Genomic DNA, 249,103 nt, shown 5'->3' on the forward strand with positions numbered 1-249,103 from the left:
CACTACGCCCACAGCCACTGCAGCGCTTCCCAGAAGCAGAGCCCACGTGATCTTCCAGCAGGGACCTGCCAGCCAGGTCAAGCACACTCTGCAGCTGACTCCCACCAGTCCCCTGGTGCTTCCAGCCCATGCAAACCTCCCTGCTCCTCTTGGCCTTTTTTTAAGATTTACAACACACGGTTTTAGCAGGGCAAAGAAAGGCGACAGGAGAGCTGCGACCGAGCATGGAGCCGACGAGCGATTGAGACGGGCATTCGAGGCTGGGGAAATAGTGGGAAAAGGAAACTCTGTGGCTAGCAAACGAAACAGTGAGCGAGTCCCGACCTTACCTAGAGCAGAGCCGTCACTCTGCTATCACGCAATGCTACCCCCTAAAGCTGCTATGCACGACAATCCCGCTGGCCCCCCCCCGGGCCACTCAGTGCCGTGCTCCTACCAACGGCCACCCCAAAATGCAGCACAGCTGACCAAAGACCCTGAGAACTGCCGCCCTGCTGATCCGAGATGCCCTGGCTGTGGGTGGATTACAGACGGCTGCCCAGCATGGCAGAGCATGGTGGGTGAGGGCTTTCTTTATTGATTATTTGGTAAGAATGTTCCCAGAAAGCGAAAGCTCATGAATCCCTGTGCAGCGCTCACATAAGGTTTGTGAGTCAGGTGACAAAGCCCCCAGCACTGGCTACAAATAGTCAGCGATGGCGTTGAAATGTTTGCCACCAATCCGTAGGCTGGACAGTGTTTGCACGTGGAGGGAGGATGGTCCAGTGGTTGGTTAAGGCACTGGCACTGGTGAATTTCCTGCTCTGCCATGGATTTCCTGTGTGCCCATGGGCAAGTCCCTTAGTCTCGCTCTCTGCCTCAGTTTCCCCATTTGTACAATGGGGATGATAGCACTGCCCTGCCTCCCAGGCGTGTGCAGAGATCAAGACATTTAAAACAGGTTGTAAAGTGCTTTAAGGTTGTCAGATGAAAAGCACTGTATGAGAAACAGACATGGGCTTTATTTTATTATTTATTTACTATTCCATTCCCCCTCCCCACATGCAATTGCTCCACTATCTATCTCTCCATCATGTTGTCAGGGAGGAGCAGTACCCTTCGCCCAGCCCATGTTCAATAATGCACAAGTGGGTAGGTGCATCGTGGAGGATTTTGCCTTCCTTGGAAGTATCAGCTATTGGCTGCTGCTAGAAGCAGGAGGCTATGGGTCAATGGTCTGACCCAGAGTAGCAGCCCCATGCTCCCAAGGATACCTGCATTCTATCCCACCCCGGCTGCACTGGGGGTATGCAGCGATCTGGTGACAAGCGCTTAACACATGGGACTGGGGCAGAGGGGGGGTCAGTGCAAGGCTGTAGCGTCCCTGTGAGTGTCTGTGTGACAATGTTTGATTGGTTTTTAACTTTGCATACTTTGATATGAGCCTTCCAGGATGGCAATCCATGTTCATTCTTCAATTCTTCATTCTTCTTGTGCATTTCCTCTCTCACCAACTCATTTCTACAGGGCTTTCATCACCTCCTGGAAGATGCTACATCACGTCTTGACAAGATAACAGGCCAGAAAACATAGGCGTAATCTCCAGATGGAGGCCTCCCTCCGGCTCGGGGTCAGTGATACAATCACAGAGGAGAAACCTGGGAGTGGATGTGAAATCTCCCTGTCCTTAATGACCCCACAGCTGTCCTAGAGCCACAGGTCATCCAAGCACTGCCCAGGTAACGGGATCCCGGATGGTGACCACAATCCTGCAGGTAAATTGAATCTCTAAGATCACCCCTGAACTTGATCCATCAAATCCACACACCCTTCTTGGCTATGGTGGGGGTGTTTTTTTGTTTTTTTGTTTTTTTAAGTTCTATGTTGCAGTCCTAAGTAATGGAGCATAATCAGTGTGTGCACAAAACAGGTCATTTCCTAATCACAGGCACATTCTGGAATCCGTCCGAAAGTCTGGTCAATGCCTTGTGAACTTGCCAGAGCCTGAATTCTTAGCAAATTCCCCCGGCAGTCACTGGAATGCAAACCCCATTCCTCTCTAGTCCTCTCTCCCATCTCACTTGCAGCAGTGTCCTTTGCTCTGGGCCTCCAATAATGTAATCTTGCTTCCCTTGTAGCCAGTCAGAAGGCTGCTGCAAAGACCATTTTCCTAGCCCATCACTTTGGCCACATCACCCCTCTGAGTCCTACCACTGGCTCCCCCTTCTCTGTCACATCCAAGGTAAGCTGCCCGTCTTCACATTCAAGGGCCTCCACATTCTATCCCCAGCTGACCTCCCATCTCTCATTCGCTATCAAGATGTCCACTCCTGCCTCCCATCGGCCCTTGGCTGCAGCCTCCATCGCCCACTTGTTACATTTGCAAACAAGCCCCTTCATGGTTTCTCCCCTGCTCCCCACAAACATCCACAAAACCACCTCGTTATCCTACTCCAAATCCCTCCTTAAAGCCCTGCTTTGCCGTGAGGTCTCCAAACCCCTTCGTCACAGCTGATGTGCTGGTGTGAAGAGACCACCGCCCGTCATGTTGACCGATATTATTCCATATTTTCCCTGTGCTCCCCCATTGGTCTGTATCTATTTGTTGTCTCTTGTCTTATGCTGAAATTTCAAGCTCTCTGGGACAGGGACCGTCTCTTGTTCTGCCCAGCACTATGGGGTCCCGGTCCAGGACTCGGACTGCTCGGCGCTATGGGAATACAAATAATAATAGTCAACCAGCAGTAATCTCCACTGGAAACAATGGGATTCTGTTCTTATTGGTTCCCCCTGGGAGTCAGTCCGAGGCAGTCTTCAGCAAAGACGTGGTTCTTGTCAATTTCAACCACGGACCTTAGGCAGGGGCAAAGATGCCAGCGAGGAGACGTGCCCGTGCTGGCACTGAACCAAGTACAGAAGCGTAGCCATGGCACTGCAAGGAGCAGAAGGGGCTAGCCCCCAAGGCCATCCAAGCCCCTAGCGCATGCTCAGGGTGGCCAGCCCCTCCCGCCACTCGCACTGCCATGGCTGCATGCTATTCTTAGCACGCTAGCTCGCTCGGAGCAAGCCTGGGGTAGGTCTCCTCGAGCTGGAATTCACACCTCCGGCGGGATGGGTCATTAGGAACTGTTGCTGGCTGGTCCTCGGAAGGCCTGGCGGGAAACCTGGGTTTCCGGCACAAGTTCACAAGGTTAGACAGCTGAAAGGCATCAGAGTGGAGCAGGTGGTGGTGTGCTAATGAAGCCCACAGACCACAGCCTTCTTCTCTAATCAGGTCAGGACTAAATGTCCCTTGTCAAGAGATTCCAGCCAGGTCATTCAGGAGCCAACCCCGCCCAGGAGCGGAGCATCCTCAGCTCCGTTCCCATTGACTTCTAGCATCAAGAGGTGCTCAGCACCTTCCTGGATTGGGCCCTTGGTGATCCAATCAGACCACCATGTAAAATGCCACCAAAGTTCCTGACTTTGCTCTGCTACTATCTCCTAAGGTGGGCATTATCTTGGACCAGCCCTGTCTCTAGATCCTCACATCCAGGCTATGGCTAAATCTTCCCGATTAGTTCCTGCCTACCACCTCTAAGATCCAGCCTTTCCTCTCCATCCACATGGCTAAAACGGTCATCCACATGTAACCCTTCTGCCAGGCCAAGTTGATAGCAGCAAGGGCTGGGTTCAGTGCACAGGGGCTCCCTCTCATCAAAGCAAATGCAAAACTGGCTCGAGCCCCCACCCAGTGACCTGGGAAAATCTTACACACCCCCTGGGAGCCTCAAAGAAGCAATACTTCCCCTCTGGCAAGCACAGAGTCTTGGTGTAGTAGAGAATCTTTAATAACATGAGGTAAACGACATCAGCATTAAATTGGGGAAACACCACAACTAGTGTTCATTAACCAAACCATGAGCAAAGACCCACCCCAGAAAATTGGGCCACATCCTTTCCCTCGGGTTCTTGAGTCCCAGAACCCAAACGTCTCTTGAGTCCAGCAATCCACAAATCACCCAAAGTCCAAAAACGTCCAGCCCCAGAGTTCAAAAGTTCATCTGCAGAGTGTTACTCCCCAGTCTGGCTAAAATGTGCCTGGGTGTGGGGGGAAAGAGGCAAGGGGGCACCTTACGTGTCCTGAAGCTGACTGCCCCACAGGGCTCTGCTCTGCTACGCTGTCTCACGAACGGCTCTGCTCCACCACGACCGGCTCCGCTCACCTAACCATCTCACGAACAGCTCTGCTCACCTCGCCGTCTCACGAACACTCCGCCAGCCTATCCACGAACAGCACCGCTGCGCTCTAGATCTTCCGGCTCCCCACTACTCGACACAGTGCTCAGTGATTCCAGCTCATAGTAGTGGGAGCCTTAGTGCTGGTGCACCATAAGGCCAAAGTGAATGCAGCACAGTACCTGTAGCAAGACTCTTAATAGACCCAAAATTAGCTCTGACATTCCACAATGGAGAGAGAAAGAGGTGCAATTGGTGCTTCAGGCCCTCACAGAGGGGCCCACACCACCAGGTACTAATACCTGTCTCAAGTCACAGAGTTTTGGAACCCATGTCCCTTGCCTAGCGAGTGCTACTCAGTTGATGGTGAGTCCCTCCATCATAACAAAAGGCCAAGTATAGTTCCAAGCACAGTTCCCATAATCAGGGTAATAACAATTTATTCTTCCTGACCCAATAACAGAGACACTGGGGATCCCACAACAGCCAAAGTGACCACTTGGGCAGTTATGGCCTCATTCTAGGCGGGGTGGGTGTGCCTATGCAAATGAGATCAGCCCCTGAAGTTCTTTTCCACAACTTGCCACACCTCACCACCAGATGTCAGGGTGGAGCCCATCCTGACTCTGCTTACACACACCCTCATCATCTTGTGTCTGGAATATCTGCTCCAGAGACCCAATCTCACCACCACCACAAGAATCGGGGAACTTATGCTCACCAATGTCTATAAGCCGCCATGTTGCAACCGGCCCATGCTGGCTCTACCAAGTCACAGCAACCCTTCCATATGGGCTGGAGACGTCTATAGCCATCAGACATCCTGGGGTTATGACAACAACGATACCACGGGCGAACAGCTCCTTGAATGGGCCTCGAATTAAGACAGCTCCCTGCTCTTGGATCCTATGCAGCCAGGCACTTTCCATTCCACAAGAGTGTCCCCGGACTTGTGTTCTGGGAACACGACATGAAGCACATGGCCTCTGGTGGTGAAATAAACTCACGGTGATGCTTTTCCACATAGCAACCCCGGCCTGTCGTCACAGAGCGTGGTCTCCAAGCCTACCTAATTACATCGCTCCCAAAGCCACGCTAGAGCTTTCGGAGGGCCGATTGGAATGGCTGCCTGGAAACAGCGGTTTGCTGAACATCTACAGACGTAACCAACTACAACGGGGCATCAGCCTCCTCAAAGTGGCCATGAAAAGGAGCATCCCCCGCGACTGCAGGAAAGCCCCAGCGCCCCCTGCTGGTTGGCATACAGGGCAATGCTGCTACTGGACTCCCATGAATAAAAGCTGTGCAGGGCCTAGATTTCTCCCACTCGAGCCGGAAGGCCTGGAGGCTTCTCCACAATCTGGGCGATGCTAACCCTTCCCAAAGCTGTATCGCTCCCTGTCCGACCTCCAGCAACATCGAACCTATCGAAGCTGTTCACTAGAGAAGGCTCAGACAAGGCCAAAGGGTGCACCAACCTTGGCCAGGCTACAGGTGCAGCTGGCATCTTCCCAAAATTTCTGGAAAACCTAGGTCAGTTTATTGGCTGACCTGCTTCCTTACCAGTGTGCATGCCTTTGTCCAAATGGCCAAGATATGAGGCAACAGTCAAAAAACATCACTGTCCTGAAACCAGGGAAAGCAGCCAAGAATCAGAAAGACTCCCGGCTGATATCATTACTATGTGTAACGTATGCCTCTTGGAAAGGATGCTGCTCCAGAGACTTACATCCACCTCTGAGGACTACATCCCGAAAGAACAAGTTGGGTTTGAACTGGGGCAATGCACCTGTGATTAGGTAATCAGACCGATGATCTACATCAAATCCGGCTACTAACCCAGGCTCAAAACAGCCACTGCTTTTGTGGACCTGTCCTCGGAATAAGACACGGTTTGGCAAGATGGCCCGCTTCTGAAAATGTCAAAAATCGCACGTTGCAGAACATTGCACAGACTGACCGTTTTGCTCACCAGCTGTAAGTGTTGCAGATGTATAACAGAAGAGACCAACAGACCTCATCTACTGAGCAATAGACTTCCACAGGGATCGGCCTTGGTACCATCACTCTTCAATACTTGTATCAGCGACACGTGATCAACCCAGTCATGGAAAATTGTCTACGCAGGCGATCTTGCACTTGCCATCCAGTGAGCTCTTCCCCCCAAGCGGAACGCATCCTCCTAGAAAATCTGAAACCCCTGGAGAAATACTACTGGCTCTGACGACGCCAACCAAAGCCTCAAAAAACAGCTCTCTCCGCATTCCACCATGAGGCAAAGACTTGCCCGACTGCATACTCAGGCACAAGATTTTCCAAAATATCTTGGAATGGTTCTGGGTTGGAGCCCTACATACCACCAATGTTTGGTGAAGACTGTTGCCCAGATAAAGGCTAGGAACAATATAATCCACAAACTAGCCAGGACCGGTTGGAGAGTAGATGCTCACACTTCGCAGACAGCTACCTTGGCCATCATCATCTTAGTAGCCGAATATTGCAGGCCAGTATGGGTAGGTAGCATGTATAGAACACTTGTCAACGTGCAACTGAACTCTGCTGTCAGAAATGTCACGGGAGAGCTGGAGTCAGCACCTACCGCCCAGCTTCCCATTCTCGTGCATATCTTACCACTATGCCGCCCAAGAGAAGCAGAGATAATGCAAGAGTATGACTTCACGATAATGAACCCAAACTCACCCCTCTATGAAGATCTCCAAGGCCCCCCAAAATCCCACCTTAAGTCCAGGAAGCCCTTCTGGTTAGCAGCCAAAGCTCTCAAAACCTGTGGACTATCACCAAAAGAGAAGTGGTGGAGGCTGTGGGGAAATAGTGGGGCCGAGAATCAATACTTGATTACAGTTCCCACAAAGCAACCACCTGGCTTCACCATGCCACGTAAGATGTGGATCACAACAAACTGCATCAGAACCTCACACAGGCATTGCAATTCCCTACTACACAAATGGACAGTGAAGGACAGCCCAATATGTGAATGTGGAGAAGACCTCCAAATCATGGAACATCTAGTGAACTGCTGCCCTCTAAGATCCTTCTTTGGAGGGACAGCTTTGATTAATTCCATGTCACTGGAAGCCGTAGAGTGGATGGCAGCCATGGACATCACCCTTTAATGTTGCTTTTCAAGATGCCATATGAAAGAAGAAGATTAGATTCATAGATACATAGACCAAAGGGACCATTCTGATCATCTAGTCTGACCTCCTGAATTACACAAGCCCTGGAACTTCCCTAAATTATTTGTGTTGGAAAGAGAGCATAGATTTTAGAAAACCGTGCAATCTTGGTTTAAAATCGTCAGTGATGGAGAATATACCACAACCCTCGGTAACTTGTTCCAATGGTTACTTACCCTCACTTGTCCAAAATTTGGGCCTTATTTTTAATCTGAATTTCTCTAGTGTCAACTTCCCATCCTTTGGATCTTGTTCTGCCATTGTCTGCTAGATTACGCACCCTGTAGTATCAAATATCTGTTCCCCATGTCGGGATGTCTGGACTGTATTCAAGTTACCCTGAACCTTCTCTGTTACCCTCAACAGATTGTCCTTGAGCCTCTCACTATCGGGCAAGTTTTCTAATGCTGTAATCATTCTAGTGGCTCTTCTCTGACTCCTCTCCAATTTATCAGCATCCTTGAATTGTGGGCACGAGAACCGGACACCTTGTTCAAATAGTAGTCGCACCAGTGCCACACACAGACGAGGAGCAGAGAGGTTATTTTACCTCTAGGAGTCCCCTTTTTATACATCCCCGGGTTGCATGAAACCTTTTTGGCCACAGCATCGTACTGGGAGGTCAGGTTCAGCTGAGTCTCCACCATATCCCCAAATCTTTTTCAGCGTCACTGCTTCCCAGGATAGAATCCCCCTCCTGTAGGTCTGGCCTGCATGCTTTGTCCCTAATACATTTAACCGTATTAAAATATGTATTGCTTGCTTATGACCAGTTTACCATCCAGATTGCTCTGAGTCAGTGACATGTTGTCGTCGTTATTTATCATTCCCCTGATTTTTGTGTCCTCTGCAAACTTTACCAGGGATGATGAGTCTATGTTTTGTATTCGGGAGTACCGTTTTTATAGCTTCCTAGATTCCAAGGCCAGAAGGAACCACTGTAATCATCTAATCTGACCTCCTGTACCACACAGGCCAGAGAACTGCCCCACAAAAATTCCTAGAGCAGATCTTTTAGAAAAACATCCAAACTTGATTTTAAAATTGGCAGTGATGGAGAATCTACCACGATCCTTGGCAAGTTGTTCCAATGGTTATTCACTCTCACTGTTAAAAAATGCACGCCTTATTTCCGGTCTGAATTTGTCTAGCTGCAACTTCCAGCCATTGGCTCATATTAGACCTTTCTCTGCTAGATTGAAGAGCCCATTGTTAAATATTTGTTCCCCGTGTAGATACTTGTAGACTGTGATCAAGCCACCGCATAACCTTCTCTGTTTAAACCAAACAGATTGAGCTCCTTGAGTCTCTCGCTATAAGGCAGGTTTGCTAATCCTTTAATTGTTATCGTGGCTCTTCTTTGACCCCTCTCTAATTTATCAACATCCTTCTTGAACTGTGGACACCAGAACTGGACCCACTATTCCAACAACGGTCACACCAGTGCCAAATACAGAGGTAAAATCACCTCTCCACTCCTACTCGAGAGTCCCTTGTTTATGCAGCCCAGGATCACATTAGCTCTTTTGGCCACCGCATCACACTGAGACCTCATGTTCAGCTGAGTATGCTCCCATGGGCAGAGTGTGAACCCCCCCTTTGGAGGGGCTAGACCCCAGCCCCATCCCTTTAGCCTGAGGTCCTGCCCCCCTCCCTGCTGGAGCCCCAAGCCCCCCACCATGGCCAAAGAAGTCCCACTCCAGCCAGCCTGAATCCCAGCCAACCCACTGGCCCGGCCAGCCTGCCCCAGCTGGCCCACCCCAGCCCCGGAGCACTGGGCAGCCCAAGCCCCAGAGCGCCAGGTGGCCCCAGCCCCAGCCAGTTGGCTTGAGCACCAGCCCCAGCTACCCCAAGTCCCAGCCCGCAGGCCAGCCTGCCCCAGCCCCAGCCCCTACCCGCTTCTAGAGGCTGAACAAGGGCGGGAAAAGGAACAGCCTGAGCTGGGGCCATGGGAGAAGAGCGGGAAGCAAGAGGGGCCTCGGGGCAGAGCGTGGGCAGGGCCTCGCCTAGCTGTTTGGGGAGGCTTCGCCTCCCCTGCCCTGCGATACCTGCTGCCCATGTATACTCCACAACCCGCAAGTCCTCTTCAGAATCCCTAATTCCCAGGAGAGAGTCCACCATCCTGTAAGTGTGGCCCACACCATTTGTTCCTAGGTGGGTGACTTTCCATCTGGCTGCGTTGACCTGCAGATTGTTTGCTTGCTCCCGGTTTACCGAGCGACCCGGATCGCTCTGGATCAGTGACCCGTCCCCTTCATTATTTCCCACTCCCCCAGTTTTTGGGTCATCTGCAAACTTTATCAGTGATGATTTTGTGTTTTCTTCCAGGTCATGGATAAGTGTTAACTAGCACGGGGCCAAGAATCAATCTCGGCGGGACCCCACCAAAAACACACTCACTGAGTGCTGATTCCCCATTGACGATGACATTTTGAGACCGATGCTAGCTAGTTTTTCATCCATTTCATGTGTGCCATGTTGACTTTCGTATCACTCTATTTTCCTACTCAAAATGTCATGGGCTACCAAGTTAAACACCTGACAGAAATCTAGGTCGGTTGCATCCACACCATCACCTGTACCAACCAAACTTGTCATCGAATTTCTTTAAAAAGGTATCGATTTGACTACTCAGCGCCCTTTCCCCTGGCCCTGACCAATGCAGTCTTGCCCCACACATTTCCATTGAAAACGATGCAGCAAAGATCATTTTCCTGGCACGTCGCTTGGTCCATGTCACCCCTCTCTTTGCATCCCTCCACTGGTTCCCCCTTTTCCATCCCATCTAACTACTTGCCTTCGCTTTCAAGGCCCTTCATGGCCTATCACCTCTCAGACGCTGTGTTGACTCCCGTCTTTGCTTTGCCTGCAATGCCAGTCTGCATCACCCCCTCGGGTTCCATTTTCAGGCTAGCACCTTTGTGCTTGTTGTTCCATGTTTGTGCAGCGCCCGGCACAGTGCGGCCCTGGGGCCTGAGAGCGACCTCTAGATGCTATTGCCGTACGAGAACAAATCCTATCTCGGCCCAGGCGTGACAGTGCGGTGTAAATGGAGCCTGGTTTATTGCTCCTGTTGTGTTAAGGACACACTGGGATTCTTTCTAGGCTCTTAGCCTGGTCTTGAATCCAGTATGTGATGATTAGCGGTAAATAGGCCCAATGGCCTGTGATGGGACACTAGATAGGGGGGGATCTGAGTTATGACAGAGAATTCTTCCTGGGTGTCTGGCTGGTGAGTCTTGCCCACATGCTCAGGGTTCAGCTGATCATCATATTTGGGGTCAGGAAGGAATTTTTCTCCAGGGCAGATTGGAAGAGGCCCTGGAGGTTTTTTTGCCTTCCTCTGCAGCGTGGGGCACGAGTCACTTGCTGGACGATTCTCTGCACCTTGAAGTCTTTAAACCACGAGCTGAGGACTTCAGTAGCTCAGACATAGGTTAAGGGTTTGTTGCAGGAGCGGGTGGGTGGGTGAGATTCTGCAGCCTGCATTGTGCAGGAGGTCAGACTAGATGATCATAATGGTCCCTTTTGACCTTAAAGTCTATGAGTCTATGATTACCCTCCCCCCCACACACACCCCAGCCCCCAGCCAAGAATCTCCACACACTTTGCCAGCACTGATGAATTCCATCTCATGACCTCCCTGGGAGGGCGGTATCATAATCCCCATTGTACAGGGGGGCGGGCGGGACACGGAGCTTAATTGACATGCTGAAGGCCACTGAACGAGTTAGCAGGAGAGCTGGAAACAGGACCCAGAAATCCTGATTCCCAGTCCAATGCCTTAACCGCAAGGTCACCCTCCCCCTGGGAAAATGCTGAGCAGGTATGGGCAGGCCTGGAGTCTGGCTGTATGAGAGGGCAGAGTGCAAATCTTTACCCTCACCCCACCACACAGCATGCAGGGGGCAGAGCAGGTGGTTGTGTTAGACAGGGCAAGCCACTGCCACAGTGAGGGCCACAGGATGGATGGATGGAGAGATGGATAGAGGTGCGTTGGGATGAAGGGATAGAGAGATGGATGGATGGAGGTACATGGGGATGGATGGATAGAGAGGCGGATGGATGGATAGAAGTGATCTGTGGATAGGTGCATGGGGATGAAGGGATAGAGAGATGGATGGATAGAGGTACGTGGGGATGAAGGGACAGAGAGAAGGATGAATGGAGGTACATGGGGATGGATGCATAGAGGTGGATGGATGGATAGAGGTGATCTAAGGATAGAAGTGCATGGGGATGGATGGACAGATGGATAGAGGTACATGGGGATGGATGGATGGAGGGATGGATAGAGGTGCAGGGGATGGAGGGATGGATAGAGGGATAGAGGGATGGATAGAGAGATGGACAGATGGAGGTACATGGGGATGGATGGATAGAGGTGGACAGATGGATAGAAGTGCTCTATGGATAGAGGTGCATGGGGATGGATGGACAGAGGGATGGATGGATAGAAGTGCATGAGGATGAAGGGATGGATGGATGGATAGAGGTGCATGGGGATGGACGGATACTTTGGACCCTCAGCCTCTTTATCCCTCCCTCAATTTCTAGCATACCCATCTCCATGCTGCCCAGGCCCCACTGGATGTGTTGGGAGCCTCTTATCACTGGCCGATCTCTTCCCCCCCCCCTCCACAGTCTTAGCAGGGCACAGCGCCCAGCGGATCCTTCAACAGGGAAGGAAAAGGGCTGTAAAGGGATCTGTGAGCCCTCTCCGCCCGCCGCTGGCCTCCTGCAAACAGGGGCTGCAGGGAGGCCCTGGCGCGAGCCAAACTGGGAGTTTAGGTTTCAGTCCCTGTGGACGGCTAGCCCTGCCTCCTCCCCTCTCACATCTGCAGCTGGGATTGCAATTTGAAACACTGCCTGGGCTGGGCCAGGGCTAGGGGGTGGGAGGAAAGTACTTTGGGAAGCAAGAGGAAACCATAAAGAAAGGCAGAAGTGCAGCCGGGGTGGGCTGTCGGAGGAGAAGCACCAAGGCCAGGATTAGCCCTTCTTGGCATGACCGTCTGCTGGGAGAAAGGGGGGATCAGGAGACCGAGAGGAAAATCCTTGGGTGGGGGCTGAAGGCAGCTCGGAGGGTCTGTGGGCTGACAGGGAACAAGCTGAGCATGGAGGAGCTGCCCAGCTGGATCTAACGGCATCATCGGCTCAGACAGGCGGGATCAAAGCTTCTCTGTGCCGCACCTCAGAGGTGAGCATTTGCTGGGCCCTTTGGGAGACCCTGGGCTGGGGCTGACGCTGCTGGGGCGACCTGGGACAAGGCAGCTGGCAGTCACCCGGGCTGGAGCTGGGAAGGAACTCCTTGCCCGCCAGCGTGAAATGTGCATTGAGGCGCAGAGGGCATTAGACACAGGGGAGCGCTGGAGAGGGGGCAGAGGGTGGTCTGTAATGTGGGGAGGGGAGCATGCTCGGATGGGCTGTAACTCAGGATTCCTGGCTTCTACTGCTAGCTCTGGGAGGGAGAGTGGCCTGCAAACAAGGAGTCTGCATTTCTGGGGTTCAGCCCTGGCTCTGCTGACCTGGGCCTTAGTGATATGGGAACGGTGCCGATTACCTGCCCCCACAAAGAGTATTGAGTTCTGCTGATGCCAAGCACCGTATGCAGCCAGCCCTAAGTATTGTGAATTGTTCGTGTCGGGAGACCCACAATCTATTCCCACTCCACCTCGGCGTGGACTGCCGTCCTGCTCGCTTGCCTCTGCTGGATAAAGTCATTGCCAGCAGGAAAGCGACATGTTTTCAAACAAGTGGCCGATGAAAACCTGATTCCCTGGTTAATTTCACACTGGGGATTTGAGGCTTTTCTGTCCCAGCAGGGCAAAGACATTCTTGCTGACTGGGACAGGAGATCAAACACTTTAGACGGGCAAACTCTACAGCTGGATCTGAACTTCCGTAGGCCTCAAGGAGCTTCTCCACAATGAATACTTGGTAATTCCATAGTATTGGATCTGAGAGCAACGATCACGCACTGATTAATTGTGCCTTACGATGCCTCTCCTGCCAGTGCGATGGCTTTCGTTAGTGCATGAGGTGGCTCCTAATTCCCTGATTTATTCGGGAGCTCAGCCCAGCTGCCTCACCCTTCTGCCCCACCCAGCTCTGACTTCCTTTTCCCTCTCTGGTTTCCATGGAAGCAGAAATACTATAAAGCTCTAAGAAACGTTGCTTCTTAACTATTTGCAACCTGATCCAAAGCAGCAAGTGCTGGGAGGGGTGGGGATGCTCTTCTGAGGAGCCCCTCTTTCTGAGATTTCCAGAGCCGAAGGGCTGGGCTCATTCAGGGAAGGGGATGTCTTCCCTGCAGAGTTATCACATCCCAGGTTAACGGCACGGCAAAGCCCAACCCGAGTGACCATGCTCTCCCAGATTCTGCGCACCCCCATGTCCCCCGGTGCTTCGTGCTGGGCGGAGCCGAGCCGCTGAGTGAGGCCTGTGGGCACATGTCTGTGTGCGCTGGGCCGGGCAGGTGCGTAGAGGAGCTGGCGTGACTTGGGGGGGGGCAGGTGGGTGCAGCTGCAGGCTGCGTGGAAGTGATGGTGGGTGGGGGTGCAGATAGATGGTGGGTGCGCGGTGAGGACTGTGCGAGGAGGTGTCTGTGTGTAGCTGATTGTGCGGAGGGGGCAGTGTGCTTGTGCACAGGTGCGGTGGGAAGTTTTGTGTGTGTATTCACAGATGCACGTTGTATGGCATACAAGGGAACCCTCCCCAGTAAGGAGCTCGGTAGAGGACGGAGAGAAAACCCTCATTTACCCTCTAGACAGACCTTGAAAGAACACCTCACTCTTCCCCCCTGTGAGGCTCCTGCCACGGACCCCCCTCCCCGTTGCTGGGCGCACGGGGAATGACTGTACTTAGGGGCAGGGCTAGTCCTAGTTATCTCGGCCCCGGAACGAGCCATGCTTGCATCCAAAGCTGCTGGCAAGTGGGAGCGACTCTTCGTTAGTTGCAGTCTCTCCCTCCCCCTCTGGTCCCCGATCCCACAGCCTCCGCAAGTCTCTGCTCCAATAAGCAAGTCAGCGTCTGCCAGAGACATAAAACCAACCCGGGGGGAGAGAGGGCAGCAGATCAAGGAGGGACCCTGCAGAGTCCAAAGACACCACATAGTTCCCAGCCTAGGGACAGGACTCGGTGCTCCACCCTCCTGCGGGTATTGATGGCACGGTAACAACCACAGTGGGTTACAGGCAGCAACCTCTACCTTGCAAGACTGGGGGTCCCAGTTTGCTTTTGCTCCCAGGGAACCTGAGTTTTCGGGTCTCATCCGAGTCTGTCAATAGCGAGAAGCTTGGCCACCGGGTGCTCTCTGCCCGAGAGGAATTCGATGGTGGGCGAGAGGGGAGGGCCACGGGACCCAGGGAGATGTGTGGGAGCCCAGGACTGGAGTTGCCGCTGCACGGTCAATGCCGAGGTGCATTCGCTGAACTGTAGCAAAGGAGAGCAGGGTTGGGGTAGCAGGGGGTGCGGGAGGTCTGGATTGAGGTACCCCAGCAGAGCAGGGAGGGGCAGTCCATGAGATGGTTCTGGACCTTGGTTTCAGATCTCATCTCCCAGGGCCTTGCGTCTGCTACTGCCTCAGAGGAAAGCACCTGCCCTGATGAGAACTCAGTGTTGCATCTTGCAGCACCCTCGCGGCCCAGTGCGAACTAGCCCTGACCCTGCGGGTGTATTTCATGAGATCCAAGAGGATCACAGCCCATGTGGTGTGTCTGTGGTTTAGGGCCCTTCCTTCGGATGGCCAGCCTGGCACGACCGCTGTCTAGCAGCACCAGCTCTCAGTTACGGAGCTCCTGGAGCGAGAACGGAAGGGGAAAGGGAAAAGGGGACTTTAAATCCCCTTAGAGTAGCCCTGTGGCAGGGGACACAATCTTAAGCAGGTGAATCCTTATGGCCTAGGAAGCAGAAAATATGCAGCGTGCAGAGAACTATGACATGCCGTCGCTCGGGGGCTGGGAGCAGGGCCATTATGCCAGTTCTGCACTGGCCGGGGAGCTCTTCCCAGGGGGCCGCTTTCTCTCCCTTTGAGGCTCCTGCCGGAGCCGTGTGAAGAGGCCTCGGGATACCTGACAGTCAGGCCCGCTGGAGCTAACTTATCACTTCCCTGCTTATGCTGGGCCTCTGCCCCAGCAGCGTGGGAGAGCTCCCCGCCTTGCTAGCCCGTCCTGTCACGCTACAGTGCACAGGAGTAAATACAAAGTGTTTCCCTATCATCCGAATGAAAAGCTTCACTTTCAGGGAGGGGAAGCACCAGGAGAAAAAAATCAGCAGGAGTTGGGAACCTTGTGGAAATAGCACCCTTAGCTCCCGGACTTGCACCTGGAGCGATCCCTGCTGGCCAACCCAGAAGCAGCCGCAGTGAGCTCCGGAAAGAACTGCTTCACGCTCGGCCAATGGGAGAATGTTAGTGGCCAGCAGTGGTGTGGGGAGGGTGGGCTCAGAGGACTTCTCCATGAACCCGCGAAGCTGTATCGCTGTCCTGATCTTCTCTTTGCTTGTCCCTTCTGCATGGGGGGAGAGTGAGTGTGGCTAAAGCCACGAGGAGCTATCGTTTTGACACCTCCCAGCACGGTACGTATTAGACTAGCTCGCTCCAGTCCGTCGCCGTGCACGCTCTCCGTGGACGTGTGACGCAGGGGTTGCCAGAACAAACATCCATCAATAATTCGTGATAAGCTGCAGCAAGAGTATTGCTATTTGCCAAGTCTGGACGAGCCGTATCTTCCCAGAGGAACCTCACGCTGAGCTTTCAGGATGCGATTCACAGGCAGGCCTGTTGGAAAGGAGCTACTCAACTCCTGAGAAACAATCTTTTCACCAGAGTGTCCTGCAGTTTGCAGACCAGCTTTCTCTAAGCAGCTTACTGTAAGCTTTCAACAGGCAGCCCCTCTTTTACTGCTCATGGTTTATTCCCGGTGGCAGATTTAGATCCCTGGGCCGCATGGGGCTCATTACTTCCCCTCCTGCTTCATCAACCGTTTTATTTACAAGGCAACAGGGGCTGCCAGAGTGGAAATGCAGCTGCTTAGGGAACGGCTTGGTACCTGCCATTTTTAGCACAAGGCTTTTCCTCATGGGGCTGCTGGGACTTGGAAACTGGCTGCCTGAGTATCAGAGTGTGGGTGGGTTTGGCTTCGGACAAGGCCTCTTCCTAGAATAGCTAATCCCGGTTCTCGTGCCGAGGGTCAGGGCTTCAGGAGCGGGCACACATGCCAATCTGCAGGCCCAGTAGCCCCTGAGCCATCCAGCATGATTTGTTCTAATCTTCTGCAGAGCCTCAAGCCTGGATGTTATCCAGGAAAACGAAAGAGTTCAGCTGATCAATATTTTTCATGCAAAATATTCTTTGCATGAAAAATAGCTTTTACCAAAACCTGAAAACCAACAGTTTTTGGCTGACAAATGTTTGATTTTTTTTCCCCGACAAAAACGTGAAAACTTTTAAAGAGAAAACATGCAAGTTTGTGCCAAAAACCTGACAATCAAAAACTTTTCAGCCCAAACACTTTTCCGTTTCCCTCTCCAGCTCCACTCAGGAGTCCAGTGTGCCTTGACCAGGGAGACTGGCCCCTTTAAGGGGTAATGGGTCCAGCCCCACCTGTGATTCCTTCAGCTTCCTTCCCCAGGTATCACAATCACATGATAGGCAGGTCATATGGCCAGATCAGGCCTGAAGTGTACATAAGAGGGATGCCTCTAAAGAGGCCAGGAGGGGAGAGAGCAGACTGCTTGGGGCCCCTGACCCAAGAGGCTCCGTGACCCAGGACTGGAACTGGCTATTGGGGGAAGCCGGCCTAAGTCCAGCTCTGGTGCTCCAGGACAGCCCCCCTGCTATGTTCCTCGTCCTCATTCGTTCCTCCCGTGAATATCTCTTCTTTGTCCACGGCTGGCACTTTCAAACTGCTGAAGAGAGGTGGCCCGCAAGGAATCCAGCCCAGGCATCACAGGAGACCTAGTGCAGTTTGCTGGGACGGGATGGTCTCGAAGCAAAATAGCTCGGGGCTGTCAGAAATCCTGACCCGGCTCCCCCAGAGCGAACGTTCACAGACATCCCCTGTGTGAGGGGGTGACAAACAGCAGCTGGAGGGAGGTGGTGGGAATAGCACAACTGCAGAGAGGGGTCCTGAGCAGCCGTGGGGCAGAGCTCTGAGCGGGGAATGGAGGGTGGAGGGCGAGTGGTTAGCAAGGCAGGAGAAGTGCCAGGCCAGGAGCCTAGGAAAGATCCACAGGGCTGCAGCAGGGCTGCCTGGCCAGGAGAGGCAATGCAGCAGAGCCAACTCATGCCACGCACCCCACCACAGCCAATCAGTCGAGCAAAAATGTTAATAATACTTTTTAAAGTGCCGCCAATCAGAGCGGGGACAGGGGGGACACAGTGATACGGCGCCCCCTGGTGGTTGGCACCCAGGGTGATTGCTCTCCTCATCAGCCCCTAGGCCATGGGTGGGGTGGGGAGCGGGGTCAGGGTCTGCAGAGCAGGTGGTAGCCGGGCAAGGGCACGGCATGCCTTTCTGGCTGAGAGTAGCTATTGCCTTCTCTCGACCAAAGAGACCTAGTCAGACCTGTGCGAAGCCCCACCGCGGGCGCCCGTAAAGCAGCGTCGCCCTTAGATCACTCTCCCTAGTGCTCATCACGGTCTAGTCAAACCACTGCAACTTTTCTAGTATAGACGAGTCCTAAGTGTCTTTGCTTCAGAAACACATGCCCCAGCACGCCCCTAGCCTGGTCCAGATGCCGGGTCAAACCCAGAAGGTCCTGAGATTTCCCATCTGATCACTAGAGGTTCTCTGCCCCTGTGGTGACTGGTCCATCAGTAGTCAGTGCAATTGTAACAACCCGCATCCTCAGGTAGGACTTGAACGCAGGACTTTCAGCACCAAACCACATCCAGCTGAGCTAAAGGAGGAACTCCATTAGGTAGCAGTGGTAGTCGTCTGTTGTCCTCTTTGTGGAACAGCCACTAGTGGGGGATGCAGTGAACACTTCTCAAGGGCATCTCAGGAGCATGATGCACACAGGACACAATGCTTACCCTTGCATTCTTCTGAATTTGCAGCCAGGAAGGTATGTGAAGATGTCGACCTTCCTAGATCCTGGGATGCACACTCTCCAGATAGGTAAGACTTATTCGTGGGTTGGATACTATGGTACTCAGATGGGCTGGCGGTCAGGGTCATGTAACTATCTAGGCTGGGTACCATCTGTCTTGGAAGGTTTAGACACAACAAATCCTGCATCTTGGCAGGGAATTAGTCTAGATGACCCTGACGTTTAACATTTTGATTGTAGGTTTCTCGGTAGTTAGATATGGTAGACACAAGCATTAGTGGATGATACCTGGCATGCTGTTAGTTAAAGGAATTATTGGATGTGGAAAGAAACCTGGGAGCAAAGGGACAAAATTAAGAAAAGGAAAATTTAGTCTTAACCTCAGGGAAACCCCCCTGACAGCGAGATGTTCTGCTGGGCTGTGGAATCGTCGCCCACAGGAAGGGGTGGAGGCTTCAGAGCTCAGGGCTCTTCCCACAAGCCCGGTCAGAGCACCAAAATGTGCTGTGATCTAGTAGTTCTTTTCCAGCGCCTCGTAGATTATACCACCAGCTGGGACCAATGTGATCATCTAGCGTGACCTACTCTGTGACACACTTCATAGAACTGCCCTCGGATAATTCATGTCTGAATTAGGGAAACACCCACTCTTGATTTGAAAATAACCATGATGGCGAATCCACCACAACTTGTTCCAGTGGTTAATTACCTTCACTGTTAAATCTTTGTATCTTATTTCCAGTCTGAGTTTGTCTAGCTTCAACTCCCAGCCATTGGATCTTGTGGTACCAATGTCTGCTAGCCTGAAATGCCCTCAGTTATCAAATTTCTGGTCCCCATGTAGTATTTACACTGTGTGATCAAGTCCACCCCAGAACCTTCTCTTGGTTAAACTAAACAGATTGAGTTTACGTCTAAGATTCTTTGACATCACTGATGCAAGGATGGAGATGGGAGCTACACATTCACTTTATTACAGTGCCTCCCACACACAGCCTTCTTCTGTTACAAAGCCATTGCTCTCTGAACGGGGTGTGGTTCGAAAGAGAAAGCCAGAGATTGAGAACTCTAAAGATGGGGCTGAGCCAAACCAACCCAATATCCTGCAATAGGGTTTTATACACACTCACATTTTGTAGTTAGCCTCAATTTCTAGACCTGGCCAAACCCAAGCCTTGGCTGCTGACAACTCTACATTTCAGTGGGGTTCAAACTTTTCTGCCAAGTTTCGCAGTCCTGGCTTAGTCTCTAGTTAATAAACAGCCTGAAGACAAGCCGGAAGAGCCTGTAGCCACCATAAGAAATGTTACCATAGGAAATATTTTATAGCTGCACTTGGCTTGTGGATCACCATGCCCCGCAGAGTCCTGCCTGCATGGAATATTTTGAGAACCTGGCAGGGAGTATGTGAGTAGGGAGAGAGGGGGGAAGATATGCAGAGAAAATGGCCCAGGAGAGGGATCTGCAGAGTGAAAGAGCTTGACAGCTACTTGCCTTCTGTAATGTAGCACATACTTGGGATGGCATCACTACCGTCTTATGGGCCAGCGAATGATAGAAGATTAGGGTCGGAAGAGACCTCAGGAGGTCATCTAGTCGAACCCCCTGCTCAAAGCAGGACCAACACCAACTAAATCATCCCAGCCAGGGCTTTGTCAAGCTGGGCCTTAAAAACCTCTAAGGATGGAGATTCCACCACCTGCTTAGGTAACCCATTCCAGTGTTTCACCACCCTCCTAGTGAAATAGTTTTTCCTAATATCCAACCTAGACCTCCCCCATGGCAACTTGAGACCATTGTTCCTTGTCCTGTCATCTGGTACCACTGAGAATAGCCGAGCTCCATCCTCTTTTGAACCCCCCTTCAGGTAGTTGAAGGCTGCTATCAAATCCCCCCTCACTCTTCTCTTCTGCAGACTAAACAATCCCAGTTCCCCCAGCCTCTTCTCGTAAGACATGTTCCCCAGCCCCCTAATCATTTTTGTTGCCCTCCGCTGGACTCTCTCCAATTTGTCCACATGCTTTCTGTAGTGGGGGGCCCAAAACTGGATGCAATACTCCAGATGTGGCCTCACCAGTGCCGAATAGAGGGGAATAATCACTTCCCTCGGTCTGCTGGTAATGCTCCTACTAATGCAGCCCAATATGCCGTTAGCCTTCTTGGCAACAAGGGCACACTGTTGACTCATATCCAACTTCTCATCCACTGTAATCCCCACCTCCTTCTCTGCAGAACTGCTGCTTAGCTAGTCAATCCCCAGCCTATAGCAGTGCATGGGATTCTTCTGTCCTAAGTCCAGGACTCTGCACTTGTCCTTGCTGAACCTCATCAGATTTCGTTTGGCCCAATCCTCTAATTTGTCTAGGTCACTCTGGACCCTATCCCTACCCTCCAGTGTATCTACCTCTCCCCCCAGTTTAGTGTCATCTGCAAACTTGCTGAGGGTGCAATCCACACCATCCTCCAGATCATTAATGAAGAAGTTGAACAAAATCGGCCCCAGGACCGACCCTTGGGACACTCCGATTGATACCGGCTGCCAACTAGACATCGAGCTGTTGATCACTACCCGTTGAGCCTGACAATCTAGCCAGCTTTTTATCCACCTTATAGTCCATTCATCCAAGCCATACTTCTTTAACTTGCTGGCAAGAATACTGTGGGAGCCCATATCAAGTTCTGCTAAAGTCAAGGTATATCATGTCCACCACTTTCCCCATATCCACAGAGCCAGTTATATCATCATATAAGGCAATTAGAGTAGTCAGGCATGACTTGCCCTTGGTGAATCCATGCTGACTGTTCCTGATCACTTTCCTCTCCTCCAAGTACTTCAGAATGGTTTCCTAGAGGATCTGCTCCATGATTTTTCTAGGGACTGAGGTGAGGCTGACTGATCTGTCCATTTTCCTTTTCCCCGGATTCTCCTTCCTCCCTTTTTTAAAGATGGGCACTACATTAGCCTTTTTCCAGTCGGCCGGGACCTCCCCCCTATCGCCACGAGTTTTCGAAGATAATGGCCAATGGCTCTGCAATCACATCCGCCAACTCCCTCAGCACTCTCGGATGCAGCACATCCGGCCCCATGGACTTGTGAACGTCCAGCTTTTTGAAATAGTCCGTAACCTGTTCTTTCACCACTGAGGGCTGCTCACCTCCTCCCCATGCTGTGCTGCCCAGTGCAGCAGTCTGGGAGCTGACCTTGTCTGTGAAGACAGAGGCAAAAAAAGCATTGAGTATTTCAGCTTTTTCCACATCATCTGTCACTAGGTTGCCTCCCCCATTCAGTAAGGGGCCCGCGCTTTCCCTGACCTTCTTGTTGCTAACATACCTGTAGAAACCCTTCTTGTTACCCCTTCACATCCCTTGCTAGCTGCAACTCCAATTATGCTTTGGCCTTCCTGATTACACCCCTGCATACTCAAGCAATATTTTTATACTCCTTCCTAGTCATCTGTCCAAGTTTCCACTTCTTGTAAGCTTCCTTTTTGTGTTTAAGCTCACCGAAGATTTCTGTGTTAAGCCAAGCTGGTCGCCTGCCATATTTACTATTCTTTCTACGCATTGGGATGGTTTGTCCCTGTAACCTCAATAAGGCTTCTTTAAAATACAGCCAGTTCTCCTGGACTCCTTTCCGACTCATAATAGCCTCCCAGGGGATCCTGCCCATCAGTTCCCTGAGGGAGTCAAAGTCTGCTTTTCTGAAATCCAGGGTCTGTATTCTGCTGCTCTCCTTTCTTCCTTTTGTCAGGATCCTGAACTCGACCATCTCATGGTCACTGCTGCCCAGGTTGACACCCACTTCTACTTCCCTGTTTGTGAGCAGCAGATCAAGAGGAGCACGGCCCCTAGTTGGTTCCTCCAGCATTTGCACCAGGAAGTTGTCCCCAACACTCTCCAAAAACTTCCTGGATTGTCTGTGCATTTCTGTATTGCTCTCCCAGCAGATATCGTGGTGATTGAAGTCCTCCATGAGAACCAGGGCCTGTGATCTGGACACTTCTGTTGGTTGTCTGAAGAAAGCCTCATCTACCTCCTCCTCCAGGTCTGGTGGTCTATAGCAGACACCCACCCTAACATCACCCTTGTTGCTCTTGCCTCTAAACTTAACCCAAAGACTCTCAACAGGCTTTTCTGCAGTCTCATACTTGAGCTCTGAGCAGTCATACTGCTCCCTTACATACAGTGCAACTTCCCCACCTTTTCTGCCCTTCCTGTCCTTCTGGAACAGTTTATACCCATGACGGTACTCCAGTCATGTGAGTTATCCCACCAGGTCTCTGTTATTCCAATCACATCATAATTCCTTGACTGTGCCAGGACTTCCAATTCTTCCTGCTTGTTTCCCAGGCTTCTTGTGTTCGTGTACAGGCTCCTAAGATAACTAGCCGATCACCCTACTTTCTCAGTATGAATCAGGAGATCTCCCCTGTTGCACCCTCCTCCCTGTTGTTCCTCCCGGTATTCCACTTCCCCATTTGCCTCTGGGAGTAGGTCTCCATCCCCCAGTGAACCTAGTTTAAAGCCCTCCTCTCTAGGTTAGCAAGCCTACCTGCGAAGATGCTCTTCTCTCTCTTCGTTAGGTAGATCCCAACTCTTCCTAGCAATCCTTCTTCCTGGAACAACATCCCATGATCAAAGACTCCAAAGCCCTCTCTCCACCACCACCTGCGTAACCACGCTTTTACCTCCACAATTCGATGGTCCCTACCTGGGCCTTTCCCAGTGAAGGGTTTTTTCATTCAGTACCACATGCTTCCCCCCCACCACCATGTTACTTGGAGCTGGTCATGGGACCCTTGTCTTGTTATTCTGGGCTGTCTTTCCAAACGCGCGGGGTCCCCCGTCCAGGAGGACATCTGTGTTCCAGCCAGAAGGTTGAGAAATGAACCATCTCTGCCATTCAGAGACCCTTGCACTGCTCGTTGAGAATCTGCCCATCGTCCGGGGGACCTACTTGTGTCCTGCTTGACATCAACCGGTCTCCCTCTGAACAGACGGAGGATCAACCTTGGGGGGGAAGTGTCGGGGTCGGGTCGGTTCTGAAAATGACTCGACATTCGGATCAGGTTCAGGTTGACTGTGCTTGGCTGAGATCTGGGTCAGTCTGTAGCATCAGGCTAGTTCCTCTCCCACTAGCCTGGGCCAAGAGCAGGGTTTGAAGCTGCGGCTGCTAGTTTTAAAAGCCACTGGAGCCAGCAGAGCAGCTCCTTGAGCTGGCTTCTTCACTAGACTCCGATCTTCTCGTGTCTTATGGCAGCTGATGCGCCACTAGGAATTTAAAAAACATTTGCTACCATGGCCAAAACCCCAGCGAACAGGAATGACGAGAGCATGAGAGAGCAGATCTCATGCAATATTTAACCTTGTCCCTGCCAGCCCCCCAGGAGCCATGTTCCTTGCCCATTGCCCACTGTCGTGTCTTCCTCCAGCCTACCATGGTGTTGGATTGTTGGCGTGTTGGGCTCTGAGCCCCACAGCCTGCCACATCCACCAGAGCTTGTGGGAGCTGCAGGTACTTGGCTCTGTCCAGCCAGCAATAAAAGGAAAGGGAGTTTTGTGGTCGAAGCGCTAGTGTAGGACTCTGGAGAGTTGGGTTACAATCCTGGCTCGGGCATAGATGCCCTGTGTAACCTTGGCCTTCCTCTTCCTGTGCCTTCCTCTCCACTTGTAAAATGGGGGAGATCTTTTCTTTGCCTCTTTAGATTGCAAGCTGCTTGGGGAAGAGACTGTCTCCCACACTGGGCCTGTGCAGAGCCCAGCATGGTGGGGCCCTGATCTCAGTTGTGCCCTCTCTGTGCTACTGTGCTCCAAACAGTCAGACATTCTCCAGTGTCCAGCCCACCTCCTCCCATGCACAGAGAAGCAGAGCTCCAGACTCCTGTCCTTACCACCTTAGCGGGCTGCCTCTTCCTTTCAGAATCCAACAGGAAGCTGCCCACCTTTCCGAAAACCCACCTGCTCCATCCTGCTCCACCATCCTCTTTGTCCTCCCTTCCCTGCTCTCTCGGCCAGAACCAACCTCTTCTCCGTCCCCATCACACAATCTCACCCCCTCTTGGAGCAAGAATCTTCTTCTCTGCAGCTCCCCCAACCTCTGGACCCTTTACTGAGTCCCATCTCACTGCAGACACTCCACTCTCTCCCTTGACATGTCTCTCCACCCACCGGGATGACGTCTTATTTAGCTCTGCAATTGGGTTATTTACAATAACCCCGCACAGCGCTTTGGCACGCGGTTTGTTTGGAGAGACACCGCACCAGACAAAATTGTTTCATGGTGTCTCTAGCTCTCAAAGCAATGGTTCATCCCTGACCCCCTGCACAGTTCCCACCGGGCTGGTCTGTTTCCATTAAGTTAAAAAGTCCTGACTGACTTTCCTTTTTGTTTAAAATCAAATATTAATGCCCCGGACACTGGCAACAGTGAAACCCACTTAGAGAACAGGCACAAATGGAATGAAGCGGTGTCTGGTCAGGCAGTGATTCGAGGCCCAGCCGGTAGCAAGTGTCTGTAACGAATCCCAGAAGGAGTCGAGAGCAATGTTCAGAAAAGTACAAAATCTGCTTCTGCAGCTGCTCTGCTGATTAACCTGGGCGAGGCACGACACCTGTCAGCTCGCGGTACGGATACATGCAGTGAGCTCAGCTCTCAGCCCGCAGCCTTTACGGAGACTGAACCTTTACGGTCCAGCCAGCAGGGCACTACCGTAAAACTTGGCAAAGCTTGATTCAGTTCCGTGCTCTTCGGCGAGGCATTTATGCTCCCTGGGCCACAATTCCCCATGGATGAAAGAAGGGTACCAGCACTGCCCTGCCTTATAGAGGTGTTCTACGTCACAGATTGTTCAAGCACTCATTCTATGGCAATGTGTGGCCACAGAAGTACAGTAGATTCAACGCTCCCCCAAAATGCGACCGCTGTTTGTGTCTGACTGCGCCAGGCAGTTCCCAAAGGCTTGCCGTTTTCCTTGGCACTTTTATTTGTTGTTCGCTTATTTCTGCCCGGGGACACTTGAGTCAGATCTGGTTTCAGGTGCAGGGAAAGGGGTGTCACCGTCTTCCCCAGGGACACGAGGCTCATGGGCAGTCTCTGACAACACTTAAAGAACTTTCCCAAACTTGAATGTGTTGAGCCTCACCACAGAGGTTGTATTACAGGTGGGGAAACTGAGACACAGAGCAGGGGCGTGACTTGCACAAACTGAATCAGTGTCACAGAGCTAGGATGACCGCGCAGGAGACCGCAGCCTGCAGTTCTACCCACTACGACGAATTGCCTCTCTATGGCCGGTGGAAGGAGGTGGAGCTAAGCTCATGTGATTCAGTGAGCAAAAAATAAATCTTTTCCTTCCTCGGAACCAAAACTTCTGCTGATCCCAAGCCGGCGTCGCTGGTTGGATGGGTTCTAAGCTCCTGGAACTTGACGTTTTTGCCGTCCTGACTCCCAGATAAGCTTCCTACAGTCTGATCCGCAGCCAGGCCTAGCGGTGCTGAGATGGGCATAGCCCGAGCTGTTCCCTTCCCCCAGCAGGGTGAGAGCAGTCAGAGACACATCCTAGGCTTGCCAGTTTTGGTTGGATGTATTCCTAGAGGTTTCCTGGAGGTTTCATCACATGACATAATCTTTAATTAAAGATTAGTCTTTAATTCCCGGAGAGTCCAGTACAATCCTGGAGGGTTGGCAACCTAACACATCCAGACGTTGGTTTTGTTTTGTATACATCATGGTCTACAGATCTCTGAGGATCCCCCCATCGCTAGGTGGAGCTCGGGTTGCCAGGTGTCCGGTTTGCAACCAGAATGTCCCGTTGAAAAGGGACCCTGGCAGCTCTGGTTGGCACCACTGACCGGGCCGTTAGAAGTCCGGTCGGCGGCACAGTGGGGGTCTGGGGCTAAGGCAGGCTCCCTGCCTGCCCTAGCTCCGCACAGCTCCTGGAAGCAGCCGCCAGGTCCCTGCGGCCCTTAGGCACTGGGTAGGCCAGGGACTGGGAGGCTCTGCATGCTGTCCCAGCCCCAGTACCGGCTCTGCAGCTCCCATTGGCTGGGAACTGTGACCAATGGGAGCTGTGGGGGGGGGCAGTGCCTGCAGGTGTGAAGTCACCACGCACTGTGCAGAGCCGCCTGGAAACCCATGCATCTAGAGGCTGCAGGGACCTGGCAGCCACTTTCTCGGAGGCATGGTAAGCGCCACCGGGACCCCACACCCCAACCCCCTGGCCCAGCCTGGAGTCCCCTCCCTCACCCCAAACCCCTCATCCCCAGTCCAACCCCCAGCTGGAACCCTCACCCTCCCACATACCCTAGTCCAGCCTGGAATCCCCTCTTGCACCCCAAACCCCTCATCCCAGGCCCCACCCCAGAGCCCATCCCCCAGCCAGAGCCCTCACCCCCCTGCACTCCAATCCCCTGCCCCAGCCCACAGCCCCCGTCTCACCTCGAACCCCTCATCCCCACCCCCACCCCAGAGCTTGCAACCCCAGCCCAGAGCCCTCATCCCCTCCCGCACCTCAACCCTCTGCCCCAGCCCAGTGAAAGTGAGTGAGGGTGGGGAAGAGTGAGCGGTGGAAGGAGGGGGATGGAGCAAGCAGGAGGCGGGGCCTCCGAGAAGGGACGGGGCATGGGCGGGGCCTCCGAGAAGGGGCGGGGCAGCGATGTTCGGTTTTGCGTGATTGGAAAGTTGGCAACCCTAGATGGAGCCAGGCAGCAATGGGACAGAACCCGAGATGCAAACACTCTCAGCCTAGTTGGATCAGGAGAGCCATAGGACAGGATACTCTTCACCTTGCAGGGTGGGAATCAGACCGAGGCGCATCTTCTGGCTCCGATTTGCCATCACGCTTCAGGGTTGTAGATACCCAGGGTGCCAACCGCCCCGTTTTATAGCCATTCGGCTCCAAACTCTGTGGCTGCCTTTCCCCAGCCCAGCCGCTGCTGAGTCCGGATCCAGCTGTGTACTCTGCCGCCCGGGCCAGTGGCCAGTCAAAGCCTGGGGCTGTTACGGCTCTTGGCTGAGTGCAGCCCCGGACCCCGTTGGCAGGGGCGGCTGCCAAGTGGCAAAGTGAAAGCCAGCCCCGCCCCCTCCCCTGGTCTCCCCGGGCTGACAGCTGGAGAATGTCAGTCAGCAAGTACTCTCCCAGGCAGGATGATTAACTCCCACTCCTAATTGGAACCATGCGCCGGGAGCAATGTAGAGGGGCAGGCAGGGGCAGGGCGTGGCTGGTCACTCTGCAGGGGCGAGGGCCAGCTTCCAGAATACAGAGCTTACGGGGGCTCCCACCATCCCTGGATCTCACTGTGTTGGAGGTTAGCCGTATCCTATGGGCAAAAGCAGCACATCACCTACCTCCGCACAAGGGACGGGCTGGGGGGGTCAGGGGTCAGAAATAGCAGCAAACCCCCTAAGGCTGGCATAGCCCATCTGCACGAACTCCGTGCTGAGACGGGTGGCTTGGAGTTGATGGCGGACAAACAAACCGGCCAGTTCTGCAGGGACCAGTCATTATTCTTTCTTTAACCATCAACTCCTGTGTTGTGGGAGACAAATATTAGCTACTAACGAGTAGCTGGTGAGCTAGATACCGGAGATGGAGGAATGGATAGAGCAGCCTGTACTTGCAAAGATGGGCATGTTTCCAGGCTTTTCCTTCCACCTTAGAGCATGAAAACGGGGTCATAATAACCAGAGATGGCCTCAAGCTGCCAAATCTCCATCGGGCTCCAAATACTTCCAAGTTTTGGGTATGTGTGTGGGGGGTTGCATGGATTTCAATTACAACAGAGCTCCTATTTTGCAAACCCGTTGCGGCTTGAGGAATTCACAACATCGGCAGCTCATAAAGCTGAACATCTCCGATCACGGTGGGCCGAGCGTATACCCTGCACACAGCATCGCTCTCTTCTTGATCCTCAACCCGCGGCCAAGCCAGATCAAGGCACCGATGGCATCGGGATGCGAAGGGATGTCAGCTTGTCCTGCATCGACGTCACTTTCGTTGCGTGGCTTTTTCTTTTCCGTCTGGAAACGTGACCGTCGAACTGGTCATCCGTAGGACGGGGGCTCCTAAAATTGCAGTTTTACTGTCACAGATTTTAAGACCAGAAGTCGCCATTCGATCATCTAATCTGACCGTCAGTATCGCACAGGCCAGAGAGGTTCCTCCAGGTACCCTGCATTGAGACTAAAAACTAAAGCTTCTTCCAGAAAGACATTCAGTCTGGATCTGAAGACTCCAAAAGATGGAGAACCCCCCACGTCCCTTAGTAGTTTGTTCCTAGGGGCAGCGGGGATTGTAGGCTGGGGCAGCTAAGCCTCTCCAAACAGGCAGGCGTGGCCTTGCCAATGCTCTGCCTCGAGGCCCCGCTTCTGTGGCCCACTCTTCCCCCGGGACCCTGCCCACGCTGCTCCTCTTCCCGCCCTCACTCAGTCTCTCCCACAAAGCCCGTGGGGACTGGGGCTGGGGCTAGGGCCAGTGGGTTGGCAGCCTGGGGCTCGGGCTGGCCAGAGCAGCTGGGGCAGGCCCGCCGGGGCAGGCTGGGGCAGCTGGCAGGCCGGGACTTGGGGCAGCTGGGGCGGGGGTCCTCCATCCACCATGGGGAGCTCAGGGCTCCGGTGGGGGAAGGGGCAGGGTAGGGGTGTGGCTCAGTCAGAAGAGGCGGGGGCTCGCCTCCCCGAATGGGGGTTTCATGTGCCACCCATGTTTGTTCCAATGGTTAATCACCCGCACTGTTAAAAAACGATGCCTTATTTCTGATCTGAATCCGTCTGGCTTTACCGTCCAGCCATTGGTTCTTGTTCTGCTTTCCTCCGCGAGAGTCAAGAGCCCTTTAATACCTGGTCATTTCCCCCAAAGAAGGTCCTTATAGACTAGAATCAAGTCACCCCTCAGTCTTCTTTTTTATAAACTAAGCAGGTTGATCAATTGAAATCACCCACTCTAAGGCATTTTCTCCAGCCTTTGCATCGTTTCTCTGGCTCTTTTCTGCACCCTCTGCAACTTTCAACCCCCCTTTCCCAATGTGGACACCAGAACTGGAGGCAGTATTCCACTATCAGTCTCCACAATGACATGTGCGGAGGTAAAATCACCTCCCTGCTCCTACTGCCCACTCCCTCATGTATCCATCCAAGGATTGCATTAGCCCTTTGGGATTCAATATTCCCCTGGAAGCTCCCATTGATTTGTTTGTCCACTCTGACCCGGACTCCCTCTCAGAGTCACTGTGGTGCAGAATACAGTCCCCCATGCTGGAGGGGTAGCCTGCATCCTTTATTTCTAGATCTATGACCTTGCATTTGGCTATATTAAAACATATTTTGTTTGCACGAGTTTAGGTTACCAAATGATCCACGTGTACGTCTGCCCTGTCCTCATCGTTAATTACCACTCCTCTGATCTTTGCGTCACCTGCAAATTTTATCAGCAGTGACTTTCTACTTACTTCCAGGTCATTGATAAAAATGTTGAACAACATTGGGCCTAGCACCAATCTCTGTGGAACCCTACAAGAAACACCCCCATTTGATGATGCTTCCTCATTGGACAATTACTTTTTGACATCTGTCAGTTAGCCGGATGTTAATCTATTTACACTTGTGCTTGCTGATGGTGTATAGTGCTCATTTTTTAATTAGAATGTTGTGTGGTGCTAAGTGAAATACCTTACAAAAGCCTCGGTATATTACATCTGAACAAAAAGAACAGGAGGACTTGTGGCACCTTGGAGACTAACAAATGTATTAGAGCATAAGCTTTCGTGAGCGACAGCCCACTTCATCGGATACAGACTAACACGGCTGCTACTCTGAAACCTCTCAAAATACATCTGCGCAGTTATCTTTATCAACAAAACTTATCTTACCAAAAATGAGATCGCGTTTGTTTGACAGGACCTATGTTCCCGAAAGCCATTTTGACTGGCATTCATTGTATTGCCATCCTTTAATTTTTATTGATTGAATCCAGTATCAACTGTTCATTATTTTGTCTGGGATTGATGTCAGGCTAACTGGCCTATAATTGCCTGAGTCATCCCACTCAGCCTTTTTGAATATTCGCACCACATTCGCACTTTTCCGGGTGTGCGGAATTGCCCCAGTATTCCAAGATTTATTTAAAATGAACAGAAATGGGTCAGAGATCGCCTCCTCCCACCCTTATAGGACTCTTGGGTGCAAGTTAGCTGGGCCTGCTGATTTTTAAACATTCATCCATAGTAGATGCTCTTTAACATCCTCCTTAGTTACTAATGGACTGGAAAGTACTTCATCCTAATATAATAGGAGTACACCATCCTGCTTCTTGCTAAATCGAGAATGGAAATATTTATTGAACACATCTGCCTCTTCTGTGTCAGTATTAACAATTTTACCATTCCCATCTAGCAATGGGGTTGTACCATTGCTAGAATTCATTTTTTGCCTGATATGCTTTAAAAAAAACTTTCTTATTGTCCTTAGCCCTGCCTCCCATGGATTTTTTCCTGTTGTCTTTAGCTTCCCTTATCAATTTTATACACTTTGTATCCTTTAATTTATATAATAATTACTATCTACTTCCCCTTTTTTCCATTTGTTATTATTTCTAATTGCTGTCTTAACTTCCCCTCTTAATCAAGTTTGGCTTTTACCCAAAGTTATGGAATCATGGCTTTTTGGCAATCTAGTAAACTCTTCTTAAATGACTCCTGGATTTCATCTATCTGAATTTTTCCTCCCAATCAATTTCACTGGTCCCATTGGCATTAGAACCCAGGCCCTGCTTTAATTCAGTCTGGAACCTGCCCGCTTTGCAGCACAAATGCAGGCAAAAATCACTGGAGTGCCGATAGTCCTCAATTGCCTTCCCACAGTTCCCCCCAAAGGAGAGACAAGTTCTTCTGGGAAAGAATCTTCGAGCGTCTGAGCACAAAGAATTGTGGGATATGCCCCCAAACACACACAGGCAAGCGCAGAAATGGTAAGGGCACAGTAACGTGGGTAGGATTTCGTAGCGTGCATGCGCATGCCCAGGTGAGGTGCCCAGACCCGGTGCCAATCACCTGGGCTCACTGTGCCGTGAAGACTGACCCGGAATGCGGTCGGGGCACTGACAGGGGATGGAGAGCCACGGTGAGCAAGCACATTCCCAGGGCCATTGTTCTCCCCAGGGCGGGTGGGGAGGCGGGGAGACAGAGCAGTAAACGATGTCACGTCAGAGTCACTGGCAGCGCCTGATGCCTTCGCCACGGTGCCGGCGGTTCACAGGACTGGATCCAGTGCTGTTCTAATCGTTATTCTGTTCGTTTGCCAGGTACAAACGGCGAGAGCTCTCAGACGCCATCCCCACCCCGTTCCCCAGGGATGCCCAACGAGAGCTGCAGCATCGCGCCACTCACGCCCTCCCAGTCCCCGGTAAGCCACAGAACCCACCCCCGCCGGGTCATCTGGGGTGCAGCTCCCTGAGAGCGGCCATCGAATTGTTCTTTGCTCCACCCCTTCTCTGGCCCTGTTCTGCCACCATCCACGGCCTCCTTGAATTGGTCCAGCTACCAAACTACTGGCTGTAGGGCATGGTCTGGTCAGCCCCACTGCACACTGCAGGCCAGTTCTGCGATGAAGTGGCCAGACAAGAAGTGGCGTATGCGGGCCCAGTGTCAGAGGATGGGCGGGAGGTCGTGACATCTCCTGAGCCTGGCAAAGATCCTGGAGGTGTGGGGCAGGGAGAGGGGTGCACAGAAAGGCCCTTTCAGTATCTCCCCATAGGTGCCTACCAGCAAACACCGACTGCTTTGACAGAGGAGATGAGACACCTGATACAAGGGCTACCAATCCTCATCCTCAGGGCATAACGTGGCCATTAGCTGGCGTCAGGAAGGACCTGTGCCTGCCCTGGGCAGTCTGGCACAGTCACCTGCATTGGGGGTCTCTCATACCTTCCTCTGAAGGCCTGGCAATGGCTCTTGTTGGAGACAGAATACTGTACAAGATGGTCTTTTTGTCGGGGTGCAGCAGTCAGGCAAATGCTAAATTGTTTATGAAGCTTCAATGGCAACATAAAGACATCAACAATATCTTCCGTTATTCAATGGGAGAAAGGCTCAGTTGCGGTAGGGTGTCCCGCAGGGGAGAGACGTCTTTATGTATCTGAGGTCACTGAAGATGAGTTTGACCAACAAAGTTCACATCTGGGTCCAAACTCTTCCAAAGTTTGGGAGGGTTCAGTTTTAGGGGGTTTGGTTCAGGCTCTCCTCTGATAATAAACACGACAGACCCTCTAGTCAGCTCCAACTGGAGGTACAGAGAGTTAGGGAGTGTAGACGGTTCCTCTTTCTCCAGCCCTATCCACAATCCCCTGTTTACCTTTCAAAGTTAGCATGTGGCCACAAGATCCTAGTGAAACCCAGATCTCAGTTACTTTTTTTTTTTAAAAGGGGAGGGAGGTTGGACATTTGTATGGCTAATGAGAACATCCAGAGTTATATTTGTGAAGAGTGACAACCCCAAGGGTTTTGACAGAATATAAACCCCCATAGTTCAGGGCATAAACCAACCTGCAACTTTTGGGACTCAGTAGGAAACTTTCCCCATGAGCAGGTTACCCCGTAACTACGTACTGTGGGATTTCTTGCACTTTCCTCTGAAGCAGCTGGCACTGGCCAGTGCTCACAAGGTCCAGGATTAGATGGACCCTGTGCTGATCCAGTCTGGCTGCTCCTAATGATCCTTGTGGTGTTTCAGAGGAACGAAGCCCGGGCACAGCGACCCACTTCCTTCTCCGTGGTAGTGGCCATTGACTTTGGCACGACCTCCAGCGGCTATGCCTTCAGCTTCTCCAACGACCCCGAGGCCATTCACATGATGAGGTAACTTGTCCCTCTGCGGGATGATGGCTTGGGGGCTACAGTGGGCGGACATCCGGCCTTTCTCTGCATCCACTGTCTTTTAACAGGGGCACCAAAGCAGCTAGGGAACAGGACATGCTCTTAGTCTGTCCACCCTGTTAACCCTGTCCTGTTGGATGGTTTCCCCTTCTCCCTATCACTGAATTATCCCTCCCGCAGACCCAGTGCTGAGCATCCTCCCCCAGCATCCCGAGGACCGGAGAGAAGCTGGGACCAGGATGGGGATAACTGGGAATAATGGGACAATATTAAGCAAAGGAAAATACCTACTAGATGAGGTGTGTGTAAGGCTGGGATCAGTACCAGGGTGTGAGTCAGCGCCCTGCAGAATAAACTTTAGGGATCAATCCTGCACTGGCCACGGAGGATGGTCCCTTGTGTGCCTTTTTCGTCTCGATGGGTGGAATCGTCTCTTGCTTTCTGCATATTTTATTGAGGAGCCAAGCACCATGGTTAGCTTGTCCTAGGCTGCAAGCGTCCTGCCAGGACAGATTCACGATCAGGGCTCTAACGTGGTGGTGCTTTCAGTCCCATCTTCATTCTATGTTAGACCCTTATCTGGCCCTCACCGCAGTATCTGGGCACCTCCAGCCCCACTGTGAGGCAGGGTAGTGCTGTCATCCCTGGCGTACGGCTGGAGTCTCAGAGACTTGTCCCAGGTCTCATAAGAAACCTATTGCAAAGCAGAGAGGTCTCCTGATCCCAGGTTAGGGCCCCAACCACCAGGCAAACCTTCCTCTGTCTGCTTCCAACCCCCTGCCAATATTAGAGACCGAAAGCCACTAGCTCTGAACTTCGCTGGAGTCCCAGAGGCTCTGGAAGCTGGACCCTAATTTAATAATGAGCCCTAATGGGCTAAACCCAACAACCCCTGACTCTGGGGTGTCCGACACCCAGATCCAAGGCCCCACGTTATGGCTGGGGCCTCTCTCTAGCCAATACGCCATTTCCTCCTCTCTCTGCTGGGTTTTGCCATCTTCTGAGCTCCAGGAGGGTGGAGGCCGAGGTCAGGAAGGTGCACGTTGGGCCTGAAGAGTTGGGGATGCTGTAAAATGAGAGTTCGAGGCTGCAGTATTGAGGGTGGGGGGATGCAGTCACTGCACGAGAACTCAGTACTTCTGTTTGTGAACTGAACCAGAGCAGGTTAGCCCCAGTGTAGCTAGTCACCAGGCCCTGCTATGATGGGCTCCCCCGCACAGAGTAATTTATTTACTCAGGACAACTCAATTAAGACCCGGCGTCTGGTTCACAATCAGGCTTCTTGTACTCCCCCACCCAGCCATCCCTGGATGTCCTCTGCCCATGTATTTATCAATACCTTCTTCAGCTAGTTGCCAAAAGCAATCAACAGGCCTTTGGCCAAGACAATGCTGCTACACAGAGACACCACTTTATCTATCCACTTGCATGGCCCTCACCGCTGTAGGGTTGACTAGATGGGGAAACCGAGGCACAGAGACATTAAGTGACTTGTCTAAGTTCACGAAGAGGGTCTGTGACAGAACTGGGACCCAGATCTCTAAAGTCATGGTACAGTGCTTCAACCACAAGGCCATCCTTCCTTTGGGAGCTAGATCCTAGCTCGGGTTTCTAAGCAATTAGGACCTCTTGCTTTGAACGATCCAAGAAGTCCTGACAGCAGCAGCAGAAGCCCTTGACCCCCAGAGAGGCAGATGGTGTGTGAGGTCCCTTCAGTTGTGGAGTAGCGAGAGGGGTGGACAAATAGGGGACTTTTCTGCGTCTCACCAGAGGTGCCTATCCCCAAACAGTGACTGCTTTGACAGAGCCGGTCAGGCCTCTGGTCTGAGGGCAGCCAACCTGCAGATATGCACAAGGGACATACTTTGACAATGAGCCAGGCCTGGAGGTTGGTCAGATAGATTCACCTGGGACCATGGGGCCACCCGTGGCAGAGAACAGGACCACTGGAAGCCAGAAGCGTCGGCTCCTTGTTTAGGAGGAGTTTTACAAGGCCTATTATCATTGTTAATTGAAGCCAGAGAGCAGATGAGCTTGGCTGGGGAGGGCGGCCCTGAGGGACGCCCCCGGAGAGCGGGAGTTGCTGAGGGAGCCGTCTTGGAGGCAGGACAGGAGCCGCTCCACCACAAAACCCTGAGGGGAGGGAGTCCCGGAGACCGGCATGGTGGAGGGAACTGAAGGCAATAGCCAGACAGAGACGAGGCCCTCGGGCTGGGCCATTAGTGAGGACAAGCTGGGTGGCGTGCGTGGAAGCCAGAGGATTTAGAGGCGAGGAAGCAGAGGCAGGAGGCTCTGGGGGCACGGAGGAGGGGAAGAGGGGTACGGTGGATGCAGACCCAGGGCAGGGAGACAGTTGGGTGCTGGAAGGCTGAGGGAAAGGAGCTGGAGGGGACGTCTACATTGTGACCCAGGCTCCAAGACTCGGTGCTGCGGGTTTTTTATTGTGGCGTAGACATACCCAGAGAGATTGTAAGGGGAGCGGCAGGAGATGGCACGCGAACATGTGGGCAGGGCGGAAGAGGCTAACGGAGGGGCAGTCAGCCTGGCAGAGGCTGGAGGAGGGGGCTGGGGTGGGAGAAGGCTCCCTCCAGCACTCTGCATGGGTGGGAAGACAGCCACTTGGCCGGAGCGCCGGGCTGGTGCCCCAGGGACTAGCAAGTGATAAATAAACTGACTGGTGCATTTGAAGACTCGTACCCCTGCCCCTAACCCTTCCTGTCCAAGGCTCGCGGCCCCGTTAGCTCCAGACAGGGAGGGGTCCGGGCTGCTATGGCTGCAGAGATTCCATTCATTGAGGGCTGACCTCGGAGCGTGGGGTTACTGCTCATTCCCTCCCTCCAGCCGGCTGGTAGTTCACCCAGCAGCTCCCCTCGTCAGGGACCATGAGCAACCCAGCCATCTCCCACCCTGCCACCTTCTTCCCTCTGGCCACAAGCTGGACCCCGCTGGCTCTCTCGCTGGGTAATTACTAAGGAACTTTTTCAAATCAGTAGGGTTCTGACTGGGCTTGGTGGCACCCCAAATATGACAGAGAACTTTGCTCACAATTATTGAGCCGAGCAGTTGAAAAGTGCTAACGGGGGTCATTTAAGTAGGGCCTAGTAATTTGAGCAAAGGTGCCTGGCTTCTAATCCTGGTCCCGGCTGGTTGAAGACCCCGACTTGGCCAGACGGTGGCTTTTGTGTATCCATAGATAATACAGAATACTGTTGGTGAAGGAGGCCATGTTGATAGTCTCTATGTCCTCTTTCGATCCCCAGGACAGGCCATGATAAGGCAAGATTCCCCCATGCTGCCCTGTCCTAACACATCCAGTTCATTCCATCTTTGGCCTGTTCTGCTGAGACTACCAGCCAGGTGCCCAATTAGTGCCAGATTTGTGATGGGGGCATCTGTCCTGACCAAAACCCAAGGAGGAGTCTCTGACTGATTTGGGACATGGGCCACTGAACAGCTGTCAGGCAGCCCTGGCTTTTGGCCTTCTTCCAACCTGGGCCAGAATTGAACCATTCCCTGTTCCCAATTGTAACAAACATATGCTCCTTGTCATCACTGTCAGGGCCCTTTTTGACCTATCCCCACCCACCCGTCATCTCTCCTTCGCTTTCGAGCTGTCGAGGCTTGCCTCCGACCGGCCCATGGTGCCAGCCTCCATCACCTACTTGTTAAATTCTTAAACATGCCCCTTTCTGTGTTCTCCCTGGCTGCCCCTCATGCTTGGGAGGAACTCCCCATCAACTTCCACAAAGCTACCTCAAATCCCCCTTCCAAACTCTCCTTTGCCGTGAGGCCCACAAAACAGTTAAGCTGGCCAATATTGTCCCATAGTTTCCTCACACTCCCCTGTTGTCTCTTGTCATATATATAGATTGTAAGTTCTTTGGGGCAGGGACTAGAGGTCAAGTGTGGAGGTGACATGCAGGGTCACGTGCCCCCCCCCCATTTCTGCCAGGGTTTGCCAGCTGGGCTGTGCAGCAGCTCCTGGATCTGGCGAGGTGCAAGCCGCAGCCATGGGAAGAGGCAGCAGCAAACAGCTGGGAGCTGCAGGAAAGGGCCACTGAGGGCAAGGGGGGGGGCCTGTTTGGGGGGGCATGACTCAAGCTGTTCAGGGGAGGTGAATCTTTAAATTGTGCTTCCCCCTTCCCCCCTGCCCTCCCACTATCAGCAGGTAGCAGTTGTGTTTGGCAGGGATTGTCTTTTGTTCCGTATTTGTACAGTACCTAGCACAGTGGGATCCTGGTCCAAGCCTAGTAATACCGTGGTAATATGAATAACTAATCATAATAGAGAACCTCTGTACCCTATTACCAACCAATCCCACCTTGAGCCTCTGGCTGGGTTTTCTAGCCACTCCCACCAGGCGTTCAGAGGAAGTCTTCGCTATTATAAATGGTGCCTGTCACCTTTAAGAGGTGGGACATTAAATCTGATCTGGTTCCTCATTGCAGGAAATGGGAGGGAGGTGATCCTGGAGTGGCCAATCAGAAAACCCCCACCAGCCTCTTGCTGACCCCAGAGGGCGCCTTTCACAGTTTCGGATACACAGCAAGGGATTATTACCACGATCTCGATCCGGAGGAAGCCCGGGATTGGCTCTACTTTGAGAAGTTTAAGATGAAGATTCACAGCACGAGTGTAAGTTAACCCTTTCTGTCCAGTCACCCTGAACACAGGGGAGGGGCTGGGGGCCAATGAGATGGGGTGGGGTGGGCTAACTCACTTTCACTTTAAAAAATATTCCCGTATTAAAGAAAAAATGTATGTATTGCAGTAATATTGTCAATATTTTTCCTTTTTTCCCAGTGTGAAATTTCACAGATTTGTTTCAAATTAAATTTCACAAATTTGCTGTCCTTCTGGGGGGCTGTGAATTTGCAGAGTTGTTTAGCAAATTCTGTAACCAATTTATTATGCAAAGGGCAGGGAAGGGTGATTTAAATAACCCCCTAAGGCTAAGGTTGGTTGAAAAACAAGGGGGCGAGGAGAGGGAGTGTTTTCAAACTTCTCAGTTGGCTGTAATTTTTTTCATTAAAATTCAAAATGTCAAAATTCAGTAACAAATTCACCCAGCTCTCTAGATTGTATAATAATAATAATAATAATTAATAAAAAATTATGGGGAAGTGGAGAATTCAACAAAATGTCATGATTTTTTGGTCCAACTTTCATAATTGAACAAATGTTGACTGATTCCAGTGGGGGCTGTTGACAGGAGTATGTGCCCCACTTCCCTCTACTGGGTGGGAGCAGAACTGATCAAGTCTATGTCATAGACCCTCTGTAGCTCTCGGATCCCCCTTTAGCTAAAGTACTAGGGACCTGTGGGTTTTGGAGCAGGAGGAGCTAGGTTCTAGCCCCCACAACTGTCGATTTATCACTCTGCAGGGGAGGGCAGATCTCAACCTGCTATTTCCCATGATGCCGAATTCGAACACTTCTGAGTGCAGTGATGTGGCATCACGGAACTTTTTTGCACCAACTCCCGTAGCACGTCCAATGGGTGGAGCTCCCTCCCTCCTCATTCCTGCCTGCACTCCCCAGCCTTTCCCCCCACCCTCACCTCCACATCGGGAGGTAATTCCATGTAGCTCTTCCCCCTCATCCTTGCAGAGGAAGGACCAGTGGGTTGGGCACCTCGGCACCTTCCAGGTAATGGCTGTTTGGTTTCCTCTCTGCTGATTGGGTGGGTTCGCCATTCCACCTGCTCCAGCTCCGAGCGGACGAAGAAGGTAGCCGCATGGCCGAACACTGCGCTCGATCCTGCTCTTGCTGAGGTCAATTGGGAGGCCTAAGTGACTGCCCCCGCAGAGGATGAGAACTTCTAGCAACAGCTCATGGGCTCACAGCACCCAGCTCCTTGTCAGCACTCCAGGTGCTGGATTTGGCACAGTCCCTCTGTCACCGTTCAGGGCAACTGCACCTGCATTTCTCCTCTGTTGCCTCAATAAGGCGTCGGGCCCCCCAGCCATCACCTCTCTTGGGCGGAGACCCGCATCTCTCTCCCTCCTGCCTGGGGTATTTCCAGGCTGCACAGTTCCCTGCCTCCACTGTGCTGTTCTCACACGCCTAACCAGGCCAGCATCTGCACTTCGCTATCTCTCCACAGGCTACAGACCGTGACATTGCCCACAGCTAGATGTTACCACCCAGCTCTTTCTGAGCAAGCACATTGATTCTGACGGTAAAAGCGTCACGGAGAAACCATACGAAACACAATAAAAGCCCTGATGCACATGCGAATAAGCTTCCTACAGCAAGCACTGTTGCAGGAATCAGCCCTTCAGGCCCCACCAAGGGGTTTTTCTGTGGGTACAAGTTCATAACAGCCTCCATCCACAACAAGCAGCCCCATGCATAGGTTAGTCTTTCCTTTATCCAGCCTGGGCCATTGTTCTTCAGAGTCAGGGAACAGATAATCCATAAACATTAGTCCCTTCCTCAGCTTCAAAAGGCTGGGGTTTGCATAACAGGGGCAGGGAGGAATTTGCATTCACACCGTGCCCCCCGATGTTTTCCAGGAAATGCGCTTCACGTACATTGTCCCAGAAGACCATTCATGTCTGCTCAATGGTTCAGTACAGCCCTTTGATCGCCCAGGCCCACAGTAACACAGATCCTTCACATTTAATGCAATGGCCTCCGAGGATACTTCACTTCATTCAATAATGTTTTTCAAGGACATTGCTGGAAATTTCCACATCTGTCACACCCTCCACTGGAGAAACCAGTGCACTCCTCCCTGCTCTGTGCCGGGCATGCTCCGAGGGGCAGGCCAGGGCTCAGGCCGTGACCATCTCGGGCTGTTTGTCTTGCTTTGCTAGGACCTCACCATGAAAACCGAATTAGAAGCCGTGAACGGGAAGAAGGTCCAGGCGCTGGAGGTGTTTGCACACGCCCTTCGCTTCTTCAAGCAGCACGCCGTGCAGGTAGTCCAGCTCCCCGGGGTGGGGCGGGGGAAGGCCTGGGAGTCAGCTGCAAATACTGGGGAATTTCCCAGTGGAATCCCTGCCAGTTGGGGATAAACCCCAGCAGAGCTGGCATGGGCCAGGGAAACCACCCTCCTGTGGATTTGGCTGCAAGCACTGAGGGGGTGGCAGGACTTTGTCCTGGGACTAGCTAGCTCAGAAGGGGGTCTGGTTTTCCCTCTGTTGTGTGAACTTAGTGTGGGTGAAAGGCGCCAGCTCACAGAGGAGATACAACAGAGGCAATGTCAGGGCAAGCATCCTGTACCCAACACAGCCTTTACCCTGAGCTCCAGAACTCAGCAGGGAGTTCTTTCCATGACCCATTCATTCCATTAGCCTCCCTGTCTGACTAGGAATGCTGCTGTCCGGGGCCAATAACTCACCTGTCTCTCAATAATGCATCCATCCAGTGGCACAATGGCATCCGGGGGGTATTCCTTCCTGACCCGCCCATAGGCCATTATTGTATGCCCTGAAGCATGGGGTTTGGCTATCAGTTTCTGCTTCTTTTACAACAGGAGCTCAAGGACCAGTGTCCATCTTTGCAAGAGAAAGAGGCCATCCGCTGGGTGATTACAGTGCCTGCCATCTGGAAACAGCCAGCCAAGCAGTTCATGAGGGAAGCAGCATACAAGGTCAGGTGTCTCGTGTTGGTTCCCTTCTTGGCTTTGTGGGGTTTTCCAAGGATTTGTAGGATCATTGTAGCCAGAGATTTATTAGGTCCCATCTTTCCCGTCCCCCACTCCTGGGCCAGGGCAGGTGTTACTTTGCAATGTCCAATCTCCTCTAACCTGTCTGGGTATTTTTAAAGTTTATGTTCTCCAGAGTGCTGTTCGCGTTGGTTTTGAATGACCCAAGTGGCAGGGGACTAAAGCCATAAGTAGTGTACAGTCCATTCTCCAAGCCTTTGTCCAACCCAGCTCAAATTAATGGAGTTACTCCTTTACTTGAAGAAGGAGCGGCTGGTGCTTGTAGTGCTGAAGATTCGGGGGTCAAACCCTCCTGATGGCCCACGAGGGGGCAGGTTGCAAAAGTAGCACCTGGAGTGGAACTTGAATGCCTGCTCTCAGATGCTTGGGACGAGCTGCGTCTCATGCTAGCAGAGTAGAGTCTTTGATGCCTCTAGCATCTAGGGGATAACAGTCTACTATAGCTGCCAGCTAGGGGAGTTACTGCTTTACCTCAAGCAGTGGTGTTCATGCTTTTAGTGGTGTAGCCCCCGAGTTCAACAGTCGCTGTCGAGCCAGGCAGGATTGTTACCCTTGCCCTGTCCACACGCTTGTAGGCTATTACCATATTCCCCCCATTAGTCATCACTCAGCCCAGCGAGACAGTTACCATCTGTCCTTCTCCGCCAATCCTTGGTAGCGTTTGTCACTTCTTTCTGAACCCCCGTGTCTCTAGAGCTGCCCAGGACTGATGGCCGTAACCCAGCTGTGACTACATGCCCTCATACCGGCTGGGGGATGGACTGCATGCCCTAATTCAGTCTGTGTTCTCCATACCCCTGGAGTGCTGATCCTGAGCCAGCTGTAGGGACAGGCGGACAGGGTGGTTGCCTTGGGCGCCACTTGTCAGAGGTGCCACATTGCTCAGCTGGGTTGTTGGTTTTATTCTCATCTGCTTGGGGGCACCAAAAACATTTTCTCCCGTGGGCAGCAAAACACCTAGGGCTGGCCCTGGACTGATCCAGGAGTGCTTTTCAGGGACCCCGCCTGCTGGTGAACACATGGGCGTTTCTGCTGGAACTGGGCGAAAACACCATGCCCTGGGCGTCCCTAACCTCTGCTTGCCAGAAGCTGGGAGTGGACGACAGGAGATGGATCACTCGATAATTGCGCTGTTCTGTTCATTCCCTCTTACGCTCTTGCCACTGACCATTGTCGGAAGACAGGATACTGGGCTAGATGGACCTTTGGTCTGACCCAGTGTAGCCGTTCTTATGTTATGTAAAACTAGAACAGGCATCCCATTAACCCAGTGGCTCTCAAACTTTGGTGCTGGTGACTCCTTTCACATAGCAAGCCTCTGAGTGCGACCCCCCTTATAAATTTAAAAACATATTTTAATATATTTAACACCATTATAAATGCTGGAGGCAAAGGTGGGTTTGGGGTGGAGGCTGACAGCTGGCGACCCCCCATGTAATAACCTTGCAACCCGCTGAGGGGTCCCGACCCCCAGTTTGAGAACCCTTGCATTAACCGCTCCCCTCCCAGCAATTGATCCCTCATTGAGAACCCGTCATTGAGTAAATCAGATCCGATAGTTTGGTTCTGCTGGCTCTTTGGTCACCTCACAGGCTGATCTATAGGCTCTCCTCAGGGCTCATGCAGCCACTTCTGGGGTGGAACGTAGCAACGCACTGCAGTGCTGCACGACAGTTTAGTCCAGTGGATGAAGGACGCTGGTCGAAACTGTCGGAGTAATCTAGGGAGGCAGAATGGGCTAGGGCCAGGGACTAACAACCCTGTTTTGTTGGTCTCTTTAAGGACCTCCAGTGACCAAGACTTTGATTCCCCGGCTCTTCCAAAAGAGAGCCCAGGGTCCTCTAGCATGGTGCTGGAACATTCGTTTGGTACTGACCCGCAAAGCCAGGGCTAGCACTTCCCAGGGCCATTCCAGCACATCCTTGTGCGTTTCCTTCCCCCGCAGGAGATAATGTCCTTTCAGGGGCTTGTGGAGGATTTGATTCTGGGGCCCACCGAGCTGCTTGTGGTGTGCTCCAAGCTGCTGCTTCAGCTGACCACGTCTTGGCTCCCGGCGAGCAGATGAGAACATGGGTCTGTGTGGGGGCCAGAACAGTCCCCTCCCCGGCAGATCGGTTCTGCCCCCCCCCGCCCCGCTGTATTGTTTCACAGCCACATCAACAGAGGACGTGAAGGGTGGAGGGGAGATATGCTCGCAGAGAGAGCAAGGGGGGAAGGGGAGGGGAAAGGAGGGGGAGCTGCGGGAAGGAGAGGGCGACAGACCGCAGGTGATTAGGGGTTGGGCGTCTCTCGGGTTTATTAGCTGGCTCCAGCAGGGTATAATTGAGGCTGGATAAAGCAGCGTTGGACTCCGCCAGGCTGGCATCCAGGATGCAGCGGGGTCAGGAGGAACGACGCCTGCTCTCAGAGAGGAGCCGGGGCCACGGCAGTGGTTTGCCTGGCTTGGCAGCTCTGGGCTCCTCTTTGTCCCACACGGGGAAGGGCAGGAACACAGACCTGACTGCTGGGTACAGTGTCTGACAGGAGTCAGACCCCAGGATCAGCCCCACGGCACTGCCCCTGCTGCTCGTCATGGGATCCTCCCCACGACAATCCCTAGCAGCCCATCCCTGGGGCCTGCCCCACGGCTCTCCCCCCACCGCTCATCATGGCCCACAGCACCTCCCCAGCAACCCATCCGTGGGGCCAGCCCCACAGCACTCCTCCAGCGGCTGGTCATGGGACCTGCTCCATGGCACTGCCCCTACTGCTCGTCATGGGACCTGCCCCATGGCAAAATCCTAGCAGCCCATCCCTGACCCACGGCTCTCGTCATGGGACCTGGCCCACAGCACCTCCCTAGCAGCCCATCCCTGGGACTTGCCCCATGGCACTCCTCCAGCGGCTGGTCACGGGGCCTGCCCCACGGCAATCCCTAGCAGCCCATCAAAGGGGCCTGCCCCATGACACTCCCCCAGTGGCCGGTCATGGGACCTGTCCCACAGCCATCCCCACAGCACTCCCCTACCAGCCCATCCTTGGGGCCTGTCCCACAGCACTCCCCCAGCAGCTGGTCATGGGACCTGCCCCACAGCAATCCCCCAGCAGTCCATCCAAGGGGCCTGCCCCACGGCAATCCCCCAGCAGTCCATCCAAGGGGCGTGCCTAACAGCACTTCCCAGCAGCTGGTCACAGGCCCACCCCGCTCTTCCCCCAGCAGCCTGTCCACAGGGCCGGTCGCGTGGCAACCCCCCCCAGCCATTCCTGTAGCCCAGAATCCTGTCTCCTCAAGCAGCCAGTGGCTGGGGCTTCAAAAGAAGGTGCAAAACCCCACAGTGCAATGAGTGCTGTAGCCCCTGTACCCCGGGCCAGCCTGGGATGAGCCTGGGACCTTCAGCACTGAAGGGCTAGATAGGGCTAGAAGGGGTATAAAGCTTCCGGCTTCAGGGCTTCAGCCTGTGTCTAGGTATTAGGAGTTAGAATGAGACCCTCCTGGGGGCAGATTTCCCCACATCTCCCTGCTGTGGGGTTCTTGCCCCTTCCTCCGAAGCAGCTAGTGCTGCCCATAGGAGACAGGGAACTGGGCTAGATGGATCCTGGACTGATCTAGTCGAGTGATTTCCATGTTCTTTACAGCATGGGCCTCTACTGTTTGAGGTAAAGGGGTAACTCCATTAGCTGGTAGCAGCAGTGGGCTCTTATCCTCTTTGGCAGACCAGCTACTAGAGGGGAACATTTAACACACACGCTTAAACGGTGGGCTACACAATACTGTCCCGTGGGGAAGGTAACTCGTGGCTGTAGCTGCATCCATGAGGATTGGTAGGCCTTGGCTTGTTGTATTCTGAATAGCACCATTCTAGATGCAGATCTTATTCCTGTCAGTGGCTAATCCTTGTTTTTAGAAAATGTACCACCTTATTTGCTTTGCCCTCGAGCCTGTCCTGCAGCAGTGAGTTCCGCAGGTCAGTGATAGGATCTGAAACCCACAGTGAGATGGGAGACATTAGCTGCCCTGGGGCCCACAGGGGCAGGGAGGGAAAGGGGCACAACCCTGGGAAAGCAGGAGGGTTCTTTGATTCACAGCCTGAGTCCAGAAGCCTTCAGATCAGCTCAGTGATTCACCACCTGAGAGCACATGCTGATGCCGCAAGGCGGGGCCCTGCGGGGAGCATACACCCATGGATCCCCAGTGGGTCAGATAACCAAGCCAATCATCTCTGCCATCACACTGAGCTGGCAGCGTGACCTCCTTATGCAGCCTCTTTCCCTTTGCCTATCCTTGTAACCGCCTTTGTCCCTTGCCTTCCTACGCTCCACAGGCCGGCTTGGTTCCCCCTGCAAACCCAGAGCAGCTGTTGATCGCGCTGGAGCCGGAAGCAGCCTCCATCTATTGCAGGAAACTCCGCCTCAATCAGCTGATTGACTTGAGCTGCAAACCTCTAGCCAATGGCCTCGCACCAGAGCTCTCCATCGACTCCAGCTTCAGGCAGGGTAAGCGACTGCTGTACTATGGACACCTTGTCTGGGGATCTGGGGACAGCTGAGCCGTGGGGTGGGCCACAAGCGGAATTAGCTCGCTGGCCCCAGCCCGATCCCGACAGACTGTGTGTCTGCGTTGTACAATTCAGCACAACTGGCCATCTCTGCTCAAGAAAGTCCCCCGGGGGGAGACTAGCAGGGTGCTGCAGGTCCCGGCAGAGGGTGATGGCCAAATTGTGGGGGCTGCTCAGCATTGGCAGGGGCTGGTTCGGGACTCCTGGGCAGAACCAGTCTCTCTTTCTCAGAAAACATCCCTAGGCTTTCCCAGCCTGCAACTCTCCACTTAATATAGCCCCCTCAGCATCACCAGCCGTGCCGCTCTGTTCATCTCTTCTCTCAGTCCCGGCTCCCTGCTGCTTCTACGCTAGGACCAGTTGCAGATTGCCAAAACAAAACCCTTTCCCCATTCAAATCCTTGCTGAAGATTTCCTTCTACCACCAGGGAAGCCCTGGGTTCCCGCCACCCTGGGCTTTCCCAAGGCACTCCTCTTCTCTGTGCTCATCTGTTAGACTGCCAGCTCTTTCCACTGTCTCATTCTGTGGCTTGTGCAATGCCAGATACATCATAAATGATCTGGGGAAAGGGGTAAACAGTGAGGTGGCAAAATTTGCGGATGATACAAAACTACTCAAGATAGTTACATCCCAGGCAGACTGCGAAGAGCTACAAAAGGATCTCTCAAAACTGGGTGACTGGGCAACAAAATGGCAGATGAAATTCAATGTTGATAAATGCAAAGTAATGCACATTGGAAAGCATAATCCCTACTGTACCTATAAAAAAATGGGGTCTAAATTAGCTGTTACTACTCAAGAAAGAAATCTTGGAGTCATTGACTTCAGTTCTCTGAAAAAATCCACTCAATGTGCAGCGGCAGTCAAGAAATAGAACACAATGTTGGGAATCATTAAGAAAGGGATAGATAATAGGACAGAAAATATCATCTTGCCTCTATATAAATCCATGGTACACCCACACCTTGAATACTGCATGCAGATCTGGTCGTCCCATCTCAAAAAAGATATATTGGAATTGGAAAACGTTCAGAAATCGACAACAAAAATTATTAGGGATATGGAACGGCTTCTGTATGAGGAGAGATTAATAAGACTGGGACTTTTCACCTTGGAAAAGAGACAACTAAGGGGAGATATGACTAAGGTCTATAAAGTCATGAATGGTGTGGAGAAAGTAAATAAGGAAGTGTTATTTACTTCTTCTCATAACACAAGAACTAGGGATCACCAAATGAAATTAATAGGCATCAGGTTTAAAACAAACAAAAGGAAGTGTTTCTTCACACAACACACAGTCAACCTGTGGAACTCTTTGCCAGAGGATGTTGTGAAGGCCAAGTCTATAACAGGGTTAAAAAGAACTAGATAAGTTCATGGAGGATAGGTCCATCAACGGCTATTAACCAGGATGGGCAGGGATAGTGTCCCTCGCCTCTTGTTTGCCAGAAGCTGGGAATGAGCGACATGGAAAGGATCACTTGATGATTACCTGTTATGTTCATTCCCTCTGAGGCACCTGGCATTGGCCACTGTTGGAAGACAGGAGACTAGGCTAGATGGATGTTTGGTCTGACCCAGTCTGGCTGTTCTCATCATACCACATGATGATGATGAAATTCTTTCCATTCTAACAGTAACCCAGGAAGAGTTTGAACAGCGGCTACTAAAGTTAGATATTTTTAAATCAGCTGGTCCAAATAACTTGCAACCAAGAATTTTAAAAGAATTGGCCAAGGAGTTTGCTGGTCAGTTAATGCTGATTTTCAACAAGTCTTGAAACACTGGGGAATTTCCAAGGAACTGTAAGAAAGCTAATGTTGTGCCAGTATTTAAAAAGGGTGAACAGGACAACGCAGATATTTATAGGCCTGTCAGCCCGACATCAATTCCAGCCAAAAGGACAGAAGGGGTCATAAGGGACTTGATTAATAAAGAGTTAAAGGAGGGTAATGTAATTAATGTCAGTCAATATGGGTTTATGGAAAATAGATCCTGTCAGACTAACTTGATGTCTTTTTGACGAGATTACCAGTTTGGTTGATACAGGTAACAGTGTTGGTGTAATAGACTTAGACCTTGTAAGATGTTTGACTTGGTACCACAGGACATTTTGATTAAGAGACTAGAATGATACAAAATCAACCTGCCATACATTATTTGGCTTAAAAACTGCCTAATTGATAGGTCTCAATGTGTAACTGTAAATAGGGAATCGTCATCGATTGGGTGTGTTTCTAGTGGGGTTGGTTCTTGTCCCTGCACTATTTAACAGTTTTATCAATGACCTGGAAGAAAACATAAAATCATCGCTGATAAAGTTTGCAGATGATATAATGTTGGGGATGTGGTAACTAATGAATAGGTCAGGTCAGTGATACAGAGAGATCTGGTTTAGGTTTGCAAATTGGGAGCAAGGAAACAGTATGCGTTTTAATATGGCCATGTGTAAAGTCATAGATGTAGGGAAACGAGAAGGAAGGCCATACTTACAGGATTGGGGGATGTATCCTAGGAAGCTGTGACTCTGAAAAAAATGGGGGGGGTCATGCTGAATAATCAGCTGAACATGAGCTCCCAGCATGATGCTCTGGCTGAAAGGGCTCCTGCAATCATTTGATGCATAAAGAGAGAATAGTGAGTAGGAGCAGAGAAGTTATTTGACCTCTGTATTTGCCACTGGTGTGACTGCGGCTGGAATCCTGGGTCCAGGTCTGGTGCCCACAATTCAGGAAGGCTGTTGATAACTTGGAAAGGGCTCAAAGAAGAGCCACGAGAGTGATTGACAGATTGGAAAACCTGCCTTACAGTGAGAAACAAACCGGTTACGTTTAGCAGAAAGAAGGTTAAGGGGTGATTTGATCACAGTCTATAGGTACCTATAGGGAAACAGAAATTTGATGTGGAGGGCTCTTCAAAATAGCAGAGAAAGGTCTAACAAGACCCAATGGCTAGAAGTTGGAGCTAGACCAATTCAGACTGGAAATAAGGTACATATTTTTAACAGTGCGGGTAATTAACCATTGGAACAGCTCACCGGGGGTTGTGACAGATTCTCCATCACTGACAATTTTAAAATCAACATTGGATGATTTTCTGAAAGATCTGTTGCAGTTCAAACAGGCATTAATTCAGGGCCTGTGTTAGACAGGAGAGCAGACGAGATGATCACAATGGACCCGTCTGGTTTTGTTCTCTATAATCTATGAACTGCCAGCTCCAGACAAATCAGAAGTGATGCTAATTCTGGATGTTACACCCGACAGTGCATGGGACCTGCTGGAGATAGAATCCCCACCCCCTCGACTGACTCTGAGCTCTGGTAATGGGAGATGTGTCATTATTTTCACTGGTTTTAGCACCCAGAGACTCCAACCGAGATCAAGACCCAGGTGTGCTAGGTGCTGTACAGACACAGAGGTAGGCTCACTCCCGACCCTGAAAAGTCAAAGGCCAGACACAGCAACAGAGTGTAACCAACACATGGGGGAAGGGGGATCATGGAGGTCCTGATAAGAAGGTTATGTGGAGCTCAACAGGCCAGACCTGGCCTCAGTTCAGTCAGATATTTTAGCACATGTGTAGCTATAAACATGTGTAGTCCCTGTGAAATCAAAGGGGCCGCTCGTGCTGAAGTACCATTCGGAATCGGGACCTGGGTAGGCAATGTGGTGGCCAGGAATCATTTGTGTGTGTGTGAGAGAGAGAGAGAGTGTGTGTGATATAAGAACATAAGAGCGGCCGTATTGGCTCAGACCAAAGGTCCATCCAGCCCAGTATCCTGTGTTCCAACAGTGGCCACTGCCAGGTGCCCCAGGGGGAGCGAACAGAGCAGAGCAATGATTGAGTGATCCATTCCCTGTCGCCCATTCCCAGCGTCTGTCTACGTCTATACGGCTGGGGTATTCGTGTGTGTGCGTGTATGTAACACGTCCGAGTTGTACGTGGCCAGGTGTAGATATGGGGGCGGTGAGTGTATGCGTTATATTGGGTCCCCGCAACGTTCATGTCTGAACCCTCTCTCGCCGGTGGCCCCCCAGCCTCGCCCCCCCGCCTGCCTGAGTCCTTACTGTGTCCCAGCAGATGGGGGCCGGAGGCGTTAGGTCACAGGGTCTGGGGAGGAGCAGGTGCTGGAGGTGGCCTATTGACAGGGCAGGGACGATAAGAGCGGGTACGCCGGGCAGGGCAGAGCCATGAAGGGCCCTGAGGGGGCAGATGCGAAGCTCCAAAGGTGGGGGTGGGGCAAGAAGAGGTTAGGAGCTCTGCAGAACCCCTATTCCCATGGCATGATGGGCCTGATCCTGAATGGCGCTGAGCGCCCACACTGGCTGCGGCTGCTGAGGATCAGACCCGTGGTTCACAAACCACGTCCCCGTGTCTGTTTCCCGTCAAGCTCCATGTTGCTCTTAAGGCTTCTGCCCTTTCTCGTCTCCGTCCTGCTAGCCCCAGAGACCCTCCCTCCATCATCAGGCCTCATCGCCCTGGCACCAGCGGGACAGTCACTGGCGAAACAATGAGGCCCGTGCGTGTGTGTGCGTCTGTGTGGGCGTGTGCGCATGTGTGTGTGCACACGCATGCGTGCACGTGTGTGTGAGTGCGTGCACGTGTGTGCACATGCGGGTGTGGGTGTGCATGGGTGGGTGTGAGTGCATGCTGGTGCGCGCGCGCGTGTTTGTGTGTGTGTGTGTGAATGCACATGTGTGTGTGGGTGGGTGTGAATGCACATGTGTGTGTGTGTGAATGCACGTGTGTGTGTGGGTGTGGGTGTGTGAATGCACATGTGTGTGTGTGTGGGTGTGTGAATGCACGTGTGTGTGTGGGGGGTGGGTGTGAATGCACATGTGTGTGTGTGTAGGTGTGGGTGTGTTTGAAAGGCAAAAGCTTTCAGAGCCCCCTGTGGCTGCAAGGAAAGTGTCTCTCCAAAGCAGCAAGTGGCCCCTCTGGGAAATTAGCCACGGAACCAGCCCTGTTTCCTGAGCTCACTGAGGCCAGGTCAGAGGGTTCCCGTATCAAAACAAAAAATAATCCGAATAATGTCAGTGTGAGAGGGGGAAGGCAGCCCCATCTGGTCTGCATTATGGGTACTTGGCTGGCGCTCGGCTGCTCTGCTTACAGAAATCCCACAGCTCAGTTCCTTTCTGACTGTCTGGGCTGATTTCAGGGCTCTTATTTGGGAATGACCCCCTCCCACCCCTTCACTTGGGACTTCATTTAGGTTACGCTGTCTGGTTCGGATTCCTGGACGTCCTTTGCTGTTTCCTGGATGTTCAAAGTCAGATCCACGATCCTGAACTCCAAGCAAGCTGGAGTGCGCCTGGCCTTTCAGGTCCAGCTGGCCAGATCCAATCAGTGTAAATCCCCAGTCGCTCCATCACGTCGCTATCCCAGAGATGAGCCTGGGTCAGGTTTAGCATTAGAGAGACGCACACTGAAGTCAGCAGGGTGAGTCTGGATTTACACTAGAGTTACGGAGATCAGAATCTGGCTCCAACCCCGTGGCAGTCAGTGCGTGATTCTGGATTTACCCCAAGATAACTGGAAACCGAATCCAGCCCTGGTTCCTCTGCAGTTCTGTGTAGCTGAGAACAGAATCTAGTCTGTCCTGTACCCAGCAGCTCTGCCAGGCTCCTTCTCATCTGTAGCAGGAGTTCGTAGTAATGTCCCTCTCTCGCAGGTGAGCTCAGAGCACGTTAGAATATTGCTCTGCTTGTCTGCCCAGCCTCACTGGGGCGGGATGGTCACGTGGTGGAGGTACTGGCCTGCGACTTGGGAGACCTTGAGACTTGGGAGAGTTGAGTCTTGGCTCTGCCCCAAACTCCCTGTATGACCTTGGGCAAGTCACTTAATCTCTCTGGGCCTCAGGTTCCTTGTCTGTAAAATGGGGATCATGGTACCGCCCTCCTTTGAGATCTACCGATGAATAGCGCTAGATAAGAGCCGGGCTGTGGTGTTAGCTGTAAAATGGGAACAATAATTCTTACCTACTGTTGTAATGCCTGTGAGATGCTATAGTCATGGTGGCCAGCTAAACAGCTAGAATTGTCCTCCTTCTACCAATGGGGAAACAGAGGCACAGAACAGTGGTGCGACCTGCCCAAGGCCACACAGCTGGCCGGTTTTGTGTCTTAACCACAAGATTTCCCCTCTTGTTGTACAATCTCCAGCTCATCTATTCGTCCAACTTCTGCCTTCCTTCTGTTTGGTTCATTTCCTCCGAAGAGCCTCTGACTGGCTGTTTGACAAACTGCATTACAGAAGCAAATATCCTGCCTTGCTTTAATATCTCCAGACACCTGGTCGGCTTTGGGCAGACAATAGATGTTTTCCTAGTCAAGATCTGAGTAATTAAAGTCTCCCATGGTCATAACCCTCTTTTCTTACAGGTCTCTCATCTGTAAAAACATCTCTTGCTCTCCTTCCAATCTGCCCCGGGTGTCCCCAAATCCCCCCCTTACTTTCCTGGCCTTAAATTTCCAGTTTAAACTGTCTCTGTCTCAGCTAAGCCTTTGGTTTCCCTGTGCTTGCTTGTGTTTGTCCCTCTCCCTCTTGTCCCTTGGCTTTCATTTTGCCCGTCCTCTTGTTAAACTTAGAGCCGCTGAGCTTTCAACCTGTTTTTCAGGCGCAGTCACACCACAAGACATTAGAGCAAATCCTGAACTGTCTAGGAGTGTCAGAGTAGACACCATGGCCACTGAGAACTTCCTCACAATACCAGGGGCAGAACCCAGGTTCCTTGCTTTAAAAGCCCTGGTTAAAGCTACTTGAGCTAAAGGAGAATCTCCACTAAGTATAGAAGATCTGACACACAGCTAAGCAGCTCTGGTTCTCTCCAGCAGAGGGCGGTGCTGCTTAAACACAGCTCATTGCCCTAGTTTCCACTGCAGGCTCTGTAATATTTACCTCCTGAGAAAGTACCCTAGCTTAGGGTGACCAGGTAGCGAGTGTGAAAAACCAGAACACTTTTTTTTTTCCCCGGGGCGGAGGGGGGCGTATAGTTGCATATATAAGACAACGCCCCTAATATCAGGATGTCTGGTATCCCTACCCTAGCTGTACCCCAGCGGTAGAATCATTGCCCAGGACATTGTGGACAAAGCAGGCGCAAATGGTGAATACAAGGCGAGAGCTTTAACAGGTGTAGATCCGTCTTGCACCACTGAAGCTGATTTACACTAGCTGAGCATCTGGCCTCTAGACTGTACGATCTTGGAGGCAGGGACCTGTCTGTGCTCAGTGTACGGTGCTCAGCATGCTGCTGGGAGGCAATGGCGTTCATACCGGAATAATAATAATTAATGAATAGCAGTAAATGTACCGCAGAGAGCTGTGGGCTCAGTCCGACCCCATAGGCCTGTTTCTTCCCCATGATCCATGTCTGCGTTTTACAGAGCGAGAGGTTTTGTGGGACGGGAGCGTTTAGCGACGTGCCTGTTGTTTGTTGTTACATCCTTGGGCAAAAGCTGATGAGCTAACAGGGAAAAGCACATCCCAGTGGGCCGAAAATAGACCCCTGGACAGGCAGCCCCACCCTCTCCACACATCTCCCCGCCCTTCCTGGCTTCGCTGACCAAACACATCTTGGCCAGCCCTGCTTTTTATCTGGCATCTTTGTGTTTCCTCCCTGCCCCAGCGTAATGAGAGCTTCGGGGGCAGGGGGGCGAAACTCCACCCCAAAGTTACAATCAACCCAGGAACAACATGGGAGCCACAGCGCCATCCTGTCCACTCCTCTCCCGGGGGGTGGGGAAGGAGGTGAGGTCAGTGCAGACCAGACGGGAGTTACAAGCCAGCAGTGGCTCAGCTGCTGGTCTTGTCAGATCTACAGCTGAGCAGCACGAAGCTATTTATTGCTTGGCTGGGAGGAAATGCGGGGGGCTGGTAACTAGGGGGGCCATATCCCTCTGTCAGTTTTGAGCAAGTCAGTACCTCACCAAGAGGCTAGGGGGTGCTCCGCTCTCTGAGTGGGTATTGAAGCAAGGCCCCAGTGTGGCGCGTGGGGCTCTGTGCTGCTCAGTCATTCAGAAGAGAAGCTCTGGTTGCCCTGTGATCATCGATGGGGCAGTAACTCCCGTGTCCTGGCCAAACTCCAGCTCAGGGAGTTGCACTGTGAATCCCATCCCGCCCTGCCAGTATTCTCCTTCCTCGTATTGTTGCTGTGCGCTGCGGAACAGCAGCCGAGCCCCACCCCAGAGGTGACTGCATTGTGGGGGTGAAGTGATCCCTGGGCACCCTTTGGGTGCAATGGCTGCTAAGTGCTTTGGAACAATGGGGGCGGACGTATCACACACACACTGTTACAAACAAAGATGCTGCCCTGCGTCTCCCAGCGGCTCGGCCCATGGTTCACTAGCAGAGACATCCACACCAAGGCCAGCTGCTGCCAACCCACTGCGGGGTGGAGCCCTGCCCCGCCCAGCTGCGCTGCTCCTGGAGGGTTCTGCGGTGGGCTGGCTGAGCTGGCCGAGAGCCGTCTCCCACTCGTCTCCCACTCCAGCTTGACAGGCCAGGAACTCGGGCCCCTGATGCGTGGGCAGCAGCCTTGTCACCGTGGCCTGACAGATCACGCTGTAGCGTCTCCGAGTTCTGGGTGACGCCTGCACAGGGCAGCTTTGATTTCGCTCTCCCAAGAAAACACAATGGGTAATTTGGTGCAGGTTTTTATCTGGCAATTTCGGGGTGATTTTAAGGCCATAAAAATGAAAGATGATTAGCATCGATTGAGGCAGACACGATGCAGGCAAGATATAGGGAAACCTCCCCCGCACAGCTCTGCTGATGCCCCTCAATCCCAGCCCTCCAGCCCCCCGTTATTCCAGTCCTGGGCTTCCCACATACAGCAGAGCTGAGGCCCCCCTTTCTCAGCCCAGGCCCCCCATTATTCTAGTCTTAGGGTCCCCACACACAGCACCATCAATGCTCCTCAATCCCAACCCACCGCTCCCCCATCAGTCCACTCCTGAGGTTCCCCCCTCAATCTCGACTCAGCCGTTCTGCTAGCTAAGCCCTGGGTTCGCCCCCAGTTCGGCCGTGCCCTGCAGCACTGCTTGCTCTTCTGGTCTGACTCCCCGAACTCCACTGAGAGGTGGTTTGAATGACCATCAAGGTCAGACCTCCACACAGCCTGTCCGGCTCACAGCCACCCCCCGTGGCCCTCTCACACCCGATCCCTTTGCTTTCTCCTTGCAGCCAGAGAGCAGCTCCGGCGTTCCCGGCACAGCAGGACCTTCCTGGTGGAGTCGGGGGTAGGCGAGCTGTGGTCCGAAATGCAGGCAGGTAGGAGGGGCCGTTTGTTCATGAACGGGAAGTGGGTGGGGCCCATCGTAATGAGGCGAAAGCAGAGCCCACCATCTCGGGGGATGGGATCCGCTTCCAGGACCCCCGTGAGCGCAGCCTCCACACCCTGGCCACAGGACCAAACACAGCCACAAATAAGCCCCCTTAGGATTGAATGCCGCTGTTAACTGACTGCAACTCTCTGGCTAAAGCGTCCATTGCTCGCGTCATCGTAGTATCTGGGCGCATCCCAATCTTTACTGGACTTACCCTCACACGCCTCTGTGAGGCAGGGCCATGTGATTATCTCCACTGCACAGGTGGGGAAACTGAGGCATAGAGCCACTAAGTGACTGGCTCCAGGTCACACAGGGAGTCTGTGGTAGAGGAGGGAATTGAACTCAAATCTCCCAAGTCCCAGGCCAGCCCCCTAGCAAACAGATCCACCCGCCCCCCCTCCCCCCCACACATAGGAAGGTGTCAGCCTTGCGCCAAGGAAAGACCTTGAGAGGTGAGACAGACATACGGAGTGGCCCGGCCTCTTCCCAAGTGTCTCTGAAGCCAGTGGCCTGACACCGGCGGGGCTCGTCTACACAGGACGTCAGAGCACAGCAAGCCGGGGTGTGACTCCCCAGCGCCCCCGCTGGCAGCGCAGGAACGTCTGCAGGGTGCTTTGCCGTACCCCGGGTGAGGGCGCTGCAGCTGGGGGGGTCTAGGTGCTGTACAGACATCCCCTGTAGGAGGCGGTGATGGGACGACCTGCCCTGAGGGGAAGCTTCCCTGTTTCTCTAGACACAGCTGCTCTCCAGCTCCCCCATTGCCAGGGTGCAGAGGGACAAAGAAAGGCGCGTGGGAGCCACTTTCCCTTCCCAGGAGGGAGAGCCCTGCCAACGCCCACGAGACCTCTGGAGAGGGAAAATCCCTGGGCACTAATCAGCAACCTCCCCCGCTGGCCCTGGCTCTCTCCAGTCGCCCGCACAAAGCTGATCTTAAGCTGCAGCTAAATAAATCCAGCTGGTGCCTGCCCCAGGCCGGGAGCCAGCTTTGTGCTATACTTAGCAAGGGGAATATCCCTCTGCAGTTGGTCCAGAGGCCCTGGCCCCAACTCTGCTGCCACGTGGGTCCAGCCCACTGCAGAATCTGTGGCACGGGTGGCAATCAACTGGGGGGCAGGGGAGCGGGCTGGGGTGATTTCATCTCATTGGCGCAGTCCGGCAGCCCCCAGACCCAGGCAGATGTGAAAGAGCCGGTACACGGCCCAACGTACCGGCTTCCCCAGGCCGGCAATTTAGAGGGCCTGGGGCTCCTCTGCGCTAGAGGTGGCTGGGAGCCCCGGGCCCTTTAAATCATGGTTGGAGCTCCTGGGCTCCCGGACACCTCCGCAGCTGGTAGCTCCAGCGGTGATTTAAAGGGCCTGGGGCTCCCAGCCGCCGCTTCCGCAGCCAGAGCCCCGGGCCCTTTAAATCTGATTTAAAGGGCCCGGGGCTTTAAAGGCCCCGCCTCTTCCGGTTGAGGCCACGCCTCCTGCTTAGGACTCCAGCGTCCGGGTAAGTCCTTTATGTTACTTTCACCCCCAGGCCCAGGACACTGCACCGTCGCCTGGCACGGCCTGTAATGCAGTCAGCAGTGCCTTCCTGGACTACAGAGCCCAGGTCAGGGCTTAGGGGATACCCTGTGTGATGACACTAGGCTGGAGGAGAGAGAGCCACCAGGCCGGCAGCCTGAAGACAGAATCCCCTTGATATTAGCCCACTCCTGTCTCTTCTCTGCTGCAAACCAATGCTGCAGTTCACCAGAGCTCTTTCTACGCAGCCACGAGCTAGCGTCTGCGAGGGCGGCGGTGTTCTCCCCATTTTACAGCTGGGGAAACTGAGGCACGGAGTAGGGACGTGACTGGCCCAGGGTCACCCCATGGGCTCAGGGCGAGAGCCCTTTCCTAGGCCTGTGTTCTACCCACTGGGAACAGCTAGCCCAGAAGATGAGATGGACCGGAGCTGCTGGCAGCCACACGAAGCGACCCGAGCCGCAGCGCCTTCATCCCTAGCGGCTCAACCGTGCTCAGTAATTAACGATTCCTAACACTCCTCAGCCAGGGACCGTGGCGCGCTCGGCAGCGGAAGGCGCATGAGCTCCCGCCCGACGGCTGCGGAAGCGGGAGCAGGGCGGCGAGAAGCGTTGATACAGCAAACACTGCAGATGCGAACGCCCCCTGAATCCAGATTTAGGGGCCTAACTAAATGGCTTGATTTTCTGCTGCGAGCCCATCAGCTGCCATGAGAGTCATTAGGACTGATGCGCTCAGCACCTGCCAGCCAGGTCCCTGCCTCCCAAAGGAACGGGCAGACGCTGGGACCCCCGTGCCAAGCAGAGCCGATGGGACGCCCTCGTCGCCGGGCTAGCTGGACTTTCCCCAGCAGCTGGGATACAGCTAGATCCAGGGCAGTGAGCCTGGGCAGCACAGGGCAGGTGCTGGCAGGGGCTCAACCGTTCCTCCCAGCGTCACCCGTGTCTTAGCAGAGCGAGGGCGCAGCCAGCCAGCTCAGCCGCGCCTCGGTCTCTGAGCAGGGGATGATACGCACCTGCTGCTGGAACCTGGGGCCGCCTCGCTGAAACTCCCAGCCACCCCATATGCACAGCCAGCAGGAGGCTGGCCAGAGCACAGCCTCAGGGAACCCCCTGGGTGGGGGAGTCCTTGGGGCAGAGGGGCAGTGGCATGGGGAAGCAAGGAGCCAAGCCACTTGGGAGAGGCACCATCTCCCTCTGCTGGGGGTGCCGGCAGGCCAGCGATGCCTCATGCTCAGCAGCAGCTGGCAGAGAACCATCTTCACACACCACCCGGCAGCAACGGTCAGGGCCCAGGGCGCTCTGCGTACCGTGGACAGGCCGGCTGGGGGGAGAGGGGGCAGGAAGACCCCCGCTGTTGCCTGAGCTGCTCCACCAGAATCTGACCCTCTTACAGGGACAGCTGGAGAGAGGGTGACAAGGGGCGAGATCTTTAGTCTGGAGCAGGAGAGAGGCACTTGCCCAGGAACCTAACGGAAGCCAGCATGTTCCTGTCCCGCTGGGCAGCGACAGCATGGACCGAACTTCCAAGGGTAGCCCCGTTTCTCAACTAGCACCCGGCACTGGCTGAAAACCAAGCAGAGGATTCTGGCCCCAAACCGTTGTGGGGTGGAATCATAGAGTCATAGAATCATAGAATATCAGGGTTGGAAGGGACCCCAGAAGGTCATCTAGTCCAACCCCCTGCTCAAAGCAGGACCAATCCCCAATTAAATCATCCCAGCCAGGGCTTTGTCAAGCCTGATCTTAAAAACTTCTAAGGAAGGAGATTCTACCACCTCCCTAGGTAACGCATTCCAGTGTTTCACCACCCTCCTAGTGAAAAAGTTTTTCCTAATATCCAACCTAAACCTCGCCCACTGCAACCTGAGACCATTACTCCTTGTCCTGTCCTCTTCCACCACTGAGAATAGTCTAGAACCATCCTCTCTGGAACCACCTCTCAGGTAGTTGAAAGCAGCTATCAAATCCCCCCTCATTCTTCTCTTCTGCAGGCTAAACAATCCCAGCTCCCTCAGCCTCTCCTCATAAGTCATGTGTTCCAGACCCCTAATCATTTTTGTTGCCCTTCGCTGGACTCTCTCCAATTTATCCACATCCTTCTTGTAGTGTGGGGCCCAAAACTGGACACAGTACTCCAGATGAGGCCTCACCAATGTCGAATAGAGGGGGACGATCACGTCCCTCGATCTGCTCGCTATGCCCCTACTTATACATCCCAAAATGCCATTGGCCTTCTTGGCAACAAGGGCACACTGCTGACTCATATCCAACTTCTCGTCCACTGTCACCCCTAGGTCCTTTTCTGCAGAACTGCTGCCTAGCCATTCGGTCCCTAGTCTGTAGCTGTGCATTGGGTTCTTCCGTCCTAAGTGCAGGACCCTGCACTTATCCTTATTGAACCTCATCAGATTTCTTTTGGCCCAATCCTCCAATTTGTCTAGGTCCCTCTGTATCCTATCCCTGCCCTCCAGCGTATCTACCACTCCTCCCAGTTTAGTATCATCTGCAAATTTGCTGAGGGTGCAATCCACACCATCCTCCAGATCATTTATGAAGATATTGAACAAAACCGGCCCCAGGACCGACCCTTGGGGTACTCCACTTGATACTGGCTGCCAACTAGATATGGAGCCATTGATCACTACCCGTTGAGCCCGACAATCTAGCCAACTTTCTACCCACCTTATAGTGCATTCATCCAGCCCATACTTCTTTAACTTGCTGACAAGAATACTGTGGGAGACCGTGTCAAAAGCTTTGCTAAAGTCAAGAAACAATACATCCACTGCTTTCCCTTCATCCACAGAACCAGTAATCTCATCATAGAAGGCAATTAGATTAGTCAGGCATGACCTTCCCTTGGTGAATCCATGCTGACTGTTCCTGATCACTTTCCTCTCATGTAAGTGCTTCAGGATTGATTCTTTGAGGACCTGCTCCATGATTTTTCTGGGGACTGAGGTGAGGCTGACTGGCCTGTAGTTCCCAGGATCCTCCTTCTTCCCTTTTTTAAAGATGGGCACTACATTAGCCTTTTTCCAGTCATCCGGGACTTCCCCCGTTCGCCACGAGTTTTCAAAGATAATGGCCAATGGCTCTGCAATCACAGCCGCCAATTCCTTCAGCACTCTCGGATGCAACTCGTCCGGCCCCATGGACTTGTGCACGTCCAGCTTTTCTAAATAGTCCCTAACCACCTCTATCTCCACAGAGGGCTGGCCATCTCTTCCCCATTTTGTGATGCCCAGCGCAGCAGTCTGGGAGCTGACCTTGTTAGTGAAAACAGAGGCAAAAAAAGCATTGAGTACATTAGCTTTTTCCACATCCTCTGTCACTAGGTTGCCTCCCTCATTCAGTAAGGGGCCCACACTTTCCTTGGCTTTCTTCTTGTTGCCAACATACCTGAAGAAACCCTTCTTGTTACTCTTGACATCTCTGGCTAGCTGCAGCTCCAGGTGCGATTTGGCCCTCCTGATATCATTCCTACATGCCCGAGCAATATTGTTATACTCTTCCCTGGTCATATGTCCAACCTTCCACTTCTTGTAAGCTTCTTTTTTATGTTTTAGATCCGCTAGGATTTCACCGTTAAGCCAAGCTGGTCGCCTGCCATATTTACTATTCTTTCGACACATCGGGATGGTTTGTCCCTGTAACCTCAACAGGGATTCCTTGAAATACAGCCAGCTGTCCTGGACTCCTTTCCCCTTCATGTTAGTCCCCCAGGGGATCCTGGCCATCCGTTCTCTGAGGGAGTCGAAGTCTGCTTTCCTGAAGTCCAGGGTCCGTATCCTGCTGCTTACCTTTCTTCCCTGAGTCAGGATCCTGAACTCAACCAACTCATGGTTACTGCCTCCCAGATTCCCATCCACTTTTGCTTCCCCCACTAATTCTACCCGGTTTGTGAGCAGCAGGTCAAGAAAAGCGCCCCCCTAGTTGGCTCCTCCAGCACTTGCACCAGGAAATTGTCCCCTGCGCTTTCCAAGGAGTTGGGAGCCTCCTTTGCTCCAGGCATACAGGAAACCGCAGGAAGATCTGAGACCCCACCAGGTGTCATGCTTGCAATTGCACCGCTCTGCTCTTCTGCAGCGCACTTTCCAAACCCCAGATTGCAACTGGGGAAACCGAGGCACAATGCAGGGTGGCAGCTTGCCCAGGGTCACAGAGAGAGGCAGAGCTGGGAACCCACACCTGCTAATATCCTATGCTCTGATGTAGCCACCAGGCTCCTCGTCTCTCTCAGGGCGGGGAAGTCCCTGGACATGTGGCCTTGCGACTCACGGGCTTCTGAAAGGCTCTTACCGGCAGCGCTGCCTGTTGGCTCCATTGTGAAGCTCCCTGCTTGAGCGGTGCCCACCAAGCCCATATTAGGCCTGTTCTGTGAGAAGCCTGGCACCTTCAGTGGACTTTCGAGAGTCGGGACGGGAGTGTGGTCTAGTGGTCAGAACACGCGGCCGGTAATCAGACTAGCACTGCAGATGACTCAGTGTGTGTCCTCTGTGAATCATTTCACTGCTCTTGGCCTCAGTTTCCCCATCTGTACAGTGCGGATAACAGCCCTGCCTTGCCTCCCATGGGGGTCGGGAGCTAAATCCATCAAAGGCTGTGAGGTGTTCAGCTATTACCGTACTGGGTGCCGTATAAAGACCTTGGATAGATTTGCCCTTGATCCCACAGTGGGTCCGCAGCAGAGCTGGGGTCAGAACCCAGTGTCCAGACTCGCATTCCAGTGCCCCGTCTGCATGCTTCTTTCCCTTCCGTGCCCCTAGGAAAGCGGTGTGGGGGGGGGCATATTCAGCATTCAGCTCGCGCTGGGCTGTCCCCAGCTTCCCGGGGCAATTGGTGGCAGCTGTGTGGTTGGCTTCAGTGAGAGCGGGACCGGGGCCGTCATGTTCTGTGTTGGAAGGTTTTAACCTGCGGCAGCTGCCACCGGTAGCATGGGGGGCTCCCAGGCATTGCACTCGACACCTGCTGTCCGCTACATCGCTGCGAGACCTACCACTGAGTCAGCGCCCCACCCCACCCTGAGCACCCAGGCAGGCCCAAGGAATGAGGACACGGCCCCAGGTGACCCCTTGGTGCCAGTTACCAACAGGAATGGACCAGATCCTCCCCGAAGCCTGCTCTCTTCAACAGCCTTCCTGCCTGGCAGATTGCAGGGGCTGCACCCTGGAGTGGACAAGCTGCTGTTCAGGGGCGTAGCGATTTCCCTTGCTCCGGAGGAATTCGGAAGGAAGGGCTGAGGTCAGCTCCCTGCTGGCAGGAAATCGCTCCTTACTGTGCATCTGGCTGGCTCGCAGAACGCTGACATCGCTCAGGAGGGAGTGCTGGATTCAGTGAGGATTGACCATGGAGGGCCAGGGGGGAGCAGTCACTGGATGGTGGGAAAAGTGCTCTGTGCTTCCACGGCCCCTTCCACCCTCCCTGCAAACACCAGTCCAGCCCCGCCTGGCCTGTGCGCAGGGAAGGGCCGCAGGGTCAGGCTGAGAAGCGGCCCATGGAGGGAGCATGGGGGGAAGCCCCTGGCTTGGACGGAGCTGTCTCCAGAGGTGTCCATCCCGTCTGGGGCTCTGCAGCATAAGCTACAAGCAGCAGCCCGGTGGACGTAACTGACGAGCTCGGAGCCTCGTGCAGCCGGCGGGAAAGTCCTGTAGGCATGAGTCCTGTCCCCCTGTGACCTGCCCCATCAGCTGCATTGGAGTCTCACTACTGTCAGGGAGAATTGGGCCCATTGGCTGGGCAAGGTCCCCAGGATCAGGCTCTAATGCAGCAAACGGCTCAACCTGGAGGGAGCAAAGCAACTCTGGCAGTTGCTTAGACCACCCGGGGCAGGCGCTTTGCTCCGGGTCACAGGGTGGCTCTGAGCAGTAATTAGCAGGGCCGACAGTGGCCCCTACAGGCTCTGATCAAGGCCCCCTTGTTAGGGTCCTACCAAATTCACGGCCCATTTTGGTAAATTTCACAGTCAGAGGATTTTTAAAATCTTATATTTCATGGTTTCAGATATTTAAATCCCAAATGTCCCGGTGTTGTCCCCGTGGGGGTCCCGGCCTCCAGGGAGGAGGGGCTGCAAGGCGGTTGTGGAGGGGGGTGGGGGGGTCACGGTATTGCCACCCTTACCTCGCACGGCTGCTGGCGGCGACGCTGCCTTCAGAGCTGGGTGGCAGGGGAGTGGCGGCTGCTGGCCGGGAGCCCCGCTCCGAAGGCAGCGCAGAAGTAAGGGGGGAAGCCAGATTTCATGGCCCATGAGGCATTTTTCATGCTCATGAAGTTGGTAGGGCCCCACCCATTGTGCTAGGTGCTGCATAAACCGCAGAGACATGCCCTGCTCCCAAAAGCTTAGGGTTTAAGGGCCTGATCCAGAGCCTATGGATATCAGTGGGAATCTAATCTTCCCACTAACCTCAGCTGGCTCATCGGCTGGGGTCAGTCAGTGGCTTGGACTCTGCAGGGCTGGAAAGGGAGGTCAAGCCAGGCTCCAGGATGCCAGGGTTCTCGTCCGGCTCTGACACTTACTGGGGGGCAGATTGTGCTCCCCTGCTTGTGAGGGGAGGATCTGAGAAGCCCCCTCCTGCAGTTGGCACCTCTCAGGTGTAGATGGGTATGGTGGCAATCTGGGGTGCAAGGTGCCCCAAAGGGGATGGGACCATGGTGCACCAGTGCCAGGAAGAATAAGCTGGAGGGGTGTAGTAGTGGGTGGGCTCCCCTGGCATGCCTGGCAGCTCTCTGATGTGAGGCTGTGCTTGAACAGCATGAATGATAGAGCCCTGCTGGTCCTATGCAAGTGCCCGCCCTGCTCAATGCCTCAATTTCCCCTCCTGTAAAACGGGGTTCCTGGTAATGAGCCACCTTGGTAAAAATGCTTTGAGATCCTTGAACAAGTGGTGCTGTGGTGCCTCAAACTGGGTTTCAAGGGCCTGATTTGACATCCGTGGCAAAGCTCCCATTTGCTTCACTGGCCCAGAATTGGGCCCACCGGGGTGTATTGAGCCACGACGAGGGGCAGAGCTGTGGGTGGGCCACGCCCTTCCTTCTGGGACCAACAGGGGAGCCCGAGCCAGCTGCAACATTCCCAGACCCTCTCAAACGCCTCTTGTACCACCCGGCAAAGCCACCACCCAACCCAGGGTGTCCTGTGTCTCAGGTCTCATAGACTTTCCCTCCCTCCTGCACTCCTGAGAATGGCGAGCTCGCCGCTCCAGGCAGCGGTTCCCCGGGCTCCCCTCTCGGCCCAGCGGCGGTGGCCCACCCTGCTTAATGAAACGCCAAAGGATTATTGACTCAGCCAGCCGGCCGGGCCGCAGCCCGACTCCCCTCGTGCAGCGTTAAACACCTCTGGTGCAAAGGATGTGAAAGACCCCAGGCTCCAGGGTTAGAGCCTGTCAGCCAGTCAAGGAGCCAACGCCGCTTCACTGCAAATAGAAAAGCACCGAGTGTCTGCTCAGGCTGTTTGCTCCTCAGAAGCCCACTAGATGCTGGTGAAAAGATCTGTGCCTCCCCCAGACGTCCCACCTTTCAGTGTCACGACCTCCAGGCCCCAGCTCACCAAGAGGGATTGAACCGGGGTCGCAGCGCAGACTTGAGCTGAGAGTGCAGCACTAGGAGGTTGTTATTCTGTTTGCGAACTAGTTTTTAGCTGGAGACCCACCAAACCCTTTACACTTTACAAAAGTGATCCTCCCTCCCCCCCCCCCCCCCCCGCATTTTGGCCAAAATTGGTTAGGTTTCTGTAGCAAACGGTTTGGATTGGGTTGGTTTTCAATGAACCACCCAAAAGGTGAAGCTGAAATTGGCATTTTTGGAAATGTTGCCATGCTGGTGGAAAAGGCCATTCCATTGGGGAAAACGGCTTTGTGAGAAATTTCGGGCCAGCTCCATCCTTTGGCGGAAAGGCCGGTCTTTGCTTTCAGTCATCCAATAAGGAGGGAAGAGAACGACATGTGACTTAGCTGAACAAGGCTCTTCCCGCTTCTGGCCAGGAGCTCCACCCTCCCTTCCTTCCCCTTTCTGCTCCCCCATCACTGGGGGACGCAGGTGTCTTAGGGCATCTCTGATGCGGAGTCTCCATGGTTAAGCAGTAACTGACCCCCCACCCCAGAGGAAGTTTAAGGAGACAGGGAGTAATTGTCCCAGCTGGCCATAGGGATAAGAGCATCTGTTTGAGATCCCACGTGGCCAGGACCTCAGTTTAATGCCTGATCCCAAAGAAGGGTTCCTCTGGCAGCACAGCGCCCCCTACCATCGTGCTGGGGGGATAGACTCATTCCTGACACACAGCGAAGAGCGCCTGCCTCTAGTGACCCCCTGCGTTACGCTGGGTTCTCCTCCCGGCCGCATCCTGCCCTGCTCTGGCCCTCAGGCCCGAGCTTTGCAACGCGCGTTTCCAGCTATGGAGGGGCAGAGAGTGAGGGGCGTGGGCGAGGGACGGGGGACGAGCACTTGGCTGCATCAGGGCTGCCCCCCCCCCATGTCACATGGCAGAAAGGAGGAGGCAGGGTCTCAGGACTCAGTGTCTGTACGACCACAGTTCTCCTGCCTCACTGGTCTGCGACTCAGGGCACCTGAGTTCTGTGCCTGGCTCTCCTGCTGGGCTACTTGGTGACCTTGGGCGGGTCTCTTCCCCACTCTGTGCCTCAGTTTCCCCACCGGCAAAAAGCGGGGGCCATGAGACCAGCCGGTGTTGAGAGCCATGGATGATGAGAGCTAGGGGAGGTTGTTGTTATTTTCTTCCAGGTGACCGTTACATCGTGGCTGACTGCGGCGGCGGGACAGTGGATCTGACCGTCCACCAGATCGAGCAGCCGCAAGGGACGCTCAAAGAGCTCTACAAAGCCTCAGGTGGGATGGCGACCCCCGGGAGCCATGTGCCAAGGGCCCGATCCAGTGCCTGTTGGAGCCGGTGGAAAGACTCCCATGGCCTTTGGATCAGACCCCCAAATGCTCCCCCCCTCCCTCCCCAGCTAGCGGCTGACCCTCTGTATTGGGTGGAAGGATTGGAGCATCCATCTGTCACTGCTCCTGAGGGAAAAGCCTGTGGAGCAAAGTGCCCCGGGGCTGCCTCTCATCGGCCAGCATGGTGCCATGGGCCTTGAGGCACGGGTGTGTCTGGAGAGGGCTCGGAGGAGGGGATGGTGATGGCTGTACGGATCGGGTCAGGGAGGGTGGCCCATGCGGGGTGGAAGGTGGTGATGGCTGAGGCCTGGAGGGCCTAGCTTAGGAGAGGTGCCTGGAAGAGCTTGGCTAGCAAACAGGCCGAGTGGGCATCTGACTGCGCTCTGTAAATACATTGGGGGTGTGGGGTGGGGGACACCGGAGAGGGTGAAGAGCTTTTAAGCTAAAGGACAATATGGTCACAAGAGCTAATGGGGATAAACTGGCCACGAGCAAATTCAGGCTATGGCTGAGAAGGTGTCTCACCATCGGAAGGGCGAGGTGCTGGGTCAGTCCCCCCCCCCCACACACACACACTCACACGCTGGGGGTTGTGAGGCAAAGAACGGGGTTAATTCGAAGAGCGAGCTGGACAAAGGCGAGTGTGATTGTACGCGGGTTGCTCGTGATGGTGGCATGCAGGGCTCAGCAGCCCTGGGGCTCACGTCCGGCTGATGTTCTATGTTCCCAAAACTCATGCTTCAGCACTTCAGCTGGCCACAGGCTGGGGTCAGGAAGGGATTTCTCTCCCCACCACCAAGTATATTCCGGGAGGGTTTTTTTTTTTTAATCTCCTTCCTCTGGAACATCAGGGATGGCCACGGCAGGAGATGGGACATGGGCTAGGCTGGGCCAAGGTGCCCAGTTGGCACCGAACATCTTGCTCGCTCAGCTGCTTGGCTGGCTGGTTCATACTCAAGTGCTCGGGGTCTTACTGATCACCACGTGTAGGGCTGGGAAGGAATTTCCCCCCAGGTCAGAGGGGGCAATGGTTCGGGGGGAGGGGGTCACCTTCCTCTGCTGCAGCTGGGTGCGAGTCACTTGCCAGGCTCAGCTGGGCCTCTCTTGCCTAATCAGTTCGCTGCCATAGCGGGGCCCTCGGCCACTGGTGCCGCTTGGTGCGTGGGCTCCTGCAGGCTGTCACACCTGGGGTAACGCCGGTTGCTGGGTCAGTGCGCGGGGGCTGGGTGGGGTCGGTGGCCCGGGCTATATAGCAGGGCAGACGGGATGCTCCGGTGGTCCCTTCTGGCCTTGCCCCCTCTGACGCTGTGGGTGATGGAGGCCGGTGTTGTGGGTAAAGGCGGCGGGGACGGGGGGGGGCAGTGACCCGATGGGGTGTGATTAGCAGGGACGAGCTGGAGCAGCAGTGGCCGTAGCTGGGGGGGGGCTCGGGCGCAGCCTTGGACTGAGGTAGTGTGACACGTCCAAGGAGCCATCCCACTCCCGCCCCCTAGTAGCCAGTGCAGGATTGTTCCCGTGGCTGTGTCCTGCCCGCTGGGCGTCCCCACTGACGGGAGCGTTCCCGAGCCGCAGAAGGAAAGGCGATTGTCCAGAATGAGTCTATGTCTACACGGCAAAGATAAGTCGACCATGTTAGGTCGACTTACAGCCACCGCATACCGCATTAACTACCGTGGTGGCTGATGTCCAGATTACCCTCCTTCTGGTGGTGCACGTCCTCACCAGGAGCACGTCCACCGACTGACGAGGGGCCGTGTGGGGCGCTGAGAGCCAGGGCTCGCTGCTCCATGCAGATCCCCCCGGGAGCCCCTCTGCCCCTGCTCCCCTGGTCTTCTCTCCTCCCCACTCCCAGCCAGGAGCAGTGGGGCAGCTGCCCAGGGCTTCTCACCTCTGCACTCCCAGCCAGGAGCAGAGGGAGCCACCTGGGGCTTCTCGCCTCCTGTGGGAGATCCGCACCAGGAGTCCGGTCGGCTGCCATGCTCCCAGGGGGGAGCAGGGAGCTGGACCCCTGGACCCCAGGAGGCAGCAGGGCTCCCTGTGGGGAGCCCGGGCGGCAACCCGGCTTGGAGTAGAGACCCAGCTCCAGAGTGGGAGCTGGCTTTCTTGTCAAGTTCAGGGCTCCAGAGGAGCCATGAAATAGACAAGAATGAGAGCCAACAGCTGATGTAAGGAAAACGGTGTCTACACAGACATGGCGTTGCCCTAACTCCAGTGACATAAGCCCTACACTGCTCGGGGGGGGGATGACGGGGGTGGGTGTTATGATGTCAGAGTAAAACTGTGTAGTGTAGACAAGGCCTAAAACCCTGCGTCCTGCTGTCAGGAGCTACCGGTTCAGCTAGGGAGACAGCTTCTCCCAGGGACAGTTCCCCAGTGCCCCCCAGCATGCAGCTCCAGTCCCGCTCCCAGGCCCAGCGGCTCAGTGAAGTGAGGGGTTGTGGCACCATCTGGTGTCCAGAGGGAAACTAGCTATAGACTTCCGACTGGAGGATTGCTGGGGGCCTGCAGAGGTCCCCACCATGGGCAGCGATGCTGAGGAAGTGCAATGGCCTGGAGTCACGTTAAGCCACTTAAGAGAAGGGTGAGAGACAGCGCTGGGTTTCTATGGTAAAGTTTCCCAGTCACATGGCAGAAGGGTTCTGTGCAGTGAGGTTATTGAGAGGGGAGGGTCCGGGAGCATAGAAAAGACCCCCCCCTCTCCTCCCGCCAGAATACAGGCAAAGCCTAGGGTGTCACACACCCGATCATGCTGAGGGGAAGGAGGTCGTCAGTAGCAGCTTTGCGTTCTGAGGGTTTTTCAAGCCCCTGCAAAAGCAGCGACCGAGTGATGCCAGAAAGCGCCAGACAAGCCCCAGGTGACCAGGGTTTATTGGGCCTACCGCGGCCCGACACGATGCAACCTAGGTTTGCATCCGATGAAGTGAGCTGTAGTTCACGAAAGCTCATGCTCAAATAAATTGGTTAGTCTCTAAGGTGCCACAAGTCCTCCTTTTCTTTTTGCAAATACAGACTAACACGGCTGTTACTCTGCAACCTAGGTTTGAGCACCATCTGCTGGCGCTTTGGCTAGTGGCTATTTCCAGCCTTGGCCATGAGGCCGGGCTGCTCCCTGCTGTCTAGTCCCAGGTCTAGCTCATTGCCATCGCCTCGAGCGAGAAGGCTGCGGCAAGGGCAGGGCCCCAGCACTGTTTTCACTGCAAATGAAGCCCTGGCTACCGCACCTCCCGAGAGGCAGGGTCCAGCAGGCTGCACATGTGGACTGTGAGCTGGGGAGTGCCTGGATCTAGCCCCAGCCCTGTTTTCTGTCTGCAGTGGGTAGGTGCCACTGTGTGCCTCAGTTTCCCCCTGTGTGTGATGGGGAGTGATCATACTGACCTGTCTCCGTGAGCGTGGGGGGCAGATGATCATGAACTGGCATTGGCAGAGGGCTGGGGAGAAGGGGCTCAGCTCCCACCGTGCTGGGGGCAGCATACGACTGCCAGAGGGATGGACACGCAGAGCATTGGTCGGCCAGGTTCACCAGGTAGCAGGTCCCCTGTCCTGCTGCAGGGGCAGAAGGGGAATGCGGTGGGGCGACCAGCCATTGCTTGAGCTGTTGTTATTGGACTCCAGCTGGGCTCTAGGTCCTAGGGGCTCTTGGAGGGGAGGCCTGGGGCGCAGGTGAGGTGGGCTCGCTCCCCTGGGGAGGGGATATCGTAGCCACGACTTGTCCAGCCTGGGGAGAGGCGGTTCCCGGAGATGGCCGTCGCTGTGGGAGACGCTCTCTGCCAGGGGCGGGTTACAGGGCTCCATGCAGGAACGGCTGGCTGTGATGCCCTGCGCGGCTGTGCACATCGGCCGAGGCCATCAGCATGGGCGGCTTCCTGGCCCTATTGAGACCAGTGGGCACGTGGCCATAAACTTGGGTGGGGCCCGGACGAGTGTGGGAAAGCCCCAGCAAAGAGGGGGCTGTGTGGGCTGTCTCCAAGGCTGGGGGGCAGCTACACTGCAGACTAAGCGGGCTGCCACTCAGCTGTGAGCCCGCGCCCCTGCTCCATCCACACCCAAATCAGTCCGACTCGGGTTAGCAAGCGCTCAGGCCCAGGGGCCAAGAACCCTGCAGGGCAGGGGCGGCCCAGGGCCCGAGTCCTGCCGTGACACAGGCCCAAGCCCATTGGTCTGCAGTGTGGCCTCGTTATCACGGCTGGGAGACCTGGGACCCCCCCACACTTGTAAACCCAGGGGTACAACACAGAGTAGCCGCTCGAGCGCAGGCTTGGAAACCCCACGACCCAAAGAGCCAGGCTTCGTGTGCAGCGGAGCCAGCCCCGTATTGTGGGGCAGGGTGTGTATGGCGTCCCCCCGGGGCCAGGGCCGGGGCAGTTGGACGAAAAGGGAACATTCGCTGAGCTGTGATGTGCAGCGTAGCTGACTCCCGTGCCTGTTGGGAGGGGAGCTGGGACCGACCCCCTCCCCAAGGGCTGTGCGCAGTGGACTGGGGTCGGGGGGGGGGCACCCTGAGGCAAACAGCAGCTGCCTACCCTGCAGCATGGGGGTTTCCTGCAGTGGGTCCCCACCAGCCGCTTTGGCCCGCTGGGTTTCCTTCCTCCCCAATCTCCTGCCCACCCACGTGCCCCCGACTCAGCGGGGAGCTGGGCACAGGGAGCCATTTCCCTCCACTGAGCCCTGACCACTGCCCCTTCCCATGGAAACCAGCCCTGGATGCTGCGCCATGGGGGGACGGCTCCTTGCGGAGAGTTCCCCCTTCAGCCTTCCCCAGGATGCGGGCTGAGCCCTACCCACAAGCCCGTGGAGCCCCAAGAGCTGGGTGAATGTGGGGGGCACCAGAGGTCCTGTGCATCTGGAGTGGACCCACGTACCACTTCTGGCTCCTTAGCCACATGGCTCCAATGGGTGCCCCGGGCTGGGCTAGCAGGGCAGCTCTGTGGGTTGGCTCTGAGGGGTTCCAGCAGAGCTGGGGCTGGGGTACCCTAGGACTGCGATAGCAGGGGGGCTGTGAGTCAGGACCGAGGGGCACCGGCAGAGCTGTGGGGGGCCAGAGCTGGGAGCAGGCTGGAGGACCAGGGCAGGCTGTATATCAGAACTAGCAGAGCTTGGCCAGCCCCTGCCCCTGCTATAAGCTGGCTCCCCCCAGTGCTATTAACACCTCAGACCCATAAGCAGAAAATGCCTTCACCCAGACAAGCTCAGCCTCCAGCTGCCGCTTTGGGGAGGCCCGCCCTGCCCCCGTCCCAGCAGGGTGTCCATCACTCCTGGGGGCCTGTCCCTGCCCTGGCTCTGCCCGCACCCCATAACTCCGCAGTGGCTGTGCATTGCAGGCGGCCCCTATGGGGCGGTGGGGGTGGACCTGGCCTTCGAGAGGCTGCTGGGCCAGATCTTCGGGGAGGATTTCATCGCCACCTTCAAGGCCAAGCGCCCGGCAGCCTGGGTGGACCTGACCATCGCCTTCGAGGCCCGCAAGAGGGCCGCAGCGCCCTTCCGCTCCAACCCCCTCAACGTCTCGCTGCCCTTCTCCTTCATCGACTTCTACCGCCGGCACCGGGGCCAGAACGTGGAGACGGCGCTCAAGCGGAGCAGGTGAGGCAGGGGGCTGGGCGGGGCTGAGGTGTGCTTGGAACGGCCCCCCAGTTGTGCCGGGAGGGGGGCCAGGAGCTTCGGATGAGATCTTGTGTCACATCCCCCTCTAGTGGCTAGTTCACATGGAAGACAACAGCCTACTACTGGTACCTGCTGATGGGGTCATGCCCTTCCCGCTAATGACAGAGGGCCATGCCCCTGGGCCCGGCCTGGGGGCTCAGCAACTAGGAAGTTACTCAGGCTGGTGGGGCATTTGGAAGGGGTGTGGACACCTTTCTTGGCCTCCCCCACCTGGCTGTTTGTGGGCACAAGGGCAGGAGATGGTGAGGGGTCGGACATGGCCCGGGGTCGGACATGGCCCAGGGGCAGGAGGCAGAGGGTGCGGAGGCTGGCCCATCAGAGCCAGTGCCGGGGGGAGGCCAGGGTGGAGGCAGAGGTGCACCAAGGCAGGGCCAAGTAGCACTGAGGTGGTGGGCCACGTGGGGGACTGATTCTGGGCTTTTAGGGGCAGGACACCCACAGCCCCCATGGGTGCAATGGGGAGAGGGGGCAAGAGGACACAGCCCCCTCCCCGTTGCTCTCTGCAGCAGGCATGAGAGCGGGCAGCCCTGGCCAGCAGCCTCTGGGGGGCCGGGCACCACTTGGCCCTGCCTATGGGAGCCCAGGAGAGTCACTCCCCTCTGCTCTTTTGGCCCAGTGTGAACTTTGTGAAGTGGTCCTCGCAGGGGATGCTGCGAATGTCGTCGGAGGCCATGAACGACCTCTTCCAGCCAACCGTCAGCCAGATCATCCAGCACATCGGTAGGGCTGAGCGAAGGGACCCTGGCTGCTACTTCCCTAACCGCGGGGCCTGATCCAGCCTGGGGAGAGAGGAGCTCCCCCCCTCTCCCACCCCGGCTGCCCAAGGCCCTACTGAGCGAGGGGCAGAGCTGGGAACCTCGGCTCCCTTGTTCCAGCCTTTCCCAGCTAGCTGTGCTCCAGCCCGAGTCCACACGCCAGCGTCATCTCCTGGGCTCCGACCAGGGCTATTCCCCTCACTGAAGGCGGTGAGCCCCGAGGAGGGTCAGGGCTAGGGGAGGGGGGAAGTACCTAGGCAGGTCCTTGACTCCAGTTCCCTGGGTCCATCCCGTGCCCGGTGCAGAGCCGCTCTCTGCGACGTGGGCCAGTGGGTTGAGACGCTCGCCGCTGGCTCGGGTGATTACTTGGAGACTGTTCCAGAGCCTGACCAGGGCTCAGTTCCCAACTCTGCCACAGACTTCCTGGGTGACCTTTGGCTGCTCAGCTCTCTGTGCCTCAGTTTCCCAATCTATAAAACAGGGGGTGGTGATATACCTACCTCACCGGGGTGAGGCGAAATTTGCTAACATTTGTGAGATGCTCAGACACTGCAGCATGGAGGGGAGGGGGCCATAGGGGTACCTAGAGAGACTGTGTCCCGCTATATACCTGGTACCACTCCTGGTTGCCTGGTCTGTTCCCCACCTGCACCAGTTCCAGAGATCTAACTCCTAGATGGATCCCTCCTAGGCCCTGAGCATTTCAGCTGCTCATCTCTGACCGGCCCCCCCTGCGTCAATATCTGACAATGTTGCTGCAGGACTGTGGGAAAGGGACTTTCCTCTCCCTGTCACCAGTTTCAGGGTTGACAAGTGTGAAGTAATGTGCCCTAGAACCCATAATCCCAACTAGTCATTCCCTGAAACATCTGGCATTGGCCACTGTCGGCAGACAGGACACTGGGCTAGATGGACCTTTGGTCTGACCCAGGTTGGCTGTTTCTTATGCTTCTCCAGCCCAGAATTGCACTAGCCTTTGTGCCTCCCAGGGACCTGATCTAACGTGCACAGGAGTCTCCGCTTCACAGATTTCAGCTCATTGCAAACTCCCACCTAAATTTGCTGCCCACCCTCCCTGCTGCGTCTTTGCCTCGCTGCTTATCCAACCTCCATCAGGGTCTGAGAGCTTCACCGTCTAATGGATTTGGCTGTAGGGCAGAGCTCTTATCCCCCCTGAACAGAGGACAAACTGAGGCACAGAGAGACACTGACCAACCCAAGGTCTTGCCCGCAGGACAATTTCCCCAGGGTTGTGGTTGAGATTCTTCACTGGGGCAATTTTTAACTCCAGCCAGGGTGATTTTCTGCCCGAGGTGCTCCGGTTCCAACAGGTATTAATTCAGGGCAGGTCTCTGGCCGGGGTTACGGGGGAGGTCAAACTCTAAGTGCACCATGGTCCCTTCTGGCCTATGAGTGAGACCAGGGAATTGAACCCTGAAGTCCTAGTCCTAGACTAGGGCCCAGTCCATCCTTCCCTTCAACCCCTGCAGTGCTCGAATAGCTTTGTTTTGGGTCATGATCCCCACCCCCACTCCATGGATTCACTGGGACTTTCCCCACCTAAATCCTATTGGATCAGCTCCTTTTGAGTCACTCTCCCCCCTCCCCAACTCCTCTATCATGGTCCCTCACGGGCCACTCCCCTGCTCTTCCCAGGGGTTAATGAAGATGTTATGGCAGCCGGCCACCCACCCAAACCCAGTCAGGAGCAGGGCCAGGTTCACTGTTTAACCCTCTTTTCCAGATGACCTCCTGAAGAAGCCAGATGTCAAAGGCATCAAGTTCCTCTTCCTGGTAGGGGGCTTTGCCGAGTCAGCGATGCTCCAGCATGCCGTCCAATCGGCCTTCGGCAGCCTGTGTCGCGTCATCATCCCCCAGGACGTCGGGCTGACTATCCTCAAAGGGGCGGTGCTCTTCGGCCTCGACCCCACCATCGTCAGGGTCAGGCGCTCGCCCCTGACCTACGGCGTGGGGGTACTCAACAAATTTGTGGACGGGAAGCACCCCAAGGAGAAGCTGCTGGTGAAGGAGGGGAAGAACTGGTGCACAGACATCTTTGAGAAGTTTGTCTCTGTGGACCAGTCGGTGGCTCTGGGCGAGGTGGTGCAGAGAAGCTACTGCCCGGCCAGGGTAGGGCAGCGGAAGATCATCATCAACATCTACTGCTGCGCCTCGGATGACGTGATCTACATCACCGACCCAGGGGTGAGGAAGTGCGGCACCATCAGCCTGGAGCTGGACGAGCTGGACGAGCCGAGCTGCCTCAAGAGCCGCCGGCGGGAGATCCGGGCCAGCATGCAGTTCGGGGACACGGAGCTCAAGGTGGCAGCTATGGATGTCAGGACCTCCAAGACAGTCAGGGCTGCCATCGATTTCCTGTCCAATTGAGCCCCAAAGGAAGGGACAGCTCAGAGGCTGCGGGGGCGCGGGGCGTGTCTTCCACAACCATCTGCCCCTCTCCCCTGACAGCACATGCCTCGGTGCTCACATCCATGCGCGGTTCACACCACGAGATGCAGTCGCTTTGTATCCTCAGCAACAGCGATACCGGACTTGGAGGAGCTTTACGTTGCTAGGGAACAATGGTTCATTGACTCACAAACCTAATCAAGCCACGGGGAACCCATGGTCCTCGCTGGGACCCTGCCAGAGGTTGCGGTCAAGGTCCCTGCGCCAGACACACTCCATCAGAGGAGTCCTGAATTCACCTCAGGGCCGACGTGGCGTTGCTGTGTCACAAGGCTACCCTCCGCCACAGCAGGGTGATGAAGAAAATCTATCCTACGGGGACACGCCAAGGCAGCAGTGACCCTAAGAACATAAGAGCAGCCATGCTGGGTCAGACCACTGGTCCATCTAGCCCAGTATCCTGCCTTCCAATGCCAAGTGCTTCAGAAGGAATGAACAGAACAGGTAATCATCAAGTGATCCACCTCCTAACTGAGTTTCCATGAGCTCTAAGCCAGTAGCTACTTCACTTGAACTGGACAATGTTGCCGGCAGCCTCTTTGAAGAGGGAGAAGGACCCTCTGTGTTCACAGAATCACAAGCCCTCTGCTCCTGTAGGACGAACGCTACAAGAGAAGGCCTCCTCCAGCTGCAAACCCTTCTTCCTCTTACTCAGAAACCGGATTTGGTTTTGGCTTGTTTTATCTTGGGGAAGTTCCCCCTGGAGTGCGAGGCTCAAGCCAGTCAGACTCACAGTTCGGGTCTCAAAGGCCTCTCAAGAGTGCTCCTTAGCAGGATCTTCAGCAGGATGTCAGCCCAGCACCCAGGCACACGTGCATGTCTTGGCCAAGTAAACACAAAGCCAAGCTGGCAGCAAACGCAGCCTGGTGGCCAGCAGGAGGTGACGTGATAAAGTGGCTCCGTCTCCATGATGTCGGCATCAGTGCCTGGACGGTTTACTGGCATGAAGTTCAGAGAGCTCCCCGGCGGATGTTCTCCCAGTGACCTCTGCATGCAATGCAGCAAGCGGCACTCGCTCCTCCAGGGACTGAACCCAGTGGGAGCGCTCTGCCCTGGCATTCTGTGGGGTCACGCTCAGTCCAGGAGTACATCCAGCTCACCTGCGCTCGCCTCGCTGCTCCTGCACTGCAGTTCTGTACCCCGCTGGAGCTTGCCACCGGGCACAGAGCCGCAGGATTGGAGCTCTGGCCCCAGCTTTGGAACAGCCTCCAGGAGGAATCCTTCTGTGCCAGACCCCCTAAGGATCTCATTCTTCCTCCAGGGTGAGCCATGCTTCACCGCCTCCGTAGGCTGGACCTCCAGGACCCCTCCTTCACCCCGTGAGCTCCACTCTGCGAGTCCCACTGAGACAGGCCCCCAGGGAGACTTGTACGATCCTAGGGAGCGACGCAGGGACACTCACAGAGCATGGGGATGCAGTGGGGTTTATTAGGTGACTGGAGAAGACATCCTGGGTTAGCATAAGGAAAAGAAAGTTGTAGCCCACTCCATCCTAGTCAGCTCAGAGCCTGGAGCCCTGACCCTCTGACCTCGCGTTGTCCCAGCTCAGGGGGGCCCCATCTCCTGCAGCAGCCAACATTCAACTACCCCCCTGCACTCCTCCCATCCTTTGTTCCCCAGTTGGGCAAACACTGTGTGGCTTCCTGCCGAGGGATGGGCCCTACATGGTCCTTGGTTGCCATTGTCTTCTCAGATGCTCCACTGATATGGGCCCTAAGGCCCCAGACAACTAGGAGCCATCCACATCCATAACCTCTGCAAAGAGCAAGCAGACCTGTTCCCCCCACAGGTAACAATGCAGCATACAGGGGAAACTGAGGCACGCTGCGGCTTTCTAAAAATATTACAAAAATTCCCACTTCGCCACACCACCGGCCCCAGCTGACTAGCTTTGCTGGCTCATTTGGCACCCGGGAGCTGCCTTAGTTGGCTAATGAATATTCTGCTGGCCAGCTAGTCCCTACCCAGGAGTTAAAGGTCAGGAACCTTTTTCCTGGCCCTGCTCAGCCGAAGCGACCACAGACAGATCCCGTCAGGGCAGAAGAAGGGGGAGTTGCCGTGGTTGATACCAGTTGATCTGTAGATTACTGGCAGGCTGTGTGGCTGGGGACAAAGCAATGGTGACCAGTGACAAAGGCTCCTTTCGATAAATATATGTATTTTTTTGTAAACCCAAATTTTTATTTTTACATATCACATGTAAACCCCCCCCCAGGTGCAAGAGGCAAGCACTATGGCTGGATCTGTGGCACTAGTGAGGCAAGCGTGCGGCCTTTATCCGGTGTTTAAGAGAAGTATGCTATGTGATGGAAATCAAAATAAACGATTATACTCTTCTGCAGCCAAGGGAGGGGGAAAATGCTTTTGAGGGGGGGAACGGCGTTAAAGCAGTGGCGAGAGCAGGTCTGCTTTCGCCCTTGTGCCATGTTAGAAGAACTAAGTTGCCGTCTTCAAGCTAGAGCAGGTGTTCTTAACATGGGGGCTCACCAGTGGGTGTGAAGGAATCACACCCACACCACTCTTCCCATGCTGCAGAAGGGAAGGTGGGGCCCAGCTGAAGAAGAGAAGGATCATGTGGGAGAGAGTGGAGGCTCATTGTTTTAAGTTGGAATAAATGGGCCCAAAGGATCTCGGCACTAAAGTTTTAAACAAGGTTCGGGGTGGGGTGAAGAGAGACTTCAGCCCCTTGTCTGACAGGCTCCTAGGTGGGACCAAAGATGATGCTACCCCTCCGCTTGGGGAACAGAGAGGACATTAGCTGAGATGGGCTGGAGCAGTCACTGTTGTGGTTGTTGTTAAAGACCGAGCCGATTTGCTAAAAGACAAATACGTCCCCAGAGAGAAAAGAGCAGCCGAGAGAAAAACACGGCGTCTGCCTCCAGTGCTGCCTTTCACTGGCGAGCTCACTGCTTGCGCAACCCAGGCCCAGCCCATGGTCTCATCAGCCACTGCGAGCCCTGGCAAACTCGTAGCAGCATCAGGCTAGCTAGGGACCTGCTTTTACTGCCTTTCTGGTCACAGGCTCACAGCTACGTTGCAAAATATAATCTTGGCCAGCTAAACCAAGCTCTGATTAGACAGAAGGAAACAGGAGGGGGATAGGAAATAAGGTAGGGAAAGAAAAAACACACCCGGGAGATGAGAGGAAGGGGGTTTGACAAAGTCTGACATCCCAGGTGGTGTTTGGGATTCAGACGGAGCCAGGGGAGGTGGTGGGGCCCTCTGGGTCCCGCACTTGGTCTGGTCAGGACGACGACACACAATGGTGAACCAGCGGGTCCTGGCTGTGCCACCATGATAGTAAAGCTCACGCCTTCCCATTCACCCATCTCCTGGCCAGCAGTTATCAGACAGCTGCTGCTTGATTTTTCTCCCACAAATGTGTTCCTTTCAGGTTCCCACACGGCCCTGATGGCAGGAGAGCCCATCCTTTCATTATTTTGTCCAGCAATGAGTCCTAATTTCCCACACACCAATTTTGCTCCACTGATTTCCGGTCCCCAGTGTCTCTTGCATATGAGCCATAACGTTAACACAGTCCTTGAGTTACATCAGTGGGCCTTTTTAATTCACTTCTCCTGGCTCCCTTTTGTACCTTTTCCATTGGCATTTATTGGTCTAGGTCAGTGGTTCTCAACCCGCGGTCCAATCAGCACACAGCTGCGGCCCATGTGACCTCAGGGCCATACAGGGACTATAGACACCGTGCGGCTGCAGCCCACAGAACACACAGAGAGCTGCAGATGCGGCCTGCAATGGGAAATGGGTTGAGAAGCAGGATCTGGGACATTTTATGACCTTTCACTTGGTTCTTGCAGTGGAGCTCACCCGTAGGGTATATTTGGAGAACCAGTTAACACAATAGGTCCTAGCAAGGCAACACGTTGAGAACCACTGGCCATGGGGAAGCGGGTTTGAACTCAACTCACGGCATGTGGGGTTGAAGCTTTGGTCAAAGGCGAAGCTTTCGTTAGTCTGACAAGCCATCATGAGTTGAACCCAGGACCCCTCCAGTGACTCAAAGGCACCTACAATGCCTGAGGAAGATGCACTGATGAGAACTCGGGGCAGCGGGTGAATCCAGCCCAGGCCAGCAGTACCTGGCAAGTGATGGCTGGTTCTTCTCTATAGCCTATGCTCACAACACATCTGTGAAATATGAAGGACTCTGCTGGGGGAACACAGGGTGTGGCTACACGGCACACTAAGCCCAGATGTGGCCTCAGGTTTGAGTCCAAGCCCCCTTCCGTCCACACACAAGTTACTGACAGCTCAGCAACACACTTAGGACCCAGGTCCTATGCTGCTACTAGGAGGGTGAGTCAGAGCCAGAGTCCTGTTGTGATTCGGGCCCAAGCCCAGCCAGTTTCCAGTGTGGATGCAGCTCAAGCCGCAGCCCGAGTCAGAAGATCGGCGTAGCACAATATGGATGCGTTAGCACAACTGTGAGACTGGGGCCCAGCACTCGTAAGGTTTACAAGTTTACAATGCAGTGTGGACGCTCAAGCGTAGGCTTGGAAACACTGAGTCCCCAAGCATTGGTCCCACAGACCTGGGTTTACAGCACAGTGTGGCCACACCTAAAGCGGTTAAAGGACTTCCACAAGGTCACACCAGGAGTCCAGAGCAGAGCAGACGTTGAGCTGAGAGTCTTCTCAACCCAGCTGCGGTGCCTTAATCCCAAGAGCACGCTCTCTGCTCCCCTTGTTTGAAATCTGTCAAGTCAAACAAACAGCAGCGCTGCGGTAATTGGCTTGACAGACCAGCATGAGCTGTTCAAGGGCCGATGCTCTCTGCTGCTAAGCCATTACCCTGGTGTCTCTAATTTAACTCCCCGGCTCCGCAGTGTGGACAGCCAGGGCTGCTGTAACATGGCACCGTGCAGTGAGGGTCTTTGGGGAGTTAGCCAAAGTGGGCGCTGTGTTTTCCCCTCTTTAGGTTTCGTTCCAAGCTGATTTAATCACTGCGCAAGTTCCCTTAGGGAAAGGAAAACCCTGCTGCCTCCAGTGATGCCTGCAATCTATAGACACAGTGAGTAGCAGCAGAAAGCAATTATCCAGTTAATGTCTGGAAGGCTTCCAAGAGGGCAGGGGAAGGGATTGATAGTGATTTCTGTGCCGGTGCATATTCCACGCTCCACCATCTATCTTCCTCTTTCCAGGTGGCGCATGGGCGTAGGACACCAGGTCTAAGTTATCGGCTGGCTGGATGAGCCAAATGGCAGCTGGAAAGGTTTCCAGAGCCATGAGGCTCTGGTCGCTGACGGCGTCTCATTGGGTATTTAATACGTAATTCAACTTCAACCCGAAACGTGTGATTTATTTGCAGAACAGTAGCCCCTTGGGGCCCCAACTGAGACAGGGGCTCCTCTGTGCTATTGTAAGAGACAGTCCCGGTCTCCAAGAACTTACAGACAAAATTGACAAGATACACACCGAGTGGTGGGTGGAAAGCTCCAGGAATACAGCCAGGTCCCCCAAGTCTAGGCTTGTCCCCTACCCACTAGCACACACTGCCACTCGGTAGGACTTGTGCTGCCTGGATTTCAAGGCCAGAGGGGACAAGTACGCTCATCGTGTCATTTCAATTCTATTCCTTTTTCAGCTAGAAAATTGGTTAGTTTCCTTCGACCGCACTCAGTAGTCACGTGTTTTCTGACCGTTTTCCAACTCAAGGCTGCTCACTGAACGTTCCCGCCCGCTAGTGGTGGTTGGCTCACCTCTGGCACATGGTAATGTTTCTATTCCATGATTGGATGAGATGCGTTTTTGGCACAGGAACGTAACAAACAGCACATGTATCCATGACACTTCGGGGGTGTCCAGCTCCGAGTCTGGTCGCAGGAACTAGATCATGCCTCATCCCAACCAAGGATCCCCTCGCCATGCCAGCTTTGCTCCTGGCCAGGGACAGTGGTTCACGGGCATGTCCTTGCTAAGCAGCTGTCTCAAATCCCCCTGCCAGGAAGGCAAGCAGGCCGGATAACGTTAAATGGAAAAGCTTTATGGCATGTTGCACACAAGCCCAGGCAGACTGTGTAAAACAGACACCCCACAAGCATATCTTGATCCTTGGCATGTGTCCAGACCAGCACTGGAGATGTGTTCATTCGGCAGCCATGGCAGTTGGCCATAAAGTGGAGGAAGGAGACAAGCATTTCTGCAGCCCAGAGACAGGATCAGGTGGGACGTGACACATCTGAAGCCCTGCCCCCTTTCATTAAACTACCCAATCCCACTGTGGCCGTGACTAAGCTGAAGGATGCTCCTTCTGCGCTGCGCCATACTTCTGAGCTCAGGTTTCCTACGCAAACTGTCACTGTGGCAGTGTTAGAAGCCCATTGCGAGCACATTTCATGTTCTAACAACCGACCCACCTTATATAAGAATAAGCTGTTAACCTGGCCCACGAGATTCTTCCCCACGGTTGTGGCGGAATCCCTGCTCTTCACATTCTCCAGGCCCGTGTTCCCACCAGGTGAGGTCCTACTCCACAAGGTCAGCATGAAAGGGTCCGGTCCTTGTGCTTTTGCTTGGAGAAGACAAAGAATCTTAAAAGTCCTCACCCACGAAACACTGCTCATCTGAGTTTCGGATCACTGAGGTTGTTTGGGCCGGGGTGGGGCTGGTCGGAGAGGGCCCCGTGCAGAAGGGTTTGCTGTGACAAGGATGTAGCCATGAGGTTCTGTTCACTCCTCTCCAACACTATGTGTTGAATTGCATCCTCATAGCAAGCCCATCCCTGTGGTATCTGACTCTGAGCAGCTGGCCACTATCCCTCAAGCAACTCACTCTCTGAATGAATCTGAAGTGAATGGCATCTCTGAAAAGGGAAACACGAGTGTCCCCACCCCATCAAATCCCTCTTTAACTCTCATTTGCTGTGATGCCAACAATAACCTTAACACACGACATAGCTGGTGTGTTGCACAACAACTGTCTGGCCTGCCGGCCTTGTGCTCACATTCTGTCTGGCTCTACCAGCTCTCTCTTGTCTTATACTTAGACCATGGGTGGGCAAACTTTTTGGCCCAAGGGCCACATCTGTGTGGGGAAATTGCATGCAGGGCCATGAATGTAGGCGCAGGTGGTTGGGGTGTGGGAGGGAGTGTGGGGTGTAGGAAGGGGCTCAGGGCAAAGGGTTGGGGTGCAGAAGGGGTGCGGAGTACAGAAGGGGGCTCAGGGCAGGAATTCGGGGTGCGGGCTCCAGCCCGGCGTTGCTTACCTTGAGCGGCTCCAGGGTGGCAGCGACGTGCAGCAGGGCTAAGGCAGGCTCCCTGCCTGCCCTGGCCCAGTGCCACTCCCAGAAGCAGCCGGCACCACGTCCCTGCGGCCCCTGGGGAAGCGGGTGGGGGGGCAGAGGGCTCTGTGAGCTGCCCTTGCCTGTAGGTATCTTCCCCGAAGCTCCCATTGGCTGCAGTTCTCCGTTTCCAGCCAATGGGAGTTGCAGGGGGGCAGTGCCTGCAGGCGAGAGCAGGGTGCGGAGCCCTCTGCTCCCCCTCTCCTCCCCCTCTCCTCCAGGGGCCGCAGGGACGTGGTGCCGGCTGCTTCTGGGAGCAGCGTGGGGCTGGCAATCAAGCGGGCTGGATCCAAAGCGTTGATGGGCCAGATCTGGCCCGCGGGCCGTAGTTTGCCCACCCCTGACTTAGACTGTGAGTTCTTTAGGGCAGGGACTGCCTTTTTGTTCTGTGTTTGTCCAGCGTCTGGCACAGTGAGATCCGGGTCCATGGCTGCGGCTCCAAGGCGCCATGGTTAGCCAAGTATTAACTAATAATCCGTACCTCCAGGAAGTTGAAGGGAAGCTCCGGAGGCTGCTCTGCAGAAGCGCCTGCTGCAGCTTTCCCAAGGAAGTCGAACTTTGAACAGAAAGATTTTCAAGACATTACAAAAAATTATTTTAAAATTGGCTTTCCCCAGTATACAACAGAGAGAAAAATCTACAGCCTGTTAGCGAAAGCAGGCCCAGCACTGTGCAAACACAAATTAGCACCAAGACAAACAAACAAACAAAAAATGGAGAGTTTTACTCTAAACAAACCAAGTTCTGTTTTGTTTCAACTGAAGTTTATTATTTTCCTTTATAGATTTTTTTTGTACTTAAAAAACCCACACGTACACGTATATAGAGAGAGGCACATAAATCCTTCTGTTGCTTTCAAAACGGAACCACTGTTTCTGGTCCTTGTGCCGTGTGTCTTAAAAAACAAAAACCACCAGACAACATTTAAGAAATGAAAATTCAGATTGGGATTTTCAAAGGTGTCTATGAGGGTGAAGCACCCAACCCCCAATGGGACTGATCCCCAACTCTCCTGAATGCCTTCAAATGACCCAACCTAAAGGGGAAATTCAGCCTTCAGATACATGCCCACAAACCCTATGGCTTTTAGAGCGAGTTCAATCTGCACAGCTGAAGGCAGAATGCACCCTTATGAGACAGATTCTGCTCTCAGTCAGCAATGGTGTAAACTTGGAGTTAGCTCCCCAAAAGTCAACGGAATCAATCTGGAGCCACCCACTGGGGGAAAGTGGAGTTAATTCCAGATTTGCAACTGGGCTCAGAATCCAGCCCGAAGCGTTTAAACATGCATCATGGAAGATCATGAAAAATAAAGTACAATTGCAGCAGCAGAAAGAGAAAAAGACACCGTGTGGCTTGCGACAAGAGATGGCTCCTGAATCTCAGGAAGGCAACAAATGCCTGGTTTTTGGACCTACTCCGGAGACTAAACACAAACTAAACAGCCAAAGCACATGACGCTACAGCACCCCACCCGGTGTCTTTACCGACCCCAGCACTGGGGGCTGCAGAAAACAGCAGCTGTTCCGTTTTTAAAAGGCAGCTGTAGAAACTTTGGACACCACCACATGCGATGATGAGATCACTAGAGAGAAGGAAAAAATAACCAACATTTAAGGATAAGAAATAATATTCTGATAGGCGAGATGCCCAGTAGGTAACACTTGCTCAGGAGGTCGGGCATGCACTTGTATGCCAGCATGTACAGCCCCGTGCACGCACACACACAGAGTTTAGTTTTAAGGCTGAAAAGAGGACGAGAACCCTGGCCCAATCCGTGACGGCCCTGGCTTTGCTCTCAGCTCGGAGCTGGAGTCATTAAATCACCACCTGCTCTTTACACTAGTGGCCTACGGTTTGATTTGATATTAGGGGAAGGGGGGAAGCGCAGCACCCAGACCTCACAAGACAAACTCCATTGGTGACCACAAAACTAGAGCGTTCAGAATCCTGCAGCCAGTGAACTATTTGTTTTTCTTACATTTCAAGCTTAAATTTAAAACCTAAAAGGAGACAGCAGTCCGCAGCGGCTAGTCGAACCCCTGCCACTCGCTCTGCTCCGAATCGTACTCCAGCTCCGCCGCGACGCACCGGACCCCCTCCAGCAGCATGGGTGTGCCGTGGTGGCGATCTGCAAGACAGAATGGCCTCTGCTCACACAGCAATACAGGGACGGAGATCACCGGCTGCTCACTGATACCCGGCTACGCTAGCTTAGGCATGGATCGTGGAAATACCCTCTCTTCCCAGGAGGGAGGGATATCGATCCTTCCAGTGAGACCGCAGCTGGTATCGTTCACAAGCACCTTTCTGTCGCTTTCTGGACAAGGAGTTTCTTATTATTTGTACATCAATAGGGCCTAGAAGTTGGGCCCCGGGGTGCTGTGCACTTTACCTAGCAAGAGACAGTCCATGCCCCCAAATGCTTACAGTTTAAAGAGACAAAATGTGGGAGGGGAAGGAGCGGCTCGCCCATAGTCACACAGGAGGGAACAGAACCCAGGTGTCCTGCCTTCTAAGTCCAGCGTCCTCCATGCCGGTGTAACTCCGGCCTGCTGGGTGTGGCGCTCTGTCGCCCTCTAGTGGCCGCTAGATCAGCTAGAGCAGGGGTCGGCAACCTGTCTGAATGCATCCGATGAAGTGAGCTGTAGCTCACCAAAGCTCATGCTCAAATAAATTGGTTAGTCTCTAAGGTGCCACAGGTCCTCCTGTTCTTTCAGAAGCGGGGTGCCGAGTCCTCGTTTATTCACTCTAATTTAAGGTTTTGCATGCCAGTGATACATTTTAATGTTTTTCGAAGGTCTCTTTCTATAAGTCTTTAATATAGAACTGAACGATTGTTGTATGTAAAGTAAATAAAGTTTTTAAAATGTTTAAGAAGCTTCATTTAAAATTAAATTAAAATGCAGAGCCCCCCAGACCAGTGGCCAGGACCCAGACAGCGTGAGTGCTCGTATGCGGCCGTTGGCACGCGGGCCATAGGTTGCCTACCCTCTGCTACAGCAGTGCCTAAGAGCCACCTGTCTTTTAGCTCATGCAGTAGAGGTTCACACACAAAGCTTTAGATCTCCCAGGTTTGATCCCACCCGCCGCCGCCGGGTTTGTTGGCGTTACACTGGCACCTGCGAAACTGAGCAAGTGAAACCTGATTCATGGGGAGAGTGTGGTTTTTATTGAGACTGTTTCAAACCGTTTTTATTAACGCCTGTTTAATGCAATCCGGCCCTGACTCAGGATGGCCCTTCAGGATGGGTTATAACTTTAAGCCCATGCGTAGTTCCACTGAAGTCAATGAGGCTTACTCACATGCTTAGAGGTAGGCACATGCCTACGTCCCTGCCTGAATCAGGGCATAGGTGGGTGGCAAGATCTCCGGTGGAGATTGTGGCATACAGCCTTTCATTTAGCAGCTCCTACTTCACATCTGAATCATCCCAAGATTTCTCCATCCATAAGGATGGTTAGAAATACCAGGAATGTCAAACCTTACAAACAAAACAATCACAATACACGTTCCCAGACGTTCCTTGTACAAAAGGGTACAAATACCATATTCTGCAATGCCACAAGTTCAGTGACAGGGAGTATTTTAGGAGATTCTCATCTTTCACACAGATTTTTCCCTATTAAAATTTCCAGTTAACAAAACTGACAAAGATCACATCCTCTCACTTCCCTCATTGCAAATTAATATTAAATTGCAAGCTTTCTGTCGCTTTCCAGGTCAAGAAAAAAAATGGAAAGATACCACAACTGCAGAGTCTGCATGGCTTTCTGATCAATTAATTATACTGAATGTAATTTCACTGTCAAAGAACACCAGTGATGAGTGAGGGTGAAATGAGTAATAATGTATATAGAAGCAGAGGTGAATAAAGAGTTGTGTGTGAAATAGGGGAGAGATCATCTTTGATCATTAAATCTGATCGATTCTTCTGAATTCTGAGACATAGACAGGAACTTAACAGCAGAGAAATTACTGTTGATCCACAGGATATTATCCATTTCTACTCCGCGCTGATTGGGCCTCAACTGGAGTATTGTGTCCCGTTCTGGGCACCGCATTTCAGGAAAGATGTGGACAAACTGGAGAAAGTCCAGAGAAGAGCAAAACATGATCTATGAAGGAATGTAGTGGGGCGGCTGCCCCACTCCTGCAGAACAGGGGTTAAAAGCACCCAAGCTAGGCTGATGGAGCTGGCCACAGCTGGGCTGCTTCCCCAATCAGGGCCCGGCTGGCCCTGATAAGAGGGCTGGGGGCCAGGAGCTGAAGGAGTCTCACTCTAGCCCTGGAGTGGGAAGGGCCTGGCTGCCTGGGAGCAAGGTATCGGAAGCAGAGCAGAGCAGTGCTGGGGAAGGGTGAAGGGAGCTGGGGAGCTCCAGCCTGGTAAAACCCCAGGCTGAAGCCTTGTTGAAGGCCTCCAGAGGTACTGGGGCTGCAGAGGAGCAGCCTGGGAATAGGCAAAGGCAGCAGGTCCTAACCCCTTGCCAATGATGAGTGGCCATTACAGACTGCAGTTTGCCCCAGTGAGAGGGGCTAGATGATGACTGGCAGTAGCCACTGAGGCAAGGTGGGTTTAGAGGGCTGGGGGTTCCCCTTGGAGGGGAAACTCAGAGTGTGGGGGGTACTGCTGGGGCAGAACCCCGAGGTAAAGGGGCACCGGGGTCCAGGAGGGACATGGGGCCTGAGGCAGATGAGGCACTGGCCAGCAGAGGGCGCTCCGGAGCTGAAGTTGAGCTAATTCTCAAGACGACCAGCAGGAGGCACCGTGCTGGTGAGTCATCATCTCACTACAGGAAAGATTGAAAAAAATGGATTTGTTTAGTCTGGAGAGGAGAAGACTGAGAGGGGAGATGAGAACAGTTTTCAAGTACATAAAAGGTTGTTACAAGGAGGAGGAAGAAAAATTGTTCTCCTTAACCTCTGAGGCTAGGACAAGAGGCAATGGGATTAAATTGCAGCAAGGGAGGTTTAGGTTGGACATTAGGAAAAACTTCCTGTCAGGGTGGTGAAGCACTGGAATAAATTGCCCAGGAGGTTGTGGAATCTCCATCGTTGGAAGTTTTAAAGAGCAGGATGGACAAAAACTTAACAGGGATGGTCCAGTTATTACGTAGTCCTGTCTTGAGTGCAGGGGACCGGACAAGATGACCTTGTGAGGTCCCTTCCAGTCCTACACATCTATGATTCAAAGAAGCCAATTAAAAAGCTAATTACATTACCGGAAGGAGATATATAGAGAGAGGTAACAAAGTACTGTTAAATCCCTATTCTAATAAATATTTCCAATTAGCCAACAAAAAAATAATTATACAGAATCCCACATTTGCTCATAACTTACTATGCTCTGTGAGAGAGGATGGATCAAGGTTCACTCAGCTCACAACTATTTAGGATTTTGCTTAAAGGATCTATTATGTGGAAAATGGGGCGGGCAGCAAGATGGCAAAAATCACCAATGACACAATATTATTTAGACTCACAGATTCCAAAGCAGAGGGGACCATTGTGATCATTTAGACAGACCTGCCCCAAAATTATTCCTAGAGCAGAGTTTTTAGAAAAGAATTCCAACCTGATTTAAAAATTGCAAGTGATGGAGAATCCACCATGACCCTTGGGAAATTGTTCTGGTGGTTAATGACTTGCACCATTGAAACTTCATGCCTTATTTAAGGCAACAGTGCAGAGAGAACTAAGGACCGAACCAGGCCAGGCGAAATGCAATGGACGATCAAATGCAAAGCTGATAAATGCAAGGCAACGTGCACTGGAAGGAATAATCTGAATGCACTGAAATCAGCTGCATTAACTCAGCGAAAGGACCTTGGTGTCAATGTGGACAGCTGAATGATTACAGCTGTGCAAACAATGACTACAGTGAACCTCCGAGTTACGAACTGACCATCAACCACACCCCTCATTTGGAACCTGACGTACACAATCAGGCAGCAGCAGAGACAAAAACTCCAATACTGTGCAGCACAGTACTGTGTTAAACAAACTTCTACAAAAATAGAGGGAAAGTTAAAAAAAAAAGATTTGACAAGATAAGGCAACTGTTTCTGTGCTTGTTTCATTTAAATTAAGATGGTTAAAAGCAGCATTTTGCTTCTGCGTAGTAAAGTTTCAAAGCTGTCTTAAGTCAATGTTCAGTTGTAAACTTTTGAAAGAACAACCATAACTAGGGCCCTACCAAATTCATGGCTGTGAAAAACACATCATGGACTGTGAAATCTGGTCTTTTGTGTGTGCTTTTAACCTATCCTACACAGATTTCACGGGGGAGACCAGGGTTTCTCAAATTGGGGGTCTTGACCCAAAAGAAGGTCGTGGGGGGGTGCCGCAATCTTATTGTAGTGGGGTCGCAGTATTGCCACCCTGACTTCTGCGCTGCCTTCAGAGCTGGGTGGCCGGAGAGCGGCAACTGCAAGCCAGGCACCCAGCTCGGAAGGCAGCACCCCGCCAGCAGCAGAGCAGAAATCAGGGTGGCAATACCGTACCGTGCCTCCCTTACTTCTGCACTGCTGCCTTCAGCGTTGGGCCAGGACCCTTACCGTTACAACGCTGTGACATTTCAGACTGAAATATCTGAAATCAGGACATTTACAATTTTTAAAATTCTATGACTGTGCAATTGACCAAAATGGACTGTGAATTTGGTAGGGTCCTACTCATAACGTTTTGTTCAGAGTTACGAACAAGCTCCGTTCTCGAGGCTGTTTCAATTCACTGGTAAATTTTTAAAAGTCCAAAAAATGAGTTTCAGATGGAACAAATTGTTTCATTTCAATTTCAACCAATTTAACATTTTCAATGTTTATAACAAGAAAAAGTCATTTAAACACACACACACCCCTCCACCAAATGAATTTGGCAAAACCGAAGTGAATTCACAAAACATTTCAGTGTCACCAAATCTGCATTTTTTTCACTGGAAAAAAGTTTTGTCCTAAAAGTTTTGCCCAGCTCTGCTGATGGAGGTGCAGCAATGGTCAGAATGGCGTTCCAGCTCCACTCCGTCCCCTGTGCCCCTCTCACCGCAGTGTGGAGGTGGGGTTAGAGGGCCAGGCTCGCAGGGAGACACTGCATTTTAGGACTGCACCTCTGGTTACACAAGTCAGTGGGTTACTGCATGCATTTGTCATCGCCCTCTCTCAAAGGGCAGAAGAGGATTCAGAGACAGGCAAAAAAGCAATTAGCGACCTGGAGAGATTTCCTTACGACGAGAGATTACAGTGCGACTGTGTAGCTTAGAGGGAAGATGGCTAAGAGGGGACATGATAGAGAAGGACACAGAGTAACGGATGGCCCAAAGGAAGTAACCATCCCGCGTTACATTAATGAGGATGTAAATTCTCCTGCTTTGGGCATAAGCCAAACGCTGTCCAATGGGCCACGTCTTCTCTTGGGGGTGTTGTTACCGCAAGTTAGCTAGAACAAAACCTTTTTTTCCTATTGAACACACAGACAGCCATGGGGGTTAGGAAGAAATTTCTTCCTTAACTGCTCACCAGGAGGTGTTCAGCACCTTCCTCTGCACAGGTGTGACCTGCCACCTTTGGAGAGAGAATACGGGTGGAGAACTGGTCTGAACTGGGGTAATTCCAACACCCCCTGCATTGCTCAGGCAGCCAGGCATCTCCCCCTGTTAAATGTACAATAAAAATGGACACACCTGTAACCCCAGTCTATAGGACCCTCTCCTTATCTGCTTTGCTATCTAGGGCCTGGTCCACATGGCAGAACTAGGTCAACATAAGGCAGCTTACGTGGACCTAACTATGTAAGTGCCTCCATTACAATGTCGGTCCCACCGATGTACCTCGCCCACTAAACCGCGAGCAGCCCCACCTCCGCGAGAGGCAGAGACAGCGCGTTGGTCGATGGAGACACTGTGTTACCTACACTGCCTGTTGGCCGTCAGACCTGCATGGGGCTCACAGCCTGGAGCCCCACTGCCAGACACAGCCCACAGCCCCGCTGCCACCTCCTGGTGAGGGACTGGGGTGAGGGAAGGAGACCCTGAGCCCAGCTACTGCCCAGGCTCAGGGTCTCCTCCCACACCCTCAATCCCTCACTGGGAGGTGGCTGGGCTCTTCTTCCCTCCCTGCCCCCAGTCCCTCACTGGGAGGTGGCAGCAGGGCTCAAGCTGACAGCCCGGTGTGGGGCTCTCAGTGGGAGCTCCCCCACCACTCCTAGGGGCAGACAGCCCAAGCTGTGATGCCATCACTGGGCTGAGTTTCACAGCAGGGAGCCCATCAGCAGTGGAAATGACATTCTTGTCAGTTTCATGGCTGCTATTATGGTCTCCAGCTGTCAGCCCAGGAGCTCCAGCTGTGAGCCCCACCTGGGCTGACAGCCAGAGCCAGAGACAAAATATGAAACAAGGGCAGCCATGAAACTGACAAGAATGTCAATTTCACTGCTGGTCAGCTTCCTGTTGTGGAACTGAGCCCACCACCTGGCTCTCAGCTGGGACTGTCAGCCCCAGGGTGTGGGAAAGAGGTTCCAGCTACGAGCCCTGCGTGGCTGCCAGTGCCCCATAATGCCCCACTTCAGTCAGTGCAAGTGCTCCTGGTGAGGATGTGCACCACCACCAGAAGTAGTGCAGTGTGACACCAACAGCCAATTTAATTACTGCATTCGTTGTAGGTCAACTGAAGTCACCCTAATTCTGTAGTGTAGACAAGCCCTAGGACTCACAGGCTTATGGCTTAAAATGGGAGGTGGTCAAACTGTGACCCCCAAGAGCCAGGCAGGCAGAGGCCATGGTGATGGGTGCGGCATAAGAACCTTCATAGAACAGATCTTGGCAGGAACAGGCGAGTTGTACATCCTTCACATGCCAAGGTGCCTAAAATCATCATGTTTAAACAGAGAATGAAAACAGCTGGTTGGTTTGGATTGCTGGCAGACCAGTGGGGAAGCACCAGCCTGAGACTGGCAAGGATCCTGTTCTGTTCGTGGCATATGCATAGAGAAGTTAGATAAAACACGGAAAATACTCTTGCTGGAAGCTTGCAATGTAACACTGCTTTATTTCTTAAAATCCAGCACCTTAACACATGCAATAACCAACATCAGAGACACACAAGTCAGGCTGCTCCCTAAAATAGAGACATATGACTAACCCCCTTGCTTTGGGCTGGCTCTTTGCAGATTGAATCTTGAAAACCCAGAATGCAGGCTTCCCCACAGAAACACCTAGTCTGCAAGCAGGACCAGGAAACCCCTTATTCAGAAAGTAATAGCTGGTAATCTCAGTACAACACAAACCCTTCATTTGCTGCATGGTCACTTCCAAGGGAACTGGGGCTGCATTTTAGCACATGGGGTGGAGGGAATTCAAGTTGATTCCTCATGCTGCAGCAGGGCAGCCAGATTGAAAAGGCAACAAGTCTGAAACGACTCCGTGATGGGTAACGGTCTCCAATACACTGGAGAGCAAGCAGAAACTAGACTGTAACCCACATCCCTGAGCTTAACACGCTCCTGGCCCCACGATTCTGGGGAAGTTCTGATCAAACGAGGAGCTGTGCAGCTTCGTCCCTTCTATTAATGTCCTTTGTAGAAATAATTATAATCTGGCCTTGGAGACCGAAGGGCTGATTTCTTCCTGTGCATACGAACTGCACGCACAAAACGTAATCTGCACATGCAATTCTCGCAACTGCCCAAACTCAGTAGCAATGCGTGCACACAGGTTGCTACACCGCTAGCAGGCTGTCTGCATGTGCGATTGAGGGCCAGTGTGGACACTGGAGCACAGCGCAGGAGACCTGGGCTGCACGCACACATTAGGCATGCAATTGAGCATGCATTTTTGCACATGCTTATTTGAACAAACAGACAAACAGGCCCTTATTCCCCAAACAACCTGATTGGGTTGGCCAACTCAGCCTCTCATGGGGCACCGACTCCCAGCACACACTGGCTAATTCCATCCCCATCTCACATTTAGACAGGGTGGATAAAAACCAGTGATTTGGGGGGTGGGGGGGAAATCAGGGTTTTTTGCTTTAAATTGGATATTTTTTATGTTATTTAAATTATAAAAAGTTTTTCTTTTTAAAAATCAACCTATTTAAAAAGAAATCTGAATTTAACACAAAATATGTCAAGGGCCTAAGTTTATTGTAATCTCTTAACATATTTAACTACAAAATATAAATGCTGAATCCACGAGCCTCTATCAAAAACTGTGAGTTAAAGGTTGCTTCTCTATATAAAGAATCAGGGGAAAACATCTTACTTTTCAGGTCAAGCTCTATAAATATGGCACAATAGCTTAAGTACTGCAGTCAGGGCTTGTTTTGTTTAGTAACAATAAATTTTATAGGCTGCCCTGTGTTTAATTAAAGTCCAATTACCACCCCAATGCAGCTTGACAGAAATCGTGGCCAATAAGTTAATTATCTAGTAAATAAGCAACGTGTCATTCACCATTTTCTAGCATACTAAAAATGTACAATGAATGAATATGAATCTGAAAATATCAGGCTACATACAGGAATTGCTTAAATAGAATTATGTAGTTACAGTGCACCCCCCTAGGGAGCAAAAAGAGATACCAGCCTAGAGTAAAGACTCTCTTTAGTTGTAAATGAAGATGGTTTAATGGTTGTATCAAGCAAGGCGAATGTACCTTTCTTTAGAAAATAACTGAAGCACCAATACAGGTTTCAGAGGAGTAGCCGTGTTAGTCTGTGTTCGCAAAAAGAACAGGAGGACTTGTGGTACCTTAGAGACGAACACATTTATTTGAGCATAAGCTTTCGTGAGCTACAGCTCACTTCGCTCATTAAAGCTTATGCTCTAATAAATGTATTCGTCTCTAAGGTGCCACAAGTCCTCCTTTTCTTTTTGAAGTACTAATGGAAAAGTTGATTAAAATTGATTATTTAAATCAAGGCTCTCTCATTGGTGATTTAAAGTGCCTGGATTTAAATCAGACCCCCCCTACATTTAGAATACACCCAAAAAAGTAAAATTATCCCTCGGATGACTTGCTTGTCTCCTGGGCCTGAGGACTTTGGGGGCTGTCCCATTTCCTAGCCCAGCCACTAGGGGTGCTGTTCTAGGAGGAAAGGTCCATTTTTGACCTTCAGAAGGTGAAACTGGTCAGCAGACAGGTTGGTTTGGGTTAGGTCCATCTCTGTGCTTCTGGAAACCTTCCCACACACCCCACAATTCTCTGCTCCCCACACTATCCTCCTTCCCAACTGTGCCAGGAGTCGCAGGGCAGCCAGTCACTTCCCTGCAGCAAAATCAGCTGCAAAATGCTGCAGGACTCCAGTTTTCCTGGGGCTTTTGCTGAAGTTTTGAAGTTTTATTAAAAAAACACATTTCATTGGATCTGCCGCTCAATCTTTGCTCCCATCTGCCGAGCGAGGGGGCAGGCTGCTCTGCATATCACTGCTAATGGCCCCTTCATCTCACTTCAGCTTCATCTCCAGTTCATTAACTCCATTCGCGCGCCGGCACCAGAGAAAACAAATTTCCTGCACAGTGTGATGTTAACATAGGCAGGATATTAATTCGAGGGCTGATGCTTGTAAAGGATGGCTCCAGATTGGACCTTCTGCAAGGGAACCTCCAACCTGCCTCCTTAGAATCATCCAGCTCTGATTCCACAAAGCATGTACTTAACTTTGAGCATGCGCTTAAGTCCTTTGCTGAATCAAGGGCCACGGTCTCCTTGTGCAATGCGCTGTAAAGCCACTAGCCTGGGAGAGGAGACGCCAGGACCCCAGGTTCCTTGGGGACCTTGGGCCAGTGCCTTGGGGCCCGATCTCATTGACACTGAAGCAAAGGGAGTCACTGCAGCTGATGTAATTTGGAGCAGAGCCTGGCCTAGCTGGGATAGAGGCTTGGGCAAAGACCCTGCTGGTCTCCCTCCACAGCCTTATTTTCTCCTTCAGGAGCCCTCCCTAGCGGCCAGCGTATTTGCCACAGGGACCCCCAAACCAGAACCACCTTGCCGTCGCTTCCCAGGCCCCACAGCAGCGTAGCTCCCCCATGCTGCCACCCAACCCTGTCCCATGGGTCAGCGGGGGCTCCAGCATGCGGGCAAGACCCAGCATTCAGTGAAGGCAGCAGGCTCAGTGTAATCTTACTTGGGGAATCCCCTGACCCCAGCCCTTCCCAGTTACTGCGGGGGCTCGAGGAATAGTTCCCATGGGATGGGGAAAGAAAGTCAGCACTCCTCTGCCCCACTGCAAAGCCAGATTTGGGTTCCCAGGCAACCAGCATTTTGCATTTTGGAGGCTGCACTCCACTAACTGAATTCATCTTTGCGAATTCCACGGGCTGCTAACGAACCCGTAGAAGAGCCGCATCCTGCGTGTGTGACACCGGCAGGGAGGTTACTACCCCCACCTGACAGGCAGCCCCGTCACTTGCTGTTCGGCAAGTCCAGGGGCAAGAACGCTGCCAAGGGTCTACCGTGTCTCATAGCCTCAGCGGAGCCGGGGAGCTGGAGCCCAGCCGCTTGCGCCCCGTTGGCCTCGGATGATGCCCTGATCCCAGCAAAGGCACCGCCAGAGAGAGGGGATCCCAGGTTTCCCCCAGCTAGCAGCCTTGGGGCTACTGAACGGGATCCAGCTCTCTGAATATAGGGGGAGGTGTCCAGCAGTGGTTACAGACCCTCAGAAGCTCACACGGAGTTTCGCAGGAGCAGCAGACGCAGAGGATGTGACAAGCAGCATCGGGCCCATTAATAGGATGTGTCCAAAGCCGGGTAATTATTCAGAGGGAAAGGAGAGATTACACAGAATCAGCTCCAAAGCCGCCCTCTGCATATTGTAATGTGTTTAAGGAGAAAGCCATCTCTAACTAAACCAGGGAGAGAGCGAAAGATGAATCCTCCACAGAGCCAGCAGGTGGCAGCAAGGAGTTGAGACAGATTGGAAAACCCCATCCGAGGAGGCTGCTAGGGCATCACGGATCCTAGAGCGTGTCTGACACTAACTACCCGTCCCTCTCCTTATGGGTACCCATCACCGTGGCCTCTGGGCACGTCACATTAGCTGAAGAGGAAACGACTGGCTGTGGTGGGCACTGATGGCTGAACAAGTTCTCCTCTGGTTGTAGAAAGACAAGCGGGTAAGTCCATTCCCCACCTTCCAAATGGGGAAACTGAGGCACAGGGAGGTTTCCCGCAGTACCAGTGCACCAGTGGCAGAGCCAGGGAGAAACCCCAGGTCTCCCGATTCCTGGTTCTCTCTCGACTGGATCACACTGTTGCTCCCGTGTCATAGGTAAGTTTGAGTTCAGAGTGAAGTCAGCATATTTTAGCACCAAATTCAGTGTTTGGGATTCATGATTTAAGCCCCGGGTCTGGTATAGGGAGCGACTCACGGAGAAAAGCAACTGACAAAGCAGCCGCTTTCCACTTCCTCAGTGCATGAGCTACGCTCACTGAATGTCAAGTGACATTCCTTTCTTTCTGATCGGATCAGACCCCGATTTCCGTCACACTGGTGTAAACCCAGCCTGCCACTCCCGAGTTACTCCGGATTCACACCAGTTCACCAAGATGTCAACGTGGCCTGCGATTACGGTCACAGCACACGCTCAGCATGAGGGCGTCTGGGTGTCCGCTTACACCTCAGGTATAATCCACACCTCCATTTAAGTCACTGCTGCCTTTGGCCTACACACTTGCCTGGGCCTCCCACATGCTGATCCTGCGGCTATTACCTCAGCTCTTTGAGAGGCTGGGGGAGGCCATTTTAAGCAGCCCGCTCCATCTCCATCAGCTCCTGCCCAAGAGCTCTGCCAACGCCACTTCTGCTGCATTGCCCGGGCAGAGCCGCCCATTTTGATCTGCCGGGGAACGGCAAAGCTGTCAGCCCGTAGAACGCTGCAGCGAGGAGCTGCAGGATGCAAGGCTGCATCTGCGCTGGAACCCGGCTGTTTCAGCAGAAACCTCTGCAGCTCTCCTTGCGGTAGATCTGAATTGCACTGGGTGCCCGTGCCCCGAGCAAGGGCACCGCCTTAGCACTCGCAGACACAAGCGCTGCCTTCCAGGAAGAGGTACAGATCCAGCTATTCCCCAGCCATGCAGCTGAGAGCAGCCAGAGGTACAACAAGCCCTGCCTGGCTGATCCGTTGTAAGGAGCTGATCCAAAGGCCGCTGAAGTCAATGGAGCTGCACATTGACTGCCCAAGGCTTTGGATCAGGCCTTATATGTCCTGGCTCCCCATTCTCTCTCTCTCTCTCCATCCGAGATGGTTATCACTCCATTGGCAGGCAGCGGATGCCAAGTGTCAGTTGCAGGTGCCAGGGGAGTTCGGTCTCAGAGCTTGAAAAGCTGTTTTGTCCATGGCCGATCTCCAAACCTAATTTTCTCAGCTATTTTTTTTTGTTATCAGGGTCGGTGGGAGCTCTGCTGGGATGAATCACCCCTTATGCCGGAGCGGGGCTGATAAGAAGCTCAGGGAATTAGGGGGGCACTGTCGGATTAAACACTGGCCTGGAAACAAGCTCTGTGTCTCTGACTGGTGTTACTAATAATAACTAGATTAGTAATATCAGGGGAAAAAATCTAAATCCAGGCCTCCATCCTGCAAACCCTTCGGCACGTGCTTCAGCCGCGTCAGGGCTGCGTAATGGGCTTGGAGTCATGCCTGTGTTTGCAAGACTGGTGCGCTAGTTTGCTGTCTGCCTATTGCTAGCTTGGACAGCATAGCTGGGCAGGCCAGTTTCACTTATGGGAGGACATGGACCCGCCCCAGCAGCCTGTGTGGGTGGGGAACAAAAAAGCCACCATGTGACGAGCCAAAAGCATTTCCACCCAGCCGCCGGCCGAGTCAGCGGCGCACTGCCGGCTCAGGTGGAATGGGGGACACAGCGACAGCAGACTGCATGAGAGGTGGACAGCAGGACACGCTCATTTTCAGAACCAGTGCTAATATCACTGCTGTGGTGACTGGGATTGTGCACGTCCATCCATGGGTCTCAAAGCACTCGACAAACGACTGCCAATCACAATTCACACACACACAGACACCCCGGGCAAGCAGACCCACTTTACAGACTGAGCCAGATAGAGGATAATAGCCTACTACTTCTGCTACTTGTCTGAGTTGACACCTCTAGCTCAAGTGATGGAACTCTGTGTTTTGGAGCGAAAGGGCCAGGGTTCAAACCCCATTAGCTGCCTGGTGTATGTGTCAGGGGGTTCACAGGCTCACAGAGGGTTGAGTGAGTTGCCAGGTTGCAGGGCCAGGGAACAGAACCCTCTGTCTCTTGCTTCCCGCAGGCCTGAGCCTTAGCCACTGAGCAGCTCCCATACCCCTTTTAACTTTGACTAAGGTGCATTGCGGTAAGATTTAGAAGCCAGCAACTACAAGTCTGATGGGGAATCAGGTGTGTAAGATCGTACGATCTCACGTTCCTATCAGTGCATTTGCTGTGGGGTACACCGAGGGTTAGCGATAGGCTCCTCAGGAACCAAGTATGACCCCAAGTGGACGGAGAGCCATTCAAGAGTGCAATTCACTTCTCTAACTCACCTTCTTTGCCTGCTTTGACCCCTTGAGCTCCAGCCTCTGTGGGATCCAGCTGTTGATGGATTATACCCACTTCTGACAGAGACCCGACACCTTTGCCCCTGTTTACACCTTTGGCCATGTTCATGTGGCTTTGGGAAGCCAATCAAGAATTTGAATTACATCCCTCCATTAACTGCCAGGGGGCAGTACCCCCCCAACACCCGCCAAGCAGCATCTCCAAGAACTGGATCTTATCGAGGCACTCGGTTATAAGAGGAGGAAAAAGCCCCACAAAATTCTCTTTCGAAGGAGCTCCAAAGGAATCTAGCTCGAAGGAATTCATTCAGGGCAGGTCTTCAGCCTGTGTTATGTAGGAAGTTAGACTAGGTGATCAGCCTAGGAATCTGTGAATCGAGGGGTAAAACACAAGCAGCCCTTTCTGGACAGAAACACCAACAAACTCTGCATGTTAGTTAGGGGACTCCCTGAACCCATGGGGCTCTCCTCCTGCACTGTACCTGCTTGGAAGTAGGCAGGAGATGGGGGCTGCTTAACTGGAGACAATCTACAGCAACTTACCTCAAACATTTCCTCCTCCCTTATCAATAACCCCCACAGCAACCTTCTGCTCCTGAGCTGTTACTGTCTCTGTCTGTGAACTCCCAAGACACACACCAGGCAGCTAACAGGGTTTGAACCCTGACCCTTTTGCACCAAAACATAGAGTTCCATCACTTGAGCTAAAGGCATCAGCTCAGCTGAACGGCAGCAGTAGTAGGCTATTATCCTCTATATGGACCTGCCCCCCCACACACACAGCACCCTACATTTCATCTTGCCTTATTTAGTCCTTCAGGGCAGGGGAGGCAGCTGTAGGCTTACAGAGCACTGTGGAAATTCATAGCACCAGGTACAATATTTTGTCTGAAGTCCTCAGCGTGGGATTTTGCTGCTCACAGCTCCATTGTTCCGTTAGCGGTGCAGCGTCCTAGCTGCACTAGGATAAGGTATGCACGGGCGCAGATACGCCATCCCGCACAGGGAGCAGAGCTCTCCTGGGCGCTAGGGGAGGAGCTGTTTGGCAGCGTGCTGCGGGGGAGGAGTGGGAATGTGGCGTGCTCGGGGAAGAGGCGGGGCCGGGGCAGGGATTTGGGGAAGGAGTTGGAATAGGAGCAGGGAGGGGGCAGAGACTTTGGGGAAGAGGGCGGTGCGGGGCAGGGGCGGGGCCGTATGGAAGGGGTGGAGTGGGGGTGGGGATAGGGGCGGTAGAGCACCGAGGGTGAAGTGGGGAAGTCAGCACCTTTGAGACAGAGGACTCCTCTGACCCGAGCCAGGGCCCAATTCTGCCGGGGCTTGAGCATCTGAAACTTCTACTGAAACTGCTGGGAGACGCAGCCAGTAAGGAGCTAGCTCAGTAAATACACTTGGGACAACAGCTGCTCGATTTAAAACACTGCTCTAGTCCGCCCTCCTGCATAGGCCAGGCCGCTTCATTCCACCCTGTTACCCCCCCGTGGAACCTGGTCACTTGGGTCAAACTCAGCATTTCAGTCCCCGAGAGATCGAACTGCTGTGTGGCCGAAGCAGAGGACAGGAGGGACCGAGGAGCGGCTAATGCCCGAGGAGGTTGATTAGGTGAGATGTGCCCACATGATCCACGTGCTGATCGTGCTCGTGCCCCAGGCTGCAGAGGAAGGTGAAAACCCGCAATGGCCCTGCTCATCTGAGCTGGGGGAAATTCCTTCCCAGCCCCAAATCTGGGCCTCCATTTGGCTCCTAGCCTTGGTGCGACACCCCAGCCAAGCTCCTAAAACAGATTTAAAGTGTCGCGCCACTTCTCGCCCCAGCCCTGCCCACGATGCACACGGGGGATGCCCCTCATCGTAACTTTCACACAGAGGGGAAGCAACAAATTCACAATCAGAAAATTCAAGCCCGCACGGCTGGCTTGAGAATGGCAAGAGACACCCCCCAACACGCCTCCTGGAGCTCCCCTTTGCTAGAAAGCCCCAACCCCTGTAAACATGTCGTCCCGGTGAAGCCAAGCAACGTTCCTCTGGCCCAAGGGGATGGTGACAGAGGGTGGATCTGTCAGATCTCCATAGCATGCGGCCCGGCATGCAGCATGGGGTGTCTATAGCGGTGGGGACACGAGTGCAGATGGCTGCTGCAGTTAAGAACCCCTCCCCTGGCCTTCCTATTTTTCTCCCACACTCTTTAGGCAAATAACTGGGGGCCCTTGGGGCATCTCTGTCACCTCAGGTCCTTATGGGGTCTCTATCCTCTCAGCGCTTCGCAATCGTTCATGTACAATAGGAAAGTGCTGTTTTCGCCATTGGATGGGTGGGAAACTGAGGCACGGAGACTATGGGCCAGATTTGTCCAGGGATTTAGCACCTAAAGATGCAGGTAGGCGCCAGGTGGGATTTTTCAGAAGCCCTCAGGCACCTAAATACCTTGAAAAATCCAGCCCTATGTCACATGGCCAATCTGTGGCAGAGCAGGGTCTCGCTAAGTCCCCAGCTAGCGCCCAAACCACTAGACCCATCTCCAAGGGTGGGAACCTGCTTCTCTTTCTCGGTCCCTGACGCCCTCTTACCCAGCCAGGGGCCAGCACTGGGGTCATCGTCCTGCTTGCGAAGCAACTTCGGTCTGCGGCCCTGGAGCAAGCAGACCTATGAAACATCCACAGCCAAACCCAGATCACATGGGGGCCCCGGACTGCAAGGGACCTGCTGGGTCACCGAGCCCAGCCCCTGCTATCACAGGCAACCCCAACACACCAGCCCAATTACATGCAAAGCAAGCACCATCTTCAAACTCGTGAGACACTGTCTCCCCCTGCCCCACGCCGCTCCGACCACGTGTTCCCCTCACTCTTTGCATTTCCAGCTTGAACGGACTCCTGGCCAGTTTCTCCCCATTGGCTCTTGTAGCTTTAGCTTCACTAGTTCTTCTCCCTCCCTGGTTCCCTGCCCCCAGTGTATTTACAGAGCAATCAGATCCCCTCTCGGCCTGCGTTTTGCCAAGCTCTTCCAGTGTGTTGTCCTAAGACAGGCTCTCCATTCCCTGGGCCATCCTACCCGCCCTCCTCTGCCCTGTGCCAATCCGAATGCCTTTTTCTGGAACATGGGTACCCAAAATTGTGCACAGGATTCCAGGAGAGATCTTACCAGTGCTCTGGCTGCTCTCTCTCTCTACTGGAAACACCTTGCCTGATGCAATTACATGCAATTATTATTGCATATTATTGCATATACATGCATGTAATTAAACCTGAGTGTCTCTGGATTAAGTTTAGAAGTGTGTGCAACAAGAGTGATGTAGTGGTGGGAGTCTGCTATTGACCACCGGACCAGGGGGATGAGGTAGATGAGGCTTTCTTCCGGCAGCTCACGGAAGCTACTAGATCGCATGCCCTGATTCTCATGGGTGACTTAAATTTTCCTGATATCTGCTGGGAGAGCAATACAGCGGTGCATAGACAATCCAGGAAGTTTTTGGAAAGCGTAGGGGACAATTTCCTGGCGCAAGTGCTAGAGGAGCCAACTAGGGGGGGCGTTTTTCTTGACCTGCTGCTCACAAACCGGGTAGAATTAGTGGGGGAAGCAAAAGTGGATGGGAATCTGGGAGGCAGTGACCATGAGTTGGTTGAGTTCAGGATCCTGACGCAGGAAAGAAAGGTAAGCAGCAGGATACGGACCCTGGACTTCAGGAAAGCAGACTTCGACTCCCTCAGGGGACGGATGGCCAGGATCCCCTGGGGGACTAACTTGAAGGGGAAAGGAGTCCAGGACAGCTGGCTGTATTTCAAGGAATCCCTGTTGAGGTTACAGGGACAAACCATCCCGATGAGTCGAAAGAATAGTAAATATGGCAGGCGACCAGCTTGGCTTAATGGTGAAATCCTAGTGGATCTTAAACATAAAAAAGAAGCTTACGAGAAGTGGAAGGTTGGACATATGACCAGGGAAGAGTATAAAAATATTGCTCGGGCATGTAGGAATGATATCAGGAGGGCCAAATCGCACCTGGAGCTGCAGCTAGCCAGAGATGTCAAGAGTAACAAGAAGGGTTTCTTCAGGTATGTTGGCAACAAGAAGAAAGCCAAGGAAAGTGTGGGCCCCTTACTGAATGAGGGAGGCAACCTAGTGACAGAGGATGTGGAAAAAGCTAATGTACTCAATGCTTTTTTTGCCTCTGTTTTCACTAACAAGGTCAGCTCCCAGACTGCTGCGCTGGGCAACACAAAATGGGGAAGAGATGGCCAGCCCTCTGTGGAGATAGAGGTGGTTAGGGACTATTTAGAAAAGCTGGACGTGCACAAGTCCATGGGGCCGGACGAGTTGCATCCGAGAGTGCTGAAGGAATTGGCGGCTGTGATTGCAGAGCCATTGGCCATTATCTTTGAAAACTCGTGGCGAACCGGGGAAGTCCCGGATGACTGGAAAAAGGCTAATGTAGTGCCAATCTTTAAAAAAGGGAAGGAGGAGGATCCTGGGAACTACAGGCCAGTCAGCCTCACCTCAGTCCCTGGAAAAATCATGGAGCAGGTCCTCAAAGAATCAATCCTGAAGCACTTACATGAGAGGAAAGTGATCAGGAACAGCCAGCATGGATTCACCAAGGGAAGGTCATGCCTGACTAATCTAATCGCCTTTTATGATGAGATTACTGGTTCTGTGGATGAAGGGAAAGCAGTGGATGTATTGTTTCTTGACTTTAGCAAAGCTTTTGACACGGTCTCCCACAGTATTCTTCTCAGCAAGTTAAGGAAGTATGGGCTGGATGAATGCACTATAATGGGTAGAAAGCTGGCTACATTGGGTAGAAAAGCTGGCTAGATTGTCGGGCTCAACGGGTAGTGATCAATGGCTCCATGTCTAGTTGGCAGCCGGTATCAAGTGGAGTGCCCCAAGGGTCGGTCCTGGGGCCGGTTTTGTTCAATATCTTCATAAATGATCTGGAGGATGGTGTGGATTGCACTCTCAGCAAATTTGCGGATGATACTAAACTGGGAGGAGTGGTAGATACGCTGGAGGGGAGGGATAGGATACAGAAGGACCTAGACAAATTGGAGGATTGGGCCAAAAGAAATCTGATGAGGTTCAATAAGGATAAGTGCAGGGTCCTGCACTTAGGACGGAAGAACCCAATGCACAGCTACAGACTAGGGACCGAATGGCTAGGCAGCAGTTCTGCGGAAAAGGACCTAGGGGTGACAGTGGACGAGAAGCTGGATAGGAGTCAGCAGTGTGCCCTTGTTGCCAAGAAGGCCAATGGCATTTTGGGATGTATAAGTAGGGGCATAGCGAGCAGATCGAGGGACGTGATCGTTCCCTCTATTCGACATTGGTGAGGCCTCATCTGGAGTACTGTGTCCAGTTTTGGGCCCCACACTTCAAGAAGGATGTGGATAAATTGGAGAGAGTCCAGCGAAGGGCAACAAAAATGATTAGGGGTCTGGAACACATGAGTTATGAGGAGAGGCTGAGGGAGCTGGGATTGTTTAGCCTGCAGAAGAGAAGAATGAGGGGGGATTTGATAGCTGCTTTCAACTACCTGAGAGGGGGTTCCAAAGAGGATGGCTCTAGACTGTTCTCAATGGTAGCAGATGACAGAACGAGGAGTAATGGTCTCAAGTTGCAGTGGGGGAGGTTTAGATTGGATATTAGGAAAAACTTTTTCACTAAGAGGGTGGTGAAACACTGGAATGCGTTACCTAGGGAGGTGGTAGAATCTCCTTCCTTAGAGGTTTTTAAGGTCAGGCTTGACAAAGCCCTGGCTGGGATGATTTAACTGGGAATTGGTCCTGCTTCGAGCAGGGGTTGGACTAGATGACCTTCTGGGGTCCCTTCCAACCCTGATATTCTATGATTCTATGCATCCTAAATCCCCTAGCAATGGGCCGCAGCCACTAATCAGACCGCCGTCACTCACCAGGGCTGGATTCCAGGCGGCCTGTGCAGTGAAAGGCTCCAGACCCTGTTTCCAGCAGTGTTTAAAGGGATACCTACCCATGACCCGGGCTTGAACCACCACTTTGACACAAGCATCCTCATGGGTCTCACTGGACAGCACCATCTCTTCTTTCAGGACCCCTTCTTTGTGCGCGGTGTACTCGCACTTAACACTGTAGCCTGGAATGGAGAAGGAATTAAAGCCAAGAGTCAATAGCCAAGCCTCTTGAAGGCAGCGTCGTGCAGGGGTTAGAGCTGGGAAATCTGGTCTACTCCTGACCTTGCCGTTGGTCATGGCAGTGCCACCTCTGGGTGCCTCAACTTCCCCCCCACTCCATGCGTACCTAGCCCCGCCTTGCGACAGGGCTGTATGGTCCTCGGACAGAGGCAACCATTTCCACACGGTACCTGGAGCCAGAAAGGGACTGGGGCAGCCAGCTGGCAAGCAGGAGCTGGGAGGCAGCATTACCTTATGGATAAAGCATGGGACTGAAACTCAGACGACCTGGACTCTAGCACTGGATTGCTGAAGTGATTTTCCCATGTTCACCCAGTGCCTCGGTTTCCCCATCTCTGAAATGGGGATAAAGATACTGACTTTCTTGTAAAGCACTTGGCGACCGGCCCCGGGCACTCTCTAGGAGCCAGGAAGGGGTTACGGTTGGCGAGGTTATAGATCCCCCTCACTTCCCGGGGCTGGAGAGCCAGCGTGCTCAGAAAACACCTGCTCTGGAGCTCTATCGAGCACCAGCCGGTGCTTCAGATCAGTCCCATCCATCACAGAGCGCGGGAGCTTTGCAGCAACGCCAGGCTCTGGGCAGGGAGATGTTCTCCTGGCTCCCTGCAGCTGGGCTTGGGAAGTGTCCCTCTATTGACTGGGAGGGAGGCTTTGCAGAGCCCCTGCCCAGCATCTCCGCCATGACCAGTGGCCCATGCCAGGAGGCCATTCCACCCAGCAAGCCGACGGTTTGGCTCAAAGATCCTCAGTGCATCAGTCTGTACAGGGCTGGGGACCCGGGGCTGATCTGCACAGACCTGGGGCTTTAATCCATCAGAGGAGAGCAGGTGATGTTTCCCAGATGCCCGATGGACTGAGCGAACTCTGCTAGGTACGTCTGTGCTGAGCCGGTGGCATGAACCGTCTCTAATCAGGAGAGCCAGGGAGGTGACTCTTTGACAGCAAAGCCAGTCCGAGCTGACAACCCACCCACTCCTCTAACCCAGCGCCCCACGGAGCAGCCATGGGGAGGCGAGGAAGCGCAGCAACAAGAAACGGCTTCAAGGAATTCCCATTGGAGCCTGAGCTGAGCGATGGCTGTAGGTGGGAATCACCGGTGCTGAATCCCATTGTATCCAGCAAGTGTAACGACCCGGCCCAGGGTCCTCAGCGGGGTTCGAACCTCGGCCTTTCAGCACCGCTGCACCGCCCGGTTGAGCTAAAGGAGCAACTCCTCTGGCTGGCAGCACTAGTGGGCTTTTATCCGCTGTGGACCAGCCACTAGAGGGGGACACCGCATGCGCTTTGCCAGTGTGACTAAAAGGGACCCTGCTCAGCCCGAGGCGAAAAGGTGCTTCGAGCCCCCAGTACACTCCGGGGGGTGGGGGGCGCAGAGCCGGGGCCGGACATGCTGCAAATGCTACAGGAGCACACGCTGCCCTCGCTTGGGGTCTGAACTGCAGCAGCACCCGGAGGCCCCAATCCGGATCCGGGTCGCACTGTACTAGGTACTCTGCAGCCACATGGCCCCTGCCTGGGGGGGGTTCCAGGTTGAGAAAGGTGCAGCTGCTCCTGTATATGCCTCAGAGCCGCTTTGTACGCGGCCTGCCTCTGCAGGGATCCCCCTCCAGCCACTGCTGCTGGTGTAGCCCCCTTCAACTAGCGTTGCCACCTTTCTAACTGCTGGGCCCTGCCCCCTCCCCCCGAGGACCTGCCCCACCTCTACCCCAAGGACCCATCCCTGTCGCTTGCTGGATTGTCTCAAGGAGCCTGCCTGCAGGTAGGAGGCAGCCCCAGCTGAGCAGGGACTGGCGCGGGTTAATGTCCCGGCACCTCTCCCCGACCTGTGGTAACCGGACTTTTGGTTCAGGTGCCATTTAGGGTTGCCAGGTCCCCTTTTCAGGCGGACTTTCTGGTTGAAAACTGGGCACCTGGCAACCTTAAATGGCACCGGACACAGAAGCCAAAACCCGAAGTGTCTGGGTAAAATCCGGATGGGTGGAAGCTCTATCTTCAATGCTCCCCCCATCTGGCAGCGGCTGGCAAAGCCAGGGTTCAGCACCATTTCTACACACTGATCCTCGCCCTTCACACCCTGCCTTTCTCTCTCCCTCTGCACTAGGCCCAAGTGAAAATAATCAGAGGCCACAAACTTGGATGGCCCCACCTGTTCACCACCCCATGCAGACTTATAGAACCCATTTTCACCGGGGCACCTGTGGCAGAGGGACGAACCGGAGCAGATCACTGGCTGGTGTATGGAGGCTGAGGCTGAGGGGGAGCAAAACAGATGCAAGAACTGCAAGTTTTATGGCTAATCTGCTCTGGTACACTTGGCATTAGCCCCAAGCATCAGCTGTCCCAGCTCCTGGGCTGTCAGGGTCACTTTTACAATAAAGATCAACATCCTAATATTCAAAGTTAAGTGGAAAGCTGCATGTGGTAACACTGAGTGCCCAATTGCATGAGCAATTTCTGTTACTGTGTGTGAAAATAAGGTAAGTGCAAACACCCACTTTCTGTGCACATTCACGGTAACCGCGTTTGCACGTGAGGGGTGCCAACCGGGCACAAGCTTCGTTAAGAGTTTGAACCAGTGGAACCGGAAGTCTCATGTGCGCTGGAGCTGAAGAGCAGTCTGCGAATGCAGATGATCAAACAGGTGCACAATTTGTCTCAGGAACAGGACACAAGGATATTCCTACCATTTGGGACACAGCATTTAAACCAACAGGGACACGTTAAGGGAGCAATACGTCCCACTGAGAGAGATTCCAGAGCGATGCCAAATCCGACAAACACCGCAAACACAAAGACAGCCTAACAGCTGATGGATAGAGATACAACAGGTCCTAACACTGACCCGTGTCATGTGATCACAGCCAGGAACTACAGAACTCTCTCTCACCAGCTCTCCGGTCCATTACACACAACATACCCATTTGGAATTCTGCGCAATTACCCACAATGCTGTAGTATTTTCACACAGTGCCCAAAAGTTGCCACACGCTTCACATGCCTCGAATGCCTCGTGGGTCCTTGCTCCAGAGAGATTATGATGTAATAGGGGCATTGCAGTAAATGCCCAAGACCCAGCGTGCTAGGTTGGCGTACACTGGTAATTAGCAAGACACAATGATTAGCCACTGGGCCATCACCATTTGAGTCTGAGGGAGTGGCCCTGGCGAGGCAGACTGTGTATCAGTCACACGCAGGAGTTCCCCCGATGATCTAGCACTTGCAACTCATGCTGAAGCCCAAGGGAACCGCAAATAACGAGCACATCCCAGGGTCAGGCCCTGTCTACCGGCTGGGAGTTCTATTCGTAGCTCTGACAGCCCAGCTCCGTGCCGCAGTTTCCCTAACTGTAAAATGGCGACACCACCACTTTGTGAAGCAGGGTGAGGTGCGAGGAGTAACGTACATGGTGCTGGGAACAGACCCAGGCATCCTGATTCCACATGCCAGAATCTAACCCCGGGCTGCTTTGCAGGCAGCCAGACGGCTGAGCCAAGGAAAGGAAAAAGGAGTAGACAGACTGATAGGGAAGCAGTGGGCCCAGGTGTTTTATGGAACGACAGGCAAATGAGGAGAGGCAGGAGAGGGACAGGAAGTGGGGAAATCCACGGTGTTAGGGATGCATCTGGCTGGCCAGATGGTGGCCCAGGAGAAGGTTTCCCCCCAGGCCTAATTGAAGAGACGGCTAATAAGGCCTGGCACCATCTGGCTCAGAGAGAGCAACTTCCAACAGAGCAACAGATGATCTCTGGCCTCCGGGTAGCTACGCTCAGCTAGTTTCCTCAAATGCAATTTAAGGACCAAAATGGACTTGAATTCTTGGTCTGCTCAGGGCTCATTTTAAAGCCTAACCCGAACGCGACTAGCTCACAGCCAATCTGAACCTTGCCCCGGAGCACTGAGTTGTTTTCACATCCGACCTGAAACTGGCACTTGTAGCCACGTCTCGCTGGGTTTGGGCCGGGTGGCAAGGTCAGGCACAGAGCAGCAGGAGCCGGAGCCAGCGGACCAGCATGGCTGGGGTGCTGCAAATAGACCTACCTCCTTCTGCCTTTCCCAAACCTGCCTGACCCACCGCCCTGCCCCCAGGAGCCACCCATGCCCACACCCCAGCCCTGCCACAGCCCTCCGCACCCCCAGGCAGTGGGATGGCCCAATTGTCCTGCAGGCACGGGGCAGCCCCCCCCCACCATCTGCTGCCACCTCCTGCCCCGCCCCGCAGCAAGGCTCTGGGCACAGGGTGGGTCGGGGGGAAGAGTGGGGGCAGTACCCACTGGCAGAGCCCCCCGAGCTCCTCCTCCTTGGATTTCCTGAAGCGATGCAGCAGGCCCCATGAGCCTTCCACACCAGGCAGGGCAGGGTGCTGGGCAGGGGGTGCCCGGTGCGGTGCCCCAGCTGGCCACACTGTTCCCCTGGCAGCTGAGTCTGTCTATCAAGGCAGAAAACAGCTGGTGCGAGCACATCGCTCGCTCCCTCCCTCCCTTGGCAGGGCTGCCTCTGCCAGCCACCAGCCCATGTAAATAAAGGACTATTTGCCATGGCCCCAACCCTGCCAAGTCATCCCCCAGCGCCCGTCCCCACTCTGCTCAGGCCTAATTGTAAAGCCCGACCCAAACCTGATCCAAGTATCCTCAGTCATTTCCACACCTGCCCCAACCGAAACTTAACACCTGAGGTCAAGTCCCCTAGGGGTCAGGTCGCAAGGCGCCAACTTGACTGTTCTTCCTCTGGGTCTTAGGGTCATTATCAAGCCTGAGCTATGCAGCAGAGTAGAACTGTGCTCTGCCTTCTCATCTTTGATACACTTTACTCCCACACGGCTCAGAGCCTTGCACGGTTGCAAATCACAAGGGTGGTAAAGATGCACGTGCAAACTGCAATTTTTCAAAAGCTTATAACTTGGCCAGATTTGGGCAGCTTTCCCCTGGGATGGCAGAGGGCATCTCTCGGACACCAGAGCTAGCCCCAGGCCTAGTTTCAAGTCCCTGCGTCAAAGCATGGGGTTGCTAGAGCATCTCAAAACTGTTGTAAGAGGAGTTGTTTTTTCTAACAGGGGCAAAACAATGTATTTTCCCCGAAACTCGTTCTCAAATAACTGTTATTTTTGCTAAAACTTAAAAACAAAAAAAAAACAAAAAAAAAAACAGCTGGAGGCAGACGCCCAGCGTGGAAAATTCCAGCCCAACAGGTTAAAGTTTGGCAAAGTTACAAGCAACTGAAAATAGGGTCTTGTAATGGGAAGTGTCAGGTAACCTTAACTCTAGGTGGCGCTATCTACCATTCCTGCTTCGAAGGTATTTACAGCACCCAGCACAATGGGGCCCTGATCTGTGATGGGGGTTGCTGGGCTCTGGACACTTGTAATATAAACCACCAGCCAACCTCCCAAGTCTCCAAAATGCCGGCTGTAATTTGCTCAAAACTTGCCGGAAAAGTTCTATCTTAGGTGAAGCTGTGGCACGTGACAAGCCAAGTGGATTGGAGAAGTGGGAGGTAATTCTGGTTTAGCACGGGGAAGCCAGCTTCAGTCTCACCAATGGATAGGGTTGCCAACTCTCCAGGAGTCTCCCAGAATCAGGCCCTATTTCCCATAGGCTACTGAAGCCAAACCGGGAGATTTTAGGTGCTGAAAATCCAGCAGCGCAGCAGGGCTAAGGCAAGCTCCCTGCCTGCCCTGGCCCTGCGCTGCTCCCAAAAGCAGCTGGCACATCCCTGGAGGGGCCCAGTTGGCTCTGCGCGCTGCTCCCGCCCCCAGCACCGACTCTGCAGCTCCCATTGGCCGGGAACTGAGGCCAATGGGAGCTGCGGGGGTGGCGCGGGCAGCACGGGGAGCCCCCTTCCCTTCCCTCCCCCCCAGGGGCCACAGGGACATGCCAGCCACTTTCAGGAGCGGCTTGGGGCCAGGGCAGGCAGGGAGCCTGGCTTAGCCCCGCTGCACCGCCGACCGGGAGCCCCCCAAGGTAAGTGCCTCCTTGTTGGAGCCTGCACCCGTCACCCCCTCCTGTACCCCAACCCTCTGCCCCAGGCTCAGCCCAAAACCCCCTCCCACAGTCTGAACCCCTCTGCCTCACCCCGCAGCCCAGAGCCCAATTCCCTGCCCCATGAAAGTGAGTGAGGGTGGGGAGAGCGAGCGACAGAGGGAGGGAGGATGGAGTGAGCTGGGTGGGGCTTCGGAGAAGGGGCAGGGCCTCAGGGAAGGGGCAGTGCAGGGCAAGGGTGTTTGGGTTTGTGTGATTAGACAGTTGGCAGCCCGACCAGTGCAGGGTCTAGTGTAGCCAGCATTCCCTCACTACAGGAGATTGGAGCACTTGGCAGAACCCTACGTTGTCCAAGGTTGCTGATCCTTAGATCACTTTGCTTCTCTTCCTGCTCCATGAACAGAGCACTCTTGTGTTTAATGGAGTGAAAGCTCCAGGTCAAAGAAACACGTGGAAAGGTGGCAAGGTGTGAGTTCCCTGATCTCTGGCGGAGGGATCTCCAGAGGCCAGGCCAGGTGCTGCGATAACACCATCTCTCGCTCCCCCAAAGAGCTCCCTCACTCCTGCAGAACAATGATTTTGGAGCAGGCCCTGACCGTGGACAGAGTCCATGATTGGTCCTTGATCTAGACAAGATCCTGCCTGCCTAGGGCTTGTGCGAACAGGGCTGGATACCTTTCTACTAGATCCAGTTCCAATTCCTCACTGCCATTTTTTAGCAGGAAAGACGAGAGTCATTCCCCATAGGTTCCACTATCTTGAGCCAGAGGCAAGGTCCAGCACAGTAGGAGATGTCAGACAAACCCCTCGCGATTCACACCTGGAGGGATCACTTGGATAACCGTCCTCAAGAGCGTAAGAGAAACCACCCTGAGAACGGTCTGCATGGCAATGTCTGAGCAGGCCGCGTGGCCCCTCCTGGGCTATCGGGGCTCTTCGCGGCAGGGACTCTTTCTCACTATGCTTTCGCACACAGTGCCCAGCACAACGGGGCTCTGATCCCGGATGACATCTCTAGCCCCAACTGCCATCTATTAACAGCAGCAGCCATCTGGGTCCCACGTGACGACTAGCTGCTTTTCTGAAGCCTCATCGCTCATAGAAGCGGTCTCGGTAGCGAAGACTCCCCTCACAGACAAATCTTTCATCTGAACGCAGAACCCCGCCCCAAGCCACCGAGCCTGGGGATCCCTACGGCTCGAGCGTTCCAGCGGAAGAAGACGCTGCTGCCAGCCACTGTTCCATCCGCAGCACCAACACAGAGAGGCGAGCCGTTCCACAAGGCCACTGACAGGGTTGTTCAGACGTCTCTGTGAACACCACCTGCCACGTTGTTCCTGCCTCTCCCCCAGCACCTCTTTAAAATGCAGCAAATACGAAGCACCAATCCATGGAGGCCACGTTCACCGTCTCTCTTTCACTGGGGACCTGCTGTTACTTTTCACCGGAGGAGGAAGCTAATGCAACCCGACTTTCCACTGAGATACCAACGTTTGCGGCTGAAAGGTGCAAGTCCACAGAGTTTGCAGTCAGACGGGATCATTAGATCATCCACTCTGACCTCCTGGCTAGCCCAGGCCAGAGAATCTCAGCTCCCCCTGTACTGAGCCCAGGCACTTGTGTTTGGCTAATGCGGGGTTCCTGGGATCAACCTGGAGATCAGGACCCAGAATTGAGTCCCCAGAATGTTTCAAAGGGTCACATGGCAGCTCCTGTCCCACGGGGCTGGCTGGGCTTGCCTCCCTCTCCAGGCACTGCAGCCTCTAGGATCCCTCCCAGCGCCACTCAGGTTTGGCCCAGCCGCCAAGACGACGGAAGCCCGGGTAGGCCAAAAGTGAGCGAGCGGCACTGCAACCCTGTGAGCCAGGGCACAACTCCCCTCGCCCAAATTTGGTCCAGTCAGAGGGGTGGGGCCAAACCTGAGCCGCGCTGCAGCCCTGGAGGGGAGAGCCAAGCCCAGCCAGCCCCACAGCACAGCATCTACAGGAGACGCCAGTGTGGGGTGAGTGTCAGGCAGGACCCAACCCCCCTGGGGGCCAGCACCCGACTGAACTACCCCAGGGCAGGGCTGTAAGCAGGGCGTGGTTGCGGGGGCAGCTCAGGGCCAATAATGCCAGGCAGCTTGGGCGAGCCCTGTGGAGCGGAGCTTGGGGAAGGAGAGTCATCTCTACCTCCTGACTCACCTCAGCAGATCATCCAGCCTGTCTGGGTGGGGAGCGGGGGCACAACCAAAAAATCGGAACCGGACAGGGACGTGGTCCCGCATGCCCCCTCCCCTCATCAATCGCTGCTGGCAGGGGGTGCAAATATGCTTGCTCGCCCCAGAAGCTAAAACCCCTAGTTATGGCTCTGCCCCAGGACCTCCACCCCTGGGTCACGACAGGCCTGGAACATTTACAGAGGGGTCCCGAGTCCAAAAAGGTTGAGAACTGCTGGACTGAAGCATCTTCCAGAAAGGCAGCCAGGCTTATGGGAACACACAGAGAAAAAGAATCTGCCCTTCCCTGGGTGGTTTATTCCAGCAGTTAATCACCCACCCTGTCAAACACCTGCCTTCTTGCTAATGTGAACATGTCGGGCTTTAACTTCCAGCCGTTGGGTCTTGTCCCGCCTTTCTCCGCTAGATTACAGAGCCCATAGTACATGGCATTTTCTCCTCAGGAAGGTAATCGGACACTCGGATCAAATCACCTCTCAGGCACCTTTCTGAGAAGCTAAACAGACCAAGCATTTGAAGTCTCTCACTGTCAGGCATTTTCTCCAGCCCCTGAAACACTGCTGTGGCTCTTTTCTGCACCCTCTCCAATTTCTCAACTTGCTTTTGAAAGTGCAGGCACCCGGCTGGACACGCAGGGCCCAGTGTCGGTCACACCAATGCTGCACCCCGAGGTGAAACCATCTCCCTGCTCCTACTCGCTACTCCCCTGCGGATTCACCTAACGATTGTATTAGCCCTTTTGGCTCCAGTGTGGCACTGGGCGCTCATGCTCAGTTGCTGGTCCCCTGTGACCCCTAAACCCATTGCAGACTCGCGGCTTGCCGGGATACCGCCCCCCATTCCGTAGCTACGGCCTGCATTCCGGGTAGCTACCTGCACAACTTTGCATTTGGCTGCATTAAACACTTTTCAGAACTTCCCTCTGCCAAGTAGAAGCAGGCCAGGCCAAGGATTGCACGCACAGAGCCTGCGTGATCCCTCCAAGATCCACTGTAAGCTAATAGCATTAACATTGCTGCCGTGAACTCGACCGCGCTCTGCACATTCGTAACATACAGTGCTCTCCTTGCTCATTCACCATTACGAAAAGCTCGGCCCCTGCTTCCCACTGTGCCTGGTCGGGTCCTGTTACCCAGTCACACCCACTGACAGGTACGGTAGGTTCTGAGAAGGCGCAAAGTGGCGTACAGTAGAGACGCCCCACCCAACTTCCTCCCACTCAGGCTCTTCGGCCCCCTTACCCACCAGAAGGGAAGAGGGGAGAACAGTCTGACTGTGAGGAATTCTCTGTTATTCATCCCACAGAATCCAGCCCACAGTCTGCAAAGGTTTAAAACCCAGAGAAGGAAGTACTCCTCCAGGCAACACACCGTCAACCTGTGGAACTCGCTGCCAGGGGATGTTGTGAAGGCCAAAAGTATAACTGGGTTCACGGAGGATAGGCCATTAGCCAAGCTGGTTAGGGATGCAACCCCATGCATCCAGCTGCCAGAAGCTAGGACAGGATGACAGGGGATGGATCATTCAAAATTGCCCTGTTCTGTTCCTGCCCTCTGAAGCATCTGGCAGCAGTCCCTGCCAGAAGACAAGATACTGGGCTAGATGAACCATTTGTCTGACCTGGTGTGGCCATTCATAGAATCATAGAATATCAGGGTTGGAAGGGACCCCAGGTGGTCATCTAGTCCAACCCCCTGCTCGAAGCAGGACCAATTCCCAGTTAAATCATCCCAGCCAGGGCTTTGTCAAGCCTGACCTTAAAAACCTCTAAGGAAGGAGATTCTACCACCTCCCTAGGTAACGCATTCCAGTGTTTCACCACCCTCTTAGTGAAAAAGTTTTTCCTAATATCCAATCTAAACCTCCCCCACTGCAACTTGAGACCATTACTCCTCGTTCTGTCATCTGCTACCATTGAGAACAGTCTAGAGCCATCCTCTTTGGAACCCCCTTTCAGGTAGTTGAAAGCAGCTATCAAATCCCCCCTCATTCTTCTCTTCTGCAGGCTAAACAATCCCAGCTCCCTCAGCCTCTCCTCATAACTCATGTGTTCCAGACCCCTAATCATTTTTGTTGCCCTTCGCTGGACTCTCTCCAATTTATCCACATCCTTCTTGAAGTGTGGGGCCCAAAACTGGACACAGTACTCCAGATGAGGCCTCACCAATGTCGAATAGAGGGGGACGATCACGTCCCTCGATCTGCTCGTTATGCCCCTACTTATACATCCCAAAATGCCATTGGCCTTCTTGGCAACAAGGGCACACTGCTGACTCCTATCCAGCTTCTCGTCCACTGTCACCCCTAGGTCCTTTTCCGCAGAACTGCTGCCTAGCCATTCGGTCCCTAGTCTGTAGCTGTGCATTGGGTTCTTCCGTCCTAAGTGCAGGACCCTGCACTTATCCTTATTGAACCTCATCAGATTTCTTTTGGCCCAATCCTCCAATTTGTCTAGGTCCTTCTGTATCCTATCCCTGCCCTCCAGCGTGTCTACCACTCCTCCCAGTTTAGTATCATCCGCAAATTTGCTGAGAGTGCAATCCACACCATCCTCCAGATCATTTATGAAGATATTGAACAAAACCGGCCCCAGGACCGACCCTTGGGGCACTCCACTTGACACTGGCTGCCAACTAGACATGGAGCCATTGATCACTACCCGTTGAGCCCGACAATCTAGCCAGCTTTCTACCCACCTTATAGTGCATTCATCCAGCCCATACTTCCTTAACTTGCTGACAAGAATACTGTGGGAGACCGTGTCAAAAGCTTTGCTAAAGTCAAGAAACAATACATCCACTGCTTTCCCTTCATCCACAGAACCAGTAATCTCATCATAAAAGGCGATTAGATTAGTCAGGCATCATTCTTATGTAGAGCATTACCACTGCTACTTGGTGGGAAGAGTGTAACATGCTGGAAGACTTGGTGTGTTTGCAGACACATTGCTAGTTCTTAGGTCAGTGCTGATCCCTGTCATCCAAACCACGGCATGTTAGGAAAACCAAGGTTGAGGGACCCTGAAATCACCATGGGCGGGGGATCACATGCTCTATTGTTTGCAGTGTGAGCACCTGTCATGAAAACTTCCCCTGTTTCCACTAGGAGACCCAATGTGACACCAGGCGCCGGAGGGTAACAGAGGCGACAAGGGAGCAGATGCTGCAAGCATCTGGGTACAGACCTGATCCTTATACGGCCGTACTTTGTACTGCAATAAAGCCAGCAGGGTTAATCCTGGAGTGGCGTGGGAAGGTGTCCTACTGTGGTGGAAGAAATAAGGCAGTGCCCCACAGAAACCTTCTGCACAGGATTGCAGAGTACCCCCATGAAAGCTTCCTAGAGATCTCCATGGAGGATTCCCAAGCCATCCCTGTGCACTAAACAGTCTTTTCCGCAGGGGCACCCTCTGTGGAGCTGGAGCGGCCACTGGGAAGCAGATACCCACTGCACCGCACTCTCTCTTCAAATTAAACAAACTAAAGGAGCATGTAACCCCTACAGTTGGATTGAATTGCATACTAACCAGATGTGCCTTCCCCGGCATCACGCTCAGCCATGAGGCAGTCCTGCGATCGGCTGGGCTGCTCCGGGGTTAAAAATAGTTCCTGGCTCTTGGGGAGAATCCCCCACTCACTTGTCTCCCATTCTCCTCCTCCAAAACCTCCTCCTCGTTGTTACCTGTGGTGGCCCAGGACTTAGACTCCTGGGAGGTGTCCACGCTGCATTTGTGGGTAGTGCTCAGGTCACTGCCGAGAATCGCATGCAGCTCCTTGTAGAAGTGGCATGTCTGTGGTGCAGAACGAGAATGACTGTTCGCCTCCCTTGCCTTATGGTACGCCTGCTGAAGTTCTTTGATTTTCATGTGGCACTGCTGTGGGTCCCTGGTGTACCCCTTCTCCGTCATGCCCAGCGTGATCTTTTTGTAGACGTCTACGTTTCTTCTGCCGGATTGGAGCTGTGTCTGGACAGAGCAATAAGATCCCCCATCTCCTGTGTACTTCAGGCAGCGGTGCGTTTGGGGCACCGAGTCACCGTGATCAGCTGGGCTGATGAGCTCTCTGCTCTGATCAAACAGGAAATGGGAATTTAAAAGTTCCTGGGGCTTTAAGAGGGGAGGGGCTCTTTCCTGTGTACCCAGCTGCTGTGCAGCAGAGTTGAAACCGATCAGCACAGCGGTCACAGCTGAGCATTGTGGGACACCTCCTGGAGGCCAATTCAGTCAACCTACGCAACTCTGTGTCTACACTGCCTGCCTGTCGACACATCAATATGGAATTAAGCGCTACGCCTCTCACAGAGGTGGAGTAATGAAGGCGACGTAACAGGTGAGTTAGGTCAGTGGAAGGGACCTGGTAGTGGAGACACACACATTACTAAGGTGGACGTAAGGCAGCTTCTGTCAACCTAAGTTTGTAGTGTAGACCAGGCCCAAGGTACAGAACTGGCTGTGCAGGTCTGCAAACTTTTCAGAGCAGACCTCCACGTGAGAAACACATTAAAAGGCAATATTTATAAGAGCTGTTCAGAAGTACCAACAGCTCATACCTGTGGGGGCGAACGGCAGATCAGCTCTGTTCAGACAGTGAATTGCTTTATTGTCAGCCACACATCTGAAAATTGTAAGGGGGCGGGAGGGGGAAGTATTGTCAGCGCAGTAAGTTCTCATTTCTCATAGGCCAGAGAAAAATGCAACATAAAAGCAAACCACGCTAAGCCTTTTCATCTGAGGAAAGGTATTAGTCAAATCCCCAGCTCACGAGAAACACAGAAAAACAGGAGCTTGCCATGAGTAAGCCGAAAACGTGCACCTCTACAGTCAACAATCTTTGCCAATTACCGCTGTGATGCCTGAAGAGGGACTCAAAGGAAAGTGACATTTGGGGTGGGGGGGAAATTACAATCCAAAAAACGTTCTGTGCATCTTAATCTGCAGAATGGAGCTCATGAGCTCTGGCAGGCGAGGTGATGATCATAGTTGATTCAACTTTTATATGCAACGATTCAAGATTTATGAAGCATTTAAACTGGTTGCTAGGGGCATGGCAGGGCAAGAACAAAAGAAACCAATAAGATAAATAGCATCCATTGGAACCACCAAGATTTCCCCTTTGATGCTTTCAGAAGCTTTAGATCGAATGATTCATAGCTGTCAGTAGCTGACAGTTCATCCTACCCTCAAGAATAAATGTTTTAGGGAAAAACGCACATTTTGCTCCATATTAATGATGTTTGGCATTAACAGAATGCTTTTCATCAATCAATCTCAAAGTGCTTTGCAAAGGTTTTCCTAAAGGAAATGCCTAGAGGCCGGCACTGAAATCAGGGCTACATTGTGCTAGGTGCCGTATAAATACATAGCAAGTCCCTGCCCCAAAGAGCTTCCAGTGGCATGCATGGTAGGGCTACTCCTGAGCCATGGACCTGAGAAACCTGGGGTCCTCAGCCTTGGGGCAGTCCATCTGGTGGGGCTCCCCACAGTGAATCAGCAGGAAGCCAGGCAGGTTTCTGTTGGAACCCTGTCCCTGCTTGTGATCGTATGAAAAGTCATCAAACTTGACGTGTTTCTGCCAAACACCTCAAATTCCACCAACTGTCATTCTCGAACAAAATGGTCATCGGAAAAGTTCCAACCTGCTCTCCGGTGACCCAGGCATCCAGGACCTCCAGAACTCTCTGCATTAAGGACCTCCAGAACTCTCTGCCCGTCAACTCACTGGTCAAATCCAGTTCAGTGTCTGGATGTCAGATTCCAAACCCCGCTGCAGCACTTGAGCTCGGTTTGGGTTTAGATGGCAATGGCTCATCCCTGGAGAATTAAACAGGATCTCTGATTCGCTCAGCTGCAAACTACTCTCAGAACCACCCCTGGTAATCACACAGCAACCCGAGAGCAGAGTCTCCCATTCCTGCCGTGGCCTTACCAGCTCTTTTGAAGGCAAGTGCCAAGCAAAGCCCAAGGGAAATCTAAGGATTGATCTTCATGAACAAGACCTTCCCCACCGGTAACAGGAGGATGGAGGCTTTCCCAGGGTCTTTCTTGCTCCAAGGGATCTTTTCTCGTGGCACCCCTAGGTTTGTGGGGGGAGCACCAAGCCCTGTTCTGCTCTCTGCTTCTTGAATCCTTGCTTGACTTTAGCATTCGTTCAGCGGCTCTTTACTCTGGCGGCCTGCGGGTTTTGATTTCAGGCTCGCGTTCTCTGTCTGCAGCCTTCACAGAAGAGCACTAATACTTCGTTCTTACCCTAGAGCTTTTCAGCACAGCTTTCCACGTGCTTTGCAAAGGGCAAGTAGAATTCTTCCCATTTGGCAACGGCCAAAAGGGACCATTAAAACCTTTCGGTCTGACCTCCTGCATAACGCCAGCCAATTTCAGCCAGTGATTCCCGCATCAGGTACAGGAACTTGGGGTTGAGTTAGCACTTCTCTTTCAGAAATCCACAGCGTGCCTCAGTGAGTTGTTGTACTCGTTAATTTCCCTCGCTGCTAAAAGCTGCGACATATTCCCAGTTTGAATGTTACTGACTTCAACCTCCAGCCAATGGATGTTGTTCTGCCTTTGTCAGGCAGATTAAAGAGCCCTCTAGGATAGATGGCCCCTCTGGGGAAACTGAGGAACAGCAATGCTGAGATGGGGCTCTGAAAAGCAACTATGTACTACTGGCACCCTCCTTCTCAGCAGACCTACTCCCTGCACGGATTGAGCCGTGCTTCCTCAGCTGCACACACAGTTTTAGAGTCTTTACTCCTACTAGCCCTGTGGCGCCTCCAGCAGAAGGAACCAGGGTTTGCCCTGGCTTGGGCATCAGCAGCAGAACAAGTTAACTACGTTCCCAGCGCAAAATCCCTTTTTTGGTGACAGAGAACCCAGGTTGACTCTCCCAGCCCCAGGGGGTGGAGATCTGCAGGCCCGGCAGTTGGAGACACTTTCTTACTTGTCAATGGAGCAGATTTGGTGCAATGGACATGGTTCCCCACAGTGCTCCTCACAGTCACTTTTTGGACAACCTCAATGGAGGTGTCTTGCCCAGAGTGGTAGAGCAAGTGATAGAAATGGGATCAGAAGCCAGGAATCCGGACTCACAGGCTGCTGCTTAGTATATAACTAGGCAACCACTGCCTGGCGTACGTACGTCTGGGTGTCTCTGTTGTGGCCTTACTGAATGGCGCAATTTGAGAGAGAAGCCAAAAGGTGAATCAACCTATTCCTTGCCCCTGGCTGCTGGCGGGGACAATTCTCCAGGGATTCAGGCATCGGTTTCCCGTCTGCACCAGCTATGAAGCTTTTATCATGGTTTGGTTCTCTCTTTCGGCACCAGCTGCTCCAGATGTCCTCGTACTCTGCCCCATCTACGGTGTCTGACAGGAGGTAGGTGAGGATCTGAGCAGTTTCATTTGTGATGCTTCAGATCAATACTTTGTCCTAGCAAGCAAGAGCTGTATGATCCCAGCTGAGCCACACGGAGAGCTGGGAGAATAGCTGGGCATGACCGACAGCATCCTAAGGGGGCAAACTTTCCAGCCTGTGCCCTTATGGCGCAGGCCATTTGCACGTGGAGGGCTCTGGCTGCGCCTGAGGGACTAGGAAGCTAGCCTGAGGATCAGGGAAGGTTTGTAGTGGCTGTGGGAAATCCAAGCTATTGTGTCAACCCTTGAACCTTTTCCTGGTCCCCTAGCCCAGAATTTCTCAAATGCGCACACCAGGGGCTTTTCATGCAACCATGGCAGCTTCCTGGGCAGTGATGGGGGCGGGGGGGAGGGAAGAAGCATCAGCGCCTCCCTGTTGCTCCTGGATGTGTGGCCCTGAACGGCCTGTGCAGGCAGGTGGGGCACAACGCTGCAGGAGCAAGGTGAGTTCTTCACCTTGTGGGGAGGGGCAGCGGGGCTCCGCCTTCAGCCCTGGGGTGGATGAATCAATCAATCATAGAATATCAGGGTAGGAAGGGACCTCAGGAGGTCATCTAGTCCAACCCCCTGCTCAAAGCAGGACCAATCCCCAATTAAATCATCCCAGCCAGGGCTTTGTCAAGCCTGACCTTAAAAACTTCTAAGGAAGGAGATTCTACCACCTCCCTAGGTAACGCATTCCAGTGTTTCACCATGCTCCCAGTGAAAAAGTTTTTCCTTATATCCAACCTAAACCTCCCCCACTGCAACTTGTTCTATCAGTGTAGTCCCCATTTCCCTCTTGTTTGTCTGTATCATCTCTGTCTGGTTCTGTGATTGTTTCCGTCTGCTGTATAATTAATTTTGCTGGGTGTAAACTAATTAAGGTGGTGGGATATAATTGGTTACATAATCATGTTACAATATGTTAGGATTGGTTAGTTAAATTTCAGGAAAATGATTGGTTAAGGTTAAGCAGAACTCAAGTTTTACTACATAGTCTGCAGTCAATCAGGAAGTGGGGGGTAATGGGTACAGGGAATGGGGGTAGGGAAATTGGAATCATGTTTTGCTAAAGGGGGAAATGGGAACAGGGAATGGGGGTGGGGAAATTGGAATCATGTTTGGCTAAGGGCAGGAATGGGAACAGGGACACAGGTGTAAGGCTCTGTGGTGTCAGAGCTGGGAAGAGGGACACTAAGGTAAGGAAACTGGAATCATGCTTGCTGGAAGTTCACCCCAATAAACATCGAATTGTTTGCACCTTTGGACTTCGGGTATTGTTGCTCTCTGTTCATGCAAGAAGGACCAGGGAAGTAAGTGGGTGAAGGAATAAGCCCCCTAACACTTAGGGCCCCCACTGCCTCCCCCGGCCCTGCATCCATCTCCCCATTGCCCTGGCCTGCACTGCTTCCCCCTGCAACCTGGGGATGCACCGAGAGCTCCTAGGTAGCGGGCGCACTCTTACTCCTAGTGTTGTTGCCAGCTGGTCAAGGCAGGAGATAAGCACCGCAGGGAAGAGTTGGGGGTCACTCCCTCCCGGTTCGCACAGACAGGAGACATCACTGGGGAGCACCAGGCTGGGCCGGCCGGAGCGTGGCAGAAGGGGAGTCTTCACCCACTCGTTCCCACACCGGGACTCCCTGTGCTCCAGTATCAGCAATTTAAATGGCTCCTTGGCAACTTCTCATCCGGATGGTGGCTTAAGAAACTCAGACAATACGGGCCCATCCTTTTCCTGCCCATTCACTTGCACAGGGTCACCTCTCAGAGCAAACACCTCCTCTTCCACCGTTCTTACCATCTGGGCCCCATGCACTACAGGGCTGGGCTTACTGAAAAGCAGAGATAGGCTCTGTCCTCCTGCAGTGCAGGGTGGGCTGGGGATGGGGCACTGGACTGGGAGTCTGAGAACCTAGTGTCTCTTCCCGGCTCTGCTACTGATCCGCTCTGCATCCCTTGGCATGCTCCCTTACGACAGCAAAAGATAGGCTGGTAGAGCAAATCTCTTGATTAATTCTTTAACAATTAGCAAACGTGGGGGAGAACAACAAACAGAGCTTTAGGGGTTAGGTCCCATGTCTCGGAAGGACAGAAATTCTACTTACCGGGACTACAACCCGCTACCTTGAAGGATTAATGAGTTGAATACAGATTTCCTTCCCAAATGTCAGCTCTGAAAGCAGCCTCGCTGTAACCAGGTACAACATAACCCTGCCATCAGCCAGGCGCGCAGGGAATGTTCATTAGAGAAATGATTCCAAACAAGCAGTTCAAGAACCAGAGAGACACACAGCTTCCTGTCTAGACACACCCACCAGAACCAAGAGGCAGATTCTCAAGATAATTCAGGTCTGTTGTGCTCAGCTGCTCTACTGCAGAAGCTGCACTTCGTGGACAGTAAAATTACAGCCAAGCCCCGTTAAACTCCCCACTCACCGGATTCCACAGAACCCGTTCCAGTTACTAACTTGCTGGTTAGATCCAATTCGCCTTCAATCCACTGTAGGGCCTGGCGTTTCAATACTGTTGACAGACTCGATCCTGCAAGGGGTTCAGAGCCCTGGCCCCATTCCAGCAAAGCACTTATGCACGGCGTTTGACTAGGAGAACAAGAGCGGGTCCCACTGGCTGCAAGGGAAGCACGTGCCTAAGTGCTTTGCTGGAGCAGGACCAGTGTTCTGAACAGCGGGCAGAACCGAGCCCTAATTTCCTAGACTCATGAAGATCCAGAGATGATGTACTCTCCACACTGCGGGACAGAGTGCAATAAGGAATTGCTCAGGGGCTGCGAAGGAAATGGGAGAAAGGCTCAGATGAGATCTGAGACACAAGAAGGTTTTTTCCTCCAAGGGGCAGATGCTGTGGAGGAGAAGGGTCTTGCCTCAGTGCACAGAACACGCGGCGGGATGGAGATAAAGCCAATGCCAGGTGAGAGGAAGGGAAGAGAAAGGCAAGAATTGTGAAATAAACTGAATGTGTCCAAGGCATGTATCTGACCAACACTACACTAGTATCTGAGCACCTCAGAATCCTTAATGTATTTCTCCTCACAGCACCCTGGTGAGGCAGGGCAGGACGATTGTCCCCATGCTACAGCTGGGGAATGAAAGCAGAGATTAAGTGACTTGCCCAAGGTCACCCAGGAAGCCGGTGGCAGAACCAATGACAAGCCAAGGGAGCTGGCTGAGAACGGGGTGAGTGTGCCCAAAGCGACCATACCCGCCGCCTCAGAAGCAGGACTCATCATTTTCCATTTCATCTGACAGCTGCTCTCACCAGCTGCTCATTCTTAACAGCTTCAGGGAGGACGCACACCGGAGACGGTGACAGATCCAGGAGAGACCGTCACTCTGATGAGCTCGGACTGGCCGATGCTGACCAAGCCAAGAGCCTCAGACCCCGCGAGTGTGGATAAGACTTTGGGCAAGTGCCAAACCTGGGCTCCTCTACTGCTTGAAGCACAAAAATAAAGCAAGGCTCCCGTACCCAAGCTGAAGAATGTAAAATCCCATCTCCTGCTGTGTCCTGCCCACCGCCCCGCAAGAGAGGAATGTTCCCGAGGGCATCGGATCAACTGAAACACCCGAGGGGCTTTAATGGCCGCACCGAGATTGAAAATACATCTCCAAGAGAACGAACACTGGGTCCAACGCAGTGGCGCTGGTGGGAGCCTGCCTAGTCCCATCCCAGCCTGGGGAGTGAACTCCCACGGGGGCAACAAACCATCACAAACCTCCCTGTTCTGTGCCGAGGGCCGGGTGCACTTCTCCAGCCTCCTCTGACATTGATACAGCGCAACACAGGTGCAGTAAACATGGTCCACAAACCCTCTCGAGACAAACCTCTCCACTGCACACACAGCTGTCCCCTGGGGAGCTGATGAGAGAGAAAAAACCGCCCGGGATCGATACGATCCCCATCGCCGAATGCACGGCTGGAAGGCGCTCGGATAATACTGGTGAGGGCAGGGCAGGAACCTGCCCAGGAAGAGCAGCCAGAGGTAACTTCCGGCCCATGTCTCATCCACCCCACGCTGCTACTGCTGAAGGCTGTGTTACTGCAAGTGACCCTGTACAGTCCAAGTTAACTTGGCTGTGTGCACCAGTGGAGAAGGCATCGGGCTGGGAGCCAAGAGGCTGGAGTTCTGGGTCAGAGCTGGGAATGGAAGTGCTGCGTTTCCAGCCAATGCCCATGCCTCAGTTTCCCCATCTGTAAAATGGAGCTCGCAATGACCTACCTTGGTAAGCACCTTCAAGATCGATGGACCAAAAGGGGCTTTACAGGGGTACAGCACTGCTATTAGAGTGAACAAATCAGATTGTGAATGGGAATTCCAGGAGGGCTTCATGCTGCTCATTCAAAGCAAGAGAGGAAGGAATTTACTAACTTCCAGTTCTGCGGATCTCAACAGAAGACTGACGTGACCCCTCGCAGGTTTCAGTCTGACCCATGGCCACCTAGTCAACATCAACTAAAGTAAATGCGCATATTTATGCCTGCGCACACCCCCGCAGAGTTTTGAGCTGAACAAACTGCCTTTAGATGTATAAACCCCTCTGACCTATCAAAACCCATACGATTTACCAATTAACTGTAGAGACACCCAATCCTCCAGCCTGTATGTGCCTGCAGGGGTCAGCTGCTCACTCTCTGCAGCATACGCAAGCCCCAGGCTGCTTTTTAATGATCCCCCTTCCCCCCATGGCTGATCTAAAATTCTCTTAGAAAACCAGTGGCTGCATGACAGACCTCTGAAACAAAAGGGCTCCTTAAACCCTGCTTGCAGGTGATAAAACCAGAGTGCACTGAGCATCACTGCAGAGAGTTTAAAACAGAAGGAGCAACCATCCCAAAAAGTGGTTTGGGGTTTTGTTTCCAGGCATTTTGTGAGCCCTCCTTCTCTATGGGGATGGGATGGAGCTGAGCAGAACTTCCTAAGCTTCTGGGCATCACAGACAATGCCTTTGTCCATGGTACCCTCCCCGGATGGCTCCCACAAGGCCTGGGGGTTGGGTGCGAGAGTGGATTGTGTGTTGTGGATTGTGTGATTGTGTGTGTGCCCCTTCAGAGGGGCAAGTCTTTATGCATCACCAGGACAATCTACCAGAATGGCCAGTGCGGCATCTGTGCCATGCCCAGGTCTGCCCAGGCTCAAGGAACTGAGGCAGCCAGACACTCCGTGTCTCTCTAATCTGAACCCAAGGGGCAGGTTGGATACTGGGTGGAAGTCAGCCAGGTGGTCAGGGCCAGGCATGCAATGGGCTGGCTGCAGGAGTCCCTGGGCCAAGTTCCCTGGTCTGTGCTATGCTGGAGGTTGGACTGGATGGTCAGAACGGTCCCTTCTGCCCCTGCAAGTGATGAGCACACAGCCACTTCCAAAGGGGGGCAGGCAAGGACCTCCACACTAACAGACCCAATACCCTCCCCCACTCCCACCAGCCAAGCAGGACCATGGGCCCAAGGCTGGGTTGTGGCAGGGAGCATTCCCATCACTCCCTGTACATCAGCCTAGCCTCAAAGTAGAAGGCCCAGAGTTTGCACCATCCCAGGAGCGCTCTGCAGTTCCAGGCACACCCAGCGCTGGGCTACTCCACTCTGCCCACCCGACCGAGGAACCCGCACAGCCCTCGCACCAGGAAAGAGTTCTGAGCCACAGACAGAAGAGTCCACAACTCCAAACACACCTCCCGACTGGGACTCGACAGACTTGAGTGGGGAGGCAGCGATTCGTCCCTCTGCGCTTCCAGCACAACCACAGGACAGGAACCCATCAGATCCCTCCAGCCAGCACTCCCAGCTTTTTCCCCTCACAGGCCATCCGCAGACAATGGTGTCCAGTGATAGAGGCAGGAGAGGGGCCACTCGCGACTGAGCGGGCTGCCAGTGGAATGACCAATGCCATCGGAGCCCCTCTGGGGTGGCTCTGCTCCCGCTGCGCTTTGAGAGCAAGTCGCCACACCGAGGGCCCTCATCCCAGCTGGAGGGGTGCCCCTGAGCCTCAAACCGCAGAAGATAACAAGCAACCCTGGGCACGGGCAACTCTTCCCAGCTGCCCCACCTGCTAGGCCAAGTTACCAAGAGCTCCACCATCTGCTCTGAGAGGCAGCTGCTGCCGACAGCACGAGCGGGCAGAGCGTGGGGGGCGAGCAAAGCAGGATGGAGGCGCAAGGCCGCTGCACCCTGGGACTGCAATGGGCACTGCAGAGCACAGGGGGGAGATGTGTGAATGTAAAATCCTTCCCCTGGTGGGAGCAGGGCTGTCCTGGCTTGGTCGGGGAAGAGGATTTCATTTTACAGGCACAGAACTTAACTCTGCAGGACAGTTCTTCACATGGGTTTGTACGGTTCCCCCACTCCATTCACTGAGCAGCACATCTACAAATGGAACTGAGAGCCCCAACCAAAGCCGATGGGATTCTTTGGGTCTGAGGGTGCTGGATCAGGCCCCAGGTGCACAGATTTCGGGACAGAAGATGGGGAAGGGCACAGTTTCCTCAGCAGACTGGGACAGAGAAAGCAAAGAACAGATCTGAATGATAAGAAGTTCAATGGATGCAGCCCACTGTGTCGGCGGACAGTTGGGAATTTATTTCTTTGTGTTATCTCTGGCGCTCAGGCACCTCACACAATGGCACAGACTTACCTTTGACTGAGGTCCAACCACAACTGTAAACCTCGCATGCCCTGTGGAGCGTGGCGCATATCATTGCTTGTCACTATAGAGAGGTGTTGGAACAAATGTATTACAGCGATTGCACAATATCAGCTGGATGTTCTCTTTGCCATCAAACATGCAAGTGACTGGCTTCTCCTGACGTGTTCTACCGCTGCAGACCACGGACAGCGATAGAGTACAAAACATTTGTTTAAAAAGAAAAATCACATTTTAGTATTTAAGCTGCATGTTTTCCTTTTTCCTCCGACACTAGGAAAACCAGCAATGGATTTGAGAGAGGAGAGAACAGAAATCTACTTTCCTTTGCTCCCACAAAGTGGCTTGTTTTTTAAATCAGAGCCTCAATGTTACAAACAGGCAAAGAGCTACTTTATATATATCTATATATAGGTTAGGCATGACACTCAGAGAGGAAAGTTTTCCAGTGCACAAGGTGGGGGATAGACACACAGCTCCCACTGAAAGGCAGGATGGGGACACAACTTGGAGTTAACCTCCCCAGTAGGGTATCAATCATGTCCCACCAGAAGCATGCCGGCACCCAGTGCATCCACTGAACGGACTCTTTGGGAAGCCACTTGGCCATCTCAAAAGGTCAGGGCTGCTAACAGGCAGTGTCTTGTGGAACAGCCTAGCGGAGGATGGAAAATCTTGTGGGGCGCATGTGACCAGCAGGTGGTCCTGGCTCACAGCCCATATCCATCTGATAAAGGGCGGCGAGGGTGCCGGTGCATCCAGGTCAGAGGACAGCATCTGTACCAGGCCAGTCTGTTGGATCAATGGGAGCTGCAAGGAAACATTCAAAGGGCTTCTGATCCATTTACAAGAAACCAAGTGTTCTGGGACTAGGAGGAATCCCTAGCGAAATGCAGCTGCTTTAATTAGAGTCCCAGCAGTCTCAGAGCCTCGCTCTGGGGTCACAGATCTCCCTGCCAAGGCAGAACTTGGGCCAGCTCCATCTGGCTTGCCGCTCCCAGAAGCAGCTGAATTATGCTGAGGGCTTGGCATGGGGGCAGCCTGCAGCCCTGCTATTGAGATCCCACAGATGACTTCTTTGCAAGGGTGTCACAGGCCAGAGGAGAGGTGATGGCTCTGACAGATACCATGTTTCCACGTGAGAGTCACAAGCTGGGCTGCCCTTCAGAGCAGCGTCCCAAGAACAAATGTCAAATGCTGTAGGGTGATGTAGCATTCAAAAGGTATCATGGACCCACAGGATATGCCACCTGGATAAAATTACACTCGGCTCCTTCCTGGTGCTAATCTCCTTGGGTAGGTTACATCATCAAGGGAGCAACGCTAGAGTTAGGTTTGAGGCAGCCCTTTCCTTATTTGTTTTGCAGAGGCCCCAGCTCAGATCGGGGCCCCAGCGTGCCAGCTGCTGCACAGATACATAATGCGAGACAGTCCCTGCCACAAAGAGCTTACAGTCTGAATGGACCAAACACGCACAAGGTGGGAGGGGAAACTGAGGCACAGAGAGACCACCCCACCCCCCAAGAGCACACAGCCGGTCTGTGGCAGGGCTGGAAACAGAACCCAGGTCTCCCAGTCCAGTGCTCTACCCAATGGAGCTCCACAGCATTTCAGGCACCTATAATCTTAAACGAGATGAATTTAAGAATGGGGAAAAAATTAATGAACCGTCAAGTCTCGCAGGCGCCGAGACCTGGGAAGCTCTGACTGGTTCTCCCAGAGGGAAAAGGTGGAAACCCCACCACCTGGGACAGTTGGAACTGGCCTCCAAGATAACAAGCAATCAAAAGTGCAGTGGGGAGCCTGGCTGAGAAACACAAAACCACCTCAGGCAAGCAGGGTTTTTTCCACCCTAGATCCCAGACCACGAAGCCTCATTAAGGGGTCACACAGCAAGCGCTTCTATCTTGGTTCAGGGTGAATGCTGCCCAACTCCCTCCTCGGCCAGCCAGCTCGACAGCTTGTTCTGTGAATCTGACTCCGTGCATTGCTCTAGGGCCCTCATGATACCACGCAGACTCCAACAGGATGCTCAGCTAGTCAGGGGCTTTTATGGTCCTGTCACCTCAGTCTGAGCAGCCAAGTGTCCCAGAAGATCAGCCCCACAAGTGAGCACCGAGCTGGGAAAGAAATGGCTGATGAGAAAGTCCAGAGGAGCCTATGGTGCTAATTTGAGTGACTACCCCTGGACAATTGGCCATCACGGGCTTTGACTGCAGGTGGTTTCAGTGTGCTCCCGTATTGAAATCGCTGAGGACACGGTAAAAGGCAGTTTCCAGCAGAGCCCATTGCCCCAATCTGGCCCCAGATGTCCTACTCAGCATGCATCAAGGGGAAATGCATCAAGGGGAAAGCCCAACGAAGCCCGGTGCAGCAGTCCTGGTGGTGAAGTGGGTCAGAGCCGGAGCAGACACTGTTTTTCTCACCTCTGTCGCTTTGACCCACTAACATTTGCTTTCTGATTTCTGCTCTCACTTCTCTGGCTATGCCATTGGGGCAGGTCAATGAACGATGCCCCCCACAGCAGCCACAGCACCAAAAACCCCTCCGCCTCTCTCCTTGAGGGGTGCCTCCTGCCCCAACACTGGGTGGCACTGGCAGTGAATTTATAAGCAATTTGTGACCCCACCAACTCATTTCACACAAACTAAGTGAGCCAGGGAATAACCCCCAGTCCCTGCTGACTGGATCTGAATTGGAGATTTACCAGCTAAGAGACACATAGAATCATAGAATATCAGGGTTGGAAGGGACCCCAGAAGGTCATCTAGTCCAACCCCCTGCTTGAAGCAGGACCAATTCCCAGTTAAATCATCCCAGCCAGGGCTTTGTCAAGCCTGACCTTAAAAACCTCTAAGGAAGGAGATTCTACCACCTCCCTAGGTAACGCATTCCAGTGTTTCACCACCCTCTTAGTGAAAAAGTTTTTCCTAATATCCAATCTAAACCTCCCCCACTGCAACTTGAGACCATTACTCCTCGTTCTGTCATCTGCTACCATTGAGAACAGTCTAGAGCCATCCTCTTTGGAACCCCCTCTCAGGTAGTTGAAAGCAGCTATCAAATCCCCCCTCATTCTTCTCTTCTGCAGGCTAAACAATCCCAGCTCCCTCAGCCTCTCCTCATAACTCATGTGTTCCAGACCCCTAATCATTTTTGTTGCCCTTCGCTGGACTCTCTCCAATTTATCCACATCCTTCTTGTAGTGTGGGGTCCAAAACTGGACACAGTACTCCAGATGAGGCCTCACCAATGTCGAAGAGAGGGGAACGATCACGTCCCTCGATCTGCTCGTTATGCCCCTACTTATACATCCCAAAATGCCATTGGCCTTCTTGGCAACAAGGGCACACTGCTGACTCCTATCCAGCTTCTCGTCCACTGTCACCCCTAGGTCCTTTTCCGCAGAACTGCTGCCTAGCCATTCGGTCCCTAGTCTGTAGCTGTGCATTGGGTTCTTCCGTCCTAAGTGCAGGACCCTGCACTTATCCTTATTGAACCTCATCAGATTTCTTTTGGCCCAATCCTCCAATTTGTCTAGGTCCTTCTGTATCCTATCCCTCCCCTCCAGCGTTTCTACCACTCCTCCCAGTTTAGTATCATCCGCAAATTTGCTGAGAGTGCAATCCACACCATCCTCCAGATCATTTATGAAGATATTGAACAAAACCGGACCCAGGACCGACCCTTGGGGCACTCCACTTGATACCGGCTGCCAACTAGACATGCCATTCCCTACGCCATTACTTGACTCCTGCACTGTGGGGATAAAGGAAAAACATGTACGCGGATCACCAGATGGGCTCACCTGGTGCGTCTAACCTCTGGCACAGAAATGCTATGGTGAGGAATGCTACACCCCGGAGTACTTGGTCAAGTGCTTTGAGATCCATGATACAGAAGGGCTATCGGTTCAAAGAATTAGTAGGATCCCATGCAAGTATCTGGAAGTACATGGGTAGGAAACTATCCAGTACAGGCAGGGAGATGAATTGGATGATCCTAGGACAGTCTCTTCCAGCTCTGAGTGTTGAAATGCTTTGGTGTGTCAGAGAACCTGCCCACAAAGCTGCCAGAGTGGGGCGGAATTCGGCTCTGTCTCTCAGAGTCATTCAGCCAGAAACAAGTGCAGGTGAGAAGAGGTTGGGACAAGAGGTGGGGCAGGAAAGGACACACCAAAGCAGAACAGGGGGGCAGCAGAATGTCCCAGCTGGAGTCCCCAGTCCAGGGGACGATCAGGCCAACCTCACGGGCGTGCTTTCATGGACAGATCACACAGATGGCCAGAATGGAGCCGAGAACAGATGCAAGTGACCTCCCACCCTCTCCATGGACCCAGGCCAGGTCTCCCCTGCTCAGCGGGTGCACAGCTGCTGCATGGGGAAGGGAGCTCAGCCTCCTCCCCCAGTTGTTAAAGGGGTAGCACAGGGCGAGGGAGGGGGCTGTGTTATTGCACGGTCTCCCCTCCATCTGCCTGGGGAGTGTGAAAAGGTCATTGGCACAACAGGTCCCCTTGCCAGCAATTGCTACAGTGTGGCACGTACACACACACACACACATACATAGAGCCAGAGAGCACGCGACCAAGCTTCTGCATGGTGTGGATGGAGCCCTGAACTTCACCTCTAGGGAGGGGCAGGACTGGACAGCTCCACGACCAACCCCGATCATTCAAGCAGTGCACCCCAAATGCAGAACCCACACAAGATGACCCCACAAAATCTGACGGGTCCGTGTAATGGACTGGCAAGGTTCCTCCCACACAATTAGCTGCTGTGGAATCTGCTAGGAAAGGGTTAAGTGGCTCAGAAGCAGATGGGAGAGGCTCTCTGGGGAGAGCAGATTGAGGGTGTGGGCTGAGCACTGAGAAGGGAGGAACCCTGGGAGGCAGCTTAGCCTGAGGCAAAGGTTTGAGCTGCCGATTGTTACCTTACTGGGGATGAATTTGGACTGTCACAGCTAAGAAAGGCAGAGAAGGGATGACTCACCAGGAATTTAAAATCACTTTGGGAAACTAGAAATTAATGCCATCTATATCAGCCCCAGAAAGTTTTAGGGGTGGGAGTGCTGGGTTGCAGGCATTCCAGTCCAGTCTTATCAGCTCCCAGCACATGCAGCAGGGCCCAAAACACGGTCAAAGTCCAGAACAGAAGAGAGAGATTTCACTGCAAAATAAATAGTCAAACCTCCTTGTACCTTCTGTTTACAGTCCCCTTCCCAATCCATCTCCCATCCCGGGGGCATCCATTACTGAGGAGACTGCTGTAAAGTAGCCATGGCACAAACTGTGACCTGCTTTTTACATTGTTAGAATCCAGTGGAAACACCGGGATTCTTTCTGCAGCTAATTAAAATCCAGGACAATCACCCCAAATGAAAGATGTTATAGCCAGGGTTAATGACCATGTCCCAGTTCACTCTGCAGCTGCAGAAGCAGAAAGAATCTAGAAACTGGAAACTAAATTCCCTGGAGCAGGGATTGTGTCTTGTCATGTGCATGCCCAGCACCCTGCCCAAGGGGGCCCTAGTCCTGACAGGGGAGCTTTCAGCATCACCACAACAGAGATAACCAGTTATTACTCCACTAACAAATCTTATTCCCAGAACTGTGCAGATGCCATTAACAAGCTACGGAACTCATTGCTGCAGGATGCAAGCGGCAAACAGCTCAGGGTTAGATTGTGTCTTGGACATTGTACCCATGCAAGGGAGGTAGAGGGAGAAAGAACACCCCGCCCCCATATCCTTTATGGGAGACCTGGCTCTTGGGTCCAGGCATGGAAGAGTAAGTATTTACTCACTTCCTAAAGCAGATGGGCCAGGAGGAGACAGGAGCTCTCACTCACTGGCCAAAGTGGCTGAGCCAATCAGGGGAGTGAATGCGGGGTTACTAATTTACTGCTGGTATAGGACAGGAGCAAATAACTACCCATCTACTTACAAGCAGGGATGGAACAATGCAGAGGGGTGTCAGTGAGCCACCCTGCCTCCTTGGGCAGTGCAATTTACACCCCACCCTTTGCTCCAGATCTGTGCCCAAACTCACATCCTGTCCCTTAGTAAATTTCCAGAAGGCAAGGCGTCTGTGGTTAAAAAACCCAGCAGCTAAATGCACTAGCTGAAATGAGATCTTGTACTTACTGGACATTTATACACACGTGGGAGGAAAACAAGATCTGTTTGGAAACAGTCCAGCCACTGTCACATATCCCATCACATCGGTGCAGAGAAGAGAAACGCTGCCAGGGGAGCCCCAAACGCTGCAGTAACCCAGCAGCAGGGCCCGGCAGAGGTGGAGGTTTCAGGCAGGCAGCCACACATCCAAGGAGATAACCCCTTCCCTCTTTAACCCCTAGATTGATTGTCTGTCCCGGTGACATTCGGAGGGAGACGGAGGGATATTCAGTGCCACATGCAGGACTATTCTATGGCTAGCTAAAGCAGATTGTTTGACTGGCACCAATTGGCACTGGGTTTGCTTTCTAGAGACAGAAAGCAGCGTTCTGCATTGGAAAGTGTATGAAATCTAGCACCACTTCGCTCCGCCAGAGCTGGCAGTCTTTGGCACCCACCATGCATCCGCTTCAGGATTAAGCCAACATGGCTATTAGAGATCAGGATGAGACCTAACGCAAGAGGCCGATTATCCCACAGCTGCTGCTGCTGGGTTCTTGCACCCACCTCGGCAGCATCTGGTGCTGGTCGCTGTCCGAGATACTGGGCTAGATGGACCTTTGCCAGACTGGAGCAGACCTGTTTCCAGGTTCCTACAAATCAGCTTCTTCCTCAAACACCTGCCCAGTTCCTCCCAGAATATCCCTTATGTAGGGGGTAAGCTCTCTCCCTCCCTCCCTCCCAAAAAAGAAATCCGTAAAACCACCACCTTATCCTCCCTGCAAAAATCCCTCCTTAAGATTCACCTCTGCCATGCTGAGGAACAAACCCCGCCAAATGGCCACACTATGCAGGCCATGAGCTGTGGTTACTGGTTACTGTGCAGTTTGTTGAACTGTTGTCTTGTCTTCCACCCTCTCTTTGTATCATCCCCCTGCTGCAGGTAGTCATAATGCAAGACTGAGCTCTTTGGTGCAAGAGTTGTCCTTTCCCTCCATGGCTGTGCAGCTGGGGCCCCTGACTGCAGCCTCTAGGGGCTAACGGAATACAGACTAATTAATAATAGTCACCATAGTTTTCAGCCTCCTCCTGATTTGCAGTGGCAAAGACAAAGCGGTGCGTAAAGTCTCACAGGCACCAACAGAATGAGTTTCCTGATCACCACTTGTGGAATGAGATTAGAAGGTTAAAATCAGCAATGGAATTGGAGGAGAAATGCCTTTTCTACAGGCAGAAACACACTCCCACATCAGGTGACTGACACAAGAGACTCAAGGACACTCACTATTATTGCACGTTGATGTGTGGGCAGCGTGCAATAAGTCAGCACACAGGGAGGAGCGCCTACTGCTTACCGTGACTCAGTGCAGAGAGCAACATGCTGTCATTGTTTGGAAGAACTTGATACTTACGAAGGACACCCACAAAAGATTGTGTTTGTCTTGTGCATATGGCCCAACCCTCCAGAATTTTTGTTGCAGTTGGGAACAAATTAATGCTAGAATCAGGCTTCACTTCAAAGAGACAATGTGCGTCAACCCACAATGGCAGATACTTGCATAGGTTCAACACAATGGGTTTCAACTGCTAATGATACAGAACACGGGTGACATCTAGTTATCGGGCTACAGTGAGTTCCAAATATCTTCTCTCACTACATTAAAAGTATTTTTAGTTCAAAACAACAAAAGGGACAGGAGGGTGAAGAGGGTCAGATTCTGATCTCGGTGTAAATCTGCCCACATTGGGACTTGCTCCAAAGTTACACCTGGGCCCCCAAGATCAGAACTGGCCCAAAAATCTTGAAAACAGAATGTATTCCTTTCGTGGTAAGAACACAGATAACCCTGTGTAGTGTTTTCTTATTCAATTGTGTTCCTCAAATACTATAAACCCCAAACAAGCATAACACACTAACCAAGTGTGTCATGTCCCCTTCTAGTGGCTAGTCCAATAGAGGATAACTACTGACTGTTTCTGTCAGCTGATAGAGTTACTCCTTTAGTTCAAGTGATGGGGCGACCAGAATTACACACAGTATTCAAGGTGTAAGTACCGTGGACTTATATCGAGGCATTATGATATTTTCTATCTTATTACCTATCCCTTTCCCAACGATGCCAACAGTCTGTTCACCTTTTTGACTGCCGCTGAACTTTGAGCAGATGTTTCCAGAGAACTATGACTCCACAATGACTCCAAGGTCTCTTTCTGGAGTGGCAACAGCTAATTTAGACCCCACCATTTTGTATGTATAGTAGGGATTTCTTTTTTTTCCAGTGTGCATTACTTTACATTTATCAACATTGAATTTAATCTGCCATTTTGTTTCACCGTCACCTAGTTTTGCCAGATCCCTGTGTAACTCTTTGCCATCAGCTTTGGACTTAATGGTCTTGAGTAATTTTGTATCATCTGTAAATTTTGCCACCTTACTGTTTACCCCCTTTTCCAGATCGTTTATGAATATGTTGAATAGGACTGGTCCCAGAACAGACCCCTGGGGGACACCACTATTTACCTCCCTCCATTCTGAAAACTGACCATTTATTTCTACCCTTTGGTTTTCTTTCAACCACTTACCGATCCATGAGAGAACCTTCCCTCTTCTCCCAGGCCTGCTTACTTTGCTTAAGAGCCTTTGGTGAGGGACCTAGGCAAAGGCTTTCTGTAATCCAAGTACTGTAGATCACCCTTGTCCACATGTTGGTCAACACCTTCGAAGGAATTCTACCACTCGTCCTGGTTTCCGTAGCTGCTGCTAGGCTCTGGCCACCTGAAGAAGCTGCTGCCCAGCTGGGAGGATGAAATCGTCCACCGGCTGGCTGAGCGCGTGCCCTCCCCTAATGCCTTCCTACATCTGGCACATCACATGCTGATATCCCGTCATTCTACGAAGTCATTGTGCTGCCCCACCCCCTTCCTCTCAAGCCCTCGAGTCAGCCCACACCGAGAGTCCTCACCTAGAGTCCAAGCCACAGTGAAGGAGAGGGAGGGCAGATGCTTTTTTCTCTTCCACCCCACACATACACGCCACTGGCACCCCAATACCCACCCAATCAGGAGCAACTAACAGTCACCAGGAATGCGGGGGGCATTAAGGAAAGAAAGGAGTTCAGGGTACCTGCGGATCACAGGGTCTATACAAATAAAACTACCTTCAAGTAAACACATTTGCCCTTCTGAACTTCAGTAGGCAGGCGCCGGAGGGGCAGGTCTTACCTTCAGCCACTGGTGTGATGCTGATGACTTTAAGGTTAAGGTTTGGAAGCGGAATGGCACAGACGTCCTTCCCCAGCCTTTGAATGGGAGGCAGAAGAAACGTGATTTCGTATTTGTGCAGTATCTTCAGAAACCCTACCTGGAAGGGGGGAAAGACACGCAGGTTACAGGGTCACCTTTGCCATCGCACTGAACACTTTGCAGCAACAACACCGACCACAGAATTAAAATAACAAGGTGCCAGCGAGACAGGAACCGAATCCACAGGAACCAAAACCTAGTTTGAGGGGCAGGCTGGTCATTGCAGTTCTTTGCGTTACCGTAGTCAACTGAGATCAGGGCCTCCTTGCGCCAGGCACTGTACAAACACCTAGTGAGAGACAGTCCCAACCCTGGAGAGTTTATAAATCTAGAGGAGAAGGGAAGGATTATTACTACCATCACACAGAGGGGAAACTGAAGCACACAGTCTCACGGAGCACAGTAGGAAATAGAAGTCAGATCTGCATACACCCAGTCCAGTGCCTTAACCATGACACCACCCGAAATAAATGGTTAGAAGGAGGACCTGGGGAGCCAGAAGCTCTGAGTTTTCATCCCGATTCTTCCACCAACTCAGTGTGGCCTTTGTTGCTCCATGCCTCGGTTTCCCCACCTGGAAACTGGAGATGGACGGCTTCACAAATGTGGGCGCAATGCTTTGAGGGTGTCTGACGAACGGCACTGTACAAGGGCAAAGCGTCGCTCGGGGCTTGGGTTGGAGGCCAAAGAAAGAGAATGAGCATAGGGCACGTGCTTCTCTTTCGTATCCCAGATCGTTGCCGATGGGCCACAAAGAAGAGGCAGCTCTCATTGCTGCTCACCAGGTAGAGAGTCTACTGGGGGTGCAGAGAAAGTCCCCAGGCTGATCTGCTGCTGGGGTGCGTTCTTCAGATATCAGGATAATCTTCTACTGATGTTCCCTGGCTGGGGTGGGGGCGCTGCATGGCACAGCTGGGAGAGGGAATGGGGAGGGGTGTGATACAGCAAGGTGCAGGAGACCTGGAGGACATGAAAACCATGGTTCCACTACTAGGCAAGTCACAGCAGCAAGGCCCTGATCCAACCCCCTCTGCCCTAAGCACCCTAAGTCAGTGATGGCACCTAAAGCAGGGAAGGAGGGCAGAGCTGATCAAAAAGATTTTTTTGTTTGATAAAATGGAATTTTTCATGAAAAAAATTCTGGTCCGGTCAAAAAAAAGTTTCATGTTTTTGCCAAAAAACCCTAAAAAACACAAAGTGTTTTGGGATTTGCACAACCAAAAATAAAAATTTTTCTATTTTAAACTGTAAATTTTGGGTTGTTTTTGGTGTTAAAAAACCAAGAACAGAAATCAATTGGTTCTTTCTTAAATAAAAAAAATATTTTTTTTAAATAGGGTTTTTTATTTAAATGAAATACTGGTTAATTTTTAAAAAAATAAATGTATTTAAAATTAAATTTGAAATTCAAAAGCTATGTTAACGCCTAAACTTATAATAAGCTATCATTTAATTTAAACACACACAAAAAATATTCATCAGTACGTTTGCTGCCAAGTGTTAAGAAAGTCAAACCACTGAACTGGTGGAAGTAACTGGCCAAGACCCAGAACCACAGTTTGCTGAAGTGCTAAACAAGCTTTTGAAAGCAGGAGTCTCTTCTGGGGGTACAGAAAAAATATTTTCTTCACTTCAGCTTGTTCACCCAGTTTAGTTCAATGATTAGTTCTTACAAAGTTAAGAAACCAGTTCGGAGTTGAAAAAGCAGAAAAGTTTGTTTTCCCCTTCCAATCTATGAACCAAAAACAAGGTGTTAGAGGATGAGATCTACTAGTTCTAAAATCATGAAGGACATAACTGAAAACAATCAATTCAATATACTACTCCTACAGATAATACTTCCTATGTTTAATAAATCAATTTATTTTAAATGCAAACCATGTTTTGATCATTTTTTTTGCTTATGGTACCAACTCATTTAAGGTAATTTAATTTAAAAAAATTAAATGCTGTTTTTGTGCATTTTAAATTCAATTTGAATGTCAATCCAAATAGAGCCTGAACCAATCACAATCAAATTAATCATCTAGTAAATAAGAATGGCATCACTCACCATTTCCTAACAGAATAAAATATTAAAAATTAAGAATCTGAATAAATGTAAGTCAAGCTAAATAACTGCTTATATAAGCAATACATATAGTGTCGCCTCCTGGTTAGCAAAAGGAAACACCAATTTTAGTGTAAAGGTTCCATTTAGTTGCAAATCAACATGTTTTAATGGCTACCAACCAATGAAAAAAATCAACCTTTCTTTAGGAAAATAACAGAAAAGGAAAAACATAGAAGCATAGGGTTAGAAGGGACCGCAAGTGTCATCTAATCAAACCCCCTGCCAAGATGCAGGATTTGTTGTACCTGACCCATCCCAGACAGACGGCTCCAGCCTCCTTTTGAAAACCTCCAGTGAAGGAGCTTCCACAACTTCCGTAGGCATCTGTTCCATTGTCCTACTGCTCTTACAGTTGGGAAGTTTGTCCTGAGATTTAATGTCAATCTGCTATGCTGTAGTTTGAACCCATTGCCTCTCGTTCTGCCATCTGTGGCAAAAGAGAACAACTTTTCTCCATCTTTTTTATGACCAGGGAGGAGTATAAAGGTATTGCTCGAGCACGCAGGGGTGTAATCAGGAAGGCCAAGGCAAAACTAGAGTTACAGCTAGCAGGGGATGTGAAGGGGAACAAGAAGGATTTCTACAGGTATGTTAGCAACAAGAAGGTGGTCAGGGAAAGCGCGGGCCCCTTACTGAATGGGGGAGGCAACCTAGTGACAGGATGTGGAAAAAGCTGAAATACTCAATGCTTTTTTTGCCTCAGTCTTCACAGACAAGGTCAGCTCCCAGACTGCTGCACTGGGCAACACAGTATGGGGAGGAGGTGAGCAGCCCTCAGTGGTGAAAGAACAGGTTAGGGACTATTTGGAAAAGCTGGACGTTCACAAGTCCATGGGGACGGATGCACTGCATCCGAGGGTGCTGAGGGAGTTGGCGGATGTGACTGCAGAGCCACAGGCCATTATCTTTGAAAACTTATGGCAATCGGGGGAAGTCCCAGACGACTGGAAAAAGGCAAATATAGTGCATCTGAAGAAGTGTTTTTTACCCACGAAAGCTTATGCCCAAATAAATCTGTTAGTCATTAAGGTGCCACCGGACTCCTTGTTGTTTTTGTGGATACAGACTAACACAGTTACCCCCTGATACTTGATCTGTACCCTTGTTTTTCAGATGCGGAAACCGAGGCATGGAGCAGATAAGCAATTTCTCCCAGCCAATCCACAGCAGAGCCAGGAATAGAAACCAGGGCCTTGGTCTCAGTCCCAGGCCCCAATCACCAGACCATGCTGCCCCTGAAGTTTTCCAACCCCAACTTTTCAGCCCTGAAAGCCTTAAAGTGAAATAGATTACAAAGACATTAACAGTACATCAGAACCTCAAGGCCCCAACCGAGATAGGACCCCACGGTGCTACACACATACAGCAAGAGACAGTCCCTGCCCCAAAGATCTTACCACCTAAACAGACAAAGCGGACAAAGGAAGGATTCTTATCCCTTTTACAGAGATGGGGAGCTGAGGTGCAGAGACGAAGGCCTTGTCTACACTAGAAAAATGTTGTGGCTATGCCAGCAAACCCTGCAAGCGGAGCTGCAGTGCACACCAGCAGAAGAGCACTTTTGCCAGTGAATCTCATGCTGCTGAAATAAGCTACATTGGTAAAAGCACCTTCGTGCCAGCATAACTGCGTTTACAGTAGGGCTTTCACCAGTATGGTAATGTCATAAGAAATAAATATATGTAACTATCACACCTGTAACTGACATTGAGAACATATGGAAAGGATCTCCAGCCCCCTACTGTTACAGGCAACCCCCTTATATTCTCCCGTGCATGGAGTTATGATTGCTGTTACTAGACTGGCAGATGTTTTAAGCATAGACCTGCACTAAGAGACCAGCCCAAAGTCACACAGGGTGAAGTCTATTTCCTGGGCCCTAGCCCCACAGAGAGAAGTGCAGCATAGTCCCCAATGAGTTCAGGTGTCTAAAAGGCCTATCAGTCCTCTCTGCTCCATGTGGTTAAGTTGACAGCATCAACAGTGTTGAATCAACACATTCGTCTGATATTTCAATATACACATTCCTGTTGCTCTAATTAAAAACCAACACACAAAAAAGCATTTAACTAGTTTGCTTTTCCATTAGGACCAAGGCAGCGATAATCCTATTCCCAGTGAGCCCATGCCCATGCCACTAACGACAGTGAGTGATTGTCCAATAATGTCAATGAAGACAGGGATCGGGCCCAGCGCTTTGAGACCCACCCCCCTCAGCAGGTCTCAGAGCCCGGGGGCTAGCCGAAGTGGGAACATCTACACTGCTATTCTTTGCCCTGTAGCATGAGCCCAAAGCCTTCTCCAATAACTTATTATCCACTTTGCAACAGGGGAATAAATTATAAATGTAGCGTGAAGTCATTCTGACCCCAGCCTGAGCAGCTGGGTTTGAAAGCTACATATGAAATCATCTTCTTTTTCCTTTACGCCGCTTTTCCACACTATAGGAATCCAGCTGAGTTCTCTTTTGGACTAGAAAATGCCAGAGAACTTTGGGCCAGATCATCAGGTAGCGTAAATCAATGGACTTCAACGGAGCCACACTGATTTACACCGCCTGAGGGTCAGGTCCTTTAAGTGTGACTGCATCTAACATAGAAAGCAGCAGATTGCAGCCGATATGAAATGTTTGGCACTCTCTTTCCTGAGGTGCAAACACAGCATTGTCTGGTTTCAGAGTAACAGCCGTGTTAGTCTGTATTCGCAAAAAGAAAAGGAGGACTTGTGGCACCTTAGAGACTAACCAATTTATTAGAGCATAAGCTTTCGTGAGCTACAGCTCACTTCTTCAGATGCATATCATGGAAACTGCAGCAGGCTTTATATATACACAGAGAATATGAAACAATACCTATTCCCACCCCACTGTCCTGCTGGTAATAGCTTATCTAAAGTGATTTCCAGCACAAATCCAGGTTTTCTCACCCTCCACCCCCCCACACAAATTCACTCTCCTGCTGGTGATAGCCCATCCAAAGTGATAACTCTTTACACAATAAGAAAAGGAGGACTTGTGGCACCTTAGAGACTAACCAATTTATTAGAGCATAAGCTTTCGTGAGCTACAGCTCACTTCTTCAGATGCATATCGTGGAAACTGCAGCAGGCTTTATAGCAGTTTCCACGATATACATCTGAAGAAGTGAGCTGTAGCTCACGAAAGCTTATGCTCTAATAAATTGGTTAGTCTCTAAGGTGCCACAAGTCCTCCTTTTCTTTTTGCGAATACAGACTAACACGGCTGTTACTCTGAAACCTGTCTTTACACAATGTGCATGACAATTAAGCTGGGCTATTTCCTGCATAAATCCAGGTTCTCACATCCCCCCCACCCCCATACACACACAAACTCACTCTCCTGCTGGTAATAGCTCATCCAAACTGACCACTCTTCAAGTTAAAATCCAAGTTAAACCAGAACATCTGGGGGGGGGGGGGGGTAGGAAAAAACAAGAGGAAACAGGCTACCTTGCATAATGACTTAGCCACTCCAAGTCTCTATTTAAGCCTAAATTAATAGTATCCAATTTGCAAATGAATTCCAATTCAGCAGTTTCTCGCTGGAGTCTGGATTTGAAGTTTTTTTGTTTTAAGATAGCGACCTTCATGTCTGTGATTGCGTGACCAGAGAGATTGAAGTGTTCTCCGACTGGTTTATGAATGTTATAATTCTTGACATCTGATTTGTGTCCATTTATTCTTTTACGTAGAGACTGTCCAGTTTGACCAATGTACATGGCAGAGGGGCATTGCTGGCACATGATGGCATATATCACATTGGTGGATGTGCAGGTGAACGAGCCTCTGATAGTGTGGCTGATGTTATTAGGCCCTGTGATGGTGTCCCCTGAATAGATATGTGGGCACAGTTGGCAACGGGCTTTGTTGCAAGGATAAGTTCCTGGGTTAGTGGTTCTGTTGTGTGGTATGTGGTTGTTGGTGAGTATTTGCTTCAGGTTGCGGGGCTGTCTGTAGGCAAGGACTGGCCTGTCTCCCAAGATTTGTGAGAGTGTTGGGTCATCCTTTAGGATAGGTTGTAGATCCTTAATAATGCGTTGGAGGGGTTTTAGTTGGGGGCTGAAGGTGACGGCTAGTGGCGTTCTGTTATTTTCTTTGTTAGGCCTGTCCTGTAGTAGGTAACTTCTGGGAACTCTTCTGGCTCTATCAATCTGTTTCTTTACTTCTGCAGGTGGGTATTGTAGTTGTAAGAAAGCTTGACAGAGATCTTGTAGGTGTTTGTCTCTGTCTGAGGGGTTGGAGCAAATGCGGTTGTATCGCAGAGCTTGGCTGTAGACGATGTGCCCACATATCTATTCAGGGGACACCATCACAGGGCCTAATAACATCAGCCACACTATCAGAGGCTCGTTCACCTGCACATCCACCAATGTGATATATGCCATCATGTGCCAGCAATGCCCCTCTGCCATGTACATTGGTCAAACTGGACAGTCTCTACGTAAAAGAATAAATGGACACAAATCAGATGTCAAGAATTATAACATTCATAAACCAGTCGGAGAACACTTCAATCTCTCTGGTCACGCAATCACAGACATGAAGGTCGCTATCTTAAAACAAAAAAACTTCAAATCCAGACTCCAGCGAGAAACTGCTGAATTGGAATTCATTTGCAAATTGGATACTATTAATTTAGGCTTAAATAGAGACTTGGAGTGGCTAAGTCATTATGCAAGGTAGCCTGTTTCCTCTTGTTTTTTCCTACCCCCCCCCCCCAGATGTTCTGGTTTAACTTGGATTTTAACTTGAAGAGTGGTCAGTTTGGATGAGCTATTACCAGCAGGAGAGTGAGTTTGTGTGTGTATGGGGGTGGGGGGGATGTGAGAACCTGGATTTATGCAGGAAATAGCCCAGCTTAATTGTCATGCACATTGTGTAAAGACAGGTTTCAGAGGAACAGCCGTGTTAGTCTGTATTCGCAAAAAGAAAAGGAGTACTTGTGGCACCTTAGAGACTAACCAATTTATTTGAGCATGAGCTTTCGTGAGCTACAGCTGTAGCTCACGAAAGCTCATGCTCAAATAAATTGGTTAGTCTCTAAGGTGCCACAAGTCCTCCTTTTCTTATTGTGTAAAGAGTTATCACTTTGGATGGGCTATCACCAGCAGGAGAGTGAATTTGTGTGGGGGGGTGGAGGGTGAGAAAACCTGGATTTGTGCTGGAAATCACTTTAGATAAGCTATTACCAGCAGGACAGTGGGGTGGGAATAGGTATTGTTTCATATTCTCTGTGTATATATAAAGCCTGCTGCAGTTTCCACGATATGCATCTGAAGAAGTGAGCTGTAGCTCACGAAAGCTTATGCTCTAATAAATTGGTTAGTCTCTAAGGTGCCACAAGTCCTCCTTTTCTTTTTACAGCATTGTCTAGAAGCTAATCCGCTCTGTGGAAGCAGGGATTTAGTACAATGTTTCCAAGGAGAAAAAAATAAAGGTTAGAAAGACAAGTGGAAATAAACAATTCTCAGTCAGTCACTGAGATTTCACATTCCTTGATTCCCACCCTAACAAGCACAGGAACTGCAGGCTCTTTTCCCATTTCTAACACAATGGGCAGGGAGGGTTAACAAACATAAAACCAGCCACACTGGGTCAGACCAAGGGTCCATGAGCTCAGAGTCCTGTGTTCCAGCAGTGGCCAGTGCAGATGCTTCAGAGGAAATGAACAGAACAGGGCAATTAGCAAGTGGTCCCCCTGTCATCCGGTCCCAGCTTCTGGCAGGCAAAGACACCCAGAGCATGGGGTTGCATCCCTGACCATCTTGGCTAATAGCCATTGATGGATCCATCCTCCAGGGACTTATCTAATTCTTTTTTTAACCCAGTTATACTTTTGGCCTTCACAGCATCCCCTAGCAATGAGTTCCACAGGTTGACTGTGCACCGTGTGAAGAAGTCGTGCCTTATCTTTGTTTTAAACATGCAGCCTATTAATTTCAACAGGTGACCCCGGATTCTTGTGTTATGTGAAGGGGTAAATAACACTTCCCTATTCAGTTTCTCCACACCAGTCATGACTTTATAGACCTCAATCATATCCCCCCTTAGTCATCTCTTTTATAAGATGAACAGTCCCTGCCTTTATAATCTCTTCTCATACCGAAGCTGTTCCATACCCCTGATAATTTTTGTTGCCCTTCTCTATACCTTTTCCAATTCCAATATATCTTTTATGAGAGGTCTATCCAAACTGCACACAGTATTCATGGTGTGGGTGTACCAGGGATTTATATAGGGGCATTATGATATTTTCTGTCTTATCTATCCATCTCTTTCCCAATGGTTCCTAACATTCTGTTCGGTTTTTTGACAACCACTGCAGAATGAGCGGATGTTTTCAGAGAACTATCCACAATGACTCCAAGGTCTCTTTCCTGAGTGGTAACAGCTAATTTAGACGCCATCATTTTGTATTTATCGTTTGGAAACCATTCTGTGGGCATTACTTTGCAGTTATCAACACTGAATTTCATCTGCCGTTTTGTTGCCCAGTCACCCAGTTTTCTGAGATTCTTTTGTAGCTCTTCGCACTCTGCTTTAGACGTAACTATCTTGAGTAATTTTGTGTCATCTGCAAATTTTGCCACCTCACTGTTTACCCCTTTTTCCAGATCATATATGATGTATCTGGCATTGTACAAGCCACAGAATGAGACAGTGGAAAGAGCTGGCAGTCTAACAGATGGCCACAGAGAAGAGGAGTGCCAAAGTGGAGACAACTCAGGGCTTTATGAATATGTTGAACAACACTGGTCCCAGAAGCTAGGAACGGGCGACAGGGGATGGATCACTTGATTCCCTGTTCTGTTCATTCCCTCTGGGGCACCTAGCATTGGCCTCTGTCGGAAGACAGGGTACTGGGCTAGATGGACAGTTGGTCTGACCCAGTCTGGCAGTTGTTAGGGCAGATCCTATGGGGACCCCTCTATTTACCTCTCTCCGCTGTGAAGACTGACCACTTATTCCTCTTTTTGTTTCCTACCTTTTAACCAGTTACGAATCCATGAGAGGAGCTTCCCTCTTATCCCATGACAGTTTACTTTGACTTTGGTGAAAGGCTTTCTGAAAGTCCAAGTACACTATATCCACTGATCCCCCAGGTCCACATGTTTGTTGACCCCCTCAAAGAATTCTAGTAGATTGGTGAGGCATGATTTCCCTTTACAAAAGCTGTGTTGGCTCTTCCCCAACAAATTATGTTCATCTGTGTGTCTGACAACTCTGTTCTTTACTATAGTTTCAGCCAATTTGCCTGCTACTGAAGTTAGGCTTACCGGCCTGTAATTACCAGGATCCACTCTGGAGCGTTTTTTAAAAATAGTTCTTAATGAGATATCCTTCAGTCATCTGGTACAGAGGCTGATTTATATGATAGGTTACAAACCACAGTTACTATTGTCATTCTGCAATTTCATATTTGAGTTCCTTCAGAACTCTTGGGTGAATACCACCTAGTCCTGGTGACATATTACCATTAAATTTATTGATTTGTTCCAAACCTCCTTGGTGACACCTCAATCTGGGACAGTTCCTCAGATCTGTCACCTAAAAAGAATGGTTCACGTGTGGGATCCTCCCTCACAACCTCTGCAATGAAAACCAATGCAAAGAATTCATTTAGTTTTTCTGCAATGGCCTTGTCTTCCTTGATTGCTCCTTTAGCACCTTGATTGCCCAGTGGCCCCACTGACTATTTGGCAAGCTTCCTGCTTTTGAAGTACTTAAAAAATGTTGGCTCTTAATTTTTGTGTCATAAGAACATATGTCTCATTTACTAGTTGCTCTTCCAGTTCTTTTTTTGGGCTGCCTAACTACACTTTTACACTTGACTTGCCAGAGTTTATGCTCCTTTCTGTTTTCCTCAGTATGATCTGACTTCCAATTTTTACAGGATGCCTGTCTGCCTCTAACAACCTCTTTTACTCTGCGGTTTAGCTGTGATGGCTTCCCCCGGAGGGGGATGGGGAGGAGAAATACATTTAGTTTGAGCCTCTTTGGCGGTGTTTTAAAATAGTTTCCATGCAGCTTTGCATGCGTTTCACTCTTGTGATTCTTTAAATGATAGAACAGTGCTACTAGGCACTAGTGTCTCTTCCTTTTGTGAAGTGCAAGTGACACTCGCTCACTTTTCACAACATGAGGCCTCCTAATGGTCCAAGCAGAAACTATAACCATAAATCTGATCTGACAATTGAATCTGCCCAGATGTTATGCTCATTTGTAGTGCCTAGGAGCCAGGGCTGCGCTTTGCTAGGCTCTGTACAAAGACAGACAGGTCCCCGTCTCAAAGAACTTACATTATAAGTAGCCCTCTGTCCCCATGCAGAGCCGTAGTGAACTCCGTGGCAATGAAAAGGTAGGGGTCTACGTGAACCGTTCCCATCGCAGGATCAGAGCCCTGTTTTAGAGAGCTCCCTTTGTACGTCTGTCCCAAGATGGCTGAGAAGGTCACAGTAACACGACAACAAACAGCAGAGGGAAAGAAAGCTGGAGGCATCGACAAGGGAGAGAACGGCTGCTTCCAGCGGAGATTTGAAGTGAGAGGGAAAGGCTCCAGGGCTGCACCGGACGGCGGGAGCTGCAGGGGTGCAGGCTCACAGGTCAGCGGTGACCAGGGTACATAGCAGGTCAGGGAGGCCATTTCTAGGGGAGCAGAGGGGTCCTGGAGGTCAACTAGAGCAAGTGCCTGGAGAGCTTTATAAACCGCAAGGGTTTTGAACTGGATCCTGAAGTGAGTTGGCAGCCAGTGCTCTTGGGAGATGGGCCGATGCACGTGCACTCAGGAGATACGAGAAGGCCACCAGAAGCGCCCGGTGCATGCTGGAGCGTGGACAGCAGGGACCTGGGGAGTTGGAGGAGAAGGGGGTTGCAATGAAAGGAGAGGAGCTGACGGCACAGGAGAGGAGGAACTGTAGGCTAGGAAAAGCATGTCTCCTACCCCCGTGTGTATAAACTACGCAGCATCCCATACCAGGGACCGGCTCCAGATTCATCACCAAAACCCAGACCTGCCCCGAGTACAAACTCTGCTGGGATCTTTCCTGAGGCTGGTAAAAGGAGGAATTAAATCACCGCCATCCCTGCCAATGAGCCCATAGTGCCGTTTACCCAAAGAATTCTACTATGCACTAATTCCACTCAACGTCCCCCGCCCCAAAGGGGTTTACGGTCCAGGATCCTATTAGCAAAAGGCCTTCTGAAGACACAGGAAGTGGGAGTTGTGTCAAGTTAAGAGGGAGGACAATTGAGCAAATCCCAGCTTTAAAAAAAAAAAAAAAAAAACCAGCCACTCTCATTCAAACTTGCAGCAAATCCATCTGAAAATGGATGGTCTGTATCTTCCACAGGACTCTGGGAAGACGCTTTATTACTAGGACGGTCAGTTAATCGCAGTTAACTCATGCTAGTAACTCAAAAAAATTAAAAGTCAGAACAAGCATTCCCATGACACTGTTGTAGCTGGCGTCACAAGATATTTTACAAAGATTCATATGCCTCCTCGTGCTTCAGCCATCGTTCCAGAGGCCATGCTTCCATGCTGACGATGCTCATTAAAAAAATAATGTGTTAATTAAATTTGTGACAGAACTCCTTGGGGAAGGATTGTATGTCTCCTGTTCTGTTTTACCCACATTCTGCCATGTATTTGATGTAAAAGCATAATCGTCAGATGATGACCTAGTACATATTGTTTGTTTTAAGAACACTTTCACTGCAAATTTGACAAAATGCAAAGAAGGTACCAATGTGAGATTTCTAAAGATAGCTACAGCACTCGACCCAAGGTTTAAGAGTCTGAAGTGCCTTCCAAAAACTGAGAGGGACGGGGTGTGGAGCATGCTTTCAGAAGTCTTAAAAGAGCAACACTCTGATGTGGAAACTACAGAACCCGAACCACCAGAAAAGAAAATCAACCTTCTGCTGGTGGCATCTGACTCAGATGATGAAAATGAACATGCGTCAGTCCGCACTGCTTTGGATTGTTATTGAGCAGAACCCGTCATCAGCATGGATGCATCTCTCCTAGAATGGTGGTTGAAGCATGAAGGGACATATGAATCTTTAGCGCATCTGGAGTCTAAATATCTTGAGACGCTGGCTACAACAATGTCATGAGAACACCTGTTTTCACTTTCAAGTGACATTGTAAACAAGAAGCAGGTGGCATTATCTCCTGCAAATGTAAACAAACTTGTTTGTCTGAGCAACAGGCTGAACAAGAAGTAGGACTGATTGGACTTGTAGGCTCTAAAGTTTTACATTGTTTTATTTTTGAATGCAGGGGGTTTTTTGTACATAATTCTACATTTGTAAGTTGCACTTTCATGATAAAGAGATTGCACTACAGTACTTGTTAATTGAAAAATACTATTTCTTTTGTTTTTTACAGTGCAAATATTTATATTTATTTTTCATTACAAAGTGAGCACTGTACACTTTGTATACTGTGTTGTAATTGACATCAATATATTTGAAAATGTAGAAAACATCCAAAAATATTTAAATAAATGGTATTCTATTATTGTTTAACAGCACGATTAATTGTGATTAATTTTTTAATCGCTTGACAGCCCTATTTATTACATGCCACATACTCAGAGGACTCCTTCCCTTTTAATACAATAACAAGCCTGAACCTGTATCAATCAGCTGTGGGTTTATTGCTGCAGATGGCTGCAGATATTCTACCCTTCTTTAATTGCTGGGCCGATCTCAGCAGGAGGCGTGAAAACAAGCAACGCGACAGCAGAGGAGCCGAACGATGAACGGGAACCGAAACTGGGCATGTTTCCAAAACTGATCTTGCTGATCAAAAAAAAACAAACAGCATTTGTTGCTGCCAAGAGATCCAGGCCAGATGCAGGCAACACTACAGCTTCTCAGCTTGAGGATAGTCAGACTTTTAAGGCCTGACGGGACCATTTTGATCACAAATGCTGACTTCCAGGATAACACAGGCCAGAGAGGCTCACTCGATAATTTCTGCATCAAGCCCTAACTTCTGTCTGGGCTACAGCAGGACTTCTAGAAAGACATCGAGTCTTGACTGAAAGAGGTCAGGGCCGGAGAATCCACCATGACTGTTGGTAAGCTGCTCCAATGGTCAGTTACCTTCTGTGACACTGCACTCCATATTCTTCACAGTGGCACCATTATAATATGATGATGACATAATTATGCTGCATGTGGTACAAGATGTGTCTTGTGAGAGGTCATTGGACAAGTTATGATTTGCTGAATACGATTATCCTATTTGTGTGCATGTATCATTTTTGTTTGTGAAGTTATAAATATTGACTATGTACCCTTATTCCACATTTAGTTACACCTGGGTGACCCTCACTAGGCAAGATGCTTCCGTCTAGACAGCTGGATGTGAAGGACCTATTCAAGGTAGTGGGACATTAGTGGAAATAATAGCCCTTAGGACAGCGTTCACCAACCCATCGACCATCAACTGGTCGATCCTGGGGATTCTTCCAGTTGATTGTGATCTCCGGGTGCGGCAGCACAGCGGGGCTGCCTGCTGCAGCCCCACGCTGCTTCCGGAAGCGGCCAGCACACCCTTGTAGCCCCATGGGATGGGAGTCTCCATGCACTGCTCCTGCCTGCAAGCACTGCCCCTGCAGCTCCCATTGGCCAGGAACAGGGAGCTGTGGCCAATGGGAGCTGCAGGGGCAGTGCCTGCAGAGAGGGGCAGCACGCAGTGCCACGTGCCCCTTCTGAGGGGGCATGTCAGCTCCTTCCGGGAGCAGCGTGGCTACGTGGTGCACTACTGGCTGAGGGGGAATGGAGAGGGGGCCTGGCTCGTGATGGGGATGAGGTGCCAATGTGCCTTTGTGGGCCCGGGGTAGGCAGGTGGCCTGCCTTAGCCCCACTGCGCTGCCAACCGGGAGCTGATGGAGGTACGTATCCCCCAACAGGAGCCCGCACCCCAACCTCCAGCACTGAACCCCCTTCCCCATACCCCCTCCTGCACCCTGAACTCCCTTCCCCATCCCTAATCCCCCTCCCAGAGCCAGCAGCCTATACGCCCTCCTGCACCCCAACACTCTGCCCCAGCCCGGAGCCCACGCCCACTCCGCAAACCCCTCGGCCCCAGCCCGAGCCCACACCCCCTCCCAACCCCCAATCCCCTGCCCCAACCTGGTGAAAGTGAGTGAGGGTGGGGGAGAGTGAGCAACAGAGAGAGGGGGGATGGAATGAGTGGGGCAGGGCCTCAGGGAAGGGGCAGGGCCTCGGGGAAGGGGCAGGGTATATCCTAAATTCAAAAAGTGATCTTGGGTGTAAAAAGGTTGGAGACCCCGACTGAGGAGAGAAGCTTATCCTCCACCTGGTGAGCCTGCCTGAGAACACTCCAGCCAGCCTATGGACAATGGCTGCTATGACTCATCGGGACATGCAAGGGCTTGTGAAAAGACCACATGACACTGAACTCCATTTTGGTACCCATATTTTTCCCCAAACTGGACTGGAGCTGAGTTTGGAACAAAGGGTTCCTGCCCTATAGAAAAGCCATACAAGGTGGGGAGTGGCATCATCTTGTCCCTCAATCCCTACACAAGAGAACCCCTGGAAACACATGAGGAACAAAGACGGGACTGGGGGAAGTGTTGGTCCCAGGCTAAAGGGATTTCTAGCCTGTGTATGGAAACTTGGTGGACCGCTTGTATCATCAGTCAGGGTGAAAACTGCTAATTCAAATCCCATCCGTCTAATATGTTAGACATAGTTTGTGTTTTTATTTGCTAAGTAATCTGCTTTGATCTGTTTGCTATCCCTTATAATCACTTCAAATCTGTCTTTCTGTAGTTAATAAACTTGTTTTACGTTTTATCTTTACCTGCGTTGTTTTGAGTGGAGCGTCTGGGGAAAATCTCAGCTCAGTTAACAAGGGCTGGGGTGCATATTCCTCTCCACATCGACGGAGGGGCAAACTGGGTAATAAATTCACAATGGTCGGGTTTTTGAACAGGGCAGGACGGTAGAGCTCTGGGGTCCTAGCTGGGAAGTATTATAGCTGTAGACTCCCTATTGTTGGCTCATTCATAAACCTGCAGCTGGGTAGGTGCCTGTCTGTGTGAATGCTGGTGGGAGTTTAGGACCGGGAGCGGTCTGCAGTTTGTCACAGCAGCACAGTGAGGCTGGTGGGTCAGAGGGCTCAGCGGTACCCCAGTTCCAGACTGCACCCCAGGGGTGACAACCCATCACACCCTCATTGTTCAAAATCCCACCTTCTTTGTAGTCCGAATTTGTCTAGCGTCAGGCTCCAGCCATCGGATCTCATTCTTTTCCTGCTAGGTTAAAGAGCCATCTGCAGTCAGAGGTCTCTTCCCCATACAGGTAAGTTCTAAACTGTGATCAAGTCACTTCTTAATAATCTTCTCTTGGACCAACTCGAGAAGCAGTCGCAGGAAAGCACTAAAACCAACCCGAGGTCCGTTCCTCCCTCCCTTCCTTGCTCCTCTGCAGAGCGTGCAAGTTCGCAGGAAACAGCATGGTGAAATGCAAAGAGAAGGTTTAACGTTCGCCACCCGGGAACACTCAGCCCACTGCCAATAAGCATTTCGTGAGTCCTACAGCCCTTTGTCTAAATCCACAGGAACACACGGGCTGGGCAGAGCCCCATAGGGTACATCTACAGAGCCTGCAGCAGCCAGCCCCCCAGCCTGGGTCAGCAGACTTGGGCTAGCACCTGCCCCTCACTCTAGGCTTTAGAGCCTGAGCCGCACCTTCAAAGCACTGTCTACGCAGCTATCTTTAGAGTGCTGGCATGAGCCCCACTCCCAGGCTGGGAGGCTTGCTGCCATGGGCTGCGGAGACAGACCCACGAAGAGCAGATCCCACTAGGTGCTGACTACCAGTACTTCCCAGAGACATCAATGAGAGAGGACCTGGGGGTCATCTTTGACTTGGCCTCTCTCCAGAGCCTCACACCCAGGTGAGGCTGCAGATTCGTCTCTGCAGAACATCTCTCAAGTCTTTGCTTACCATTCACGCAGCTCAGACCAGTCATCTCACATCTCAGCTACTGCAGCACACGCTGCTCTGACCTTGGCAGCCGCTACCTTGCGCTTTCGTCTGTTCAAAAACCCTGCTGATACGATCATTTTCCTAACCCATCACTTTGACTGCACCACCCCTCTCTTTGCATCTATCAACCAATCTATGCTGAGCTAATATATAGAAAATCACATCATCAATATGTATTATTCACAACACAAATTACTAGAAATATATATACAATATGATCCATATTAGTTACATGGCCTGAATCAGCCTACGTCTTTCTATAATCCTGTTCACTTATGTTAAGAATCCCACAACACCTTGTATCAGCTGAAATAAGCTTTGGCTTAAATAGATAGGAAAACTGTCAGGATCAAGACATATGAGCGTTCTACCCTGGTACAAGCCGAGGAGGTGCCTTCACGCCCTTGGTACCTGGAATGCAGGTGTTCACATCAGGCGTACACGACGGCACCAGAAAAACAAGGCAGAAAGAGGATTGAGTTCATCTAGCCTCCGAGGATGCAGACTGCACCTTTTTACAGGATAGAAAATGCTACCGACCTGCACTGCTGCAATGAGACAGACAAGGTGGATGAGGCATTATCGTTTACTGGACCAATAAAATTACCCTTGTCTCTCTAACATCCTGGGACCAACAGGACTACAAGACTGCATACAACATTGCTGCTACAGCAATCTGGACTGGCTGTCTTCTTGACTTAAGTTCAACTTTTCAAACACGGTTAGTTTTTGCATACGAAAGGAAGCAGCGCTGCCGGATGAGCCACCCAAGAGTGCCTTCGGTACTTAAGGGAACCTCCATGCAGGTGGAAAAAAGGGTAACCAAACATCTACTAAGCAGAGAACTAAATTTACTAGCCCGAGAAGCAAGATCCAGGGAAAACTCCCTTTGAAAAATCTTACCCACTACTTCAGTCATTGATAGCCACCAGAGTGCCGGGGTGTCTTCCATATCAGCCTTTCGCTAGCGGGTGTAACTTTGGAAGCAAGCCTTCTTTATCAGGGGAATGCAACAGGCTGCCCGAGACAGCTTCCCGAAATGAGCATCACACTGAACCTTTCCCCCCCTGAACTCTACTATTCCTGATATTCAGCAGTACACCTGACCGATACTGGTTATTTGGTCTCTTGAGTATATTTCATAATGAACCACTGTGTGGTGAAGCAACTGACGACACCATTTACCAACACATCCCTCCACTGGCTCCCCCTTCTGAAGGGCAATGCCTCATTGTTTCCTTATGCTCCTCAGTCTGTCTGTCTCCACCTATTGTCTCTTGCCTTAGGCTTAGATTGCAAGCACTTTGGGAAGGGATCCCCTGTCAGTTCTGTGTTTGTAGAGCACCCAGCACAATGGGATCCCAGTCCAGGACTGGGGCACTTAAGCACTGCCACAATACAACCAACCAACAGGATCAGCACTGCCATTCCTAGCTCTGGGGAGGTTTTATGCCAGGGAAAGGTGCTTGGTTGTTGGCGCTAGAAACAAAGTCTTCTGTCCACTCACTGAATGGGCGTGAAGACTAAGAGCTCTCCACTCACCCCTAGAAGTGGTCTCCGCGTGTCGGGGCTTTAGGTGCAGTGATGAGGGTCATCATCGGCGATCCCTCGACCCAAGGATGATCTCTATCATGGATGTACATGTGGGTTCTTGGATGACTCAGGAGTCCGATCCTGGAACCACAGATCTGCCCGCAGTAGATACAGACATTTCCTGGCAGGCCACCTGCCCTCTGGGAGAAAGTTCTTTCCTTTTCCTTCTTTCTCTCTTGTTTCAGCTTCGGGGGCAAGGCACTTCTCCTTGAAGCAGGCCACTGCCCAATGGAGGATGTGGCACCGTTGGGGTCGGATGGTGGCTTGCTCCTCCCAGCTCCTCCCACCCAGTTGTTGGGGTGCAGTGCACAGGAACAACTGATGTACCAAAGGAGTTCTCTTTAGTGCTGTGAGGATCAGATTCAAAGCCTTCCACTGCTGCAGGCCTAACACCAGTACTGTGCTTCTTTCCAAAAGGAAAAGCTACATAAGTCAATGCCAAGACTGACTAATATTCGTTTCTCAGCTTTAAAGCTGCATCAAGCACAAGCCAGGAGGTTCAAGAGTTAGAGACAGATTCTGCTCTTGAAAAAAGAAAAGGAGGACTTGTGGCACCTTAGAGACTAACAAATTTATTTGAGCATAAGCTTTCGTGAGCTACAGCTCACTTCATTGGATGCATCAGTGGCTGGTGCCCCAGAGGGAATGAACAGAATAGGGAATCATCCCTGTCACCCATTCCCAGCCTCTGGCAAACAGAGGCTAGGGTCACCATCCCTGCCCATCCTGGCTAATAGGAAGTTGATATACACCTGTGTAACAGACAGCAGAATCTGGCCACAAGCAATCAGCAGTCCACATGGTACCCACTCGGAGCCTGGAAATAAACGTAAAGTGAATGTGAGAGCAAATCTCTTTTGCATGAAATGAAACCATTCTGAAGAACTTCCTGGTCTGTGTTTCACAGTGCAATCAGCAATAGATCCAAGGTAATAATTCAGGATAGAACATGCAAGGTACGTGCATGGCTGCTATAGCAATCTGGACTGTCTGGCTTCCTGACTTAAATTCAACTTCTCAAACATCATGTTGCCTGGTTCAATTTTGCATATCAAAGGAAGCAGCCTTGCTGGATCAGCTTTGCAAGAGTGTTTTGGTAGTTAAGGGAACCTCAATGCAGTTGGAAAACAGGGTAACCAAACATCTGCTAAGCAGAGGACTAAATGTATTAGCTCAAGAGAAGATGAACCAGCAAGGCGCAGGGAAAACTCCCACTGAGACACCTTACCCACTACCTCAGTCACCGATGGCTACCAGAGCGCCACTCCATCTTCCGTTCAATGGCTTCATCTTCCATATCAGCCCCTCGCTAGTGGGTTATAATAATGCGATGATCACAGCGTCTCCTTGGACTGGATCTCTGTGCCTCTGCCGTGGGGTTTTATCACCATAGTATCAGAGCCCCTAGCCGCTCTGAAGCTCACAAGCTTCAGAAGAAGCTTACAAGAAGTGGAAGATTGGACAAATGACCAGGGAAGAGTATAAAAATATTGCTCGGGCATGCAGGAGTGAAATCAGGAAGGCCAAATCACACCTGGAGTTGCAGCTAGCAAGAGATGTTTAGAGTAACAAGAAGGGTTTCTTCAGGTATGTTAGCAACCAGAAGAAAGTCAAGGAAAGTGTGGGCCCCTTACTGAATGAGGGAGGCAACCTAGTGACAGAGGATGTGGGAAAAGCTAATGTACTCAATGCTTTTTTTGCCTCTGGCTTCACGAACAAGGTCAGCTCCCAGACTGCTGCACTGGGCAGCACAGCATGGGGAGGAGGTGACCAGCCTTCTGTGGAAAAAGAAGTGGTTCGGGACTATTTAGAAAACCTGGACAAACACAAGTCCATGGGGCCGGATGCGCTGCATCCGAGAGTACTAAAGGAGTTGGTGGATGGGATTGTAGAGCCATTGGCCATTATCTTTGAAAACTCATGGCGATCGGGGGAAGTCCCAGACGACTGGAAAAAGGCTAATGTAGTGCCCATCTTTAAAAAAGGGAAGGAGGAGGATCCTGGGAACTACAGGCCAGTCAGCCTCACCTCAGTCCCTGGAAAAATCATGGAGCAGGTCCTCAAGGAATCAATTCTGAAGCACTTAGAGGAGAGGAAAGTGATCAGGAACAGTCAGCATGGATTCACCAAGGGCAAGTCATACCTGACTAATCTAATCGCCTTCTATGACGAAGTAAACAAGGAGTAATGGTCTCAAGTTGCAGTGGGGGAGGTTTAGGTTGGATATTAGGAAAAACTTTTTCACTAGGAGGGTGGTGAAGCACTGGAATGGGTTACCTAGGGAGGTGGTGGAATCCCCTTCCTTAGAAGTTTTTAAGGTCAGGCTTGACAAAGCCCTGGCTGGGATGATTTAATTGAGGATTGGTCCTGCTTTGAGCAGGGGGTTGGACTAGATGATCTCCTGAGGTCCCTTCCAACCCTGATATTCTATGATTCTATGCTTACTCAACCCTTGGCCTACTGACTGGCAGAGGGCAAAATGTGGCAGTTCTACCTCTCCACTAACTCTCTGACTGCTCTTAGGGGATTTCTCCAGCACTGTACTCCTCCCCCACTGGCAGCTGCTACTTGGGGGAGTCCTTCTGGATTATGAGCTCTCTCAGGGGCTGGTCTGAAACTGTGAAATGAAGTAAGGACCATCACGAATCTCAACACCTTCCACTCTTAGCTGCAAGTCCCATTTCTTTGACCTGCTGTCTCTGAGAAAACCATAGCAAAGTGTACATCAAATATTGATAGCTTCATTCCAAAACAAAACACTCCCCTACACACACTCCTCCTGCTAGGGAGGGGAAGAGAGAACACACATGTGACAGATTTCAGTTAAGGTGCTCAATGCATCACTGGAAAGTGCTCAGAGAGAGCGTCCTCATCGCCACGTGCACACACTAGAGAGAAGAATAGGATAGAACACCAATGCCTCTGCAGCCCTAGCATGAAACTGACATGATCCAGACAGCACTAAGGCTCAGGGTTAGCACTGTCCGGATCAGGGATCACGCTAGTTTCACCCTAGGGCTGCTTAAAGGTTCAGCGGAGAAACTGACCACGTTTGAATTTGTTTGCCTTCAACTTCCAGCCAATGGATCGTGTTAGACATTTCTCTGCTAGATTGGAGAGCCCATTATTAAATATTTGTTCCCCATGTAGGTACTTATAGATAGGGCCCTACCAAATTCACGGTCCATTTTGCCCAATTTCATGGTCATAGGATTTTAAAAATCATAAATTTCACTACTTCAGCTATTTAAATCTGAAGTGTCACAGTGTTGTAATTGTAGGGGTCCTGACCTAAAAAGGAGCTGTGCGGGTGGGTCGCAAAGTTATTGTTGCCGGGGGCTGTGGTCCAGCTGGCCTTACGTCTGCGCTGCTGTTGGCGGCAGTGCTGGGCAGCTAGCGGCATGGTATGGGTACTGCCCTCCTGACTTCTGCGCTGCTGCTGACGGGGCGCTGCCTTCAGAGCTGGGCACCCGATCAAAGCCGCCACTCTCCAGCTGCCCAGCTTGGAAGGCAGCGCAGAAGGGTGGCAATACCGCAACCCCCCTAAAATAATCTTGTGACCCCCCTGCAACTCCCTTTTGGGTCAGGACCCCCAATTTGAGAAATGCTGGTCTCCCCCGTGAGATCTGTAGACTATAGAACAAAAGCACACAAAGAAGACCAGATTTCATGAGGGGAGACCAGATTTCACAGTCCTTGATGCATTTTTCGTGGCTCTGAATTTGGCAGGGCCCTATTTATAGACTGATCAAGTATCCCCTGGACCTTCTGTTGATTAAGCTAAACAGATTGATCTCCTTGAGTCTATCACTAGAAGGCAGGTTTTCTAATCCTTTCATCATTCTCATGGCTCTTCTCTGAACCCTCTGCAATTTATCAACATGCTTCTTGAACTGTCGATGCCAGAACTGGACACAGTCCTCCAGCAGTGGTTACACCTTCACCAAACAGAGGTAAAGTAACCTCTCTATCCCTACGAAATTCCCTTGTTTATGCATCCAAGGATCACGTTTGCTCTTTTGGCCACAGCATCACACTAGGAGCAAACGTTCTGCTGATAATCCACCACGACCTCCAAATCTTAAATTAAACTTATCTTCTCCTACAGGAGGTGGGGGAATTCCAAATGTCGTCTCCCTCGAAGCAACGGCGCATGCAGGGCACAGCGCAAGTGCCGGGAGCAACAAAAAACAGACCAGCAGATGCCATGCACAGATGTGGCACTTTCAGAAGCAGAATTCCTTTAAACTACTGTGGAGATGTTTGCACGTGCATTTGCTGACTTAATGCTTTCTAATCCGATTTCAGCTTCGGGGGAAGACTGGAGCACAAGAATCAGCAGTTTGTGCAGAGGGGTTGGAAACACCATCTGCATCATTAATAGCAAGTCATATTTTCCTAGAGATCTGTGTCCCAAAATTTGCATGACCTTCCCCAATGTCGTCCCCACATGCAGCTGGAACCACGGGGGCATGTTTCTTATGACCTTCAACTTAAGATGCTTCCTTGCTGTTAAGGAAACTCTCCGTGGACCTAAAACAACCTTCTATTTAGAGGCAAAGTGTTCAAGCCACAGTTAGAGGTTCTACATGGGCTACAATTGGGTGGGGGAAGGAGTTCCTCCTGAAGAGTGAAGAGGAGCATTCAAGGTTTGCAAACCAAATAAAGAGGATTTCATACTTAGCCAGAGTTTGCCAAGCAGAGATCATCAAGCTGCCCTGCAGCAATGCCAGGGTGGTGGAATTGGCTTAGGAGAGACCTTCCAACCCTACTATCTGCCATTCAAAGCCACGCAGATCGCTGCTCATCGGGCAGTGCATAGAACGACTCCTTCACTTCCTAGCTGAAGTGTCTTTTTAGGCCCTTTCTGCTCTGACCCCTTCCCTCCCCCGTGGTGCTTTCCCCATTGACACAACCATCCCAGTCCCCACAGGTGCCCTGAAGTACCCTCCTCTCCTGACCACTGGTACATTGGGAACAGATGCAAGAGGCTAAAGGGGTGGACTGAGGTCACTGAATGGGGAAGAATCCAGAGCAATTGAAGGGAGGGAACCCACAGTGGTTGGATAAAGGAGGCGACAGGCTGGGATCCTGGGTCCCCCACCCAGATGGTGGAAGACAAGAAATGGGGACCACCCACCCTGTTTCTAACAGAGCGAGCACCGCTCAATGCTCGGGAGGAAGATTGTCTCCCTTCTGTGCTGTCATTAAGGTACCTACATTCAATTCCTTCCCACCTGCGAATCCAATGATCAGTCTAGCCAAGGGCGCGTGAGCGAGAATGCAACAACTGGAATCCCTCTTCTCTGCACCGGAGCGCCACCTTGCGTCTTCTGAGTGCACCATGGTTTACAGCGCGACACTTCCCATGGAGCCAGAGAGACTGGATCACTGCACACAACTTGGACGGCCGTGTCCCGGAGCCCGGAGCGCAGAAGACAAAGGAGAACTGCACCCACTGAGCTGCTCTATGCAACCGCGATTAGTTACCAGCAGGGCTGAGCATTGCAAGGTCTTGCTGGGCCTGTGGATGGTACAACGGGGTACAAAAAACCCCACCTAAACTGCTCTAGCGATCAGGGTATTTATAGAGGCAAAAAGACAGATCCGCGGCACACTCTGCCTACCCTATGAAGAGAGGGTCAGAGTTAAAAGGGGTTTAGCTTAGAGAGAGAGATTGAGGTGCTGTCCCTAGGGAAACCCTCAGCAGTCCTAGTAAATGACCTGTTCTGAAAGCGACGGCCACTCTACTGGCAGATGCACCGGGGACTGAAGCAGGAACCTCCAGAGCTAAAAGCGTGAGCACCTACCGCTTGAGCTAAAGAACTAGTGCCACATGTCGGTCACAGAGCAGAACCCGCAAGGCCTCACCAGCGAGTCCCCCAACCCAGGGGTGCAGTACCTGCCCAGGGATTGGATGGCACATGAAAGAAAGGGGGAGGCTACACTCAGGGAAGACTGTGTCTCCCACCAGGTTCTCACTCACAAGCTGGCATGGGGGAGAAATGGCGTAAGTGAGTTTAAGGAACAGATGGATCTGAGAGCAAACTAGAGATGAAGGAACTTATTAAACCTATTCCACGCCCAGTCCGTGCAGCATTGTTCCTTGCTGTATATTCTTCCAGTGCTTTACCTAACACACTTGAAAAGGTCTCAGGTCCTGGGAATTCTATCACCGGCAGCCATTTCATCTTGGGCAGCGACCATGTCAGAAATGGAGGTAAGCGAGGTTCGGATGGGTCATTAATTGGATGGGAAACCCAGGTACTGAAGTAAGGAGTACAGATGACCGAGTAGATGGTACTCTTCCCTGAAAGTCAGGGCTGACAGTGCCCTAGCATGGGCTAATGGAGCTGTGGACTTTTGAGGACAGAACACTGAGGTAATGACCTCTCGTGGTCGTGGAAGGTATCATGATACCTTCCACAAAGTCCAAGGTGTCGGCCGCACTGTCCTGGCTAGAATCAAGCCACCACAACTGTATTTTGCCTCCTCAAGCTCCTGTGCTGTTTCCACTGGGTGGGGGGGAGGAGAGTTAGTGGGTGCTGCTATCCCCATCTGGGAGGTGGCCTTCTCCCAGCATCAGAACAGATCATCTGCACATCGCCAACTCGCTGGGCAAAGCTGGGCAGCACTTTGGGATTAAAGGCACTTGCAAACCTATTTGTGGTCATCATGCCGGGGACTGGACTAAATGACCTTGAGGTCCCTTCCATTCCTAGGATTCCCTGGGGGCAGCTCTTACAACCCAGTAGATCTCAGTATAGGGAAACTGCTCTGGATATTCCAGCCTAAATGGTCCTTCATTTCAAACGACAGCCGCTCAGACCCCTCTCGACCCTTCCTTCTGGTGTGCTGGTACATCTGCTCCTCTTCTGCCTTCAGCCCCCTCCTAGCCAAGCCGTACTTCTCTACCTCCTAATGGCTCCCGATAACCCGCCCAGCCCCGCCGTGGTGATAGAACCCCTACCTGCAGCTGCTTCTGACTCGGGATGGGATGCACCGGACTTAAGAGAAGAGAGAGAAAACTGAAGTAGACAGCAGGTGACTCCATCCACAAGTATTTACATGGATCATTTAAACCCTCAAGAACACACCCATGTCTGTGTGTAACAAACTGTGCACGCTTGTGTTCAAAAATACCATTATGACCAATGGGCCAGATCCACAACGGGTGTCAATCCACTGACTTCAGTAGCACGATGCCTGTCTACACCAGCTGAGGATCTGGCCCGATGGGCAAAAAACAAGGTGAGGCTGCTCTGTAGTTCAGCACCACGTGTGACAGGCAACGCTGGTAACAGCGTCACCTGATATATGCAAAGAACGTTTCGGCCCCAGGAACAAGCAGTCTAGAAGAGATCAAATGCCCTTTGAGGGAACTCAGAAAAACAACATGAAAAAGCCTTCCATTTAGTCTTTCATACAAGGAGGGAAACACAGAGGAACGAAGTGCAGGGAATAATACAAAGTACGTGCTTTTTCCTTCTCCGCCCTGTTGAGTTTATGCTTAACGAGTGAGGCATCAATAATACAACACAGAACAAGAGCAGCAATCAGGCTATTCTTTGCCCAAAACTTGGATAATTGGTTTTCATCTCAGTTTTCTGAACGCTCCACAATCAGCTGTGGCGTGGGCACCAGAGTGATAAAAATGCATTCTCCTACTGCACAGGCAAAGCTTTCTGCCTTCTGTCAAAGCCGGGGGGCGGGTGGATTGGTTCAAAGGGGGTCTGCAATCTTGGGTCTGGTTCTGCAACCAACTTCCAGCAGCATCGGATGCGCATCTGACAAGGCCCTGCTCCCTCCTCGTGTCCAGGCCACCTGGCCAGTCACTTGGCACGAGCAGCTCCTAGGCTGGTAATTATAACAACCACCTTGCAGAACGTGTGTGTGAGTGAATGGAATGTATAGCTATAGCCGACTGCTTACTCTGATTCTTTCTGTATTCACCATAAACACGGCGTATTGCCTTATCCCCTGAATAAGAGCCTGATAGTTTTTATTTTCTAACATTTGAACCTATAACTGACCATTTGCTTGCACAAATGCCCAATTTGCACACACAAGTGCCTCCAGCTCTGGCCTCCGGAGCTTTGGAAACTCAGGCCCCAATAAGGTGTCTAACAAGCCACAGACCAAAGCACTAGCAATATAGGCCTGGTCAGGACCATGTGCCTCGAGCGATGCGGTATCAACTCTCCTCTGGGTACATCAGACATGCCCGCAGCGACCCGATGCCACCAGGAAGGGGAAGGGCCTCTGATGCTCCCCTTCACACTGCAGAAATGCTCTTGCCTTTGGCTTGAGACAGCTCAGCCAATGTGTCCTTAGGCACACAATGACTTCAACAGCCCAGTAAGGAGAAGAGCCAGAGACCCCATGGAGCCCATACACAGAGCTAGGGGGAACATTTTCAGCGAAATGAAATGTCACCTTAATATGTTGTTTTGTGGAAGCCAGAATGTTTCACGGAGACATATCGGTCTCGACAAAGTCATCATCAGAGGACAGGCAAGAGAGACTTGCATGCACTAGCCTAGTGGTTAGAGCACTGGCCTGGGAGGCGAGAGATCCAGATTCAAGTCAAGTCCCCTCTCTGCCAATCCAGAGCGATCTGGGATGAAAAAACTCTGATCTGAATCAGGCTGAGCAGGGATTTGAACCTGGCTCTGCCACATCATAGAATCATAGAATATCAGGGTTGGAAGGGACCCCAGAAGGTCATCTAGTCCAACCCCCTGCTCAAAGCAGGACCAATTCCCAGTTAAATCATCCCAGCCCGGGCTTTGTCAAGCCTGACCTTAAAAACCTCTAAGGAAGGAGATTCTACCACCTCCCTAGGTAACGCATTCCAGTGTTTCACCACCCTCTTAGTGAAAAAGTTTTTCCTAATATCCAATCTAAACCTCCCCCACTGCAACTTGACACACACCTCCCTTCCTGACTGAAGGGCTCAGGTTACAGTCCAAAAACGGACCACAGCAATCCCGTTCTCACAAATGAGCTGGAAAGGTTGGGGTTTAGCTCCAGTGCGGAATGAAACCAAGGCCTGTAAAATGAAAAGATCTCTGTCTCTATTATCAACAGAAGGTGCCCAGACACTACGGCGATGGGCAGCAGCGCAGAACCCTCCCAGACAGAACCAGGTAACAACATGGGCATCCACAAAGGAGACCCGAGACCCAGCGCAGAACGGTGTCATGTGGGCAGTCATCCAAGCTGGGGCATGCTGGAGGCGTCTCTTCTCTGCATTCCCACCCCAGTGGCAAGGAAGCATACTGAATAGCCTGTGCTCTCTCAGGCAATGCCTCCGTCCCATGCCAGCAATTCACCTGGCGCATTTAACTCAAGGTGGAACAGAGACAAAACGGTGCATAACTGTGCTCCATCCCCCTTAGTCTCCCTTGTCAAACTTTGGGTCCCTCCCTTGTCACCCTGTCATCATCCTCATCTTCTCACACCCATCGCCTCCTTGCCTTCTCTCAACCCTCTGCACCATACAACCGCCCTGAGCTTATTCCTACCCACATTTAAGTCCCTCTCGAAGACCCATGACTGCCATGCTGCCTACAGAGAATCATGGGGACTTGCGTGTACACTGAGCATTGTTGTTCCCTTTCCCCTCACCTCTGTTTACTTGTCTGTCCTTAGGCTGCAAGCATCACTTTGAGTGTTTGGAAAGTGCCGAATACCAAGCAGGCCCTGCCATAAATAAATCAACACATAAATGAGAGAAACGCTGGCAACTCTCAAGCCAACACTGTTGGGGGCCAAATTCTGCTCCAACAGACTGTAAATCCAGAACAACTCCACCGGGCTACTGCTCCTTGGAAAGCTGGGATAAAGAGGTAAATTCGACATAGTGCTTCCCTACCCTGAATCCACTTTGCAAAGTCATGCGTTAATAAGAGCCCGTAGCGCCAAGACTCTGCAGGCAAAAGGCAGCAGCCACCCTGCATTCAATCACTCCCACCCCTGTTACCCCGACACTGAGCAAATTTGCATGTAAACACATGCCAGCGGGAAACCATTTCTCTGCTCTGTAGATATTAAAAGGGCATTCGATTAGATCTGGACGCTGCTTAGAGCCTGTGCAGCTCGAAGCACTGTCAGGAGGTGGAATGCATGACCTTGATAAACGTATGTATGTATCAATCAGTTGTTAGAAGAAACGCCATCAAGAGCTCAGAAGCTTTTTAGCATGAACATGCAGAGACACAGGGTTGCAGACTCAGACCTGCTGTGTTCAACGTCTCCTTCAACTGACCTGACCACTCTGCTCCCCAGCCCCACAACTTGTTGCTAACTCACAAGATGCCTATCATCATCCCAATGGCAGGGTCACATTCTCACCCACATCAGAGACCTCTAAAAAGAACCTGAAACTCCTAGAGGGCCATATGGTGTCTTATGGGCCCTCCAGGTAGGTCAGGAGCTGAAGAAGAAAGACACATTTAAGTCTAAAATCAAAACAAGAATTTATGACGTCAACATAGACCACACCCAAAACGACGTTTAGCTTAGTGTCAATGTGAAATTCATCCTTTGGGCAAAGAGCTAGCAGACAGGCTGATGCACTGCTTAAGCCTGCGCGCTAGCTCTTTGCCACTTACAGCGAGCTCATCGGTTGTTTGGGACAGTATCCTCAGAGAAAGAACAAACAAACAAAAAATCAAGCAAAACCTGATCATTTTATTAGAGGGTCAAAGTTACTGACAAGACTCTGATGGTATAATTCAATGAGTTCTGATGTAGGGGAGAGAAGTCCAGCGATTAATCAATAAGAGAAACAAAACGGGGAAATGTATATCACACACACACTTACTCACTCACTCTCCTAGAGCTTTCAATCGGAAAGACTCACTGCACTTTACAAAGAAGTTGATGTCCCAGTTTCATAGATTCCAAGGCCCCAGGGGACCACTGACCATCCAGTCTGGCCTCCTCTACATCACCGGCCAGAGAGTTTCACCCACTTTCCCTGCAGTGAACCCAATACCTTGTATTTGACTAAACCATCTTACAGAAAAGCAACCAGTCTAGACCTGAAGACTCCAAGAGCTGGAGAATCCATCACTTCCCTTGATAGTTTGCTCACAGGGTTAATCACCCTCCCTGTGAACGATGTCTGCCTTATTTCAGATATGAATTTCTCTGGCTTTGACTTCTAGCCATTGGTTCTTGTTCGGTCTTTCTCCACTAGCTTAGAGTGCCCTTTTCCCCCTGTGACGGCACTGATACACTGTGAACAAGGCAACTCTCAAGCTTCTTTTCGAGAAGCTAAACAGATTACGCTCCTTCAGTCTCTCACTTTAAGGCATTTCTTTCAATCTCTCAGATCATTTTTGCGGCCTTTTTCTGCCATTTTACAGAGGGAGGCACAGACGGTGAAGTGACTCTGGGGCAGAGCCAGGTCTAGATCCCACCCCCACCTCAAAACCCCTCTCCATTCCATGCTCTAACCACCAGGCACAGCACTTCCTCCCTATTCTGCATATTCCCTTGTTTTTCCTGCGAGCAGATCTTTGTGAAAAGCGCCTGACGAAGGCTGCAGATTCCATCTGTCAAACCAGGATGTGAGAAACAATAGTCAGATGTTGGTGTTGCCTCTGCCAAACAGACAAACAACCTCCTTCCTCTACACGACCTAAGCCAGAGAACTGCCAGATCCCAAGTATGCGCCTGCCTATTCCTCCCCAGTCCCAGAACCATCACATGCAACCTAAACCCTGAGCCAGCCATGCTGAAAGCAGTCCCCAGAGAGGCCGTACGTGGGCGACTGGCAAGGGCAGATGAAGTAATGGAACAAGCCAGCCTATTCTAGATCCCTGAACAGAAATTAAACCCAAGCAGATTACCTCACCCCAGAGAAAAATCCAGAATACACAGACAGCTCTTCCCCAAGAGTGGCGGCCACTGCTCAGAGGCTACAGCACCAGACAAATTAAAATTGGGAACCAAAAGTGGCCAGATTTTGCAAGAAGCAAGAGTTTTCTACTGCAAAGATCAATAATAATAGGGCATTGTCTTCTCACGATACTGAACAAAAGACTTTTTGGAATCAAGTGACAAGCAAAGCTGCCTGTTTCTCTAGAGAGGAGAAAGATGGCAAAAACAGCGCAAGGATAAACTGCATCTTGCCATCCGACTCCGTGTGCACCAGAAATAAAGCAGACAGTCTATTTTTCACCTACTCCCGTTCATTCACAGGGTATCATTATGGGAACATTGACAATTTTTGGGCAACTTCGCGTGTCAATCAAGCTGTCTGAAAAGGAAGAAAACGAAGGAGAGAGTTGAGCAAGACACTAGAATTATCCTCCCTACGCCTTGGAAACGGCTGTGGAACCGTAAAACCATGGCGGTCTTGTGGTTCAGGCCTTGGAAGATTTGGGTTCAAACTCCCATCTCTGCCCCCAATAACCTCTGTGTCCTAGTTTCCCCACCATAAATTGGGGATAGTACTGGTCTGCCTTATTCTCAGGACCTCACTGATGCTTGTGAGACACTTATGCTATGGCACACTAAACCCAGGCTCTGACTTAGGTTTGAGCCCAAGGCCCCCTTCCGTCCACACACAAATCAGCCTGACTCAGGATCTGGGTCTTAGGACCTTGCTAGTGGGGTGGGTCAGAGCCAGAGTCCCACTGAGACTCGGGTCCAAGCCCTGTCATTTTGCAGTGTGGATGCAACTCAGACCTCAGACCTGATTCAGAAGGTCTATGCAGTGTGGTAAAATCACTGAGTGTAGACTCAGGCCCAGCAATTGTAAACCCTGGTATGCAACGCGGTGTGAACGCTCAAGAGCACGCTTGGAAACACCCAGTCCACAAGGCAGAGTCCCACAGACCTAGATTTGCAATGTAGTGTGGACGTACCAGAGGAACTTAGATAAATAAGGCAGCTGTCACTGAACAGACCTGAAAACAGCAATAGACGAGATTGTGACTTCACATCATGCCAGGACGTGGCTGCACCTTCTCCAACACCACCCAGAACAGCTGGCTCTCGGATTCCTCCTGGGAGCCTGCTTCTCCCACCAGTGCTGGCAAGAGAGATGCTGCCACCCCAGAGAACGTATATGATGCGCACAATGCACACGTGGAACTAGCGTCTCAACACCCTCCTCTGCGCCATGCTGGTGTTGTAGGGTGACCAGATAGCAAATGTAAAAAACTGGGACACGGGGTGGGGGGTAATAGGTGCCTATGTAAGAAAAAGCCCTGAATATCGGGACTGTCCCTATAAAATCAGGACATCTGGTCACCTTGTGGTGTTGTGAGCTCCTCTGAGCCGAAGCCATCATCACCAGTCTTCTGCAGGGCTGAGAATTTCAACAGAGCCTAAATCCCCCAGACTCCCTGCGGGATTTAGGCTCTTAAGGCACTTTTCAAAATGTTCCCTATTATCTGCTCTCAACCAATAACAGCATGAACAGCAGCAGCAAGGTAGGAGCAGATACTCTTATCTATAATATTAACCTACTTGGTGCATAAAAGCTTGAGCCAGAACTACTCTTTGGGGTACCTTAGTGATTACTGGATGCCCCGATGGTGTTTCTAGCTACTCCTAACACTGCCCCAAAGGAGAGCCAGCCATGTTTTCCTACCCTACCCCCACCCCACTTCAGCTGTGAAAACATCTCAGGCTTTTACTTTGGTCTTAATCAAATTTAATTGTAAGGAAGGCGCTGCGGACAAATAGTTACCCAGGCAGCTGGGACTCAGGACTCTTGGGTTTTATTCCCAGTTCTGTTCCTGAAATCACTCTGTGGCCTTGGGAAAGTCATTAACTTTTGTGCCTCAGTTTCTCCTGTCAACTAGGGAGCACTGTTGCATTAATTTCATGATTTAGCTGGGGATTGGTCCTGCTTTGAGCAGGGGGTTGGACTAGATGACCTCCTGAGGTCCCTTCCAACCCTGATATTCTGTGATTCTATGAATTTCGATGCAATAAATGAAGAGTCAAAGGTGTCAACATGACCCTGTCTCTGTCCACAACTTTTAACCAAGGTCCAGGGTTTGGTATATAGGGGCCTCAGCCTGCTTACTACCATGGCAAACACTCAATTCAAATGTTTTTAAAGCATTTAATATCTTTCCTTAAAGATATAGAAAAGAAGGAAAAATGGGTAAAGTGTTTGAAATGGAAGGCGTGAAGTCAGACTTTCATTTTACGACCATCCCTTCTTCCCTTTCGTTAGAGGGTCTTTGGAAGGAAAAACTCCTCACCTGACAGTCTCTTAGAAGGCACTGCAAAGGGTGACAGCAGTCCTTTTGGGGGCAAAGAGAAGCAGTTAGCTGAGATGGGCGGGAGCTGTAGAGTCCAATCCCGTTTTCTTGAAGACAAAACAAGACGAAGATGCACAAGAGGGGAGAGAAAAGAACAGCAAAGACCGAGAATGCAGCTGCTTCTGTCTCTGGCACGGGTTCGCAGTCGCAGCCTCGCTGCCAGGGAGAGACAGGCCCAGCGCACGGTCTTATCAACCACTCCGAAACCTGCCAAACTTGGACAAGCATCGAGCTAAGGCATTGCTTTTGGCTGCCTTGCCGGTAACCGGCGCACAGCAGTGATGCAAAATATGTAGTCTTGGCCGGCTGCACCAGGCTCTGATTACACAGAAGGCAAAAAGGAGAGGGATAGGAAAGAAGCAATAACAGTGGGGAAGGGAAAGAACACATCGGGTACGTCTACACTGCAAAAGACAGACCTGCAGCAGTCAGTATCAGCGCCTGGGTCCACAGAGTCAGGCTTGCGGGATGGGACTAAAAGTAGCAAAGTAGAAGCATAGAGCCCTGCACAGATGCAAAATCTGTATTCGCATCCAACCCGCAAACATGGTCCGTGGATATCTGTAGATTTGCAGGGCTCTATAGATGTGCCTGCTTGGGTGGGAGCCCAAGCTCTGAGACCCATCCCACTCGTTCCAGTCTGAGCAAGAATCTCTACGCAGCTACTTTTAGCCCTGTAGAACGAGTGCCCGGAGCCCGAATCTTCAGACCCAGGCTCTGAGATTTGCTGCTGCAGGGTATTTTTTGCAGTGTAGACTCACCCTTTCAGGGTGGGGAGACAAACCTCACATCCCAGGTGGTGGTTTGGATTTAGCCGGAGCTGGTGGACGTGGTGGCGTTATCTGGGTCCCTCGCTCTGGCCCGGTCTGGTCAGGACATCTCTCAGGATCAGGGCAACAAAGCCCATCCTGAGCACAGATAGTGGGGGAAGAGAGCCTCTCCTGTGTGCAATCAAGCAGCCAGCCACGGAAACAGGCACCCACAGCCACAACCAATAAAGCCACAACCAACAAAGGAAGGAGAGGAAGAAAGGCCTGGGCCAGGCAACAGCCCCGCCCCAGGCTGCCTCTAAGAAAACAGCCAGGAGACTAAAGGAGACAGCAGCAAGCCCAAAAAGTGAAGGGCTGACAGGGTTAATGGGAGGTGAGGCTCCAGGAACTGACCTGACAGAGCAAACGGAGGAGGGTGCGGCACAAGAGGCTGAGACCCTTTGAGAGACCCCCACCAAGAGATGGCGACTGACCCCCAAAAAGGGAGTGGAGGGTAGAACAGCCCAAACCCTCGTTATTTTGTCCACGAATTAGGTCTAATTTCTGACACACCAATTTTGGCTCACTGAGTGCCGGTCCCACTAGTCTCTCCTTGAATTGTAGCAGGAGGCCTGTCTCCCTTTTGCCCCTCTCCCCACCAACATTTACTGCTACGGGTTATTGATAACTGTTTTCAAACACATAAAAGGTTGTTACAAGGAGGAGGGTGAAAAATTGTTCTGGTTAACCTCTGAGGATAGGACAAGAGGCAACGGGCTTGAATTGCAGCAAGGGCAGTTTAGGGTGGACATTAGGAAAAACTTCCTGTCAGGGTAGATAAGCACTGAAATAAATTGCTGACGGAGGCTGTGGAATCTGTCACTGGAGATTTTTAAGAACAGGTTGGACAAACCCAACAGGGATGGTCTAATTATGACGTAGTCCTGCCTTGAGTGCAGGGGACTGGACTAGATGGCCTATTCAGATCCCTTCCAGTCCTACGATTCTGTGATTCTATGGTGACACTTCATAATCTTCTATCCACTTTCCCACAGTTAAGCTTACAAGTGGGGTAGACCTACCAGGCCCCAGTTCCCACCACAGGACTTCAATCTCCCTTATGCGGACGTTGGCAAACTTCATTATTGCTTCTAAAGGGATCAGAGATCTTTGGATTAAAGTTGCTACATTAAAGGACTGTTAAGCGGACACATTTCTGCCACTTTGGAGGTACACATTGAGGCCATTTGTTGACCCAGTCCCTAAAATCTAGGGAGAAACCCCTTTGGGTTGTTTTATTATGGAGAGGAAGGAACTCCCATCCCTGCCTCTTGAGAACATGCACCAAGCTCCAGACATTAGCAAAGGCTGGGACAGAAAGCGTATAAAAGTTGTCCATCATTGCGGCTGTGGCTAAGTGTTGACTCAGCCATGGCTTTAACTCACCCTTACGATGTAGCACAAACGTGGATGGGTTCCTTATTTGGATGCTTTCCAAGAGTCAAGGACAGAGGAACCAAACCAGTAATTCTCTGAGCTATAAACAGGAGCTGCTAGTTTCACTGCTTTGTCTTCAAGGCCATCCCAACGCTGGTTTTAGATAGTGTGAGTTATGTCAACTTGCAACACGGTCAGCTGTTTTCTACGTGCCACTGGAAGGTGAACCAGGCAGGGAGCTCATTCTCCAGAGATGAATCAAAAGTAGAGCCCCAAACACTAGCCGCAGCAAAGCCTTTGGAACTGAATGTTTACAGCAATTGGCACACGGGGCATAGCCTGACATCAGTTCCAGTTTCCAGAGGAGACAAAGCTATTCCACTCCCCCTTACCCCACCAAACATCATCCTCCTCCTCCTCATCTTCCTCCACCTCCTTTGATCTCTACAGCTCTTACCTTAACCAAGAAGTTGCCATCCTTCTCCTGGGTGACCATGACCACGGAGTCGTGGAGCTTCTCGTCAAAGTGCACGTGGGAGTGTGCTCCTTCCTCGGGTTGGCTGGCGGCGAAGCGGACACCACCCACTTTAGGCTTTGTGCCTGCAAGGGGAGAAGACCCAAGCATGATTTAGCTCCCCTCCGGGCTTCCACAATCCCCAGCCAGTGAAGCAGAGGAAACACTGAGGCACATTTCAAGGCAGTGGCCTGGCCCAAGTGCTCATTCAACATTTGGCTGCCTTACCGCAAGTCTCAGATGGGGATCGTAATGGGGTCTTGCAGCAGGATGTAGGGACTCAGTGTAGCAGTAGGATTTTATGTTTGTATTTTGTATGACTCAGAATGAAGGATAAAGGATAACAATGTAGTATGTATTAAATGTATTGATGTATGATATGATTTGATTGTATTCTGACAGCCACCCTGACTGGATAGCAGGAAGGAACGACCCTGGGTCACTGGAAAAAACGCATCAGACAGGCTGCCTGTGTCTGAACTGATGTTAAGGCAGGAACAGACCAGAACAGTCCTCACGGCTGATTATGGTTACCTTTTGTTTTAGGATAAGTTTTCATTACAGTATTTGCTATAAGGTCTTGTTTCTTATCTGCTTTGCAAACAAAGTTGTGTATGGTTCTTTTGTAATCCCTTTAGTAACCATATGTAATGATGCTGCCTCTGGCAGAACAAAACAGAGTACCAATTCAGGACAAATTGCTTAGAGCAGGGCAGTTACAGCCCAAGGCTTGCGGTTCTCCACCTCTAAGGCAAACCAAAGCAGACAGACAGAGAGGACTTCGGTCTCTCCCCACTGGCTAACCATAAGTCATACAAGCAATTCCCTTAGACGCTCCAGTTTCCCAGTATCACCACTAGTGCCACTAGTTAAGGGGATGAGTGGTTATGAAAACCAATACCCCAGTAAAAGAAAAAAGGTTCTCCTGATCCCAAAGGACCAAGCCCCAGACCCAGGTCAATATACAAGTTAGATCTTACCCACAAATCATGCTGTTGCTAATCCTTTAGAATCTAAAATCTAAAGGTTTATTCATAAAAAGAAATATAGATGAGAGTTAGAATGGGTTAAATGGAATCAATGACATACAGTAATGGCAAAGTTCTTGGTGCAGGCTTGCAGCAATAATGGAATAAACTGCTGGCTCAAACCAAGTCTCTGGGGTACATCCACAGCTGGGAGGGGTCATTCAGTCTTTTGTTCAGAGCTTCAGTTTGTAGCAAGGTTCCTTCAGAGGTAAGAAGCAGGACTGAAGACAAGATGGAGGAGCTGCAGCAGCCTTTTATAGTCTCTTGCCATGTGCCTTCTGCTTTCTTTGTTCCACAGACAAGCTATCCAGCACATGGCATGGAAAAACCTTAGAGTTCTGTCCATACGCATGTCCCTGCATGCCTTACTGAGTCACAAGGCGTATCTGCCTTCTCTCAATAGGTCAGTTGTATAGCTTATGGTCCTCAATGGGCCACCCAGCAGGCTAGGCAGTGCTGATGCCAAATTGTCTGGGGTGTCACCCAGAAGCATAGCACAAGTTTGAAGTTCAGACATTATAGAGCCAATACTTATAACTCTAAACACGAAAATGATACATGCATACGAACAGCACAATCACAACCAGAAAATCAAAACCTCCTCATAGACACCTCCCACGACAACCTTTGTACAATATTTGTTGCAAATATATAACAGTAGTTTCAGTTTATGTCAGTAACGTCAAACCATATCACCCTTTCTGAAATGTAATCCTGTTTGAAATTCTCTGTACAATTGTTTGGTGTGGGTAAAGGATGTGTGCATGTTTAAGGATGAGTGTGAAAGCCATCACAGATGTCCAGATGGTCAAGAAGAAGTGAGAAACTTGGAGAGACAGCAGGAAACAAGCAGAAAACAGCCAATGTATCTGATGCTAAACGAGTTTGCCTCACCTCTGAGGTTGTCAATGCTGCTAACACCACAGAAGGGGAGACAACAAATAAGAAACAACAGCAGAAAACCCCAAGTTTACCACCACTTAAGGACTAACGATTACAGAATGACACTGCAAAATCCATAGACTAAAGTGGGAATTTACAAGTATAAAGCTGGGGTGTTTTGCCATAGAACTCTGGGTTCAGTCCTGCAAAGCTTCGGAGCATCAGATTGCGACCAACAGAGCCCAGCTCCTCACTCGTGCTCAATCTAACTGGCCATTAAATTGACTTGAGCTACAACAGACTGGTAAGTATAAGATCATCTGCAGGACCTGGGGGGGGCGGGGCGGGGGCAGTGACTGAATGCATATGCTAACTGTTGTATTTTCAGTAACGTGGTGTATTGCCTTTTCCCCTGAAAAAGATCCCGTGTGCTTCTTATAAGCATAACATCAGCATTGACTTACTTGGAGAATTACACTGTGACCCCGCAAGTCCCAGCAGAATCGATGCATAGTGCAAGTCCTAGCGAAGCACTAGGGCCAAGCTGGATCCCTGAAATTAGACATTTAAAAAGAAAAGGACCCATTTTTCTTCCTGGTGCTCAGCGCCTGCAACTCCCCTCAGCAGGAATTGGGGGTGCTCGGCATCTCTGAATCACCATAAATTAGTGCCAAGATTTAGATACCACGGACCGCCCCGATCAGAAATAGATTCTTGATATGCAAGCCAGGTTTTCCATTGCTCCCATCACTCCTAATTAGAACCCCAGCCCCTGAGACCATTCTAAGCAATCTCTCTCCTTCCCGGGTACATGAGCTAGGCACTATGCTACGTCCCACTCTCTCAATCACTGCTTAACTGAGCTGTGCAGACTTAGCTCTTAATCCTTCCTTGCGAGTCCCACCAGCACCAGGATCATTTTTTCTTCTTCTCTGAACTTCCTCCACTTTGCCCAGAGCTTCCTTGCATCTACCTCCTCCTGGAGGTGCCCAGCAGCTGGGGGCAGGGGGCATGTTTCACCACAGGCCTAGAAAGAGGGACTCTCCCCAGGCACCAATTCCTTCCAGGCTCCTCGGCATGCAGCCTCTGCAGATACAGCCCAGCAGAACAGCAGTGGTTTGGCTATGGGCAGAGACAGTCACTGGTTTGTCCGAGACTCATCTCCTCAGTTCCGGGCGCTTTGCACCCAGCTCAGAGGAGATTGTCCTGTATCAGCAAATTGCCAGCAGTACAAGACTGCATCCAGACCAGCGTGAGCAGGGCGGTAGTCTAATACCACTGCATTGCTCCCACCCCGCAGATCAGATCCAGAGAACACAGTGGTCAAAGTGCTGATGCTCTGTTTTCTACCAGCACTGCTAGTACGTGGGAGCTGTGCCGGGCTGCTTCATGCAACATGGGAAGTTGTAAGTATAGACAAAGCCAAGTCATCAACTGGCCAGAAGTTTACAACGGAGCTATCCCAGGATGTGATGTGAAGGAAACAGATAAGTAATAGCAAAGAATAGTTCCCTCCACTGCCCCAATCCATGGGGGAGGTTCTCTGGCCTGTGCCATGCAGGTTAGACAAGATGATCAGAACGGTCCCTTCTAACATTAAAATCCGTGAGTCTTCATCACTCTCGCTCAAAAACGAAAACAGGCAGGAAGGTTCAAGTCTGACCATCATAAAAGGAAACTGTGAAACTTGCAAAAGAGCCTCTTAAATCACAACCCTTTTCCCTGGAAACCTGCGTTCCTCAAAGGACATTGGCTGTTATTGTTCTCCTGCTACAAAGAGAGTAACAAAGCCTTTGAAACGCAGAGAACCCACACAGCTCTGTCAATGTTATTAGTGCTAATCCATCAGCGCTTTGCTCTGCAGGCTGCTTTTGCCAAAGCCGGCTTTTGCCAAATGAAACAGTCTCCCCCCAAAGCCCACGCTCGCAATTAAGCCCAGCTGTGTAATCGCCAGTTGTAAAAAAAAGCATTTGTTTGGTTATTAAAACATCACGCCGAGCCATTTACTGCAAAAGGACACGGGGTCCTAAGACCGCATCTCCTGCTGGAGGCAGTTAGTGCTGGGATCAGTAGAGCTGCATGGATTTACACCGGCTGGGGATCCAGGCATGGCAGGACACCAGCGTCTATTCCGAATGACACAAACAAAAGACTCAGGCCTCCGCTCCAGCAGGAAGAGACACAAAGAGGGAGCGCTCTGATGCACAGGAAGGAAGCCTCTTATGGGGAAGGAACCTGGATGCTCTGCCCTTCCCCACCCCGCAGCCTTCTCTGCCATCTTCTGGTCAGGATGGCTTTTCTTCTCCAGGGAGAGACTGCTCCAGTTCCGCCCATTCCCAGCGCCAACAGGGGCTAACACACCTGCCTTTCCCGTGGCATCTGGCAAACCAACCATTCCTCCGCTCACAGCATCCCCATGACACAAGCGGTTACTTCACCTATCACAGTCCAAATCAGACAGCACAGAACAGGCCATACGCTACGCAAGAGCGCCACACATGCACGAACCTGAAGCGGGGAGCACATGGCAACCGGAACTAAGACTGATACTGACCAATGCAAGATCCACTGCCAATGAACAATACACGGCCTCATCAGTGACAAAGCCCACAACCTGCATCACCAAGCCCTGACAGCCAGCTGCCCTAGCCCTGTGCTTGCCCAGCTCGGCCCCCCAGAATGCTCAGTACATTGCAGCCCCAGGCAGGACAAGCGGCACTGCATTAATCTCCTCTGCAAACATCAATTCCAAAAAGAGGTGGCTGGGGTAAGACAGTCATCCAAATTCATTCCTCTGACAGCAGAAACCAGGGGCGAAGCTAACAGATTTTATGCTCATTTACACACCCAAAGCTAACGAGCTCACAAAGGAGTTTTCTTGGAGATGGCTAGGAAATACTCAGACCAGCCATCCTGGGAGATTTCAACATTCAGGTCAATGAGGCTGCAGATGCAAAAGCCCCAGATCTCCTCTCCTTACTCCCCTCCTTCAGACGCTCACAAGTTGCCCCTGATCCAGCCCACCCAGCCGGTCATGTCCAGGCCCTGCTCTTCAGTTCTGCTATCAATATCAAGGAGATTGCAATCCAGCTGCTGTCCTGAGCAGACCAGCCACTCACTAAGGCTTGGTCTACACAACAAGGCAGCTTATGTCGACCTAATGCTGTCAGCGTCTGCACTACGATGGTACTCCCACTGATGTAAGGCGTAGTGCTTAGACCGACACAGTTAGGGTGACACAGTGTCCGTGTAGACAGACACCACATTACTTACATGGCCTGTTGTCTGTCAGCCCTGCACTGAGCTGACAGCTGGAGCCCCCTATCCCCTGCGCTGACGGCCCAAGCTGTGAGCCCAACATGGGGCTCAATTTCACAGCAGGGACATGAAATTGACATTCTTGTCAGTTTAATGGCTGCTATTATTTCACATTTCAGCCCTGGCTCTGGTGGTCATCCGAGGTGCGGGGGACTCCAGCTGTGACCCACAGGCAGCTGTCACTGCACCCACACTCCAGCTGGCAGTGCCCCACAATGCCCCACTTCCGTCAGTGCATGCACTCCTGGTGAGGACGTGAACCACTGGCAGAAGAAGGGCAGTGCGGACACCAACAGTCGATTTAATTGTCATGGTGACTATAGGTTGACCTAACTTACGTCTACCTCATTTTGTAGTGTAGACAAGCCCTAAGGCAGTGAGTGGGAGCTCTCCCAGCTCCCAGGCAATGAGATCCCCGTGTCTCTGATTCAACCACGCTGACGCACAGACCCCACCAAACCCCAAAGCCAGAGGAGAGCAGCGCTCCCCGCACAGGACAAGAAGTTGAAGACTTGGTGAATCACCATCACTGCACTCTAGCCTCCTCCATCGGCACACTGGCCCCAGCAGCCCCTCCTTCCCCATCGCCCACATCTCCGCAGTTCCTGACTCCCGGTGCTGGATGGAGAAAGGGCCTGGAAACTCGAGTGCTGATGGCAGAAAACGAAGGCTGCTAAACACAGGATAAAACCTAATGGATCCCACCAAGCCTACGCTGAGGCTGGATTACAGGCCAAAAGAACCTGCCTAGCAGCCTCCACTGAAGCGGACGTGTCCTGCCCTGAGGAGCTAGCCAGGGTGGTGAACCCTTCTTCAATCCTGCGTGTCTACAGCCTGCATCAGCACCGAGCACCAAGTGCTGTGCAGAGCGATCATCCAACCGCCCTGAAACAATCGCACACATTCGGGAAGGCCTCTCCAACAGCCTGGATCCACCTACCAACAGCCCCTTGCAGTCCCAGAGCTCATCTCACTCACTCCTTTACAGTGTCCAAAATGTCCTGAGGACACTCGACCCAAGAGCTGTGAATCCAGCCCTGCCCCTCCCAGCTGGTGGGAGTCATGAGCCTCTGAGGCCACTCCTGGTGGGACCAGCCCACCCCTAGCTCAGGGCAGGAATCATCCCTTCCTCCTCCAAACATGCAATAACCCAACCAACCCCAAAGAAACCCACCCTAGGCACATCGCTTCTAGCCAACAGCCAGCTGCTGTTGAAGCTCCCGTTCCTGAGCAAGCTCACAGAGAAGCAGCCATAGACCGCCTACAAGCGCATCTAATTGACACCAATAGCCTAGACCTGGCACAAACTGGATTCAGGCCAGGACATGGGACTGGAACCATGTTAGTGGTTCTGATGATCTGTCAGTGGACAGAGGGCCCATCCCCCTGGGCCCCTCTGCAGCATTCGACACCATCGCCCATGGGATACTGCTGTGACGGCAGGGCCCAGGGTAAGGCACTAAAATGGTCTGAGTCCTTCCTGAGGAGAGATGGGCCCCTCATCTGAGGAGTCCCCCAGGGATCAATCCTCCATCGATAGGCCCCTCATCTGAGGAGTTCCACAGGGATCAATTCTCTCTCTGGTCCTATTCAAAATCTACATGCAGCCAGGAGGTGCACGGGTCAGACGACACAGAGTCCAGTGCCAGCAATATGCAGAGGAGACAGCTCCACCTCTCCTTCACCACACAGAGCCGCAGCCTGGCCATCAGCCCGGCCCAGTGCTTGGAGGAGATCAGCTCATGGATGAAGAGCGGCGGGCTGAAGTGGAACCTGAGCAAGACAGAGGTGAAGCCGTGGGCAGAAGAAAGTACTTTGAGGAGTCTGCTGCCACAGCGCAGTCTCCTTTGGTGGAAGGTTCACATCCACAATTGGCAGAGGTAAAAGTGAGCCAGTCCCGTCTGGTCCAATGTATCAGGAAGAAACTGCTGACTGTACTGGCAGGGCCACTGATGGGGGGGAGGCAAAAGGGGCAGCTGCCCCATGGCCCAGCGATTTAAAGGGCCCGCAGCTTCAGCTGCTGCCGTAGGGATGGCGATTTAAAGGGCCTGGGGCTCCCGGCTGACGCTGCTGCTACCCCAGGGCTCTGGCGGAGATTTAAAGGGTCTGTGGCTCCTGGTTGCTGCTGCCGCCACCGCGCCTGCGGTCAGAGCCCTGGGCCCTTTAAATGGCCACCGGAGCCCTCGGGTCGTGGTGGTGGTGGGGTCTGGGGGCTCCAGCTGCTGCCAGGAGCTCAGGGCCCTTTAAATCACTGCCAAAGCCCCAGGTGGCACAGGCCGGGCAGCACTGAAGGGCTGGCTGGGGGATTTTGGCCCCAGCTCCGCCCCTTCTGCCTAAGGCCCCACCCCTTCTGGGGGCCTAGGGGCACACTCCCCCATCTTGCCCAGGACCCCGGCCACCCTGCGTACCAGTAAGTCATCTAAGTTACTTTCACCCCTGACAGTTGGTCAATTCAGTCCATAGTCTAGGACAGGGGTCGGCAACCTATGGCACACGTGCCAAAGACGGCACAGGAGTCGATTTTTAATGGCACGCTGCTGCCTGCCGGGTCCCAGCCACCAGCCCTGCTCCGCCCGCTGCCAAACCCAGGCCGGGACCCCGGCAGGCAGCTGCGAGCCATTAAAAATCCTGCCCGCCCCGACCTGCTCTTCTCCACCCCACACCTCCCGCCGGCTGCTGCTGCAGGGCAGGCAAGCTCCACCCTCCCCCGCCTCTTCCCCCAAGTACTCTTCCTGCCCTTCCTCCTCTCCCTCCCGGCGGCTGATCGGCTCATGGCCCTTGCGCAGGAGGGGGAAGAAGTGGAGCCCCAGGGCGCTCGCTGCTCTGGGAGGAGGCGGAGAAAAAGGGGGGACGGGGGTGGAATCAGGGCATATCCCCTCCAGCCCTCTGCCGTGAGCCACTCTGGGCAGGGAGCACCTCCCACCCACCCCAGCCTCCTGCCCTGACCCCTGCACCCCCTCACACCCACCCACCCCAGCCTCCTGCCCTGACCCGTACACCACCCACCCACCCACCCCAGCCTCCTGCCCTGACCCGTACACCCCCCACCCCAGCCTCCTGCCCTGACCCCTGCACCCCCTCACACCCACCCACCCCAGCCTCCTGCCCTGACCCGTACACCACCCACCCACCCACCCCAGCCTCCTGCCCTGACCCCTACACCACCCACCCACCCACCCCAGCCTCCTGCCCTGACCCCTGCACCCCCACACACCCACCCACCCCAGCCTCCTGCCCTGACCCCTGCACCCCCTCACACCCACCCACCCCAGCCTCCTGCCCTGACCCGTACACCCCCCCACCCACACACCCCCCCACCCCAGCCTCCTGCCCTGACCCGTACACCCCCCCACCCCAGCCTCCTGCCCTGACCCGTACACCCCCCCACCCACACACCCAGCCCTCTGCCCTGACCCCTACACCACCCACCCCCCCACCCCAGCCTCCTGCCCTGACCCCTACACCACCCACCCCCCCACCCCAGCCTCCTGCCCTGACCCCTACACCACCCACCCCCCCACCCCAGCCTCCTGCCCTGACCCCTACACCACCCACCCCCCCACCCCAGCCTCCTGCCCTGACCCCTGCACCCCCACACACACACCCACACACCCCAGCCTCCTGCCCTGACCCGTACACCCCCCCACCCACACACCCAGCCCTCTGCCCTGACCCCTACACCCCCACACACACACACACACCCCAGCCTCCTGCCCTGACCCGTACACCCCCTCACACACACAACCGAGCCCTCTGCCCTGACCCCTGCACCCCCTCACACACACAGCCCTCTGCCCTGACCCCTACACCCCCTCACACACCCAGCCCTCTGCCCTGACCCCTACACCACCCACCCACCCACACACCCCAGCCTCCTGCCCTGACCCGTACACCCCCACACACACACACCCAGCCCTCTGCCCTGACCCCTGCACCCCCTCACACACACAGCCACACACCCCAGCCTCCTGCCCTGACCCGTACACCCCCCCACACACACAACCGAGCCCTCTGCCCTGACCCCAGCCCCCTCCTCACATGCCCCCAGCCCCCTCAAACCCCATGTCCTGACTCTTGGACCCCCCCACATTCCCACCCCCACCCTGAGCACCAAACGGGAGCTCCTGCACACCCCCCCCCACCTTCCCACCTGCAGCCCTTGCACCAAATGGGAGCTGCCCAGGTAAACACTCCAGACTCCACACCCAAACCCCAACCCTGAACCCCCTCCCTCATTCTAGCTGCTGGCCAAACCCTACACCCCAACCCCCAGCCTTCTCCTTCACCCCCAGCCCTGTGGTCAGTGCACTCCCACCCTCAGCTCAGTGCAGAGAGAGAGGAAGAAAATGGGCTAGAACAAGGGAGAAGGTAGGTACCCACTCTATGTGGGCAGGGCCGGGATCCCAGACTGGCAGTGGTCTGAGTGGGGCTGGCAACTGGGACCCTGGCTGGCAGGAGCCAGCGGATGGAACCCCAGACCGGCAGCGGGCTGAGCGGCAGTGGGCTGAGCTGCTCAGCCCACTGCTGGTCTGGGATCCCGGCCACTGGCCCCACCCAGCCCGCTGCTGGTCTGGGATTCTGGCTGCCAGTCCCTTGCCAGCCGGGGTCCCGGCCGCAGGCCCCGCTCAGCCCACTGCCGGTCTGGGGTCCTGGCTGTCAGCCCCGCTCAGCCCACTGCCGGTCTGGGGTCCCGGCTGTCAGCCCCGCTCAGCCCACTGCCGGTCTGGGGTCCCGGCTGCCAGTCCCTTGCTAGCCCGGGTCCCGGCCGCAGGCCCCGCTCAGCCTGCTGCCAGCCTAGGTGAACGAAACCCCAGGCTGGCAGTGGGCTGCGCGGGCCGGCGGCGTAAGATCAGCGTTTTAATTTAATTTTAAATGAAGCATGCCTGCCCCTCCTCCTAGTTTACTTTACATACGACAATAGTTTAGTTATGTAATATATAGACTTAGAGAGAGAGAGAGAGAGAGAGACCTTCTAAAAAACGTTAAAATGTAACACTGGCACACGAAACCTTAAATTAAAGTGAATAAATGAGGACTCGGCACACCGCTTCTGAAAGGTTGCCGACCCCTGGCCTAGGAGTACTCTTGGATTCCCTGCTGATGCTGAGCTCTCACATAAAAAGCATGGATGCTGCTAACGTCTCTGGCTGCTAGGAAACTCCATCCCATCGTGGAGGACAAAGACCTGGCCTCAGTCATTCATGCCTTTATCACCTCCCCGATGGACTCTCCAGCTATGCAATATTGTGACCCCAAGAGCCCCCTAATGCCCAATTGCAAAGGCTTCACTACCAAGTACAGCTACTCCCATCACCCCTGACAAACTCACGACACCCAACACGCTGCCGTCATGACACCTATCTATCAGGATGCCATGTGAGATATCAGATGAAAGCTGGTGACACACTGGTGATTAATATCACTGTGAACTCTGTGTATTAACATTAGAAGGAATTATGGATACTTACTAATGCTTTAAAGTCTGTTAACCAAAGGGATAGAATCATAGAATCGTAGAATATCAGGGTTGGAAGGGACCCCAGAAGGTCATCTAGTCCAACCCCCTGCTCAAAGCAGGACCAATTCCCAGTTAAATCATCCCTGCCAGGGCTTTGTCAAGCCTGACCTTAAAAACCTCTAAGGAAGGAGATTCAACCACCTCCCTAGGCAATGCATTCCAGTGTTTCACCACCCTCTTAGTGAAAAAGTTTTTCCTAATATCCAATCTAAACCTCCCCCACTGCAACTTGAGACCATTACTCCTCGTTCTGTCATCTGCTACCATTGAGAACAGTCTAGAGCCATCCTCTTTGGAACCCCCTTTCAGGTAGTTGAAAGCAGCTATCAAATCCCCCCTCATTCTTCTCTTCTGCAGGCTAAACAATCCCAGCTCCCTCAGCCTCTCCTCATAACTCATGTGTTCCAGTCCCCTAATCATTTTTGTTGCCCTTCGCTGGACTCTCTCCAATTTATCCACATCCTTCTTGAAGTGTGAGGCCCAAAACTGGACACAGTACTCCAGATGAGGCCTCACCAATGTCGAATAGAGGGGAACGATCACACCCCTCGATCTGCTCGCTATGCCCCTACTTATACATCCCAAAATGCCATTGGCCTTCTTGGCAACAAGGGCACACTGCTGACTCATATCCAGCTTCTCGTCCACTGTCACCCCTAGGTCCTTTTCCGCAGAACTGCTGCCTAGCCATTCGGTCCCTAGTCTGTAGCTGTGCATTGGGTTCTTCCGTCCTAAGTGCAGGACCCTGCACTTATCCTTATTGAACCTCATCAGATTTCTTTTGGCCCAATCCTCCAATTTGTCTAGGTCCTTCTGTATCCTATCCCTGCCCTCCAGCGTATCTACCACTCCTCCCAGTTTAGTATCATCCGCAAATTTGCTGAGAGTGCAATCCACACCATCCTCCAGATCATTTATGAAGATATTGAACAAAACTGGCCCCAGGACCGACCCTTGGGGCACTCCACTTGATACCGGCTGCCAACTAGACATGGAGCCATTGATCACTACCCGTTGAGCCTGACAATCTAGCCAGCTTTCTATCCACCTTATAGTGCATTCATCCAGCCCATACTTCTTTAACTTGCTGAGAAGAATACTGTGGGAGACCGTGTCAAAAGCTTTGCTAAAGTCAAGAAACAATACATCCACTGCTTTCCCTTCATCCACAGAACCAGTAATCTCATCATAAAAGGCGATTAGATTAGTCAGGCATGACCTTCCCTTGGTGAATCCATGCTGGCTGTTCCTGATCACTTTCCTCTCATGCAAGTGCTTCAGGATTGATTCTTTGAGGACCTGCTCCATGATTTTTCCAGGGACTGAGGTGAGGATGATCAGGTTTTCTTCCAGACAAGACAGAGGATCATTATCTCCCTGCGCCTAATGTAAATTGAGCATGGTGATGTCAGAAACAATGGACAGGTCATTTGCATCTGAGGGAAACAGGAGAAGCAAACAACCTTGAGGATGTGAAATCAGCACGGGAGACACAGGATTCAGAACAAAGACAGACAATAAGAGGACTTGTTGGTTATCCAGCACTGAGGAAACAAAGGGATCAGTGCTCTGGACCTCTATGAATGGTGGCTCCTCGGCCATGTGTGCTGGTGATGCTAAGAAGTGGCTGTCGGTGAGAAAACTGCCTTCGACAAGGATTGTAACGTGGTCAGTTTTAATCACTAGAAAGCGTATGATACTTTTGTTTCATTTGTAACCATTTTGTGTTTCTATTCTCTTTGCTTCGCATCATTCAGATCTCTCTGTACTTTATTAACAAACTCATTTTTGTTTTATTCTTACTTCATCTCCGTGCTGATCTAGTCGAGTGAGGTGGGCACCTCAGCTGAGCCGATGTGCTGGTGTGGAATCGGTCTCTGGAAACAGTGCACTTGATTTCCACGGGCAGCCAGGATCAGGGGCTGGCTGTTGCACGGCGACTTTTCTGGAGAATTTGGGCACTGACGTACACCAAGGGTTAATCTGCAAGGCCAAGTCCGGACTGGCGGAGTCCTAAGGGTTTGTTTGGCTGGCTAACAGACTGGAGTGGCGGGCAGCTGTCACATAGTTTAGCACCAACAGATTCCTCTTTGGCTAAGGCAGAGGGGTAACAGGGTGACTTACAGATTTCGCTGGATGTGAAACCTGCAGGACTTCGGAAAGTTCAGCTCATACAGAACAGCTCCTTGGGCACACCTGTCCACCTCTCCCTACCCTGGCTGCCCACAGAATACCGAGTCGAGGCCAAGGTACTCCATGGCCTGGATATCTAAAAGAGCCTAAAGCTCCGAGATGAAGATCACGGTCGATTTCACTCCTCTAGCCCCATGGAACTTTCCACAATGAGGGGAAAGCTCGTCTGTGGAGGAGATGGAACTTTCTCAGGGGCTGGCCCGAGCCTGTGAAATGAACGAAGGACCGTCACAAGCCCACCTCCTGCTCCACATGCCAGGTGCTCTCTCCCACCCTGCCGTCTCTTCCACCCACACAGAGCAATGTGAACATTTAAACATCAAAACAAGACCCTAGCAAAACAAAACACTCCCTGGCACACACAATTCTCCCCCTGGGGGCCAGGATAAGAGCGAGAGAACGAGCCACGGGTAACTAATGTTAGTCTCTCGGCTTAATGAACCCAGATACTCTGGTGATGAGGACGATATAAGAGCCTTCGTGGAACAGTTGCTCTCTAAAGATAGCTCAATCGTGACTCTTAAACAGGAAAGCAGCAGAGAATGAATGTGGAAACATGAGCCCACACTTCCTGCCTTCCCCTCCCCCTTCCATTACTGGGGCTGTGCTTCTGTTTTCAAACACAAACCTCTGCCCCTTTGCTAGCTGGGGCCCTGCTCTGTATTAGTGGCTTCCCACCCACCACCTCTCCTCCAGCCACAAATCCGTGCAGTACCAGACACTATTTCGAGGAGACACTATGAAAGCAAAGGGCCTTCCAGGCCACCGGCAAAGGAGAACAAATTGTGCGTGCCTCGCCTTTTTTGCTTCTTTCTGATGGGTTAGATGCGCTACTACATGACCTCTCAAGGTCCCTCCAAGCCTGACCCTTCGAAGATTCTGTCCCCACTCCCTTCTCGCTTTGCCCATGTGTGTCTTTCCACATGACAAGGGCATTTCTCCATTCACCTTCTGCCCAGCAGAGCCCGACTCAGCAGCAGCTCTGACCTGAATACAGGGCCCCAGACACCATCAGCGCAGAGTCCAAACGTGTATAGCGTCTGCAAAGCCTTTTACAACGGACTGTCGCTCCGACGCATGGCCTTGCTAAATAGACACATAGCCGGGCGCAGTCTCAAACAACCCACACGATGACAGGGAGTGATAACTCTGAACTGCACAGTCTTGGAGTTTGTTCTTTTAAGAGGCAGCAATGAAAACGACTCAACCTCCCCAGGGTCTCAAACACAACAACGGCTGCCAAGATATTGTAAAATCAAAGTGGTTTAAAACTCTGTGGGTCAGACCTTCAGCTACCTCAGCTGAGGACACGTGTGTTTAAAGAGCTTCATATAAATACAGTATTTTGTCATTTCTTAGTTTCTGTTGAGTGAGGACCATAAGCACAAATTTCTAATTTACCCATCCGCCCCCACTCCGCTCCTTTCCCCAAGGTCCCGCCTCTGCTCTGCCCCCTCCCCGTGGCCCTCACCGACACACCACATGCTGCTCTCCATCCTTCCCCGAGCCACCAAAGAGCTGTTTGGCAGCAGCCACCGATCAGTTTTTTGGCTGTGTGGGTGCTGAGCACCCCACTATTTTTTTTCTGTGGGTGCCCCAGCCCTGGAACACCCACGGAGTCGGCGCCTGCAGTGAGGACCTTCATGCACTGTGCCCAAAATACACTTAAACTCAGTTTAGAGGGGACGTGGTAAGAGGATTACAAGTTAGGAAGTGGCAAAAGACCAAGCCCCAGATCCTTAAAGGTATTTAGGTGCCTAACATACTGGGAGATGGGTGCCTAAATACCTTTGAGGATTTGGGCCCCAGTGTTCTTCCCACTGCAGCAGCCCCTTGGGCCCTAAGTCAGAGCTTAGGACCCAGGCAGGCCACTTGTGTGGTATTAAACAGGACAGTCCTGCTTTTCTAGGGTTTTCCCCCAATCCAGGACGGACACAAAACCGGACGTGGCTTTGTCCAGCATCAGACTGGGAAGCCCTTTCGAAAAGCACGAAAGGTCATTTCCACCTGCTCAGCCACTCCCCCGTGTCACCCAATCACAGCAGGCAATAGCCTTGATTAACAGTGTGACGTTATCGACAAACTGTAACTGTATAGATCATTATTGCAACCACCGTTATACATTTGCAGCAAATATTGTACAAAGGTTGTCGTGTGAGGTGTCTATGAAGAGGTTATGATTTGCTGATTATAATTATGCTAGCTGTGTGTATCATTTTTGTATTTGAAGTTATGAATATGGGCTATGTACTTGTATCTCAAACGTATTTGATTCCAAGTAGCCTCAGTGAAGCATTTGGTCAGCTTCTTGAGAAAGGACTATTCTCAGTAAGTGCTCAATAAAGAAACACTTAACTGACTATGAACTTTGGGAGACGCCAATCCACATCTGAGCTTTCCTGGGAACGTTCAAACTAACACGTAAACAATGGTGTCGGCCTACAAACGGAGTCATGCGTGGACATGTGACTTGCCCATGTGACTGACTCCAGACTCCATCCTGCTGCTGTGATTTTCCACAGTAAGAACAAAGGGGTGTCCTTCCAAGAGCAGAGAATATAAAAGGCCCTGAAAACCGCTCCATTTTGTCTTCAATCCTGCTTCTTACTTCTGGAGGAACCTTGCTACAAACTGAAGCTCTGAACAAAGGACTGAATGACCCATCCCAGCTGTGGATGTAATCTGTAGGGTTTATTAAAAAAAGAAGGTTATTGAGAAATTAGGGTTCTAGCCATTTGGACTCACAAGGTGGCTGGCAAATTAGCTTGGATCCTGAGGGACATACAGCGGGGGGCTTAAGGAAGCCTGGGGTTTGCTAGAGCTAGACCCAAGTTTTCACTGCATGCAGCAGATGCTCCCAGGTTCCATTCTCAAGGATCTTGGAGCATCCTGCCTTTGGTTTGACGCCAGGCTTCCCAAATCAGTTTCTCCGCAGAGAAAGGGTGGATATGTATCAGACAGACAGCCCTCACTCCTAACGCTGCTCCATCTGCCACGCCACCTTACTAGAGAACTAGGACAGCACATGGGGCTGCCTTCAACTGTCTACCTGCACCAGCATCCTTGCAATTCCGCAGTGTCACCCGGAAGCTCCCAGACAGCTGGGCTGCACCAGCTGCCATAACACTTGATCCAGGCATCTCAACTACCAGAAAGAGCCACTTGGCTCGTCTTCCAGCACCTCAAGCCTTTGAGGAGATGGCAGGGTATTTGAACCACCTCCAGATCCCATCAGTTCCACAGTCACTCACCTGTCCTGAGGTTTCACCAGCTAATGAGCAAATTCACTACTGGGACTGGAAGTCCTTCACATTCCTTCTCGCACCCGCCTGTGGATCACACACCTGTGACACTGAGAGGCCCATGGGTGAAAGAGGTTTGACGACAGATGAAAGAGCCCTGGCTCACAGGGCTTGCCAAGGGCCCAACCCACAGATTTTGCTATGGAAAAATCCTATTGTCCAGACTCCCGGAGCAAGAAGTGCCGTGCTCAGAGTAGCAAAATAATGCCCATGGCCACAGATACCGCATGTGCCTAAAGCAACTCTATTATGGCTAATCGTTTATTATGGTCGTGCCTGAAGGCCAGCCAGGAATGGACAGTCGCTGGAGTCCTCAGGTTCTCCAAAGACCATGGACAGGCTTCTGTGCTGCCACAGCAAAAGGCAAGGCTCGAAGCAAGGGAAGGCAGGACTGCAAGCGTTGCCTCCTGGAATTAAGGGCACTCAGTGTGGACCACCTGCTGCAGCTCCTCTGCACGCTGGGACTCCCTGCCTTCAATGGAAAGTCTGTGTCCAGGCCTGGGCACTTAGCAAATACTGGTCCCTAGACTGCTTCTGGTTTTGCAGACCCAATTTGCAGAAACAGCCGCCCAGTCTGCGGCGCAGCTGCCTGGTGTGAAGGTGTAAAGTGGCATCAACAGTGCACAGGCAAAGGCTGTCCACACACACATACACTCTGTATAAAGTCATAAGTTATTCCCTTGCCTGGAGTTTGTAAAGCCAAACCCCTGCCTAACCCTCCTCCTTCCCAGCCGGGGCTGCCCGAGGGCTCCTACCTTCAGGCTAGCCAGCCCAGCCCCTAGCATCCTCCCTGCCAGACCATTCCCACTTCCCTGGAAGGATTCGAACCAGCCACCCCTGCCTTGGTGCCGACCCCTGACAAGTGGGGTCTCATTCACAGCCTGACCCTGTGCGATGCTGCTTTGGATTTCAGAGGCAGACACCCACATACGTAACTTATCCAGCACCATCCTTTCATCACATTGGCCACTCAGTCCTCTTCCTCCTGCTTGCTGTACCATCTTTCCCCATTTCAACGCTGGGGGCAGATTGCGACCATTAGCAGGATAACAACAAGGAGTCCGGTGGCACCTTAAAGACTAACAGATTTATTTGCGTATAAGCTTTTGTGGGTAAAAACCCCACTTCTTCAGATCCATGGAGTGAAAATTACAGAGGCAGACATAAATATACTGGCACATGAAGAGAAGGGAGATACCTCACAAGTGGAGAGCCAGCATTGACCTCTCCAGCACATTATCAACAATCTACAACCTATCCTGGAAAACAATCACTCACTCTCCCAGACCTTGGGAGGCAGGCCAGTCCTTGCTTACAGACAGCCCCCCAAACTGAAGCAAATACTCACCAGCAACTACACACCACACCACAGAAACACTAACCCAGGAACCAATCCCTGTAGCAAACTCGTTGCCTACTCTGTCCCCATATCTACTCTAGCGACACCAGAGGACTCAACCACATCAGCCACACCATCAGAGGCTCATTCACCTGCACGCCTTCTAATGTTATATATGTCATCATGTGCCACCAATGCCCCTCTGCCACGTACATTGGCCAAAATGGACAGTCCCTACGTAAAAGAATAAATGGGCACAGATCAGACATCAGGAACGGTAACATACAAAAGCCAGTGGGAGAACACTTCAATCTTCCTGGACATTCTATAACAGATTTGAAAGTAGCTATACTTGAAGAAAAAAATTTCAGAAACAGACTTCAAAGAGAAACAGCAGAACTAAAATTCATTTGCAAATTTAACACCATTAATTTGGGCTTGAATAGGGACTGGGAGTGGCTGGCTCATTACAAAAGCAGCTTTGCCTCTCCTTGAATTGACACCTCCTCATCTATTATTGGGAGTGGACTACATCCACCCTGATCAAATTGGCCCTGTCAACACTGGTTCTCCACTTGTGAGGTATCTCCCTTCTCTTCATGTGCCAGTATATTTATGTCTGCATCTGTAGTTTTCACTCCATGCATCTGAAGTAGTGGGGTTTTTACCCATGAAAGCTTATGCTCAAATAAATCTGTTAGTCTTTAAGGTGCCACCGGACTCCTTGTTGTTTTTGTGGACACAGACTAACACGGCTACCCCTTGATAATTAGCAGGATATGGTCTCAGAAGGATTCCATTTGCACCTGGACCCACATGGCACCTGGCTTTGTGGGGGCCTCCTCTCTCAGGCCATTGGGCCACGTACGAGATAAACCTTGTGGGAAGACAGCACATGGATTACGCCAAACAGCCGGCTCCCATTGGCTTGCAAGCATGTGAGACCAGCTGATTAGATACGTGTTTAACAGGCCATCGGAACACAGACCTCCCCAGATGAGCTCAGAATAGGCGTCCCTTCCAGCCAAGCATCTTTGTCTGGCATGGGAGCCAGATACTTTGGCTGAAGTCACAAAGGACCATGCGGCTGAACGGGTTCCTGGGGAGTTCTTCTCGGAATTCTTTCTGCCTGTTCACATCCTGCTTGCCAAGATGCGTGGCCCGGAGGGTGGGAGGCCCCGTGAAAGGGACTGAGCTGCAGGGCTCTGTCCTCCTTTGTGAACTGTGTTCCTGGAGAAGGGAACGCTTGGCCGGCTGGGCGTTTCTAACCCCTCCACACCCAGGTTTGGCGGGAGGAGGAGGTGGTTCTGCTGGTGAGATTATTTGGCTGAGAGCTGCCCACCCCCACCCCAACGCTGTTACATTTGCAACTCACGTATTTCGTGACAGCTCTAAAATGCCAAAACGTGCAGCTGATTAAGAGCAGCCAGCAGCATTCCTCCACAGCCCTCTGTCCTCAAAGCCAACTGCTCCTCTGCCTGGCGCCCTGCCCTCCCAAGATGACCCTCTACACCACAAACTACGGAGCGGAGGGCCAGTGCTGCAGCTCCAGCTCCTCTGCTACCATGAGCCTCGGGGCACCCACGCAGGGCACGAAACGCACCTGGGCCATGGGAAACGCCTCCTCTGCCACCGGAGGAAAGAGACGCAGGGCACACCACACCGTGATGGCCAGTCACGCTCCTCGCCCCAGGAACAAGGCGATGCCCTGATGCAAAGACAATGGGATGGATAGGGGGAGAGACACTGGTTAAAACCTCTCTCCATGAACGGAGCCCTAGTAGCCAAGCCTAGGGCAAGGTGCAGAGGGGGGGTCCCTGACGTTCCTGCTCCACACGGGACGGTGGCAGTGGTTACGCACAGCGGAAGATCTAGTACTCATGCCCTCCCCTAATGCCCTCCACAGCCCAGCACTCATGGCGCACAGACCCTCTCGAGGCAGAGAGAAACCTCCACTTCCACCAGGCCCGGGGCTCTGCGTAGGGTCGAGTGACAGGTTTGTTCCCCCGCCCCAGCACCGTACAGCAGCCGTCCCAAAGGCTCCCGGCTGGCAGAGACGCCAGAGCAGATTGCTACATTCTTAAAGAAAACCTTTGAAGCACAAAGAGTCTTTTTCAACTACCAAAATGTGAGAATAATTAACGCAGCATTGTTCCTCCAAAATCGCTTGGCAAAACCCTGCTTCCATTTGCATTCAAAACAAATGCTTCAAATGCACGAGTCTGCGCCCAGCATCAGGTGCCGCTCCCTCCACTGCAGGATTCGTACAGCACTCGGGAATTAATGGAATTAGAACTCCAGCCCTCGAAAGGGACCCCCGCAGCCCACCCAGGGCTGAGGGTAACAGGCACCCATTGCCTCTGCTCCCTGGCTGTTTCGCGGGCACCAAACAAGGATGCTGAAGCCAAAGGATGGGGCAGAGGGGAGCCGCCAGACACACTGCTCAACTGGCAGATGGAGAGAACAAAAGGGAAAGGGGGAGAAGTGGCAGGTCTGACTTCCTCATCCACTTACACCCATCGTCGTAGGATCTGAGCCTCAGTCCTTAATGGATTTATCTTCACAACCTCCCTGTGAGGCAGGCCTATTATCCCCATTGTACAGATGGGAAACTGAGGGAGAAACACTCTGGGGCATGCCTAAGGTCATATAGGGAGTCTGTGATGCAGCAAGGACTTGAACCCAGGTCCTAGGTTAATTCCCTCTCCACTAGGCCATCCATCCCAGCATCTCTGCAGTCCTTCATTCCAAGACCCAGCCGCAGAGGGGCAGAGAGAGTGGGGCTGAGAGTGGGCAGTCTGTGGCAGTGCTGATTGGAAACACAAAGCCAACCCACAATCACTGGGATCCAGAGGCTGCTTCTAGACACTTGGCTGTAGCGGACATCCCCAGATATGGCCATGCCCTGGAGGCCGGGTATGGATGCCATGCTCCCAAGGAGATGCGTCGGCTATGGAGGAATTGATGCGTCTGCTACATAGCCCCTCAACAGATTCAAGCCGCGGTGGGCTGGGATGGATCTATCCAGGGACTCTTACAGCCTCCCATCACCTCTCCTTTTTGTGGGTTCACCCCAGAAGTCACCCACACCACCTCATGCTACAAACTCAGCAGGTCTCAGCAGCTAAGCAGGCAGGGTCAGGGCTAGTTGATCTTAGATGGGAGACTGCCTAGGAAAACCCACAGTGCAGCAGCAAGTGGGTATCTGTTACGAGGCATTCCGAGACAGCATAAGCAGTGCCCCAGCGCGGGGCTAGGGAATCTTGGGAGGGGGTTGGGGGAGTCTTCCAGAGGAAATATAGACCAGAGGCCCTGACCATTTGTGGTTCTTAAAAAAAACCGGCACTTTCACAACAGCAAGGTGTTTTTAGTCGGAGTAACTAGATTCACTGTACAGTTTCAACGACAGCTAGTCCTCTCTTTGTCCCACAGGCTGGCTGTGTGCTGTTCAACACCTCCTGAGTCCAGCACCAGAGGTGACTGCATTTCAGTGGTGGGAAGTGATCCCAGAAGGTAAAGTGCTTTGGGATCTTTCAGGATAAAAGGAGGAATTAAAATCAGAGATAATATTTACATTAGGTGGCAAACTCTTCTGTGCAGGGACCTTGCTCTCATTGTCCAGAAAGCACCAGGCATGCGGACAGTGCTACACTGTAACAAACCCAGCAGTCAGACCGCAAGGAAGGGTGCCCTATTGCATAAGGCTCTGGACTGGGACTCAGGAAACCTGGTCCAGTTCCTGGTTCTGCCAGACTCCCTGGGTGACCTTGGGCAGGTCACTTCAGCTCCGGTCTCAGAGCAAGAGGATGCAGCAGATCTTCCCGATAGAGATAGTCAGAGGGAGTTCACACTCTCGTACTGTGAGCATGCGCAGCGGAGCCTAGTGCAACAGGGCCCCCATCACAGCAGCGTCCTCGAGGCACGACGGCAACACAGACAGCACCTGGCTGCCAAGGTCCAGCTCCTCACAAAGCAATTAGGCTACGCTGAGCTGTGAGGAACTTGAAATAAAACCAGCTTGCGTAGCCACAACAGCAACCCCGCCAGGTGCAAACGCCAGGGCACGCCTGACCTGCATGCAAAGGGACTGGGGCAGATACCTCGCAACGCAGGAACGTGAATCAGCAAGAAAGATGCTCACTCCAGATTAGAGAGATTATCTAGCTGTGCATCTCTCTCACATCCCTTTGGGTGGGCTGGGGGGAAGGCATCTTACTCTAGGATCTGCCATGGAAGGGGAGAAGTTGGCCAACACCATGAGCGATTTTCACCTACCCTCTCCTCTGCAGGGTCACCGTAGTCTATCACCAGATGGCCCAGCCTAGTGACCACTGCCCTGCACAGCTATGCCCAGGCCCAGGGCAGAGGCTCCCCCGGCCTGGCTAAGCAAGTCTCAGGCTGAGCAGGGTTGAAATGCAGCGCAAGGGAACCTCAGATGGTTCCTTTCCCCTGGAAAGGGGGTGGCTGGACAGGGTGTTGTGAGAGGGACAGCAAGCAGCAGAACAAACAGCGGGCTAGTAACTACCAGCCCCATCATCTCCAGGGGGGCAGGGAACCCCCAGAGCTCCCTGTAGCTCATTCAGACCCGAGTCTGCATTGGCACCTCTCCCCATCCACAAGCCCCCACTAGGTGTTGGGGACGAGACCCACCCAGCCACGGCGAGTCAGGACACATGAACACAGGCTCAGCACTTCCCTAGTGACACAGCCCCTTCGATTCTACACGTCCCACTGAGAGGCGACAGTTGGCCAAGCAGAGCAGCAGGGTGGGATCCAGCTATGATCCCCTCGGCCTGCAGAATGCCATCTTGGCAGAGCACCAACAAAGGGGCTGCCATGGAGCAAAGGTAGGACCCTGCCCCCCACTACTCCCCCCCTTTAAACTCCCCTCTCCCAGCGGAGCAGGATGGCAGTGCTGGGACATCCATAGTTACCAGCGGTGCAAGGTGCAGGTTTGTCCTTCAGCCTAGGAAGCCTTTGGGGTCTCAACGTTCAGTGGCCACACCAGCCTAAGAGGGTCTCCTCTAACCTACCCCCCCCGCAAAGCCTCAAGCGTCCTGGCGCTAACAGGGGCTGCTGCAGACTGAGCAGCCAGCCCAAGGAGGAGGGCAGGGTCTCAGGCATCCCAACCCTGTAGCCACAGCAAGGAGGGAGAGCCCTCAGCACTGGCCCCGGGATCCCCTGCTTGGCCACTGTTCAGTAGTTTACGGAGAGTGGAACCAGAGCCAGCTGCACTGGCAGATTTTCAGTGCAGGAGGGAAGAGCTCACATGTTTCTGGTTAAAATCCCTTTGGGGGGAAACAAGCAGCCCCCAGCAGCCAATAGAGGCGTCCGATAGTGTCCAAGTTCACTCCCAGACCGAGAGGATAAGGAGAGGAGAGAAACGCGCTGGGCACTTTAAAACAAAAACAAGCAAGGAGACCCACAGACAGCTTCTTCTGTCTTTGTGAGCCCCGAGCCCTGGTGCCCCAGGGTACATAGCACCAACTTCCTTCCCAGGTCATCTCTCTGGCACGAACAAAATCAAACTGACTGAATTGCAAGGACCGGACTAAGCACTGAGCAGGGCACAGGAAAGCCATTTAACAGACAGCTGGGATCATGGACTGAAAATACACCAGCCTGCAGCCAAACCCCACCGGCAATGAGAAAAGGCAGCCTGTCTCTCCCCCATCACACCCCCCTCACTTATTGACCCAGCCCCTCTCCCTGATTGAGGGAGGCATTGCCAGTACCCTGGCAAGCCCCTGGATTGCATCTGGCTAAGTACCGCAGCAAGACTCATTCCCACTGCAGACTCAAAGCGCAGGCAGTCGCTCAAGTTGCAGCAAAGACACAAAATGTCATCGGATTCCCCCTCCCTATCCTGGCTTCACTTGCAAGAGCTCCCAATCGAAGCTACAGATGTCCAGGTGGGCGCACAAACAAAGTTACGGTGCGTCGATCAAGGCGACTCGTCTCACGACCACGGCTTGAAGAAATGGCTCTAGATCAGACTCGGTAGTTAATTGCGAAGGGTTGGGAGAAGCGCCAGCACCCGCCTCCCCAAAATATAGGATTAATACATGTCCAAGTTCTAAAATCTAAAGCGGAAGGGAAGTTCAACTTTCAAAATCAGAGACAAGATTTGACGTCTAGGGCTAACCAATTTTGAATTTCAAATTTCCCACCCTGTCTTAGCCTGGTTTCTGCAAGTAGCATAGAAAAACAATTCAACTTGCAAGAGACCAGGAGCTAGGTCCCTGCTTACGCAGATCAGAGAGCCCCCGCAGCATGGTAACTTACCCTTATTAGCTGCAGCCATCTATCCCACAAGTGTGTTAAAACTTCAAACGAATGGGCAGAAGGCCATCCTCCACAAAGCGACCTCTTCGAACAGGAGCTGGGGAAGGGAAGGGGACAGAATTAGACGGTCCACAGGTTAGCAGAGGGAAGAATCAACCTATCACCCAATCACTGGCTGCAGGAAGGTCTTGCATTGAAGCACTGCATCCGATCAGCGCCCGAAAAGGCTTCTTCTGGGTCCTAGCGTCTGACAGGGGTACAAGTACTCCTTTTCTTTTTGCAGATACAGACTAACACGGCTGCTACTCTGAAACCTGACAAGGGTAAGACACACAGAAAACCAAGCTAGTGCTGCGGTGAGACAAGTGGAAGCAAGAGCAGAACATCCCCTGTAAAATCCAATCCTCCAGCTGGAACTTGGATCCTGGAACATACAGCTGAACACAGTCCTGCATTTGTAGTCATGCAGAGGCTCTATCTATTTGCAGTACTGCTGAGGCAGGACAACCCCAAGGGTTAAAGCAGGCTAAGCAATGCTCAGTGGGGAAGTGGATGGTGAGAGCAGCTTTCCTGCAGCGTATAAGAATTAAAAGATCCTCTTGCTTCTTGGAAACAAAGGAGCACTCAAATAAGTACCCTGGAACCTACTTCAGCCCTCAAGCTGTCGTCTTCAGCCACTTGGGTGACAAACTCTGGGCTTGGCTGGACACACAGCAAACAGGGCTCAGTCCCCAGCCCTGCCACAGACTCCCCAGGTGACCCCAAGGGAGTCACTTAACCTCTGGGCCTCGGATCCCCATAACACACTTCCTTTCTCCCGCCCTGTGTCTCGTCTACTGTGATTCTGGGGGCAGGAGCTGCCTCTTATGCTGCCTCCCTCCAGCACTCTGAACAACCCGACCCTGATCGTAGCTGAGCCTGCCAGGTGTTACCGCAATACAAACAATAAACGTGCCAAGCAATATAAAAGTAGAAGCGTTTCATAAGGACACCAATCTCCTTCCAAAAGGAAGGGCAGCAGCCTGGTTTAGTGGAGCAGGCAACTGGGAGACAGAAGACCTATTCCCAGCAACTAGCTTGCCGTGTGACACTGAGCAAAAAGCATCTGTGCCTCAGTTTCCCCATCTGTATAATGGAGAGGGCCCGTACAACCTTGACTTTCAAAGCACTGAGACATACAGCTAAAACGATGGTAAGTAAATATTCTTCTATTCTAAAAGCAGGAGAGTGTGATTATCCAGAGACAGGTTTCAAACAGCAGGGGTGTATCCCAAGAATTCGAGCACTGATATATCTCCCAGAAATGGTGTAAAACGCAGCCTTTACCTAACACTTGGGTTTTTAACCCCCCAAAAAATATCCTTAATGTATTCCCCCCCACCCAGCCGGAACCAGCTACAGTTTCATTCACACTTTTTTTTTTTTTTTTAACATTACAACATTTCTCCAGTCTCGACACAGAACAGTTTGTATCAGACACCAGAGCACACTTCTATTGAAAGTTTGCAGACACATCAGAGATAAAAACAGGGCTTTGCCACAGTTCTAGTCAAACCGCCCGTCTCCCCCATTCTCTCCTCATTGATGCTGCAGCACCCTCCATGCTCTCATTTGGGATGAAGCACCTGGCCCTGCCTGCATCACAAGACGTGGTTCAATGCCACCTCAAGGTGGAGTAGCTGTCCCGGTCCCCTCCGGCCTCAAAATGCAGAAGAGGCCCCATCACAGAAAAAAAGACACTGGAGTGCATCTATATGATCTGCCAGACGAAGGACAAGAGGAACCTAGGACTCCTAGTGGTGTCCAGAGCGCCAGATGGGAAGCTGAGGCGTTTACAGAGCTGCTGCCCAGCACAGTACTGAGGCCCTCAGATTCCTAGTCCTCAAGCCGTCAAATAGACAATCTCAGCGATGCAGTGGTACCTGGCCTCACGGCCTACATGGAAACCAGGAGATTCTCCCAGGCGGCCTCTGGACCTACACATGCAGCTGGACACATCCCGGATTCTATCTTCAGCCTAAGCCTGAATATTGGAGATGCCACCAACATACCACTCTCCTGGTCCGACCAACGCCTCACCCAGGCAGAGGTCAGAGGGGTAGCGAGCAACCCTAGATGACCCGCCCGCAAAGACCGCTGACCCTCCCTAGGACTTTCAACTTGTCCAAAGAGAACAAGCCACCCAGATACCCGGCCAAGACCCCCATGAGTTAGTGTAAGAGTACAATCTCCTGACTGACGTCCCCCACCACCAACACCGTGGCCCCAAGCCATCCGCTCCCCCCGCCACCACACCGACCAAGACTATCGCCGTGGTCGACAGATGAGCTCCGGGAGACCATTAGACGCCAGTGATGTTAAAAACAAAACCAGCCGCCGGGATCCCTTCGCCAGCAGCACATCCACTGCTTCCAGGACAATGCCACTGCTGTAAAGAAGGCAAAACAAGCCTTTCACTCCACCACAATCTCCATGGCACCAGCCAGCTGCACAGCGAACTGCCTGATCAGCCCTGACAGCAGACGCAAGGGCCAAGGGCTGTCGGCATACATCACTGATAAGGTCCCTTTTTCAAACAAGAAACGGCAAAAATTATGTCTATACAATCCCACTGGAGCGTTGACCTGCAAAACCTTCATAACTGGTGATGACGCAGGAGAAGGAAAATACCCAGCTTGATCATCTGATCCCGGAGGGAGTAGGGGGGGCTAGCCAACAGAAAAAAAATTACTTGCAAACTCAGACCTCCTTGTATGGCAACTGCGACTCAGACAGCAAATGTCTCTGAAGACTGGCACACTGCTAATATAGTGCCTATTTTTAAAGAGAACCTGGGATTTCCTTGGGCAATTAGGAAAAAGAATCCTGACCATTATACATTAGCAGAGTATAAATCAAATGACGAGTCCACAACTAGAATAGCGCATTCAGTTCTGGTTGTCCTATCTCAAAAAGGATAGAGCAGAAATAAAGGGTCAAAGACGAGCAACAGAACAGTGAAGCTTAGAAATACTTCCACATGGAGAGGGACTGAAAAGACTAAATTCTTTATTGTAGGGAGGAGACAAAGGGAGAGCCATAACAGAGGAACCCACCAGGTCTCTTACACTAAGAAACCTTTGTCAAAGGCACCTTTTCTCCTCCATGCACATGTTCCCTGGAGATGCTCACAAATCATCTGATTGCTCCAATGCTGTGTGCTCCTGCTAGTCTCCAAAGCCAGCACCACCACAGGGGAAGGAACTAGATTTTATTCCTTCCCATGCCGCTACACAATTGTTCACTATTCTCCAGTTACGGGGACAATCCATTACGTCTTTGTGAGCTGACTGAAGGGTGGCTCTGCAGAACCTTTGGTACTGCTCATTGTGCTCTAGGACAGAGGTCTTCAATCTGTGGGGCATGCCCCTCTAAGGGGACAGAGAGTAACATTTAGGGGGCACAGCTGGGGCCCAGAGCAGTCTCCAGGGGTCCCAGCCGCTGGTCCCACGCCCAGGGGTCCGCTCCTGCCTCCGCCCCCAGCTGTGGCCCCAGCCTCGGCCCTTAACCCTGCCCACATTCCCCCCTACCAGAGCCGTGACCCCACTCCTATCTCCATGGGGGGGGGCAGAAACACGTGGACATGGGTAAGAGGGAGCACGAGGTAAAAAGTTTCCGGACCACTGCTCGAGAAGGAAGAAACCCAGCTTGATTCTCTGATCCCAGCCCGAGTTGGCAGGGCTGGCAGTTAGAAAAAAAAATTATTTTAGTTGTAAACTGAGCACTTCTTATATAGAAATATAAGGGGGGGAGGGATAGCGGGGGGGGAGGGATAGCTCAGTGGTTTGAGCATTGGTCTGCTAAACCCAGGGTTGTGAGTTCAATCTTTGAGGGGGCCATTTAGGGATCGGGGCAAAAATTGGGGATTGGTCCTGCTTTGAGCAGGGGGTTGGACTAGATGACCTCCTGAGGTCCCTTCCAACCCTGATATTCTATGATTCTATGAAATTGAGACTCAAGACACAGAGCCCCATGTCATCAGTTTTATTGAGTCACTGTTCAGACTAAAGCACACTTTGCTGTGCAAGTTTGCTGCAATCGGATTTTAACCGGCACAGTTTTTAAACCACCAAAAATTTTAGAGCTTGCAAGTTCTTCAGATTCCAGTTCCAACTTTCTCAAAGTCATCCAGCTTCAAATCTCAGGAAAGGTGAATTAATTCACCAGATGCAATACAGCCTGGCCTAGATCTGATTATAAAAGAGAGTGACATCACACATCTCCGTGTTATCCACATAGTGCAAGGGAAAGAATGAACAGATCCTGTCCTGCCTCTTATAAAATCATTTTCCAATAGCATCATAGAGCCAGCAAAACACACAGACCCCGTCTGCTAAAGAAACTCAAACCTGTAAGGAAACAGAGCTCAGTTCTTGGAGGAAAGTAACAACGCTTAGCTGGGTTTTAAATGAAACACAGATTTACATGCTGAATGCCCCATGCCCAGTTTAGGTTTAGGGCTGGGACAAAGATTCAGCACAGAAATGAAGTTTTAATGAGCTTTCCTAAAAATTCTCAATAGTCTGCACCAGGGTCTGCTAGCAATGCACCAAAACACATCAGTCTGGACCATGGGTTCTCTACCTTTTTCTTGCTGAGGCCCCCCTCAACATGCTATAAAAATGCCAGGGCCTGGCAGAGGGGGGAGAAACACGGGGCTTCGGGCCGGGGGGGACCCTTGGGGATAGGCATAGTTTTACTTCTATTTGGGGAGGACAAGAGCTGGCGGGGCTCGAGTCAGCTCCACATGGCAGGGTCCAGGGAGGGAGCACCCCTTCCACCCCCTAACTCACTCAGGAGGCCATCCAGCCTGTCTGGGCTGTGAGAGACGCAACCAAAAAATATAACTCAAAGGGGGGACTCAGTTCAAAAACTGCTCAGGTTGCAGGCAGGGGGTAGCTAGGGGCTGTGTGCAGGCAGGGGGGTAGCTCAGGGTGCAGGCGGGGGTAGCTAGGGGCTGTGCATGGGCAGGGGGGTAGCTAGAGGCTGTGTGCAGGGAAGGGGGTAGCTCAGGGTGCAGGGAGGGGATAGCTAGGGGATGTGTACGGATGGGGGGGCTCCCAGTGCTGCTCCCAGCTTCAGGGGGGTGGGGGGGACGGGACACTGGAGCTCCTGGCTTCAGCTCCACCCCCTCGCCCCCCCGTGCTCCTGACTGGGGAGAGGGAGGTTCGCCAGCATCGGCCCCACGCCACTCCTAGCGGCAGGGTGAGGTTGGGGAGCCGCTGGGATCGGCCCTGTGCCACTCCCAGCTTCAGCGCTGGGGCTCGGGGCCAGCCGCAGGGCTCTGTAGCCCCCCTGAAAGGGCTCATGCACCCCCAGGGGGCAGCAGACCCCCAGTTGAGAACCGCTGCTATAGGGGATGTTGTTTCTTAAGTCCCAATAGCTAGAGGTTGGTTTACGGCCTGAGGCAGAAGGATTTATGACCCTTCCAAAATGCGTGGGTTTCTGTTTCTTCCTGTTTTAACTCTGGACTTTGTCATCACTATAAAGGTCGCATCTTTTTTTGAACCCTGCTGAGCTCTCAGCCTCCAGGATGTCTGGTGGCAATGAGTTCCACTGGACTATCATGCATCCTCTGTCACCTATTTCCTTTGATCAGCTGTAAAATTTGCTCCCTTTCACCATCAACTGTCCTCCTGATCTTCTTGAATTATAAGACAAGCTGAAGAAGAGTGTCCAGCCTTCCCCCTTTAGACTACGTATCCCTTTGGATCCTTTTATCAGTCACACTTTATAAATGGAAACTTACTATAAATAGTAAATTCCTGATTAGTAGATCTTTTCATAACTGATGAATCAATTGTTGTGGAGCCCAAGAAATCGATATAGACTCAAAGATGCTAAGCCCAGAAGGGACCATTATGTTCATCTAGTCTGAGCTAGCCTAAAGAGGCGAGAGACCCACACTGTTTATAAGCATAGCTGATCTCTCAAATACCTTCTACTTATATAGTTAGAACCATCTTTAGCACATGCTACTCATGTCTAACATACTGACAGAACATCTGTTAATCATTAATTAACCCTTTATAAATAGAACCTTCATATAAAGTGCAACACCTTTATCAGGGCGTCTCTTTGCAGGATAGCAAAATGATTGGGACACTCTCTTTCCTCCCATGCCCCTCGTCATTTTCATCACCCATCTCTGAACCGCCTTCTATTCCTGCCCTGCCTTCTGGAGACAGGGAGCCCAGAACTGAACACAGCACCTCCGAGGGCGGCAAACACTGGTTCCTACAGCAGCACTAGATTACTGTGCTGTATTGTTCTCCAATACATTTCTCTTACGCCCCAACGTTGCATTTACTAGCATGCATTGAGTAGAGATCTTCTTTGTGCTCCCTGCACCGAGGCCCAGGTCTCTTGCCCACTCCCTCCAGTTCATTGTGCACCTAGTGAATGAGTAACTCCAATCAGAGCCATTACCCATCAAAGGCTCAGTCATCAGTCTACATGTATGCTGTAGTGGGAATCCTTTAGCCATCAAAGATGAACACCAATGCTTTGTAGTAACGCAGCAAATATAGCAGCAACCTGAATAAGAGATCCATACCCAGAGCCCTAGGAAATTATCTTTTAATATATAAATTGTTTTATTTTAGGGAAATTTTGTGTTATTTCGGTTTATCCTGATCCCAGGGGGTAGGGTTGCCAGGTATCCAGTTTTTGACCAGAATTCCTGGTTGAAAAGTGAACCCCTCCCACACCCCAACTAGCTGCCCCAACCCTTTTCCCCCAGGCCTGAGCCCGTTCCCATGCGCCAAACCTCTCGGCCCCAGCCCAGAGCCTCCTCTTGCACCCTAAACCCCACATCCCCAGCCCCACCCCACAGCCCCAGCCCAGAGCCCTCACCCCCTCCTGCAATCCAACTCCCTACCCCAGCCCAGTGAAAGTGAGTAGAGCAAGGGGGGATGGAGTGGGGGTGGGGTCTCAGAAGGGGCGGGGCAGGGGTGTTCGTTTTTGTGCGATTAGAAAGTTGGCAACCCTATCAGGGGAGTAGGTTGGAGGGGTTGCAGAGTTAGCTAATGTGCTGGACCCAGCACCCTGCTCCAGGGATTCTGACCTGGAGCACAGCGGGCAGTGCCGCTCATGATGCCAGGCAGGCAGCTAGGCTGAATTTGAATGCTCGGTTGTGACACATCCATTCGCCCGGTCCCAATGCCCAGAGCGGAGAGCCAGGCCCAGCCTGGTGCGACAGGAGGCACAGAAACCACTGCTGCAGGGCGAGTTATTCATTTTACATGCCTGTTATTCCACAGTTGTAAAAAACACGGAGCTCATGTATTAGCAGAGGTGAAATAGACGGGCCAAAGGTGGTAACCTAATCACTGCCTGGCATTACATAGTGTTGATCACGATCCAGGGCTTGGCTCACACAGCCCTCAGCCTGCTTAGTACCATTACCAACCCGTTTAACCTTTTTATTCAAGGTACAGAAGAGAAGGAAAAGCAGGGAAAGCTGCTGAAATGGAAAGTATTGAGTCAAGCTTACGTTGTAACACCCTCCCTTGTTCCGTTAGCCGGAGAGAGTTTCAGAAGGAAAAGCCCCTTGCCTGATGGTTTCGGAGGTAGAACCAAAAGGTGGCAATAACTGTTCAGGGTTGGAGGGGGGACGAGATAAGTGAGTCGAGATGAGCTGGAGCCATTGCTGCTGCTCCTCTTCAAGTCAGATCCCATCTCAGCCCAGGTGGGGTCTGGGATTCTGCTGGAGCCGGCAGCCGTGGCTATGTCCTCTGGCTGCCTGCCTCTGCCCCGGTTATCTAGCAGGATGAGGCCGATGAAGACCTGGGAGCCCAGGTGTGGGGAGCAGCCAATTGGTGAAGCTCGCTCTAGTAGCCTCCATCTGTTCTATTCCTATTCCGCCCCCCACCCACCCAAAGTCTTTCTTTAAGGACCCAAAAAGGGAGTGGTGAGTGGAATAGCCCATCCCCCTCATTATTTGGTCAGCCAGTGAGGCCAAATATCCGACACACCAATTCTGGCTCATTCATTTCTAGTTTCACATCTTCTCCTTGTTGAAATCATGGGCGCTAAATAGTCCTTGAATCAAATCAGTCAGCCCCCCTGTTGAGACTAATTCAGCCTCTGTCTCCTTTTCATCTTCCTCCCATCCACATTTACTAGAGGCTGTTGAGACGTCTTATGAACTTTCAAATACTTCCTACAGCTGAGCTCACAAAGCAAACCCATGGCAACATGTTCCTAAAGCGCACACGGTGTGCCACGCACGTTCTCAGCTAGGAGCCTGTTCCCACCCCACCCCCAAACGACAGCACATTCTCATTAATCCTCCAAGCTAACAGGCTCTGTTTTAACACCACTTGGGAGACCAGTTTCACAATTATACCCAATTATGCAGGAGATAATGGGAATCTGAAAGGTGACCTGAAAAAACAGAGCACCAAATCCCACTGATGTTACCAAGAAACAGAAGAACGGCCAGCCTGGGTCAGCCCGACGGTCCACCTAGCCCAGTATCCTGCCCTCCGACAAGGCGTCGGACACAGAACCTTCACCGGGAACTTCGGCAAGCCACAGGTGACCAAGCTGGACACAGAAGCAGGAGTCCGGAATGATAGTTCAGCTCTGTAGCTGCTCATCGCAGCCACAACCTAAAACCTCACAGCTCCCATTAAAAATAATAATAATATCATCATCATCTAGTGGGGGTAGCTGCAGCTCACTGGTTAGCACACAGGACTAAGAGTCAGGACTCCTGGGTCCTGGTCTGACTGAATCACTGGTAAACTCACAATTGCTTTGTGATTCAAGGTCCATGTTACTGATAGCTGTGCAAAGGCAAGGGATGGTCATAGAATCATAGAATATCAGGGTTGGAAGGGACCCCAGAAGGTCATCTAGTCCAACCCCCTGCTCGAAGCAGGACCAATTCCCAGTTAAATCATCCCAGCCAGAGCTTTGTCAAGCCTGACCTTAAAAACCTCTAAGGAAGGAGATTCTACCACCTCCCTAGGTAACGCATTCCAGTGTTTCACCACCCTCTTAGTGAAAAAGTTTTTCCTAATATCCAATCTAAACCTCCCCCACTGCAACTTGAGACCATTACTCCTCGTTCTGTCATCTGCTACCATTGAGAACAGTCTAGAGCCATCCTCTTTGGAACCCCCTTTCAGGTAGTTGAAAGCAGCTATCAAATCCCCCCTCATTCTTCTCTTCTGCAGGCTAAACAATCCCAGCTCCCTCAGCCTCTCCTCATAACTCATGTGTTCCAGTCCCCTAATCATTTTTGTTGCCCTTCGCTGGACTCTCTCCAATTTATCCACATCCTTCTTGAAGTGTGGGGCCCAAAACTGGACACAGTACTCCAGATGAGGCCTCACCAATGTCGAATAGAGGGGAACGATCACATCCCTCGATCTGCTCGCTATGCCCCTACTTATACATCCCAAAATGCCATTGGCCTTCTTGGCAACAAGGGCACACTGCTGACTCATATCCAGCTTCTCGTCCACTGTCACCCCTAGGTCCTTTTCCGCAGAACTGCTGCCTAGCCATTCGGTCCCTAGTCTGTAGCTGTGCATTGGGTTCTTCCGTCCTAAGTGCAGGACCCTGCACTTATCCTTATTGAACCTCATCAGATTCCTTTTGGCCCAATCTTCCAATTGGTCTAGGTCCTTCTGTATCCTATCCCTCCCCTCCAGCGTATCTACCACTCCTCCCAGTTTAGTATCATCCGCAAATTTGCTGAGAGTGCAATCCACACCATCCTCCAGATCATTTATGAAGATATTGAATAAAACCGGCCCCAGGACCGACCCTTGGGGCACTCCACTTGATACCGGCTGCCAACTAGACATGGAGCCATTGATCACCACCCGTTGAGCCCGACAATCTAGCCAGCTTTCTACCCACCTTGTAGTGCATTCATCCAGCCCATACTTCCTTAACTTGGTGACAAGAATACTATGGGAGACCGTGTCAAAAGCTTTGCTAAAGTCAAGAAACAATACATCCACTGCTTTCCCTTCATCCACAGAACCAGTAATCTCATCATAAAAGGCGATTAGATTAGTCAGGCATGACCTTCCCTTGGTGAATCCATGCTGGCTGTTCCTGATCACTTTCCTCTCATGCAAGTGCTTCAGGATTGATTCTTTGAGGACCTGCTCCATGATTTTTCCAGGGACTGAGGTGAGGTCATTGCACTGCGGCCTCAAATTGCCCCCCCTCCCCCGACACAGGTACTTTCACACCCTGCACGGTGAATTCCACCTCCTAGCATTCTTGGGGCAGGCCAGGCAGGAGTTTAAGGCTCCAGCCCAGGGGTGGCCAATCTGAGCCTGAGAAGGAGCCAGAATTAACCAAGGTACATTCCCAAAGAGCCACAATAATACATCAGCAGCCCCCCATCAGCACCCCTACCCCACTCCAGGGCCACCCACCTACTGGCAGCTCCACCGATCAGCACCTCCCCCTCCTCCTCCTCCCTGCACCTCCTGATCAGCTGTTTCAGGGTGTGCAGGAGGCTGGGGCGGGGGGGAGGAGTGAGGACATGGGAAGGGGTGGAGTGGGGGCAGGGCCTGTGGCAGAGCCAGGGATAGAGCAGTGAGCACCCCCCCTCCCGCCCCTGCACATTGGAAAGTCAGTGCCTGTACAAGGAGCCACATATTAAACTTCTGAAGAGCCACATGTGGCTCCGGAGCGACAGGTTGGCCACCCCTGCTCCAGCCCATCATGCAGAGACTGATGGGCGAGAAGCGCTGTAGGAAAATTGCAGTCACACCCAGCTGGAGCAGGAACAGGCCAATATTTTAGTGGCCATCTGTCAGCTCCTGCCACATCGGTGCATTTCAGTGGGGTGGGGTTCCAGCATTTCTACTCTAATAAAACTATGAAAGTCACACAGCTGCATTGTGCCTCTGTTATAGGGGAGGCAGTGGGCACTAGTGGATAAGGCACTGGACTGAGAGTCAGGAGAAAGTTCTGTTCCTTGCTCCTTAGGGCAGGAATTGTCTTAGGTGTATGTACAGTGTCTAGCACAATACAGGCCTGACCCTGCTTGGGCCTCTAGGCCCAACCATAAAAATGTTGTAGGAGGGAAACCTGAACCAAACCCATCCAAAAGCAACAGCGCCCGTGGTAGCTGCCACAGCGGCAGGCTCAGAGGGCTTTTCAAGCCTCACTTGTTTCCTTCCAATTACACTGAAAGGCCCATCAGTAAAACCCAAGGGACCGGGCATTATGAAATGAAGCGGCTGAGCTCCGGAGGTCAACAGCGGGAGAGTGAGAAGCAATCGTGATGCTGGCTAAGTCAGGATACTGAGAGTCATTTATCACGGCAGACGTCTTCCTAAAAGCAAACCGATCCAGTCTTTTTTTAAGGCTCATAAAAAAGGAGCTTCCCTCCAACAAGGTTATTGAGACAGAGATGCCACGTTGTAGGGAAAGTGTCACAGAGGAGCCATTATTGTCTGCTTCCATCATTCTCTCCCCGCTCTGCTGGAAGATGCAGGTGTACTAACAACACTAGATCATGGGAGGCGGGGGAGGAACAAGGAGGGATAATGGAATGAATTTCAAAACAAGCGGCCTGGCAGCAAGATGGAGCAATCTGTAAAGGGAAGTGGTGGAATCTCCACCACCCGTGTCATTTAAAATCCGACAAAGGATGGATGCTTGCACAGGATTAAACCCAGTGGCTTCAGAGGTATGAAACCAGCCTCAGGATAAACAAAATTAGGATGGCTTAAAAAAAGGATGATTTTAAATAAGTTTTTCTTCTTAAAACAAGCCTGTTTAAAATGAAATCTGAATTTAATACAAAATATGTTAAGGCCTAAAATTATAATCTTTTAAAACATTTAAATAAAAAATAAATATGCTGAATCCATGAGCCTCTATCAAAATCTAAGCTAATAGCTACTTTTCTGTACAAAGAGAATCATGGGAAAAACATCTAACTTTTGAGGTTAAGCTTTATAAATACGGCACAGTAGGTCATGCAATATATTAAGGGCTTGATCCTGCAGGGGACCCAGAGGCTGTGCTACTGGGTGCAGGAGACTGGCAAAGTCATCACAGTTGTTTGGACCACGCCTCTGACTCCAGGAGACATCATCATACATCTCACCTGCATCATCCACTGAACCCATTAGCGTGGTCTCATGCTCCTGTTTTATAGCTTCTCCTCACCTGAGCTCTGATTGACTCAATTCTCAAGTTATGAATATTCATAGAATCATAGGACTAGAAGAGACCTCAAGAGGTCTCCTTGTCCAGTCCCCTGCACTCATGGCAGGACTAAGTATTATCTTCTAGACCATCCCTGACAGGTGTGTGTCTAACCTGCTCTTAAACATCTCCAGCGATGGAGATTCCATAACATGCCTGGGCAATTTATTCCCGTGCTTCACCACCCTGACAGTTAGGAAGTTTTTTCTTAACATCCAACCTAAACCTCCCTCGCTGCAATTTAAGCCCATTGCTTCTCGTCCTCTCCTCAGAGGTTAAGAGCAACAATTTTTCTCCCTCCTCCTTGTAACAACCTTTATTGTACTTGAAAACTGTTATGTCCCCTCTCAGTCTTCTCTTCCCCAGACTAAACAAACCCAATTCTTCCAATCTTTTCTCATAGGTCATGTTTTCTAGACCTCTAATAATTTTTGTTGCTCTTCTCTGGACTTTCTCCAATTTGTCCACATCTTTTTTGAAATGTGGCGCCCAGAACTGGACACAATACTCTAGTTGAGGCCTAATCAGCACGGAGTAGAGCGGAAGAATTACTTCTCGTGTCCTGCTTACAACACCCCTACTAATACATCCCAGAATGATGTTCGCTTTTTTTGCAACAGTGTTACACTGTGGACTCAGAGTTAGCTTGTGATCCACTATGACCCCCAGATCGCTTTCTGCGGTACTTCTTCCTAGGCAGTCATGTCCCATTTTGTATGTTTGCAGTGATTGCTCCTTCCTAAGTGGAGTACTGTGCATTTGTCTTTATTGAATTTCATCCTATTTATTTTAGTCCATTTCTCCAGTTTGTCCATAAGAAAGGCCATACTGGCTCAGACCAAAGATCCATGTAGCCCAGTATCCCGTCTTCCGACAGTGGCCAATGCCAGGTGCCCCAGAGGGAATGAACAGAACAGGGAATCATCAAATGATCCATTCCCTGTTGCCCATTCCTAGCTTCTGGCCAATAGAGGCTAGGGAATGGACTGCTCATCCTGGCTGATAGCCACAGATGGACCTATCCTCCATGAACTTATCTAGTTCTTTTTTGAACCCTGGTATAGTCTTGACCTTCACAACATCCTCTGGCAAGGAGTTCCATAGGTTGACTGTGCAGTGTGTGAAGAAATACTTCCTTTCGTTTCTTTTAAATCTGTTGTCTGTTAATTTCATTTGATGACCCCTAGGTTCTTGTGTTAAGAGGAGTAAACACTTCCTTATTTACTTTCTCCACACCAGTCAGGATTCTACAGACCTCAATCATATCCCACCTTTCCAAGCTGAAAAGTCTCCTCATATGGAAACTCTTCCATACCCCACTCATTTTTGTTGCCCTCTTCTGAACCTTTCCCAATTCCAATATATCTTTTTTGAAATGGGGCGACCACATCTGCACACAGTAGCCAAGGTGTGGGCATGCCATGGATTTATATAGAGGCAATATGATATTTTCTGTCTTATTATCTATCCCTTTCTTAATGATTCCCAACATTCTGTTCGCTTGTTTGACTGCCACTGCACATTGAGTGGAATTTTTTCAGAGAACTATCCACAGTGACTCCAAAAATCTTTCTTGAGTGGTAACTGCTAATTTAGACCCCATCCTTTTCCAGTCTTCTGGAATCTCTCCCATCTTCCATAACTTTTTAAAGATAATCACCCATGGCTCAGACATGCCCTCAGTCAGCTCCTTGAGTATTCTAGGGTGTATTTCATCAGGCTCTGGTGACTTGAAGACATCTAACTTGTCTGAGAAATTCTTAACTTGTTCTTTCCCTATTTTAGCCTCTGAGCCTACCTCATTTTCACTGACATTCGTTACACTAGACTTCCAATTGCTTCTAAACTTTTTGGTGAAAACTGAAACAAAAAGGCATTGGCACCCTGACAGCAGGATTGTCTGGCTATGTAGACTCCCTCCTCAGGCCCTACGCTACCTGCACTCCCAACTACCTTCGAGACACCACTGACTTCCTGAGGAAACTTCAATCCATCGGTGATCTTCCTGATAACACCATCCTGGCCACTATGGATGTAGAAGCCCTCTACACCAACATTCCACACAAAGATGGACTACAAGCCGTCAAGAACACTATCCCCGATAATGTCACGGCTAACCTGGTGGCTGAACTTTGTGACTTTGTCCTTACCCATAACTACTTCACATTTGGGGACAATGTATACCTTCAGATCAGCGGCACTGCTATGGGTACCCGCATGGCCCCACAGTATGCCAACATTTTTATGGCTGATTTAGAACAACGCTTCCTCAGCTCTCGTCCCCTAAAGCCCCTACTCTACTTGCGCTATATTGATGACATCTTCATCATCTGGACCCATGGAAAAGAAGCCCTTGAGGAATTCCACCATGATTTCAACAATTTCCATCCCACCACCAACCTCAGCCTGGTCCAGTCCACACAAGAGATCCACTTCCTGGACACTACAGTGCTAATAAACAATGGTCACATAAACACCACCCTATACCGGAAACCTACTGACTGCTATTCCTACCTGCATGCCTCCAGCTTTCACCCTGACCACACCACACGATCCATCGTCTACAGCCAAGCTCTGCGATACAACCGCATTTGCTCCAACCCCTCAGACAGAGACAAACACCTACAAGATCTCTGTCAAGCTTTCTTACAACTACAATACCCACCTGCAGAAGTAAAGAAACAGATTGATAGAGCCAGAAGAGTTCCCAGAAGTTACCTACTACAGGACAGGCCTAACAAAGAAAATAACAGAACGCCACTAGCCGTCACCTTCAGCCCCCAACTAAAACCCCTCCAACGCATTATTAAGGATCTACAACCTATCCTAAAGGATGACCCAACACTCTCACAAATCTTGGGAGACAGGCCAGTCCTTGCCTACAGACAGCCCCGCAACCTGAAGCAAATACTCACCAACAATCACATACCACACAACAGAACCACTAACCCAGGAACTTATCCTTGCAACAAAGCCCGTTGCCAATTGTGCCCACATATCTATTCAGGGGACACCATCACAGGGCCTAATAACATCAGCCACACTATCAGAGGCTCGTTCACCTGCACATCCACCAATGTAATATATGCCATCATGTGCCAGCAATGCCCCTCTGCCATGTACATTGGTCAAACTGGACAGTCTCTACGTAAAAGAATAAATGGACACAAATCAGATGTCAAGAATTATAACATTCATAAACCAGTCGGAGAACACTTCAATCTCTCTGGTCACGCAATCACAGACATGAAGGTCGCTATCTTAAAACAAAAAAACTTCAAATCCAGACTCCAGCGAGAAACTGCTGAATTGGAATTCATTTGCAAATTGGATACTATTAATTTAGGCTTAAATAGAGACTGGGAGTGGCTAAGTCATTATGCAAGGTAGCCTGTTTCCTCTTGTTTTTTCCTACCCCCCCCCCCCAGATGTTCTGGTTTAACTTGGATTTAAACTTGAGGAGTGGTCAGTTTGGATGAGCTATTACCAGCAGGAGAGTGAGTTTGTGTGTGTATGGGGGTGGGGGGGATGTGAGAAAACCTGGATTTGTGCAGGAAATAGCCCAACTTGATTGTCATGCACATTGTGTAAAGAGTTGTCACTTTGGATGGGCTATCACCAGCAGGAGAGTGAATTTGTGTGGGGGGGTGGAGGGTGAGAAAACCTGGATTTGTGCTGGAAATGGCTCACCTGATGATCACTTTAGATAAGCTATTACCAGCAGGACAGTGGGGTGGGAGGAGGTATTGTTTCATATTCTCTGTGTATATATAAAGTCTGCTGCAGTTTCCACGATATGCATCTGATGAAGTGAGCTGTAGCTCACAAAAGCTTATGCTCTAATAAATTGGTTAGTCTCTAAGGTGCCACAAGTACTCCTTTTCTTTTTGCGAATACAGACTAACACGGCTGTTACTCTGAAACCTGAAACAAAAAGGTCATTTAGCACTTCCACCATTTCCACATTTTCAGTTGTTATTTTTCCTCCCTCATTGAGTAACAGGTCTACCCTGTACTTGGCCTTGCTCTTGCTTCTAATATATCTGTAGAATGTTTTCTTGTTACCTTTTATGCCTCTAGCTAATTTAATCTCATTTTGTGCCTTGACTTCTCCCACCACAGAAACTTACTGTCAGAAAACACTCATCCACCCAATAACCCCCAGCCCTTGCTTCTGGATGGTTCTAGGCCTTCCAATCAATGCCCTTGCTCTGTCTCTTTGCATGTGTACACAGACAGATACAAACACACAGAAACCCAGTAATTCTTCAACCGCCTCCCTTGCTTTCTTTCAACAAACACCACACTGCAGTGCAAAAGCTGTGTGTGTTACACAAACAGATGTCCTGGATTGTCATTAGTTCTTCTGTTTTTCCGGGAGTGGGCCAGAGGACTTCTGTGACAAGGGAGAATGTGCACTGCTGGTGTCAAAGCAAGACTCCGCGTGAAGAGGTGACAACATTCTTCAGAGCGCAGCCGCCAGGGTTGATTTCAAGAGCCAGGAACTGGAGAGGAAAAAACCTGCAATGGCTGCAGGTTGTAAAAAGACCTTATTTGGGAATATTTTCAAGAAATTCCTGTACCTCTGGGTAAAAAAGGAACAGGTGCCAAGTGTAAACAGCACAACAAAGAGATGCAAGGGCTGGTTGTCAGAATGAAACAACATCACGAAAAATGGTCCTCAGAAGGCAGTGACTGAAGATGAACAAATGGACTTGTCTGAACAAGCTGAATCAACTGGTTAGTAAACTTAATTTGGCATCGTTCTTACAGACTGCCTAGGACATCTGACTCTGCTAGTGAATGAGAACCTAGATTGTCATAAATCTGTGTTTTGGTCAAATTACTTATGAACACATTTTGAAATTCATACTAGAATTGGTATGTTATTAAATACCAGTTTACTGTTACTGTTGGACTTCTGAAATGATTTCTTTTATTGCTTAGTATAATCAAACCTCCGAGGTGAAGATTTCCTGTTTAAAAGTAAAGTTTTATTGGGCACTTATGAATTCTAACATTTAAAAAACATCTTTTCCCCCCCAAGCTGTTTGATATGTTGCTAGAGATAAGGGTTCACATAGATTTAGGTAAGGATTATGATTTATTATTTTCCCTATAAAACTGGGTTTAGAATAAATGATTTCATCTAAACAGTGGTACAAGCAGCTAAAATAGGAGGATTCGTCCATTTGCAATCTCTTATTCTTTTTAAAGCAGTGCACTGGATAACAATTAGTGAGACTGGCTTAAAAAACAAAAAAAAAAACCCATCGTTTCAGGGGCCATCTTAGACATAATGAACATCCATCATCTGCAACATCTATAGCTTCAGAGTCATCTGCTGGCAACACCAGCAGAGCCGCAACTAAACATACCTCCGCCAGGAAAATGCCTGTATCAAAAGACTTTCTTCATCATCCCATAAAACCATGGGTGAGTTCGTAATCAGGACCAGCGAATTTCAGCAAGACTCCATTGATGAAAATATTGCCCTGTTCCTTTAAGCAAAAGAATCTCCCTTTCATTTTGTTCAGAACAAACATTTCAGCCACCTGGTTCAATCATTAGGACCATGCTACACTCCACCCTGCAGAGCGGACGTTGCTGGATGCAGCGTATGAAATTGAACAGCGTGCAAAAAAACCTGATGGGAAATGTGGTAATCTGGGTCTTAATGGGAAGAGCAATGTACATAATAATCCAGTGATATGCGCTTGTGAGCCAGATGATGGAGTGGGGTCTCTCAGTGGTTCACCACCTTTTTTTCATTTGCTCCTAAAAATTTTCAAATGGAGGCAGACCCCTTTGGAAATCTATTGTCTGTATATATAGTTGACTTCTGTTCAGTCCGTTTCCAGTCTACGTCTGTCCCAGACCCTTTAGACAGCGTCATATGTGGTGCACGGACCACAGGTTGAGAATCACTGGTCTATCTTACAGAAACAATTGATCCATCAGGAAGTCCCCATACAGCAAAATACGTAAAAGTAGCAATAAAAACCTCTAACACTGAACAGAAATTCAAGTGTGTAGCTTTGTCACAGGTGATGCCACAAATGTAGCAAAGATGAGAGGAAACCTAGAAGAAGGTAATGAAGGGAACGTGAAAACTTATAACATATGGGTGCAGCGCTCATCGGACACATTTTTTAGCCAAAGACTTGAGTGCACCTCCAGGAATAAAGGAGAATGTTGCTGAAACTGCAAAATACTTCCATGACAACCACTTTGCTTCTGCTTCACTGAAAAGAGCAGGAGGATCTGAACTAATTCTCCCCCAAGAGAGACAATGGACTTCAGCGGTTGACTGCTTTTGAGCTATTTATTAAGAACTGATCTATTCTGATGACAATTTGTGAAGCAAAATTGTGACAATACAGATGGAACTATCACAGCCAAAGTCATCAACAACTAAAGAGAAATGTAGAAGATCTGCCCAATATACTGAAACCTACTTCCATAGCCTTGGACAAACTGCACAAAGATTGCTGCTGTACTGCTGGCATATGGCAAGAACCTCAAGAGACACTGAAGAAAGAAATACCCAGCATCAGAGTTAGATTGCAAGCAGCAAAGCAGCAGATGGATCAAGCACTTACTCCACCTCATTTTCTCGCGAATATTCTCAACCCGAAGTCCCGGGATAACTGCTGAAGCAGCAGCAGAGCGGAGGTGAACTACTTGAGCAATACATGTTTGCCGATTATGCTTTTAAAGAAAGTCACAGCAGTGAACTGGTGGAAGTCATTGGCTAAGCACCTGGAACCAGAGTATGTTGAAGAGCTAAACCAGCTTTTGACAGCAGTAGGCTTTTCTGCAGGCAAAGAATATTTCCTTCATTTGGACTAATTCGTTCAAAGTTGAGAAATCGATTAGGAGTTGAAAAAAAATCAGGAAAACTTATCTGACTTCCAGTCTATGAATACGAACTTGAAGGGAGTGGATAAGATCTACTAGTTTAAAAAGCCTGAGTAACTCAGGAGACTATTGTCTCATTTTCAAGAGACTCAGGCAAGTGGGAACTTTTAAGCTCCAGTCACTTTCATTTAGGCATATTTGAAATTTTTCCCTGGCTAAGCTGAAATAATCCGTTTAATTCACTGACTACAGTTAATTCCTCTGTTTAAGAAATCATGTAGCTGTAAATGTGAAACATGTTTTGATGAGAAGTTTATGTACCTAAAACACCCCAGGTTGTTTTAATAAAAATAAATGTTATTCACTGTTTTAAATTAAATTCCAGTCACATCCTAATGGAGCTTGATACAAATCATGAGCAAAAAGTTAATTATCCAGTAAACAAGCAATATGTCATTCACTATTTTCTAACACACTAAACATGTACAAGAAGAATTGGAAAATATTAAGCTATGTAATTGCTCAATTAGTTGTATAAAGTTAATTAATCTCCAACAAAAAGATGTACCAAATCTAGCATAAAGGCTCTATTTAGTTGTAAATCAACATGTTTGGTGGTTATATCAACCAACGAGAATGCACCTCTCTTCAGAAAATAACTGAAGTACAAATGGAAAAGCTGATTTAAATCTCAGATTTAAATTGAGACTTTCCACTGCATTTGTTGTGCTAGGCGCTGGACAAATGCAGAACACACAGTGCCTGTCCCCAGCAAGATCACAATTCAGGAGGACACAGAGCACTTTAAGCAGCAGGTCTGACCCACCAGGCCAGATTCCTTACACATCTCCTCCTGTGGCTGATCCACACAGGACACCAGTTCCTTACAGTCCCAGCCACACTATGTGGCTCAAGCTCGAGAAGCCTGATGCTTTCAGCTCCAGAGGCCCCCAGTTCAATCCCTGCTGATGGAGGCAGTCGCACATGGACACTTTGTGCCCAGGAACTTGAACTGACTCTTCCAGGCTCCTTCCATACAGGGGCCTCCATGGAGCCAATAATACTGTCACTGCTGCCCTTGGATGTCACTGCACCCAGGCAAAGCCCTCGCACACACATGATTTACACCAGGGCAGCTTTATCAGCACTGATGCCAATTGCATCTACACTAGAGGTTTGCACTGGTGCAGCCAGGCACCTGAATCCTAGCACGGCTCCCAGAGGGAAAAGGCCCTTTATCACTCCTTTGATAAGCCAGCTCCACGCCAAGCTAGGCACGTTTAGACACAGAATCCTGTGACTTGCCTGGTTCATATATACAAAATCTGCAGCTATTATTGTCTCCTGTATCTGGTTTGGAATCTGTCTGTTCCCACCAGCAGCAGGACCTTATCTGATGCATATATGCGAAGGGTTTATTGAAAAAAGAAAACCCCAGATCCTTGGTGGAATTGGAGGAAAGAAAAAAAAAAAAACACTCCTTTGAACATGACATCCATCGAACCCAGAACTAGGCCATAGCAAGTGAATGGTGAGCAGGTCCCAAAGGCCTGTTCGTTTTATACTCTGCCATTTCTGGGGTGCCCTTTAGCAGAGGATTTAAAAGCATTTTTAAAATACTGAAGGGTCACAATCTATACACCGCAGCAGGGAGCAAGCCCCCCAGCCTGCAGGAGCTGGAGCAGGGTGGACACTGCGGATCCAGCAGGAACTCAGGCCAGCCAGCCCAGTTAAGACCCAGGGTGGGGTGGGCTTAACAGCCTGAGCAGCTGCCCAATCCAATCGGTATGCTGCTATGTCAGCACGCTGGCACAAGCCCTGGCAGCATGACCATGTCTGCTCTTAGGGTCGCTGCCAGCTGCAGGCCCAGACATACCCAGGGAGGTTTACAAACAGCCTTAACATTTGGGGGGGGGGGGGCGGGAAGCCACCAGGCACCCAAGTGAGCTGGGATTTTCATGTGCCCACGTGGCCTGAGTGCCCAGTGGCTGGCATGCTCCAAGAGCGCGGGGTAGGGGTGGGATCTAACTAATTATCTGACCCCCATCACCGTAGCACCTGAGCACCACTCAGTCATTAATGCATTTATCTGCCCAACAGCCCAGGGAGGCAGGCCAGTGCTTTTATCCCCATTGCACGGATGGGAACTGAAGCACCAAGAGGCTAAGTGACTGGCCCAAGGTCACACAGGCAGTCTGTGGCAGAGCCAGGAGTTGAACCACTGGGCCAGCCTCCCTTTAGTCTCTGGGATGGGCACCCACGCCTACTCTCAGAAGGGCCCAGGTAGGATCCAGAGCTGCCCTGGGTGCAGGAGACAGTCTGGCAGGTCAGAGACAGGACTAAGACAGCAGGATACAGTGCTCTGTAGCCCAGGCACCCTTAGACCAGACAGCACCAAGCGTAACCATGCCCCCGCATCCTGTGGGGAGACCAGGAGGGAGGGAGAGGATGTACTGAGGATTTATGGGATTAGGCCAGTGAGGGAAACCCAGATTAGGTGACAGGTTTCAGAGTAACAGCCGTGTTAGTCTGTATTCGCAAAAAGAAAAGGAGTACTTGTGGCACCTTAGAGACTAACCAATTTATTAGAGCATAAGCTGTCGTGAGGAGGTATTGTTTCATATTCTCTGTGTATATATAAAGCCTGCTGGAGTTTCCATGATATGCATCTGAGGAAGTGAGCTGTAGCTCACGAAAGCTTATGCTCAAATAAATTGGTTAGTCTCTAAGGTGCCACAAGTACTCCTTTTCTTTTTGCAGATTAGGTGAGGAAATCAGAGGGGCAGGAAGGAGGGCTGAGGGCATAAAGCCAAGGTGCCACTGAGGGGGCTGAAGGGCAGGGGAACAGCACTGGGGGGCTGCAGGGCAGCACCTTACCATGCCAGGGTCACACACAAGTCCGTCAGAGGGACGCAGGCTTCAGGCACAGGCTGTAGGAGCAGAACCCAGCGAGTTGGTAACGTTTTTCTGCCTTTTCCAGACGGGTGCGAGGGGAACAGGCTGGCTGGGAGGATCAGTAATGAGACAGCAGAACCTTGGACCTCGAGAACATCACAAACTCAAGCCAAAGCCGAGGTGACTGAACCTGGTGCCACTCAGTGACCCGCAGTAGTTAAGGAAGGGGTGAGCGGAGCCAGCTGCTTCTCTGCTGAACTCTTACTCTGGTCTCGTTCTCCCAACCCCCCAGCTTGGCTCATCTGCGAGTCACACACCTCATTTGACACTTCAGTGGGAGCTCTCCGGGGCCGGGACTGTCGTCTCCACTATGGGCATGTGCAGCGCCTGACACAATGGGGCCCTGCTCCATGAGCGAGGCTCCTAAGCGGTACCATAACAGAAATAATAATCTCTAGGTGTCACCTGGATGGCTCAGAGACACAGCTTGTGCAGGCCACACCACTCCAGCAGGCAGGGAGTTAACAGACTTCACACAAGCTTGCAGGCTGGGGAAGGAACACAGTCAGGCACCAAGAGGGAGAGATGGCTGCGGTTCGGGGTGTGTGCATGTACACCCAGAGTCACACTCACCCATCTCACCCTCCTTTGGGGAGGAAGATGGTCTCTGCGCCCAAATGGGCCAGGCCTGTTCTCTCACCCAGCCCGGGTTGGCTCTCTTTCTACCCCAGGGATTCTTGGCCTCAAGACTGCCCCCTGGAGGAGGAACCACCACTCACTACAGGGCTGACTGCTCCTTCCTCGCTGAACCCGCTCACCCACTCCACGGAGGGCACACAAGCCCCGAGTCTGCAACTGGACCCAGGCAATCTTGCCCCCAAGCAGAGTCCCAATGAAGTCAACAGGGCGTCACGCGCGTGGGGAGGTTTGCCCAGGCAGATCCTGCCGTAAGATCGGGGCCATGGTGAGTACACACCACCAACTGGGGGAGGGACGGGGACAGAGGAGGAAAAAAGATAAAAAGCCGAGAGAGGAGAAGTGGGAAGCAGCCGAGGGAATGCCGTGCAGCGATATGGCTGGCACAGGATGCACAGAGGGGCTGATGAGACAGCAAGGCAGACGGAGAGAGACAGACTCGGGAAGCGGGGGAGGATGGCTTCTTGACTAAGAACACAGTGTCTGAGGAACATCACAACCCGTATCCACAGCAGGCACGTGCTGGCCGTGTCACTCTAGAACTTCTCTCCGAGTTTAACAGACTTGGAGAAAATGGAGAAGGATGAAGCTCTTCTGCTGGGTACCACCTGTTAGGAGGAAGGGGACAGAACATGCAGAGAGCGTCGGGGGTCATCTAGCCAGCTCTCGCCTGGTGCATTCGGGACAGTTAAAGATACATTTCACAGGGCATTACTCCATCACCGAGGGCTTTACACACAATTACTTCTAGCACCTCACTCAGTGAAGAGGATCTCATATGCCTGCTTTACAGAGAAAACGAGGCACAGGAAGGGGAAGTGGCTTGCCAAAAGCCACATGACCAGAGAGTAGCAGAACCCAGGACCCCTATCTCCAGACCTACTCAGCTCCCCAGATCACAATGCCTCTGGATTTAATCATCTTAAACCCACTGATAAATGTCTCTGTCCTAGGACTAGGCCTCTGGCCTCAAGCTTCCTAAACAAGCAGGCAGGATGGAGAAGGTCCTGCCCCTGCCCCTCTCCCTCCCCTCCCCCCCAATCCCATCTCCTTAAAGCCAGAGAGAGAGCCTAGAAGCACCTGTCCCTTATTTCCTGCTTCTTCTCATGTCCTTCAGGAGGGCTTCACCCCACTGCTGGCAGTTTCAGGCGAGCAGGGCAGATTGCCTTCCCTTTCGCCCCGCCTTGCAAGCTCTGAACCCCTCCATCACCTGGCTGCACACCCCACCAGGGTCACTTATTGCAAATCCAGCACAGACACCACACTCGCTGCAGAGCGACTCCTTTCACCCAAGGCTTGCAGGCAGAATTATTTTGAAACAGGCCGAGCTCTAGCCTCTCGGTGGAAGATCCAACAGGATGCATAATGCAACGCACAGCGACAGGCAAAAGGCAATCAAGGCTGGCCACACGCATTCAGCAAATCACACAAGGGAACGCAAGCTGGAATGAAATGATATAAGGCGAGGGAACATTAGCTGAACTCCTAAGTGCATCTGCTTTGCTCTTTAATAGCTTACTTCTAATGGACCAGGTTCAGTAAATAATTTGATGGAGTAACTGTATTCACTGGTCATTAATTATGGTCTGAGATGCTCTCCATCCAAAGATGGGCAGCTGAGACACTACGTTAACCCTTTCACCCCACCAAATATTAAAGGATTGGGCTGCAGGGGAGAAAATCAGTTATGTTGGGGAAAGGCAGCCACAGAAGAGTACAGAGGACCCCAGAGCAGCAGCTGGAATAATAGCCCAGCCCTCAGGTGTTATTTATTAGTAGTATCCAAGTGGCACCCAAAGGCCCCAGCTGAGCTCTGGGGCCTATTGCACCGGATGCTGTGCACACGCACACAGCAACAGCCCCTGCCCTGAACAGCTTGCAATTTAAAGAGACAAAGAAGAGATTATTAATCCCATTTTACAGAGAGAGAAAATTGAGGCCCACAGAGATTATGTGATTTACCCAAGGTCATACAGGAAGTGTGTGGCAGAGGTGTGGGAATTGACCCCAAACCCCCAGAGACCCAGCTGAGTGCCTTAACCACAAAACCTTCCTCTGAGAAGGTATATACAATGAAGGACCACCAGAGTACAGCTTTTTAATACCTATGAAAGGGTTAATCGACTCTCAGACCTTTCTAAGTCACAGCAAGGGCCCTCATGGTCACTGATCAGCCACTAACAGCGTCTCTGGAGAGCCAGATGGTTGTGTCTTTTATCCCACTGGTGGAGCGTTGCCACTAAGTCAGCTAAGGGACCTGTGGTGGGCAGCGTTGGGATGACAGTCAGCCTGCATTGGTCTCCAGTATCGAGAGCATGGCAGCTCCTCTGCTTTCATAGGTCCATTACTCTCTTAAAGGGGACCTGCAAAGGGTCGTGCCCTGTTTGCTGCCTCATGGCACATAAAGTAGGGTTTTTTTCTTGCTTTTCACATAACAGATATAGCAGGAATGTCAAGTTTTGTCTCCCCTTGTAACAGGGCATAAGTGGAGGTCTTGGATATGAACGGCAAGCAGCTCTTAGCCTTTCCTTACTGTTTCTGAATCTTTAACAGAAAGCTCTTTTCTCCAAACTGCTTATTGGGCATTTGAGTCCAGCAGATGCCAAAAATAGTTTTAAACCATCCAAATTAATATCACTTTCCCACGTCATGAATCCAGTTTCGCTTCCTTTGTGATGCTTATATCTTAAGCCTCCTAAATTCTCCAGTATTCCAAACCGGCTTCCCAACAAGAAGTACCCTGGACCTGAATATCTAATGTACAGAAACCCAAGCAGCAAAACTTGGCCTGCAAAAACTCTTGAGGCCCACAATATGCATCAAAGCACCAAAAAACTGAGATGAACCTCATTTGTCTATCTCCCTGCAAAGGTTGCCTTTAACAAAGCTGTTAGAGTTGAGAGGCAAACTAGACAGCTATCATTATCCAAGACAAACACAACACTGGTGCAACAATAGCGAACCAGATCCCATATTTAGATGCCTGCTCTGTATTGGCTCCATTCACCTCCATGAAGCACCAGTCTAACCGTCTCATCAGAGAGTGACAACAGGAGGGAACCCAGCCCGGAGAGCGCAGCTGTGGGTATGTGACTGGCATGAGCAACATGTCAGAGATTAACGCCTGCCCAGCAAGATACATACGTGCTGCTGCGGAACCGGCAGCTGAGCACATACTGTATTCTCCTCGGAGCAGTCAGTCAGTCAGCATAGCTTACAATTTCACACTGCCTCCAGCTAGGATTTAGAGAATACCGGCAGGGCTAGGAAAGGACAGTCAGTCTAGAAAGAAAGCATCAGGTAGATAAAATCTGTCTGTGCTTTCAGTTCAAACCTGTTCAGGACACGCACTGAAATTCTCTAGCTGCACGATATTCAGAAATAGCTGCACTTCCTGCCCCAGAAAGCTGGAGATAAGAAGCCGTCTTTCATCTCTAAGTCACTGATGTGAATCGAGCGCAAGCCAGGAGCTCTGCACCCACCAGCAGCTCCCCGCCCCGCCAGCTCACCTCTGCCTCTGAGCGTGCCACATGCTCGCTTTTTCTCCCAAACTCCCAGCGCTTGTGCCGCGAAACAGCTGTTTCGCACGGCAAGAACTGGGAGGGAGGGGGAACACAATGCGTTCAGGGAATAGGCGGGGCTGGGGTGGGGACAGAGACTTTGGGGAAGGGGTTGGAATGGGGACGGGGCATGGGCATGGAAAGGGTGGAGTCGGGGCGGGGCCATGGGGCACAAGCACCCACCGGCGCCGGGGAAAGTTGGCGCCTATGCCTCTGATGGCTGTTTAGTGACTAGCACGGGACAGCAGCTTAGCCCAGCTCCCAGCACACAAATGCCCTCCACACCCACAGAGTATGTGCCCCTCTTTTAGCACTTCCAGCAGAACCCGCATTGAGTGGGCCATCCAGACAGGAGTTCTCTCCCCTCTGGAGACGGTCATTGACTCAGGAAGAGGACCTGCTGCTGTCTGTTCTGCACTTCTCCTGGGGTGTGAACACGAGGCTCAGATCTCAGTACTGCCCAGCCAGTGCCAGATTCTAGCTTAATAATGGATTTAAAAAGCTGCAGCCTGACAGTTCAGGAGACAGCCAGCATAACCTTGAGCAGGAGACAGGGAGCCTAGAACTCCTGGGTTCCAATTCAGGTGCGGACCCAGATTCCCTCTGTACAGTCAATTCACTTCTCCATGCCTTAATCTCCCCCACCCACCACCACTGCTGCTGAAGCAGGGTTCATTCATTACTGCTCATGAAAGTGTGAAGACACTAGGATGCCCATGACAATGGACACAGCTCAGTGAATGGTGGGACTTTCCATTCCCACCTCAGCCGGACAAAGATACTCCCTCGGAGATACATCTTTATACCCTGAATCAAACAAATTAGTACTGCCTCTGACATGGTTAGTTACTGGCCCCTGATGTGGCTAGTTATCACCCATCACCTTGTACACGTTGGTTCGATCAAAACATCTCTATTGATCACACCGTCATCCTGACCTGATCTTTTAGGAGGGGTCAGCGTGTTCCTGTTATCCTTGGGGAATGTGTTTGTACCATCCTGGATATTGGGATGTTCTGGTACCACTCTTCAGGAATGTGTCTGTGTAAGTGCTCTGTGCCTAGCACTTCTTAGGGATGTGTATTTCTGTAATATCAGCCCTGTTCTTGCCAGATTGCCTCCCTTCTGCGCTGCCTTCAGAGCTGGGTGACCGGAAAGCAGCAGCTGTTGGCCGGGCGCCCAACTCTGAAGGCCGCGCCCCCAGGAGCAGGGCAGAAGGAAGGGTGGCAATGCTATCTGATGCCATGCTTCTGTGCTGCTGCTGGCGGCAGCGCTGCCTTCAGAGCTGGGCTACTAGCCAGTGCTTTCCAGCTGCCCAGCTCCGAAGGCAGCGCCGCCGTCAGCAGCAGTGCAGAAGGGTAGCAGTACTGCAAACCCCCCCCCCATCAAAAAACTTGACACACACACACCTACCTCCTTTTTGGGTCAGGACCAGTGTTTCCTCTAATTTTTCCCATGCATGTGCAGAATGAATTTGGTTATCTGCACCAATATGGAGGTGATATGTGACACATCACCTCCATATTGGTGCATATAACAAAACTCATGTGGTGGGGGTGGGGCCAAGGGGTTTGGAGTGTGGGAGGGGGGCTCAGGGCTGGGGCAGAGGGTTGGGGTGCAGGGGGTGAGGGCTCCAGCTGGGGCTAGGAACGAGGGGCGTGGGGTCCAGGATGGGGGTCTGGACTGGGGCAGGGTGTTGGTGTGCAGGAGGGGTGAGGGCTCCGGCTGGTGGTGCAGGCTCTGGGGTGGGGCTGAAGATGAGGGATTTAGGGTGCAAGCTGCCTGGGTGCTATGGCAGGGAGAGAGGACTCTCCCCAGCAATCTCTCCCTGCCGCAACAGGTCCGTCCTGGGGGAAAGGCGCCACTCCCTGCCACAGCCCTGAGCCCCTGCGCAGGGCTTAATAGGCAGCTGTGCGGCTGCGCAGTTTAGAGGGAACTTAGGTCAGGACCCCTATGATTACAACACCATAAAACTTCAGATTTAAATAGCTGAAATCATGAAATTTATTATTTTTAAAATCCTATGACTGTGAAATTGACCAAAATGGACAGTGAACTTGGTATGGCCCTACTTATAAACCAGGGTATCCCCAGGAACCATCACACCTACCAGCGCTTATATGTATCTGGCCACACAGCTGATGTGTGCAGTACGATCCTGACTCAGAATAAGCTTGTGCGGAGGTATCCAGCTTAGTGACATAACTGATTAATGCACACATCCACACAAGCTTATTCTGAGTCAGTGGCATGGAGATCCCATGCCATCTGACCAAAAAGCGCCTTAACAGCCGACCACAGAAGAACCACGGACGCCCACATGCAAGCTGCCATCCGACCGATCCTGTCGATACACACACGCCAGTGGGAGTTTTATTGGGTGTGTAAAATATGTTCCAATAAGCCGGTGCCAGAGCCAGGGACACATTCTTGAGACAAGGGGGCCATATCACACCACAGCCGGGAGTACCTAGCTCAGGAGTATGGAGTCCACTGAATTCCCAGCAGACACATGCCAAAGAGGAGGAAGGTTTGCTTAGGCCACAGGTGTTAATACCCACAACGGGAAAAAGCCTTTGAAATGCTCAGTAGTGCTTAGGCAAAGGAGGCGGCAAAGAATTTGCATCGCAGGGAGAGCAGGATCATTCAAGTGTTTGGTTAAATAGGAAAGATACAGCACTAAGTTGAGTAGTGGAGAGAATGGAAGAACCAGCTTGCTCCGAACAGTTCTGGCTGCACAGACTCCAGTGCATGGGGGCCTGTGTTCATTGGCAATATAAATAATAAGCTGGGTTTAGATGATGAAAAGCTGACAGTTAACCATTGGAGGCAGAGCGTTCTTCCAGTGCATGTGGGAAAGAGACACCATATGGCACCCTGACGGGCCAATCAACGCAAGGAAGGGGTGTGATCTGAGCACACGGCTGGGGGTATATCCACACAGCCAAAAAAAAAGAACTAGTGTGTGGTCTTAACTCCAGTTGACTGTGATGAGTTAAAAGAGTGCTGAAGGCACGGCAGCTTGGGTTAGAAGCTTTAATAGTAAGTTTTAACCTTATAAGTTTTAACTCAAGCTGCTAACCTGCGTTGCCAGATCTTCACTGCCGTTTTAACTCAGGTTAGCTAACTCAGGTTAAGAGCAGGATTTTTTTTTGCAGTGTAGTTATGCCCTGGGGAGGCAGAATTCCTGGGTTCTTTTCCTGGCTCTGCCATTTGCTCATCCTTGTTCTCTCTGTGCGCCAGTTTCCCCCAGACATCAAATAGGGGTGACAAATTACCTGCTACACCAGCTGCTGCCAGGCTAAGGTCTGTGCCTTAAGTGCTGTGAGATCACCCCACCCAAGACACCGAGGGTGAAGGGCCTTTCTCAAGCCATTGGCTCATGAAGCTGTGATGAAGCGGAGGAAGGAAGAACACTTATATCAAGCTGACATGAACCCAAAGTCAGGGGCTATGATTTATGAGTGCCGATAGCCCCGGGGGAATGAACCTGCAAGTTTGCCCAGCACAGAAGACTACCAAGAGGCATGTGACAGTAGACCACACGTGTTTTAAAATAGATATTCAGGTAGGACAGGGCTGGCTCCTTTCCCTAGCTCGAGGTTTCAGATTTGCAATCCTGCATCCATAAGAGAGCAATGGAGGTGACCTTCATATGCCTCAGCCAGCTAGCAGACTACTGCTTGGTTTTCCCTCAATCGTAGCAACACAGCTCTCTGGGTGCCTACATGGCCCATACCATTGCAGCAGCTTAGCCCCTGAACATCCACCAATTTATCCTCAACACAAGAGAGCTCAGCTCCCATTCGGGCACTCACATGAAATTAGCGAGGATCACCTTCAAACGCGGGCCTAACACCGCACAGGACATCTGGGGAAATAGAACCCAGACCATCCCACTGCCAGTCCCCTGTTCCAACCACTAAACCAAACAGCGACCTCCACGTAGATTTCACACACACACACGGTATCAGTCTGCCATGGAACACATTGAATAATAATTTAAAAGACTGTTTGGAGACAGAATTCAAGCTGGGAATACTGAATTTAAAAATTAATCAAAGATTAATTATGGAACCATTTGGGTCAGTCAAGTTCTGTACAAAAGCAACATTCTCATTCTAGGGCAGAGGATAATCCACTTTGGAAGAGGAAATATATTTTAAACCCTTTTCACTCTGCTTAACTACCTCAGTGCATATTTTCATCAGCTTTTGGCTCCTTCCTCCAACCTCCTAACTGGATACAGCTGCAGACTTTATAGCTTTTCCACTAATGCCACACACACGCTGCTCCCCTCCCCCACCGATTTATTTACCGTGTTATCTTAGGGAGACAGAGTGGGCGATTTTCGCCATTAGCTTGTAATATCAATCGCAAAAAAGGAGCTGGGGGTTCTGCCTCACACTTCAGGCACAATACCGAGGGTGAAGATCTTGCAACCACTGTATAGTTATCTATTTACGGCTACACATCACCAGTGTCCAGTCACCTGCCTCCCTCCTTTGCAGTACAAGCAGCATTAACCATGCCAGAGCAAGCTTCACTTCAGAATACTTGCTCTTATACTAATGCTGCATTGATGCTAAGATCCCTAGGCTCCCCACCCACTAGGAAAAAATCTGAAGGTAACCAGCTCACAAACTGGTAAATTCCTTCTCCACACCCATCATACCTAGCTTACCAGTGTAATGATCCCCTCCCTTCCCACTCGAATCCAAGGCAGAGTTTGAACCTAGGACCTTCTATAGCACAGCACAGACCTCTACCACGTGAGCCAGGGGGGGCAACTTCATTAGCTGGCAGCAGCAGTTAGTTTAATCTTCCAGCCAACCAGCCACTAGAGGTGGACATGCTGCAAATTTGGCCAGCATGTTAAGCCTGTAAGAGTTTTAGGACCCACAAACACCCCTTCGACAAGTTACAGTGAATGCACAGTGCTTTTGCAGGGAACTGCAGGCTGAAGGGATGGGACGCAGCATGAACGCAAACTGTTCTCTCTTTAAATCAAAGGCCAGTGCCCGCTCCATTAAAGGTGCTTAGGCAAGTCCCCTAATCAGTCTTCCCCAGAATTCTTATGACATTAAAAAAAAAAAATCACCTACATTGCCCTTCTTAGTCAAAACATATGTTAAGTGTAGTATACACCACATTGATAGGTATTATGTGCACAATATTAATAGAATATAATTCTTTTTTAAGTGCTGGGAAGTTATGTTAACTGAATGTATTAGGCTCTTCCCACAATTCTGTTCACCACAACACTTCACAAAGCTGGACTCAGCTTTGGCATTAGAAAATGGGACACTTGTTAAAGGCAAAATACATTAATGTTCTGCACTGGCAAAAGCCACGGAGGTACCTTCAAGGACCAGTACCTGGAATGTTGGTACCCAAAACAAAGATAAGGAAGGTACAGAACAAGTGAAGGATGTGAGACAGCCTGGTGGGTTGGGTTTTAGGGATGTAGAGAGAGTTTTGTAACTTGTAAAATCATCTTATGAATACTGCTAGCTGAATTGCAAATCTTTGAAGCACACCTTCTGTGTAAGGTGAACACACTGCAAGAATTTGCTTCCCATACCCCCTTTCCATATCGCATTGTTGTGTCTTTAGACAATAACCAAACCAACTCTGTCTGGTCGAGGATTTTTAAGAACAAAATGGAAGTGCAGTCAAACAACTTGCCACACCTTGTGGAGTCAATGCCCTGATGAGCCCACGTCGGGGCAACTGAGATCAAACGTTAAAACTGACCATCTTTAGAATTTTATTGTGTTGCCTTTTTAATATTATTGTTATGACCATTTACAACCTCTTTCACCCACACCAACCACCCCCATCACCATGGTACCCTGGCATCTCAAAAGGCTGAAATGGACACATTCAAAACCTCAGTAAGAAACCAAACATCATGACCCTCTGCAGCCCTCATCCGATCCTTAACGCTAGGAAACCAGGGGCATGTCTACACTGCAATAAGAGACCCACAGGGGGAGGGTCTCAGAGCCTAGGCCCAGCCTGAGCCTGAACATTTACACTGCTATTTTAACCCGCAGAGCCCGAGCCCACTGACCCGGGCTGAGTCTTGGTTCTGCACATTTTTAAGTGCAATGTAGATGTACCCCGGAAGTCCAGGTTTCCCTTTCTGCCTCAGAGACTCAGCTTAACCTGCTTCAAGCACTCTGACCAGGTGACCCCCACCACCTAGCCCAGTGGCCCAGGTAGCTGGCTCATCCGTGATCCTGTCTAAGACCTGGGACTTGCCTCCAGTGTTAACGTTTACAGGGGAAGGAGACTGTTGCATCCCAAACAAGGAGCAGAGGTTTAGCTGAGCGCAACAATGAGCAGCTAAGTATGGTGATGAACAAAAACTAAATGACTCCTCCCCATTCTAGATAACCTCACAGTAGATCCAGTGTCAGCTTTTCCCAGACTGGAGAGAAGGTGACCATTTCAGCCAACACAGTCATCATTATTCATAAACAACAAGATCTAAACTCTGTCCATTCAAATGTGTTTCACCGCGTTTCTGTGTTCTGAACTACGAGGGCTCAACCTTGCCCCACATCACTGGCATTACATCCCTGGACAATCACCTGTGTTTAGAAACATGCTAGCCAATAAGAGCAATATTCTACCTTTCTATATCCCCCCTTACCTCAAGGCATTTCACAAACACACCTCCCTGTAGGACAATCACCTCTGCTTAAACAGCTTGCACACTTTACGGACATGTCAGTCCATGGCCTGAAAAAAAATTGCAAGACACCTGCAAACAAAGGCCAATATTAGACATGACGGAAGGAACTGGCACGGACCTCTAGAGACCTGGAAGCCCAGTGCCCCCCTACTCCTGGGAAAGGAGAGGCTGCGGAGATTCCTACCAGGGCTTTCTCAAAGGACAGTGCACAACTGCTTCCACCTTTCCTATCGGCCTCTGGCAAGTAGCAACCTCAGCCCTGGGCTCCTGTTTTGTTGATGGAAGAGAAAAAGACCCTCCCCCCCCACAAAAAAAAGACTCCCTGGTACTTTTGGAATGTGGGAGGAGTAGGAAATTGACACGGGGTAAAAGAGGTTTGATAGTCTACCCTGTACCCTATCCCTCCTCTGCCTCTGTTTTCAGCTCCTCCACCCCCCGCAAACAGCTGAAGTGCTCCTTACTGCTGATCACAGCTTTAGCCCAAGCAGCCGCTAAGTGCAACTGACAGGATTCTTGACTGTTCCCTGGGGCTCACAGCTGCAGTGTAACTGCCCAGGGTCTTGCTCCTTCCGCACTGCCGCGCCTTGGGAGAGATACAAGCAGCAGCCTTGGGAGAGATACAAGCAGCTGAGTAAGTCTGCTGTGAATAGTGATACTTCTCTGTTTGTTAATATCACTTTTCACAACAGACTTATTAGCTAGCAATACATAAATTACAGTGATTTGGCAGTGTATATTTATTTGTTTTTCCTAAAGCTAAATTAAGTATTTTAGGAAAAAACTTGAGAGCGGCCACCAGCAAGAGTTGGTGGCCGCACTCTGAGGCCACCAAAAAATTTGTTCTGAGAACCGCTGTATCTAGGCCCTCTATTTGACACTTTGGCAAGAAGGAAATTTTCCCTAGAGAGTAAACTGAAGGTGTCAGGAATTAGTCAGCTGCATCAGTCTCCTCTTCACGTCAATCTAAGTTTGAGAAAATAGTCACAAGAAGGTGCCAACTCCTCATTCCATGTACAGCGTTACGTTGAATTCACCCAAAGCTAGGGACACCGGTAGAGCCCTGCGCAGATACCAAATCTGGATCTGCATCTGATCCGCAAACATGGTACGCGGGGATCTGCAGATTTGCAGGGCTCTAGCCATGGGGACGCTGCAGAGCTGAAGACACAGATCCCGCAGCCTTGTGTGGCAGCAGGAGCGGACACTGGGCAGGGAGCCAAGATTCTTCAGCTCTAGGTACAGCTCTGTCCAACTTCTTACGCCCTGCCCATCACATAGGACGTGCCAGACTGGATCAGACTTCTGGTCGATATAATCCAGTATCCGGTCTCTGACAGTGGCTAGAACTAGCTGCTTCAGAGGAAAGTTCAGAAAACCCCACAGCAGGCAGATTATGCCAGTTTCCCCCTCCCCCACGAAGGTTTCCCTCCTAATCCCTAACCGTGAGAGATCAGCTTAAAGCCCTGAAACAGGAGCATTAACTATTATCACTCTGCATTTTCTTCGTATCCATATAAATGTCCAGTCCCTTTTTGTTGCTACATTTTCAGCCTCAACAGCATCCAGTAGCAATGGGTTCTACAGGCTAATTATTCACCATGTGAAAATGTGTTTCCTTTGATCAGTTTTGAATTTCCAGCCTTTTCAATGAATGTCCCTTTGTTCTTGTGTTATGAGACAGAGAACAGACGCTCCCAATCTACCTCCACTGGACCATACAGACAAGTCATGTCATCACTTTGTGCTTCGCTTTCCCACTCTGTTAAATGGGGATATCAATTCTGACCTACTCCGTGGGACGAGGTGTGAAGTTTTCTGAGTAGACAAGAGTGGACAGTTATTGGTCTGCGTGAAGTGGGGGAGTACTGTTAATATTGGCCCAGTTTTATTATTTTGTATACTAATTAGCTGAATATGCATCTAGACTCATTGATTTTAGGGCCAGAAGGGACCACTATGATCTAGTCTGACCTCCTGGATAACAAAGGCTAGCGGAGTACTGTTCAAGGGCTCTGTTTTTCATTTCCAGCATCTGGCCTGTAGGCATCCCATACATGAGGAAGTATCATTTCTCCCCGTTCCTCTCTCTGTCTCTCACACACACACCCAGCTCCAGAACGGAGAATTGCTGTCTTGCCCTTCCTGAGGCTGCTGCATGGTAGGGTGTCTGCTACTCTACCCTTCCCCCAGGCTCCATATTTTGGGCAGCTGCTGCCTCCCACACAGCTCCAATACCAGCCTCTGCAGCAGCTCAGAGCTGTGCTAAGCATGAATTTGACATGTTCTTCTCAGTTTCACAGCCACACATTAAGTTCCCAAAGGCTCCAGTGAAAATCACTACGGTCTTCCCCACTAAGGGCACCATTTTCAAAGGCACTGAGCACCCACCAATTCCACTGGAGCTCAGCGTCCTGGAAAAGTTGGGCTATTTTAAAAAAAGAATAAAAGCTTAGATTCTGCAGGAACTAAGGGTTCATGCCCCGGACTCACCAGTAAGGTAGCAGCATTTGAGTGCTGATAGAATTGTCTAAATGCCATAGAACCCCTTTCTACACAGACTCTGCTGTGGGCCATGTCTACGACCAATCCCACTGGCTTCAAAACCAGCGTTCCCTGTATCTCAGGTACCTAAATGATCCAGAATTCCTACTCATTTCCATTTACCCCTCTCTCATCACACCCTCGCCCCAGCACTTCTACAGCCAGGCTACCAAGAAACACACCATCAGACCTTAATACCCAGTAATATATAGGGGCAGAGCTCACCACGCGCCCCAGCTGCATTGCTCCTTCCCTGGCACACTAGTTATTGTCCCAGCCGCTCAACAGACATTTCCCTGGCAGGGCTATATTCATTGTGGGGAGAGAGGCTCCCAGCCAAGCCAGGCTCAGCACAGCTCCGGCTGAATCAATGAGTTCCAGCCCAGTGGCTGCCTGCAGAACCCACAAGGAGCAGGTAACCTACAGAGACAAGAGACCCACTAGAGACAGGGGAGATTAGCCAGCTAAAGAGCAGGGCTGGCGGTCACACTTCTGCATTCTTACCGGAGGCTGCAGCATGAACTTTGCTTTGCTTTTCCACTCTCCAGCTGCCTCTACCCGCTGAAAAACCTCCCCAGCAACCAGCCAGGGAACCCGCAGCAGACAGACCGACCCTGCCTTGGAGAGAGAGTTTCTCTTGGTGTCACAGGGGAAACTCCCCTCCCCACAGATGCCCAGGGAAGGGAAGGGAAGAGGGGGTGAGGAACGAACAAGGGTGGGAAGGAAGGAGGGGCGGGGGAGAGGAAGGGAAATTCAGCGGAGCAGGCGAGGAAGGGGAGAAGGAGAGGGAGGGGGAGCAGACGAGAGGAGTCGGGGCAGAGCAGGGGGGAGCTGAGGCAGGAAACAACTAGGGGGAAGCAGGGCGTGGGAGGGGAGCTGGGGGACTGGGACGAGGCAGGAAGGGGCTGGGGCAGGTGGGGGAAGTGGGGCAAGAGCAGGGCTAGGGGAGCAGGGGGACTGGGGTGGGGCAGGTGAGGCTGGGGCAGCGGGGATGGATTGGGGCAGGTGGCAGCCGCAAGGGGGCGTGGGGGCTGGGGTAGCTGGGGTGGACTGAAGGGGGCAGGAAGGGATCGGGGTAGATGGGGGGCAGCGTAGGAAGGGGCCAGGGGACCAGGACAGGTGAGGGGGGACGGGGAGGCGGGAATTGACTGCGGCAGGCGGGGGGGGGAAGGAAGGGGGAGAGGGAAGGGGCCTGGGGCTGGCGGGGTAGATGAGAGGGAAGGTGGGGGGTCGAGAAGAGACCGGAGTAGATGAGGGGGAAGGGGCGGGGCGGGGCCGGCCGTGCGGGAGGGGCCGGGCAGAGCGCGGGGCTCCGCCCCCCGGACTCACCGCTCCCCGGCGCCCGCAGCCCCGCAGCGCTGCCCAAAGCCCCCCGCGACCCGCTCTCCGGACACGCCCCCGCCCGCTCCCATTGGCCCGATCTCGTCTCCGCCTCCTCGCTCGCTCATTGGCCAGGGCGGTTCCGGGGCCTGTGAGGGCACTAGGCGGCCCCTCCTTACGGGGGGCGGGACCTAGGGGGAGGGGTCACCCAGTTGCGGGGCGACGGGTCACGAATGGACCAATGACAAGCCCATGGGGTGGGACTGTGAGTCTGGGACTGGCAGCCAGGACTCACCCCATGTGCTTCCCTAAGTCAGCCGTGTACTGCTGGGGGCCCCACTCCCTGGGGGCTGGGTCCCTCCCCACCCTCTGCCCATCCTCCCCTTCCTTCCTTCCCTCCCAATCTCACCCCCCTTCACCTAGCCCACCCCCTTGGGCCCACTGCCCATCCCCCCCCTTCCTTCCCAATTTCACCCCCCCCTTGGGCCCACTGCCCATCCCCCCCTTCCTTCCCAATCTCACCCCCCGCTTCACCTAGCCCACCCCCTTGGGCCCACTGCCCATCCCCCCCCTTCCTTCCCAATTTCACCCCACCCTTGGGCCCACTGCCCATCCCCCCCTTCCTTCCCAATCTCACCCCCGCTTCACCTAGCCCACCCCCTTGGGCCCACTGCCCCTTCCCGTCCCCCTCTGCTGAATTCAGACTGAATGCTCGGCTGCGAACACTGTAACTGGGCACCAAGTGTGTCCGGAAAAGCCCAAGTCGTCCCTGCTGAGGTGTGTCCTCCGCCTGCATCGGCAGGTGCTTACCTCCATCCTCGGCACAGCTGTGCACACCTGCCTACACCTGCCTCTCCCTGGGTGCTCAGCCCCCGCCTCCGCACAGCTGAGGGCTCTGTTGTGTACTCTGCCAAATGTATGGAGGAAGGGGATTCCCCCCAACCCCAACATTCTCATGAACGAATTATCTGCCCATCCCCCAGACCCACAATTATCCCAGCTCAAACCTCCGATGTGCCCCACAAGCCCGCACCAGATCTGCTGCCTCCTACTCCCCAACATACGTCACTTCTTTCTCCCGCTCCCTAAAATCAGAGCTGTCCCCCCTCCTGTCAGTTCTGCCCCTGCCCCCTCCCCCAACATCAGCTCTAATCACACGGGTCCCTTCTGGCTTTACAATCGAGGAAAGACCCCCAGTTTTAGGGGGGTTAAAACTTTGAGAGACTCTGTCTCTTTAACATACAGGAGACTACGAGTCCCAGTCCCCAGTGGGTGCCGGACATGATGGGACTGGTGGTCGCTGGGGGTCGGGGGGCTGCGGTGAATGGGGAAGGTGGTTCCCCTGAAGGGACCGAGCCTCCCTCTCTTACCTAGCTACAGCATCCATTGGATGGGGCTCACAAGCCCCTTCTCCCTGGGCCAGCGGCGCCTGCCCTTTTTCACCTGACTCATTTGTGCGGGTGCCTGTGGGTTCTTGTCATGAGGCTGACGAGCTGCTCAGTGCATCGGACAGGTTCGGCGTCCCGGGCTAGCTGAGCTTGGTGTAAGGAAGGGGATGGAGCTACTTCTGGGCCCGAGAGTGCTCCTCATCCACCTCCCTCCAGGACCAAGCTGACCAGCTCAGGGCCACCTGGAACCTCTCACAGGGACAGGTGGTCGGAGAAACACCTCTGGGGTTACTCCACCATGAATGCAGCATGGGGTTCCTGAGCCCGTCCTTCGGGGCCTCGGTCTCGCGGGGTCAGACTCAGTCAATGGCACGTAGGCTCCCGGCAGCCTGCGTGTTGGCTCTCGAGGGTAGCACACGGCGCGTTCGCATGTGTTCGAGTGCAGAGCCCACGTGCTGACATTCCAGTCCCTGCGGTGTAATCCTCACTACTGCGCTCGTCAGGGCCTTAGAGGGGTGACTCATGGCCATGGTGGAGCCGTCGGTCCACCCGCCGGAGTATCATGACCAGCAGTTGTAACGTGACAGGCCTCAACTCTGCTGCCAGCGGAGGGCGCCCCCAGATTTCGCTGGAGCCAGTTCGGGGAACTCCCTCCTTCGCTCTACCCTCGGGCCTGGTCCGCCCTGGGCAACGGACCTGAGCGAAGACTGCTGCTCCCCACCGCCAGGGAGGTGGGGTCCGACAGCTCTTTTCCTCCGGGGCGGTTGAACTGGTGGCCGGTTTGGAATGAGAAACTTTCCAGACCTTTTCCCTGGGGTTGACCTGGTGGCTGGTCGGAGCCGGGTTGGATCCTGGCGGCCCGTTTGCACTCAAGAAAAAATGGCTGCTCCTTTTCACTGGGGGACCCGGGGTGGGGGACTGGGGGTACAGCACCCCCAGGTGTCACTGTGAGAAGGTGGCCGGGGCTGCTGTCAGAAGCACACAACATGCTTTGCAGCAGAGGCCCCGCCCAGTCTGTGCAGCGGTTCCCCTAGCGGGGGAGGAGGAACCTTTTTAGGGGGCGGTGGGTGAGACTGTTGGCCCCAGATGCCAGTCGGGGGGCTCCACTCCCGGCCCCGCCGCTGAGTATCTGCTGCAGGACCCGCCGCCCGGGGCTCAGGCTACGCTCCTGGCCCAGGGTCCCCCGGCTGCCGCCTGGCCCCGCCGCCCTCTCTACGCTCCCTCGCCCAGGGTCCCCCGGCTGCCCGCTGGCTCCGCGCCCTGGGGGGCTCCGGCTCCGCTCCCGGCCCCTCACCCCACGGCTGCTGCCCTCTGCCCCGGGGGTCTGCTCCTGGGGTCCCCTAGCTCCGCTCCTGGCCCCGCCACTGATTATCGGCTGCAGGACCCGCCGCCCGGGGCTCAGACTCCGCTCCAGGCCCCGGGTCCCCCGGCTGCCTCCTGGCCCTGCCACCCTCCCTCAGCTCCCGCGCCCAGGGTCCCCCGGCTGCCCGCTGGCCCCGCGCCCTGGGGGGCTCTGGTTCCGGCTCCACACTGGCAGCGAGAGGGCTAGGGAGAGCCTTGGGACCCGATTATGTTCCACGGAGATGGGTGTTAAAAGACAGTGACCTATCCCAGGTCAGGGCTGACCCAGAAGGAGAGCAGCGCTCCATTTCTTTTGGTGGGAGAGAATCCTGGTTGCAGCCCTGAGCCTGCACTCGCCTGCCAGCCTGATGAGCTCCTACCAGGGGGATCAACCGGACCCTGGAGACAAGCCCTGAACAGAAGGGCGGGGTCCCAGCGAACATTCGCTGGACGAGCCTGCTTGGAGCGGTGGGATTGTTTTGGTTCCTGATTCCCTTTGGACGTTGGTGGGAAGTAGGCCTTGGCCCACCGCCACCTCACACCTCGCAGAGACATGCCACTGGGTAAGTTGTGCCCTGGCAGGCCACAAGAAGGCACTACAAAAGGTCCCCCCCTGCTCTCCTGCTGGTAATAGCTCACCTTAAGTGGTCACTCTCATGACAGTGTGTATGGTAACACCTATTGTTTCATGTTCTCTATGAATCTCCCCACTGTATTTTCCACTGAATGCATCCGATGAAGTGAGCTTTAGCTCACGAAAGCTTATGCTCAAAGAAATTTGTTAGTCGCTAAGGTGCTACAAGTCCTCCTTTTCTTTTTGGAGAATCCACCATGACCCTTGGTACATTGTTCCAATGGTTAATTACACTCCCCATTAAAAACATATGCCTTATTTCCAGTCTGAAACCTTCCCTCCGCCCCCATCTGGGTTGACAGCAGGGTTTGAACCCAGAACTTTCTTGTGCGAAACGTTCTGTTTGTAGAGCATCCTTTCATGGTTGGAGTGGCATAATATGACCCCTGTGTATGTGAAATTTAAAATAACCAAGCCTGCCGCTCAGGAAATGCTCCATTAATGAAGTACAATAACTCCTCACTTAAAGTCGTCCCGGTTAATGTTGTTTCGTTGTTACGTTGCTGATCCATTAGGGAACATGCTCGTTTAAGTTGCGCATTGCTCCCTTATAACGTGGTTTGGCAGCCACCTGCTTTATCCACTGCTTGCAGGAAGAGCAGCCCGGTGGAGCTAGCTTGGAGGGGGGGGGTGTCTTAGAGCCATGGTGGGCCGGCAGCCCCCCATCAGCTCCCCGCTCCCCTAAGTTCCCTGTGTGGCAGCAGTTCAGCTGTCCCTCCCCACACTGCCGTGTGATGCTCCTGCCCTCTGCCCTGGAGCTGCTCCCTGGAGCCTCCTGCTTGCTGTGCAGGAATGACGGCGGCTAATGTCAGGGTGTCCCCCTCCCCCCTGCTCCTGCCCCCCACTTACGCCATCTCCATAGAGCCGCCTAGAATTTACATTTGCAGATACTGTTGCAGTAGGAATGAACTTTTATGAAGTAGTGACTTCTCCTCTGGATGTATTGTGTGTGAGAGAGAGATTCTTGACTCACAGGAACATGGGAACAGCCAGACTGGATCTGACAAGTGTTCCTCTAGCCCAGTATCCTTCCTTCGACAGGGGCCAACACTAGGTGCTTCAGAGGAAGGTGTAAGGACCCCATCGCTAGGCAGATATGGGAGAATCATAGAATATCAGGGTTGGAAGGGACCTCAGGAGGTCATCTAGTCCAACCCCCTGCTCAAAGCAGGACCTAATCCCCAACTAAATCATCCCAGCCAGGGTTTTGTCAAGCCTGACCTTAAAAACCTCTAAAGAAGGAGATTCCACCACTTCCCTAGGTAACCCATTCCAGTGCTTCAGCACCCTTCTAGTGAAAAAGTTTTTCCTAATATCTAACCTAAACCTCCCCCGCTGGGTGAATCTGCCACCATGAAGGTCTTGTCTTGATCTCTAATAATAGAAGATGGGTTTAAAGCCCTGAAAACGGTTTATCTCCCTTTCAATACTCTTTTTTTTAAGCATTATGTATTATAATCTTGGATATTCTTATTATCCATATGAACATCCAATCCCGCTTTGACTCTTCCTAAAGTCTCAACAACATCCTGTACCAAGGAGCTCCACAGGTTAATTTACAGCTGGAATGAAAAAGTAATCTATATTTTTCACAAAATTCTGCCAGGGGAGGATACACTTAGTTTCCAGCCCCTTAATTCCATCCTGTTTCAGGTGACACCAAATCTTACATGCTGTTATGCTATCAATAAAAATAGGTCAAGATTTTCCCAAATAAGGGCCCAGAGTTTGGCTCCTTATTTAGGCACCTAAATACAGAATAAGTGCTAAGCACCCAACAGCCCCCATTGACTCTGGTGGGGGATGCTGGTGCTTCATATATTTGAAAATGAGGCCACTTCATGTGGATTGAGGAGTCTAACTGTAGGCTCCTACTTTTGAAAATCTTGGTCTTTCTATACTTTTTCAAGAACAAAGTCGAAATATTGCCAGAGGAAGTTGCGTTAATGGAATCACCTTGTCCCAGAGGTGCTGGCTCTTCCCTTGGCAGTGGTCACAAAAAAGAGGTTTTTGGTTAAGTGAGTAAAGAAAATGAATAGATTTTTCCAGTCCCTTATTGTCCTTCTGCATAGCTCACACAGCCCAGGTTGAATATCAACAGCACGTCACTGCAAGGTCAGTTTCTGGTTCCCTGGTACTTGCAGGCTGTTTCATTACTGATGCTACAGCCAAGCAAAAAATTGGCGTTCTATCCCCAGATCTTCCATTGACTTGCTGTGGGACCTTGGGCAAGACACTCTGTGCATCTCTTTCACCCTTCCTCTGTCTTGTCTCTTCAGACCGTAAGCTCTTTGGATCAGGAACTCTCTCTGTGTTTGTACAGCACCGAGCACAATCGGGCTGGGACCTCAGTTAGGCTTGGAGATGCTACTGAAATACAAATAATAATGGAAAGAGATCAATTCACATTCTATTTTTAAACAGAGCCTGAAACTGGGGCCTAACCGGCTCTTAATCTCCCCATCAAAGGGAGGGAATCCAACGTAATGCACGCATTTGAAAAACCCTAACCTTTCCCATTGAAGCATCTGATTTATATCATAATCAGGAAAGACAAAGAGTCCAAAGTGTTTTCCCTTAACGATGTGTCCTAGGTCCTGTGACCTGGACCTATTGCAGGTAGGCACCAGTAGCAGAAAGGTCTGTTGGAAGAGCATTGAATGTCTGGCACAAACTTTTGTTGAATTTTATTTTCCAATATGATTTGACTCTCTGTCTAGGTTTTTCCGTGGCCCACGTCGCCGTGAAATCTTGGGGCCGTGGGGTCTGAAACTGGAGTTCCAAACCTTCCCCCGCCACCTCCCTAGCTGCCAGCCTGTGCCCCCATATAGACAGCGCCCCACTGTTCCAGAACCTTCCCCCTACCCTCTAACTGCCAGCGTGTGCCCCCATACAGACAGCGCCCCGAACCTGCCCCCGCCCCCTCCCTAACTGCCAGCCTGTGCCCCCATAACCCCCATAACCGCCATAACCCACTATTCACAAATCAATACAACCAGCACACACAATAACAACACACACTCACGGCCTCTTACTGCAACACTTACGCCTCAGTGGCTCCTCCAGAACCTTCCCCCACCCCCTCCCTAACTGCCAGCCTGTGCCCCCATACAGACAGCACCCCGCTCCTCCCGAACCTTCTCCCGCCACCTCCCTAGCTGCCAGCCTGTGCCCCCATATACACAGCGCCCCACTGTTCCAGAACCTTCCCCCTACCCTCTAACTGCCAGCGTGTGCCCCCATACAGACAGCACCCCGAACCTACCCCCGCCCCCTCCCTAACTGCCAGCTTGTTCCCCCATACAGACAGTGCCCCTCTCCTCCCAAACCTTCCCCAGCCACCTCCCTAACTGCCAGCGTGTGCCCCCATACAGACAGCACCCCGAACCTTCCCCCGCCCCCCCCAACTGCCAGCCTGTGCCCTCATACAGACAGCGCCCCGCTCCACCCATATCTTTCCCCGACCCCTCCCTAACTGCCAGCCTGTGCCCCCATATAGACAGGGCCCCGCTCCTCCTGAACCTTCCCCCGCCACCTCCCTAACTGCCATCGTGTGCCCCCATACAGACAGCGCCCCGCTCCTCCCGAACCTTCCCCCGCCCCCTCCCTAACTGCCAGCCTGTGCCCCCATACAGACAGCGTCCCGCTCCTCCCAAACCTTCCCCCCCCCTTCCTAACTGCCAGCCTGTGCCCCCATACAGACAGTGCCCCACTGTTCCAGAACCTTCCCCCGCCCCCTCCCTAACTGCCAGCCTGTGGCCTCATTCAGAGAGCGCCCCGCTCCTCCATAACCTTCCTCCTACCCCTTTAACTGCCAGCGTGTGCCCCCATACAGACAGCGCCCCGCTCCTCCCAAACCTTCCCCCACCACCTCCCTAGCTGCCAGCCTGTGCCCCCATATAGACAGCGCCCCACTGTTCCAGAACCTTCCCCCTACCCTCTAACTGCCAGCGTGTGCCCCCATACAGACATCGCCCCGCTCCACCCAAACCTTTTCCCGCCCCCTCGCTAATTGCCAGCCTGTGCCCCCATACAGACAGCGCCCCGCTCCTCCCGAACCTTCCCCCGCCCCCTCCCTCACTGCCAGGCTGTTCCCCCATACAGACAGCGCCCCGCTCCTCCAGAACCTTCCCCCGCCCCCCCAACTGCCAGCCTGTGCCCCCATACAGACAGCGCCCCGCTCCTCCGGAACCTTCCCCCGCCACCTCCCTAACTGCCATCCTGTGCCCCCATACAGACAGCACCCCGCTCCTCCCGAACCTTCCCCCGCCACCTCCCTAACTGCCAGCCTGTGCCCCCATACAGACAGCGCCCCGCTCCTCCCGAACCTTCCCCCGCCCCCTCCCTAACTGCCAGCCTGTGCCCCCATACAGACAGCACCCCGCTCCTCCCAAACCTTCCCCCGCCCCCTCCCTAACTGCCAGCCTGTGCCCCCATACAGACAGCGCCCCACTCCTCCCAAACCTTCCCCCGCCCCCTCCCTAACTGCCAGCCTGTGCCCCCATACAGACAGCACCCCGCTCCTCCCAAACCTTCCCCCGCCCCCTCCCTAACTGCCAGCCTGTGCCCCCATACAGACAGCGCCCCGCTCCTCCCGAACCTTCCCCCGCCACCTCCCTAACTGCCAGCCTGTGCCCCCATATAGACAGCGCCCCGCTCCTCCCAAACCTTCCCCCGCCCCCTCCCTAACTGCCAGCCTGTGCCCCCATACAGACAGCACCCCGCTCCTCCCAAACCTTCCCCCGCCCCCTCCCTAACTTCCAGCCTGTGCCCCCATACAGACAGCACCCCGCTCCTCCCAAACCTTCCCCCACCACCTCCCTAACTGCCAGCCTGTGCCCCCATACAGACAGCGCCCCGCTCCTCCCTAACCTTCCCCCGCCCCCTCCCTAACTGCCAGCCTGTGCCCCCATACAGACAGCGCCCCGCTCCTCCCAAACCTTCCCCCGCCCCCTCCCTAACTGCCAGCCTGTGCCCCCATACAGACAGCGCCCCGCTCCTCCCAAACCTTCCCCCGCCCCCTCCCTAACTGCCAGCCTGTGCCCCCATACAGACAGCACCCCGCTCCTCCCAAACCTTCCCCCACCCCCTCCCTAACTGCCAGGCTGTGCCCCCATACAGACAGCACCCCGCTCCTCCCAAACCTTCCCCCACCACCTCCCTAACTGCCAGGCTGTGCCCCGATACAGACAGCACCCCACTCCTCCCAAACCTTCCCCCGCCCCCTCCCTAACTGCCAGCCTGTGCCCCCATACAGACAGCGCCCCGCTCCTCCCTAACCTTCCCCCGCCCCCTCCCTAACTGCCAGCCTGTGCCCCCATACAGACAGCGCCCCGCTCCTCCCAAACCTTCCCCCGCCCCCTCCCTAACTGCCAGCCTGTGCCCCCATACTGACAGCGCCCCGCTCCTCCCGAACCTTCCCCCGCCCCCTCCCTAACTGCCAGCCTGTGCCCCCATACAGACAGCGCCCCGCTCCTCCCAAACCTTCCCCCACCACCTCCCTAACTGCCAGGCTGTGCCCCCATACAGACAGCGCCCCGCTCCTCCCGAACCTTCCCCCGCCCCCTCCCTAACTGCCAGCCTGTGCCCCCATACAGACAGCACCCCGCTCCTCCCAAACCTTCCCCCGCCCCCTCCCTAACTGCCAGCCTGTGCCCCCATACAGACAGCGCCCCACTGTTCCAGAACCTTCCGCCACCCCCTCCCTAACTGCCAGCCTGTGCCCCCATACAGACAGCACCCCGCTCCTCCCAAACCTTCCCCCGCCCCCTCCCTAACTGCCAGCCTGTGCCCCCATACAGACAGCGCCCCGCTCCTCCCGAACCTTCCCCCGCCACCTCCCTAACTGCCAGCCTGTGCCCCCATACAGACAGCGCCCCACTCCTCCCAAACCTTCCCCCGCCCCCTCCCTAACTGCCAGCCTGTGCCCCCATACAGACAGCACCCCGCTCCTCCCAAACCTTCCCCCGCCCCCTCCCTAACTGCCAGCCTGTGCCCCGATACAGACAGCACCCCGCTCCTCCCAAACCTTCCCCCGCCCCCTCCCTAACTGCCAGCCTGTGCCCCCATACAGACAGCGCCCCACTCCTCCCAAACCTTCCCCCGCCCCCTCCCTAACTGCCAGCCTGTGCCCCCATATAGACAGCGCCCCGCTCCTCCCAAACCTTCCCCCGCCCCCTCCCTAACTGCCAGCCTGTGCCCCCATACAGACAGCGCCCCGCTCCTCCCAAACCTTCCCCCACCACCTCCCTAACTGCCAGCCTGTGCCCCCATACAGACAGCGCCCCGCTCCTCCCGAACCTTCCCCCGCCCCCTCCCTAACTGCCAGCCTGTGCCCCCATACAGACAGCGCCCCGCTCCTTCCGAACCTTCCCCCGCCCCCTCCCTAACTGCCAGCCTGTGCCCCCATACAGACAGCGCCCCACTCCTCCCAAACCTTCCCCCGCCCCCTCCCTAACTGCCAGCCTGTGCCCCCATACAGACAGCGCCCCGCTCCTCCCAAACCTTCCCCCGCCCCCTCCCTAACTGCCAGGCTGTGCCCCGATACAGACAGCACCCCGCTCCTCCCAAACCTTCCCCCGCCCCCTCCCTAACTGCCAGCCTGTGCCCCCATACAGACAGCGCCCCGCTCCTCCCAAACCTTCCCCCGCCCCCTCCCTAACTGCCAGCCTGTGCCCCCATACAGACAGCGCCCCGCTCCTCCCGAACCTTCCCCCGCCACCTCCCTAACTGCCAGCCTGTGCCCCCATACAGACAGCGCCCCGCTCCTCCCTAACCTTCCCCCGCCCCCTCCCTAACTGCCAGCCTGTGCCCCCATACAGACAGCGCCCCGCTCCTCCCAAACCTTCCCCCGCCCCCTCCCTAACTGCCAGCCTGTGCCCCCATACAGACAGCGCCCCGCTCCTCCCGAACCTTCCCCCGCCCCCTCCCTAACTGCCAGCCTGTGCCCCCATACAGACAGCACCCCGCTCCTCCCAAACCTTCCCCCGCCCCCTCCCTAACTGCCAGCCTGTGCCCCCATGCAGACAGCGCCCCGCTCCTCCCAAACCTTCCCCCGCCCCCTCCCTAACTGCCAGCCTGTGCCCCCATACAGACAGCGCCCTGCTCCTCCCGAACCTTCCCCCGCCACCTCCCTAACTGGCAGCCTGTGCCCCCATACAGACAGCGCCCCACTCCTCCCAAACCTTCCCCCGCCCCCTCCCTAACTGCCAGCCTGTGCCCCCATACAGACAGCGCCCCGCTCCTCCCAAACCTTCCCCCGCCCCCTCCCTAACTGCCAGCCTGTGCCCCCATACAGACAGCACCCCGCTCCTCCCAAACCTTCCCCCGCCCCCTCCCTAACTGCCAGCCTGTGCCCCCATACAGACAGCGCCCCGCTCCTCCCGAACCTTCCCCCGCCACCTCCCTAACTGCCAGCCTGTGCCCCCATACAGACAGCGCCCCACTCCTCCCAAACCTTCCCCCGCCCCCTCCCTAACTGCCAGCCTGTGCCCCCATACAGACAGCGCCCCGCTCCTCCCGAACCTTCCCCCGCCACCTCCCTAACTGCCAGCCTGTGCCCCCATACAGACAGCGCCCCACTCCTCCCAAACCTTCCCCCGCCCCCTCCCTAACTGCCAGCCTGTGCCCCCATACAGACAGCACCCCGCTCCTCCCAAACCTTCCCCCGCCCCCTCCCTAACTGCCAGCCTGTGCCCCCATACAGACAGCGCCCCACTCCTCCCAAACCTTCCCCCGCCCCCTCCCTAACTGCCAGCCTGTGCCCCCATATAGACAGCGCCCCGCTCCTCCCAAACCTTCCCCCGCCCCCTCCCTAACTGCCAGCCTGTGCCCCCATACAGACAGCGCCCCGCTCCTCCCAAACCTTCCCCCACCACCTCCCTAACTGCCAGGCTGTGCCCCCATACAGACAGCGCCCCGCTCCTCCCGAACCTTCCCCCGCCCCCTCCCTAACTGCCAGCCTGTGCCCCCATACAGACAGCGCCCCGCTCCTTCCGAACCTTCCCCCGCCCCCTCCCTAACTGCCAGCCTGTGCCCCCATACAGACAGCGCCCCACTCCTCCCAAACCTTCCCCCGCCCCCTCCCTAACTGCCAGCCTGTGCCCCCATACAGACAGCGCCCCGCTCCTCCCAAACCTTCCCCCGCCCCCTCCCTAACTGCCAGGCTGTGCCCCGATACAGACAGCACCCCGCTCCTCCCAAACCTTCCCCCACCACCTCCCTAACTGCCAGGCTGTGCCCCGATACAGACAGCACCCCACTCCTCCCAAACCTTCCCCCGCCCCCTCCCTAACTGCCAGCCTGTGCCCCCATACAGACAGCGCCCCGCTCCTCCCGAACCTTCCCCCGCCACCTCCCTAACTGCCAGCCTGTGCCCCCATACAGACAGCGCCCCGCTCCTCCCTAACCTTCCCCCGCCCCCTCCCTAACTGCCAGCCTGTGCCCCCATACAGACAGCGCCCCGCTCCTCCCAAACCTTCCCCCGCCCCCTCCCTAACTGCCAGCCTGTGCCCCCATACAGACAGCACCCCGCTCCTCCCAAACCTTCCCCCGCCACCTCCCTAACTGCCAGCCTGTGCCCCCATACAGACAGTGCCCCGCTCCTCCCGAACCTTCCCCCACCCCCTCCCTAACTGCCAGCCTGTGCCCCCATACAGACAGCGCCCCGCTCCTTCCGAACCTTCCCCCGCCCCCTCCCTAACTGCCAGCCTGTGCCCCCATACAGACAGCGCCCCACTCCTCCCAAACCTTCCCCCGCCCCCTCCCTAACTGCCAGCCTGTGCCCCCATACAGACAGCGCCCCACTCCTCCCAAACCTTCCCCCGCCCCCTCCCTAACTGCCAGCCTGTGCCCCCATACAGACAGCGCCCCACTCCTCCCAAACCTTCCCCCGCCACCTCCCTAACTGCCAGCCTGTGCCCCCATACAGACAGCGCCCCGCTCCTCCCAAACCTTCCCCCGCCCCCTCCCTAACTGCCAGCCTGTGCCCCCATACAGACAGCGCCCCACTCCTCCCGAACCTTCCCCCGCCCCCTCCCTAACTGCCAGCCTGTGCCCCCATACAGACAGCGCCCCACTCCTCCCAAACCTTCCCCCGCCCCCTCCCTAACTGCCAGCCTGTGCCCCCATACAGACAGCACCCCGCTCCTCCCGAACCTTCCCCCGCCACCTCCCTAACTGCCAGGCTGTGCCCCCATACAGACAGCGCCCCGCTCCTCCCAAACCTTCCCCCGCCCCCTCCCTAACTGCCAGCCTGTGCCCCCATACAGACAGCGCCCCGCTCCTTCCGAACCTTCCCCCGCCCCCTCCCTAACTGCCAGCCTGTGCCCCCATACAGACAGCGCCCCGCTCCTCCCGAACCTTCCCCCGCCACCTAACTGCCAGCCTGTGCCCCCATACAGACAGCGCCCCGCTCCTCCCAAACCTTCCCCCGCCACCTCCCTAACTGCCAGCCTGTGCCCCCATACAGACAGCGCCCCGCTCCTCCCAAACCTTCCCCCGCCACCCCCCTGCCAGCCTGTGCCCCCATACAGACAGCGCCCCGCTCCTCCCGAACCTTCCCCCGCCCCCTCCCTAACTGCCAGCCTGTGCCCCCATACAGACAGCGCCCCGCTCCTCCCGAACCTTCCCCCGCCACCTAACTGCCAGCCTGTGCCCCCATACAGACAGCGCCCCGCTCCTCCCAAACCTTCCCCCTCCACCCCCCTGCCAGCCTGTGCCCCCATACAGACAGCGCCCCGCTCCTCCCAAACCTTCCCCCTCCACCCCCCTGCCAGCCTGTGCCCCCATACAGACAGCGCCCCGCTCCTCCCGAACCTTCCCCCGCCCCCTCCCTAACTGCCAGCCTGTGCCCCCATACAGACAGCACCCCGCTCCTCCCGAACCTTCCCCCGCCACCTCCCTAACTGCCAGGCTGTGCCCCCATACAGACAGCGCCCCGCTCCTCCCAAACCTTCCCCCGCCCCCTCCCTAACTGCCAGCCTGTGCCCCCATACAGACAGCGCCCCGCTCCTCCCGAACCTTCCCCCGCCACCTAACTGCCAGCCTGTGCCCCCATACAGACAGCGCCCCGCTCCTCCCAAACCTTCCCCCGCCACCTCCCTAACTGCCAGCCTGTGCCCCCATACAGACAGCGCCCCGCTCCTCCCAAACCTTCCCCCGCCACCCCCCTGCCAGCCTGTGCCCCCATACAGACAGCGCCCCGCTCCTCCCGAACCTTCCCCCGCCCCCTCCCTAACTGCCAGCCTGTGCCCCCATACAGACAGCGCCCCGCTCCTCCCGAACCTTCCCCCGCCACCTAACTGCCAGCCTGTGCCCCCATACAGACAGCGCCCCGCTCCTCCCAAACCTTCCCCCTCCACCCCCCTGCCAGCCTGTGCCCCCATACAGACAGCGCCCCGCTCCTCCCAAACCTTCCCCCTCCACCCCCCTGCCAGCCTGTGCCCCCATACAGACAGCGCCCCGCTCCTTCCGAACCTTCCCCCGCCACCCCCCTGCCAGCCTGTGCCCCCATACAGACTGGTGGCCACTGGGGGTCGGGGGGCAGAGTACCCGGGCTGCGGTGAACGGGGAAGGTGGTTCTCCCGAAGGGGTCGATCCTGCCTCTCTTACCCAGCTACAGCATCCACAGGGCGGGGCTCACAAGCCGCTTCTCCCGGGGCCAGCGGCGGCTGCCCTTTTTCCCCTGGCTCATTTGTGCGGGTTCCTGCGGGTTCTTGTCATGATGCTGTCGAGCTGGTCAGTGCAGGGACAGGCTCGGCGTCCCGGGCTAGCTGAGCTTGGTTTGAGGAAGGGGATGGAGCTACTTCTGGGCCCGAGAGTACTCCTCCTCCATCTCCCCTTCCCCCCCCTTCCTCACTCCTTCACCGAGCTGACCAGCTCAGGGCCACCTGGAACCTCCCGCAGGGACAGGTGGTCGGGGAAACACCTCCGGGGTTTCTCCACCATGGATGCAGCGTGGGGTTGCTGGGCCTGTCCTGCGGGGCCTCGGTCCCGCGGCGTCAGACTTACACCCGGCACGTCAGGTTCCTTGGCGGCCTGCGTGTTTGGCTCTCGAGGGTAGCACACTGCGCGTTCGCATGTGTTCGAGTGCAGAGCCCACGTGCTGACATTCCGGTCCCTGCGGTGTTGATCCTCACTACAGTGCCAATTAGGGCCTTAGAGGGGTGATTCATGGCCATGGTGGAGCCGTCGGTCCACCCGCCGGAGTATCATGACCAGCAGTTGTAACGTGAAGGGCCTCAACTGTGTTGCCAGCGGAGGGCGCGCCCCCAGATTTCGCTGGAGCCAGTTCGGGGAACTCCCTCCTTCGCTCTACCCTCGGACCTGGTCCGCCCTGGGCAACGGACCTGAGCGAAAACTGCTGCTCCCCACCGCCAGGGAGGTGGGGTCCGACAGCTCTTTTCCTCGGCGGGGGTTGACCTGGTGGCCGGTTTGCAATGAGAAACTTTTTCCAGGCTTTTTCCCTGGGGTTGACCTGGTGGCCTGTTTGCAATGAGAAACTTTCCAGACCTTTTCCCTTGGGGCTTTTCCCTGGGGTTGACCTGGTGGCCGGTTTGCAATGAGAAACTTTCCAGACCTTTTCCCTGGGGCTTTTCCCTGGGGTTGACCTGGTGGCCGGTTTGCAATGAGAATCTTTCCAGACCTTTTCCCTGGGGCTTTTCCCTGGGGTTGACCTGGTGGCCGGTTTGCAATGAGAATCTTTCCAGACCTTTTCCCTGGGGCTTTTCCCTGGGGTTGACCTGGTGGCCGGTCGGAGCCGGGCTGGATCCTGGGGGCCGGTTTGCCCTCAAGAGAAAATGGCTGCCGCTTTTCACTGGGGGACCCAGGGGTGGGGTACTGGGGGTGCAGCACCCGCAGGTGTCACTGGGGGAAGGTGGCCGGGGCTGCTGTCAGAAGCAGACAACATGCTTTGCAGCAGAGACCCCCCCTAGCGGCGGAGGCGGAACTTTTCGTTTGCGAGCGGGGGCGGTTCAGGCTTTTGGCCCCAGCTGCCAGTCGAGCGAGGAGATCGGGCCAATGGGAGCGTGGGGGGCGTGTCCGGAGAGCGGGTCCCGCCCCCCACCTGCCTCGGCCGCGCCCCTTTTCCCTCATCTAACCCGATCCCGTCCTGTCATCACTTGTCCCTTCCCAGTCCCCCAGCTCCCCTTCAGTTGTTTCCTGCCTCAGCTCCCCTATGCTCTGCCCCGACTCCTCTCGTCTGCTCCCCCTCCCTCTCCTGCTCCGCTCAATTCTTCCCTTCCTCTCCCCCGCCCCTCCTTCCTTCCCACCCTTGTTCGTTCCTCACCCCCTCTTCCCTTCCCTTCCCTGGGCATCTGTGGGGAGGGGAGTTTCCCCTGTGACACCCAGAGAAACTCTCTCTCCAAGGCAGGGTCGGTCTGTCTGCTGCGGGTTCCCTGGCTGGTTGCTGGGGAGGTTTTTCAGCGGGTAGAGGCAGCTGGAGAGTGGAAAAGCAAAGCAAAGTTCATGCTGCAGCCTCCGGTAAGAATGCAGAAGTGTGACCGCCAGCCCTGCTCTTTAGCTGGCTAATCTCCCCTGTCTCTAGTGGGTCTCTTGTCTCTGTAGGTTACCTGCTCCCTGTGGGTTCTGCAGGCAGCCACTGGGCTGGAACTCATTGATTCAGCCGGAGCTGTGCTGAGCCTGGCTTGGCTGGGAGCCTCTCTCCCCACAATGAATATAGCCCTGCCAGGGAAATGTCTGTTGAGCGGCTGGGACAATAACTAGTGTGCCAGGGAAGGAGCAATGCAGCTGGGGCGCGTGGTGAGCTCTGCCCCTATATATTACTGGGTATTAAGGTCTGATGGTGTGTTTCTTGGTAGCCTGGCTGTAGAAGTGCTGGGGCGAGGGTGTGATGAGAGAGGGGTAAATGGAAATGAGTAGGAATTCTGGATCATTTAGGTACCTGAGATACAGGGAACGCTGGTTTTGAAGCCAGTGGGATTGGTCGTAGACATGGCCCACAGCAGAGTCTGTGTAGAAAGGGGTTCTATGGCATTTAGACAATTCTATCAGCACTCAAATGCTGCTACCTTACTGGTGAGTCCGGGGCATGAACCCTTAGTTCCTGCAGAATCTAAGCTTTTATTCTTTTTTTAAAATAGCCCAACTTTTCCAGGACGCTGAGCTCCAGTGGAATTGGTGGGTGCTCAGTGCCTTTGAAAATGGTGCCCTATGTTTCTAGCTCTTCTTTTTAGGAAGAGAAAATTTCCCAGCATGACCTGATGTGGGGCTATCTGTGTGAATCTGGACACCTCCGGGACACCTGGTGCTGCTCAGGGCTCTGCTAAGGGGCAGCAGAGAAGTGGGGAAGACCCTAGTGATTTTCATTGCAGCCTTTGGGAACTTAAGGTGTGGCTGTGAAAATGTCAAAAACATGTCAAATTCATGCTTAGCACAGGTCTCAGCTGCTGCAGAGGCTGGTATTGGAGCTGTGTGGGAGGCAGCAGCTGCCCAAAATATGGAGCCTGGGGGAAGGGTAGAGTAGCAGACACCCTACCATGCAGCAGCCTCAGGAAGGGCAAGACAGCAATTCTCCGTTCTGGAGCTGGGTGTGTGTGTGAGAGACAGAGAGAGGAACGGGGAGAAATGATACTTCCTCATGTATCGGATGCCTACAGGCCAGATACTGGAAATGAAAAACAGAGCCCTTGAAAGTACTCCGCTAGCCTTTGTTATGCAGGAGGTCAGACTAGATCATAGTGGTCCCTTCTGGCCCTAAAATCAATGAGTCTAGATGCATATTCAGCTAATTACTATACAGAATAATAAAGCTGGGCCAATATTAACAGTAAAAGTCGCCCACTTCACGCAGACCAATAACTGTCCACTCTTGTCTACTCAGAAAACTTCACACCTCGTCCCACGGAGTAGGTCAGAATTGATATCCCCATTTAACAGAGTGGGAAAGCGAAGCACAAAGTGATGACATGACTTGCTTGAGGATACCTAACAAGCCAGTGACAGGACTCCTATCAGTGGGATCACTGATGTGGAGTTCATACAAGAATCAAGGGGCTGGGGGAAAAAAAACAACAAAACCTCTCATGAGGAAAGACTGAAGAGCCTGGTCTTGTTTACCTGGGAAAGATGATGAAAGAGAGGAGATAAAAGTCTGTATGGTCCAGTGGAGGTACATTGGGAGCGTCTGTTCTCTGTCTCATAACACAAGAACAAAGGGACATTCATTGAAGTGAAAAGGCTGGAAATTCAAAACTGATCAAAGGAAACACATTTTCACATGGTGAATAATTACCCTGTGGAACCCACTGCTACTGGATATTGTTGAGGCTGAAAATGTAGCAACAAAAAGGGACTGGACATTTATATGGATACGAAGGGATTAGGAGGGAAATCTTCGTGGGGGAGGGGGAAATTGGCATAATCTGCCTGCTGTGGGGTTTTTTGAACCTTCCTCTGAAGCAGCTAGTTCTAGCCACTGTCAGAGACAGGATAATGGATTATATCGACCAGAAGTCTGATCCAGTCTGGCACATCCTATGTGATGGTCAGGGCGTAAGAAGTTGGACAGAGCCATACCTAAAGCTGATGAATCTTGGCTCCCTGCCCCATGTCCGCTCCTGCTGCCACACAAGGCTGTGGGGTCTGTGTCTTCAGCTATGCAGCATCCCCATGGCTAGAGCCCTGCAAATCTGCAGATCCCCGCGTACCATGTTTGCGGATCAGATGCAGATCCAGATTTGGTATCTGCGCAGGGCTCTACTGATGTCCCTAGCTTTGGGTGCATTCAACGTAACGCTGTATGTGGAATGAGGAGTTGGCACCTTCTTGTGACTATTTTCTCAAACTTAGACTGATGTGAAGAGGAGACTGATGCAGCTGACTAATTCCTGACGCCATCAGTTTACTCTCTAGGGAAAATTTCCTTCTTGCCAACGTGTCAAATAAAGGGCCTAGATACAGGGGTTCTCAGAACAAATTTTTTGGTGGCCTCAGAGTGCGGCCACCAACTCTTGCTGGTGGCCGCTCTCACGCTTTTTCCTAAAATACTTAATTTAGCTTTAGGAAAAACAAATAAATATACACTGCCAAATCATTGTAATTTATGTATTGCTAGCTAATAAGTCTGCAGTGAAAAGTGATATTAACAAACAGAAGTATCACTATTCACAGCAGACTTACTCAGCCCTGTCAACAAGCCTGGGGAGAAATTAAGCCCTAGATGGAGTGGGGGTAAGGAGTCCGGGGAGGCGCCGGCGGGAGGCAGTGGAGGGCTGGAGCCCGTAGCCCTGTGGCCAGAGCCTGCTGCCCCGCCACCCCAGGGCTGAAGCCCAAAGCCTGAACCCCACCACCCTTGGGAAGGTGGGAAACTCACCAGCTGCCTGGTCCTCCAGCGTTGTGCCCCAGGTATCTCCACAGGGGGAGCAGGGCCCAACCAGTGCTGGTGGCCCCAGCAATCGAAACCAAGGCCGGGCATCCAGGAGCAACAGGAAGGGGCTGCTATTTTGCCCCCGCCCCCCATAACAGTCCATGAGGCTGAGGCCGCAAGAAAAGCCCCTGGTGACCGCGTTT

General features: G+C 52.3%; 2 protein-coding genes across 6 annotated transcripts; one reads left to right on the forward strand and one right to left on the reverse strand.

Annotated features, from left to right (window-relative positions):
- The first annotated feature begins 12,507 nt into the window (after positions 1-12,507).
- Positions 12,508-76,478, forward strand: HSPA12B (heat shock protein family A (Hsp70) member 12B). Of its 3 annotated transcripts, none has more exons than XM_073343064.2 (13): positions 12,508-12,591; positions 18,454-18,514; positions 31,739-31,839; positions 33,166-33,290; positions 37,757-37,943; positions 40,130-40,234; positions 40,792-40,908; positions 45,285-45,456; positions 54,706-54,792; positions 65,092-65,196; positions 70,569-70,827; positions 71,525-71,628; positions 73,408-76,478. In XM_073343064.2, exons 2-13 carry the CDS (start codon positions 18,472-18,474, stop codon positions 74,049-74,051), a joined length of 2,049 nt encoding a protein of 682 aa, XP_073199165.1. In that variant the 5' UTR covers positions 12,508-12,591; positions 18,454-18,471; the 3' UTR covers positions 74,052-76,478. The 3 variants fall into 3 exon arrangements, with proteins under 3 accessions (XP_073199165.1, XP_073199167.1, XP_073199166.1); XM_073343065.2 differs by lacking the exon at positions 12,508-12,591 and adding an exon at positions 13,611-13,869; XM_073343066.2 differs by lacking the exon at positions 18,454-18,514 and having other exon boundaries at positions 12,519-12,591.
- Positions 76,479-82,173: 5,695 nt separating this feature from the next.
- On the reverse strand, positions 82,174-230,267 carry ADISSP (adipose secreted signaling protein). Of its 3 annotated transcripts, none has more exons than XM_073343070.2 (7): positions 230,222-230,267; positions 229,397-229,506; positions 193,403-193,499; positions 169,481-169,623; positions 134,702-134,840; positions 102,951-103,073; positions 82,174-83,562 (listed from the first exon to the last, which is right to left on the reverse strand). In XM_073343070.2, the coding sequence occupies exons 3-7, from the start codon at positions 193,419-193,421 to the stop codon at positions 83,462-83,464; spliced, it is 525 nt and encodes a 174-aa protein (XP_073199171.1). In that variant the 5' UTR covers positions 193,422-193,499; positions 229,397-229,506; positions 230,222-230,267; the 3' UTR covers positions 82,174-83,461. The 3 variants fall into 3 exon arrangements, with proteins under 3 accessions (XP_073199171.1, XP_073199170.1, XP_073199169.1); XM_073343069.2 differs by having other exon boundaries at positions 229,397-229,510; positions 230,222-230,240; XM_073343068.2 differs by lacking the exon at positions 230,222-230,267 and having other exon boundaries at positions 229,397-229,890.
- Positions 230,268-249,103: the final 18,836 nt, after the last annotated feature.

The sequence above is a fragment of the Lepidochelys kempii genome, chromosome 4 (genome assembly GCF_965140285.1).
Source record: "Lepidochelys kempii isolate rLepKem1 chromosome 4, rLepKem1.hap1, whole genome shotgun sequence".
In the NCBI taxonomy this organism is placed as follows: domain Eukaryota; kingdom Metazoa; phylum Chordata; order Testudines; family Cheloniidae; genus Lepidochelys; species Lepidochelys kempii.

Excerpts from the sequence above, each read along its gene's own strand:
- ADISSP (XM_073343070.2), bottom strand. Across the intron at positions 103,074-134,701 it reads CATCACACCAGTGGCTGAAG|GCTACAGTGTTAAGTGCGAG; the intron begins GTAAGACCTGCC and ends TCTCCATTCCAG. Across the intron at positions 83,563-102,950 it reads GGTTCAAGCCCGGGTCATGG|ATCGCCACCACGGCACACCC; the intron begins GTAGGTATCCCT and ends TCTGTCTTGCAG.
- HSPA12B (XM_073343064.2), top strand. The coding sequence starts at position 18,472 with ATGTCGACCTTCCTAGATCCTGGGATGCACACTCTCCAGATAG. Across the intron at positions 40,909-45,284 it reads TGAGGGAAGCAGCATACAAG|GCCGGCTTGGTTCCCCCTGC; the intron begins GTCAGGTGTCTC and ends TACGCTCCACAG. Across the intron at positions 54,793-65,091 it reads GTGGTCCGAAATGCAGGCAG|GTGACCGTTACATCGTGGCT; the intron begins GTAGGAGGGGCC and ends ATTTTCTTCCAG.